Source organism: Ischnura elegans, chromosome 1 (genome assembly GCF_921293095.1).
Source record: "Ischnura elegans chromosome 1, ioIscEleg1.1, whole genome shotgun sequence".
NCBI classification, from domain to species: domain Eukaryota; kingdom Metazoa; phylum Arthropoda; class Insecta; order Odonata; family Coenagrionidae; genus Ischnura; species Ischnura elegans.
This window is the reverse complement of record NC_060246.1, coordinates 55,513,897-55,802,254: the sequence shown is the minus strand read 5'-3', so window position 1 is coordinate 55,802,254 and position 288,358 is coordinate 55,513,897. Positions and strand designations below refer to the sequence as shown.

Sequence of the window (288,358 nt, the reverse complement as noted above, 5' to 3'; positions counted from 1 at the left end):
ACCTTGTCGTCGTCCCCTCGAAAATCTTTAGCCTACTTACGCTCACTTTTCTTCTTCTCGGAAATTAAATTGGCGTGAAGAAGAAGAAGAAAATATTTTTTCATGCAACCATGCATACCTGCCTCCTCCAATTCCCAGGGTTTACCGACCTTTTCCCTGCGAGACTGTGAACGACCTTGCCGCGTCTACGCCTTAGCGGATCTGGATTGGTTTGAACCCTTTTCGGCCCCAAGATTTTTCAATTCCCTCGACGTAGGGAAGAAGTTTTCCCTCTCTCCAACCTCTAATTGTTCCAATTATCCCATTCGACCACCATTGCGAATGCCGGCAGTTGTTATCCGTCCCAGGGATCTTCAGCACATACGCACAAACAAGTACGTAACAGCCGCAGACTCTACGGAGCTAGCCCCTCCCCGGCCGTCCCGCCCGCAACGCGATGCGCAGGGAATGAAAAAAAAGAAAGAGAACACACGCTGGTTTGCTGTTCTTCCCAACTTTTTTATCATCTCCATCTCTCTTTCTCTCTCTCCGTTTCCTTCCTTTCCCCTGACTCTCCGGAGTGAATGGAGTAAAAACAAATCAGCCCCACTTAACGTTCCAGTCGGAGCTTTTATTTTAATTCGCATTTAAACTCGAGGGAAGCAGTTAATTTTTTTGTTATCTTTTAACCTCGATAAAAGCTCGAAATGGTGCGACGAAGTGAGAATGTTTTTTTTTTGTGCTCGAGTGGACTCGTTTCAAGACCGCGATCTGGCTCGCTTATTGGACCACCCCGCTAAAAATATGATGTCTCGGATCGCATTTCCATTTTTTGCACGTTTTAAAAGAGTTTTAATAAATGCGGGCACGTCCCATTAAAGATATATCAGAGTGTATCGCCGCCTCGGGGCATTTTCCATACAATTGGCGACTTTTTTAATTCCTCGTAGAGACGGACAACAATGGAGCTTTCACACGCTAGCCGCCAGGGGGTTCAAGGTCGTCATTCCTGAGACAATCGCGATCATCAACGGCGCATGAATAATTATCCAGAGAGAGCCTCATCGTAATTCTTCGCGAATACTGTGGCAGCCGTATGATAGTAATTCCATTTAAAAATAAAAGCCAAAAGATGAGGTATTAACATATTTTCCATTGAATACCATTGCCTCGAGGATCTATGTAAAACTGCTAATGCAACGCACCTCACCTGCGCGTCGTGCTACGAATGCAGTTATGACAATTTTTTATCTCAGCCATTATCATAGGCAATGGAGAATGTCTTATAAGGGACGTGTTCGAACCTTTCATTGACGGAAAGGGTATTTTTTCACTTGTATTCCAGTAAGTGCGCCGCGTATTGCTCGACCATTATGCAGTTATCATTCCAAGCATTATTGGCATTCGTTACTTTCCAGAGAAATTGTCCATTGTGCTTTTCCTCTGATGAGTCAATCAAAGATTTCTTCGAAGTAACCATAGCTGAAACTACAGAAAAAAAATTTCTCGGAGAGATTGCATAAGGAGTTGGATTGAAGGGTTACTAGAAAGAAATCCAATTCATTCTCCCGAAGGAACTTCAAGAACATAGTAAGGAGAAGAGTCCTTAATGCCTGAATTCGGCAACATCTGCCAAAAACTCTAAGATTGATATGAGGTAGATCTTCGCTCGATTCGCCCATCAGCTAATTATTTTATTTGTAAATATTCCTCTCTATTATTACTTCAAAGCTTGTTCAGTTCATTCAAGTAGTATGAGGGCTTCCCTCTTCTCTTCCACATTTCCTTTGGCGATAACCTTCATCAGACTATCACGTCTACATATTACCGATTAGGTTGTTCCATCATCTTCTGAGGGATTCCGCAAGACTTTATTCCCACCCGTCTTTGAATTGTCTGTTTGAGGACAAGACTGGGAGAGTATTTCAGGAGTCGTGTAAGTCCGAGAGATACTATCCTACATTCAAAACAATAACAATCATCTCTGAAGACAATACACGGCTATTCGAGTCTTAGTTACAGAGATATAGAGGTGTATAATATTTTTTGTAGTAGTTAAATCGATTGATAGTGAGACAGATTGAAGTATTGAAGGGTAAACATAGTGCTAGATGGTGATTCCAATATTCAACAATCGAAACAAAATATTTTATTCAGATCCTGGATTCCAACTATATCTGTGTTACATATTTCTCACGATATTAATGATGGTACATATTAAGTGTTTGTTGATGTGGCAGATGTTTCCATTCCTGAGGTTAATACCATTTGTAAAGTTTCACTTCATAATCTCATGTTGTGTGATGGATTTTTAAAGCAACTACTTGATATTAAACTCTCAGATCTGATTGATTTCAATTATCTTTATTTTAACTCTTGAACACAGTTTTTGGTCGCAATCCTCACTGAATTGAGCAAAATTGAATACCGCATTGAATTGACCTACCCATGGTTTTACGAAATTAGGCTTATTTTACCTTCTTCCGCTCATAAATTGATTCAGAGATTAATATGGATAAATGCATATTAATATTAAATAACTTTATTCCCCACTGTTAAAAGCGGAGACAATAATCCACGCATGAGTTAACTGTATTAAAAAAAACTTGAGAAAACGGGTTGAATTTGACAAACATCACCTAGGATGGTCATTTTAATCTGAATATCCATAGCACATACATGTGGAAGTTGTCATATTTGAAACTAATGGAAAATTTTCTCGGGGTCTTTCCTAAGGAATTATAGTAATCCTAGACTCCCTCGCCAATTTGATTGTAATTTGATGTGGACTTATGCTTCTTTCCATAATATTTTTAAACTTGATCGGGAAAAGTAGACTATTCCTTCTAAAGCGATTGACGCTTTTACTGAATGTTCAAGTCCTCTGGTAGTAAAGTAAATTGATGCACTGATACTCAGTGTTTTAACATAAGGAAGATCAGATATATTGCGAATAAGTAATTGAAAATTACTTTAGGCCATTAACAGTGGTATCTTTTTATCTTACATAATGTGATATTTTGGTTTTTATAATCTGATGCTATGCTTATGAATCATACAATTTTTTTAATACTTTTAAGAAGAAAATATCTCTTTTATTACCATGCACCTAATCGAATTTCATGGAAATAGGGAGATGAATATAACTACATAAGTCTATGTGCTTTTAATTCTTTTAATGTATCTTCATGAGCTCTCGAACTTATTTTTTTTATCAATCAAGGTATATTGAGTTGCTTAGGGTTCATGTCCCATGTACCTTCCCGAAAAAGTGTTAAAGTTGTATCTTTCAAATGTATATCAATAAGACTGCTGCACTCTTAAACATTTTCTCCTGTATTATCTAAATAGTTTTCGATTATCTTCAGCAAAATATTTTTAGCATCTTGTGCCGATAAAAATTTAGGTGCTCCGCGAATTGTCGGCACAAAACATAGCTTTTGCTGACAAACGTCAAAGAAAGTGATTGTTAGTAGTTTTCCACGCGAAGTAATAGCAAGGCATAATTTAAATTATGAATATGCTTCTTGGCGCACCACACAAAGCTGTTAAAAACTTTATTCGGGTTCCACATTCAGTAATAGTTTCGAATGTGTCACTTCCGGTAAAACCTTTGTAAGACAGAGTCTTTATGTCGTTCACAAGGCGTAAAATTTCACACCTCAAAGAGATTTTGAGAGTTAAGGAAAAAAAGGGAATTACTTTGTAGCGTTTTCAGTAAAGAAAGGCGCAAATATACAGACATTTTATGGGTATGTTTTTGTTTTATATAAAATATTTTCTCGCCATAGAATGCGTTTGAGAATAAAAATATTAAAGTTCTAATTTCTATAATATTCGGAAATATTTTGATAGACTAAAATAAATTTAAACGGGTAAGCTTATAAATTTCAATTCATAGTGAAAACTAGCAATGTAGATTTAAGGCAAATAATAAGTAATAATGAATCATTGAAGCATAGAGGGGGTCATGACCTACAATAACTTTTATCAGATGATATTTCAGTCGCATTTAATACGATAGTGCATGGAGAACTTTGGCATAATTTAATTTAAAACAAATGAACGCAAGGTATAAACAATGACATCAATAATGCGTCATTTTTAGGATAAAAACTTATATAATAACGTGATCCTTCAGGATAACATTAATTCACAACATCCTATTCTACTTAAAAACTTGGAGGAAAAGCAAGTTAATAAAATGGAAGTGACGTTGACTTCGACTTAATTACATTTCAAGGATAGAGTTTAGCCACATTTTTGGGAAACATCTGCCTATTTTAAAAGTTTTAATTTTCCATAGTGAAGCCAGCAGTCAGCCTGATATCTTCGTTGTATGGAAACTGGAATACCTGTATAAGAGGTGCGTTATGGCGGTTGCCTTACTGTATCCGGGTGGCACCAATTTATGATAGGCGATGCGACCGATGACAGTTACAAAGCCAATCCTTCGCCCTCAATCGACTCTGAATCAACCCTATCGGAAGTTTCACATTCTACTCCTCGGTGACTAGAACTAACTTTTTAAGAGCCGCTTAGGAAAACGTATCACTCCACGGATCTCTTTGTCGCATTTTTGCGCCTTCTAATTAATCCTATCACCTTGAAGTATTTAGGGTTTACATATTAGGCTTTTGCCAATATTTGGATGCACCGCAAGCATGAAAATTTTACCGCCACATTTTTTAAATAAATAAGTCATTTTTATATTAGATACAGTTAAATATTTGAAAATATTTAATCAATTTACCGGGGAAAAAATTAGATGATATTGTGGGTTTTAACTGAGTAGCACGTAACAAAAAAATGACAAAGTCCTACCGGTCGAGCGATTGTGATGCGTCACGGTAAGCAATAAATTCTTAAAATACTCTTGTTGGAAAATTAAAATATTCACCAAGCGTTCAAAGCGGAATGAAGGCACAATTGAAAAAAAGCTATATACGCATTCAAAATATGTAGTACTCTCATTTTCTGATCGTTGCTCAAATCGATACAGGCACATCGCATTAGGTAATCCTCAACGTTTTAGAAAGCATGAATGACATTTTAAGATTTGTAACTTGAGACATCGTCTGCTGAAAAACATTTGGAAATACAAAAAAAACTCTCAAATTAGAGTAACTCTTGGGTTCCAGAGAAATCGCTTTGAGGAAAAGCTGAATTTTGAGATCAGTAAAAACTGGAACTATCAAGCTGTATATACGGGAAAATGCTGCGCCTATCCACCTAGATTTGTTCGGAATATGGTGTGGATGGGAAAGCTGAATTTCCTTCCCTTTTGAAATGAAAACTAGTCCAACAAAAATGAAAAGGTTTGAAAATAGTTTAATTTGACTTTTGGGGACTGTTCTAAATTTTATTCAGAGATAAAATCTTATTTCGGGTGCATTGCGTCCCAATGAATTCATGTACTCACTTGCATCCCAACCATTTACCAAACGGGTGTTACAACGTTTGTGATTAGGAACATGCCTTCCCACCATAAGGTAATTACATTTTACACGTGTTATTAAATATCGCTTCCCTTCCCACAACCAGACTTTTTCAATTTAAAAACAATTTTTCCCCTCCTTCCATATCGTTTTTCGAGTGAAACAGCACAATTTGTTAAAACTATCCGTGATGAGTTTTGGTAATTCCATCTTCCACCTCAACAATGAGAATTCATCATCATCACTGAACAACAATCCTAAGATTGGTTTGACGCAGCTCTCCACTCAATTCTCCATCTGCTAATCTTTTCACACCTACGTATTTCTTCTTTTTCACATCCTTCTTTACCTGTTCCATATATTTTGTTCGAGGTCTTCCTTTTTTTTTCTTGTTCTTGCCTTCCACTTGTCCCTCGGCGATTGTCTTCATCAGACCATCATATCTCAATATGTGGCCTATAAGGTTGTTCCGTCTTCCTATTACTTAAGGCTTTCATGAGGTTCCTCTTCTCTCCTACTTTTCTTAGAACTTCCTCATTACTACCTCGGTCGATACATTTGATCCCAATGTGAATTATGACGCGAAAATTGAGGGATGGTCATTTTGTTTTTTAATACGATTAAGTCAAATAACTCATGTTATTGAATCAAAAATCAATTGAATTAGACTCTAGGGAGCAGTTGGAAATTTTAAAAATTATTGAAAGTAAGGACAACACTCTGACACACGGATATCTTTACCCATCCTTTTCCCCTATTCTGGCATCCGTTTTAAAATTCAACTCCTCCTCCGTTAGGTAACTAGGTAACAATAATAATGTACACAGATCATAATTTAAGCCTGAAGATGATGATAATTCATCGAACCCCGGGTCGCGTTATGTAAAAAAGCAGTGGTATAAGTATTAGTGTTTATAATATAAGTAAAACCAAGAAAACTTGAATCAAAAATCCTTGTAAATTTCACATCAATTATTTTAATAACGACCAGTTTACTTACTGTGCGACATCGTCAGGTGCAAATATAGGATACACCTCCAGCCTGACTAAAAGAGGCCAAACTGAAGTGAAGGAATAGTAACTCACCTCCGTACTAGGTTTATATGTTAGTGGGCCCCTATTTGTCGTTGGATATCAGCGGTAGCAAATAAAAGGTATGCAAGAACTCAGCACAATTTTATCCTTTTTTCTCTCTCTCGTCGTCAGCTTCAATAAACCTGGTGTGGTTCCTTTAAACTCAGATACTTCGCCATACATTAATATTGATATTGTGTTGTAAGACGTCAATATTTCATGTGTGTGAAATGTAACGTGATTGACGCATACATTACCTTTTAAACCGGCTTAATAAAATTTATCACAGTAGTGGACCTGACGGCGCATGCATTATTTTAATTGTAACTCCCGTGGGAATCGGTAGGAATAAAAATATTTTGAACTAGCCACATCAGCGTATTTATGAAATCAAATTCAAGTGTACTAATTCTTATGTCATGGGAAAGAAACTGAGAACAATGGCGCTTAAATGCAATTTGCGTACATTAAATCGTCCAATTAATATTATCCAAAGCTATTAAAGACCGCATTTTAGACGAATACCGGAACGACAAGGATAACAAGAGATTGCGGGAGTTCTTTTTTTTACAGGTAGAAGAAAACAAATGTGCTCATAACCTGTTTTTATGCCTGTTTCGTGATTTGCCGACCTTGAGTCAAGGCAAGATCACTCTCGAGATAATCTTAACAAGTTCGTTTCCTGATTCTAGGGATTTATGAGAAGCTTACCAGTACTGAAGAACCAATGAGAATGTCGTCCCCTAAGATGAATGTGGAACCGTAGAGAGCCCGTAAAGTTAGAAGATGGAATAGAGTAGACCATTACTTCCTAAAGTTTCAGGTATAAATAAAGTAATATCCAATACGGAAGTTGAAACTAATTTCAAAGTATCTCACGGTTTTATTACTAATTTAAGTCTCTTATTAATGATACCGAAATATTTTATGGAACCCTTAATGTTTTGTTTCATTATATGTCTCTTTTATTACCCTGAAACGGTAATTTTAATTGGAATGCTTATACATTTCTGTTAGCATTCTTGATTCCATTAGCAATGTACTGATTATTAATTTAATATACTGTTGTGCATCAATGAGAGCCTAGGAATTAGCACAAATGTAAATAAGAGTATTTTTGGTTTACAGTTTTATTCAGAGAAATCCCAATTAATTTACGAATAATCATTGGCCGTTTCAATACTTTATAAACTAACTCAATCAACTATAAACTAACATTCCCAGGAAATATCCGTAGACTCTCTCTATCAAACGCATGTATGTCATTTTCATTAGAATTTGCACAAGGTTTGAATGTATCTTAAGGATTTTTATAGCTGGTTTGAGAGTAAAGAGGAAAAGACGTGATTAGCAAAAGCTCTTCCAATCTTCGAACTCATAATCGAATCAAGATGTTTATTAAGGTTACAAAACGAAAGTTGAAAAACCGTCTATACCTCTGTAGACACCATCAGTGTCCATTTTCTATTCTGTACCGTGATTGCTTCATTTCAAGCGCTACGGACAAAGAGTCAGGTGGTCGAACGAAGCCTTACGAGATCAATAGCAAATTTTAAATTACCAATCGTTTTTGCTGCCTTGATGAAGGTGGATAAAAAAGCAAGATTCGCAAGATGCTTTAGATTCCCCTATTAAGAGTTCCATAGAGTATTCCTTTTTTATTTCTCGCACATTGGGAATAGGATACACCTTTTCATGGTCATGCTGTTTATGCATTAGTTTGAGCCCTTTCCCATTGACGAGTGAGAGCACGCAGTTGCCTTCTTCTCACCAGTGTTAGAAAGACCAATGAACTCCTTAAGATCGCCTCCCTAATGGTCATCACGAAAGAAACTCCCGCGAGACAAAAAAAGAAAGCTTCGCGCTGAAATCTCAGAACATACGTCATCAAAGGTGCTTCAGTCTGTGAGCTGCTGGAGCTGCAATTGGCATTCCCATTTTTTTTCGTCATCTCTCCCACCGCTGTAGCAATTATAGTGACCTCTTTGGAGTCGACTCTTTATGCCATAAAAATCTATATATCGCTGCAAATCGGTGAGAGTATTTTATTGCAATCAAAAATAGCTTTCTTCTTATTTTAAACAGTTCAAGAATGCAGGAATATGTCTCATGATTAGAGATGCGCGGAAATCGCAAATGCGATATAGATGCGATGCGCGCAAATAAATGCGACATAGATGCGATGACTGGACTTGTATGATATTTTTACGCAAATTTGCTTTTTTGACGGCAAAATTCGTACATTTTGTACCGAGCGCAGTTAAAATGCTCCGCCGACACTCGCCGCTTAAAGCGTGTGAGCGACTGGCCAGCTGCTAGTTGGCTGGGACACTACGCGGCCGCGAACTACAAGTGGGCGCGGGCAAGCTACACCTCCTCCACTATACGTCCTATTCCTTAATTTATTATTGTTCTACAACATAATTATTTAAAATATTCTGTATTTTGACATGTAACTGTGTTTCACTACATTTCATCGTCATCTACCTCATTATGAAAACAAAAAAAATAGACGCTACAAAATTCGATAAACTGTTATTAAAAGTGCGATAAAATAAAAATGAAAGGGCGATTTTCACGTATGTCTGCTCATGATAAACAAATGAAAAGTAATTTCGTCTGGGTCCACAGTTCATTTAAACCTTGATTACAGTATATCATACCATCATCAGGTACAATTCCTTACCATCAACAGGCACAATCGAAAGTCCTTATGTTTTTCCCACGTTTGCTCACATCTTTTTACACTTGGTAAATGGTAAATTTGTTAACTTTTAATGTTGTTTGTTGATTGAAAAGCATCCTTCTATGTGTCTATTGCCATTATTGACTGCATTTAATTTCATGAGCATCTCGACAATGTATTTCAATGCAAAAATTTAATGTTTGACGAGAGGTCCGATGGAAGATGGGACTCTCTAGTCTTAATCTCGCCCAAAAAAGACGAATAGTTATTATTATCAGGTGCAATCTGTTGAGAGGCTTGCCCTTACTTCAAATACTCTCTCCTCTTCACTCTCAACGCTAGCCTGCCCGACCTAACTTTTAACGGAATTACTTCAAAGGCTACCTCTTTTAACCAACTTTTTCCGTTACTTATTTTATTTTTCGAACTCCCACCCTTTGCTCCTCCAATGACTATAGCGTTAAGCCACTCAACACTGAAATCTGATGCGTGCAATACTGAAACCTTGGACTTTGAATTCGAATAAGTGGAGACTTACGTGTGAGTGCTATTAATTTGCTCCTTCAACAAACGGATCGCCTAACATGAGGCACTTTCCACACTGCTATCTTGTATGAATAGATATTTCCCAGAGAAACTCCCTTCTCTACTGGTTTTCAAATCCAGAAGATGCAATAAAGAAAACATTCTTCTTCTTGTCACTTCATGAAACCGATATAATTATCATTACTCCACTGAAAGATGCACTATCTCAGAGTTTCATCTAATACCACTCCCTCCTTAGAAAATTTGTAACGGCTTCCGACAGTTCATTTATGTCTTATACTTGATATTGATAAATTTGCCGTAAGATCCGCTCCTAAAAGGTTGTGTAATGGAAGTCATGCATTAAGTATTAAGTGATAATGTGTAGGAAATATACTAAGTCAAAATCTCATGGCAATAATGGCCTATTAATAATGACCTGCCAGCCAGTTGGTGCTAATATATCCTTATTCTAACATTTTAAAGTTAGGGGATCAAAAATTAATCCAAATGATAATATTTAATTTGTTTTCGAATACTCTTCCGAACCATATCCCTCTCTTTATTGTAACATTTACATCATTTATTTTAGAACTAATTTACTTAATTTATTTTGAAAAAATTAACACTCATTGGATCATTTGCTCTTTTTTTCGAATTCATTTTTGTTTAATTATTTATCTTATGCATGTAAATATAATCAAAGAGTCATAATGATGCTCCATACTTAGCATTACTTAATTTGGAAGAGCCTAAAATAAAAATATATATATTTTTAAAAAATACTACTCTTTTGCAACAAAAATTAAAGGCATAAACCATTAGTATCTTGAGATATAATTTTTTGAGTCTTCGTTTCATTTGTAACCTCTCAAATTCAAGGCCGGATCTAGGATGTGGGTGGCGTGGTGCCCATTTTGGAGGTGTGCCGGAAGACCTACTGTTCCAAGGTGTTGCAATTTTTAACTTAATAACAGGAAATGCAAGTAACACTCGGAAACTTTATTAACAATATATAGAGGACACCGCTTGGCGTGCCACCGATTGCGTTCTGAGATACATCAACCACGACAACGGATAAAGTGTTTTTTTATCAGTGCTGTTAGCAGCGTTATCCATAAGCGGATTTAGTTGGGTTCACGGGGGCACGTGCCGCCCCCACTTAAAAAAATAGACAAGATTTTTAATACGGTTATCATTACGTTCATTTTGCTATGCATAATACAAAGCCTCAATCATTTCATGATATCATAATATTAATAACTTTCATTCGAAATAAAGAGAAAATTGCTCTAGTAATTGTTTTTGTTTTTAGTCTCAAATATGAGAAGACCTGTCTGACCCTTGTGCCCCCACTCAGAACAAAGTCATCGATCCACCCCAGGAATTTCCAATTAATAAACTTCAATGTTGACTACTACTTGTTAACAAAAAAACAAACCAGCTTCACTCCAAATCCTATCATACATGATGATTTTTATCCGATTTTGTGGCATTTACCTCTATATTGGCAGAATATATATTCATCTCATTCCTAATGGGTGGCCCAAGGCCCGGGCCCCTAGGCTCCTCCCCCCCTTTGATCCGGCCCTGCTCATATTCCGACCTAGTAAATCCACTTACCTCAAGAGAATACACTGGCGCAAGGAAAATTCCAACGCAGCGTAACCATTTTTCAAAGCGTTATGTCTTAGAACAGGACTAGTTGCGGCTATAGAGACAGTTGCCATGGACAGTTGGCTTCGGTCATCTCGGCTGAGGTAAACTCCAACTTCGTCCCGGACACGCTCTCCATAAATTTCTCTCAGGACCATCTCACCGCTTCAAGTACAGGTAATCCGGCTCTAAGCCCGATGGTCCGTTGCTTTACGCATGATTCACCCGTAATACGTAGAAAACCACCGAAGAAGGCGACGCGACGCCACGCCTGATTAATGGGATCATATGGCGTCGGGCTGGTCTAATATTCTTCTTCATTCCTTCGACGGCGTTGCTCATAGTGATGGAAAGCAAAGTTCCGTAAATGTCCCGATAACTTCCATTCCTTACATGAAGTTACTCAGCGATCAATAAAAGTATAAAAATAACATGGAAATTATTTGATTATTCTCACAAAGCAATGGTTAAAAATTGACATTAATGCAATTGAGCACATTATCTCTCGCTCGAGGTCAACGATCAGAGTTTTCCTTTTAAAAGGCTGTTACTGACTATCAACTCTTAAAATTCGAGTGAAATTATGAAACTTGTTATTTGTCTCTCCTTGTAAATTTAAAAAAATCAGTGATGGACCTGGAATACTGAGCATTTAGTTCATTAATTTAATATTTAAGCTGATTCGCATAAACCAGAATAAGCAGCTTTCGTAAGAAAGTTTCGTTATTACTTCACGCTGCACATAAAGAAAGAGACAGGCCGAAATATTTCATCAGGAAAAATAATAAACTGCAAATAAGTTCATATTGATTTGCTAATAGATGTCAACCTAAGATTCAATAACGATGGGTTTCCAATTTTATTTCTGTTTTCAGGCTAAATACGAAAACACGTGTACTCAATGAGCATGCGTAGCAAGTAAAGATATATGGTTCGTACTTACATTAATTCAAATCATAGAAAAAGTTTTATTTTACTTAGGATCAATTTTGTTTTAAACTTCATTGTTATTTTCATATTTTTTTCCTTCTTTTTATATTCCTAAGTAAAATCGTCATCATGTAGAGTAAACACCAATATCAATGATGAATAAGACAACAGGATATGACTTTAAGAACATTTGCATTACATATATTTTTACGCTTCAGTTTTTTTGCTTTTCAGCTTTGCAAACCATCCTTAAGTGTTTTTCCTGCCGTAAATATATTAAGAAGAAATTAGAAGCAATTCATGCGTTTAAACACTGTGACTGAAATGAACAAAGCATATTTATTCCCTTAATTTTCCTATGCATCACCTATCATCCTATGTATTTGATAATTTATTATCGTTATAGCATAAAGATATAAGATACCCATGGGAGTATAAATGATATCTTTTACATTTCTACTCCCAATCGACACTGAGGAGCATGCGTCGTTTAGAAAGTATTTTTTATTTATGTGGATCACATTTCCATGAATATGAGGGTTGTGCTTCATTTGAAATCTCTATGATATTCCCGCCACTAATAGGAACCCTTGTGATTCCCACGTTATCCCAGTGTGCTTCATTGAGGCGACGGGAGCTGCGGGAAAAATTAGTGCCACTCTTGAAACAGGACAAAAACTAGATTATTTCTCTGCGGCCGCCGAAGAGGATGAGGGGAGAACTATTATTTCTAGCGGCATAAAAACTATTGATGGACGCTATAAAGCCATAAATTCGATTCCATCCAGGTCTCTCGCGGGAGGAAAAAAGTGAAGTGCTCTTGTCTTCGGAGAAAACGGTAGTGAAGGAAGTTGGTGGAGGAGGAAGATTCAGGAAGAGGAGACGAAGGCGGTATAATTGACGTAGGTGGGCAGTGACGCATTGTGAAGCAGACGGAGTGGAATGAGCTGAAGGTATTTTGATCATAAAGGGGTAAACTTATTACCCCAAGATTCCAGGTTTAATGCCTTATTATTTTATTACCCTAATCAGTGAAGGCTCTGCTGGTTTATCATCGGGTAAATTGCTTAATCAATGATAGACAGAGTTCTCAACATCGCTGCGCAATAGCGAAAGACGAGGGCAAAATTAAAAATGCCTAATTTCTCAACAATGCCAGTATTGGAAATAAGGAAGAGTATGGCATAATTATGGATTGCATTCAAATTTTAATACCTTTACTTCTCTTTTAGTGATTAAATCAATGGAAATTAATGTTTTCTTCACTACTTTATTACTTTTTCGCTACAAATCACACGTTAAAAAAACTTGACGCGCAATCCAAATAATGTTATCGATAGAATCAGCCATGCATCAGTCCACTCGCACAGAAAAGTGGAGGAGAGTGGCGTGGGAGAAGACGCCATGTGAGTTCGAAGTTTTCTTTTCGAGCCTTCTGCGCATGCGCGGAAGCCAAAAGTCATTCTGACGTATTAGGTATATTTCTGCCAACGACTTTTCGATTTCAAGTGGACAACCAAGCCAAAATTCGTCGAGATTGATGATTAACTTGACCATTGAAACTTCGAGAGACTTGGACCAACTAACTCATTCTGTGATTTCTGAGGAAAAACTCGTAATCAAGTGTGATACCACAATAGTATAGAGTTTTCATGCTCAGTTTTAAATCAAATGTAACTCTAGTGGGCATGAAGACAGTAGTCACTGAAGCATTCCATACATAATTCTCACCTTAATTTGCTGGGTGTTTGATGCAGTGTGACTAACGTCAGCTTCAGCCCATCAGTTGAGATAAAACCTTCACCATCAACGGTAACGCTTATTAGACCCAATACAACCGTATCTTAGTGTACCTACCGATAAAATATGATTTTATAAGAATTTTGGCACTTAGTGTACATATAATTCTTAAAACTCATGTGTTCCTTACAAGAGAAGATTTTTATGAAATTAAATTAAAATTGAATTCTATTAAAAGGTTTTTCATTTCAAGATCCAAACATGACGATTCTATTTTTTCCGTGGAAATGTCTACTAAGGTGTTAAATTGATGATTGTGTTTATTTTTCTCTTACCACCCACTCATAACCTTGGAAACGCTTTCATTTTTGCTAACGCCATCGTTAGGGATGTTATTCCGTTGGTCCCTTATAAAATAACTAGGTACTGCAAAGGATTCAGAGGTTGAGTATATTGGTCCTGCGAGGCTGCTTCATCTAACTAAGACACTCGGAATTCTTCATTTATTATCTCATTATTAATGTATTTATTAGGCTCTTCGGCAAACATAGGCAGTATTTCCGTCGTCCATCGGACGGAATGGCAATTCTTTCGGGCTCATTTGATTTGAACCAATGCCAGGTTTCCCTCTACTAAATGAAAGAAAAACTTTTAGGCCTTGTACTTTGTGTGCAATAATTGTAAAATATTACTAACCATTTAATTTTTACGCTTTTTACACGAATATGAATGCCAAGCCAATCCATCCGAATATATTTTCTATTAAGTGTATTACTAAATTATGTTCATTTACAAACGTTCCAACCGATGCATCGAGTGGTAATGCAACGACATGTTATCGAAGCAGAAGGAAGTACACTTAGAGTATTAGTGGGTGTTATGTGTATTATCCAATTTAAAATGGATTCTCAATGAAAATACTGAGTTGAGTTCGAGGAAAAAATCGTATTTCCTAAGAATTTAAATTAATGATAATTTCTGTGGAGTAATCTTCTTCGAGAAGAAAAATATGAATTCAAATTCATGGAGAAGTTAAGAAGTAGCATCCTGAGGATTATTTTGTCTCCTCCAACCCGTCGCTGATTCTAGCAATCCTTCCATCCGCGTCCGACCAGACGACTGAAGATGACCTCTGCAGCCGGGCGCCTCATCCGAATAACAAACCGACCAGTGGTCTCGATTCCAACGTCGAGTGTCTCTCACTGCTCTCATTACTTACGAACCATCCCTTACCACTCTAAGCCAACCAGTCTCCCCGGGGAAAATGGACTCAAGTCACTAGTCGCCATCACCCTAATAATCACCCGAGCAACCAATTTAAAGAGAGAGAGGGATGTGATGGAACGGGGGTGGCGATCACGAGGGAGGGTCAAGGAACTTGGGGAGGAAGAGGCAGAGCTCTCGCCCGCCCACCGTCACACATGTCCCTCACCTCCAATTCTTCCTTCTTCATCACAAAACGCCGGCTGGTGATTCAGCAGGCGGGTTTGAGCACACACTTTCGTCTCTGACTGAGAAGTTCATTTCTTACCGAATCATCTAATTGAAAAAATTATCTTGCTCGCCATTACCCTGCAAAGATGCATAGTTAAACTCTGCTAAGATGAAAATCACCGTAAATAAAAATTATGAGACTTGATCTGGAGTCAAAATAAGACGTAAGTCTGTTCATACCGGAAGCATACCTGGCCGACGATTTGGATATTCAGGTTTGAATTCCGGTTGATTCATATGATATTTTCACGGTAAATTTCATTTTCGGTTTAAGCCTTTTTCATTCTTTGGCACATGATTTTCCATCTTAAAAGGCATTTAAATTGAAACCTTATAACGATGGTTCTCACCAATGAAGTTGAGACTTCATATAAGAGTTGTGAGAAAGGTAAAACCTATTACACGAATATAAATTTATAGCCATTCAGGCCTGATGAATTTTCTCTCTCAAGCCAAGTTTCGTTGACGAGATTAGTGATGCCAATTTCCGACAACAATAACTCTATTTTCGAGACATTTTCTCAAGCAAGGATATGAGTGATTGCCAATAGTTGCCACCGTCCAACACTCGCTTTCCGTTGCCCTTCTATCATGCTCATCTCCCGCCCTCTCCTCCCCTCTTCACACATCACACAATGGCGAGTGCCAATTCAAGGGGCGAAGTGAAGGCGACCCGTGACCGAGCACGTGCATTTCTCGCATTCTCACTCACATGCGAAACCGCCCTCGCACCCTCGGACGTCCTACATGCAAGATCTCCTCCCATCGCCGCCATCAGCCTTTGTCCCTCAACTTCAAATTATCCTCTGCATCTCTACATTTTCATCAATCCTCTGGGATCTGTAGTGATCTCAAAACTAGCACTTGACATATTTTTCTACTAACTAGAGCTCTATGATTATCCCAAAATCTCGGCTACATCCCGACTTTCTGAGGCATTACTTCCGTTTCCATGACAATCCACTTACATTATCCCTGCCTCTTACACATTCCATAATCTCATCATCCTTCTATCTGTTTCCTCCACGTACTTTTGAAGTGAAAACTTCTTTAGCGGCGTTAAGCACTTTTGCGGGATGGGGAAAAAGCATAGAATTCGCGTGAGCGTCACCGACCCGACACCGCGATCGCTACAGCGAGATATACATTTCCGTCATGAAATTCGTCTCTTAGTATCAAATCCATGGTAGGTGGTCAGTATCCCCGCCTGTCACGCGAGAGACCGGGGTTCGATTCCCCGCCGGGGAGGATTTTTTTCACAATCTCATACATTTTAAAAATTTTGACAATGGATATTTTAACTACGCAGGCTGTCTAGGTATACGTATATAATAAACTTTGTTAATATATATACTGTTAAAGTCTTTGAGTTTTAAAAATATTAAACTTGAAAATAAAAATCTATAGTGTATATTTTATAAGTTCATTAAATATAAAGAGCTCGTGCATGAACGTGCAGAAGAGTCTACACGCTATAAAAATACCGGTCAGTACAATTTAAGGCAGTTTCTTTTATGTGCATAGTGAACAATTTTAGGTTTAAAGCATATTAAATAAAATAAATAAAAGCATATTATATTTTAATATATAAATGATGTTACTTTCTATTCATACACATCGTATTTTTAATATATATTTAATAATAAATAGTTTGCTGAAAAAAATAATTTCAATTTTTGTTGAAAAATGAGTATTACTGGAAAAATTAGTTCTTTAATAATATTAAATCTATATAAAAGATAAATGGATAATAATTATATCAGTTTTCACTTCTGTCGGCCAGTCCCACGACAGCCCCGTTTTTTTCACATGTTTCTCATCGTCTTTTTAAAAATTCCCGATGCACTAACAAATCAAAAATGTTCAACCTTCCTTATAGATTTTTCTAATGAATTTCATCTTCCAAAATCCTCTGCACAAAATTTATTACATGTTCGCATGAAAGCTATTAATTTTTTTAAATAAATCACGTAGGTTCCGCAACATCATCTTTACAGCCTCCTTTTTAACAGATTTTCATCTCACAGTCCTGGGTGTATTCATTATGTGCGGAAAGGAAAATATTACTTTTCACCCTTTCCTTTACTTTCCCATCCTTGGTTCCGATAATGAATTGCCGATGTTGCTTATTTTTATTCCTACTTCCTATACTAATCACCTATGTGGCTTATCAAATCACCACCCAGCCAACTACATTATTCTAGTGCCACTATTAAGAGACACTGCTAATAAGGTCTTTTTGTCTGTCCATTTCACACAGTGATTTTGATTCAGTTTTACGGTATTTTAATGCGCCGTACACCAACCTATTTCTTTATGCTTAACATTTATACATTAACACTTGTTTTAAAATGAGTAAATAACATTTCATCTCATCCCGTAGCTTCCGTACTTCTATAGGTTTGGTGACTTTTTTAATCCTCTCTTCTCATACTAAAAATCATGCACAACTCATCATGGTTGAACCCAACATATTGACATCCACCAGACACCTCTCGCATCCAGCATCCTTCACACCTCCCTCATACCGTCTCAACCTCCCACCCATCTCCTCGCCCGCCCACGCCCTCTTGTCATGGGAAATGGCCTAAAGGACGCGGAGCAGTCCGCAAGGGGCCTCCATTGTTCGTGTCACTCTCCTTCCCTTTGTTGTCCACCGACCACCCCTCTCCTCTCCTCACGTCTCGCGGCGTGTTTGTGCCGGCCAATCCCACCCTCCCCATTCACCCCACCGCCGTTGAAATCACCAGATCACAATCCGTTCTACTCCCCCCCGTTTTTTTTCTCTCTACCTCCTCTCATCTCCTCCCTCTACTTCCATGCCCACATATGCACCCACAGGTAAACGCCTTTCCTAACCATTGCCCCTTACCCATACCCCTTTCGTTCCGTCTTTCGTTAACACTAGAATGTTCGCGCCCGCCCTTACACATTTATGACTCCATTTTGTGCAAAAGGGTTGCAGAAATGATTAAAAGAAGCCAATTAAGTATTTTTCGTGTCATCATCATCATGAGTCAACATTCGTGAGATTGGTTTGTCACAATTCTCAATTCCGATCTCCTATCTGCTAGCCTTTTCATAGTGACGTATTTCTTCTCTTAATAACCTCTTTATACCTTCTTAATAATCTCTCCTATGCAACTAATTCGGGAACGTCCCTTACCCTTCTTCCCGTCCACTTGTCCTTTGTCGATAATTATGATAAGTAAAAAATATTTTCTATGTTGCCTATTTCTTCGTCTTTTTCCCAAAATATTTTTCAAAAAATGATATGAAATTTAGGTGACTTCAGTGCCATGGAATGCATTATTATTTTTCTCTTTAAGCACTGCTATAATATTTAAGTACTTTATTCAAGATGTATGGACCCAAAAATGCAAAAGTGAAAGTGATGTTATGGTCATTCTATGACTTCAGTACTTATCGCCGCGATTATGTGTAGAGATATGTAGGATTCTTTTTGCTATTTTGGGTTAACTGCTCATTTTTCCTTAAAAATAGCTATACTGCACCATGAATTTCTAGATAGCAGTACTAGAAATTTAAGTCAACTAAAAGGTAAAAAAATAATTATTGCTGGGGTTGAATAACACAAGTACAACGGGATCCCATAAAAACACAGAAAGGATCAAATATATATTTTTTTGAGATTCCGTAACACAGAAGAACTCTGTTTTCAAATTTCTGCTCTGGCGCAGTGCATAATCGTATTTATCGCATAGACAATCGCTGGTGTTCCGTGTATCAGGGCTCGATGCTGTGTAATGGTGTTTCTGTAATGATTTTGCTCTATTGAGTGAAGTACTTCAATTTCACTTCAAGCGGCATTTATTTGCCTGTTGCCACATCTGTTAACATCAAAGTATGCGATCAACAAGCTTTCGAAAAGTAGTCACTGGAGGGAAAATGTTTCTTGCATATTATGATCTTTATTATTGACAGTAGCATCTTACGAATTCGGAATTTTTTCTTTCGCTACATGAAGTTGTTTTATTTGATTTTTAGCTGCAAGTTTTGTACTAAAGTAACCAATCGATTGACTCGAATTATGGGATTATATTTATCATAATTCGTCATATCGTTTAGGAAGTCATTCCTGGATGTGGGAGCAAAGCACAAACGTACATTAAACGGTTGTGTTCCACGGCATGTAAATTTACCCGCGTGTAGTGAATCAGAAACATGGATTTCAGAGAGGATGGCGAGTTAGCAACCAAAGTTTTGGCCGAGAACAGCAATATTATCGATGGCCTTGATTCCTCTGCAAATATTAACATCAGTCGTATTGAGGGCACAACTTTTGTTTGCAGCAGGTCTTCCTTGTATTCCGGATTTCAAAACTTGATGACGAATGCGAATTCTTCCGACGTAATCTCAAAGTTCTTGCTCTGAACGTCGCAACACAAACTAATGTGAATGGTTTGTTGAAAATAGTGATGCAAAATCCGTGTCATTCCAACTTGCCTTCTAATGCTCGGACTCTGTTGGACTTACCACGCTGAAACGATCGCTGGTCATGGCAGTGATGAAGTGACCTCAAGATGAACCAGCGCATGTGCAGGAGATTCAAAATGTGGAACTCGATTTTCCAGTGAGAAGTGTGGATGAATACAGACCTAATAAAAACAATCCCAAGGATGTGGCATTCAGGGCGGTAGCCTTCACCTACTGTGTGCTGCAGATGTCCCCGTGAAGTGACTCAGGCCAGGCTGAAGTCACTTCAGGGGGACGCCTACAGCACAACAGCACAGTAGATGAAACGTCGCCGTTAAAATGACAAAGCGGACGAAACCCGTAAATCTGCCCTACTGCGAACCGGAACGCCGCGAAAACCTACATCAGAAATTTTGTCTCCATGCCTTGTGATCACGAGTTATACAAAGGAGGATTCTCCAGGGGTCCTTTGTTTTGAAATGTTTTTACCCACTACATATTAAAATAGGCTTACAAAAGTCACCTCTCGTGTCGCCGACAGACAGAGCGACCAGATTGTCTATTCTATTAAATATACCAGATACTATTCCACTAAATAATTTTCTAATAAAACTATACTACAACTAAATAAAGTTGAAAATAATATATTGCAAATATTTTGAATAAATCTTCGCGCTAATTGCTTTTTGCGCTCTTAACTCATCGTCACGCTGTGTGCATTTTCGAAAAACGATTAAAATGTGACCAAAGTGGCACAAAACATCAATCTAATGCTGGTGCCTCTTACATGCACTCCCCTTGCATGTGACTTTCGCCCACCTTTCGATTCCCTGCCTATCGCCCCTCTCTCCCATTACACTCACCCCAGCAATCTCGACGGATAGGATGCGTGCATCGGCTTCCGCGCCGGAGAATGTGAAATCCTATATTCCCCGCACCCGGCGAGGAAGAGCTGACAGCTCGGGTGGGTGTCGCTCTCATAGCTGCGGCGGCGGCGGCACCGACATAAGGCTCGCTTAACGGCGCAACAAATGCCGCCTCTATCGACCCATTACGGATGCAGGCATCTACGGATGGGGGAAGGAAGGGTCTGTGGACGCGGTACCCTTACCGAAGGGATCCATAAATAAGGGTCTTGATTTATAGATACTTTTTTACCTTTTCAAACCCTCCCCGACTTGAATGTCCCGTCTCCGCCACACCTTTAGGCATTGTTCCTCACGCATTAGTTTTCTAATGATTTTTTGAGCGCTTCTTCATTGCTCGACCCCGTCGAGATTTACATCTACGCCGCAACTTGATGGCCCAAGTAATTTACTAATCTAAATTACGGCCCTCCGCCCTGGCTCAAGCATGAAGGGGTGGTTTAAATGGCCGGTCATTTTTCATTCCTCAAAACGAGTGGTGTTTAAGGGGGAGGAAGGAAGGGGGCTTCGTCTCGGATACAATTTGTGCCCGGTAATGCATTTGCTGCTCCTACTGCTGTTGCTGTATTGTTTTCCTCTTAACGAGGAGGGGAAGTTTCTTTTAACGCGGTTAAATACATCCCGGAGGTTAGGCTCGGCTTGTAATTGCAGTGTTTCCCGGATAAAAAAAAAATTTGCTAATTCACCTTTCATTCTCTGACGTCTCTATTGGTTGATTCACTTTGATTAATCATGAAGCAACGTGATTATCCAATTCATGAGTATTTCCATTTTTTTTCAATTCTTAGTTATCTTGTTGAGTATCAAGAAAATTTTGAGTGCAAATTATTCATCAAGCAAATATTTTTCTCATTAGGAAATTCACTTTAAGCTATTAAAGAGTTGATAAAATCAGTAGCTGAGTAAATGTGTGTAGTAATAAATACCATGTCATTAAAATAATATATAAATCGCTCTAAGCTTTGTTTACCGCATTTGGTGATCATAAACTACTTAAAATCTCTCAAATAATAACGTAAAATTTCGCTATTGATCAAATAAATATGCATTGTAAAAAAAATTCAGCAAATTTCTTCACAGCTGAAAAAAATTGTAAGTTTTTTTACAGTCAAAATGGATGTAACACAGCGATTTCTCTATGGTTTCAAGAAAACTCTTCAAATGTGTTTTAGACTCTTTGTATTGCATAATTGTTCCTATTACTTTTACGGCGAGGAAAATATTATTCGCCCATCAGGTACGCAAACGTTACACTGAATATTTAGCTAACGCAGCGCGCTTCATTGTCTGGGCAATGAAATTTCACAGTTATTTTTTTTAGAATGATTGTAACCCGAGGCTTCAATGGCTACTGATTTGTTGTACGCACGCAAATTATGACTCTTTATTATACTTTTCGAGCATTTAAACGCCACTACCGTCCATCGACACGATTGCTACCACAACTCTCATCGAGTCTCAAACAGTACAGCCTTCCTTGAAATGTGAAAACTAGATGCAATTAGTAGTGCACGTACTTCCGAATTCACCGCTCGCAAGCCTGCAAACAAATTCGCCCGAGCATACAAATTACCTCCCACGCCAGCTGCACCCCCAAAGGGCATACGGAACCGAGGCGGGGGAATTGAAGAAAGAAACGACTCCGCGACGACGTGGCCTTATTCCCGCCAAGAGAGAGAGACTGACAACTCATCCCCTCGTGAGCCACGCTAAACTCGCGCCATTACCCTCCGACTCGAGCACATCACCGAAGCAGTCGCATACCGAACAAACGGATCGGGGGAAAGAGCAGGTGCCCGTCACGCGCGCCGTAGTCCGAACGGAGGAATAAATGAGGAAGGGGGAGGCGTGGGAGGAGGTATCGGGGATGCCATTTAGGAATGGGATCCTGCGTCAGTCCGTCTATCGGGGACGAAGGGAGTCATGGCGGTTCCGTACTGCTAATGGATGTTCCCATTCAGACCTCACCGGTGGCTGGGGTCGCCTTATCTACTCCTCGGGGATGACTCCTCGCCGGGCGGCATTTGATGCGAGCATTGGAGGAGCTGCATAGGAAGTGAATGCGGGGTTGGTGGTCGCCTGGGAATGAGCTCGCTACGGGAGCTGGGGAAATGCGGATTCCAGAGAGGGGTGGTCATCTCTTTGAGGTGGAATGCACAATCCAAGCAAAATATACAGAGTCCAGATAGCTAGTTGTGTTTTTTATTTTTGAAGGTTTCTCGGTTCATGAATTGAGATATATTTCGAATCGATGATGGTAACGAATGAAATGATCGGTATTGATACTGAAAAAATATAGTTCGAAATGTTTTGCACGTAAGGGATGAGTTGTCTGTGTGTCCCGCAGTGTATTAGGTCATGTCGTATATCGATGGCTAAGTTCTAACTACACGTATCTCAAAAATAGCAACTTTTCAGGAGAGCGAAAAACGATTAATTTATTTTACTTATTCACTGAAAATAAAACCAAAAGTTCATAAAAACTGAAATATTAGCATTTATTTGTTTACAAATAGTTGTTATTGCTTGTATTTTATTTGTTTGATGTTATTAAACTTTGTTTAGGATACCTGTCTCATACCGGCCGAATCTGAGATACGTTTTGCAAGAACTTAGCCATCGATATGTCGTTTCTCCCTACCATCCCCTGATCCAGCTCTCGAAATAACTGAAACAACCATACGTAGAATAATTACTACGTATTTATGTTTATATTTTAATCGATATTGGTCGTATTAAAATAATCGGCAATTAAAATTTATTAAATGATAAAAATACAGATTGCTACATTAGAGATATAAGTTGTCTGTCTCTCCAGGAGGGAAAAATTCCACATTGTACAGTCGTTTCTCCCAAACCTCCCCTGACTCAGCTTTAAAAATAATTGAAACAACCATACGTTGAAGAATTACGTTTTTTATTTTTTTTGTTTTACATATATTATGACAATGAAAATAAATACCAGCAATGGTAACAAAATATTCAGATATTCATATTCATAGTTTTCAATAAAAATAAATACAATATGAAGTTTTAGGCTCATTTTAGGATAATATATAAGCAAGAAACTGATTCTTTCCGCCGAGAAATCTGGTAAAATAAAATCCAATACCATATAGACCACTAGGTTATAACTGTGAGTGGAAATAACGTCAAAGATGAGGTTGTGCATTAATAAGGATCGTCAACTGATGTGATACTATCCTCAAGCAACGATTAGAAAATGGATAAAATTGGAGTCGTTTCATTCTCTCGATTTGACGGTTATATTGATATTTAGCGTTAGATATAAATTATTAAGCTTCAACGGTACCTACGCACGGATAAAGGTACAAATATGATCATTTTGATATTGAATGTTTACCCTTTTTATACGTGTAGTCACATGGCAGCTGATTCTAGGAAACAAACATCATTTAAAATATGAGTACTACAAGAATAAAATGGAAGATGCTGAATAAACGACTTATTTTGACGTTTATCAAATTGAATTCTTCATGCTCCAGTGATATGAACCAATTATTGAGCAAACCGTTTTGCAAAATGAATGCAGACTGAATATGACAAAGAAGAATTCTCAGGGAGTCATCTGCTAACCGAATTTTCGTACGGTCTATGCCCTCAGATTTCACCCTTGGCTGCATCTCCTACTCGAGAAGAATACTCGAGTCTAGAGAGATTTGTTTCATCTGTTCCTTTGTGCCACAGGTGCTCCTTTATATCCTCTTCTACGAGTGGAACTCGTGGAAAGGGGTGGAAGCATTTTACGCTTCCAAGGATGTAAGGAGAAGAAGGTGATTGGACAGTTTAAATTTTCTAGTGGGCGCTTCAAGGTTCAGGCGGGATAAAGTCGTGGCTATAAATTGAGGAGATTGTTTTGCGATTCAAAACAAATACTTTTTGTGTACATACATTGACAAATTTTAAAAAATCTTAATCTGAATATGAATACTACATACTACCCCTCAAGTCGCCTAAACAGGCGCGTGGCGGAGTGTGTTCGACACCAGCCGTTAATAAAAAAAGGAGAAAAAAGGAAAGGGGTTGCGTGCACTAAGTCCCTCAGAGAACTTATCAAAGTATTTTATTTTATTTTATGTTAGAAAAACTAGTTCCCACATCAATATGCTTGGCTAAATGCTTCTTTTAATTTATTGATTCTGTCAGAATTCCTTATCAGAGGAATACCGAGATTGCAAAGGAAAGTAAGAGTACATAATATGTGTGTACATCAATCCTTAAATCTAAATGCTTACCCTTTTATCAACTGTGCACTTACTGCAGACGATACTAGCGCCATTTTCATGAGCCTTACATCATTAATCATGAATAACAGACTTTATTTCCTAATAATTCAAAAAGCTGTCCAGTGACAATCCAAAGTTTTATATATTATTCTTAAGTTTTAACGAGCATATTAGTGTGTCAGTTTTGTGTCAAGACGACCTGTGTTTTGAATTAATCAACATTTTTCACACACTTGTACAAGTTATCGAGAGCCTGTAATACGATAAGGATTTTTTAACGCAATTTCTAGATAATATAGCACGGAAAACTTAGCTAACGGTCGTCATTTGATAAGGCATAAAAAGTGGAGCACGCATTTGAATTGTCATGCAAATGAAATGCTCTTTGTACCTCGTGACTGCCTGTTTCAGAGAAGGCTCCTGCTCGACTGGTCATTTTTGATGACGGATTACTTTCTGAAAACTCACACTCACCATCATCACAAGCCAAAAATCTTAAGACTGATTTGGCGCAACTCTCCGTTCCGCACTCCTACCTTCTAGCCTTTTCAAAGTGACGTATTTCTTGTCTTTTGGATTCGTCATAACTTGTCATATAAAACTCGTTCGGGGACGTCACTAACCCTTCTTTCCTTCCGCCTGTCCGTCAATTTTTCATCAGGCCATCATGCCTCTTGATGTTGCCAGCTAAGTTATCCCGCATTCTTCTTATGGTTTTTGGAAGAGTTCTCTTTTCACCCTTACTTCTAAGCACTTCCTCATTACTTACTCGGTCGATCCATTTTATCTTCGTCATGCTTCGGTAGCACCACACTTTGAATGCTTCAACTCATCCAACTTCTCCGCTACTATCAACGTCCAAGCCTCGCTCGCTCCCATAAAGAAACATGCTCCATATGAAGCATCCGATGTATTGTTTTCTTACTCCTATGCTTGTATTCTAAGCTGTAAGAAGATTATTATTTTTGCAGAAAGCCCTCTCTGCGTGCCCAATATTTCTGACTATTTTTTCTTGCTTCGTACGTCGTTGGTTATTCGGCTTCCTAGGTAATAATACTCTTTCTCCTTTTTGAAAAAAACTTATGCTACCGTCTTGAAATTTTCAGGGCACATGATTTTCAGGGCAATTTAGACATGTCAACATTTACATGCATCCCTAATTCGATAATTTTTCCTGATATAATTATTTTCTCAGTGGTTTTATTTTTTGTATTTGAGGTTCAGGAATAAGCCTAACGGGGTCTTCTCTGCTTACCTTGAGAATTTCAACGTGATAGAATAAGTTTTACGCAAGTGGTCCTTAACAAAAAAAAGACCAGTCAAATGGGAAGTGTGTGTGTTCTTTTGCCAGATTATCCACCGGTTATATCCCCGAGGTATAGTGGAAGAAATGTTCTTATCGTAGGTATTTTCTCCTTGTGAATACACAGTTAATTCATTCCCAATCACAAGCAGGCAAACTTGGAGATAAGGTGGTTCATTCACTCTCGTTACAATAGGAACTCCAGCTTTCGAAGAGATAGGAAGAGGTTACGCGTGAGCTGGCACAAGGTTGTTAAGGAGCGTAAAATGATTTTGCCCTCCGCATTGAAAGTTTGTGCGAATATCACACCATTTTATAGGAAATAAAGTCTGTTTTTCCGATAGTCTTTTGTTTCATCATTGCCAAAATAACATTCACGAGGTGCGTCTGCGTCCTGAATATAATTTTCAGGATGCAATGGATAAAAATATCTCATCAAGTGATTTATAATGTGTCAAGATTTTCCCATAATCAATTAGCTGACCATGAAATTCGACTTTCCTCTTGCAAAGCAAAAATCAGTGGCAACTCAAATATTTTGGGATTAGATTTATTGTAAAGTGAATGAAAATGCTCATGGTATGCTCATTCATAGATGGCAATGTAGTACTTTTCACGCAATTCACATGGTTTTTAACCCCTCAATTTTTTTAAATAACATCTGTGTCACGCCTTCCCTCGGCCTATGATCCGATGGGACCGCCTACCATAAGCTAATACCCGGCAGCTCTCGGCAGGCTCCGATCTCTTGAGTCGTGGGCTAACCTCATAGGAATTTCAATTTTATGGGCGCCAGGCAACCAAAGTTGCCTTCCTATGGACAGCACTGAAGGGAGGCTTCACACAATTTGTCACACTTAACATGGCAATTAATTTATTGCACAATTTAACAAACATAAAAATTTCCTTTTAAACAAATACCAATAAATTACAGTGCAACATACATACAAGATACCATGAGAATATTGTCTTTTCTTCTGGTACCAAACTTGAAGATTCGAGACAGGAGAATGCTGGATCTCGGCTCATATCTGCCAAAAGGCAGCCGGATCTCTGAGACAGGAGAATGCTGGATCTCGGCTCATATCTGCCCAAAGGCAGCCGAATCTCAGCTGCGTATATCCAGGAAATCCCCTGAGTTGTGTCCACAGCCCCAGAGTACTTGCCCTGGAGAGAACAAGAGATAGGATCGACCCATGTCTCAGCAACCGGCCAGAAACCAGTTAATTGCACCCAATGCTGTGCACTTGCAAAAATGAGGCTGATCCACTTACCGAAGAGCGTCGGGAGATACGGCTTAAATCCTTCGGGCGCTTTCTCTACACATAGGCTGGACACTCTCTGAGTCGACCACTGTCGACCGGTCTCCTGTCTACTCTCTCTCTCTGTCTCCCGTCTCCCTGTCCTCACACACGCATATTCGCTCGCCTCTCTCACCTAGACTCGCTTCCTGGCTGACGCATAGTTATTTGGGCTCTCCCGGCCAGCCCACCGACCTATCCAGGAGGGGAGGGGGGGTTTTGGTGGGAGGTGGGTGTGTAGGTAGGGGAAGGATTATTTGGGAAGGGGAGGGGTGGTTGCCTGAACCATGACTCCGCACACCCAGCGAAGGGAATACGGGGAAATGGGTGAGTGAGTCACCGTGGAACCGGCCGGTTAAGGCAAGCCCAGTAGAGTTTTCAGGGTGAACGTTACACTTCCCCCCTTCCTAAATAAAAATTTTTCCCTGGAAAAATTTTTGTATTACACCAGCTTTAAATCTTTTATATGCCAGGGACCATCTGTTAGTCCCTGTTCATCCTGGAGAAGGTAAGCCTTATTTCCTACTTTAGAGTGGACTAGATAAGGACCTAAATATTTTGGTGCTAATTTGGAAGAAAAGTAATTAGCAGCATTGGATTGTACAAAGTTTCTCCTTAAAACTTTCTGTCCGGGCTCTATATTCACATCTCTCCTCCGCAGGTTATAGTAATGGGAATTCTTTTTATAAGCTTGCTGTAATCGCTCGACAACTTCCTTCCTTATTTCCTTGACCCTCTCTAGGTGTTCTAAATGTTTTCTACGATTTTGAAAATCTGGAATCTCTCTTCCATTAATTTGTATTTTCCTTAACGTCCCATTTAAGAAAATTTCTTCCCCAAATACTAGTTTATGAGGACTACATCCGGTCACCTCATGATCGGCAGAATTTATGGCATAGTTAATTTTAGATAAATTTTTATCCCAATGGCGATGATTGTTGCCAACATATGCAGCTATCATGGTTTTTATTACCCTATTAACTCGCTCTGTGGGATTGCTCTGGGGATGGTAATAAAAATTATACATAATTTTTACACCATACTTCTCACATAAATCTTTAACCTTATTACTCTTATATTGCACACCATTGTCGCAAAGTAATATATGAGGAGCCCCTAATTTCAAGAACACATCATCCTCTAAATGGTTTCTAACATTGTCGGCGGTTGCCTTTCTCATCGGTTTCATTATTACATATTTTGAAAACATACAAAAGGTCACTACTAAATACATGAATCCATTAATTGACTTAGGCAAAGGCCCGATAATGTCAGATGATACTATCTGAAAAGGTTTTGTAACAAGTCTTTGATCTCCCATGAATCCCAATGGTGCATTCTGAGTAGCCTTGTATTGATTACAAATATCACAACTTTTAATATATTTGACAACATCTGCCTTCATCTTAGGCCAATAATATAATTTTCTTAGTCTACTAACTGTTTTCAGACACCCATAATGCCCTGCTGCCGGATCATCATGGCATTCTATCATTACTTCTTTCCGCAAATCCTTAGGGATGATTCTAACCCACTGATGAGATTGGTTCCAACCTGGATCAATATATTTATAGATCTGATAATCTTGGACCTTAAATTTTGGATATGACTCAGGTTTATCTATTATTCCTTTTCTCAGACTCTCATACCAAATATCTTGGCTCTCTCCCATGACTGTAATTAAGTTTTAACTTATCCCATCATTCGGTAGTGGGTTTCTAGATAAAGCGTCTGGAACAGTATGTTCCTTCCCTTTTCTATTGTAACGTTTCAATTAATTTCACTTCGTTTTCACGTTACTTTCAAACATTTTATTTCACTTTAAATAATACATACTCGGGAGCGAGGGAACACCCGTCCGCCATAACTATCACAATCCGAGTCCCCCTTTTCATCTCCTTCCCGCGCCGTCAACAATCCCAACAATTACCTCACTCCACCTCTGCTGCTTATTATTGCTTGTATTACGTCACACCAAATACCAAAACAAACCACTCAAAATTAGGTGTTACACTATGCACAATCTTAAATCTGTATTGCTGCATTCTGACAGCCCAACGACCCAATCTCCCTCTGGGGTCTTTTAAATTATTTAACCAAACTAAACTAGCATGGTCTGTTACCACAGTGAACTCATAGCCTTCAAGATATCCTCTCAGCTTTTCAATAGCCCACAATACAGCTAAACATTCAAGTTCAGTAGTACAATATTTCTTTTCTGCTTTAGAGGTGCCCCTACTAATAAAAGTTATCACCTTATCTTCTTGGTACAAGACTGCTCCTAGACCTTGATTGCTAGCATCACAATGTAATTCAAATTCTTTTGAAAAATCAGGACATGTTAAAATAGGAGCGGATATTAATTTCTCCTTAATAACTTTAAAAGAATGCTCACATTCCTCTGTCCAATCATACTTATTCTTTTTGGAAGTTAAAGCATTCAAAGGCTGCATGATGCTAGAGAAATTCTGAATAAATTTTCGATACCAAGAAGCGAGCCCTATAAACCTCTTAAGCTCAGTGACATTGGTTGGACGAAGAAATCCAGCTATTGCCTTAACTTTATCTGGATCTACTTGAAGTCCCTTTTCGTTTACCAAGTAACCTAAATATTTTAACTCATTTCTACAGAAACAACACTTATTTAAATTCAGTGTCAAGTTAGCTTTATCTAAACGATCGAGTATCTTATAGAGAAGTTCTAAATGGTGTTCAAATGAATTGGACACTACTATTATATCATCTAAGTAACAAAACACAAAGGGTTTTAAATCTTCCCCTATCACCTTGTCTATGAGACGCTGCCAAGTAGCAGGACTTGTATTCAAACCTTGAGGCATTCTCTTAAATTGAAACAGGCCTTTCCCTGGAATTACAAATGCAGTCTTTTCTCGACTTTTCTTTTCTAAGGGAATTTGAAAAAATGCGGACTTTATATCCAATGAACTCAAGTACCTAGTGTTTCGCAACTGAACAAGAATATCCTCAACCTTTGGCAGAGGGTAAGCATCTGGTTTAGATACTTTGTTCACCTCTCTTAGGTCTACAACCCATCTATAGGAGTCATCTGGTTTCTTAATCAATAGCACAGGAGATGCCCATGCACTATTTGATACTTCTACTATGTCTTGGTCTAATAGTTCTTCTATGCCCTTATGCAATATTTCCAATAATTTGGGAGAATATGAGTAATAACGCCGTTTAATTGGAGGCGAATCACCTGTATCAATTACATGTTCCACTAAATTGGTACAACCTATCCCCCTTCTACCTATAGTTTCTCGATAATCTCTCATCAATTTCTCTTATTGACTCTTTTGATTTTCATTTAGCTTGCGCTTAGAGATTACTGACTCCACAGAATTAACACTGATTGGTGTTTCCAGTTTACAAGTACCCTTTAATAAATTTGGTTGTAATCCCATAATCCACCAAAAATCAACACCAAGAATGAAATCATAAGTGATATCTGGTACCACTAAAAACTCGCATATTCTGGTAATATCCTCTACTTCTACAGGTAAGCTCACTATTCCTATTACATGACATTTATTCCCATTTGCAACTTGAATACTAGAGTATGTGGGTTTTTCAAGAGACAGCTTAAGTTTGGACAAAGATTTCCAACCTGATTTACCAATAACTGAATGAGTGGCTCCTGAGTCTAACAATCCATAAAATTTCAGACCATAAACTGAAATTGGCAGATAAATCCTACTATCTCTTTCCATTTCCAACTTCACCAAGTCTAGATTCACATAGGGGGGAACTAAATAATTTAGAGAGTACGAGTGCCCCTTGTCGGACTCTCTCCTTAGTTTTCCTGTCTCTGTGGCTTATAAGTTCTATCAATTCTATTACCCCTTCTACAATTTGGACAATTTCTGGTTATTTCATTTTTGTACCCACAGCGATGACAAAATATTTTAGAGGATAATTTGCATTCTGAGAATCTATGCCCATTTTGGTCACAATTCCAACATTTAATACTCTCTCTTTTTATCCCTATAGACTGCACCAATGGTTTTTGAGATGTCCTAAATTGGAAAGTTTTATTAAAGGCCAAGTCGGGTTCTAAAGATCTAACCTTGTTCATTTTTGATGCCTCATATTGTTCAATACGGAATTTATTCAAATCTAGCTCCTTGCCAATCGATTTCAATTGCTTAATGGACAACACTGGTTGCAAAGCTAACTTTTCCAGATAATAGGGAGCTAAATTTCTTTTAATCTGACTTAACCTTTCTTCCTCTCCGACTTCTTTACTTAGTCTATCATATAGTCCTAACATACAGGCTATGAATGTCCCCACTGACTCAGTCATCCCTTGCTTCCTGTTTCTAATTTCTTGGAGTAAATTCTCCTCAAAGTCCAAAGGAAGAAACTCTGAGCGAAGCATAACCTTGAGTTCCTCCCAACTAGAGATATCATTCCTCACCGACCGAAACCAAAGTAGAGCTTGCCCCTCAAATAATTCCACTGCCCCAAGAAGCAATCCAGCTTCTGACACTCCACGGGCTATTGAAAGTTCCTCTATCCTGACAATAAATGCATTTACACTTTCTGAGGGACTACCACTAAATGTAATGTTCCACTTATGTAATTGTGGTCTACCCTCATAATTCTGGTCTGTTCTCATATTCCCACGAGTGTCTCTATGAAATGTATTAACATCCTGACAATTTTCATACTGATCTATTCCAACATTACCTTCAGGTCTCCTTTGACCCTGCAAGCTTTGTCTTTCAACTTCTGGTCCTGAAGAAGAGGACATGGAACATATATCTGGACTTTGGTACTCTACTCCTTCTCCCGAGTTACTAAACAATGTACTCAATTGTTTTAAATTGCGATAAATCTCTTTACACTTTTTTCTGTCTCCCCCTTGACACCTGGGAAAGATATAACTAATCCTGTTATTTAAGTGATACAACAGAGTTTTAATTCTCCTGGGCGAGGTTTCCTTCCCACCCTTCTTAATATCCTGTATGGCCAATTGTACTAAAGTGAGTTTTGATTCAATTACTAAAAGTTCTGACTCTATTTCAACGCTTTCTTCCTCCTTAAAGCCACCCATTGGTTGGTCACTACGCAATAATTCTCTGAGAGCCCCTCTTAAAACCTCTATTCCTTCATCTGTACCAGCCGAGCCCCCGCGCACTCCGACTTCGTAGATCAGCTCATCCTTGGTTAAACGGTTAACCTCCATTCTGGCCAATCACAGAAAACATAGGGTCTCACCAATCTCGAGTGCTCTCCTCCGGCTGGAAAAATTTCCTTTCTTTCCCCGGAAGTCCAAATCGTTCAAGGCGAAGATCGAGCACTCTCCAGTCTGGTCCATCCTCTGAATACCTTTGCCTTTCTGGCTTAATTTTTATACCCTGTTACTTGAAAGAAAATTTAAACAAATTTTAGAATCAATTCCACAAGATATTTCTTAACCTATACATTGACATACACTACATAATAATCAATAAATGATTGTATCAACTCAGAAAAATTGAAATTAAATCTTAAGTGTCTACAACTTGAAATCACAACATTACTCAAGCCTCTAAGCACAAATCAAGAGCAGGCACTTCACAATTTTCACTTAAACAGTTCAACACAAATTATAAGACACGTAATAATGCGTCAATTAAACAATCCTTGATCTTGTAAGGCACTAATAAATGCTTTAAACAAAGTTTGCCTCTCCAGTAAAATGAATCAAAGTTCAAACTGCCGTCAAGCAAGTCGCCCCACGTTGGGCGCCATTTTGTCAAGCCTTCCCTCGGCCTATGATCCGATGGGACCGCCTACCATAAGCTAATACCCGGCAGCTCTCGGCAGGCTCCGATCTCTTGAGTCGTGGGCTAACCTCATAGGAATTTCAATTTTATGGGCGCCAGGCAACCAAAGTTGCCTTCCTATGGACAGCACTGAAGGGAGGCTTCACACAATTTGTCACACTTAACATGGCAATTAATTTATTGCACAATTTAACAAACATAAAAATTTCCTTTTAAACAAATACCAATAAATTACAGTGCAACATACATACAAGATACCATGAGAATATTGTCTTTTCTTCTGGTACCAAACTTGAAGATTCGAGACAGGAGAATGCTGGATCTCGGCTCATATCTGCCAAAAGGCAGCCGGATCTCTGAGACAGGAGAATGCTGGATCTCGGCTCATATCTGCCCAAAGGCAGCCGAATCTCAGCTGCGTATATCCAGGAAATCCCCTGAGTTGTGTCCACAGCCCCAGAGTACTTGCCCTGGAGAGAACAAGAGATAGGATCGACCCATGTCTCAGCAACCGGCCAGAAACCAGTTAATTGCACCCAATGCTGTGCACTTGCAAAAATGAGGCTGATCCACTTACCGAAGAGCGTCGGGAGATACGGCTTAAATCCTTCGGGCGCTTTCTCTACACATAGGCTGGACACTCTCTGAGTCGACCACTGTCGACCGGTCTCCTGTCTACTCTCTCTCTCTCTGTCTCCCGTCTCCCTGTCCTCACACACGCATATTCGCTCGCCTCTCTCACCTAGACTCGCTTCCTGGCTGACGCATAGTTATTTGGGCTCTCCCGGCCAGCCCACCGACCTATCCAGGAGGGGAGGGGGGGTTTTGGTGGGAGGTGGGTGTGTAGGTAGGGGAAGGATTATTTGGGAAGGGGAGGGGTGGTTGCCTGAACCATGACTCCGCACACCCAGCGAAGGGAATACGGGGAAATGGGTGAGTGAGTCACCGTGGAACCGGCCGGTTAAGGCAAGCCCAGTAGAGTTTTCAGGGTGAACGTTACATCTGTGCACCCGTAATAATTGGATAGCTGGGTACCTTAAGGGTCCTGAGTTTGTATTGTGAATTGCGAACTTGATGTCGAGAATGTGAGCATGTTAAACAAAACATACTTTTCAGCTCCGTGTGTCACGTAGGTATGCTTGCTTTGTGTAATTAATAGACAAGCGGTATAAAGCCATCGTGGTATTGAAATACAATTAAATATATCCTTAACAAGTAACTTAACATGTACTTTTAATCTCGCAACTTTCAAGATAATATACGACTTTTTTAATCATTGTCCAATAAATAGACTGTAATGTAGTTTCTGTCTTCCTAGATGAAGCTATCGCTGGAGAATACAAAAATTCAAATTGCAAGTGGTAAAACATACTTTAACTTACTTGAACTGTCATTCTCATTTTAAAATTCAGCTCTTCACATTAGTTTCTTAACTTATAAATTCAATATTCATTGCTTTGGCTATGATAAATAATTCATTGAAATGGCTATCTAAGAATAATATTTTTTATTTAGCTTAGCTCACGTACAATATCTTATTTCAATGAAGCAGTTTATTTTTTTAATGAAAATAGATTCCCCTTTATACCACATGATTACAATCATTAGTTATGGCCCAAAAATAAAATCCAATATTTGTGTATTTCAAAACTAAAAAGCACGAGTTAAGAATTTGATTGCTATGTTTAATACGTTAACTCATTAGTTACTCAATCACTAAAATATCAAATTTAGCAAGTTTATTAAAAATTGGAAACGCATAAAAATATCAAATCAACGTCATTAATTGTTATTTGCTGATTAAACGCTATTTTATTTATCTATTGCACTTTTTCTTTTCGTTTGGGTATCATGGTATCATTAATATACTCTTTAGAGCCGCAGTGGACCTTGTAATAGACTTGATAAAAATAAAATCACACAACCAGATTTGATCATACCATCATTCAATCAAAGATTTAAAATAAATAAAGGACCCTATGAACCATAGATAAAAATTTTCAGCGATATCGATCGCTCCGTTGTAAACTACCGATGTACGAAACTAACGATTGGGAACTCAGAATAACACTGAATGTGAATGCTTCAATGGCAATGAACAAGCGACGTTAAAGGATAATGAATCATCCTCAGTGCACTGGAAAGCGGTAGATACGCTAAGAGTGCAAGAACAAAACTAGCTCGAGGGTCGGAAAGAATTCGAGAAGGAATTAAAGCGTGTTACCACCGAGAGATGTCACTGGGGAGGAGTCTGCAGCCAATCAGCGACCTCCGCTAACAGAGAGGTTCCAGTACGCCGCGGCCCGGAAACAAATGCGTAGCAGCCGCCAGACTGCGACTCCAGGGTGGGTAGATGCAAATGCGGAATGCGTGTAAGAGATAAGAAGTGAAGAGAGAAAGGTAAACAGAGGAAATGGATTGATGGGTAAGAGTTTTACCCTTGTGCAAGATATTTTTAGAGAGGCTAATTATTATGGCAGAAACGATCACTAGGATAAGATTTGGAAATAGACTGCAGAACCGATAGGTTTTATATGTCTTTTTTCCGCGTACAATAAGGGACCATAATACCTGCTATAATTCAGCTCTAGGTGCTTGAGCTTAGGTGTCTAGAGCTCGACTCGGACTAGGTAATACATGCTCTGCACTTATAGTTTATAACTTACTATCGCATAATTGTCAATTATAGCTATATGCATGTATTTCTTGGTATATTATTACTTATGCACGAATCACTTAATACGCTAGCATTTCGTTTTCTATCACTAACTAATCGTTTTATTGGTATGGTAGCATGTTAGTGTCCTTTGCATTCTCCTAGTTTCTGGTTTGACCACGTGCCGTTGTCCTGCGTGCTTGGCCTGTGTGCGTCAAGCGAGCGCGTGTCTGATTAAGGCTAGGATGAGAGTTGTATACCGGTGTGGATTGATCCCGTGCCACACACCCGGCTGGTGGCTTGCACGGTACCTCGTACGTGTACTTTTAGATCCGATCATATTAAGTTACTGGTCCATCCGTTCATTCAAAGTCCATTAGAGCTATATTGCTTATTGTTCTTTGTTCTATTTTGGTGCGGTGTCTTTCTCAATCAATTACATTGGAACACAATAATAAATGTTAAAGACAAATTAATTTTAATTGATATCAAATTAATGCTAATCATTGTTAAATTAGTGTTAATTATTGTAGATCACTGTGTCCATATTTTAATTGTGGAATTGATTCGTAATGGAAATATATATAATCATGATTACTTTTTTCTTCCGCATAAAAAACATGTTGAGCAGCAAAGTATTTATGCTCATGAGTCCAACTACAAATTACTTCTTCCAAAAAATTTAAACGATCATATATCGATTACTTGTTTATCTTTTATGAAAATTTGGATCCCCGAATAAATTAATTCTTCCCTCATTGCAGAAAACAGCTTCATTTCAGATTCGTTTTAATTAAGCAAGTAATATCGCTACCACAAATTTTCAGTTCATTTACAAGGCTCGATTAAACTTTTTGCCTTGTTTACACACACACTTTCAAATTTTCTTTTTTTCTATTAATCACTGATGCAGAGGATGGAATGCTCAAGAGAAAAGGAATGAGAATGCGAAAGGGAGGTAGAGGGAGCGACAGAAAGTTCCCGTTGAAGTAGCGACCGTAGTCCGAATGAACGTTTCCCCACTGCGAAGTCCCTGAATGAATTTCCCTCGTGACATTCTACCGATAGGCGGGAAGCCAAGCTGGACGCTCTTTTCCTGGGCTCGATAGAAGCAGAATACACGAATGGAACTGGATACAAGGAGTAAGTCGTGTGTTCGGAATCACTGTGAAAGAAATCGAACGGGAGAGATTAGTTTCATCGACGCAAATAGGCTTTCAAATATCGAACAGCTCGCGATTACACCCTTTGAATCCCGGCTACGCATTTAAGATAAACTCGGCCAATTCTGAGGAAAAGGTGAGGAGAGCGATAACTAACGAATGCGCCGGATTGGTTACTCGACATTATTTACATAGTAATCGAATTATGACACTTTTTATATTAACGTAGTACTTCATTGAAATATTTTTATGGAAAAAGGTCGTGTTGGGTATTGATTATGAGCTGAATTGAAATTTGTAAAGAAAGTAAGAAATATTTGATAAAAATAAATGTACGAAATATTAATTATTGGCAAATATTGACTAAATTCTACCTAATTACATGATCATTGGCACTGTGAAAGCTGTGGTTATCTTTTCAAATAAATGTCATGGTGAATTTCACGGAAACTACTATGATGAAGTTTGTTGAAATGTCCTGAACACCTTTTAATTTGCGAGTAAACGAATGCACGACTAATCTTAGTGAATATGACTGCTCAACTTGCAATGCTATTCTAAACCGGCGAAACAAAGTTCATCAGGAAATAGCTTATAAAAAACTAGAAGTTTATGGAAATTTTAATGGCAGGAAAACTTTAGTGCAGTTAGAAATATTGACGTATGAATTTTTTCGATATATCCTTTTAGAAACGATTTAATTCCTATTAGGCATGAAGGATGTAAGAGCAAAGCCGGGACAAATACGCTGACTATAATATATAGATAGCGCTCATTTGGAAAAATACGGAAATAAGACTTCGATTAAAGTAATCCGCACCAATACCTTCATTCAAAAGCCAACCCTCTGGGTGGGAATCTCGCATAATCCCGCCTTCCGCTGATAAATCCTATGTTCTTTCGCCATCCGTGATGCTGCAGGAAGGTAGCAATACATCAGAGAAGGTGATACGTAATGGTTGAAGTGTACTTGGAAATGGAAGTTGAAAAGCTTTGAGCGTGCGTTTGAAACGTGTCATTATCGCAGGTACACAGTGCCTTCCTGACGCCCCGCCCCCACCCATGACCGACTTATAATCTCGCGACGCACGAAAGAAGAGATATCAGGTGAGTCAGAGAGATGCGAATCCTTGATTTGAGGTCGATTCTCCACAATCGGTCGCTTGCGCTGATTTTTTTTGCGCCATTTCTGCCGTATCATTTTGTTTGTTTATCCCCGCTCATCTCCTCTAGACTCCCTTCCATCAAACTAAACGCGGGCGTCCCTCTTTTCCGATATCCTGTTACTTGAGCTCCGTCAAAAAAGGTGGATTTCGGTCGTGCGAATAGGTCGTTTGGCGCAAGTTTGCTAAAAGGGAAATCGCCGGAGATTGTGGGTGCCGACTTGTTGGGGGGAAAAAAAATTCGCAGCCCCTCGGGGGATAAAACGAGATTGAGGTGATTTGTGGTCCTTACTCGCCGTTTCATGGGAACTTGAAACCCGAGCGGTAAATAAAGAAGTGTAAACAGCGATATCCGCCATAAATAATGGGGATTTTATCCTTTTAACCCTTGGTTCGACCACATATAATTTCGTATTTCTTAAGTTCATTAAATACGTCAATATAATTATCTCAGCTACACCTCCAATTTACCTTGAAAAATTTGCCTGGCATATTGTTTATTTGATGCGATCGATAAACTGAACTAGTGAACATCTAACAGTGCCATATTTTGGCTTAATTTAGTCCATAGTTTCGCGCCTGAGCCCCCATACCAGTGACCAATCCATTGCTATCGCAACCTCTGCGTCCTCTACGTTTCTGTAGAACATATTTCAATTTATCCTCGAAACCTACGCTATAAATTTATGTCTTACATGCATTAACTTTAAATTGAAATGGAATCTGACCAATACGTGCTTATTTCAACTCACAACTCGCTGGTAGACTTGAGTGTTGTAGCAATATTTTTCTCGTAAAGAGGCTGTCTCAAGCCACATCAACTATCTAAACCAATCAAGAACCGACAAAAATTATTATGTTTTTTATAAATTTTATTTATCCTCATATGCACTGCTGAAGCTTGGCTGTCTTTTTTTACACAAACTGTGAGCACATCAGATTTAAGTAAATATTTTCACTGTATTATTCTTTCAGCATACATTTCCTTATTTACATTTTATCCAGCTTTAGAAAAAAAATGTTTAAAGTGCTTGAAATCATATTATCAACTTGGGTGGAGTATACATTTAGAATGACTCTGATTTCATAAAAAACTACGATATCATCTCACCAAATAGGTATTATTCTTTTTTATCTGTATTGCAGTCTTTCTTGATAATGCAAAGTCCTTTGAACTGAATTTTTCTCCTGGGAAAAATTCTCTGGTACTTTGTATTTATAAATGAAATTGAACAATATTTCTCTCCTATCATGTTACTTGATTGTACGTAGTTCATGAGTTTAGCCATTTGAAGCAGTTGTACAATATTCCACGCGGATTCAGGGTATGGTTCGGCCCTGTTTTTAACTCAAATTGCTTATGACTTTATTAATATTGACGTGTAAGAACCGATTTAAAAATCCATATACTAGTTAGTGGCCCTCATTCAGTGTACAAATATTGACGCTGAAAAATTAAAATCATGCAAATAAGCCACAATTTAAGATAAAATGACTTACACAACTAAATTTTCGATGGCACCATCCACCTTCCTCGGAGTAAGGAAATTGATAAAATTGGACATTGCAATTTTTCCACTGACTTTTGTTTTGACACTACGCGTTTTGTTGTCACAAACAACATTATCAAATGTTAGGGAAGTTATATTCCAGTTAGTAAACATAAAAATAGAAAGTAAACATAAAAGTAAGTAAAGTTTACTAGCGAGTCACTATCACAAAAAACAGATACACATATTAGGAAAAAAAAACACTCACGCGGGAAAAAAAATTTTACTGGAGCTTTCGAAGAATCTGCTTCATCCTCAACGTCCAAGAAGAAACTTGAGTTTCAGTTTCAATTCCAAAAATTTCAATGGGTATCAAGTCTTCACCTCATACACGTTTCATATCAGTGTGAAAAGTGTTAAACACATTATCAAGACATTAGTGAAGTATGTCTTTTACCATTGTCCTTCGATTCATGAGTATGTTTTCGTTCCAGCTTTCCAATTTATAATGGCCAGATCAGTGGAATTACCAATGCGTCTACCAACAGTCCGATGCACAGCATTACAGTCGGTAACTGCAATGATATTCGGGGGTCTTAAAAAAATAATTATTATGTCACTATTTCCTTCGACAAAAAGTCTCATGAATCAATTTAAATGTAACAAAAATTAGTGGACTGGAACAAATTCAATAATCGTGTAGAGTTAGAGCACAAATTTCTTGACAATTCAGCTCCGTAAATTCCACACCGGAGCACTTTTTTATACGCTGGTGTTTTTCTCAATGGGAAAAACAACGGTGCGTCATTCATCTCAGCACGGTGGAGATCAACCGTAGCTGTTTTTTTTTATTCCTCGTGCCTGCCGCCAACTCGTCCACTGACCACTACCGTATTCTGGGTGTCTTAACCACATTTTGGGCTTGATACGTGAGTTAACCATGGCGTGACCTAACTTCCTAGTCACAAATTCCAAGAGCGATGGAATTCTCCTCGGCAGCAAAATGCCTATTTTTTCTATATTTTGGTCGTCCTTGACATAATTCATTCAATTTACACACATATTTTCATTATTGAATATTCCAACTCGAAAAAAAATTATTTCTTCCTTTTACTTCCTCAATCATCATCATTAGTCAACAATCCTAAGATTGAAGTAAAATCTGATGCTTTCCCGGCGAATATGTTCAAAAAAGGCTATTCGGGCTAAGATTGGTTTGACGCAGCTCTCCATTTCTCTCTCCTATCCGCGAACCTTTTTATAGCGACATATTTCTTCTCTTTTACACCCTTTATAACCTGTCCTATGTAACTCATTCGGGGCCGTCCCTTGACCTTTTTCCCTTCCACTTGTCCTTCAACGATTGTATTCATCAAGTAGGCTACGTTTTTATTGGCTCAATCAAAATGTAGCCGACTAAGTTGTCCCGTCTTCTGCTTGAGGTTTTTATGAGGCTTCTCTTTTCTCCCACTCTTCTTCCTCGCTACTTGCACGGTCAATCCATTTTATCATCATCATTCTTCGGTAGCACTTCCTCAATGGGACCGTATATTAGGGCGTCCATTTAAAAGTCAACTTTGAAATTTTTACAATAGCTTTTTTTATGCTAGCGTTCCAACGTCAAAAACATATCTGTGAATTTTTAGAATTTCATTTGAGGTCACAAGCCTCTACACAATAAAATCATGGACTCTGGTTCAAGTTGGGTTTGTTGAATAAAAATTCGAAATATCCTCTGATAAATCAAGAATATTTGCTGAAACTTCAAGTTTCAGGAATTTCGTAAATAAATCTGGCCTTGATATTCAGATACGGATCCTGATTGTTGCCAGAGAGCCACCATTTATGTTTAATTGTTTCCTGAGGATAAAATATGCTTTTGCCGGTTTGCAAGTGCTTGCCAATTTTTAAATGTGCAGTCTGACGAATGCGAAGTAGCACTTCCCTTTCACTTCCTTCCGTGAGCCCAATTTTTGGAATGGCTCGAAGGTATCATAATATTTTTTATTATTTGTTCTTTATTCCGCTATTTATTCAAACTTTGCGTTAATTTTGCTGTAAATTGGGAGTTCAATTTGACCGTATTCGTAGTTATAGTACACCATCAATTAGTGTTATCCTACAATGCTGTTTCCGTGAGAGTACATCTCTTTTATGTCGACTTTTTCTTAAATAGTTTACGGATTGTAATAGATTATGCATGGTGTTTATGATTACAATATTTTTTATTGTTTGATAAAAAATTAAAGGTTTAATGGTCAATTTATTAAAACATGTTGACAATTCGTACATGCCGTAAGAATAAACAAGCTTTGAAAGCATAACTATCAAACCAATTTTTCCCACCATATTTTACAAAAGTCGAGCATTTGATTCCCAGAATATGTCCGGAGTATGTTAGAATAGCTTATAGGAAGTATTAAAAAAAGACTATCAAGACAATTTTCCTTGATGCGCGAATTGACAGCCTCGTCGAAAAGAAAGCATCTGATCCATAGTAATTACTATTTTTGCAAATTAAGGACCCTAAATGGAAACCATGCTGACAGCTTAAAATTTAGACCACGAAATATTGGGCATTAATTTGTAATTATTTATTGTATGTGAAGCTCCAAAAAAAACTCTCTCCGATTGGATGGTTAGGGCACTGAGCTTACATCCTTCCTGGATTCACCGCTGTGGCCGGAAACCCTTAATCACTCGGCATTACGAAGCGATTTAACATGTTTTCCAGGAGCCATGAGGTCTATAGTCCGCGAGATTTAATATTAATCTAAGGGATCAATCTAAGTAGAGAGGACTCATGTTACCTATCCTCTCTTAGTAACGAAGGCATTGACCAACCACCTGAGATCTGTATACTGAGAAACCTTCGCTATTTCCGGCCACCTGAAGAATCCATTGCAAATATTATAGTCATGCACTAGAGCGATGAATACACTTCTATTGGCACTAGATTCATGCAAATAAAAAATTTTATCATGCTTATTAATCCTCGCATCTCCGCTTGGATAATATTTTAATTAGTATCCCTTAACAAAGGTTCAAATTGTTTTTCGTAATATTCGTACCCATCTTTGTTATGAAAGTTTTTGATCAATGGTATAGAAATTTAAAAATTCTTTTCTCGTAGAATATATTTTTGAACGAAGAGATACCTTAAGATCTTGCTAGTAATCTTTTATGCAACATTCAAAGTAATGGCATCTGCCCGTAAAATATCACGCAAAACTTTAATTACAATCCTATCCGTTGAACTTCCGTATGTATCCTACGCCTTTTAACGAGTTTCCTTTATAAGGCCTCGCCTAATTATCTTTCACTCTGCATCCATTTTAAAGTGGTAATGATGAGGAAGTGAGCTTTTCCAAACTCCTCCTTGTGGACTCTTTCAGCGCATGAGCTTAAGGGTACATGGGGTAGCCACTAATTAGTGACTGACTCAGCAACACCTGACCGGATTCGATTAAAATGAATCAGATAGAGCATAAAAGGACATAACATTAGAATACCAGAAAACCAGGGTTTTATTAGCCGCGAAGCGCTAGTGACTTTCTCTTCTTTTCACACGGGTTTCGATGTTACTGCAGACTTAGATGTAAAACTTAACCACTGTTAAATAATTCTTTGAAAGGAGAATATGAAGCGTATTTTTTTTATTTTCCACGTCATGGAGATTTCTTATGAATTACCCTCAAATCACTGTTATAACGAAAGCCTAGTCTTATTTCAATGTGCTTTTTCTTGAAATTCAACCAAAAATACGTGAAATACATCAGGTAGGATATCATGACCTCTAAAGGAAGGGTACAGTGCTCAGTGGTTACCTACGCTGCCTGTCTGAATTGTGATAATTGGGATAAGAGTCGCACAACTTAAGAAATAGACTCATTCATTCACGAGAAACTTCTTCCTGACGCCGCAATTAAGAGAGTGCTTGAATGTAGTTTACAGCAAGTAATTTCAACAAAGATAATTTATTCTCTTCTTAGATAACTTTATCCGGTGGCCTATTATTTACCAAGTATCAAAGTTCCTAATTCCTATAGGTGACTCGAGAAGTTATGTTTTTGTTGTAATATATCGTAGAAATGGTGGAGAGAATGTAGGGAGAAACGGGGTTGCAATCTCGCAGTAAATCGGCTGAATGCGGTACCTTTTTGTCTTCGCTTTCTTTAATTCTTTCTTCTATTTCTCTAGTGACATGAATAAAATAATGGTTGACTCCTAATAATTTTATCATGATAATTTGTGACTTCCTCTAAGTCACACGTGTCTCTACTAATATGTACCTCAGAAACTTGGATGCTGGTACAGCATCAACTTATATGTTTACCTCATAAAATCATAAATCGTGTGACCGGGGCACGTTAGGACTGAAGCCATTGACGAGACAAAGAAAGGTGGGCGTTGAAGATTTGACTACTGCGTCCCTCTTAGCATTTATTGAACGCCTTTATCGTTCGGAGGAAAAACAAATTCCTGAACCGATCCGTTCGGAAAAATATCTCTCTCATTCAATCATTTCTATCGTCGGCCGAAGTGCTGGCTTCCCACCACGTCGATCCGGATTCAAATCCCTGCGGTGGCGGAGATTTTTCAGAGATGGTACTCGATCCCTCCTTGAGTGCTCTGTGGAAGGCATTTCAAGTACAGCACTCCGTCCTTCGGATGGGACGTTTAATTGCGGTCCCCAGGCGCCTTTCGTTACGAGCAGTTTAAATACAACGCAAGATTTATCTCCTCCTTTCCTTGCCAACCTTTCCTTAACCTCACCTGTCTGTCTCTTCCTCCAAATATCGTACCATATCATCACTTATCTCATAGCATTCAAAAGTTTTGAGCACTGTCGAAGGATTTCATTTTTAACAATTAATTCGCGATAATGTTAGGGAGGTTAACAGGCATTTGGACAGTGATGCAGCGATAACTCACTAGTGTTCTGTTATAACTTGTACATTCTACACGTCGGGCAAAAAAAAGATGACGAATGCGATAGAATGTAAATGGTATGAGCGCAAGTGACGAATGAGTCCATCATATCAATTAATTGGAGACCTTAGTAGCTACCCAAACAATTACCAACTCCACGGATATCATTTCAAACACTTCCCTGTTTCTTCACGGTGAAAAAAAAATCTAATGGATCCGACCCACAGCTTCGTGCGGCTTCACCGGTGAGAGGAAGTGATTTTTTTAAACAAGTTACGGAAGGGGACTTAAAGAGTCGTCCTTCATAGCTGGAGGCCTAATTAATCTTCACCACTGCGTACCGACCATGGCTCCGAACTGCTTTCACCCTCCTCCCTCGGATTAGAATACGAGGCGGAAAGGCGAGAGGAGACTCTTCAAGGGGTTGGAGTGGTGAGTTTAGTGATGGTGGTGCAAGATAGCGGTGGGGTGGAATGGGATCGGGTGGGGGCGAAGAATGGGACTTGGAGGATGAGCCGCGCGCTCGAGGAATGCGGAATGAATCGGACACCCTTGAAAGTGTTCTGCACGACTCTTCTTCCCGAGAGGCGTCTGGTTTTCGGCGGGAGGACGAGAGGTCAAACCACCCACCACTCCCGAAACCTCAGATCTCTCTTACCTTGCTCCTCCCCCTGTCATCTCGATCACAGAACACTTCTTTCCTTTCTACCCCCTCACACCCACCCAAAACTTAAAGCCTCTCCTCAATACCCAACCCTTCTCTGTGCTTTCCACCCAACCCCCTCCAATACCAGACATTTCCACTGTAGTTTCCACCTTTCTCGAGCTAGACTGCACGTCGAACGTCGTTGATTATAAGGCTCTCACCTACGCTTCTTGGGATCGAATAGATGAGATGCAGTGGCGCCGACTCCATGGGACCTGAGGGGGCCCGAGCCCCCTCAAAAATTTGTTATGGGTGAGAGGAAAATATGTGTCAGGCTTTTCGATTTTCCCCGGAGTGTCCAGATATCGATATTATTGTGTAGGACATATCGATATTAGAGTTGTCAGGGCTCTAATGTTTATCATATGACTCTTCTAAAATGATTAAAAAACTTAAAACTCACTACTTATAAAATTTCCCGGGGCAAGATCCCCGGTTTGGGCCCCCCCAATATTTTTTGTAAGTCGGCACCCCTGGTGAGATGACCAGAGTATTGCCTTCCTCCAAATATAATAATGATAACAATGATCTATTTACTCCTACATTTTGATTTTAAAGCTCATAATTATAAAGAGAATGAGATTTAGGTGGTCTCCAAGGTCATACAACCAGAATTGAGTCACCATCAAATAACAAAAATGTATGCCATAAAAATAATGCTGTAAATATTACATTAATGTTTTTGAAGAAATAACATCAAAATAATTGTTCAATCATTTCTTGAGAGAAAAGGCAGTCTTTGGCAAGTCTTAAAATTTTATTTAATAAATTAATCTTTTTAATTTCAGCGGGCAGTAAATTAAATGTCTATGGCCCCATATCGAGAAAGCAACGTTCATATAATGTTAACCTTGGTCCGTTTTTACAGTGAATGAATCACTCTAATACTATATCATCACGTTGATGATGATAAGGTATGATATTTGAAGCAGGATTTGAATTCGTGGGCTCGGGTTCAAATCCCGGCGGTGGTGGAAATTTTTCAGAGAATATCGAGTGGAGAATTCTTCAAGCGCAACACCACCAATCGCATAGACGTTATGCCTTGATCTCCTTGGCGTAAAGAGTAGGCCGTTAAGAGAAGGCCAATGCCCACGCTAGGCTTCTCTCCACCCTTTCTTCCCTACACTTCCCTCATGGCACAAATGACCTCAGCTGTTGGTGGTCTCCTCCAAATGCCATACGGAATACCAACGCTTCTGACGCATACTCTAAAAATTATTTCTTTATTGGAAATTTGGCCTCCTCTTTCTCCATTTCTGGCTAAACTTGATCAATCTAACAAAGGTTTATTTGTGATTCCCCTTTATATGAGTACTTCTCTGGGATAATACTAACCTCGTCCGCTAACCTTAGCCCTTTTTTACATAATTTTCAATAAATAATTAATTTTTAGTTCTAATCTTTTAGACCTTTGTGATTAGACCTCCCGAGTCTACTTGGTGATTCTAATGGGACATTGTGATCCATCATCCATCCCTCGATGCTTTTCCTGCCTCTTGAGTGGCATGTGGGGTAAGAGATCATTGTAGAATTGTCAAATAGCAAGCGATGCATTAACATTCAATTATTTGACTAAAGTTATCTGAGAAATTTTATGATTTTTTCCGTCCTAAGGGTGTTATTTAAATACATAGAGCGTATGACAATGTTTTTTTTTTCTAGGTCATACCTTGACATTAAAAATTTTTAGAGAAGTCTTTTTAGCTTCAGCGGCTATTACTTTAATTTTTTCTTTGTGCCACAAGGAGTCTATAGGTAAACAATGAATAAATATAGCATATTCTCCAGTTCCTAAATATTAATTCTGGATTCTTCCAGTGACTTAAGAGAAAAGTATTTTTTTAATTACATTGCATGTATTCATGCTTAGATTTTTACCGTGAGGAGAGCACAAAGCTGTGTTCTTGCTTTAGCATCTGTATCATATTGACATCTTATTGTCATCTATTGGTAGGCCACTGTGAATATATCTCTTTTTCTGTAAATATCGAATTTCCTCTAAGGCCGAAGCAGTTGATTAGCGGGGGTAGTTCCGACTTCAGCGGGGTGGGGGATCTGGGATGGTGGGGGGAGGGCGAACATGTTTCCAAGCCGTTGTTCGGGTAAATTTCCCGTTGTCTCGCCGTAACCTCCCGGGACGATCGGCCCCACATCCTCCTCCAATATATCTCTTTCTCATTGTAATACAAGCAAAAGATAATAATAAATGTGTACACAATACCACTACGTAAACTATGAGCACTCGTGTTCTTCTGTCTTCGTCGAGTCATTGCCCTCTTCATTGTATATTTTCCCCATCTGTAATGTACCTCGCAGAAGTATGAAAAAATATATTTATGATCCCACTTGCAAGGCATTTTTTTTATCTACATGTAAGAATTTTTTTCAGTCAGCTCACTTTTCAACACAAACTCCATTTTTTAAGAAGCAACACATTAGGCTTTACTGTCGCAAAGCAAAATAAACTTCTTATCGACAAAACTCGCGATTTATTGGTTTTTAAAAATGTTTAAGGTATCACTTACTTTGGATCCCCTGTAATCTTAGGATTTCCTGAGGGGTTAGAAATTGTACTAAACCTAAAGAAATGTGCAACTGTATGTGGGTACATTTTTATTAGCTAATCCTCATGGAATAATAGTAACACATACTATTACCAGTAATTTATTACTGGCTACTTTTATTGTAAATCTTAAATAAATGGTACTTATCTGCTGCGGGAGGGTGCATTTATTAAGCTGCAGTGAACTATTTGTTGGAGCTAAAAGGCTACTAATCTTCTGTCATCGTTTAAAAAAATCAAAAAGAAGCAAAACTATGCATCATTTCTTGAAAGTGGTATATGAAAACACGTTAACTGCACATAATGTACCTTACATTATGAACCTTGATTAAATGCATTACTTAATCGACTTTTGAGTGTTTTCCTTTCTATGAGACCACCTCTGAAGGTAAGAAAAGATCCCAAAATCCGAGTTAAACTACGCCACCCCTATCGTGAGTCTTTTCGCACACAACAATATTTCCCAGTTTTAAGGACATAACAGAAATAAAAATTTAAATCAATTCAATAATTGTAATTTTTAATTGAACGCAACCAGCATTTTAGAGATACCAGCTAATTTTAAGGTCGTGGTTCAATGATTGGAGTACTTCCCCCGCATCATGTTAACCGGAGGTCCTAAGGTTTTGCATAGAAACGTTATTCACTTAAAATAGTATAAGTAGTGAGAAACGAAATGTATTTGAGTAAATTCCGTCTTCTTTCAGCTTCGTGTTCAATTTTTTGATCGACATGGCGTTTGAAGGAGCGCAGTCATCGGCAGCATGGCAAATGAGTAGACATGGGAAAATGAGAGATTCTGGGAAAGAAGGGAAAACGAATGAGTTTATCGGGGAAAGCGCAGAGAGCTAGGCATTTCCGCAGTTACACACGGCGGCGCCGAAGGGAAAAAAATCGGACGCGAAGGAATCGTAATCACTGTGTTTCAGGAAAGCAGAGATGTTTGGACCAACTGCGATTTATTCGCGTGGCGCGTCGGAGAGATGTGATTCGCGCGCGGCAATTAATTTTTTTCGCCTTCTTTTCGGACGATTCCTCAGAAATGGCACTTCACAAATTGGTTTCGTCTCAATATGCTCCGAGCATGCTGAGTGTTATATACCATAGGGTAGGAAAATATAAGGCAGATGGGCATCTCTACAGGGTACAAAACGCAATAAAAAAGTCGGCTGAGGTCAAAGAAAGAGAAGAAGTCTGTAAAAAGTACTTTAATTCGTTAAAATTGGATGCGTTTCACGACAGGAGTTGGTCAGAGAATAAGAAAAACTAATAATTTTGGCTTTGGACAATATGAGAATACTGAGTCTAATTTTTATGAGTGTCATGTCTTTGCACCTGTAAAAAATAAATAAAACCATATTTTAGTATCTGAAATAGGTCTAGAGGATATTAAATTGATGCAGGCGTATTAAGTTTATTTTTCCGAGGATTTTACCGTATTTTTTTCAAGTGTTTTTAACTCATACCGGTTTTTCTTTAAATAACTGAGGTAACCTAGATCATTTCAACTTTTTAGTTTTTTTTTATATTTTATCGCCTTTGGAATAGGTATCTATCATTCTTGGAGAAAAATTTGGAACGGTTGGCATTTTTAAAACGTACTTAGAGACTTCTTTTATAAATTTCGGAAATACAATGGATTCATCGAGCTATGGAATGCATTTTAACAATTATATTTTATACCTACAGACTTTTATAGACTTTTAACTCTAAATATATGGTATGATTCAACTAAAAGGGTAAACTTTTTATTGTATTCAAAGTTGTTGAGCAACAATTCGTTGAAATAATAGCAGGGGGAAGCCATTCACGTAATAAACTTGAATAAAATTTTGATTATTTCACTGCAGGTTACCTATGTACATTCTCGATGGGAATGATCGCTGCGGGAATAAATAAACGTTTTTGCATTTAGGGTTTGAATTCGATACCTCGATTGCGTGTACTAACATTTATAATTCAATGTCAAATTTAAAAAAATAAACTCAAAATTCGCTAGCCAAAAATCTTAACTCTTTCTTAATATGTATATTTTTAAGTAAACCTGGGCTTCATTGAAATAATGTCTAAGAGTAGGCCTTCGACATCGATTTAGATCCATCGCAAGTAACTGAAATTTGAGGAGTCGTGTAAACTATAGGCCCTTAATTCCTTTGAGAGAGCAACTTCCATCGTTCACGTTTCGTTTCTGAGCCCATCACGCCCAATTTAAGCGTCGTGACTTCCCCATTGAGGTACCATGATGGAAGGTTAAATGGGACCGTTTTCGCGAGACTGCATCTTCGCATGGAATGGACTAAACGGTTCCAACTCCACTCCTTCCGTTCCAAAATCAGTCTTTCCTTCTTGCCCCCCCCCCCCCCCCCCCCAACTAACCCACTAACCCCTCCCTGCGACTACCTTCTCCTGTTTCACGAGTTGTCTGTCTTATCCCTTCCTTTTTTACTTACATCGGTAAATTATTAAGAGGACTCATCACTTTCTTTGCATTTTTTTTTCCTTTTCCGGGCCAAATTACTTGTTTAAAACGTGTGTTGTTGACTTGAAATTTTCAGGGTACGTAATAACATAAATTTATATAAGAAAATAAATTCATATAAGATTAGACGTTGAAAATGAATACTCATCAAGCTTTGAAGTAAAGACTGGTATGAGACAAGGAGATAGCATATCACCTTTAATAACTAATTTGGTATTGTATATGGCACAAAAAGAAATCAGGTGAACAGACTTAGGAATAGGGATAGGGAAAAAGACATCAGTGCCCGGCTTTGAAGATAACTTAGTATTCCAATCGGAAAATAAGGAAGACTTAAGGAGTATGACATAAATTCTGATAAAAGAAAGTGAAGAAGTTGGACTGAAAATGAATTACTATAAGACCAAATTTATGCCCTTCGGTCAAAACCCTGATAACTCCAGAAACATTACAGTAGAGAATGAACATTTTGAAAGAGTGATTGATTTTAAATTCCTTTGCACCATAATTACTTCAATTAATAGTGAATCACATGAAATCCAAAACGAAATAAATTAAGCCAAGAGAAGTATGTATGCCCTAAATAATCTGATAACATCAAAAATGTTATTCATCAGAATCTATCTTAAATTTATAAAACCATAACAAGATCTATCCTTCTCTACTTAGCTGAAAAATGGGTTATCAACAAAAGTACGGCAAAGAATTTAATTACTTTCGAAAATAAAGTGTTAAGGAAAGTTTTTGGACCCACTTGGAGAATAAGACATAAAGGGAAATCTGGGGCCTTTTCGATTCACTATACGTTGTAGCTGAAGCCGAGAGCCGGAGATTGTGATGGGCAGAACAAGAGAACTAGTGACCTGAGAGTCAGCGAGTACGATGCAGTACATCGGAAGAATTGGAGGCCAGCAGGTTGACATGGGAAATAGGAATTATGTATTATACGGGGTTTTTAAAACCAAGTTTCAATTTATACAACTATTTATAGCAAAATTGTCACCAACTCGTTGAGAAATTAGGTTGTAAAATGGGAGAAAAAAATCTGGAAACCGTTGATGAAGGGCATAAATGGTCATGGGAGTGAGTGAAAGAGTAAGATATAAGAATAGAATTTTTTTAGATTTGTCAGCAACTCAAATTTTAAGAATGCACCTGATCTGATAAAAGGCTAAGGAAAAATATTCAAACGTCATCGAGGATGTGATCTATATTCTCTGGCAATGTCAAGGTATTAGCATAGGTAACATTAATATGGAAATCATACGATTCAAGAAATACAATACAAATAGACCGTTTGAGCGCAATAGCTTGCGTCACCTCAACTCCCATTCTCGTGTCTCCGTTTGTTTCCTGAGCTTCCCCCAATTTTCCACCTCCGAAAGGTCAGCGAGCTACATTTTCAAACGAAACATTAAATCGATTCTTCCCGGATTTCTCGTTTCCGCTCGAAGCTTAAGCGATCAGGAGAGTCGACTTTTCTACGGTTTTTGTCAAAGGAGAAGCTACGGTCTGTGCCTCATGCTAGAGCACAGGAATTTTGCTAACAAGACCACTTGGGTTCAATTCGTCCCCCCCGTCGACCTGTTGCATTTCTTGTATTTTTTTCCCTTGCATTCCACCGCAAGCTGAGTTCTGTGTTGCGGTTTGTTGTTGACATTGAAATGACCTGAAATTCATGGGCGTCCTGTTAAATCGCGTGGAATCCGGCTCAATTGATTTTGCAAGATTTGCGATTTCATTGTCCCTAACGGTTTCATTGTCGTCGAAAGTTCCTAGATGCCTTTTCTCCTCCATCACAGCTATTTCCTGAGGTACGGTAAACGAACTTTACATGATACCTCTGTGCCAAAATATGCCACACCTATTTCTTTTTGTTTTCTTTCTGTCCAAACGATTCGTCTCAGCGTAACATAATTATAATTATTTTTTTCCTTAAAACCACATTTTCATATGCCTATTTCTAATTTATAGTGTCCCAATTTTAAGTTCATATTTACTTATTTACAGTCTAGATTATCATAGGGTTGAGTCTCCGTCCGAATCGGAATATAAAGCCTGCCTATCGCTTCTTGTTCTCCTTTCAGTTTTTATTGAACCAAACACGCACATAAGAAGACAGACGCCTCGAAGGATTTGAAATGAAATGGGAAATGGATCGTTAAATTGGTAAATTACAACATTTTTGGATAACTATGTAACATAATGTAAAGAAGCCACCATGTTGTTTGTAAATAATTTAGAACTAACAATGGTAGTGAGGGACGGGGAGATTGTTGTGAACGGAAAAAGAGGTGTCGTGTATGGAGAGAAGGAAGAGATAGACGTGATAGAAAGGATCGGGAGAAAAATTAAAGAGTGGTATATTGTGCGACCGGAGGAAGGAATACGGCAGAACCCAGGATCGGCAGGAGGAATTAAAGGACGCGGAGAAGGAGGCGTCTACGAGAGAGAGAGAGAGAGACCGAAGGAAAGGGATACGAAGAGCTCAAGACCCCCACACTGGTGCAGTTCATGGCAGTGGTTCAGTGAGTGGTAGTACGGATAATATAAATGGGATTGTGATAGTCATGGTGGATTTTTGATGTTGTTTTTTGCTCCCAAGTTTCAAAATATAGAGCTTGTTTTTGAATTGTACTGAAATTATTTGTTAAGTTAGTAGTGGATATTTAAAAACGTTACAACTACGACCGATGGATTATATAAAATGATGTTTGCCACTTGATGCAATCAGGATGATCGTAGCTGTCGACACGATTCCACGAATATTTTTTCGGCATCCCCAACCATGATCCTAAATAGAAGGAATATTATTCCTCGAGTTTATTATTGCATTACATTGATTAAAGTAATTAACTTCCTGGTGCGAGTTTGATGCCTAATTGGTGTAGCGAATCCATTTTCCTTTTGAATGTCATTGTCCTTCTTAGGTTTAATTTAGGAAGTTTTTCAATTATTTATGGCAGAGATAACCACTGAGAATATCTGAAAGAATTTATCTTCTTGGCCCAATTAGTTTCGTTTCCTCCAGCAATAAAAGTATTTCTTCAAAATTCTGCGAGATATTCTGCAATACTATTTCTGTAGTCATAAGTCAAGATAGCTTTTCTTTCTTACAAAAATCTCACGACTCTTACAATGATATAGACTCCGAAGATATAATGAATATCCATTACAGGTTAAAGTATGTATCTTAAACTGACAAATTTAAGTATCATTTGATTTTTATTGTGAACAGATTAATCATGTAAGCGATTTTTTACTTTATCCTCTGGCGGCATGCATCACCAAGTGACCTCCAAAATATAAATAACGTCGCGTCGGAGAAAAAAATCCTTTATATTCTCACTGTTAAATGCTTACTGGCAACTACTCAGGTTGCAATTTTGCCAACTGCTTAAATTTATATTGCAATAAAGGTCGTAGTGTGGAAGTAAGACAAATGGGTTACTGGATCTGACTGAACTTTTTTTTCAAAATTTGCGAAAAGGCGAACATGATTTACGTTACTTTCAAAATGAGGCATTCTTGTGGACAAGACCCGCATTGCGAAAACCTTGTAAATGAAGAAGTAGCCGGCACACTGTGAAAATCTCGAGAACTGCCAACAGTGAATCAAAAAATCAATCGAATTCTGAGCCACCAAAAAAAATCGCACAGAAACTATTACAACGGCAAAATACGAACTATTCTCCTAGAGATATGGACAAATCTATAGGTGATAGTGGGTCACTAATAACCGCAACCATTTTTTCGACCTTAAATATTCTTCTGAACGACTGTTTCTCATTCCATAGCATACATCGAGCAAACGAAATTCGCCAGCTCACAGCCATTCTGTCCAACATGGCGCGGAGCGCAAGATGAAGGAAGAAAGGGATCAGGTGTACCCGAGTGTCCTAAATTACGGAGAGAACAACCCACCCTCCTTTGCCACGCATCTTGAGAGACTTCTCTTGTCCGATTTCTGAAATAAGACGGAGCCAATGTGTTTCGCGAGAGAATATAAGAAACATCGATGGAGGGGGGAAAAAAAGGATGGGCGGGAAAAAAATGACGCGTCCACCCGCGTGGCATGACGGGCAGTCAAACCCGTGAGCAGGGCCGATGGAGCGTAGTCACCATGGCACACTTAGCGGGGCAAACGAAGATGGAGGTGTGTGCGAGGATGACCTAGAGGGAGGTGTGAATGCAAAAAATGAGTGGATTTCAGCTGCTTGATTTTCGTCTATTTTTCGAAGAATTGCATCACAACTTTCTTCGAGATATTTCTCAGAGCTTCGGTGGATCCAATGCCAGGATCTTGGAGGGGATGGGGTCTAATTTCCTCTATCATCACATATATTATTAAAGAAAGGTCTTTTTCTGTAATTATGTATAACCTCAGTTTATTCTACACCTACAGTGATAATTTATTTTAAACTTTTTTTTCAGACTCACCGGCTTTTGACGAAAAATATATTCTCAATTTCAATTTTCACTATGTACCTAATAATTTGACTTAAAAGTTTCGATAAAAAATACATTTAAAGTTCCTTTTAATTCCGGCAGACCTTTTTTATTTTGCATATTTAAATTAGTGATAATGTTCACGTATAGCTAAAGCATATACCATTAGAAAGAAAAATACATACACATTCTTATGCTTGCATTCGAATCTCGTTTTCCACGTGATTTATGGTGAATTTTGAGAAAATAACATTCGTAAGAATGCTGAACTTATTGCGTTTTTGGCCTACTGTCCACATGACGACCATTAGAATTGTTTACGTTGAATTGTTTACGTCTCTTTCTAAATGACCGGCTTCTGACGAAAAATGCATTCTTAATCTCAAATTTTACTATTTACCGATTAATTTGACTCTAAAGTTTCGATTTCGACTTCTTGAGTTTTCGATGTCGATTACCCGCTCGAGGTATAATGACACATTTTTTTACTCTAAACTTCAGAAAAATAGTTTTTAAAACCATTTTATCCACAACTAAACCAAAGAAACGAAACATTAGCAGGCAAAAGTATTAAAAATTTAATCTACGAACTATATGGCTTTAAATTTTTTTTGGTTTTTTTTTCTCTATCGAGATGAAGGGGACCGTATATCTTTTGAAAAAAAAATTCATATTTGCATACCTACAACACCAGGTCAAATGAACTCATCCATCTAAATGGCCGTTGAGCAGCTGAAATATTGCAAATTGTAACACATCAAGGATTCAACCTCTATAACAAACTGCAATCTGCAATGAAATGCCTACAATCAGAGGCGGATCCAGGATAGGGACAAGGGGGGCTAACAGCGAGTTGTAAGTGAGAGTTAAAATTCCAGCAGTAGTGGGGGTCGGAAAAAGTCACCATTCTATCCAGTGTAAATTGGTAAATTAGATTCACTATAAATCTGCATAACCCATTTAAGATTATTTAAATAGTCCTCACTTAGTAAAAACCTGATTAGTGCAAATATTTTTACGCATTGTCCTCCAATTCGTAAATTATACTATTTCTATTATTGGAATAGCTTTCAAAAGTATGAATGCACATTTCTTCCAGAATCATGGGATAGAAAAATTATTCATTTTGTAAATATGCTGGAAAAATGACTCTCGTAGATGCAACTCATGAAACAAACAAGGAAAATACGAATTGTAATAATACATTTTTGATTCACAGCAATTCTCATCTGTTTATTTTAAAATACATAGAGTCTTTGTAAGCAATATTTTAGCCTCTTCAGTCCCACTATAACATATATGTAATACATCTAGTTTTTTATCACATCCTGATCTACTAGTGTCTCCAAGTGCTGACTGCCGCTTGTATCGTATACTACACATTCTGCGCTTGAATATACTCAGCTGTTTGTGAGTTAATATTTTTCAGTTCTATTTCTGCATGGAAATGAAGAGAAAGAAAATCTTCTAAATTCACTTTCAGGTTTGAAGAGGTTAGACATTAAGAATACCACTGTTTCGTATTTGACCACAATTGACTTTATTAGTTTGGATAGAGCTCATCGTCTCAACAGGGAATTTAAGAAGTTATATTTGGCAATTCCACCGTATATAAAAAAATCTGCCCGAAATTTTTCGTTCAATGTTACATTCGAGTTAGACTTTGCGGAAATTTGAAATGCATGCTTCAATATAAAATTTAATAGCAACAAAATTGAAATATATACTTTAAAATTTAAACTAATATTAAAACGACAAAAATAAAAGATGGGCTTCACAGTTGGTTGAACCGAAAGCTCTATTAATTCTTCGCAGCCTCCTTTTTCCTCAAACCTAAAATTGGAGAATCGTATTCCTTTCACCGAGTATTAATCACGAATCTGAATGGTTTAGAAACTCTTCATCATTATTTTCATTGATCACAAATGGAAACTTTCCCCTCCCGTTCTTAACATTAAAATAGTCGAGAGACCATTTATCACAGGTTCTAATCAATTAAATCAATATTTTATATTAATGAGATATCCTCATATTTATTTAAGATTCAGAAAAAATGCGTGCTTCTTGCAAAATAAGTGCTGAATAAATATTTATATGATTGGCATTAGGTTATGTTTTTTCCGTAGCGTAATCCTCTAATAGCTGCTGAAATGAGTTAGGATTGCTCTCTGAGCCATTAATATATTAAAATGAACAGAGGATGAGGGATTCCATTTTGGTGCTGAGAATTTGGCTCATTAAAATTCTTACGATAAGAATTTAAAGGTGCATTTCAAAACCTCATTTAACTGACTTACCGGTCGTATTTCTCATTTTCAGATCAAGCAAGGAGTATTATCCGTCGTAGACTATTATTCTCCCCAGAAAACGTTAAATAGGTACACTAATTTCATTATAAATCAGCATTTAGAAGAAAGCACAGCACATTTTATTTGTTCAACTGACTTCTCATCTAACCTTACCCAGAAGCCAGTTTTCAACAGGACGTTACCACTTTACCCATCGCTGAATAAGCCCACGTTTCACTGCATCTGCGAGAAGCTTTCCCAAACAACCATCACGTACGCCCCAGTTCTCGAAATTTATTTTTCTCTATTAAGAGAGTAGCCAGAGAGTCTCAACGATTATTTTCAGGCAGAGATACAATCAATGGCAGATCTGGGGTAAACGAGGCAGCGGAGTCGCCAATTTGTTTTACCGCACACTCCGACCAGAGTAAAGTCATTTATTTAAAAAAAAAGTACATGTCTTGATGTATAACTCAATCTAATCAGTGATGTGTTATGCATCAGATGAAGACTAATATGAATGATTCATTGAAAAAATAAATACGAACCAGCTAATACATAGATTCACTCGCGAGCCGTTAAAATTTTCAATTTGCAATTACCAATGCAGTCACCTTTATTCAATTATTTCATTCTGAAACAGCCGAGTAATAAATTCTTTGTACCCTGGATCATGTGATTAAGCTCTTACGCGTACAACTTTAGCGTTGCAATGTCCGTTAGAAAGATAGATTTTTTTCATGCAAATCCTATTCATTCAAAATCAAATAAACAATTATTTCCATCCATGAATAAAAAATTTAGATTTTTCTGTGATTTTCATATAACGTAAGGATTGATAGGTAATCTGGCCTCATGCTTCATTTAAAATGATTCCGCTACTATAGGAATTCACTGAAGGAGTAAAATGGTCGCCAATTACAATAACTTTCAATGAAACGCACTGGAAATGGTGTAAACTCAAGAGTATGGTAGTTTAAGGTAGGAAACTGTTAAATAATATTTAAATCCCAATCTGCTAAATTCGGATTAATATATCGGCACCCATGAACGTGACTAATAACTAAGTTTTCTGTTTATGCCGTGACTTCAAATACGGCATCGCTTTAACGTTTGTGCATTATTTTAAAGTTATAAAAATGATTGATATATGGACCATTGCGTTGAGACTGGATTACTATTTTTTGGCCTTATTCTGTGACTATTACCATCAAATTCCCTACGTACCATTCCAAAGGTATTTTACCTCACCAGCACACCATACGTCACGAATTACTCAGTACCCTACTTGCGGAAAAATCGGCGACTAGTTGGATTACTTAATCCGATAATTAAATTTTTCAAACTTCCGTCTAAAGTGTTGTAAAATACATGGCTTGCATTACTCCTAGCAGTAATTTAGCAAGCAATTAGTCTGCATTGCAATTATCCTGAAACTGTTCAGACTTCGTGCATCATAACGAAGCGGAAATCTAGAGACATAAGTTTTTGATAAGTTTAGAAGTAATCGATATGCGCTAGCTATGAAAATTTCCTTGAGTTTTATTGTTATCATGAGTGTTTGCTATTGCTACGAACGTGTAGAAGGAATTAATTCACATCCACTGCTGTACCTAACCTTAAGCAAAGGATCTACGTTTCGATTGCAGTTTAATAATAGTTTTAAATGGCCAAGGCAGATGAGTAGTAGCTTTGCATATGCCGACTATCGATATCATGGACCATCTTTAAATAGACTACATAGGTCTCAATTTTAGATAATTCTCAAGTGTTTTTTTTTTATAGTCTAAATATTTGGGTTGCCATCTGATGCAGCTCCATATAGCTTATACGTTTTATTATCACTATGCCATTCTTCAGCACATCTTTCCTGGAAGAACATCATGACAGTTAATTCTTTAGTTAAATTCTTTTCCTGTTTCAATACGTTTTCACGCGAATATCATCAGAGAGGTACCTACCGTTGTGGATGCGAAAGCTCAGCGTCACAGACCAGCTATGAATAATGACTCGGTTACTTTCAACGCCTCATCTCTGCGGCGGAACAGTCTACCCGATATCATCGCCCATTATCGAATACATGGTCACGCATTCTCTACCTCAATTTTTCTGCCTGCGTTCACTTTCCCATACAAAGATATATATGACGCCCTCCCTGACGTTCAAGCTGTCCCAATTTACTTTATCGAGTCCCAATAGCCCTGTTTGAACGGAACACGCGTCAGTATTATTCGATACGGTTTCATTGTCATCGGAACATACTTTTGATTTTTTATTTTCACCGGTATTTCAATTTCGGAACAAGCTGACGCCGTCGTCGCCTTTGCTTTTTTTCTTTCTCTAACACCTGAGATCCGCTTACTGCGACCCAGAAGCGAGCGAATAGATTAAAAATAAAAAATTATGCGGTCGATGGCTTTGAAAGCATCTGACAAACCGAGTGTCACTTAAAATTTTCTTATGTGATGAAGCGACAGAAAGGAAATTTGTGATATCTATAGCGCATGCGTTGTCGTCATCACCTAAGTATTATACCACTATTTGGCCTACTCCCTACACAATTTCAGTATTTCCACCGCAATTCTTCTCATTATAAGTGCACACATTCCCGGCAGCATATTTAGATTCAGGAAACACCTAAATGTCACATTTCAAAACGGGAAACGCTGACTTTTAAAGAAATTTTCAAGAAGGGAGTGACTGGCAAATTTTTTGGCTGCTGATTGGTAACTACAGAGTCCTCAAACGAATTAAAAAATCGGGAGACGGTATCAACAGTTGGTTTTTAGATAGTCATTGACCGTTGTACTTTTGGCGCCAAGAAGTAAAATAATTAATTGAGCAAAGGTTCTCCTTTTCAAATAGAACTACTGACAGTTTAAGTATCTACTCAAAAAGCACTCTGAAATTTTTTCAAATAAAAAAGATTATGTCCGTAAAGGCCATTTACTATTTTTCATCTTCCAGCTACAATGGCTCTTCAAATTTCGAACTATGCTAGCAACTCTAACGTGGGTTAACTATAATATATGTATATATAATATAAAGGTGTTCTAGCTACTCTAATATGGGTTTACTAATTGTAAGTAGAAAGCTTCATGTGTGAAGCCCACATTTCCCCATTACAATTTCCTTTCCTTCTTTCCATTTAAGACGTGTCTATGTTCTTTTGTTCGATAAACTTTCCATTCTTTTCCACACTCTTTCATCTCCCTCATAGCTACATGTATTTCCTTGGGTTATATTCTTTGGGTTTTATTTTTTTCCAATTTACTCTTTCCTGCACTTAAAATCCTCATTCTCCAACACCATCATCTTTCTAATGTTACTATCGCAGTCTTTTCCTAAACTTCCCTGCTCCAACATTTTACTGTTTCCACCGTCTTTAGTGTGAGATCCCCATGGCTTTGTATTTGCCTTATCTCCTCGTGTCATGAACGCTTCGAAATACTCTGAATTAAGAGTCCTTATGATTGATATCGAAGTCTTAATTGCCGTGAGAGAATAGAGATATGCATTAGATGTTACGATAATAAATTATGATGACCACGGTAAATGACTCGAATTAATCTTGCAAAGAAAGTAAACGGAAATTGGATAATGGAACGGATGTTTTGTAATAGCTGTACACGACGTTTTGACAGGAATTAATAGATTATGACCGGAAATGGTAATTGCATCGGAAGAGGTGCCTGAGCTTGAATGGCTTGAATACTTACAGAAAAAGCGTACGTCACAGGAATAGTTAATACATCTAAAATGGAAAATGTGTCGAAATGAAAGCCAATTGTAGATATTATTGTAATATAATTATATCTGCAAATATTTCCTCATGGAAAGTCACTTCCTCGACCCGTAACCTACAGTTTATATATTAATATTAATGTTACTTGATACTTAGGGTATTCAGGGTGATCAATACGAATGCTATTGATTTTCGCTATCTTACTGTGTTCCCAATAAACGCATGTAGGCAATATCCGCCGACGGTTTTAGGGGCTAAAATTTTTGTATTAGTTGCTCTTGTCTGACTCCTCCATTTGAAAACCAGCTTATTGTACATTGTTTGGAGAGATTCCCAGCCGATAAAGGCATTCTCATTCTTGCTAGGAAAGTAAACATTCTTTCGGTTTCTTTCCTACGCCTTATAACTCGCCCAGCGCCTTATTGCAATACAAATCAAATCAAAGATTCTCCCCTGAGGTAGAAATAACCTATAATTATCCTCAAACACAAATGAACTCCAATTCATCAGTTGAAAATGACTCTTCGAAGCAGAAAAAGTTACTTTTTTATTTTTTAATCGTGAGCTTACTTCAAGCAGAACGAGGCTTCGCACGTTTCCCCCATGCACTTCCGTAGCGCTAGATAATTCCTAGTCGCCCGAATGGCTTTTCACTCACATCAACGCCAAATATAATAGAAACCGATCCGCCGTGGCGTTTTTAAGGATTTTTTTCCACCGCTCAGACACTAATTAATGCTTCAAGAGGTCCTGTCGACCATAGTGACCCCATTCATCCTCTGCCTGTCAGCTCGCATCTTTTCTAGAAAGTCTCACGCCCCTTATTTGAACACTTTCCAGACCTAGCTGTGTTTTCTGCTGTTTTCCTTCTCTTCTTTTTCATTGAAAAGGGATTTCACTCCCGGAATTGTGCAGGATTCGGAGAAGCTAAGAAGTTTTGAACCCAGAAATGACAAGATAAAAAAAAACTTCTTTCTTGATCTTTTGATTTTGGACGCACTCCGATCCTTTGGGAATCTGATCTGATAAATAGGATGAGTGCCCACTTTTAACCTAGAGTAGGATGTCACTCCCATATTTTCTTATTATATTATTCATTGGTTGTTTTTATTTTTTTACCCAGCTCATGCGAGAGTACACAACCGCGTCGAAGTAACCACCGCTGAGATCTTTTTAGGTTTACAGGCTAATCATTTATTTTATAAAACGTATCTGTTCAAAATGTATTCCCTATGAGTTTAAAATAGGTATCCAGCTCGGAATGAGCAAAACAGTGAAGAAGCAATGAAAGTAGTGCCGCGGTGACGTATCCCGAATTTATGTATCCTAAATATATAAATAATGTTATAAAATATAATTAATACAATATTTAAATACAATATAGATTTATTCACATAAAAATAAGATATTACTATAAAAATAAATTATAAATATGAAATATAAATATAAAAATAAAATATAAATATCCGACATAACGGTACTACATATTTGCATACAAAAATTAAATGCTAATAAAATTGTGCTATTCTTGTTCCTAGAATTTGATATATGTATCCACATCTTACTATATACACGTAGATCTCACTTGGTTTTCGAAATACTAGAAAGTAAAGAATATATTCATTTCATCTAAACGGAGCTTTTAATGAGTAATAGACGTACTTCAATAAAATTTATCCTAATCGTATAAATTTATCAGAGGAAGCATTTTTCCTTGGGTTTATGATTCTTTTTAGCTAACATATCATTAATTTTTGGAAAAAATGTGTTTTGTGGACATACCTGTGTTTAAAAAATCCTCCACCCAGAAAGACTAATAAGAAGAAATACTGTCTACCACAGCGATTTCTATCAAACATCGGATATATTTCTGATGGAAAGATTTTTGATTAATACAGGACATATTTCTAATGGATGAGCACCCGCCCACGACGGAGGCGCGTGTTTGAGTGACGGGTGGCGTCGCGGTGTGGTGGTCCTTCCCAAATGCACACACAGACCCTCGGCGCGGAACCAGAGCCACGGGGGCGGAGCGCAGCGGCCGCAGTTGGACCAGAACGTGACGACGAGCTTCTCACGACGCAGCGGGCTTCTTCGCACTAACGCAAGGACTCGCTGCTGCGCGATAACAAAACAAATACTTTCCGCGTGTTATTGATATTTTAAAAAGTTTTGGCATCAGAGATGACAACCATTGAGGTTATAAAGCAAATTTAGTGTACAATCAATATGGATTCTTATCCTCAAATTAATTCTAAGGAGATTTGGCTCAATTTTCTTATTTAAAAAAGCTTTGGCATCTTTAATGACATTCTTAGATGTTATGAAGTAAAATAAGTGTACATATATTATGGTTAATTCAATCCTTATATTTATAATCTAATATTTTTCCAGCTACTGGAGCCTACCATAGAATTAATTTCATGTGATTTACACTCCTTGACTCCATCGTTCATTTGATAATAGGTCCTCAGGTAGACCATTAACGAGCCTGAGTGTTCATTTGACTATGATTCGCATTATGCTAATTACATGTTATCACAATTTTTATGAAAATAAAAAGTGTACATTAGCATGAATCGATAATTTACTTGTACTTATTTCGACTTTCGACGTGCACCGTCGTGGAGCCTGACTAAAAATTTATATGTAACTGCCAAAAAATATAGCATAGATATCCAATTTTAGGCCTTCGATCGATTAGTTACAATTAAATAGAGCGCATTTTTTAATTTTTATGAAAAATTCGCGTACTTAGTTTCTCGCGCGATTTGAACACAGAAACATTGGCTCTATGGAGAACTTTTCCGAGTGAGACAAGTTTTGTATCCACAGATGAACCACTGAAATAAACTTAAATGATGTAATTTTTCTCACAATCTATTTTAATTCCTATCCATATTGGTTTCCATAAACTTGAGCTGTTATCGAGTGTCAAGAGGCTATTCTATGATGCAATGAGCATTCTATGATACCGGTAGACTTCAGTGTTTATAAGAAACGCGAGTACAAATACATAGTTTAAGTTCCTTTTAGTTCTTCGACTGTACATAATTAGGTATCACCTGACTTCATTGAACCAAATATGAACATTAAATAAGGAACTGAGCCTCACTTTACGAATCTTTCAATAGATTCGTATGAATTGAGAGATTGCAGCGATGCCTAAAGCTTTTTAATCACAAGATTCTTTCACATATCATTTATTTATGGGTGTTTCGATATTAGGTTAAGGGAAAATGTTTTCCTCCTTTCAAATTTATGCTTAAAAAGTTGAATGATTATATGGGTTCCAGTCCATAGCGGTGCCGCCAAAAACTCAGCGCGGGACATTGATTGACTTGGAGGTTATGGGGCAAGTGACAGGCCGTCAACCGAGATAAACATTTTGCGAGATCAGTGATGAAGGCGATGATGATATGCGGTGCATAAAAATATATTGATATATAAGAATTTGATACATTTAAATTTATCAATTTCGTGAAAGAAAATATGCCGTGTATCTGTTTAGCGGCGCTAAGTATATACAACTACAATTTTGTTCATTTTCTTTTTGGGATTTAGTATACATTTTTCCCACTTCTAACTGTCGTTCGTTGATCTAATTCAGTTTACAAAATTCCAGAAAGTAAAAAGAATCATTTTAACTGATATAATGTCGACAAAAACAAGCTTTTAATAGGCAATACATGTATTTCATTAAAATTTATCTTCATCATTAACATTTTCCGGGGAAGCATTTTTCAGTAATTTTTAGATCATTTTTAATTATCATACCATTAATATGCGGAATAATTTTCCGTAGGTTATACATTAAAAATTGTTCTATCAGAAATTTAGCGCTCATGGCTAAGTTCCATGCACTTTATAAAAGGCTGAACACGTTACAAATTACCCACACGCTATCAACCGCGAAAGAGTTCAAACCTATATCAAGGGAATTCAAAATACTAGGATTTTATTGCATGTTTTTCAAAATTTTAAAGAAAAAATAAATAAAAAATTTAAGTTACCCTCCCTCTCTAATTTTAAATACGGGAATATCGCTGAAGAGAATGTGACTTCAAGTTCAAATTAGAAGTCATCTATACTGCTATACTTAACTTATCTTGGATTCATTAAAGTTTTAGTGCATAAAAATTGTAAAAATCAAGAGATAACTTTAAATCACCGCAAAATATTAAGGCCCTCACGCTGAAGAAGGCTGCTTTTTTTGCCCAGAAACGGAGAGCCTATAATTAAATTGTAAGTTGGCCTCCATTCGAAGCATAGAAAATCTATCTCCCTTTGTTAAATATCTAGCACCCAGCAAAACCTTGAATTTACATCAGCCTTTTGGGTCAAGACTTTCTGTCTATCGGATATTCCAGATAATTGGGGCGTAAAAAAGGTCAAAACTAGGCTTTCTTCGTGGAGACCGGAAGAAAGGCTTACACAGCTGACAGAAAGAGCTACGGAACTACCCGTTAAACGAAGCAGAAAGGCAGATTTAGAGTTTCTAATTGGATTGATCGTTTATGACTCACGGACAATATGCTATTGCCAACACCGTCTTGATGCTGAGCAAGATTAATAAGTATGAGTTACTGGCTGATCTGGCCCAAAACTTTCATACATTCGAAGTAAGTAATATACCTTTTCTCCGAGTTTATGACTCGATAAGAATAAGTGCGTAAAATGTGAAATCATTGCTTAGTTAACGATGTTCCGGCACCTCTCAGAGAAAATGGGTTACTATTAATAACATTAATGAATGCGAGTACCACATATAAATAAAAATGTTGAAAAATGTCTTCGTATTATCGTACTTTATATTTGTTCAAAGGTGATTGTTACTTTAATGACAAGTTTAAAAAAAACGAATTTTTATGGCGTTTTTTTTTCATTTCATATTTAAAAATCATGTGTGGATTAAAAACGTTCCGGTACCTAAAATTGTATAAATTAAGCACTGGGTGAAAGATTACAAGGAAGACAACAATAAGGTCAGGGTCGGCTCCAGGATTTCTTTCTGGGGGGGAGGGCTCAAGCAAGGCTGCATACAGGATTTTGTTCTGGGGGGGAACAAAGATACCCCGTAATACAAAACGAACGCACTAATAACAGGACCGCATTAAAAATCTTGCATATCTTTTAAGGGTCTGGGGGGGGGCACGTGCCCCCCCAGGTAGGTATAAATAAAAATAAGGTGGTAGAAAACAAAGTTAGGCACGCAATAGTAGCCGGCCCAAAATATCGAGATAGCACGCGGAAAAAATTGTCTTTTAGTTTAGGAGCTCTGAGCAAGCCGAGAAAAAACTGAGCGAGAAAAGGATTTGGATAAGAGAATATACTTAGAAATCCTATTGACGGAAGAGCGTGACTAACCACGTTTCAAAGAGGGTCATCATTATATTCCGTTAATTCGTCATCATCATTCGTCAATTCTCTCATGAAGAAGCCTTTTCGCTCTTACATAATTCTTCACTCCCACATCCTTCACTACCTATCCCATCTATTTTACTCGAGGCCTTCCTAAACCTTTCCTGTCATCTATTTTTCACTTGATTATCCTCACCAGGCCATCATATTCTATAATTTGGGCTATAAAGTTATTCTGACTTCTTCTAAATGTTTTCATAAGACCTCTCTTTTCCTTTTACTCTTCGTATAAATCCGTCGTTACTTTATCCATAAGGCAGAACGTGTTACAAATTACCCACTCGGTATCAGCCCTGAGTGAGAGAAAACCGTTATGAAGGAATTCGAAGGAATATGCAAGGAGCTTGTGGTCTTTTTTTCAATGTAAAAACATTTAAAAAAAGAAGTTGAATTCCGTCTCTCCTTTTAAAAACAGGAATATCAGAGAAAACTGAGTGAGAATACTCTTCGATCCATTCGATTTTCATCGTTTTTTTTGTACCGTACTTCGCATTCTCACGTCCTTGTTTTCTCTCCAGCTGTCAACGTCCGTATCTCACAGCCATTTTGTATCGTAATCAAGGCGTTATTAAGAATCTACAAATCTACAAGCGTGATCAATAAATCTAAGGTTTGATATGTTGCTTTCTTACTTCTGTTTTTAATTCCCAGCTGTGAATAGATCGTTCTTTACTTGGCCCTCTTCGACTTGGCTGATCTGACCTCTGAATCTGGCTAACTCAATCAAGCCCCCCCCCCTCCCCTTCAACGCGCTCCCTACTGATCCGCTCCGATTTTCATGAGGATTCTCTCCTCTCATACTCTTCTGAAGACTTCCTCATTACTTACATAGTTGATCCATTAGATTTTCATCATTCTTCTGCAGCATCACATTTCAAAAGTCTCTACCCTTGATTTATTCGCTGTTTTCATTGTCCATGCCTCACTTCCGTAAGGAAGTATACTCTAAATTTAAGTTAGTATAAATTGCTTCCTTAGTCCTGTGTTTAAATTTCCCACTGTAATCTTTATTTACCTGAAAATCTCTCTTTTCCTGGGCTATTCTGCCGTTATATTTATTTCTTGCTTCTCCGATCGATAGTTAGCCTGCTTCCCAAATAACTGAATCCATCCACCTCGACCAGTTTTTTTTTTCTTTTTTAATGCTAGTCTTGACATCTTCTCCTCTGCTACATACTGATGGCAGGCTTAGGATCGCCTCCCAAAATTACAAGAAGACGCGAATGTGTTACGATGGAATGTCTGCAGGAATATAGGGGTCTGTCGTCACTCTTCCTTGTCTATTGTGAAGACGCCTTTATAGAAATGTGGCCCGTCATAATAACCAATGAATCGCATCATTAATGCCGCATCATCATAAAAAGTGTGGTAGCGCCGAAAAAAAATCACACCCCCGAAACCACGGAGCGTTTCAATTTCCTCCTTCACGGCTGTTGAACTCTTTTGTCGAACGGTCACTGGCAATTTCCATTTTCCCCAGTCAATTGAGCGGACGCTGTCTCCCATCGATCTACCCACTGGCCCTATCTCGGTCGCGTCCCACAGACCTCCATTCCGAAGTTTACCTTTTCGTGGCTTCGCGACACTATACTCTGTGTTCTACAAGTTGAGATGAGATGATATATCGTGCCCCGTTGAATCCGGAATGCGCAAATTTTATTGCGGCCATAAAGGATGCCGTTAAAAGATACTTAGCAATCCCTGTGTCCGTCCGCGCAACTATCCCTTATTATTAAGGTATGGCTCAGAAATCATACATGGTGCCTCATTCTTAACTGAAGTTAACGTGGCACTTAGGAATGGCAAGTGGATATTTATTTTTTTCTCTATTAGCCTGCTTCATTTACCTTATACTTACAAAGTCTCAAGATAGTGTAAAAAATGGTATTCGAATAATTTCGTTTTTAAATTGAATATAGTACGTTTCATTCTATCGCGTAAAATGCATGTTTTTGTCCTTCGAAAACAAGCACCGATGGTGGCGCCGTGCAACGGAGTTTTCGTCTTGTTTTCCTACATGCCACCTTGGTCTTAAATATCAAACTCGGCTGTTGGACTCCAGTTATATCTATACTTTTTGGGATGGTTAGTCCAAGCTCTGTGCCGATCTTAAAATTCGATTACGGCAGCTTTCAGGGATAACGTTTGAGGGAAACAGCAGTTCAACCACGCTTCGATCGCTGCGGAGGTAATAATAATGTTTCATTTATTTTCGTGTGCTCCTGACACATGAAGACACTACATCACTATTAACAATTCTCTAATGGGATGATTAGCTCAGACAAAAATCGCATTTCGATAAAAAAGAATTCGGCAGATGGAAGGGAGAGATTAGTAATTATGAAAAAATTCTCTTCATTCAGTCATTGTCTCACAAGCACCATACAAAATAACAAGGAAGTTGCCACCCACTTTTCATGATTAGGTGACGGCATTAAAGATGGTTCATTAACTCGTTCAGCGAGAACGTTTCATTGTTAGAAAGAATTGTTCCAAAGAGTGTAAACAGCAGCGATCCACCCGAGTCCAATGCAAGGAGAGGAGGAATAAATGAGAAGTGGTAAATCTCTCGTAATTATTTCCTGGCGCCATCAACTTATCTACAAAAGGTTTAAGACATCGAATTCTTGCGGGACTCGAGATGGTCGGGTAGAGAAATGGAATATTACCAGTCGCCAGCTCTTTAAATTATATCCCTATCGAAATTTTCAAAAATTGGTGAACGAGGTCATTTGTCACTGACAACTGAAAATTGAGCTCAAAGCCTTAATGAGGATCATAAAAAGCAAGAATAGGTATAGGAGAGAGAAGAGTAATTGCATTTTCCTCATCTATATTGCATCTGTTTTGCAACTTTGCAACTGTTTTTCGTCGAGAAAGCTTCAATGAAATTAATGACAAGGCTTAAGGTGTCAACATTCATGGAGAAAGAATTAGTATGCTGCGGTTGGCTGACGACACGGCAGTCATTTGCGATACAAAGAATGATTTTAAAAAGACATTGAAAAATATGGAAATGAAAAAGGCCGGATATCAGCTGAAAATCAAAAGAAAAAAATTAAGAAATTATTTTTCAGAAGCAATGAGAAGACTGGGACTGGAATTGAACTAGGAAAACAAAATCTTTAAGTGGTGAAAGAGTTTTATTTTATTCAAAGTGCATTTCATTGATCCGAGGTCAAAATATTTTAAATAAGTTGGTTACTCCGTTAGGATTGCGGCAATTTGTGCAGTTCAGACGTTCGAAGGGCAGATAGTTTGTGAGAAAATTGTGAAGCTAGGACGTGAGTGTCTTAATCTGGCAAGTAAAATTTGCACAGTTCGAATGAGCCCCTTTAATTTTTTATTTCTGATCCTTTTTATCTCTTATACCTTCGAAAGGGGTGCGTTGACCCTTGCAAAAGCAATGCAATGTTTATGTCGCTAGTAATTAATGCTTTTTAACTAAACCTTGATTTTATGATAAATATTGCAAATTGAGAATATTGAGAGTTAATGAATAGGATTGAAGGCTGTAATTAGTTCCAAATTACTCTCGAATGGGGTGATGAAATTTTCATTTTCTGCTGTCATTATTTTTATAAGAAAAGGTCAATTGAAAACTAATATCTCTTATTGCCGGGGCGGCCGCGTCTCGACCAAAGCTCTGGGTGATAAGGAAGTCGGATTTACTAGAGAAGAAGGGTCGTTCACCGTTGGTATCGGACACACAGGCCAACATATGGTGTTAAGTGTAAAAAGGAACGATTACCTATTTAAGAGCATGCCACCCATCCAATTGTACCTGATTATAACACTAGATGTTGAAACCCGGGTCGTGCTTTTAAAATGAAGTGTGGAATAAAACAAAGTTATTTTATTTTATTTTATTTTATTCAATTGTAAAAAGGAACTTCATTTAGCCGCCTTTTTCTTTTTTTCCTGTGCTGCGCTTAAGAAAATAGCAATGGACGGTCCTCCCCCATAATAAATTTCGTGTTCATGCAATTTTTCGAAAACTTTTGCTATTCACCTCACCGTTTACATCACAAACGATGCTAGAGGTTACTCGTAGGGGATTGGAGGGGTTATTGAATATTTATTTTGAGATTTTTTTGAAAAATATGTTTGTAAGGCATAATTTTCGGGAAAATTGTCAATTTTCCCGAAAAAATTTTTGCTTTTGACAAAGCGTATTGCATAACAACTATACTCAGGCAAAAAAATCTGTGCTGTGACTGCACTAACTCTGCACTGTAACTGGACTAAACTTTGCGTTTAGCACAGTCACAGTACACTCTTCTGTACTAGACTGTACTATGGCAGCTAGAATTTGAGAAAAACTGTACTGTAACAGTGCTGGATCACTGTGCTTGAACTGTGCTAGAGCTCAGACTGCACTGTGACTGGGCTGGGTAACATGTCTGGAACTGTACTATAGCTCAAACTGGACTGTGACAGGGCTAGAAAAAATGACTGGAAGTGTACTGTGGCAATAAGTGGACTGTGACTGGGCTGGGTAACTGGACTGGAACTGTACTAGTATGAGTATACTCAATATTCTCCAAGGTCAAAAATAGTATGTTACAATATAAATCCGTGAAAGGTGTTTTAAATCGGTCGTATCGAATGTTGTAATTAATGAGCTCGAATAAAAAATGTTTTTAGAATATAGGTTTGTTTTAAAAGTTTTTATTTATCTACAACACTTGTCTTGCTAAACATTATATTTTCCGTGCAACCGTTATGTCTTCGTTCTTCCTTTTCTTGTCAAACATATCTTTCTCCATGATATTCTTATTCGGCAACAAATTTTGGATTAGGCATTTATGAAGAGATTTCTTTATTATCTACCATAAATAATTTTCATTGAAGATATTCGACTGCAATTTTACAGCAATGCGAATAAAACAATCAAATGCTGTTTTTGGCAGTTAAGTCGTTTTAACAGCTACATAAATGATTTATAAATATTTTATTCATCGCAAAAATGACGCATATTATCTAATTTCAATAATCATGCCATTTCGCAGGTTTTCTAATTTTATATTAGGAAGCCACTGATGTTGTGGCATATAATGAAATTGGTAAACCTGGGAGGGTCTATCGATTTAATGTAACGGCCTCAGAAATGAATTTCCTCAAGGTTACTATATATTATCTGGTTGGCAAAGTAATGCCTGCCAAAGCATTGTTTTATAGCAAAAACAACCAGCTTTTAACTTTCTCGCCGATGGGTGAGAATATTTTTAAAATTATTTTCTCAGAGACCAGGGGAGATTTTAAAATAAATATTTCTCACATTTCTTTATACCTTCATTTCATCTAAAAATGTTGTTTATATTTCATCATATTTTCTTTATAATTGAAGAAAACACGCGCAACTCTATCTGCATTCGAAGATATTCCCATTGTCCAATGTTAAGACACTGTCGCGCCGCGCCTTAACACCTGCAGTGTTATTCCCATTACAATACCGGAATTACCAGTCTATTGATTTTAGTGTAGGAAATAATAAGTTCTTGTTGCATTTATTTATGCTAAGTGAACAGTAACTGATTGATAAACATTTCGTTATCCCCTACTTTGCACTAACTCCTCAAGCGATATTATCAACAATCATTAACATCAAGAATATTATTTACAATTCGTATGAAACCCCGCGAAATTTTTGATCGTCTCTGTTTTTCGATCTTCATTTTTTCGAGTCACGTGATCAAAACAGAGCAGCATGGAAGTCGGGAAAATTGACGATGAATGTCTCACGAAGATTTCGTGATACTACGGCCTTTATTATCGACGTGAAGTCCTTTGAATCATATTTGCGGATTTTGTAAGTTCGTATTTCCTTTTCCTTCATATTTTTTTACCAAAATGCTTGCTTTCGTTTGACTGGGGGCCTATAACTGAGATATACTTCTGTGCTATCGTATACGTGTTCGTTTTTCGTGTTGTAAACTTTGAAATAATAGTTATGTACTGCATCAATATAATTGCCATTCCCGATTGTGTCAGTGTTGTGAATAATGTTAGTTGAACATATTATTTAAGCCCTTTTAAACGGTGGCTATATAGTTCAATTGCTAGTCTTACTTGAATTTCGCCCTCTTGCAGCCCTTTTATGTATTTTCACTTGCTGCTTTAATACCTTCAGCTACTCTTAGAATTTATAATAAAATTAATTCACTTATTACCATTCAGCTCTCCTGTAACTTCATGAATAATATGCATTGCACGTCTTTGATTTCCATGTCCACTACTTAAATGCGAAGATGAGATGCTGTAGATGTTGAATTTTCTGCAATCGTATAAAAAGTAAAGTTACTTTCACAAAACTTATCTTTAACAACAAATCTATCTTTGCCGTTTGTTTGAATTATCTGTATTATTTTCATCTTTAGGTGAGAGTCTCGATATGAAACCAGGATACACGGAGAAACATTCGGAGGGAAAGGTGATGTGCTGTTGTGGTAACATTTTAGGAGGTAGGCCCTAAAGATTAGTCAATAATTAATGTCTTTAATTTCAGAAATTTGGTTCGGCTAAGCGCAAAAAAGGAAAGAATGGGAAACGCAAAAAATCAAAGAACCTTGACACGCTTAGTAAGAAACAATTGCTGGAAGATATAAAAAAAGAAGATGCTATAATTTCTAGGCTTGAAAAGAATTTAAAATTAAAGAAAGCAACAAGTATAACCAAGTCTTTCATTGACGATGGATTGGATTGTATCCTTTTTGAGTGACTGATATGTTACCTGGGTAAATATGTCACGATGGGTTTCCATACCAAACCTCTATATGGTTTTCCGTGCATGTCACTTAATCTTTCTGATTGTTACGAAAGTGAACTGCATGTCATGAATAACTTTTCAGACTCTCTTAATTTATGAATTTAAATTGTCGGCTAGAATTTTTCATTGGAAAAGACTTACATTTGAAATTGCTTAATGAAATCTAATTGGAATCTAAAGTATTATATTGACTTTTTTCCTTTCAAAAATCATTTTTCTCTCAATTGTTTTCTCTGAACTCTTTAACCTTATGTCAGGCACAATATTGGAATTGCTGAGTTCAGGTGAAATGTGCCTGACAGGCACTGATGTGAAAAAACACCATCAACTCTTATCATGGCTCAGTGTCCAACCTTTAAAGTTTAAAGCACCATTATTTGTATAGTCGAACACTTAAATGATGTCTTTTATGCTATGCATAGGCCCCTTTACATGCCATCCCACAGCCCGGAACCGATCCAGCATGGTGTGATTTGATGTACTCTTTAGACTGTTAAATATTATCATATGCAATGTATTTTAGCATGCGATTTATATAAGATCAGTGTTTTTTTTCTTTTGCTATCTTATTTATCCAATAATGCTTTCATTTTACTTTATTGTGCCATTATTTTTCTTATTTGAATAATCTGCCACTGATCTGTCAGCATTAATGGGAAAAATGAAAAGCTGCATAGAGTGTGTCAAAAAAAAAGCTACAGAAAAGAAACTCTCGCTGTGCCTGTCAGATCCACTGTGCCCGATGGAAGGTTAAGAAGCCATTGCTGATAAATCATGAAATAAGTAGTGGTTTCCTGTAAAAATTTTTGAGTGGGAACAAGGCAGAAACTCATCCTGCTAGACATTTTTTCTATAAATCCGTATTTTTCCGAATATAGTCTCCCTCCGAATATAGTCCCCCCCCCCTAATTTTGAGGCTTCTAATTCAGGAAAAGTTTTAAAAAAATGCATTTGAATATAGTCCCCCCTTTACTTTTACCACAGGCATTTTTGGAAAAAAAGGGGGGTCTATATTCAGACATACACGGTAACTTTTTCTTGTTTGCATATATTAGTAGCAATTTTTTTTTTTCATATCCCGTATTTTGTTCTGCCACCATTGTGACCTAATTCTGACTGCATGTCACTGTAGCATACTTTTCCTCAACTAAGAATGTAGATCTGCTTGAAAGCTGTGACCAGGTCTCGCACAATCTCAAGAAACCCTCAAAAGATAAAGTGAAGTCTCCTTCAAAAGAGAGAAAAGAGAAGGAGCCTTCAAAGTCAGCCTCCAAAGATCACGAGATGGGTTTTGCCAGCCATCAAAGAATTAATCAATGGAAAGTTGAGGACTTAAGTGACTCTATGGACATTCCAAATGTTGATGACCATAGTATTATTCAAAATGTAAAGGAAGAGGTAAGCATGATTTTTGCCCTTGAATAAAAGTTTTCAATTTCTTTGGTGTACAGGTCTCAGATGTGTCTAGGGGCCCCATACTTAGTGAAACTTAGCATCTTCTTTTCGTTTTGAAGTTTTGTGTGGTGCAGTATTTAGTTAATGGCTGTGGGAGTTACACAGGAAGTACATGAAGACTAAGAGTAATATTAGTCCTGCAGGATATTCTGCTAAACGGGGCCTTACTTATGGTTATAAGTTTTGTATGGCCTGACCCAAAATTATGGCCTATACCAATTCCACTCTCAAAGGGCCATATCACGTGGCCCAGCCTGAAGTCCTATCAGCCTTTCTGTTGGCGAGTATGAAAATTATAATTGGTACCATAAGTTTGGTTCACTTTTTTTAAACTCTGGTCAATTTTTGAGATGGTAGTTTGTCCCAACATGGAGAACAAATTAATTCTATGGCCCTTAACTGAAATGGACTCCTATTAAAGGATAAATTTGGATTTCCTCTAAACACTGGTCTGCGGGCAGACGCCGGAGAGCTTAAAAGAAAAGTGAAGAGCAAAAATCATCAACAAGAGGAAGCAGAAGAAATTTGTACCGTACAGTAATTATAGTATTCATTAATTGTACATGTAATGAATAGAGTGAGAACATGAGATCCCCTTGTAGTTTTGTAGTTCTAACCCTCTGTCTCTCCTTCCGTTGGTGTAACTATTGTCTAATGGGTGCACTCAATTGCCCCCTAAAAGCCATAGAAATCCAGCCAATGCACAAAATTTAAAGATGAAAATGAAACTTTAAGATTCATTTATCAATTTAATTATCATAGGCTTAAGTTAAGGTAGCTGTGTAAAATTATAGCATCAATATGAAAATATCATTTTTTCCTTGATTTGTGGACGGCATTTGTCCTTTAAGCATCAACTTACTGAAGGTTGCTTTGCTGCCAAAAAAATGTCTAGCCCTATTCACATTTCTTTGATATCCTCCCTCGTGAGCCATAATGCAACAAGAACCTAAAAATATAGTTCAGAGCGTATATTTCCAGTTACCTACAGGTTGTAAAAATAAATAAGTAAGAAGTCTGTTGTTAGAAAATGAAGCACACAAAGCAAATAAAAGCCCGCTCCTCCCTTCACTTAAACAGAGCATCCCTTTAAAGAGTATTTATAACTTTTGAGTCTAAGCAAACGATAAGTCTATCCACTATCTCTGATTAAAAGGTAATTAACAACTTCTTTTGGAATGTGGAAATACTTAATGAAAATATCATCATCATATTCGAACGGATTACACGTTTCTCATATCCTCCTCCTTTCTAGATGAAATCGACGTCTTTCTTTTATGTATTTAGCCAATACTCGTTGAATCCGCATGTGCTCCCTTGCAATATTCATGTATTTCTTGAAACAATTGCTGTATAATCGATGAAACTTCATAAATTTCTTTTATAACTCTTTAGTGTTACATACAGTGCAACCTCGATATAACGACACCCTACGGTGCACTAATAAACACTCGCTATAGCGAATTGTCGCTATACCGGAGATGGAGCAAATAATAGCCAATATACCTGTTGCGAACAGATATACAGGAACAGGAGTGGTGCGGCGACAGATAAACATCCATCCGATAAACGTAAGCATAAATCCAGGCGAAAGGCGATGTTTTTTGCATCACTAAATTTCCTTACTCAAATAACGACTAACTATTCAAACAATTTATAAGCGCCGCACTGAATAAAAATCATGCAAAGCATTGTTTCGTCAATCATTATATTTATCGAACGACAGTTTACCACATAAATTTGAGACTGAGCACTCCATTAACTTCATTTCTAACAGATCGCTAGCAATTACAGAGGTTAAGGAGTCTTGATGAAAGTCTTCCGGCGGTGAAACCCTCGCTATGGCGAGAGCCAACACCGAAAGGGTCACGTAAAAACGAATTTTTTAACACGCTTATTATAGGGTCAATTGACGGTGCATCGGCTATCTCTCGTAATAGCGGGGGTGTCGCTATAGCCCGTACTCGCTTTAACGAGGTTCCACTGTATTATGTTATTTTGTGTGGCCCATAATATTATGGCCTTTAGGCCTTAGCTACTACCCAACTTATAACTTATGGCCTTTCGCTCAAAGGAGAATTGCTCGAAGCCATACGTATGTCTCGAGGCCAGTTATGGACAATTTCGACTTATACGGCCATACGATTTACCTGTACCACTACTCTGCTGGAAGTGATATTTTTTTCTGATACAGTCATACCATTGCATTATTCACCTGCATAATGCTTGTGATTTGGCTGATTGGTAAAGAAGAGTATTAATTTCTTGCTTAGTGGGTATGTTTTTCTCCATTTCCCTCCTATAATTGAGAAAAATACAGCTTACTTGAAGAAATGTGGTAGTTGGAATGTAGGTGAATAAAGTAGCCAGAATGTGGTTCTTAAAATTAGAAACATATCACCTGTTTTAGTCAATCATTAGAAGATTTTAAATCTCTGAATTTATTGTCATTTTTAACATTTGATAATCGACTCTGTCTTAATAATATTTAATGATACATTTTTTTAGGATATAGCCCTGAAGAAAAAGCAAGAGAGTCAAGAACATCTTGGAGACTCTAGCGACAAGCTTCTGATATCCCTCAAAAGACAAATAAAGGGTGTAATGAATAGGCTTGCTGAGGCTAACATGCATAAAATTGCGATTCAGGTAAAATTGCATGTAATTTTGTCGTTAAATTTTCAGTTACTTCAATAAGTCTATCTGTATATTTGGAAGTCATTTTAAAATGGATAGAAGTGATATATCCGTAGCATTCACAATTTTGCACAGAAAATGTTTAAATCTCTTAAATCATTTTAAGTCATATTGTATCCATCCTTTATACATAATTTCTTAAATATTGATTTCATTTATGCAGCTTGAAGACTTATATATGAACAACAGCAGAAATAACATAAACCGAATATTGGTGGAAGTTGCTATGGCCTCCTTAGTGTCATCTGTGAGAACTCCTGAAAGACTGGTGATGGAAAATGCTTTATTGATTGCAATTCTTCATACAAACGTTGACATTTCAGTGGGTAAGTTAGTATCTTCTCCATATTTTCAAACATTGCATGATTTTGTATGCACTGGGATGGCCTTAATTTTTTTTTAGAGTGAATATCAGAAAAAGGGAAGTCTGCATGTTTGAAGGATTCATTCCATAAGGTTGGGGGGCAACGATTATTTATTGTAATGCAACCAATGTTAGATTAAGATTTTCAGCTGATGCCTTTATCCATCTGGCGATTTTCTTCACCTCATCAGCCATCACAAAATAGATTAATTTGTTGACAGGCAGCCATTGATGTAGACTGTAGTCACAGCAGGTAGAGGTACTGGAGGCCCATAGCAGCCAAAATGGGGTACAACTTGCTAAGTTATCAGCTGGTTCTCAAGATGGGAGACTGTTTATAATGCCCTTGAAATTATTTTAATTTTGATTGATAGCAATAGAGCAAAAAATGTGCTCCACCTACATGTTTATATCTGTAAATCCCAACCCAAAATTATTTGTATTAGCATTGGCGTCGTCAGCATCAACACTGAGGGGGAAAAATGGGGGGTCCTCCCCCGGAAAATTTTAAATATTGGGGGGCATCCCCTATGGCGGCAATGCCCATGTGTATTAGACATGATGCATCAATTCCATAAATCACTTTTGACAAGCTTGAATTATGTGCGAAAAATCCACAGAGGAAAAATCATTCGCCTTGACCGGGATTCGAACCCGGATCCCTCGATTTCCGGTCGAGTGCTATAGCCAGTTAAGCTACCGAGACGTCATTCTCCTCTGTGGAAATTTGTGGACTATACCGGACAAGGTAGTATGGACTGCCGGGCATATTATGCGACTAGCAGTCCAAGTCGTGTGCATGGCGCCACAGCCAGGAAGCAAAGCCCGGAAATCGAGGGATCCGGGTTCGAATCCCGGTCAAGGCGAATGATTTTTCTCTGTGGATTTTTTGCACAATCTGTGCATTGCGGGTGACTCCGTATAAGTTATCACCGCGGCTAGTCCCGGTATACTTAAATAAGCTTGAATAACCCCATTTTTTACTGCTGTCATTTGTATTGTTGGAAAAATCTTGTTATTGACTGATTTAATATATTTTATTTTATTTATTACATATTACTGCTAGTAGGCTATTGCCTAGTAGCAGCATTGGTGGTATATAACTTCCTCAAATACATGTTATCAGTCTTGATTGGATTTTATCACTAATTTAATTTAGAATGAGCCTGCTGATTGTTAAAATTTGATTTCAGTCTTGCTCTATAGTTTTACTGGCATTATGACAGAATTTTTCATTACACTAACTATCATTAGAAGTGTAATAATAATCGCTTTCATTTCAACTGACTGGTTGATATTCCATTTCTAGTTCAAAGGTTTTTATTTCATTGTAAGGAAATTGACCACACCACTCCTCTCTCATAGGCTCGAGTGTGACCTATGCTGCTGCTAAAGAGTTTAGTAAACTGCTTAGTGAGGAAACTGAAGATGAATGCAAGAAGATAGATAATGTGGTAGTATTGATATCATATCTGTATAATTTCAAGGTAAGTGGCTGTAAAACATTGACTATCAATTAATGTCTTTATACCCATGAACCGTGTAATAGTTTAACACTAGGAAATGGACTTAATCCAAATGTAACTGTATTTGAAAAAAATATTTATTAACTTATGCTCCTAATTAAGGTTTCTGTATTACTTTTCCTGTGTCTTTCTAAACATGCAGTATGTTATTCCATGCAATGAAGTGGGGTAAAGATGGGTTTCCTTTATCTTTAAAGTATAGAATTCGATTGAAATTTTAATGCTATTGATGTATAGTGGTCTTCTAGATAAAATATCAATGTCTTGTTTCTCATACATTGCTTTGTATACTTTGTCAAGTTTTGTCATTAATTATTTTAAAAGTGGTTCTGTTGGAAGGAGTCCAAATCACTTGTGTTATTTGCGAAGTACATACTTGATAGGTAGATCAGTTCTTATTTTTTCCTTTCCTGGCAGATTTATGCTCCTCTATTCATGCAGAATTTAAGCAAATTCAAGAACCGATATAAATGAATTTTTAAAAAAATAGCAAAGGAAAATGTGCATTTTATATTTTCATCTCCATGTATTATTATGTTCCATTGTTTCAAAACTATTGTAATTTTTAATTCATATGTATGTTGCATTACATAAAAAGTTTTGTGATTCAAAATTATGTCAACTTAGTGCATCATTATGAAACTTTGTATGGACAAAATATTCAGTTGTAAAAAAACCTTGCGTTTTATTTCGTCTACAACATATTTTTTTTTTAATTTATAATAGAATCTCTAAGGAGAATTTATTGATTCGTAGATGTGTTATCTTTTGATCCAACTATGTACTCATTTCTTTAATATACCAATTGCAGGTGGTTGGAGAGATTTTGATGTATGACATCCTTAAAATGTTAGCTGAGAACTTCTCAGAAAAGAAAGCCGAACTCATTGTCTTGCTGTTGAGAATTGCTGGGATTAGTCTTCGAAAGAACAACTCCATTCAGTTAACAGAATTAGTGCAGTCAATTCAAGAAAAAGCCACTGCTTCGAGAGTGGCAGAAAGTGGGTTAGTACTGAGTTTGAAAATTCCACATGCCTTCTTAAGGTCATAATTTTACTCCTCAGTCACGTTTGTGGTTTTATTTTTGCCCACTATGTCATCCTTGAGGTGCACATTTGGCAAAATAATTTCCCAAGAACTGGTCACTGCATTGTGCACTGTTTGTTCTCACCAATATGGGCTCATTCACCAATCTTTTATAATTGTAGAGTGTGTTACAGTGGATCAGAAAAGTAGTCACCAATATCTGTAACAATAGAGATCGCATCACAGGTATGGGACTCATTATGGTGTTGGTTTGCTGGAACGGGAAGAATCGTGGTAGTGATCAACCCAAGCATCTCAACTAGAATCTCACTCGCACTCACACCCATACATAAAACATCACTTCTTGGGCTCAATTCTGGAAGAAAATGCTCAGGCTCAAGCAATGGTACGGGTAACATGGATGGGTTACCAACTAACTCATACCATGGCTTCAACCTGAGCATTTTCTCCCTGAGTTGAGCCCAAGAAATGAGTGTTGTATGTAACTGTGTGTGTGGTACCTCGAAAAAGGCAACCTTAGCAAGGCCCCTTCAACTCTCGCTAAGTTTCCTTCGAGTTGAGTGATTGCTTGTGAAGTTTCCAGTTGAGAGGCTAGGGTTGCTCGGTGCTGCAAATCTTCCCGTTCCAGCAAACCAGTACATTAATTTGTCTCATACCTGTGACTTGATCTCAAACGTTATGACCACTGGTAACTTCTTTTCTGTTTCACTATTGAGGCCATAGACCTCACCTCGCCTGTTCTATTTTAATATAGAGTATAGAAATTAAAGAGACTCATATTTTTCTGTTATTTGATATATCACGTATTTCTCAAGCTATTCATGGCAAATAATCCCCAGTCTTAAGCTTTTGATGAAACGTATAAAATCGTTTCAGGCTTGATTTTGTGGAATATTGCTATATCCATGATAAAAACACAAATGGTAATTTCCACACTATTTAATTTAGCACTCAATGACCGACCATGGTTTCAACACTTTGTGTCATTTTCAAGATAATACAACCAACACTCTCTCGGTATTTATACCCAGGCCAAGGTAGGAGGTAGGGGAATATGGAATTGGAGTGGGAGGCGGAAGAGTTTATGGTAAATTTGAGAGAGTTACTCGTTTTACTTAAAATTCTACCAAGATTGCTGTCTTTGAAGTGTTCTCCATGTAGCAATCGCTTAGGGATCTGGCAGTCTCTGAAAAATTACTGGGTCCACCAGGATTTGAACCTGAACCCATCCGAACACTCACATGGAGCCAACATGCAACCACACCAACCGTACAATATTTTTTCTGATGTTATGGTAGTAAAAGATTGAGAGAATGTATGGCATAAAAACCAAGTTAAAAGTTACACAATAGAAATGATCAGGAAAAGGTTATAGTATGTCTTCTTTAATAGTGCATTTGTGCTGTCCCTGCCAGTAAGGCAGATAATTGAAGCTCTGCTGACCTATTGCATGTTTTTTATGAACCAGGGTGTAGAAATTATCACAAAACAGCAATCTTTTTTCCAGTTCTCGTGCAAAGTTCATGATGGATATACTTATGGCAATAAAAAATAACAATGTGCAAAAATTGCCAAACTTTGATTCGGACCATTTGGAGCACTTAAAGAAACTTATGAAGGGCTTTCTTCATCCAGGCAGCACTACCACTCCAATCAACTTGCCTCTTGATGCAGTTCTGAAAGGTAATTTTTTATTATAGCATGTGAATAAAACCACAGAAGTGTAACCTCAACGTATTTAGCACTGCTCTATTTTACACTTTTTATGTGGTCCCTTTAAAGGTATAACATAGAAGTTTTACTGTAATAAAAGCAGGATTGGAAATCACATTGTTTGTTTGTATGCAGGGCTAGTTTAATCTATCATCCTGCTTTGGAAAGAGGAAATCAGTGCCCCATTAATTCATCGGTCACAGTATTTTGTATTTTATGTAAAAACTTTGTAAATATCACATTCATAATATTTAGCAATCATTTTCATCATGGTGCAACATCATCTGCTATAGATACAGGAAGGTTGAGTAAAGGGAAAAGTACATCATTAGGGAAAACCCTTCATAATGACAATATAACAAATTTGTGACAATGTAGGAAAGTCGGGTTGAGTTTAAGTTGTGTGGCCATGGGAGGCAATTAACAAAGAAAAAATCTAGGGTGATGTTTTTCACGTATCTGTGAATTAGACTGTGTTGCCAGGTTTGTGGAAGAGGGTGAGGGATTTGGGGTGGGATCTAAAGCAAGGAAATGAGATAGGGAGACAATACCATTAAGTAAAATTCCTTTGTCATGGTTTACAATTTTTAGAATTTCCATGGATGCTAGTTCATCCAGCTTAGGTCTAGCTTATTCTCCACATGCTGTCATCTGTGGTTATAAAGCAAATCAAAGAAATTATATGATTGGAAATTGTGTCTGTGAAATTTACCAAGTTTTTTTTATTTAAATGAAGCAATTTCACCAAGTGATGCCTCAAAGTGTTGATTGTACATATTATTTTTTATTCTGAGCTGGCTTCCTTCAGTATCAGATATGTATTTGTATTATTTGTCACTGCTGGTGAATTTATCCCAAACTACATACCGTATTTCTCCTAATATAGTCCCCCCCCCCTAATTTTGAGGCTTCAGTTTCGGGAAAAGGTAAAAAAAATGTGTTTGAATATTGTCCGCCCCTTTGCTTTTACCTTGGGCATTTTTGGAAAAAAGGGGGGACTATATTCAGGCATAAACAGTGTACAGTGGAACCTCGTTAAAGCGAGTACGGGCTATAGCGACACACCCGCTAATACGAGAGATAGCCGATGCACCGTCAATTGACCCTATAATAAGCGTGTTAAAGAATTCGTTTTTACGAGATCCTTTCGGTGTTGGCTCTCGCCACAGCGAGGGTTTTACCACCGGAAGACTTTCCTGAAGACTCCTTAACCTCTGTAATTGCTAGCGATCTGTTAGAAATGAAGTTAATGGAGTGCTCAGTCTCAAATTTATGTGGTAAACTGTCGTTCGATAAATATAATGATTGACGAAACAATGCTTTGCATAATTTTTATTCCGTGCGGCGCTTATAAATTGTTTGAATAGTTAGTCGTTATTTGAGTAAGGAAATTTAGTGATGCAAAAAAACATCGCCTTTCGTCTGAATTTATGCTTACGTTTATCGGATAGATATTTATCTGTCGCCGCACCACTCCTGTTCCTGTATATCTGTTCGCAACAGGTATATTGGCTATTATTTGCTCCACCTCCGGTAAAGCGACAATTCGCTATAGCGAGTGTTTATTAGTGCACCGTGGGGTGTCGTTATATCGAGGTTTCACTGTATATACTGTTTGAGGAAAAGATAAAAACCTGTTGCCAAATGAATCTTTATGTGGAACTGCATTTTGGAATTCTATTATGCAACTCTATTATGGAATTTGGCATTATGAAATCCATTTCCTTCTTGTTTGTGATTTTATTCTGATACGTTTAGGTGGAGAACAGGGTATTCTGCGGTGCATGACCAGTGGGACACTTCAAGAAGAAACATCAAAACCACCTCCACAAGCATGTGATAACAATTGGTCCTCAGAGCCCATCGCAAAATTGTCAAAAAAGCATCGTATGAATACAGATGTTCGAAAGTCTATATTCACAATATTGGTCACTGCTGAGGTTTGTTCTGACTTTTAATCATCTTGCTCAGTTGTTAAACTCCATTTTCTTCTTGAGAGAAAAATTAAACTTTCATGCCTGAGTGCAATGGTACCTCTAACTTTCCATGTGCATATCTTCTATCTATGAAGTGCTATTGAAACTCTGAGTCACAATTGCCTCACCTTGTATTAACAACTATCATTTGACTATCATATTTAAAATCCAATCCAAGCTTGGCATCATCATTTTTGAAACACAACATTGCTTAAGTTTTAATTTATTTCAACTATAGTTCTAAAAATAAAATGTGTGTTGGTGTTAGAGCTAAGAAAGTGTTATAGTTTTTGTGTGGAAATCTCTCAATATTTTAGTTTGGTCTTTATAGGTTGGGAGTCATCATAATTCATTGTTATTGCCATGTCCCTTGCTTCATGAAATTTAATCATGGCTATGAGGATTATAAATAATCTTGCAGTCATACAGTATGTGAATTAAGTAAAAATGTGCCTCAGTGTCTTTTGTAATTTTTATCAAATTAATACTGTAAAGGAATAATTTTTATCCAAAACGGATATTTTCATGCAACATTGCAATTTAGAACAGTTGTTTAATCTCTTACAGGACTGTGATGATGCATTTGAGAAATTACTTAATTTTCATTCGAGAAACCAGCAAGACTCGGAAGTGATGAACCTCATTGTTCATTGTTCCATTCAAGAAAAAGTGTACAACCCATACTACCAGTTCTTGGCATGCAAGCTCTGCAGATATAACCGAAAGTTTCTGGTTAGTGTCTCTGGATAATGTCTTGCTGTTTTGATTCATTTTTTTCTTTTGTTAACTCATTATGGGATAAGTATGCCTCACTGTGTAAGATGTTTTATACATGCTAATGTATTTTCTACAATATTTTTATTTTCAGGTGGGTCTTCAGTATTCTATTTGGGACAAGCTAGATGATCTAGAGAAGTTAAAAAAATTGCAAGTTTCCAATTTGGCTAAGTTTGTTTCTGGTTGCATTATTGGGAAGGATCTCCCCCTTTCATCACTCAAGGTTAGTATGTTATAGTGCTTTTCCCGCCCATCTAAGGTTGTAATGCATTGGGTTCTGTGTTGGGTCTTTCAAAGTGTTTTTTGTGAATAAATTTCATTCTATAGCTGTCTAACATGCCTCATAAATGATTTTAGGTGGGTTTCTTGCTCCCTTAGTAAAACTGAATATGTTTAAATCTGACACCCTGTTTTGTATTCTTTGTATACTTACATTAGCAATGTTTCTCGTGTAAAATTATGATTATGCGAGAGCATAAAATTCCACTCAAGGTTCTTTGGCATGAATAATTAGTAGCTTGTTTACAAATGTTTTCATATTCTAAGAAATACTAATGCATCACAAACAACCTGCATGAATTTAAATTTGTTTTTACAAATGCATATGTGATGTTATTGTATAAATGATGCCAAAGTCTTTGCACACCAATAAGTTTATGGTTTCAAGAATGCTTTTTCAAAATTTTAATCAATAGTGCTATTTGATCCCAAGTCACTGGTTTAGCCATGTAATGAAAGAAGTAAGTCAATTAAATCATTGCCAAGAGCAAAATTCTTAACTTTGAAAGTTGACTCGTGGATTTTGCGAAGTACTTAAAGACTTGTGATTATCTGTTCCTTTTAAGGTAATTAGCATAGAGTTTCTCAAGTTTTTGTTTCTTCCTCTTTGCTGGACTTCTAGAGTACACCACATACCTGATGCTGTTGCATGAGTCAAAATTTTAGTTGGATGTCAACATCTTCTGCATCTTATTCCCTTTCCAGGTGCTGGATTTTAGTATGATGAGCCAAAAAATGGCAATATTTCTCAAAGGAGCTCTTCTCAACATCATTTTGAATTCAACTGAAGAAAACTTCCAGATAATTTGCCAGAAGGTCACGACTCCTAAACTTAATGTATTCAAGGAGAGCCTATGGTTGTATGTCCGGCACATTTTGTCAACGTCAGAAGACATTAATGACAATGGCCAAATGAATTTACTGACTCAGAGAGTTGAAATGATGGGAACTGTATTTGGCATTTCTTGATTAGTAAAATGTTTTTACTATACATTAATTGTTTTACTTCTATAGAACACATGGTTAATGTGTAATTATATACTTGCTAAAAATATTCCTGTCTAGTAGAATTCCTCAGTTATAAAACTACAAATATGTTATTGAAATAATAGATTAGTTTATGAGTGAAAGTTAAGTCACATTAATGAGTAAGAATGTGCAGGAACTGGATCTCAGCTTTTATTCTAACTTTGCAAACATAGAGTTTGCTAAATTGGGATCATAAATCACATTGGATGTGTGATTAATTGTTTGAACATAAAAGGCTTTCAAACCCTAAAAATTCAAATAAAATTACTTTCAATGTCTTATACATAGCATAATGTGGTGGCCTAGTAATGATGTAGGATTGGGGTTGGTGAAGGTGGTTATCCTTTGCACCCCAAGGGCTCAGGTTTTAATCCAAGCGGTGACCGAATTTTCAGAGGTTGCCCGATCTGTACCTTAATGCTTTGTGGAGAGCTCCGTAAGTTCAGCAGTCAGTCCATCAAATGGAATGTTAAGATGTAGTCTCCTTGCCACCTTTTGTTGAGAGGAGATTAATGCCAATGCTTGTGGTCCCACCCTTCTGTAAAGCGTATATGACCCAAGCTATTGGTCTCCTTCCAAAACTTAGGATTAGGAATGTGCCCTTCAGAGATCCTATTGGAGATAATTATGCTTTCAACCTTATTTAGGTGGTTTATTTGTCGTGGATTCCTACAATGTGGCCCTGATATTTTTATGCTGTTCATTAAAACAATTTCATTTAGGATATGTATTTTCTTTTATTTTTAATTAAGCATCAGCCCCTTTCCATCTGAAGGATTTGTTTTATCACTTGGTTTCTTAATGTCTATTTGATAATAGTTCCCGGTACATATTGTCATTGCAATTAATGTGAAATTTATTGCTGTACATCGCATATATTACCAAATGCAGCTTCAGTTCTTTTATGAGGTTCTCATTTGGTTGAGACTTCCTTGAAGTCCATTTTCCCTAGTGTTGCCATTATAGTTGTGTGGGGTGGAAATAAGCTACGCTTACCTAGCACTCGTCCAGGCTGCAAGACTCATCTAAGTAATCATATGCCAAGAGGAATCCTAAGAATCCTCATGCAACAGTCCATAGTTTACAAGGGCATACCCAGGATCAAAACTGGGGGAAAGGGCAAGCTGTGGTTCTTCAAGTTTCAACATTGAAGCATAGAAAAGGTGAATGAAACCAATATTTTACGAAAACTATAATAGTGCTTTAATAGTTTTTAAAATTATTTGCTTGAAAAAAATATTTTGTTCACATGCCTGCGGTGGCGGTGGGGATAAATCATATCGAAGGTCACGGGTTCGAGTCCCGTCTGGATAGGTTTCCCCTTCCAGGACATGGGTGTGTGTAATCGTCTGTTGTTGATTGTTTTAACTCCCAATGTAAAGGCCAAATTGTGTTGTTTTCAGGGGTAATTGATATAAATAAATGCCTCATACTAATATCATTTTTCATGCGTTTAAATAAAATTTGTTGAGAACTTTCATCTTCAATAACTCAAAGACTTTTGCGATTTTTGCTTTGGGGAGGGGGGGGGGAGAGCTACTTCCTCCTGCCCCTCACTGCGTACGCCCATGATAAGTTACATAGCTATAAATGCTCATGATGTGTTGAAGCAAGGTGTCACATCCATTGAAGTATTTCAGCGAGTATAAACAGTGTTTCTTCTGAAGTAACTGAATAATTATAGTCATAGTAATCAATTTAGATCCCCTTATAGCAGTCTCCTAAATGCAGAGGGTAAAGCTACCCATTACGAAACGTCAATTCGATATTCTCATTGACATTTCTTGTTAATGAAATGACCATTTCTCTCTTTCTTCTTCGTCTCATAAATAGCGCCCCCAAAAATTATAAAAACAAATGCGAAATACCTTGCGTCATTTCTAAGTTGCGTTCCCAGAGGAAAGCTAAATAAATTTTTATTATGAGAAAAAATATAGAGTAATTTTATAGAAAAATCATTTCAGTTTGAATTTTTCCTCTTATGTATTTTATTTCTCGCGACGGAATCAAAATTCAATCTTCTTATGAATTTAGGGGTGCGTTCCGAATCACGCATCATGTGCATCGATGCGCATCAGGCCGTTCCGAATCAAGCATTGATGCGCATTGATGCGGCCCTGCAACGAGCATATTTCGAGGTTTCGGAAGCATCAACTCGCATCGGCTCGCATCAGAAATTCTTGATGCAGTTGATGCGAAGGCGAAAATGGGCGCAACCTTTAAAATTTTGACTGGTGTTTTGTGTTTGCATAGGGTGTTTACACGACTATATTGTGCTTCTATTATCGTAGGAAAGAGTTTAAGGAGTTATAGATATTAGTTTTTGAAATAATTAATCCATATAAAATTGAAAATGGGAAAATGTATATCCGTTGCGTTGAAGTGTGCGTGTATGTAACTTGTTTACAACCGTTATTAATTTAATTGGTGGTAAAAAATGCAAAATACGATCTATAATTTCACACATTAATATGCAGGCGTGGTAGTTTTAACCGTAATTTTGCTTCTGTACACTAACTTGTGGAAATTTTCGACACTTTAACGTTATATTGTGAAAAGATAAGTTGAAAAGCTACATCAGGGAGTGTTTATAGCACAGAGACTGTGGTTTATAGTATAATAGTATCTTCAAAATAACAATATAAGACTTTGTTCGTCGGAATATTAGAATTGCTTACGCTTTGCATAATCTCACTGGTCTATCATTTGAAGGCATATATGTTGCAAATTATTGCCATTTTGCCAAACGTTTATTAGCTATTTAATGTGCGAAACTATACATTCATTGCAAGTGAATTTGCTCGGTAGGTACTAAAATTATTTTCCCCTGCTAAAGAGATCAGTTCACGTTATGGTAACACAAGTAAAGGGACATTCAGGGTAGTGATGCCGTGATAAATAACATCATCAATTAATTTATTTATGCAAGGATCATGGATGTGTGCTTGATTTACATGTACACTGCAGTGATGTGTGCTTGAAGAACCCCATCGAGTTGATTGAGTATTCAGTGCAATTGTTTTGTTCATAGCGTGTGATTTGGTAAGCCCGGATAAATACGTATTGCAGTACTGCAGTTAGTTTATAAATTGGCTCCAAATACTCTTTAATCGACGCATTGATGACGTGGCCAACTTATTTTCAGTGTCCTCCTTAATGCTATCCAACTAAAGGCACACTTCTATCAATGTTTTCAAAAGTAATGGGTTTCCAAAATGGTTCTCAGTTGAACTTGGGTATTTGTCTTAAGAAGCTGCATCATATGATATCAAACATTGAAAAGTAAACAAAAACATTGAAAATCGGAAATCGCCATAACTATTGTGATTACCGGTTTTCAATGTTTACGTTCAATTTTCAGTCATAATTACACTGTATAAAATTTTGTAAAATCAGGAGGAAATGCTAAATTCTATTTGATGAATGCCACTCTTAGTAAATGGACAATGCCCAACTATCCAATCCCCAAAATGTACTTAATTTCATTGTGATTTAGGCTTTTTTATGCACTCGGAACAGTAAAATATGTACCTATGTTGAAAAATGAGACATTGACCTACACTCCAAGAACTATTTTAACATGTTGTAGCTATTTATTTCTTAACTTTGCAACTAGGTTACAAGCACAAAAACCTCCCTTCATCTTCCTATCCATCAGCTTCCATCAGCTAAAAAATTCTATTAATTAATGCAGTTCAAATGCTTACCATCGTTAAGCCCAAGAACCCTACATAGTTAAGCCCATTTGGAAGCACATTTGCTACCATATTTTGTAAACATGTAATTGCATACATAAGGAAACCAATCAAAATTAGAAATGGAGCATCAGGAAAAGTTTTTGGGTCACTGCAGGAGCTACATTCAAACCTGCTTCTATGAGACAAAGGTTGATTGCAGGTCAAGTTAGTAGATGACAAGGAGATTATGTGATCTGGTAATTTTCGAGCCATTCCATTTTTTAAAGAAAACGTCTCTTCTGCTTCCTCGCTTCCAAACACTGACTCATTTTCTTGATTACTCTCAAAACTACTGTCTACATTAGTTGGAACCCTCACAACTTGATTCAGGGATGGAGTCTTCATTACTTGATATTCTGATATTCCCCTCACTACTTGGGTACCTTTGTGAGTTCAGCTCTGCCATTCTCTCCACTGCCAGCTGGCAGGTTGAGGCAACCTAGGTTGAGGCTAGTACCTAATTATCCCTTATCCCCTAAGAGCCTAGGTAGAATGAAAGAGTTACCAAGAGATATTTGGACTGGTTTTAGCTCCCTAAACATATTTACAAAGAATACTACATCACATGCTTCGATGAATCTTCCCGCAATATCAGGGTCAGTCAAAAAATACCATTTTTGACTCCTCACAATTGCCAATACTTTTTGCATTTGGCATCCAGCATCTTTCATTGCTCTGTAGCCACATAAGCATAGAAAATACATCCAAATACTTTTAGATGTCTTCGATTAAATTTTCGTTCAGACCATCTCTCCTCAGGTAATGCATTCCCTCCTGCTTTGGATGTTACTGTTTTGAGATATACAGCTTCTCAACAAGCTTCAACCCAATAATATTTTAGTAAATTGATGCCAGAGAGTTTGTACCTAGCTTTCTATTTGCTCAGCGAATCATTTCTGCTTGAAGATTATAAGATTTTGTAGTTTAATCTTTTATCACACATGCCCTTAACCTCCCCTGTTATGCCTGTCCCATATATTCACCCCCATAATCTGTATGCAGGCATTTCATATTGTCCCCTGTCTCATTCTCCATGCTTGCCTTAAAAATTGTATAGCATTGTAGGACTAAATGAGACTCCTTACTTTTAATAAAGAAAACAAAAACCTTTCTTGTGCAGTCATCAGTTAAGGTGAGCATACATTGTCCTCGTCCTTTTTCTATTCCATGTTCCTATCCCTTTCTTTCCTTACCCCTGAATTTATATGTATATTTTGCATAAATAATATAAATATATTTTCACCTATAATACCATCAGACCACACAATTCTGAGAGGATCAGACTTAATTTATTACATACGGCTTCCATTCTAGCACTTATCTTGAATCATTTCTTTGCTAACATGCCATCAACATATGCTATACAAGGCTGAAATTTATTATTAGGGGGACAATCCACACTACTGACAACCACATTATAACCTGCATGTTACTCTGTCACAAGTCTGTTACTCTTGTGCCACAGACTTAGTAAACAGTCCTCTACTGCTTTGACAGTCAATCCTACGTAACAAGTTGCATTACTTTTACTTTATGAATTATATTGTTTCAAATCTTGACAACATATGCCATTTTCTTCAAAACTAGTGGCTAGATCACTCCTTTTACTTCCAAAGATCTGGCATCAAATAAGCTGTACCCAGATTCATTAAACAAGACAGCTGTGTCTTTATAACTAGCTTGCTTACAGACAGTACATTGGTTGATAAATTTGTAACATTTTGATCTGGAGTATAGCACTTTACAGTGTGGGAACATGGGCACTTAGGGAGGAGAATGGGAGAGGCTGGAGGTGTTCGAGATGTGTGTTAAGGAGAAAGTGAAGTGGACTGAGAGAAGAAAGAAGGTCAAAGTGCGAGACATGTTGAGTGAGGAGAGACAGCTACTGGATAGAATTCAAAGGAGACAGGAGGTATGGATTAGGCAAGTACTGAGCTGGGAGTGGATGTTGAAAACACTATTAGGGGATAGAATGTTGGGTAAACAAAGGAGATAATAGGATTTTTAGATAGCATGAAAAGGGTGAAGTTGTGAATTCAGGTGGGAAGTCAATGAGGGCAAGGGGGACTTTTAGAATACTCAATGCAAACCTACCTTAATACCAAGCGGTAGAATACTTAAATAAAAATGTCTTGGAGTTAATTTTTAAGCATTATATATGCAGTATGACAAAGTGTTTGTGAAAATTTTATCGAGGTATTAAGTATTCCTTCCCGATTTTTATGAAAAAAATTTGTTTTCAAGTCGTATATCTTGTCGGGAAGCCATAAATTGATGTCTAGCAGCTAAATCTACGTATTATTGATCGTAAAAATCGTCTCTTCAAAACAATTTGACCCGTAAAACTCAGTGATAGCTGAGATATACTATACACTACGCTTCCTTATTGACCGTTTTTCGAGTTAACTGCAAAAATTCCCGTCAATTCGCTCAGTCTATCACTATTTTAAGTAAATATGAGTTGCAAGTTACGGCTTGGAACTTTAGAACGACCGTAATGAATATAATTAAGTTATACGCATCAATAAACGTTTTTCGTCATCATAAGTACTATGCACATTAAATTTCGGCATATCAATCATTGTGTTATCGCTTAACCCGAACTATCTTCCAGCACGGGTGCCTGCGGGTATTTTGAACGGGGGAATACTTCCCGCTCATATCGCATCAAGCCGTTCCGAATCACGCATCAGCATAAGCGCATCAATGCCTTGATGCAATTTCGGAACGGCTGCATCAAGGTCATGCGTTGATGCGCATGATGCGTGATTCGGAACGCACCCTAGTAGTTCATGTGAATACCACATGTAAGTGCTGGCGCGAGTTTCATCCACGGAAATACTCATCAATTTACGGAATATCCGTATTATTTTCACATGCTCAAGAGATAATTAAGTGACGTTTAATTATGGTATGTATCGTTAGAGTTTACAATTTGATTGAAACATAGTTCATCAGTTTGTCGGAGGTTTGTTTCATCGTTCTGCAGTTATTTAATGGCTATCAATTCTTATCACTTGTCCACGTAATATAACCTTGTATAAACTCTTTGTCTTCCAAGCAAAAGTTATTGAATTTATTTTTCGATTTAGAGGTTTTGAAAACTAGCAATGTATCTACTCTATCTATCAATGTATCTATCCGAAGAAGTGTTGAGACAGTTAAGCTGTGCAATTACTATTCTTGAGTGACTGCTGTTCATAATGTGACTGATATTAATTTTGTTTTGAACTAGGATTTCCCTCCACTTTTGAATGATAATTTATTACGGGCAGCAAGAGGAGAAGATGTCGAAAGGATACCTGTTTGGGTCATGCGCCAAGCCGGCCGGTATTTGCCAGGTGATTGTTAACCTTAACTTTATAGACTGTAAACCGTGTTTGTTTATCAGAGAGGCAAGGCGAGTATTGAATGTTATGTTCACGTTTCATTTGTATAATTTTTCGTTGGTCTTCATCGAAAGCCTCTGGCTTCTTATATTGCGACTCATTGAAATTGATATTATAAAATTTCTATTAAATAGCTCATTATTCATGCGTCTAGTCCTCCCTAATATAATGTAATCGTTTCTATTTTCCCATTTATTAGCTCATTTAATACCTCTTATTTCAGAATTCAGGGCTTTGAGAGCAGAAAACAATTTTTTCAAAGTATGCCAAACTCCTGAATTAGCATGTGAGGTCACTCTTCAGCCGATCAAAAGATATGACTTAGATGCTGCCATTATATTCTCTGATATTCTTGTTGTACCTCAGGCTCTAGGAATTGTGGTAGAAATGAAGCCTGGTGTTGTGAGTATCGATCTTTCATTAGCATATGAGTGAAAATTTTCAAATGTTGATTTGGAGTCATCATTTTTCTTGATTGCAGGGGCCAGTCCTTCCTGAACCTCTCTTGTCGCCAAGTGACCTTGAAAGATTAAAGTTCCCTGTCGATGTGAAAGAAAAATTAGGCTATGTATTCGAGGCTATAACTCTCACTAGGCACAAATTGGAAGGAAAAGTTCCTCTAATTGGATTCTCTGGGGCTCCAGTAAGATATTTTCTCTGAACTAGTATTATTTTTGTTTTTGTTCATGGTTGTTATACTTTTAAGGATATTAATTTTTACTTACCTGCTGGTGGTCATTTTCATTTATGTTCACTATCATTATGAATAAAAATGTGATTTTCTGAAATTGAATCACTTTTTGCATAGTTTTTCATTATGACGATGTGAGTTTTCAAGTGCCCATAATGTAATTTGAGTAATGAAGTATTTAATTTCAGATTTTTGAGTGATTATGTCATCCATATCATTTTTCTCACATTTTGTCTTTGCTTCTGTATTCCTTTAGTGGACTCTTATGTGTTACATGATTGAAGGAGGTGGTTCTAAAACTATGTCTAAAGCAAAGTCATGGATATATCAGCATCCTGAATCCAGTCATGAACTCTTGAAAATCTTAACCGATGTTACTGTAGACTACTTGGTTGAGCAGGCTGTGGCTGGGGCACAGGTAATTTATTTTAATCAAAAGTTTTGAAAATTTTTATGAGGTGCATATTTTTATTTCCAAGGGCCCTTTCAGAGGCTCATCATAGTCTTGGGAAAATATCCTTGCAAAAATGTTTATTTCATAGTTGATCTTATATGTATTTAAACATATTTTAAGTGCATGCTATCTAAAACATTGACAATTGAGCCTTTCTGTATTCATGGATTTGACCTTCCCCAAGGGATGGCGCTATATGAATCAGCAAGTTTGGTCACTTTATTTGTAAATGGTGTGATATAACCAGCAAAATGTTTGAAAATTAAAGCTAAATGTTGAATTTCCACTTTGCTGACCATGTCATCATAAAAACTCCTACTAAAATTGCCGGTGGCCAAAGAAATATTGGTCATTTTTTTCTAAGTGGTTTTCCTGGGACTATTTAAAGCAATGTAGCAATAACTTTTTGCCATTACACCCAAATGTAGTCTTTTTTCCCTTTAAGAACTGCATAGCATGGTGATAAGCAACATATCATGAGAAGATCAATGTGATCTTCTAATTGGACTTACTAGTCTAAAAGATGAATTGCTTGAAAGTTGAGTGAAATTTATAATTTGGTTATATAATACTGGTACCAAACACTTAAATGTGACTTCAAATAAATAAAAATATCCAGCAGTTCTTCTTATCTAAAATATGCATTAATGGTAATCGAATAAATACCGTATTTCTCCAAATGTAGTCCCCCTCTGAATATAGTTTCCCCCCCCCTAATTTTGAGGCTTCAGTTTTGGGAAAAGTTAAAAAAATGATTTGAATATAGTCCCCCTCCCCCTTTACTTTTACCATGGGCATTATTGGGAGAAAAGGGGGGACTATATTCAGACATATACGGTAATACTGCAACTACAGCTTCCAGAGCCGCAGAGTATTGTCCCAAGTGGCTAACAAACTTGTTGAATTTTAAATAATTCGGTTTCATGACCTTCATTTTGCTGGAACTTACATGATTTTAAATTCTTTTATAGCTTCTCCAAGTGTTTGAATCCAATGCTGAATACTTGGGCCGTGAGCAGTTTGAAGAATTTGCAATTCCATGCCTTAAGAGAATTTGTGAGGAAGTGAAAGGACGGCTAGAAAAACGTGGGATTAAGTCTGTTCCAATGGCAAGTATATCTAATTGCAAATGTTTAGTTTTTCCTTGTCTGGATCAGTATGTCTCCTCCCTTAAGTTTTCTTAAAATGTATTTTTGTAATAATTTGATATAGTATACGAAATTACTACTCGCAGTGAGGTAGTCAGGAATTTTGTAGAGGGAGGGCGTCCAAAACCAGGAGGGAAAATTTTTTTAAAGCAGTGTGCTAAGTTTTTTTAAGTAAGAGTTTTAAACTAATTTTAACACTTTTCATAATCAAAAAAACCTCATTTTTCAAAGAAGTCTTTTATAAATTCACGATTTTTCAATATATTTTTTCTTTTATGAAGCAAAGTAATTGTGTTTTTTATATATCAGAAGGGTCCAGGCCCCTCCTAAGTGTAAAACGCCTTGGCTACGCCACTGACTCCTCATTAATGCATGAGGTGTATCCAGAGTTACCAGTATTTAATTGAAGCTTTCTGAAAATAATTAGGTTTTTTTTGGTGGTTATGAATGCACTTTTTTCCATCCTACTGCCAGGGAGGCCTTTTTTCTCTCAGTCTCAAAAAGTTGTGCTTGCATTTTAGTTATTTTGGTCAATCTAATAATGTCATTATAAGAAATAGGGTTGTGATAGTCTTGACTTTTTGAGTTTCGAGCAAGAAAAAAATCTTTTTCCTCTACCTTCCCTGCTTTTGAAGTGGATTTTGACATCCCCATATGTTAGCCAGCAGCCTCATTTAGTTGCATTACGCATATTGGAATAAAGCAGATCCGACAGTTTTCAATTGCATTTTCAACCTATTCGTAGCTCAACCTTTCCTGAAAAATATACAAATAGGTACATCTCATGTACGCAATTAAATGATTAGGTAATTGTGGTTGGGTGCTATGCTGCCTTTTACTACCAAAGCTTCATTCCAGTTGTCTAAATTTGCCGATTTTTTAGTGGTGAATTGTGATTGTGTCATATATGTATTTGATCAAATCTCAAATTTGAATCAAAAAATAGATTCAAAGGACTATTCAACCTGAGGGTAATTGCTGTAATATTGTCAAGAGTCACTTGGAGCAATTAGGGATGGTGTAGCATTTGGGGGTATTGAACAGTAATTTACATTCAGGCCATTTTTCCTTACAAAATGCCTGGTATCATCAATATTATGACAATATGTTCAGTCAAGTCGTACCTTGCTTTTCTAATCTTTTGTAGTCTTTGTATTCTGTAAATACTCAGGTATCTTCTATTAATTTTTATTTACTATAATCTATATTTATTAATCCTTGTGACATTGTATGGCTTGTAGTCCTGATGGCAGTTGTTACTCTCAGATGTGTTTCATATCCTTCAATTATTTAACATCTAATTCTATTCAGTGAAACTGATTATGTCCAGATGATACCACTAATTAATGAGAGAAAAAAGCATACCAGCAAATTTTGTGCTGTTGCAAACTATTGGTTGTGAAAAGCTCTGTTTCACTTCTAATGGTACACTTTTCTCTGGCTGAATTGGGACAAGAATCCCTCACACATTATCTTCTCATTTCACTGTGGATGCCGGGGTGGATTCCAAGTGAGCCATCTGGGCTTGTCCAAGTGCATAAGAAACTGTTAGGTATGGAAAAATAAGAAGGAAAGAGGGGTAAGGAAAGATATTGCCCATTTTTAATATGGGAAATTTTTGTCCAGATTGTTCAATTAAACCTTTGAAATGCATGGAACACAGATTATCCAAGGCACCACCATTCAGGTAACCAGGTAACCTGTATGAATTGTGCTTTGGGTAGGTAAATCATTGGCATTTTTTCCTGGATATAGACAGTTACTTATACCACTTATCTGTAACTGTCTATATCCAGGAAATAATGGAATACCACATAGTTAACCAAGAGTTAGTGAATTTCATTGGCATTTTGTCTTTCTTATGGTGAAAAGGTTCTATGTACTTAATTTCCTTCTTCAGAATTAAGACAAAGAATTGGATGACATTAGGAGAAAAATTATTTTGTAGCATTCTGATAGTCGCAGTACAAACTTTGTCAGGTTACTTATTTAGTCGACACTACATATATGCATAAACAGAGTTTGGCAATTCGGGCTGTATGGCCTCTGGACTCTCCCAAAATATAATCCACAAAGTATGAGGGGGGCCAGGGAAAGATATTGGCCTGGGATGGATTGAGTGATGCATTGAGTGGGGTGAGCTCTACCATCACCTATCTAGACCAACCTTTGGGTTGAATCAGTGAGTGAGAGCAAGATGTGCTCTTGGGAAAAGTCAAAAGTTTCCAATTCACATTTCATCAAAAACTATCAGATAATTCACATATTTTCCTTCACCTTTCTTTCCTCGCCTAAACTTTGCACTACTTTGCATTTTGCAGACTATTTTTGCTAAAGGTGGACATCATTCCTTGAAACAGCTTGGAAGTATCGGATATGATATCGTTGGTCTTGACTGGACTATGATTCCTGGAGAGGCCAGAAGCCTTGTTGGTCCAAATGTGACTTTGCAAGGAAACTTAGATCCCTGTGCTCTCTATGGAACGAAGGTAAATATTCTTACCAAAGAAAGCAAATGAATTACATAAAACTTTTTGTAGAGTCCACTTTTTTATTAAGAAAATTCACAAAACATTTCAATGCAGTGTCATTACCAGTTCGATTACATGCTACATATAGTAGTATATATACAGTAAACTCTTGATTTTACGAAGTCCGTGGGACCGGAAAATTGGCACTTCGTAAAATCGAGTTTCGTTAATTCAAACCTTTTTCATAAGTCACGAAAAAAATGTTTGCTTTTGTTTCTTCCGCCGTTTTTTGTCTTTAGTGGTCTTATTTAAATGTTTTCAGTGGTTATTCTCGGTATAATTCATAGAAAAGGCTTTTTGCTATCGATTTATGATGTGAAAAATCGTTAAATAATTTTACCACCATAAAATTCCCATTTCTTGTTCATACTTCAACATCAACGATCGCTAAAGAAATTCCCGACCAGTTTAGAAAACGTAATCAAATAATGAATTGCAATGTTTATTATAAGAATTAACAGTAATAAATTTGTGGTTAGGAGCCAATAGCTACTATTAAGTATGCAAAAGATAGATATTTGTTTCTGACACCCACGGAATTTTAGCGGCAGCCGGCCTAACCGCCATTTATGTCGCCCTCTATCGCTCAGTGACGAGAAAAAAAGAAAAACAAGGGTCTTAGCCCGTTTCCAAAATAACCTTCGTAAGTTAATATTTCGAGTTACTTCGTATTTTCAGCAGAATGTGCTCTATTTTCACTGAGATTCAATTACGATCATAAATAACGTAGGATGTGATTATCTTCTGGCGAATATTTGAAGTAAATTCTGTTTGAGTTCTCCGTCCGACTACTGTGTTCCATCATCTTCGCAGACGTTGCCATAAAAGACTTAATTCTTCATCAGGACTGTATTCTTCATACCGGGTGTGAGGTGACCTGTTCATATAGTATGTTTCTCTCCTTTTATGCCGACAGGAGCAAGGTTCCAACCGGAAAACGACAGGAGAAACATCTTACAGTATCGGAGAAATACAGTGCAACCTCGATATAACGACACCCCACGGTGCACTAATAAACACTCGCTATAGCGAATTGTCGCTTTACCGGAGGTGGAGCAAATAATAGCCAATATACCTGTTGCGAACAGATATACAGGAACAGGAGTGGTGCGGCGACAGATAAACATCTATCCGATAAACGTAAGCATAAATCCAGACGAAAGGCAATGTTTTTTTGCATCACTAAATTTTCTTACTCAAATAACGACTAACTATTCAAACAATTTATAAGCGCCGCACTGAATAAAAATCATGCAAAGCATTGTTTCGTCAATCATTATATTTATCGAACGACAGTTTACCACATAAATTTGAGACTGAGCACTCCATTAACTTCATTTCTAACAGATCGCTAGCAGTTACAGAGGTTAAGGAGTCTTGATGAAAGTCTTCCGGCGGTGAAACCCTCGCTATGGCGAGAGCCAACGCCGAAAGGGTCTCGTAAAAACGAATTTTTTAACACTCTTATTATAGGGTCAATTGACGGTGCATCGGCTATCTCTCGTAATAGCGGGGGTGTCGCTATAGCCCGTACTCGCTTTAACGAGGTTCCACTGTATAGATATAAACGTTATTATCCACATTGATTGTTTTCCTACAAGAGACGTTTTATCATTTCTCAACGTGGTTAAGTATTGGTTCGCAAGCGTGAATTCCAAAAAAATGACACGCAAAAACCCGTACCGTCACCTCATTTAGTTTTCGTGTTCCTTTCTCCGCTGTATTGAAAGTTAGGCAAAGGATCATTGACATAGAGAAAAGATTTTCTTAGTTTTAGCACTAAAAAATAGTCGCGCCATAATCGTAAATAAATATAGTGTGGAAAGAGCAAAGAAATTAATTTCAATTGAAAAGTCAGCTGAGAAGAAGAGAGACAATTATAAGCGCGGCACCATTTTCCCGATAGTGGAAGATACTTCTTCCGCCTCTCTCCGGTTAATAACTTCCCCCCGTTGCAGGTAAAGATGAACCATGCCCTTCTCCACAATCGGAGAACGTTCCCAGTGGGTGGGGTGAATAGGAGTGGGATGGGGATTGCCTGAGGGAAGAAGTGTGGTCAGTACAAGCACTGGTGAAGGGGGCAGGTCAAAGAAGGGTGGGGAAATGGCCTTCAGCTCTGCCTCAGTCTACTTTTGGGGGCCGTATTTTTTTGCGACGCACACAAGCTCAGTCTCCTTAGGGAGGGAGTGAATGGGAAATGCTGGGGAAAGAGGGGTTTGGGATGCGTAAGGTGGGTGTCAGCAAGATCAGCCAAAGGCGGCAGGAGGGAAGGGACGGCTTTGGAAAGACGGAACCCCAGCATGGGAGAACGGGGAAGCGCGTGAGAAGAAAGTTCATGGTTAGACTTGGAAGTGCGTCTTCATTACGAGAAGCCTGAAATATAAATTGGCGGTAAATAGAGCCCAGTACTTAAGATATTTAAGTTGTTCATTCACAAAGGCCAATATATACACGAAAAGATATTATGGCGCGGATTGCATGTATCAATGTCCATTTCGGGATGTTATTAATTTCTGTTCCCATTTATAAAATTAGCAAATAGATTTGAAAGAATGATAATCATGAATAAAAATATCTAAATCGATATCCAAACGCACATGAGCAAAATAGATGAATGTATACATACCGATCCATCGCAAGTAATACCGCTCAAGCTTCTTCCGGTATAGGACTTAAAAATCCTGGATAATGCCTTGGTCCAAGGGCTGGGACTTGCTAGTCGAGTTCGGGGGTAAAAAGAGGACTCGAACATTAGCCAATTTTCGATCTTCCACGTATTTATGAACGGTGGCATTATCCATTATTAAAACAATTTTGCTGTTCTCTCCAGCAATTTTTCTCTGTAGACGTATAACCGTTTGCTGGAAAATTTCTCGGGTCATCCAGCTGTTTTTATTTGCATGGTAAAAAATGGGGAGGGCTTCCAATTTTACATGTTTTAAGCACCGTGGCCTTTCAAATTTCCCAATGACAACGGGCTTATTTTGTCCGTGCCCGTTTGGTTGACGCACAGCCCCACAGTAACACGCACTTTACTCTTTTTCCCCCCATGGCACCTTTGCCCTTTGAAACCCAGGGTTGTGTCAGGTAATGCATTAAAAAATAGCCCAGTTTCAGGGGCCAGCGAGGGTGAGCTCGTCAAGGAAAGGGTCCCGGATTAGGGACCCTTCGAAGTGCTTCGGCGAAAAGTAGTCAAGTAGTCTTCGAAGTACGTTCACAGCAGTGCAAAGGGTTAATTAGGGGTGTACGAAATACTCCTCGCGACCTTCCTGACATGTTAAACTACGAATTATTGTCGATGCTATGTTTACGAACAGGCACGTAAATAGGGGCATAATGTCAGCCGCGATATTTTAACTGAACTCCTACTCCCCCTAAATTCCCACAGTGAGGTTTTTGGCGACCCATTTCTCTCCAAAGTTGCATTATCATTTACGATTTCGCACTTTTGATGGACCACAGTTGGAAGCGCTGATTTTTTAGCTACTTACGCCGGCGTAACTAGTTTTGTTGACAAATTTTTCGCCGTAGTTCGTATAAACGAATGCCATTTGCTCCTAGGGACCGAGCCGAGGTTCGTAAATTCAAAAAATTTCGTATAATCGAAACTTCGTATAATCGAATAGCGCCATGTATTTAGCATAGGCTTTTCACCGGGACCGCAATATCACTTCGTATAATCGAAAACTTCGTAAAATCAAGAGTTTACTGTAAATACATAGCAGTTTCACAACCTGGTGATGAAGTTATGATTGATGAAGAAATGATTAAAATGCATTGAGAATTTTCACAGTAAAAAAGTGGTTCGGTATGAAAAGTTTTATTAAATTGACACATCATGTTGTTCCACCTCATCTTGCCTGATACAGTTGAGCTTGCAAGAAAAAAAAAGTATCATATATTTCATGATATTTTGCCCATGATAAATTATTCCTTTCACATCTGAATATATTTTATGTTGATGTGTTTTTGGCTTGTGCTTCTCAGTTTTGCTATCTAAAAATTCCCTTTCGAGTGAGGAAAAAGAATCAAGGTACACAAGTAATTTCATATTTTTTTATCGTTTTGTTTTTAGGCCCTAAGTAATTATTAAAATCACTTGTGTAGTTTAGTCTGCTTTTCGTAGGAATTGATTTCAAGATTTATGCCAATTTATTTATGATTTCCACCTCTGTTTCTAGGAGCATATACAGAAACTCACCAGGAAGATGATATCTACATTTGGGAAATCCCGATACATAGCTAATTTGGGTCATGGAATCTATCCAGATATTGATCCTGAACGTTTGAAAGTTTTCATAGATACTGTTCATGAAATCCATTGAGGATGTTTTATAGTGTGTGCCTTTTGCTATGTTTTTTAATATACAGAAACAGCATTTGTGCATTAAGTGCGATGCACTTTCATGTACATATTTTTATGGACATTTTTATAGAGATTATATTGTCTATCATTTTTATATTCCAAGTTTACTGGTTTACAATTTATGTTGTCATTATTGATTATCTCAGATGCTGGTATTTGTCTTTCATAAGATGGACGAATATTTTTCTTTGAAAATAAAATAAGATGGCATTCTGTTCATTACCAAGTATATTTAGATCTGAATCAATTAAACTTCTGTAAATAATGATATCACATTTATTTAACTTTTTATATTTAAAATCAGTCGAAAATTTTATGAGCAGCTAGTTTTTGTTGGAGTCGGTTTAGTAGGATCATCTGAGCAAAAGTTTATGTTAAGTTTTCTGCATGTATATGTTCTTATGCTTTGTTTACTGTTTGGCTACTTTTTTACTATTCTGAGATTCACTAAGAATATATCTATTGTGTGAATTAAGGTCTACGCATTTTACTTGTGAAGGCAAAAATGTTAGTGTACACCACATTTTGTTAGAATAAATAATGAAAACATATGTGTCTTTTAATCTGTTACAAGTAAATGTATTTGTATTCCTCATTGTTTAATGAGAGAGGTTGTGATTGAGCTAATGGGTGGGCTTGATAGTTAAAAAACATTTGTTGATAATATTTCCTCAAGAATTGCTAATTCCATATTTTGTTATCGTTTGGTTTATAGGCCCTAAGTAATCTCAAAGAAGCTTAAGTATTGTAATTCCTTATTGACAGAGATATTCATTCTTATAGGAGAATACATATGTAGACATTTTAAAATTATGTGTACCTACGATTTATAGGGCATTTTTGATGGAGAAATCTCAATACATATAGCTAATTTGGAAAAAGTGAATATATGTGTGGTTTAAAACCATAAGTGAGTGGGAAAAAGTTACTAACGTGCAAGGTTTCTCACCTGCAGCAGTAGAATTTGTTGGGGGATAGAATTTGGAGGTATACCATTTTAGCAATTGATTGTACCCTATTGGAAATACATAATTGCATATGTGATGGCTGGATGTCAAAATTAAATCAACAGAGTGGACTTCTTTCCTTTGATTTTCCTCCCCATATGGATGATGATAGTGGTGTAAAATAGCTTGGTGTTATGATTGTGCCAATAAATAAATAAATTATTATTGATTCGCTCATGGTCATAGGTCTTCTCATGTTTTTAATCAACAAATTCACTTCAATATGCCAGGAAATTCAATTTTTAAGATTTTCACATTTTCATGTATAAGGTGTAATTTATGAACAAGGCTCTTTGGGGAAGATATGTCTGGATCCTTTAATACTGCATCACTCAACCTTATTTATTTCTGTGCTTGATTGCTAGCAATTGATTTCATGCAAAATTTGTTTGGTTTTTCATCATAAGACTTTGAGATTGGAGGTGGCAGTAAGTTATTACTTGAGCTCACCTCAAATTGATAAGAAATAAATTTCAAAGCTTTAGTTCCCTCGCAGGTTATTCTCCTAAAGGAAATTATAGGTGCCTCACTTGTTTTAGGGTACACATTTGAGAGTGGAGGCCATACCTTACTGAGCAAATGTACCCTATTTGGTTGAAAAATCATCATCAATAATTGGGAAAGAAGCTTATCATATATGTACTGAGTGAAAAGGTGCAAAAGCCATGTGAGAAAGACTGAAGCAAACCATCATAGAGTGAATGATTTGGACAGGTTTTCAAATGTGTGCAATTATGGTTCATAAGAGTTTGTAATTTAAATGTGTCTGCTTGAGGATAGCAGATTACTATTAGGACCCTTTTGCATTACCTACTCTGATCAGCATGTCTGGAGCAGCTGGTGCCTTCCACTTGCTCTTGGCTACCTCCATGAATAGATGTCAGTAACTCATCAGTAGTGATGGCATTTGGTATGTATAGCCCTAGCTAAGAATCGAGTTAAGGGTAGATTGGAGAGGCATACAGCCAGCTCGGAGAGTCTGCAACACTCCACCTGAGCAGAAAGATAGGGAGGCTAACCAGATAGCATCTGTTGTGAGTATGACAAATATATCCGAAGTATCTTGTGTTTGGAAAATTAGTACATACTTCTTTTTTTTCATGTATCCAGGAGTTAAATTAAGTAAATGGACATAGATTACATTAGTTAGAAATTTTATTATAAATTTGTAAAAATACTTTATTTTCTACAGAGTGTGAAATGTAAGATATTACAAAAAGGAGAGCTTTTTCACTGATGCAATCTTCACTGCAAAAAATTGAAGCATTATATTGTGTAAAATCATGAGTAATACATTTTCTAGATTTCACAAATAGTGCAAGATTCAGAGTAAATATTTCAAATGTCATATTTTTCCTCCCAGCACTTAGAAAAATAAGAATTTTAAAGCACAAAAAAATATTTAAAAAACCCAATACATATTTGCTTATTTTTGGATTTCTTCCATGTGCTCATGTTATTTTGTGGGATATCAGTTTCTTTCACTTTCCAGTTATTGTCAACAGATTGAAAGTCACTTCTTTGTTGATTTCTGGGCAGCCAATATTTCATAGATCACTCAGGCATCATCAGTAAGCACTGGAAAGTTATTTTGACCCAACACACATTTTAAACAGGAGGAGTATATCAGGGTTCAGTCTCAGTTGATGAAGTTTGATTACGTAATTTGATGTTGAGCCATATTCCTTGGTCAGTGCCAAGTATCATTGCCCTCTTCTTAAACGTGAGTGGAAGCTTTGTTTTTTCGCGACAGAGCTGGAACTCAAACCTTAACAACAAAGTGGCTAATCCCAGGCGAGCCTGAGTTTGTGCAAACCTTTGACCTGGGGAAAAGATTTGCACAAATCAATTAAGAAAATCATCTTCATTGAACACTTCCTTATCAGATACTATTTGAGAGTTCAGCTTTTTAAGGGTATTTATTGAAGTACATATGTACTGGAAAATTCTTGAAATTATTTTTGGTCAAATTTAAATTTCATTTTACTGAGAGGCATACATAAAGCTTATTTTTGTGGAATAATGTATGCTGATGTGCACATGGTAGAATTGTTTCTCTTTATTTGATCAATCAATATCTTTTATAAAGGCAGTTTCTATTGTAAATAGAATAATTAAATTATGCCATCTGATTAAACATTATACGTATTTAAGTTGCTTTGCAGGATTAAGAGGGGGAAATGTCTCTCCAAATGTCAATATTTCACCAGTAGCTGAACTATCTGGGCACATAAATGACTTACCAATGCATGAACGGGGTCCTGCCCCAAATGGAAGAAATGCAATTTGGTCAATCTTCTGCTTGTTTTCTGGCAAAAACCTGTCTGGGTCAAAACGATTGGGATTCGGGAAAATACTCTCATCACGGTGCATTGCCGGCAGTGCAACAGTCACCTGCGCTCCTTTTTCAATTGTCAGGTTGGTGCCAGGCAGGTGGTACACTTGAAGGGCCAAGCGGTTTAGGAGTCCCACTGGTGGATACAACCTGAGGGTCTCTGCCAAGAGAGGTGGGAAAGAAGTGAATATTTGAAATTATGCTTTTCCAGTCCATAGGAAAACCATGAAATTTTGTGAACATGAGTATGCACTACTAAAAATAACAACATTAAAGGCACCTGTAGAGTGGAAAAACTTGGGCTATAAATGATAATAACTGGTGAGCAATTACAGCTTGACAGTGAGACCCCCCGAAACATAAAAGGGCACTTACTTTGCATCACAAAAGGAAACAAAATATGTATTGAAAAATAAAGAATTTGCAAAAGATTTCTTTGAAAAATGAAGTTTTTTCGATTATGTAAAGTGTTAAAATCAGTTTAAAACCCTTACCTACCTTAGTACCTACCGTGTTTTTCAAAAAATTTCCCCCTGGTTTTGGACCCCCCATGAACAAAATTTCTGGCTACACCTCTGCTTCACCCCTCTACCCCTCCCCATTAAAAAAAAGCAAGGACCTTAATTATCCCCTACATTTATACCACTAAAGCTAGTGCGTGGCTAACACGTTTTTGTTTTGGTTGCTTCAGCTGTGTGGTCGTACCCAGGGGGGCAGCTAGGAATTACGGCTGGGGGAGGTTTAGATGCAACTACATAATACCGGGGTGTGTGGGGGTATGGAATACCCACCAGGATAAGCGGTAGGTGCGAGATTAATAAATTGCGGAATTTTAAGATAAATGGTACAAAATGGTGAGTTTTACGGCTTTCTGAGGGATATTTAATTAACCCTTACACTATTCTATTAGCGATATCAATTCAATTAAGTAAAATGGACTAATGTTAAAAATTTCTCTGAGCTCAGGTTTTTCTCTGAGGAAAAAGTTTTTCTTTTTTTCAGTTTTCAGGAAAAATTTCTCTGAGCTTTGGGGGTTTATCCCCCAAAACCAGTGGCGCCGACACCATGGAGCCTGAAGGGGCCCGAGCTCCTTTAAAACTTCCTTATGGGTGTGAGGAAAAAAGGTGTCAGGCTTGTTGATTTTTCCCAGGGTGTCCAGGTATCGAGATTCGTGTTATCAGGGTTATAATGTTGACTCGCACGCTCCGCGCGCTCGTTAAGGGGCTCCGCCCCTTAAAAACCCCGGTTCCGGCTTCGCCGTCTACATTTGTGGTCGCTCGAAGACTTTTAAAGTTCGAATAATCTCACCTCAGCTAGGGGCCGGCTTCGCCGGCAAGGGGGTAGGGATGCGCCCCACTCATTCCTCGAAGCGGCTTCGCCGTTCCTCGCTGAAGGGCGGCTTCGCCGCCCAGGGGTTGAGTGTGAGTTGAGACGGGGGGAGTGTACAGCGGCTGCTTCGCTTGAACGTCGTGGCGGCTTCGCCGCCCGAGGGTTACTGAAGCTCCTCCTCGCCTACGCAAGTTACTCCTCGGAACGGCTTCGCCGTTCCTCGTTGTGGGGCGGCTTCGCCGCCTTGGGGTTGAGGAGCCCCCCCGCGGCTGCTCCGCTTAGTCCTCATTAATGCTCTTCTCCACCGAGAGGGGTGCCCAGGGGGATTCGGGGGTTTTAATGTGTTATGCATGCGGTCACCAATCGTCCACAGTGATCATGTAGCGATGATTGTATTAATAGTGGCGACAAGTACCCATAAAAGAAGACTTAATGGCAAGTTTTTCATTTTTTTCGGGGGGTTACTACGGAATACCCGGGGTTTTATATTTGTGTTAAACCAGTGGTCAGAAATCGTTCTAATAAATTCCTTGCCGATAAGTCCTAGTGGTCCGCAACAGTGGTCTGACGATTCTTTTACCTGGAGAGGCGATTTATTAGAAATTTTATGGGAGGTTTCACGGGGATATCGGGGGTTTTAATAAGTGGTAGGGGCACCGGTTAAATTGTGACGGAAACTATTGGGAAAGGCGACTTTAAAATTTTTTTAAAATTTTTTTTTCGGCGATGTTCCAAGAGGCGATCGGGGGTTTTCTGGTATATTTTCCCGTATGGTTTACGGTGGCTCGCCCTTACCAAATATTCCGGGTCTAGAGCACAGAGGGGACGGGTAGTGCGGCGTAATGTTTGCGAGAAGTTCCCAAATAGGAGACTAAATGACACATTTTACGTTTGGGGGGATTTCAGGGGGATACCGGGGGTTTAAATGTGTGTACTCCTGGCGGTCACCATCCATTTACATAAATTCCGTGGAGATGAGTTGTTGGGGGCGGTTGAATAGTCACGAAAAGTACCCAAAAAGTAGACTTTTATGCAAAATTTTATTTTTTGGGGGGGGTGTTTGAGGGTTTACCGGGGGTTTAGGTTTTTACTGCCAGCGGTCATCAATCGTCCACATCAATTCCGTAGCGATGAGTGGTAAGGATTGGAAAAGCGGCGGAATTGTGACGAAAAGTAACCGAAAAGGCTACTTATATGCAAATTTTAATTTTTAAGGGCTTTCGGGGGGTTTAAAGATGACGATACTATATGTTCACATTCATTTACTGTCATATCTAAAAGAAGTGTGCCTTATGACATCCATATTTCGAGAGTAATACAATAAAAACAAAACCAGTCCCTGAAAAAAGTGGGTAGTGCCCGCCATTTTTATTTTTTCGCTGTTAAATCCATTACATCATTTATAAAATGTTTATGTTTTCTAAAAGACAATGCATAGCTGTATGTAACTACAAAGTTTCAAAGAAATCGGTCGGGACAAAATTGACAAAACTTTGTGTTAATCCTTTGGAAATCGTAATTTTCGGTGATTTTCGGAATACTTTAATTTTTTTCTGAGTAACCAAGCACGATGAAAGGAAATCGTTACCTACATTTCGTAGACGATGTTATGAGAATATATGATATTCATTTTCGTTATCCTACTACTTAAATTAAGTCGAAGGGAGCGGAAGTTATGAAATTTTATTCGAAAAACGAATTTTTGGACGCCATTTTGGCTGCAATTTTCTTAAAAACAAATTATCAACATTACGTAATTACGTGCCTACGTTCATCAGCTTTTAAAAAAAGCATTAACGATCCGTGTGGCACGCACAGTTCGCGCGTAGTAAAATTAAAACCGAAAGAGAGTCCCCGGAAAAAGCGCCATTTCGGCCATTTTGTCGTCCTAGCGACGACACGTGGCGGAAACTTCCGGTTTTCGGATTTTTCCTCCGGATCATTTCGGGTTCCCCGCACGCGTGCCAAATTTCAGCTCTCCAGCAGTTCTAGAAGTGGTCGGGAATTTGTATCCATCAGTGAGTCAGTTACCTCAAGGGCTGTATATAGTCAGGGTTATAATGTTGATTATAAAATGCTTAAAAAACTAAAAACTCACTACTCATAAAATTTCCCGGGGCAAGATCCCCGATTTGGGCTCCCCCAATATTTTTTGTAAGTCGACATCTCTGCCCAAAACCCCCCTCTCGCTTCGCCACTGGTCGTACTAAACTGTTCTCTCTGCTTCCTCCTTCCCCTTCCCGCCCCCTCCTTATCCTCTCCCCATCCAAGACAAAAAATGGTCTTCTGAATCGTAGAGTGCGAAGGGCATCTCAGAATTCGCGGTGACGCAACTGTCACAACACGTGGTGATCAGGGGGGGAGAGGCATGGGATTAAACTCCCCCCCCCCTCCTGAAAGTTTGGGGAGATAATCCAATGTATAGGCTCCCAAAATGAACCCCATTCGAAATGCATTCCTCCTCTACGTAAACCCCGAGAAATTTCACTGGCGTGTTATTAAAGTGGTATTGAATGCAGTGGCGCAGCGAGGGGGGGGTTTGGGGGTTAAACCCCCCCCCCCCCCCCAGAGCCCAGAGAAATTTTTAAGTTTAATCCGCTTTACTTAATTGGATTGATATTACTACTAGAATAGTGTAATGATTAATAAAATATCCCCCAGAAAGCCGTAAAACTCACCATTTTGACCCATTTCTATTAAATTTCCGCAATTTATTAATCTCACACCTACCGCTTATCCTGGAGGGTACTCCATACCCCCACTCACCCCGGTGTTAGTTGCAAATGAACCCCCCTTAGCCTTGATTCCTAGCTGCGCCCCTGATTGAATATACTTATTGTTTATCATGATCAACATAGCTTAAATGAATGTGAATACATGGATTGCTTTATGCAGAGTTGAGTGTGATGGAAAGACCAACTAACCGCACAGCACTCTCTCCAAGAGATGCATTTTCTTCAGTCCTTCGTACGTAATTTTCCCGCCTTCCTCTTTTACCACTCTCTCTACTTCCTCTGCGACCCGCCTCTGTATGCCAACGCCTTCGCCCGAGGATAGTTCGAATAAAGCGAAACTGAGCAGCGTGGCAGTTGTCTCGAATCCTGCAGAAAAGAACTGCATGGCCTGCGCTGTGAGATCGTCCAGGCTTACATTCGTCCACGACGGCTCCTCAGCAGCTGAAAGTGAAATTTTAATTGCACAAATTGATCATCTAAAGCGAAAGAGTATGGTACTTTAAAAGGAGATGAATATGGAATGAATATGGAAGAACTTATATGTAAGTTTTCATTGAATCAGGAAGAAATATTTAATGTCATAGCAGTCTAACGGCTCATAAATGTGAAATTCCAGGCTTCGCAACAACTTAGGCTGTGAAAATTCCCATGAATATCACTTACTATAAAAAACTTATTCACGCGAATTTTCACAAATTTAATAGGAGTCGTAAACACGTGCAAGTAACTTTCCCTATTAGGAAGGAAATTCTACGCATTGTTTTTTTTCCGAGTTGCTATCGTTGAATCTAATTACGTTAATTATATCATTCCCGAGGAGAAAATTCGCGCTTTTTAACCATGTTACTTGACGTGATCAAATCTTTTAGATTTTAAGTCTTTTTTTCCAGTTTGGTCGCATAATTACTGTTAAATGGTTGACAGAAAAAATACCCATTTGGTGCAAAAAGCCTTAAATGAGCAGCTTTTTGGAGAGACCTGATTTCTAAACTAATTAGTCTAATTGATCCAAGCTCCCTCGATGTACCTATGCTAAACTGGGCAATTTGTAAAAGTTCGTTTTCTAAATTCATGCAGCAAACTTTGTTCACGCATATACTATGAATTAGGTATCGTGTTTTCTTAACTTACGTTCACCCTTTTGCGATCGCAATGTAATACATACAATACATAACAAGTACGAGAATTTTTTCAGCGATAATAATTATGTTGAAAATGTTAAAGTTGCCCCATTTGATTACTCGATTACTCCTGCAATTGTCGCTGTAGTTATCAAGGATCTTTTAAAGGAGTTATCTCACATAATTTCAACGTTTCAAACTGAAATTTTCAACCCGATCACTCGGATTTCTTCCAAATTTAATTAAAAAGTGAATTATATTAAAAATGAATCGTATTTAGAGATGTAAATTTTAGAATCGTGCGAATTATTGTGAAATAGATGAAGAGAAAAAGATTCAATGGACCTCAAGGGCTAATAATTTTTGAGAAATATAAGATGGGAGAACTAAAAGGATCTTCTTACAATGCTCTCCGCTTTTCGAAGAGCCAAGGGCTTCAAGTTCGTCGTCATCTTCTTCATCTTTTCGAACGCCATGTTTGAGGCCTCGTTTCTTCAACGACACCAGGTTGTAGATGAAATCTCTATATTGCGATGCATTCTCTCCTCCTTCGTTCTCCTCTTGCTCGATTGCCCTCTCACGCTGCTCGACCATTCTTCGGACGAATTCCCGGAAGAAATTCGAAGATTCGTCATCGCTGAATTTCAGTCCCAGCCATTTCAAAAGCCTTGGAGAGAACAAAAGTAGCTGCGAGGAAAATGAAATCTTCATGGTAGCATTTTAATTTGCTCTGTTTTGTTTCTCTGATTACGCTGTGAATGGTTTCTCAATATGAAAAATTCAGAATGCTGTTGGACGTTTTTGCATTGCTGCGCTCTTATAATGATATATCCACGTTTTCGAGCAATTCTGCGTCGTTGTGTGTTGCTTATAGCGTTTTGTGTAGGTCGTCATGATCAACGGATGATGAATAGCAAATGCCAACTATTTGAAGAGTGCTTGTATTTATTTGCCTGCATTGTCAAAAGCCAACTTCCCCTGGCTAAGATTCGGATCTCCATCTAAAGATGCAGCCGGCAATGTCATGAATGACATTAAACTATGCAGCTTTGGCCGAGAAACGTGGATATTTCTTGAAATACTTAGTACTCAGGTAAGAACTTCACCCAATAGCAATTCAGGAATTATAAAATCAAGCCGCTGCTAATTACTAAAGAAAACTTTTACAATTCCAGACACACAATATCACTTTTCAGCAAAATCCTTTTTTCACATTTCCGAGGAATAATCAATACTTAATCAATAAAATGTTTCATTTAGCGCGTGAAGTGTAACAGTTCTAAAATATTGGAGGCTGAGCTTTGTAACTGAGAAACTTCGACGAAAAAATCTAGGGGAAATGAACCATTGAAGTTCCTTAAATTAGTTTCATGTCTAAATTCATTTTTAATCTCCAATATTGCAAAAATTTAAGAAATCGATATTGAAAAAATATCTTAAAGTTTAACAACATATGTTATAGTTGCAGTTTCGAATTTAACAATGCGGTACTAGCAATATTAAATTCGCACTTTAGAATACTTATTTTCCATGCTGGGGTCCTTTATGAGTATAATTATTATAATTATACGATATTTACAAGTATCAAAAATTTATGAAAAGCTATAGCATTAAAACATATATGAAAGCAAGAAAACGCAATTATACATTAATATTAGTAGAATTGGCTTAAGAATACTTGTTATTGTAGTCCAGTCTTGGGTTACCTACCGCTATAACGATGGTCCTTTTGAGAGTGAGTTGAAAGGTGAGCTTTCCCATTTGCCTAAACTTGGAGGTCTCTGGGTTGTTAAGAGCATCGCATTGCACACCAAAAGCGCATGTTGCTATAACGTCCGTCGAAAAGCACATGAACACCTCCTGGAAAAGAGAGTGAGAATTTTATTTCTCGCATTCAAACGAAAATCATTGCGCTAGTGTGGAAGATTTCCATGCAGTGGTGAAGCTAAAGTGTAACCTAGTAATTGGAGAATGCCCCGATAAATCAGCGGTACTCTACGGGGACGACGGAGGGCGTCGATACGCAATTGAACTTTTTGGAGCCTCACAAAGCTTTATTTGGGCGTTACAAAAATAAATGTATGGTATCAAATTGAACAAAAATATCCGAAAACATGGGCGGTAAGCGAAAAGCGCTTCAAAAAGTATCCGAAAGTACTAAAAGTTACTGCCTAAATTTTTGCAGAATGGGTGTGAATCTATTGTTTTGTGTGCGAGGGTTGGTCGTGAGGTTTGGGATGGGTTGAGTCATGGGGCTCATTTGCTTAAATGACTTGAGACTCAGTGGCGTAACTATGAATAAAATTTACTTAAAAAAAAGAGCACGGAATCTTGAGGTAATGCTCGTTCAAAGCTGATGAGGGGATAGATCCCCCCCCTAAAGCCTCAGAAAACGAAAAAAATATTGAAACTATTGTCTAGTTTTGACAGATAACAACTGCATCTGCTTAAAGTTAAATTTTTAGTACCAAAATGATGTAACACATATTTCCAGGCTAGTCATTTTTCAAAAGTTTTCCCGGTCCCACCGTTGACTGGGGGGGGGGGGGGGAGGGTCGCCACCCCTAGTCATCCCATCCCCCCAAAAATATTCCTAGTTACGCCACTGACTTGAGTAAAGCATTTTCTCTTACTTATTTGATGAATCGTCCATTTTGTGTTGCCACGAAAGCAAGAGACAATGAAATGTAGCCTAAATGAATATGCGGCATATTTCGTTGATGTTTTTTGAAGGCTTTGGGAGTCAGGCAGGTGGTATACTCCATGCGGCCGAATGGCTAATGTACTACGTGAGATTATCTAGTGCCGTGGATTTCTGTCCGGATGTACGGTTCAACGTGAATATTCAGCCGCGAGGGAGACGACCGCGCTCTTCATCCTTATCATTGGCTACGGCGAATGACCCACAAAAGACAAGGCGGAGCGAGGAAGAAGTAAAGGGAGGCGTATTTAAAACCGAAGAAAAAGTAACGCTGATGGTAAACTCACAAAAAAGTGACCAAATTATCACTGGAATCTCACGTTTATTATTTCATTGGCCTCCTCATCAAATGTGGAGTTTTATATTACTCGACTGATTTCTTCGACCGGAACGATGACGTCCTGTAAGAAGAGAATTAAGAGGACGCATCAGTCTCGCTTTAGCGGCGGTATTTTTTCTTGATTTCTTGAAGTAATACTCGTTCAAAAACCACGCTATGGTCTTGATATACCCAGGATATATACACTAAACAATGAGGTGGTTTCCTATTATTTTTTTGCCTAAATCAAAATATTATTACTCCTGGAGTACGAATTTCACACTTTTAGATTTTTAAATGACGATATATATTTTTTGCGATTAAATGAAAAGTGAAAAATTTCAAGCGCGCGAAAACGCGACGGCAAAGTATGAATGCTGGGAAAATCCCTTGTGACGTCATTATGGTTCCCGCTGTCTCAAAGTGAGGTGACATTGGGGCGAGGATGTGGGCGCTGCGAGGATGTGTGGGCCGCGCGCCGCTGAGATGCAGGCTGCTAGCAGGTAGCGGAGTAGCCTGCTAGCAGGTAGCGCTTGGCTTAAATAAGGATTATTAATACCTTATCAAACGAAGGAAACTTTCCGACAATAGGCAGTTTTAATAGGTGAGATGTTTCCCTGAGATCTGTGCCTCATGCATGCATTGGTAATCTCAGACGATGTAAAACCCCTATCTACTCGTATAGAAACTAGGTCCCTGTGACGTCACGTGGAGTGGCATCGCATGGGTGCCAAACTGGCCTTTTTCAAATGAGACTAAAATTGACCATTGCCATTCGTCTAAACTGGGATTTACAAAACCAAATAGTTTGTATATTATGAATACACTAATGGTGGGTAAGGAATCGCAATCAATGCATTTCGTTTTCTTTGATGAAGGAAACTACCTACCTACCTACTATTATGAAGAATCTTTTATTATGGAAGTATGAATTTTTTTCTGTTATTACGTTGAGGTATAATTTTTATACTTGAAATCCAGATAGGTAATGGTTGAATACTATCCGAAAGTTTAGAAAAAAGTTAGATGGATGGAGTAAGTTTTAATTCAGTTATAAATCAGGAAATCAAGATACAATGCGACCGGTCGAGTAGAAGCAATGCGTCCCCTATGGGAGGTTCTATCGAGGAACGAAGGAAATTGCATTTCATGCAAGTCACAAAATATGAATTAATAGCACGTGAACGACTGATGATATATTGGGCATATTTTCTGGAAATCATATTTAAATCTTTTTTTCCTACCCTCTGAAACCGATGCTGGCGCGATCATAGGAAAAATGTTGACTAAAAGTGTATAAATTTCTTTTAGACAAAAAAACGATAGCAAGATTCCCTAATGATCATGATTAAAATGAAAAATTAGACCCGTGTGAACTTATTTCTATTGAGTATCTATCAAAGGAATGCTGTAATTAAAGTCGTATCACGTTAATGAGGAGGAAAAGCTCCCAGATTGGCTTTTAAAGTTTGAAAAATCGTCGATTAAAAAGCATGACCAATTGAATTATCCACATCTTGACTGGAAGTAATTTTAATTGTTTTACAATATTGGCCATTTTGATGAAATAGGCGATATTTTTTTCTTTTGTGTCATTCAGTTACGATGCAGCCTCCATTAGCAATCGATTGTCTGTATCACAGAGTAAAATATAACCGAGAGCGCTCAATATGGCTGCGCATAAAAGCCAAGAAAAATATCGAAACCTCAAACTTCAACATTAATATGGGAAATCAAAAATTAAGGAAATGTAATGCCTAAATTCAATAAAATCTATTATAGTCATGATATATATCCGTCTTCACGACTATTAATCATCAACCAAATCGAAAAATGAAATGTCATAGAAAGGTGGAAATAAAATGTACTGACAAAATTAACCAATTAGAGTCATAAGAGACAGGCACGTAGTCATAATTTTGCTTCGGTGTGAGCTTTGATAGCATTCGGGTAGCTTAAAATTACATTTATAGTTTTTATTATTCATTATTTAAACTGACACTGTATCCCACACGCATCAGAAAACCATGCATTTCATTGAATCAGCTATATGTTGCGTGTGTATAATACTGAAAGTAAATTCATCGATCATACGCTACAGGCCGCTGTACACGGTGAAATATCATTCGAAAGATCTTTCGAAAGATCATTCGAATGATCATTCGCAAGAAATTCATTCGCCGGTACCGCTATACACGGTGAAAGATTTCGGTGAATGAATTCGGTGAAAGTTCTGCGCAGAAACGATGCGCACTGGTGCGACTATCGGCAGTGTATTTCGATTCTAACGATATTTCCGACCGTTTCTCACCACATGATTTCTTTGGAGCTCGCAGACGATGGAACGCTTTGTTTACATGTGCGCTTCAATATACTTCGGTATTGCTTTGACTTTCGGTGGGGTATGACGCACTAAGTAATGAGAGGAATTAGAACGATACGTATTGACGGCGGAAAACCACTTTAATAAATCGTGCGTTTTGTTATCCCGTAACGAAGTACATAATTGGTTGTTTTCGCTGCAGAGCAAAGATGATTATGCTTCAAGATAGTGTGCTCTGTAACATGATCATAAGGGAACTTACTCTTCAAATGGCTGCCCGAGGTCTTTTCCCTCCCGATTCATTAAATTATAAAGTTAGTGAAATATAATTTGGGGAAAAACTGCACATTGTTACTCGTTCAGAAAAATCCTATCTCAGTCCCGTATTGACGCCGCAGCGTCCAGCTCCCATAAAAAAAGAACATAATAAGCATAAAGCAAAAGCTCCTCAAGGTTGAAGGCCGGTCGACCATGAGTTTTTATGTTTGGGGTTCCTTCATGTACACAGCCTTTACAATGTAGTCGAGCAAAGGTCATTCCTGTGCGAGAAAAGAAAGGTAACGTGAAGAGAAAAAAGGAAGCGACCTGTTCTATTTTCGAAAGAGTGCGCTTCAGCATCCTCATACTTTCCACAATGAGGTTGGCTCAGTGTCACCTCATTGCTTGCTATCGAAGCAGGGGAAGAAAGTGGACTGTGATATTCATGGGCTAACTTATAGGGTTTGCCCCTTGAATTATAGGCAACCCCGTGAGATTGGGTGCTTTCCATTCATTGACACACGTCGACACAAGTCGACTTGCGTCGCGGTTTTCGTGTTCCATTCAGTGTGTGTCGCCGACTGTTGTGACACAAGTCAACAAACGGTAACGCACAGGAATAGGAGAGTTATAAACAAATGCCGCGAGCTGACACAAGTCGACTCATGAGTCGCATGAATGGAAAGCACCCATTGTGACTTCCTAGGTGGGCCAATGTGATGTCACGGCTCGTTTTGGCTGGAATGTGTTCACCGAATAAACAGATATTTTGTCATTAATTGGGAGTCTCACCCCAAACTTTAGCGTTCAAATCATTGAATACAGTTTGATAATTGTAAATCAAACAAAATATAGACGCAATCGAGGAGAAAAGCGACGATTTTGAACTTTAAAAATCCGGAATGTTTTTTCCAAATTACTCAATTTTGAGGAATGATGTTTGTGAATTTACTTTCTTTCAAAGTAAATATTAATGATTTAAGCTATCGCATGAGTTAATATGCTTCCAAAGTTTATATATATGATCTTAAAATTCCGAGGTGGTGCTAATGGCAAGATGGACGCCAGGCGCTCATATCATTCACGGAATCATTCAAGCAAATTAGGACATGCTCGAAATTTCTTTCGGGTGAGTTCCTTGAATGATTAGAGATAGGCAATATTGTGATCCCATAGGTGAGCCAAGATAACGTAGCGGCTCGTGTTGGCTGGAATGCGGTCACCGAATAAACAGATATTGTGTGATTAATTGGGACTCTGACCCGAAACTTTAGCGCTCAAATCATGAACTATAGTTTAATAATTGTAAATTAAACAACATATAGACGCAATCGAGGAGAAAAACGACGTTTTTATTCATTAACTATCCGAAATGTTATTTCCAAATTACTGACTTTAGACAGTTGATGTTTGTGAATTTATTTTCTCTCAAAGTACATATTAATTATTTGAGCTATTTCGTGGGTTACTATGCTTCCAAAGTTTTTATATAAAATATTAAAATTCCGAGGTGGATGCCAATGGCAAGATGGACGCCGTGCGCTCATATCATTCACGGAAATCATTCAAGCAAATTAGAACAGGCCTGAAAGTTCATTCGAATGATCATTCACGCTGGAAATTTCCAGGAAATTTCCGTTGTACACGGTGAATGATGGATCATTCGAATGATCTTTCGAAAGATCTTTCGAATGATCTTTCACCGTGTAAAGCGGCCTTACGAAATGCAACCACATCGAAAAATGTAATGTCATAGAAAACGTACCCCTGGGCTAGTGGTCTCCCGAACAGATAAATCGCTGGTAGTCGCAACTAGGGAAAAATATTCCGGGGGAGATTGAAGACCTTTTATTCCCCCCCTCTAGAACTAGTTGATAAGAGATCATAAGATCTGGGATTTTGCTGATTCAATCTTGGTCGCACGTGCAGAAACCGAAAAACGTTCTTATTTATCAAGGACTTACAAAAAATATTGGGGATCTTGCACCGGGAAATTTTATAAGTAGTGAGTTTTAAGTTTTTTTAAGCATTTTAGAAGAGTCACATGATCAACATTATAACCCTGATAACTCGAATCTCGATATCTGGGCACTCCGGGGAAAATCGACAAACCTAACACATTTTTCCCTCACTCCCATAACGAATTTTGAGGGGGCTCGGGCACCCTCAGGCCCCGTGGAGTCGGCGCCACTGTTATTTATATTTACTGTGGGGCAGTGGCGGATCCAGAATAGGGACAAGTGGGGGACTATGTAAAGGTTAACGACAGCAGTAGTGGGGTTCCGAAAAAAATAACAATTCTATCTAGTGTTTCCTTAAAATGATGATGAAATGATGTATTAAAGATGTAAATTGGGTATCCAATAGCTCCCTAGCCCTCCCCCCCTTAGATCCGCCACTGCTCTGGGGTGTAGAATACATGCTTAGATTGCTTTCGCTTCTTTCCTATGATTGACCTTGGAAAATTTTGATTTGACAACCTTCACCTTTATTTCGACTGTCGCTTCCCCACCATCCTCTTCAACCTGTTTGCTGAAGCACTGGACGAGATCGTCAGCGCACGCTTGCATGAGTGGCAGCATGGCCCTCATGCGGCCCGATGTAAACGTCGGACTCAGCCGGGCCCTCATCTCCTTCCATCGCTGGCCCTTCAAGTTGGAGAGGCCTTTGGCGTTCAGCGGGTCCACATCCTCGTCTATCTCGAAAGCTCTGTCCATGAACGTGTTCGACTCCTTGATGAATATTTGCCTGCACGGAAATGAACGTTGGGTCTTTTTCGGGTCAACTTTGTATTAATGTTACATTACTTAAAATGCTAAAAATCCGTCATGCAACCATGCAATTAGAGCTACTAAAATTAAAGAATTTAAGTCGCAGGACAAATTGATTTTGGAGTGGTACCTTTTGGATATTTCTAGGCGAGTTTGACGGGCTATTTAAATGCAATCTTAGTTTAAACAATTGCATTTTTTTAGATTAAGTTATACTCCTCATCAATTATGTGCTAATAAAATCTAATCGAGTCCAATAACTAATTAGGCTTCCACTTTTGAAAAGGCATTAAAAGCCTATATTTATTTCTGTTGCTGTCACCTCTTGATGTCACTTAACACTGTTACGGTGTGAGTTAGAGAGTTGAGTTTTCAGAGTGAGATGAAACGCAGACCTTTATAAGTCATAGCTTAAGAGAGCAGGCCGATAGAATTGGAGCTTTTGTTTTGGCATTGAATTTTCACCTTTGTTGTTTCAGCAAGTGTCGATTTTTGTTTTTTTTTAAATCAGGCTTGTATTTGATTTTCTGTTTTGGTGTACACAGTGTAAATGTTTTAACTCAATAATTAAGTCTTCTTGGCGGGTGTTAGTGGATCCACAGTAACGGTCATAATTCATTTTTTTCTTCGGCACAATTCTTACTTTGCCGTCGCTCATGAAATTCAAAGAAAAAATTTGAATTTTTATTTGGAGTATATCAATAAGAAGTATATTAATTTTACTCCTAATAATGTACCTTATTTGGTCGAATTAAAACAATTATGTCCTAAAATAGGATACTTTTTTGGTTCCGTGTGAATGACTTTATTTCCAACGCTTTCAGTAATTACGTGGCGCCATTTTTTCATTATTCGATCTATAAACCTTTCGTAACTACCATACCCGCCAATATTTTAGGAGTTAATACTATCATGCTAATCACCTCATAATATCCAAGTCTTTCACCAGAAGGCATGGCTGATTCCCAACGTATATTCCAACGTATTTCTTCTCGCCTGCAGCTCGATGCAATTCACTGAAGGCGTCGGCGAAATACTGTTGCCCAATCATCATCTTCAAAGTGTGTCCAAATATTGGGACCGGCCGTATAGCTAGCTCTGGGAACCCGCGCTTTTTCCAGTAGTCGAAAGGAGACATGAGATAGTGGTAGAGGGCAAAGGCAGCTACCACCAGCAATGTGCATGTCATCCTCCAGTCTCCGAAGAAAAATTCGCGTTGGCCTTCCATACTGGTTCCAGATCCTGACCCAATGCTGTGGATAAAATGAATCAACATTATTTCACAATTACATATGTTTTTTGGCGGTCAAAGATCACATTATGAATTCAATCGTCAATCGAAACTGTCCACTGAAAAGCACTACGGAAAGGTTCAAGGACGACACTGATTGGCGTCGTAGTTAGTCGAGATTTTACTTTATTTTTCAGAAGCCGAACTAACTCTTTGTCATCGAGGGTTTTACATAAGCAGGTATGAATATTAGTTAGAGACAATTTACATGACTACAGCTTTACGTTTGAAATAATATTTCATTCCTACATTAACAAATGAAATTCACACATATTTTTCACGCAGAGAAAATAAATCGTGATATCTATCCTATTGTATTGAAAAAAATATTAAGTTCTGACAGGATAAATTCAGTCCTTCGGCAGTTTCACATTTTAGCATTTCCAGCCCCTTTCATTATATATTAGCCTCATTATTGATGTGATGATCTGGATTTCATTTTCACCCTGGAATATGTTGTGCTGCATTAGAACATGGGCAAAACCCACTTGAAGCACGCGCAACAGCGAAGAACACGGCACCACGTGACCTCCCCTCACACCACACATCTTCCCCTCATCTCCTCTCACACCTTCCCCACTCCGGCCCGCTGCCTTCCCCTTACACCACGCGCTTCCCCCACTCCCGCATCTACTGGCGCACCTGCTCTCACACCACGCGATTCCCCCACTCCCGCGTCTGAACGCACACCTGCCCTCACACCACCTCCTCATCGAACGCGTCACCACGTGTCCCAGCGGAGCACCCTCATTGGACGGAGGGCGGCCAGGCAGGGGTATATAAGGAGGAGCCCGAGGCCAGGGAAAGCTGTACGGAGACGGGAGCCTTAGGAAACGGAAGCCGATTTGACACCCTCGTCGGCCTTCCTTCCTTGTGAACGGAACCCTAGGGCAAGAGCCGATTTGACACCCTCGTCGGTCCTCTTCCCTTCTTAACGGAACCGTATGGAAGTAGCCGATTTGACACCCTCGTCGGCCTACCTTCCTTGTGAACGAAACCCTAGGGCAAGAGCCGATTTGACACCCTCGTCGGTCCTCTTCCCTTCTTAACGGAACCGTACGGAAGTAGCCGATTTGACACCCTCGTCGGCCTACCTTCCTTGTGAACGAAACCTTAGGGCAAGAGCCGATTTGACACCCTCGTCGGTCCTCTTCCCTTCTTAACGGAACCGTACGGAAGTAGCCGATTTGACACCCTCGTCGGCCTACCTTCCTTGTGAACGAAACCCTAGGGCAAGAGCCGATTTGACACCCTCGTCGGTCCTCTTCCCTTCTTAACGGAACCGTACGGAAGTAGCCGATTTGACACCCTCGTCGGCCTACCTTCCTTGTGAACGAAACCCTAGGGCAAGAGCCGATTTGACACTCTCGTCGGTCCTCTTCCCTTTTTAACGGAACCGTACGGAAGCAGCCGATTTGACACCCTCGTCGGCCTTCCTTCCTGCCGGAAGCCGCCCGTGGAGTCAGAGGATCGGAGCTGAGACGGAGCACTTGGCCGGTGACCATTGACGCCGCCATCCCGCCTGCGGCTCGTGGACCCGCCGCCAACGCCGGAACCCCCCCGCCAGAGCTGTCGTGGATCCCCGGCGATCCCCAGAGAGGCCGTTCCGGACCGATCCAGCCCAAGCCCCGCGGAAGCAGTAGCCGCGCCGCGGACCTCGCCACCCACCTTTGCACTCAATCTTGTAAGGGGAAGTAATCAATAAACACACCCTCGGGGTGTTTTAAACTACTCTGAACGTAGTTTCCTTCCAAGATGCTTACCCGATCCCATGGTACCGGGGTGGGTCTCCCTACCACCTCCGGAGGTCACTGAACCCGCGACAAATATTTGGTAAAATTTTGGAAAGAAGAAAGATTATGAAATTTGAAGCTTGTCATGACCCATTATCCCTCAGAAAAAACGCCTTCTTTTCCTGCTCTGCGGTTTCAAGAGGTCCGCATCTGATTGCGGTTAGGCCTGTGGTCCCCGTGCGTAAGATAGGATATCAGCAGAAAGGCCGTAAAGAAGTCCTGGTGTCAATCGATGCCGACTCGCCTTCGTGGCGGAAAGTGGAACATTTATAATTGCTCTTTAAATTGGGATTTGCTCCAAGAGAGGCACCGAGGAATACAATGTGCAGGGATGGCAACAGAAACTAAACGAAAGTCAAAACCAGTAAAATTTCAATAGTTTCGCTCCCGGGAGCGAAATGTGGAAACGAAACGAAATGGATTTTAACCCGGGGAGCTAAACTCAGGGTCGAAACGAAATCGGAGTTACTACTATGACTACTTCGGGTCTAAACTAAACTAAACCTCTAGGACGAAACGAAACACATTTTGTTTCGTACCGGAGGGACCACGTGCTTTACCTTCAAACAGTTTAGTTTCGACACATACACCGAGTACGAAGTATGGTTGAATGAAGTAGAGGTTCGGCCTACCGCCATTAGATGAATAGGTCCCTCCTATTTTGACCACAGAGAGGAGAACGGTGATGCAAACTGGCCATTTGATTTTTAAACTGAACGTTTTCACCTCTCTACATTCTGTAATGAAATGGATCGTAACTATTTCCACTTTTCCCCCCTCCACTCAACTTCTGGGATCGAAATTAAACTAGGAGCAGCTAGGTTTCGATTAATTTAGTTTCGTTCCTGGGAGTAAAGTTTCGTCCCGGGTCGAAACTAAACTAAACCTCTAGGACGAAACGAAACAGATTATGTTTCGCACCGGAAGGACCACGTGCTTCACCTTCAAACAGTTTAGTTTCGACACATAGACCGAGTACGAAGTATGGTTGAATTAAGTTGAGGCTCGGCCTACCGCCATTAGATGAATAGGACACTCCTATTTTGACCACAAACAAGAGAACGGTGAACAAACTGGCCATTTGATTTTTAAACTGAACGTTTTCACCTCTCTACATTCTGTCATGAAATGGATCGTAACTATTTCCTCTTTTCCCCCCCTCCACTCAACTTCTGGGATCGAAATTAAACTAGGAGCAGCTAGGTTTCGATTAATTTAGTTTCGTTCCTGGGAGTAAAGTTTCGTCCCGGGTCGAAACTAAACTAAACCTCTAGGACGAAACGAAACAGATTATGTTTCGCACCGGAAGGACCACGTGCTTCACCTTCAAACAGTTTAGTTTCGACACATACACCGAGTACGAAGTATGGTTGAATGAAGTAGAGGCTCGGCCTACTGCCATTAGATGAATAGGACACTCCTATTTTGACCACAAACAGGAGAACGGTGAAGCAAACTAGCCATTTGATTTTTAAACTGAACGTTTTTACCTCTCAACATTCTGTCATGAAATGGATCGTAACTATTTCCTCTTCCCCCCCCCCCTCCACTCAACTTCTGGAATCGAAATTAAACTAGGAGCAGCTAGGTTTCGATTAATTTAGTTTCGTTCCTGGGAGTAAAGTTTCGTCCCGGCTCGAAACTAAACTCGTTGGTGTTTTTAATTTCGTGCGGGAACGAAACTAAACCCAGGCCTCGTATTTTCGTTTCCCTCCGGGTCGAAACAAAACATTTTCGTTTCGTTTCAATTTCCATCCCTGATAATGGGCATTCGGAAATCTGAATGTGAAATGAATTGTTAATGTATTATTGCCAATGATGGATTTAAGGGTTACAGTCAAGATGGTGATGGAAAAGATAAAAAAGGTTAAATTTTTAAAGGAGAACGAAAATTTTAAAAAAATTGAGCATTTTCGGGAAGACGAAGTCGATAGAATGAAAAATAAAATCAGCATTTGTAATGGTATGGGTGGTGGAAATGATGACCTTCACGAAGAAGAAAAGGAATAAGTGTATTATGAGGGAAGTTTAACATGAGTTTAGTACAGTCATACACACAATAGCAAAAAATTATTTTTTGGGAGTCTTTATTAGATAATTAATATCATGGTTAATATGGAATCAGAGGAATATATTTAATCTTTTGAAATCTCTTTCTTATATTATGTTAAAAGCTTTCCCTGCAAACCATGTTCACCCCAATCAGCCAGTTAACAATACAACAATTATTATGCACATTTTTCTATGTTGTGTGAGTAGTCTGTTGTTGTTTTTGTTACCAGAAACTAAATAAATAACATAATAAATAAATAAGCAAAAAAATACATTGGTAATCTCAGACGATGTAAAACTCCTATCCTCTCGTGTAGAAACTAGGTCCCTGTGACGTCACGTGGAGTGGAATCGCATGGGCGCCAATCTGGCCTTTTTCAAATGAGGTTAAAATTGACCATTGCCATCCGTCTAAACTGGAATTTCTAAAACCAAATAATTTGTATATTATGAAAACCCTAATGGTTGGTAACGAATAGCAATCAAAGCATTTCGTTTTCTTTGATGAAGGAAACTACCCTATTCCATACCTCATGACTTCATATCTCTTAATCACTGTAGATCGAGAAACAAATTTCCATGATTCCTTCCGACCAAAGGCCGAGCTAAAATAACAAAGCACGCATTGAATCCGAAGAGAAACTAAACTATTTGAAACACTATCTAGGACAATCTAGAATACTATCGCCCTTTCATTCATCTCGCAAGACTTTTACAGTTCGCAAAAGCTATTCATAAAGAAGAAATTGTTACCTAAGTTGGAAAATTGCATCTTTGGCGTATTTTGCCGTAGTGCGCCAAAAATAATATATATTGTGATTTTAAAGTTATACCTTTTTTATCTTTTCCATCACCTTCATCTCAACTTCAACCCTCATTATACACATTATTGGCAATAATACATTTAAAAATTAATTTCACATTTAGTTTTCCGACATAGTAAAAGTAATACGAAAAAAAATAAACTTATAACTTTAATTAAAATCTAAAAAATAAAAATTTAAAATATAAATAAAAAATACTATATAACTGCAATCTATGCGGAAAATAACTAATAGCCTACGACAAGGAAGCGCTGTGGGCAAGCTTACAGAAATGTGATGCGTCGAAGTATCAATATTGATTGCCAATGGATGGTGAGAAAGTAGCGTGTACTTTTATGAGTAAAAAACTATCCCTCATAATAAATAGACGAAAACTTCCACTTCTATCCTGTATCAAATGAATGGTGCAGATAATCCGCGTGATCATTTATTTAAATGGCTTTTTTCCATGAACAATCGTAGCAGTATTTAAGCTCTCCAGACGTGCCGAAGGCGCGTTAAAAGCTTTCCCTGCAAACCATGTTCACCCCAATCAGCCAGTTAACAATACAACAATTATTATGCACATTTTTCTATGTTGTGTGAGTAGTCTGTTGTTGTTTTTGTTACCAGAAACTAAATAAATAACAATAAGAACATGAATCAGCACAATTTATCTGACAATCTAAAAAGGTAGTAATCATAAATTAAATATTTGCTTTTTACTTTTTGCAGTGATTATAAATATTTTTCCATCATATTCATTAATTCATTTTTTCTTTCGCAAGAAGGATTTTAAATAATTTTGTATATTTTTTCATGTCATTATGGTTTCCACTCAATACTTCAAATATTTTCATTAATTAGCTATTTAAAAACTAAAAGAAGGAGAGACTGATAGAGGAGTAACTTGATGAGGCAGTGTAAACCTGTGTGGTCTGATTTGATGAATCATGATTCCAAATATTTTAAAATAAAAAGTTATTGGTTGCCCTGAACAGAACTTAAAACTGTCGACTAATTTCGGAATGAACTAGTAGACTGTGGGGAACTCATGGACGGAAAGGATATCGGAAAAATGGGTTAATTTGGAATGGATCGGGAGAAAATGGAGAGATTGTTGGAATATTTCATCCTTTTTTCTGATAAATCTATTGTGGGCAAAACTTTTCGCAGCCGAAGAAGAGAGTTACCATAAGGAGTGTGTATCGCTGGATATTTTGCGTGGTATCAACATCTGAGCGTGAAGCAAATCATTATTTACTCTTCGCAAAAATTACGTATTACGGAGTAGATATTCCGTCTGCAATGAGTTGTGTCCGTATCTGTCTCCAACAACTGTCACACTGAATGAACGAAGATAAGCGAATAATGTGGTTATTTTCTCTCCGCGCGGAAGTTATCACCAAAGTCGACGACAGTTATCTGGGAAACGCTTTCTCTCGGGCAATATTGATGTATCGCTCAATTTGTCTAGTTAATAGATCGGGCGCTGATGGCACCTAATTATTCTCTCTGTAAGCGTTGGCAAGAATCAACATCCCAAGCATGCGTCCGAGGTGGCTCTGATTATAGTTGTAGTACTCTTTTTTTGTGACGAAACTTTCGCAATCTTTTCAGATAAGCACGTGCTTTTTGAACGAAGACCTTGAGTGAGGTTGCCTTGAGTCACGGTCCCATCCAGCTTTTTTATACTGTTAATTTTCCCTGGCGAAAAATATTCATCCCAAGGTTAACTTATTTGTGCATTTATACCTTTTAGAGTTTACGTAGACGGGTACACGTAAGCCAGTGGCGTAGCGAGGTGGGAGGTCTGGGCAGTGGCGGATACAGAAAAAACTCAAGGGAGGGGCGCAACATATCTTGAGTTGTCTTCACTTTTATCGTAATAAAAGATGATGAAGTCACAGGCAAAGTATATGAAAGTTTTATTTAAAGTGATTATAAACATGTAAAAGACAATGCCATCTTATGATATAAAAAAGTTACAATTGTGGCTTTGCAATGTTCGGCAATATAAGCGGACCCGCAAGGGGGGGCGCGCGCCCACTGCGCCCCCCATCTGTATCCGCCACTGGGTCTGGGGGTCCGGACCCCTCGACCCCCAAAATATAAAAACAATTATTTTCCTTCATAAAAGGAAACAAAATATTGAAAAGTCATGAATTTACAAAAGATTTTATTGACAAATGAAGTTTTTTCGGTTATGAAAAGTGCTAAAATTAATTTCAAATCCTCTACTAATAATAAGGACCCCAATTTCAAAAAATTTCTCCCCTGGTTTTTGACCCCCCTTTGACCCGAAATTCCTTGCTACCAAACTGACTTGGGCCTTTACATAGTTTATACATTTATGCCTTAGGGAGCTACACGTGTCGAGGCCTTTGTGTGATACTCTTTCTGTCACATCCCACACAGAAAATAAACATCTATTAGATATCTAATTAATATCTACATATAGATAAATAGTTATCTAATAGACATCTACCGTAAATATCTATTAGATATAATTGTTAAAACAGCAGCATGTCTAATAGATGTGGGATATATTAAAAAATACAATCTTCTCGTATTCTATCTTCTCATTCTTCTTCATAACGACAAAAAAAAACTTTTACGCGTACTTAACCAGCCGTCATGCCTTTATTTGCCTTGGATGTGACGGTTAAAATTTGAAAAAAAAAAAAAAAAAAATTGGTCCAGAAATCTGGTTTCCTGAGTTTTGAAACACTATTCAAGCCCCTTAGCTTACGATAAGCTGCTTATCAATTTTTTCCGCAAGATAACCATAAGAAACGGTTAACTCTCTTATTTTGTGCTATCTGGGTCGCCACGCATGAATACGATTATAAATAGGCATGGCTTAAAGATTGTGGAACAGATGTGTTTTGTCTTGAGGTATTCAGTTTCTTACTTGTGTATGAAGTTCGCGGTCAACTATTGCGTCGACAAATTTAGGAGATTCTGAGAGTATCTAATTATTAGTAAACCGGGAGTGTGAGTTGTACAATATTCTCTGTATTCAACAAATTTATAGCACACTTATATATTATTATATAAAAAAGGCAGTCTGCAATCATTCATGTAACGATACGTTCATCTGTACAGTAAAAAATCAATAATTTCTTGCATCAATTGCTAATGCCGCCAGCCGGTTGAATAAATTTTCACATTCTGGTTTCTTTCTTAGCTACAGAAAAAATAGGTAAGAAGATATCCATGTCATATTTTTACGGTAACATAAAGGGAGTAATAGATGAAGTCGCCGGCACAGAATCGTGAGCTATTAACGAACGAAATCTACGAGAAATGACTATGGTAGGGTACCAGTTAACTTTCATTCCTTTCCGTTTTTCACCTCTACCTAAAAACAGACCACAAATATAACATCCTGAGTCATGTGTTCACGTAATTCAGCGGAGAAAAATGCTCGGCTCTCAACTGACTCAGTGCTCAATTCACCTCGCTGCCTATCAATGAAAAGAGGCCAAATTATGGGTGGGGAAGACACCGTCGCGATATGTTACGCGACGGAAAATCGAGACCTAGTCCGTTTTTTATGCCTCATTTCGTCATGCAGATACGTGGAAGTCTGAAAAAAAACTTCCCTAGGCCGCCGACAGATGGTGTTGAGATACGCATTGGCCGAAGTTAAGTGGGCGTGATTGGCGCCGAAAAATATTTGTCAAGCTTCGCCACAAGGACTTGGACAGAAAAACATTTAGGTGGACTGGGAGTGTTTACTTTGATAAAGGGTACATTTCAGGGAGGTTCTTAGAAGGTTGTACACTTATGACCGAATGTACACAACTTTCCGAGAGGGGGTGCTGGCCTCGCTTCCCAGTGATTTGGTGAAGAGCTTGGCTCGTGGGAGTTTACGTCTGATTGATCGAAATGAGTCACGACCGAGAGTGATGGGATGGGGGAGGGGTCGCGATACGTTTTCGGGGCAACGCACTTACCTGACTCCGAAGCCTCTTGAGCCGTTGCAGGTGCCGCTCCCGAGGTCCGACACATGGGATGCCGACAACAGTCCTCTTGTGTGCTCGAGCGAGGAGAGGATAAGCGTGAGTGGTTTCTCGTGTGCAAGGTGGATTTGAGTGGAGGGAGGAAGTGGAAAGCTCGCACCCGAGACACGCGTGCATTGGCGAGCGGGGAAGTTGAAAAAGCGGCAACTAACCTTGCGCCCCTCCTCGCCATATCTTCCTACTTTCCCGCACAAATTTTCTCGTGAATTCGCATTACGTGACAATGGCATAACTATAAAATTAGTTTCGAGGAAGAAAAAGTGACGAACATATCAACTACTAAAAAGTAATTCCGCAAAATTCGCTTTCCTATTCTTCTCTTCTCCTTTCTCTCTCCTTGTATTCCACTGTGCAAGGCGTCGTATAATTCAAGGATAAATTGGTATCAATAAAGAAGCAATTTTTAGTAAAAAACCTCGATGCAAGTACAACTCTCTCTCTCTCTGACCTCAGATATGCATTTATGTTTTGTATCTTGTATTCTGCCCATGAATGGGTAATTATCTGTTTCGCGAGCAGACCAGTAGATTGTGCTTGAAGGAAGTTCTCTAGAAATAATTTTTGGCGCTCGTATTACCTAATTCGAAGTCCTGCTGTGGTATGTACATTTATAAGAGCCCGTTCCTTCATCGTATCGACTCTCACATCAATTAATGGAGAAGTTCGTGAAAAAATTGCGTTTAAAGTGGAGCTACCGTTTTCCGAGCGTCAAAACTGTACCTTTTTAATACAAAGCCAGATAAAAAATTATCAATGCAAGGATGAGTTTCAAATGATATTGAGGTAACGTATAAATAGATTCTCTTCACTTCTAGTTTATTTCATTACAACCGCTTGGGTAGTTACTGAGATACAACACTATAAACCCTGGGATCTCGACTCTTTGCGACTACAGTATAAGGGTCTGCATCGCTCGCTGATGCCGTAATATCTTTCTTATAGTAATACCCAGGGCCAGAAAGGTAAACCGTTTCATTCTAACTTCATCGAAGCGCAATCTTTTAGGAAAAAGTCACGTGAAATAGCTCTAAGACACAAGACAAATTAGGTTATCCCTTACCTGCATAAAATTAATTAGCTGTGGAAAATCTTGCAATAGGGTAGTCTCCTTCATCAAAGAAAACAAAATGCATTGATTGCTTTCGTTACCCACCACTAGGGTTTTCATAATATACAAATTATTTGGTTTTAGAAATCCCAGTTTAAACGAATGGCAATGGTCAATTTTAGCCTCATTTGAAAAAGGCCAGATTGGCGCCCATGCGATTCCACTCCACGTGACGTCACAGGGGCCTAGTTTCTACACGAGAGGATAGGAGTTTTACATCGTCTGAGAGTACCAATGAATACATACCTGCTAGCAGCATGCGTAGTATCAGTGCTCAAGCCTCGCCTCAAGGTCACCTAACAGGGTGGGAGCGGGAACCAGAATGACGTTACACGGGGTTTTCCCGGCATTCATACTTACCCGTCGCGTTTTCGCGCGCTTAAAAATTTTCACTTTTCATTTAATCGCGAAAAATAGATATCGTCATTTAAAAATTTAAAAGCGTGAAATACGTAGGTACTCCAGGAGTAATCATATTTCGATTTATGCAATAAAAAAATAATAGGAAGCCACCCTATTAATATCCGTGTTACCCGCTGCAAAAAGCCCCAATGATTTGACCTCAGAAATGCATTTATGTCGTGTATCTTGTATTCTTATCTTATATCCTTGAATACGTAATTATCTGTTTCGCGAACAGACTAGAATGACTAAGGAATTTCCAGGCACTGTGCTACGTGCACGCAAGGAAAACAAGCATGGCAATTTTAATACTCATTCTATTTCGCAAATTATTATTTTGATAGTGCATAGTCAAAATGTTTTCTGATTAATTCTGCATACTTCTTTTTTTTAAACTGTACTCTACTGATCATAGGCGGATTTAGGGGGGGGGGGACTGGGACGCGTGCACCCCTCCCCCTCCCGACGCTTGAAATATAGACAAGATTTTTAATACGGTGCATGTAATTTTCCATCCCAAATACGAGACGACCGTTTGCCTGTCAGGCCCTTGTGCCCCCCGTTCCCTCAGAAAAAATCCTGGATTCGCCCTTGCTACCGATAAATGCCCATGGCGTACAAGCTACAGTAACTTCTGCATCACGAAACGATCGTGTTGATATTTAGAATACAATTGGAAAAGAGTTCAGTTGTAAAGAAGGTACCTAAACTTACCATGTAGCAATTCTTGCAATAAAACGGGGCAATAGGACGACATGAACAAAGAACTTCGAGCTTGAACATTTTGCGTACACGCTGATGGCTGTGTGGACACGTAACATCGCCGGAGATCTGTCCGCATACAAATCGTCGTCAGTGGTGTAGCCAGGGGGAGGGGTCCGGGGGGTCCGGACCCCCCCGAAATATAAGAGCACAATTATTTTCCTCAATAAAAGAAAACAAATTATTGAAATATCATGAATTTACAAAGTATTTTTTTAAAAAATGAAGTTTTTTCGAATTTGAAAAGTGTTAAAATTAGTTTAAAACCCATTTATTACTACCCTATTTTTAAAAAAATTTCCCCCCTGGTTTTGGACCCCCCCCGAACGAAATTCCTGGCTACGCCACTGATCGTCGGATACAGCAGCGCTTTTGCCCACGGCAGTTTTGCTGGTATCCAGCAATCATCTACCGGTGCGAACCTAATATAGAAGAACTAGGGAGAGGAGTTACTTCTTTACGGAACATATTTGAAACTTTAATTTAATCAATTGGTAGAAAGTTCCACATATCATGCAGCATAATTTCTTTTTTTCTTTTCAAATCTGGGCGTTATACATTTACTTGATTTTACGCGCAAAAAACGGGTACTTTTTTGAGAAAAAATTAAGTACGGGAAGTACTATTTAGCCGAAGAATTTTTAAAGCACATGATATGACGTAGAATTAAATTCTCTTTCGTATGCTTTTTATTGCATTGAAATCGATTGCTTCGTTTAGACGCTAGAGCTCCACAAACTCGAATATCTTGCTTTTTTTACAGACAGCAGTACATTATTGTTCAGAAATATGTCCAGTAATGAGGGCCCACGTTATTTTCACTCTCATAGTCAGTGAATCAGCTTCTCAACATGGCAACCTTCCAGTTAATTTTACTGTTTTTGACTGTAGTGGAGGAACTTTTACTGGTATTTTATGCTTCAATGAAGAAAGATCTCCTTTGCTACGGGAATTTACAGTATTTTTAGAATATAAAGTCATATTTACGCATCTGTATCATCAGTATCATAAGGTAAAAGTAGCCATCAAAGAGAGCGATCAGTGTTCGAAACTGGTCACTTTGGTTAGTATGCATGTGTACGCAATTTCAATGTTTATTTCTCTGAGTTATCATGTGTATTGTTGTTTGTTGATTTTTATATCAGTTTCAGTTTGTGAATCTTACAACAGAAAATACATGTATTTTTTAAGATTCAAGTTACCAATTAATTTCCATCAAGCTTGAAAACCAACCCGAGACAACCATGGGCGTACCCAGCGAGGGGCAGGAGGGGGCAGCTGCCCCCACCTTGAAGCAAAAATCTTTAAGGAAAATAATATTTTTTCAAGCAAATAATTTTAAAAACTAATAAAGAGTTGTTACAATTTCCTTAAAATGTTTATTTCATTCACCTTTTCCATGCTTAAATCTTACCTACAACTTGAACAACCATGGCTTGTTGCAGTTTAGTTTTGATCCTGGGTACGCCCTTGGAGGCAACACACTTTTCACACTGCGGCTCTTAATTACTCAAGGATGGCTTTAAAACATGTTACACTTGTTAAAAATTTTGGGGAACCCACGTTACATGTCCGGTTTTTTAAAATTTTTTTACTTCTCGGCCTGCGTTACCTAGTATCTAGCTCCGTGGACTCGTCATCATCATGGTCTTTGCTCAACTCGCTTGGATTTATTACTAGGCACACCACGCTCATTAATCCCGGTCATTTTTGTCTCATGCGTGTTCAATAGCTCCGGCCTCTAGTCTGGTGGCCTTCTAAGATCCTGGAGGGCGTCAGCCTATTATTGAGTGTCCCCGTGTCCAGCCACTAAGGCTTCCTTTGATTTCCCCCCTTTTTCATTCAACCTGCGTTATGTTGGGCTTCTATCACGTGCGACAACCTAATCGAGGAGTTTACTTTTCGGCCCATCCCTAAATGGAGTATTAGATAAAATTTAATTAAATTTTTTTAAAAATTACAATAAAAAATTATTGGAAATGGAATGACGTCAATTCCATTTATGATAAAGGTGTTATGTAAAATCCTTGCTCCAAAGTGGACTAATTGCCATGCGCTTACTAGGGTGGAAAGATTTGAGAAATTTTATCACCCAAGGCACTTTTTTGACGAAAATGTGAACAAACTAAAACGCGCATGGAGCGCTTAGAAGCAAATATTTCGCAGAGCGGTGTCAGGGTGTTTAGCTTGAGATAAATATATTCCCACCCAGAAATCTGGGACCCTTGGGTTTAATCGTTTATTGAATCGACCCAATAGCTTTAGTTGAGGTTCTTGTTTACTTGAGGAGTTTATTTCTGGGCCTATGTGTATTCGAACGATGAGGGGAATATGCAAAGAAAAGGCGAAGGCGAAGGCGAAGGAAAGGTTATATATTGGAATATATGTGAGCATATTTCTCTGTGGGTAAAATTTTGGCCGTTGGATTCGCATATATTTACAAAGCACTACCAGACCAAATTTAGTATCGGGTGAATATTTTGAGTGGAAATAGTATATTTTGATCTATTGTGTGATCTTTCATGGAAGACGCGGGAAACTGCATGAGGAGATAATTTGATGGGGTGGAGTATAAACCACGTATTCCGTGCACGTGATGGAGGGGAACCTAGCTAGGAACAATGATGAATCACAGTGAAAGAATAGGTACAGAATAATGAGAATTGGAAGAGTTGAATAGGTTCAGATACCCAGGGGCGAAGCTAATAATTACGCCTTGGGGATTATCGGCGCAACTAATGCTAGGAGCTGGGGGTATGGAATACCCACCAAGGTAAGCGTGAGGTGCGGGGGCCCTCCCCTAGAAAAGTTTTACGATCAATGGTTCAAAATGGTGAGTTTTACGGCTTTCTGATAGATATTTTATCAATACTTACACCATCCCATAAGTAATATTAATCCAATTAAGTAAAATTGATTAACCTTAAAATTTTCTCTGAGCTATGTGGGGGGGGGGGTTTAACCCTCAAAACTCCCCTCCCTAACCCCCGACACCAGCTGTAGTTTTTTTTTATTAAGGGAGTGTTCGCTGAGTTTCAGTATTAGTTGCATTTCAGTATTTTTCTTCGCGACCTCTTGTTATTAATAACACAACCGATTTATCGAGTTTAGGTCATACTTATGTCCGCCAATGTTAAAGAGACTTAATATTCTCGTTAACGGGCTGGGACGTTATTTCAGTATGAACTTATCGATCATTATCAATCTGATACATTCCTTTGATGTTATTAATTTTATTCAAGAGGGAGATGGATTAATAGGTATAATTTATTTCAGTCTTATTAGCTTTTCCTGTAAGATTAATTGATTGAGAAAGATTGAAAATTCTTCTTGTACCCGTTTTGTTGGGATTATTATGAACTGACTGAACCGATTCGATAACTACATTTTGATTTGCTATTATTCAATGCAAATGTTTTTAGTCACAGCGTCATACACTCTCTAGGGAAAAAGCGTGTCTCTGGATGCACATATACTATACGAGCACCAATTTTCTGTTAAATAATTAAATTTAGTTTGACTTAATGTCTTAACTTCAAAGCAATTTTACTAAGCATGATAGACAGTTGTGAAATACATATTTCATTTGAATTATCTCGTTTGATTTAGGCGTATTTTGTTTCTCTCAAACAACCCTCGGTATCACTCGCTTGAAAAATATTGAGTCTACAATTATGACCGTAAATAATGTACATTTATGATTCATTGTACGGTTTATTTGCTATTCGAAAAAATTAGAATTTCTTATCGCTAGTGACGGATGAAACTAAAACAGTGAAAAAACTGTTGTTAATCACAAGTTCCTAAGTAAGCATGGTGGTTCGCGGTGAAGTCTAAGACTGAAGTAACATACGTTATCTTAAATTGTCGAAAATCTTTATCAGATAAGTTTACCATGATAAGTGATTAAAATACGCTCACCTTGGCAGCTAAACCTCTTCTTATCATTAGCAATATAGAAATGTTTACCAAGGTCAAAAATGTGCTTTTTTGCATCTCGTGCTCTCTTTCATATTTTCGGCACGTGCGGCGGAAGAGATTTTTAAATGGCTGTCAAAATCATTCAATTATAAATGTTCCACTTTCCACTCATTGTATGTGTACTTTGTCATAAAAATTCATTTGCGTTCTATCATTGCGCATTTTTTACATATGCATTTGGTGTTTCACGAGTTACCTCTCTTGTCTTTCATTTCTGGAGATATTACATATTAAAGTCGCATCATTGCGTTCCTCCTGTGATCCAAAATAATTTTTAACATTCAAATAATCTCGTTGCTCTCGTGACCATAAGAAGTGAGATCTTGATGTACGCAAACACGAAAGGAGAAATGAATTAGCAACTAGGAGGATAAAAATGAATGAACGGTAATTTCATCACTAATCTCGTGGTTCTCCTAAACTTCCATGTCCATACAGGTGCAAAATGAGGTGCGTGGTAGAGTCGGCAACTGCAGCGATGTGTTATTTTTAGTTTCCCCAGTATATCTAGTTCATCCAAGTTAAACCGTCATAAAAATAACTTTTTTTTTCATCAAACATTAATTTAAAAATATGCTTCTCGGACGATGCTATTAGAAGCACCTAATTGATTGCGCTGCGCATCCACTTGTCTTGAACGATCATTTTTGTACCTTTCGGCTATATTACACGCAAGTTCATAAGCGTTTTATGATAGTGACTATCATTTATTCATGTTTTTTATCATAGGAAACGAACCTTTAGAGTAATTTTTATTGATATTTTGTATTGATATATCTTTCAAAATTCTATTTTTTCTTTAAGATTGATACTTCAACGGAAAGCTGATCATATTGCTTATGGTTTTTTTGAAGGGGTGGGTTGGTAGATGAATCTATCACCAATGGAAGGTTGGCACTTTTATTCTTAACTAGCTGACCCGGCGAACTTCGTACCGCCTAACAATCAATGAACTTACAGTTTACTTACACCATTTATAAATCAGGAGCGGCTGTATCGTTTTTAATCATGTTTAATTTATTATAATAAAATAAGGGTAAAAATTCAATAAAACTACGTAAATGAGTACCAAAATTGCTTGTCAGAAAGACATTTTATTTATTGAATCTACATAGGGTGAATCGGAGCACGTTTACGCGGATTTTTTCAACAAATTTTCTTACGTTTTAGCTTAAGAAATTTTGGGTATTGTGGTTTAATAAAGCAGTTCATGAAATAAAAATTATACGCATTCAGTTGTTGGCTATTTGCGTTATTAGCTGTAAAAAAATGTTTTTAGGTCCAAGTCTGTTGCATACACTTGGCCCATTCAGGGGGCAGGTTGACACGACCCCAGACCGACGCTTGACTGATGCTCAAAATCGTGCAAGAAAAGCCCCTATGAAGCAGCATTCGCATTAAATGACTTAAGGCGCGCCAGTTTTAGTATCTCTGTTTGGAAAAAATGCACTGCGTAAACGTACTGCATGCGTAAACGCACCACGGTGAGCCCTACACATTCGGGTTTAATGTCTTGCGTCAAGCACCTTCTGAGAAACAACAGTTTTTGTTTTGTTATCAGGCGCAAGATGAAGCTAAATAAATATAGCGAAGCAAAGCAGTGACGCAGCGAGGGGAGGTTTTGGGGGATAACCCCCCCCCCCCAAGAGCTTAGAGAATTTTTTTATGAAAGATTTTGTTATTAATATTAGGGGGACGGATGACTAACATATTTAAACATATTTAACAAAACATATTTAACTATTCACACAGCCGCAAAACCCACTATTTTGAACCATTTATCTCAAAAAATGTCTGAGGGAAGTGCCCCCACACTTCCCGCTTACCTTAGCGAGTTTTCTATACCCTACAGACCCGTGGTATTAGCTGCGCCCAAAATCCCCTATCCTAGCTACGCACTTGAAGCGAAGGATGAAATACAGAGGATGGTTTATCGACTCGTGAACATAGCACGCTAAATTGACCATGAGAAAATCATGGGTTTTCATTAGCACATGAGCACAAACAACACAAAAACTGAAAGAATGACCATGCGATTTTTTAATCGTTATCACGAATGCAACACGAATTGTAAATTGAATACGTTTTAGCTCAAAAGGGCATATGAGTTGAGATCATGGAATCTACGGAATGAGGACTTCCTAACCTTTGAATTTTCCTTTGAGTAAAGTTGCGTGAATCACATTCATCACCAATTTTTTAAATGATCAAACACGTTCCGTTGGATAGTTATGGTTGGTTTAGGCTTCGAAAGATCATGAGCACAGAAACTACATTTTTCTGTAAATCGTGCCTTGGTAAGCCAGGTACGTCCAAGGACTTAAAATATTCAGATAGATAGTTGGTGATTTCGTCTTCGTTTGTTACACATTTAAAAGATTCGAATCCATGCAGAGTACGAACTATTTGAATTTACCTCGTTTTAGTCATCCACATCTTCGTTCTTGCTCGCTAAATCAACCATCTTTGATTCTTTTGGCGATCAATCATATTCTGGAACTCTTTGTTGATGAGCAAACTACTCGATTCCTCGACAGGAACACGGACATTACCGTTTGTCAACAATTGCTTGGAGATTTGTTTACAAACACGGTAGTGAAGTGTCAACTCGAGCTGGGCCACGGCTGGGCTTACAATCAGCTCGAATTAAATTTTAAAAATGTAATTTCAATTTAATTAATATTTTGAATATATTTAGTAATTAAAATGTTATATTGTTACTAAATTCAGTTATTAAAGTGGTAAAAACAAAACTAATTATTTAATTTGTAGTTTTGACCGACTTATCAATTGTTGTGTTACTATAACTCCTAAATGCATGTCCATAGGAAAGAGATGAATTTTTTGTGTGAAATTATCCTTTTTTTAATGGCCTATATGTTAACCCCGCCTGTGACGAATCCAAAGAACCAAATCTCATTGAAATCGGTGCAGCCGTTCTCGAGTTATAAGTGTTCTAACTAACACGATTTTCGACTTTCTTTTATATATATAGATTAGCGCTTTTTCGTTTGCCTCCTTGCGGCGTCAGCAGGATTCGAAAGATCGAAGGTCACGCATCCGCAGATAAGAAGCTCTAATGAGGAAATCACGCCCTGTTAATGGAAGCTTCAATGGAGCTTTCATGAGCTATAAAAAATAGGTACACGGTATTCCTCCTTTTTATTTTTCTTTATTCTATACATAACATATTAAAAATACGATAAAAATAAAATAATAAATATTTTCACTAAAAATAGGCGTATTTTTCGCGACTAATTTTGGGAATATTTCTTCCTTTTAAGGGCTATTTCGTCTCCAAAGTAGTCGTCATGTCAATTTTATATGGTGTAATTTTTCGAGGTTTAATTAGCCTTAAAGAGTCAATATATAGCTATATATTGACTCTTTCCTTAGCCGTATAGCTAAGGAAAATCATGTTTCCCGGGAGCGCACGTTCCCTTCGTGCCGATTTAAGTCATACTCGAACCATTTTGCTGGCATTTCTTCCTTTTGTTTCTTTCAGTAGTGCTGGATCGAATTCCGTTGAAACTAACTTCTTACAATGACAGCTGGTAACAAAAAGACATTATAGTAACACCGCGTTGGCCTTTATGGCTGCAATGAGATGTATATTCGGGCCCCTTCTTTTAAAGTGGATTCATTTTATGCAAATTGAAAAATATTTGTGGCTGAAAGGCTTCATTTGAACAAAGTGACAAGTTATTTTCTTTTTTATCATAAAGATACAGGTACATGAAACGAATACAAAAAGTTTATGGCCCAAATCCATCGTATTTGGACACCAACACTCTCTTTCCATAACGTAGTTAGCATTTTAAAATCCAAGGTTCAACATGAAATGAAATTTTGGAGGCACTTAGCTTTCATCTTGGGAAAATTCATCCATTGATCAGGGCTCATTTGTGTTTTTTTTTTAAATTCTCGAAGCTCAGTGAATAGAAAACAGCTAAAAATTTGCATACATTATAGACGTAACCATCTGCATTGGTTTCTTTTTTTGGGATTATCCTGGAATATTCATCCTCATGTTTTTGCTTTTACTCCTTCGCTGCGGTCTAGTGGTGCTTAACTTTCAGCCATATCCCTTGCTCCGAAGTCAGCACGAAAGCTTGTTTCTTGAACCTAAGCGGAACATCAGTCTTCTCTCGGCATAATTCGAACTGGAATTTTGATATCATTGATGCCAATCCCAGCTTGGCTTGCATCAGAGCAAACCTTTCTCCTATATGCGGAAAGAAGAAAAAATATTTTAAATAGATATAACTTACATCTTTTATTTGACTGAAGTACACGATGATTTTTCAGTAATATTATCCATGAGAGTCTTTGAGAAGAACATGGACAGCGGAAATAGACACAGTGAATGACTAAAAGCTGCAATAATTTGACATCTCGTTCAGCTATTATAATATATTACTCTATATATAAACCCCATTAAGACACCATTGGGGAAAATCGATTTCACATTGTTCAAGTATACAATAGCAGAAGTGTAATTTCGGAATGAGTTTTTCAATCCATTGCTCTTATCAATGGACTAGTGCTGCAAGCTTGAGTAATTTTGTAATTTTAGTAATCAATGCTTGTTTAGTTCGAATCAAACAGAGGATTAGTGAATAAAACTGATAAAATTTAAGTCAATTGATAACTGATCGATGGATGGGTGGTAAAAGTGCAAAATTCAGCAGAAAAATGCCGTGATTGTTTCAAAAAATAACGTCCGAGAGAGACATTTTTTTATCATCTTTAACATCACTTATATGTTTAGCACATATTTAGTCCTTTGAACTCTTTAACTTCGGGAGTCATATAAAGCTTATGAAAACATGAAATCCGAATTACAAACATTAGGAGACGTTTGCACTAAAGTATCGATCAATAAGAACGAAAAAGGATTAGAATTGAAATAGAAGCAGAGATGTTGATGGTTTCTGGCGATACTTTATGGAATTTACTCATTTTCGACGCCAGCCCCAAAATTGGTCCTTTGTGCACAGAGATAGTTAGATGTGTTTTAATCGAGATTAATGAAAAAAAACTGTGCACACAGGCAGTGGCGCAGCGAGGGGGGGTTTTGGGGGATAAAACCCCCCCCCCAGAGCTCAGAGAATTTTTTAAGTTTAATCCATTTTACTTATTTGGATCAGTATTATTTATAAAATAGTGCTAGGATTTATCAATAATATCCCTCAGAAAGCCGTAAAACTCGCCATTTTGAACCATTATTCTTAATTTTTTTTCTGGAGGAGGGCCCCCTCAACTCCTGCCTACCCTGGTGGGTATGCAATACCCCCACACCCGTGAGCATAAGCATAGAGTAAGTATATACTTACTCTATGGTATTAGTTGCGCCTAAACCCCCCCCCCCCCCTAGCCTTAATTCCTAGCTGCTCCCCTGCACACATGGTTATGTTCTTTGATCGGGGTACGCGTTCTCGTTCGCGGCAGCCAATACGGAAATATACGCTTTAAATCAACGTTAGTTGGTTTTAAAAAGCGAATTATCCCATAAATGTAACCATGAACACACGGTCGCATTTAACTAAAGGAAAACTCTCATTCCTCTGTAAACGATTTACTGCACTCACCGATGCATAGACGAGGTCCATCTCCAAATGGCAGGTACGAAAATTGCTGTATGTTTTCCTTGTTCTCGGGAAGAAATCTGTTAGGGTCGAATACAGTGGGGTTCGGGAAGAACCTCTCGTCCATCTGCATGGCGTACGTAGGAACAAACAACTGCGTGCCCTCTTCGATGACAAGGGTAGTTCCAGGTATTATGTACGGCTGTTCGGATTTTCGACTTAGAATGCCAGCCGGTGGATACAACCTCAACGTCTCTGTTTTGTGGAGAAAACACAGATTTAAACATACTTCCGATTTAATTAAAAATATTATACAATTATATATCATGAATACTTGCCGCAGGTATTATTAAATTTGGTATTTTTTGATACAGAGCATAAAAAATTCGTTTCATGTTGCAACATTGGCGAATCCTTCGAAATATTTTTTTCTTATCTATAGAGCGCAAACCAACGGTATCGAAAGGGTAAGATGCTATTTTTTTATTTTTCATGTTACAGCGTTGGTAATTTGAAATCTTATTTTAGTGAGAGGATAAACCAGGAGCGCCGAAAGGGCTCTGCGTTTATTTTTATTACATAAAATCTGAAAAGATATCTTACCTTTAATACTTGATTTATTAATTTAGTATTATCGTAAATGTTCTCATGCTGTTGAACGCAAAATCACAACTTACATATCCCAATTATCAATGGATTAGTATTCCGTCCCGCGTATTTTTCATTGACATTTTCCTTTTGGGCATGGATTACTTGTGGAGGAAACGAAATACTATAGCTCTCAGTGTGCTATAACTTAAATACCTGTACTTTTCAGGGTATTGGAATAATAATATACATAATTATAAAATATGGAGTTGATTATACTTTATCTCAAAGGTGGTAATTTCCTTGGATCTCTACTTTCCATGGTGACGTGATAAAAACGGCAAATCAAGGAATAACTTAGTATAATATATAACTTAATATAGAGATAACTTAGTACATGGAAAAAGAGATAAAAGGTGACTGAAAATTGTAAAGATATTCAACTATAAGCAGTATAAGGAAATATGCAACTAAAATTAAGGTGAATTTCAAACTTTATACCGGTGCATCTAAGTATTATGTGTCAGAATTCACGATTTTTGATAAAAGAGAGAATATTTTCTTCGCACCAGTAAAATTTACTGTTGCATTCCAGGAGTGGATTAAGTCAGATGAAAGCTTAAAATATTGAACGGACTAGCTAAGTTTTAGCTCTACAGAATATATGATATATTTGTAATAAAAAAATGATAGCTCTGTAAAATAAACTCAAGCTTTTTTTAGTAAAATTATTGTTGTCGATGCCCCCATTTCTTTCCTATTTAGGCATTGTCTGTTCATAAATTCCCCTCCGTAAACGATTAATATTTTTACTTGGTAGAGAATAACCCTAATTTATAGAGAACAGAAGTAATGACATTTCTTTTGCCTACTTTCAACCAATCCACGGTATAGCCAGGACGGCATGGATAAGCCAGAACGAAAATTCGTCCGTCCTGCGAATTCAACGCTGCGATTTAGATGAAGTGCAGTTAGAATCTTGAGTGGAGTTCAAAATTCAGTTAGAATCTATAGCAGGAGCCATGCTCCCGTAGGTGCATTTCTCAGTCTATTTTATCTACATCTATTAGAGCCGTCTATTAGATCTGCAGGACCATGAACTAACCTTTGACGACGCGATCGAGGAGATGCATCCTCTGTATCGCTGCGTATGAGAACTCTTTCCCCTCCTCTTCTGAGAGCACCCGGTCGATCTCCTCCCTCAGCTTCCGCTGTATGCTCCGTCCATGCTCGGTCGCCGAGAGCGCGAACAGCGCGAAACTCATGAGGGACGACGTCGTCTCGAAGCCGGCCGAGAAAAAGAGCATCACCTGAGCGGTGAGGTCTTCATTATCGATGCTCGCCCAGGAAGGCTCCTCTGGAAACAATGAAATGCACTGCGCATAAACGCGTGTTCAAGGAAAGTTCTCTGGGGCATTGTTCCGTAACAACACAGGAAAGGACATATCAATCTCAAGTGGTCATCAACCTCTTATTAATTTAATATTTTAGCCCGACATGACGAGAAAAATTTTGTTGCATATAATGAAATTTGTTTGAAGAAAAATATGATACTTTTTATTTTTAAATTTGATAAATAGCATTTAGGTTATAAAATATAATGCAACGGCTTTAATGTTCAATTATAAGCATTAGATGATTAATTTGTACATGATAAAGGTTGTATATACGGATAAAACATTTAAATAAGGACTAAAGCTACATATATTTGTCTATAAATAGTTGGACCACTACAATTTCTCCCCTAACATTTTAGTAATTAATCAGTGGTGTTTTATTAGGTAAGTGCTGTAATAAGTTTATCATCATAATGTAACTTAACTTTTCTGTAAAACATCTTCAAATTCCAAAAGCAACCAGAAAATTTCTCAATTTTGATTATATATTGGGTGAAATATTTAGAAAGAATTTTATTTATCATAATTTATCTCGAAAATGAATATCATCCCTTACTATTCAACAAGATCTTTTGAAATTCCATAGTCACTTCTCGACTTACCTTTTAATTTATTGTGTTCCAAAGTCGCGCTCTCGCGTTGCTCGTCTTCGTCGTCGAGCTCATCCTTGAAGTAGAGGCCTCGCTTCTTCAGCATGACCAAGTGGTGGATGAAGTCGCCGAAGGCTTTCGCACTACCTCCTTCCCTCTCGCTCTGTTCGATGGCTTTCTCCCTCTGCGAGACCATGTCTTTGACGAAATTACTGAAGAACGATGACGTCTCGTCGTCCGTGAATTTCATTCCGGTCCACTTCAGCAACCTCGGCGATGTGAGAAAAATCTGTTTCGGAGAAAATTTTGGGCATTGTGCGCATGAGAAATCTTTACTCGACTCCAATGTCCTTGGCTTCAGTCTGGAGCAGGGACTTGGATAAGATTCTGGAGCAATCTATGTAAAAGTGCACTTCTTGATTCAAATGAACTTTTTTTGTTGAGTACCTCGATATTTACACGGAATTCTAGACATGCAAGATATAATGCCAATATATATCCTTGTTTTTTTAGTCAATTTTGTCAATGTCCTTGGCTTAATCTGGAGCAGGGACTTAGATAAGTCTGGAGCAACCTATGTAAAAGTGCTCTTACTGATTCAAATGAACTTTTTTTGGTAAGAACTTCGATATTTACAAGGATGCAGGTGATAACGCCAATATATATCCTTGTTTTTTTGTCAATCATGAGTCTCAAAAAGCTTCACTCAATCACTATTCAACCCAAACTGAAGCGCGCAATTCTTAAAAATTTCCTGATGTAGAGTATTTGGTTTTTATAGAGTGATTCTGCTTTTCGAAAAGAAGTTGGGTCCGACATACATAGTGAGTTTTCAGGATATGGTTTTTCTCATAATATTCTTTTCAGATTAAATAAAAGAACACACTCAATTCGATTCTATTTAATTTTTTAGATCAGCAACTCGTGTTTTCACTACATGGTAGTCTTTACAGATATTTGAATGAGTTGTGAGGACTATCCAGCAGCTAAAATATCGGTGGGTGTTCTAAAAATATTGATAGTGTCGTATTAAGTCTTCATTTCACTCAGAGGCAATTAACGGTATTCCTGAGAGTATAGTGAAAGCAAAAGTTGATCTCGGAGTGAATTTATTCCTCAACAAATCGTCTTTGGAGAAGTAAAGAACTTAGAGGTAGTTATGATTATGCTAAAAAACTTTCTTTTAAGGCTTTGGTCACGTTCATAATCTTTTTCAGACATCACAGCTATTAAAAAATCTCACCGATGACTCAACGACATTGGTGAATTGATAGTGAAATGTTCAAATCGAGAATTCTCTTAAATCTGTGGGTTACCCCGTCCATGTGATAATGATCACCGGATAAGATAATCATATCATGCAACTTCGAAACATATTTAAAAAATGCGTAAAACACTTAGCAGAGGCACTTAAAAATAATCGTTACGTCGATGAAGTAATCCATAATCTGCAAACCCATCTGCATAGTTTCTGTCGTAACAAAAATTACAATTGGTGTCACGGTGCTCTACTTACCCCGAGCAAAATTCTCCTCCTCAGAGTCGGCTCGAAGACAAGCTTTCCCATACGTCGAAACTCAGATGTCTCCGGGTTTTGAAGGGCATCGCAGTGTATCCCAAATGCGCATGTTGCTATTACGTCAGTTGAGTAGCAAGCCATGTACTCCTATATTGAGAAATAATTAGTATTAATATTAGATTCGATGTGAGATTCCGTTTCCAAATTATCCTACTTTTTTCTCAAATTGTAAGAAATACTTTTACATTCATGAACAATGCACAAATTCTGTGTTCGACAAGATGTGTGCGAAATTATCTTCCAGAGAAAGGATGGAGGCTATTGATTTTGATTCCTTTTAATTGTTTGAAAATGTAATTTTTATGTTAACTTTCATATTTATTCCATTTTTATATGTATCCGATATATAATTGATATTTTGGAAGTCGTAATGTCCGGAAGTTTGCGATGATTGTGAGATATTTGTATTTTAAGATGAGACAGGCAAAGGAAAGAATTTTCTCCGGAAATAAGAGATGGAACATACTTTCAAAATACATTTAAAACCAAAATAACGTTAAATGACGAGAAAGTGAAACATTGTAGAAACTTATATACCTTCTAGACCTGCAACAGTAATTGAAATGGTTAATGCTAATGGAGAACTTATTGAAACATTTTTCCTTTGAAACCGTCAGTCAGCTACCTTATTGCAATTCCCAAGGTGTCACTTTTTCGAAAGACTAAATATTTTCGCATTGAATATAATATAGAAGATGACAAATATCAAAACTTGGGTCGTCTGTCATTCAAGGAGATGTGGATTGTATCCTTTATTAGTTTGCTATGATTTTTGTTTTAGACCGGAGGATTCCTATTGGACGTTTGTGAGAGCTTCAGTGACATTATTTGACCTAATATAAGGTGGCCAATTAATGAAATTTGATTCTTAAGCAATTCCTTTTTTGCTTTTAAAACTGTTTCGCTTAATCATGTTGGGGAATTACAAATCAAGTCTATGCATTAATTTCTATGATAATGTTATAACTCTCAATTGGTTTATCGGGGTGGTCCTCGCATTATTTAATTTCAGTCTCACCGAGGGTGGTCCAAAGAATTACGCGAATTGGTAAGTATTGACCGGAATAGATTTGCCGTGACACAGAACAGACCATTAACTTTTGTAATAACTTAAATAATGATAATGAAAAGATAATAAAATTCTATAAAGACGTTGAAAATTAGATGAGAGATGTTTTTGGCCGCAAGTATGTTATGTCGTCCTGAAGGACTCTATCTTTGCGCTTTTTGTCAAGGTAGTGATCCACTTTATGTGTCTCAGGGCATGGGCGTACCCAGTGAGGGACAGAAGGGGGCAGCTGCTCCCCCCTAGAAGCAAAAAACGCAAATTTCTTTGAGGAAAATAATATTTTTTCAAGCAAATAATTTAAAAAACTAATAAAGAGCTGTAACAGTTTCCTTAAAACGTTGATTTCATTCACCTTTTCCAAGCTTAAATCTTACCTACAACTTGAACAACCATGGCTTGTCCCCCCTAGTTTTGATCCTGGGTACGCCCTTGTCTCAGGGCCTCATAGTTCCCTAGTAATGAAGCATGAGATTCGTCTCGTCCGAGGCGGCTTCGACGCGCACATGGCGAAAATGCTGTTCAACACTCCTATTTCAACTCATTTCATGGGGGCGGAGTGATCTTCGCTTACCTTCGCTTCGACCGTCGCTTCTCCACCTCCGCTCTTGGCGATGTTCCTCGCCAAGCTCTCGCTGAGCTCCTCGGCGCACTTGAACATGAGGGGGAACATTGACTTCATGCGGCCCGACGTGAACGTGGGGCTGAGCCGGGCTCTCATTTCCTTCCACCGCTGTCCCCTGAGGTTGAAGAGTCCCTTGGCGTTCAGCGGGTCCACCTCTTCGTCCAACCCGAAAGCCCTGTTCACGAACACGTGGAAGTCCTTCACGAGAACATGCCTGAAAGGAAAATGCTGAAGTTGAAGCTAAGTTGTGCCAAACACATTGAAACCCGTAATCAAGGGCGAACCCAGGATCAAAACTAGGGGGGGGGGCAAGTCATGGTTCTTCAAGTTATAGATAAGATTTAAGCATGGAAAAGGTGAATGAAACCAATATTTTAAGGAAACTGTAACAGCCCTTTATTAGTTTTTAAAGTTATTTGCTTGAGATAATAGTATTTTACTTAAAGACATTTGCGATTTTTGCTTCTTGGGGGGGAGCGGGGGGCAGCTACCCCTCCTTTCCCTCGCTGGGTACGCCCACGCCTGTAATGCCTGTTTTCTTCCCAGCGAGCAGCAGCAGTAAAGATTTCGCCAGTCTCACCCCGGTTTAGTTCATCCATATCTCCATCCGACGTTTTGACATGGAACTCGCCCAACGTCCCCACTAAATTATGTCACTGCACGGCAATAATATTTGACATCCGCAGTAAATCCAATTGTCATTCGCGTGATAGGAATGTTGCTTTATTTGACATTTCTTTTTGAAATTAATTGAGAGGCTAAAAGACCATACATTTTGTCTGCCAAAATTCAATTTTTTAGCGACCCTACCAACACTAACACAAAAAGTTTTGGAGATCTGCCCAAAATTAAAAATGATACCAATACTGCAACAAAACTTTGGAAAATGTTGCCCAAAATAAAAAGTAGCGCTAATGTTTTCACAGATCTGTCCTTCTCTAAGAATATACGGGGAATTGAGAGTACCACAGCGCTAATATTAAGCCACGCCAAGGGGTATTTTGGTGGTCATCAAAGGGAGGCCATTTGAGACTAAGAACCCCTAATATACATTCATATTTCCAAAAAATTCTGTGAAAGACCAGATGACATAAGGTAAGTTAGCGTATAATCATTATTATGAAAACTTGTGTTGCTTTTCAATGTATATTTATAGAAGTTTACGCGGATACGCGAATGAAATGGTTTTTGCGCCAATAGAATTAGTTAACTTTTGATATTAAAAAGGAACATTCGACTTTAATTAGTCTTCTTCCTAACTCCTAAAATAAATTTTGTTTAGATGGCTGTCAGCGGCGCTTTCCCCAGAATTAGAGAGCTGTTTTAAGGCTTCAAATTTTCGTAAAAAATTATATACCCAATATTCATGCGTCATTAGTATTAAAATACATCTTACTTGATAATCTCGGGATCTTTCAGCATTATCGAAGGTGTGCTTCCATGGAAGTATCCCACAAATGGTTTGTCTCCAATGTGGTCGTACAAGTGTTGAAACATGTCGGTGAAACTGCTGTTCCCGAGAAGCAAACTTGTCGTGTGGCCGAAGAAAGGCATGGGCCACAGGGGGAGCTCTGGAAAACCTCGTCGCTTCCAGTAATCAAAGTAAATCTTGTAGTAGATGGCAGCCACAGTCACCGCTGCTACGGCTAATGAGATGACCACCGGCCATTCAATTGAGAGGAGGGATTTCAGTTCCATATTTTATGCTGATACACCTAGAAAAAAGCATATATTTTAGTAAATACATTTTCATAAATGTAAACGGATTATTGATAACAAATAAAATGGCGATAGTAACCGCGGTAAATTCTTTTACTCTATTTTTAAATCAGTTTCCTGCTGCTGTAATACGTCAAAACGCGTTATTTCCCTATTATTCCTCTCATTCGCCGCTAGGGGACCGACCCTATGGTAAATGTTACGAAAGGTATGGACATAAGTTTGTGAATTGCATTACATTAGGCTGTTTACGATCACGTCCATCCCCAGGGAAGGTTGTTCCATTGCTTCTACTTCAAGTTGAAAAAAGTTCCCAAGTTGCTCGTGTTTGCATACTTGCAGGTATGCATTGACTGATTCCCATGCGCGATCCACTTTTATAACGAAGTTTTCGCAGGGCTTCGACTAAGAGATACGATTATCTAGCATAGCTAATTTCATAAAATTTATCTAGATCCATTGGAAATTCCACAGAGATATTCCTGCTCTCAAGCTCTTATGTGTTTTCCTCAGTTTGGGATTGACCGAAAGTGAGAGTTTCACTCCGTAGATCCGCTGTTTTTGAAACAAGAAAGTCACGACTCGCGCGAGTATTTGGAGAACGTAACTCCACTGCCACGCCTTCTGTTTCGTCGTTGCTTACGATTAGTGTGTTATGGAGCGTTGACTGTTTTCATGAGTTCAGATGAGAGGCGGTTTGATTCTTGGCGAAAAGTAAACAACGGTATGCGGCGACCTGAGGTTAGAACAGGGTATTAGTTAGAGTTAAAGGAATAATACAATGCAGTTTCGTTTTGAGGAATCTACTCAGTTTGTGCTAATAATTCGCTCTTTGCATTGCTTTTAGCTCGTATAGAAAAAAACTCGGTCTCGTAAATGATACACGATGCATTTAATAAAGTTATCATTAGAATAGCTCATGCAAGAGGCACGGGATAAGCCACGACCACCGAAAGGATTAGCGTCAATACCTTTTCTTTGGTACTGATTTGAAGAGCAAAGGGAAGACAAATTTTTCATTTGATTCGATTTTCTAAGTTCTATCATCTTGAGATGCAAATATATAGCTAAAACCGCGAACCGCCTTTATCTCCCCTGAGTGAATGTCTGCAATCAGTCTGAGAGGCGGCGGCAGTGAAATGCTTGGCGCATTGCCAGGAATGAGTACGTGCTACTCAGACCACTTGAAAGCCGATTCGAAGATGCCATCAGCACTTGCCGGCAGTGAAATTCTTGTCGGCCTATTGAGTGGCGGAAATTTTGACTCGGGAAACCGCAAATAACAGAAGGATCGTACCTCGCCGATGATAAGATTCCTCCCGGAAGAGCCGGCGATTCCAGTTTGTCACGGACGGCCTTGGCGGGGCCACAGACACACGAGGTGAAGTGTGGCCGGCGTCTCCCTCAGCAAGCCGACGCCGCTGGATGTCTTGGCTGGTTGTGTTGCACCACCACCGCGCTCGGGAGCGCCACTGATACTGCTGGCGGCTTGGTCTGCTGGGGAGTGGAATATAATTGCGATTGGCGAAAGGGGGCGAGGCGGGGAGGGGAAGGAGTGAGAGGCGGTAAGGGTGTCTACGTGCGATTTCTGCCTCAATAATACGCAAATATTGTCATTTATAGGGATCGCGATCGTGTTGTAGTGATTGATAACGCTCCCATGGTGACATATTGCGTGAGATTATCGCGCACCGACTCAGTTGATAGCAATGGGCCATTTTAGGTGGATTCACCTGAATGAGGTCGTTAACTTTTGTACGGAAAGGCCGAGAAAAACTTGCCAAATACCTAAATATGGACATATCAAGAAGTTTCCTCAATGTTTGGTTATCATCGGTAGCTGATGCTATTCATTTGTGTAGCGAGAATATATTCACATGAAAAAAGGAGGGTCTCATTATGCATCCTCGCCATTCACTACAATTGCTCTATAAGTGATTACCAAAAATGGTTGAAATCGGTTGATTTTGGAGGCATTTTATATTTCTTACCCATGGTATTCATGGTTTTACAGAGGTGAGTTGGTGGAAAAATCATTTATTTATTTGGTATTGTATTAAAATTACGCCGAGTTCCTCGCTGAACATTAAGTTGTCAAAAGTAGACACGTTAGCAATACCTTCTAACATGTTTTTTGTGTTGCCATTCATGAAAATCTTTGAAGTAATTTTCTGATTTCTTGAGGAGATCGGATAACTACGTTCCGAAGGTTTGAGCCAGAGAGAATACATGTTAACTACTTGAGTGTGGTGAAATCTCCGCCAATATTGCACGACGCTTCACGCATGGCTCCTGAAAAAGTTTTACGTCGTATCTAAATGCATCCAATAAATGAATCTAAATGCATCCTGGATGCATTTAGATTCATTTAGATACGACTCATTTTATCAGTATTTGAATGCATGGGGATAGCAGCAAGGGCGTACCCAGGATCATAACTAGGCGGGGAGGGGGGCAAGCCATGGGATTTATGAGATTATCTCCTTGAAAAAATACTTTTATTTTAGTTACATACTTTAAACTTATATATATCATTTTTCGTGGGTTTAAATAAAATTTGTCGAATACTTTCGTTTCAATACAGTACGGATTTTGCTTAAAGACTTGCGATTTTTGCTTCTGGGGGGGGGGGGGAAGCTGCCCCCCCCCTTCCCTCGCTGGGTACGCCCATGGATAGTAGATATTGAGGATGCAATATTGAAATCAAAATCGTACATTTTCAGCCTATTTTGTAGTGTCAATTGCTTATAATTTGAAAATTTTTGAAGCGCATAATTTTTTTCCTCGTGCGGAGAGCGCAGTGACAAATTTAGGAAAGGAAAGCGGTTGGAATAGATGAAATTTTGGAATTGAAGATTTCAAACCTGCCGCTGGAGAAAGTGGTGTTTTTGGAAGAAGATTAAATTAGATCAAGCGCTGCGAAGAATATGAACCGATTACCTACCGTAAAACGCGCGTAAGCTGTTATTATGATGGAAAAACACCACATCTTCGCTTCTTAAAGTGAGGTTTTTTTGAATGAGTCCACTAGTTGGTGATGGCAGTATCATAATCCAAGCGGGCATTGGTACGTATGAATGAACTAGTGAGCATTTGGTATTTTTGTAGCGCTTAGAATCGTATTTCATTAATCGTGAATAATTTACAAAAGTGAATAAAGTTGCTCACTACCCCATTAGATCATGGAATACGGTCAGGTCTTCCATAATTTTTTTCAGAAGGTGTTTAAGGAAGAAATGAGTTATTTTATGGAATGAACAGAAATAGGGTAGTTTCCTTCATCAAAGATAACGAAATATTTTGATTGCGATTAGTTACCCACCATTAGTGTATTCATAATATACATATTCTTTGGTTTTAGAAATCCTAGTTTAAACGAATGGCAACGTTCAATTTTAACCACATTTGAAAAAGGCCAGATTGGCGCCCATGCGATTCCACTCCACGTGACGTCACAGGGACCTAGTTTCTACACGAGAGGATAGGAGTTTTACATCATCTGAGATTACCAATGCATGCATGAGTCACAGAGCTCAGGGAAACATCTCTTAATAATCACTTATTAAAATTGACTGAGGTCGGAAAGTTTCCTTCGTTTGATCAGGTAGTAATAATCCATATTTAAGCCAAGCGCTACCTGCTAGCAGGGTACTCTGCTACCTGCTAGCAGCCTGCGTCGTATCAGCGCTTAAGCCTCGCCTCAAGGTCACCTCACAGGGCGGCAGCGGGAATCAGAAACACGTCACACGGACATCTCCCATCATTCCTACTTAGCCGTCGCGTTTTCGCTCGCTTGAAAATTTTCACTTTTCGTTTAATCGCGAAAAATAGATATCGTCATTCGAAAATCTAAAAGCGTGAAATGCGTACTCCAGGAGTAATAATCTTTCGATTTAGGCAATAAAAAAATAATAGGAAACCACCTTATTATTGGTGGCTATTTACCTTTATTATGTAGAATCGAAGTGTATCCAATATATGCAAATGAAAAAAACATAAACGAATAAATAAGTTAACGGCGTGTTGACGACAGATTCGAACTTCTGATACGGACAAAGGGGTGTGATTGATAAAATACAAAATTAAAATAAATTTTTATAGAAACAACGTTTTTATCGTGAACTTTTATAAAGAATGGAAAGCATTTTCAGCGTGGAACTATTCATATGTGTACCCCACTCGAAGAATTTGACTTCAAAAAAATTACATTGTACATTTCCTACCTAATCTGTCTCCTCTTATTGTTTCAGCTTCTTCTTCATCTTCTGCTGGTAATTTTTTTCGATCAATTTTTCGATGAACTTTGATGTAAAAAAATTGTTTTTACGAGTATCATTCCCGTTCCTTTAAATGATCGCAGCGCCGCCATTGGATTTCGGTGGCCATTTTTTGAGCTTATCTCCATACTTAATTTTAAATTCTCAATAAAAATCAAGATATAGTTAAAATCATAATAAAAGAATGTTACAATCTTATATTGTCATCTGGTTTTGAGTTATCCTGAAAATTTCAGCTTGATAGCTAATCGGGAAGTGGGTTGAAATTCAGTAGCAAGATTTGACTCGGACAAGATGACAAAAAAACAAAGCGGGTTTATAAAAACGTTATAGGAAGTGGTGACGAGGTAGAGGGTGTTGAAGTATAACTGGAGAGAAAGAATTTAAGATTGAGAGTAGGTATGAAAAATAATAGACTTTGGGGATGAGATGAGCGGAATAAACTAGAAATATATCGACGTTATACGAAGGAAGGAATGTCTTCAATAATGAGTGCACTGACGGAATTTTTTCTCCTGAGCATTTGGAGTGCATATTTTTCAGTAGTTCTTTTGGTGAACATTCTTGGAATTGTGAGTTCAAGCTGTGTGTGGAGTAACCCTCACGTCTGTTGCAACTTATCACCAGATTCGTCATTCCTTCAATGGGTTTTTTTCTGTTGTTTTTTTATGGAGCTTCATATCGAGATGAATTTGAGTGAAACGTACGCAATGGGTCTATCAATGGGAAATAAAGTTCCTGGTAATACTTCTGATTCACGCATTGTTTTGTTTTCAACTTGAGATAATATTCTGCAATCTCATTGTTTTTGGAGCTAAAGAATCTCTTGTCTTATCGCGAAGCAAATTGTTTTTTTGCCAATAAATCTTGAAATTGAGTCAGATACCCGACTCTTGTCTTATTATTCTTCACATTTAAGTATAAGAGCTAAGGAAAATCATATGTGCTGAATAACGCTGTGGCCAAATCTCGATATCTTTTGTCGATTTCAAATTTTCCCTTCAATCACAATTTTACCGACTGCGGAAGTAAGAAAATGGCTAAAGAATCTCTTTTTTATCTCGTAGCGGTTTGTTTTTTGCAGTAAATGTCGAGATTGAGTCCGATAGCCGAGTATTTTCTCATTGCTCTTCATATTTAAGTAAAAATAAACTGAGGAAATTAACACATTCTGAATAATTCTGTAGCCAAATCCTGATATCTTTTGTCGATTTCAAATTTTCCCATCAATCATAATTTTTCTGACTGCGGAAGTAAGAAAATGGCTACCACACAATGAGTAATACCACTTAGTCACTCACATGGTCATTTATATCTTAAATGGTATTTAGTCTCACCAAATGTATCCCTCCAACTTTTTCTAACTTCTGCATCCGCCTCGCTGACTCCCATTTTCCCCATACCTATCAGCACCTCATCCTTCCATCTTTTTCTCGGTCTTCCCGGAGATCGTCTTCCATCAGGGTTTTCTGCCCAGACTTGTTTTAATAGGGCCGCACTATATGCCCTGCCCATCGCAATCTGCGGCTCTTAGCTTCAGCTATTACGTCTGGCGAGTCGAAAAGGTCCCTGATTTCCCGTTGTGCTTTCCTCTCCAGGTTCCATTCTCTCTTGATGGTCGAAAAACTTTCCTTAACTCTTTATTTTCAAAGACATTTAATATATTTTCCGTTCTTTTGTCGATAACCCATGATTCTGCTCCATATAGAAGGATAGGTCTCAATATGGTTTTATAAATTTTAAGTTTGGTTCTGATGGATAAAATTTTTGATGTTGGCAGTTTGTTCAGGGCATACATATTTCTATTGGCTGAATTTATTCTATTTTGTTTCTAATATCAATAATTTATCAGTATCACTATTGTTTGAGCAGATTATGGAACCAAGGTATTTAAATTCATTTACTCTTTCAAAATTGTGATCCTCTATTGTAATTTTGTGGAGTTATAAGGGTTTCGATCGAAGGACATAAATTTGGTCTTTTCGTCATTGATTTTCAGTCCAACTTCTTGGGTTAATTTTATCAGAATTTCTGTCATGCTTCTTAAGCCTTCCTTATTTTCCGCTAGCAAAGCTGAGTCATTTGCAAAGGCAAGCACTGATATTTTTTCCCTAATCTTATTCCCTAGTCCGTTTTCCTGATTTATTTTAGTGCCTTCTCCAATGCCAAATTGAAGAGCATAGGTGATAGGCAATCTCTTTGTCTCACTCCAGTATTTACTTCAAAGCTTGTGGAGTATTCATTTTCAATTTTTACCTTACATTTGCTATTTTTGGCACTGAGCCTTGCTAACTCAATTAATTTCCTAGGAATTCTAAAGATTTCCATTTTTTCCCACACTTTTCCCCGGTTTTAACTATCATAAGCTTGGCTAGAATCGAAAAATAAGCCAAAGAATTGCTTATTACATTCCCAGTATTTGGAAACGGCCTGTTTAAGCATAAATATCTGGTCAGTAGTGGATCTGCCTTTTATGAATCCTGCTTAATGTTCTTCCACAATCTCATTTGTATACACTTCTAATATATTTAGCATAAATTTAGAAAAGAATGGGCTAAACAGATAAGAAGTTATGAGTAATATCGTACGAAATATCCCCAAAAAATACAAAGGCAGCATAGAATGAAACAAGCGACTTTGTACACAGTCACGCGCATGGGTGCAAGTTAAATACACCAAAGGAAATATTCGCCATGAAAAAAAATACTTGACTTAGCCAGGATTCGAATCGGGGGATCCGCAAGTTATCGGAAGATTCGGGATCGAATCCCAGCTAAATCAAAAACTTTTCCATGGTGAACTTCTTTCTGTAGTGCATGTAAAACAAAGGGGTTTGGAACTTTTCCCTAGTCAATCATGAGATCTGTGCTTTCATAAAAATAAAACGGAAGAGGGGAGGAAGTAAAAATGGCCCTCTCGGGAGCCATTCAATGAACCTAATATCCTTATCGTAATTTATGTGCACACAATATTTGTATACACAATTTGAAGACCAAATTTGGATATTTGGGGTCAATAATTCGATTTAATATCAATTCTAGCTAATTTGGCTAACATTTATTGTTAACTGTCTTTCTAACATCAATTATTTGGGCAGTAAATGAATAGATGAATTAAATGAAGATTTTTCGGATGCTTTGCAGTAAATTTATCGAGTTTCCGTCCCGGTCTATGGAGTTACCAAACCAAGTTTAAAAAAACGTAATCTTAGCTAACTAAACTTTTTGGCCCGAATGGAAACCAGATAAATTCATTTACCACAATATTGATGCGAAAATTGATAAATAATTTGTCTTGGCGGATATTTAAAAGCATATTTATTCTCCGCTTGAAAAGGTCTTCAATGAAGCTAGAAAAAATTATTTCAAACTAGCTACGGAAAAAACTTAAAAAGGAACCTTTTCATTTGATAATTTTCTGAGTCAATGAGCTTGAGTTTCTCCGAAGCGGATCCTGCAAAAAATAATTCAAGGTATATTCTGCTCTTTTTTTTATTTGGCACCAGTTAAAGTGATTGTAATTGATACTCTTTAAGGGAATTAATCATTAATAAAATTGACGCATTTTATAAATATTGACGGTAGAAGCATGCTTAAATTTGCTCATTGCGCTTTGTACGGAGGTATGAAATATTTGCGTTATGATATACCCCTGAAATTTGCTATTTCTATTGTTATATATTGTTATTCAGCGATTGCAGGCATATTGACTCGCATGTCAACGTTCAATTCATAGCTTAAATCTCAAATAGAATTTATTTGATGTGTAGCATTCATATTCAGGCCTATTTTAACCCTCTCTAATCGTTATTTTTTCTTACAATCACCCTCATTTCTCTCCTTTGCCGTATTTGCGAGTTAGTTTACAAATATCGATGTGTCAGTCATCATAACCACACCATTCAAACATTCATACATCTTTTTTTCCGCTTTTCAGGTGGTAGTTTTATGCAAGATAATTATCATACAGGAGATTTTTATGACTTAAGGCCCAATGTTGTAATTTGACATATTATTTCCTTTTTCATCCTTTTTCGATCCTATTTCATTTATATTATATACGTTGAGTATACCTAATTTAAACGTAAACTCATATAAAATCCATGTTATAGTAAAACAGTCGCCCCCAAGTACTCGGAAATTCTGTGTGCTATTGTGCCTGTACTTGTTGTTATTTTCAAAATAATGACATGAGAGATATTCTAAGATCTGTTCTCTTGATTATATTATTTTTTCGAAATTAGCATATAATAGGAGAAAAAAGACCGCATTAGTTTTTTTCAGGAGCATTGAAGTGTACACTATACAGGTCAGGTTCTCTAAAGATAATACAGGAATGCTTGCTGGAAATCTTCTGCATTGCCAAAAATCACGGCAGATGGTTATTTGTCTACCTGTTATTGCCGCACGCAGATTGTGCTTACGGTTCAGAACACAATTTTTTTTAGCTCTGATCAGTATTTTTCGGATGCATCTTATTCATGCCGTTCTAGTGAATGAAATTGAATTTAATGCAACAAGTAAATAAATATTACCCTGTGCGTTTTATCTCGTAAGGATTGAAAAGTTCTATATCAATAAATTTTGTAGATTTTTATCTTTATTGAGGGCATATTTTTCCCATTAAAGATTTGTACATTATTAAAATACATAAAATGTCAAAAATGCTCAATACTTTAGCTTCAGAAATAAAGTCTCTCCATGACTTGCAGAATTCATTACCCTACAGCCTTATTTATTGCTGTTATTTCTTTCCTTTACGATGTGTCACTTTTAGCCATATTCCTTTCTCTGAAGTTGGCACGAAAGCATCTTTCTTGAACTTGAGTGGAACTTCCGTCTTATCACGACATAATTCAAGTTCAAATTTGGATATCAATGAAGCCAAACCAAGTCTCAGTTGCATCAGGGCAAATCTTTCTCCTAATAGGAAAATGAAAACAAAAACAATTAGAACACATATTTGGGATGACAAATATCAATAATTTATCAGTAAACACTTTCAAATTTTAAATTAATACTGAGTCAAAAATGTCAATCCACTTTTAAAATACCCTGGAAGTGTGGTATCCACGACTAATATTATGGAAAGGCAATTAGATCGTGAACTAAAACCCCAAGAAGCAATTCATTAAAGTAAAAGGATAGTTAGAAGGTAATAGTGAAAAAAATGTTATCATTTAGCTATTCTCTCGTAAGGTTATAATAAAAAACACGACAAAATTTCCGCCCTCTTTTCATGAGTCGATGACGTAATTAGGCTTCTGGTTCGTTTACATGTTTAGTGTGAACTTTTCATTTAGAGAAGGAATCGTTCGCAAGAATGAAAACAGCGAACCGAGAACGGATTTAAAATTTCCAGATCCTTATACCCCGATCTAGATCATAGCTAGTGCACTCACTATGAACGCCTTAATTTTACGCTTCATAATGAAGGGCTTAAAATAATTCTACGTCGATTTATCTAAGATTTATTCCACTCATAGGTGTCAGTCAGAGGAAGTAGATAGTCATCGTGAAATCAATCAACGGGGCAGAAAGCGCTTTTGGTAGATTGTATGTTCAAAACGCTTAAAGTTTATACCATCAGTGGGGACAGGTATCAATTTAAAAATCGCAGAAAATATTTAGTGCTTAGTTTCTAGACTGGCCAAACGTAATTTGCAGAAACATTATCTTTACAGGCCGCACATTATTTCCAGAGACACCATTGAAGATTTAAGGAAAAAGGTGATTTTTATATGCCCTTCAAACTGGATTGAAGTGCATGCCATAAACAGTTGCTTCCTTATGTAATTGAGTGGCTTAGCTTTGTGCTCCCCTTGCCATTAATTATTACGTCGGTACACAAGTTTCCCAAATTTGAGATGAATCGAAAGCCATTTTGCAAAGCTAACTATAATTTTTAAGAAAAATAATTCAGTGTTTGAATTTTGATGCAAGAGACGTGGTTTTCTGTTCAAAAATAGTGTAACTAGAACTCTCATCTAAAAAAAACTGCACAAAATAGGAATATTCTGAGCATTTTTTATTGCTGCAGAATATTTCATGCCCGCAGACAAATTGTCGATCAGAGCTGTGTATACAGTTTATGTAAACATCATAGTGTAGTTACTCTAGTTATGCCATATAAAAACTGAGGGCCTTAAAGAGAGACCTCACGAAATGTTTCTGGCAAATCAGAGATAGAGTGCGCGGCTCACCGCTAGTTTACATGGAATGGCTTGCGTGATAAGAGCATGCTTGTTAAGGTATTATAGATACTTGCGGCATGCTTGTTTCGGGCAATCGAGAGATATTTAAACCAGCCTGATTTTAAGCAGTGCATTTCATTTATTCCAGAATTCACTGCATACGAGTTATGTTATAATTGAATTTTCAATTCAGCTGCATCTTTTAATTTCCCGTTGAAAGCTACTCCACCATCCTCATTACTCACTGTAGCGCCGGTTCGCTGGAGAAGGATATTCAAAATAACGTTCGCTCACTTCGAGGTTCAAACCACAACTCCTTTATTCTCTCTCTTTTACAACGGGCCCCAAAAGCCCTTCTCCCGTCGAGGGCTTCACGCCCCCACCTCCTGGGTTTTCCCCAAGAGTCCATGTCCTGAGTAGCGGACAGCGCTCCGCTACACTGCCCCCTCCTTTCAAAGGCGTCGCGCCCTCGCGACGGTCAGCATAGCTGGAACCTTCGCTGTCCTCGGATCTCGGAAAGTTGGCGCCTTTATCTCCTTACCTCTGAAACGAAAAGAAAAGAGACCACCCCCCCGGAATTACTCCTTCCTCAGAGCCCGGCTTGAAACCTTTCTGGCTCCCTTGTCACCCGTCTGGGATATCGCATGGTCGGCTCAATAACCGCTTCAGCTGGTGGCTCCTCTCTCGCTGCCGGAGTCGCTTGGCCCTCCTGTGTTGGTGGAATGGAGAAAAACTTCCATCCACCCCCTCCGCGGACGACCGGTTTTTCCCTCGCTGTCTCGGCCTCTCTTGGCCCATCTTTTGTCTCTTCAACTCCGTCCGTATTCTCACATTCCTTTTCCGTGTCTCCTCCCGGTCTTTCCTCCCACCTTTTGAGTCGGTTGAAGTGTACCACTAGGCGGCGGCGAGGATTATCCACCTTCTTCACGGTACGTGACCTCGGACAATTTCCGTATGATTTGGAAAGGACCCGTCCAGGGGCGATGGAATTTGCGACACTTCCCTCTTGCCGTAGCGGGATCGTGGAGCCATACCCTTTCCCCTTCCTCAAAGGGTGCACCGTGACAACGGCGGTCGTATTGTTCTTTTTGCCGGAGGTGGGCCGACCCAAGCCTCTGCCGTGCGAGATCATGGGCTTTCTCGAGGCTCTCTCGCAAGCGTCTCACAAAGTCGCCTTCTTTCGCCACCCCCCTCTGCACGTCAGGGATCCCCCACTCTAACTCAATGGGAAGGCGCACTTCTCTGCCAAACATAAGAAAATAAGGTGTAAATCCTGTGCTGCTGTGTTTGGCCGACCGATAGGCTAGCATGACGGAATCCAAATGCTCATCCCATTCGGATTCCATATCCGTCCACTGGCTCAACATAGCTAATAATGTTCTATTGAACCGCTCGACTTGGCCGTCCGACTGTGGGTGGTAGGGTGATGTTCTTGTTTTTACCGCCCCAATCACTTTACACATCTCTTGGAAGAGGCGGGATTCGAATTGGCGTCCTTGATCAGTATGGATTTCCCGTGGCACTCCCCACCTGCACACGAAGCCCTTAACATGATGCGCCACTGTTTCCGCCTCTTGGTTATGCATGGCATACGCTTCGGTCCACTTGGTGAACTCATCAGCGACCACCAATATATATTTATTTCCCAACTTTGTTTGAGGAAGTGGTCCTAAAATGTCCATGGAAATCCTTTCCATCGGTCCTCCCGTCGGGCAATGACCCAGTGGTGCTCGTTGCTGGTGAGGCGGGGATTTCCGACGCGAACAATCTTCACACGTGCGGCACCAAATTTCCACGTCTTTTGTGTATCCGGGCCAATAGTAGCGCTCTCTCACTTTACCTAGAGTTTTCTCATACCCTAAATGGCCTCCGACGGGCGAATCGTGCAAAGCCCGAAGAATTTCGTCCCTAGCCTCAGCAGGCACAATTATCTGGAGACGGAAGGCGTCCCTTCCTTCTTCTTCCCACCTTCGAAAGAGAGCCCCATCCTTAAACACTAGTCTATCCCATTGTGTCCACAAAGCCTTCGCCCTCGGGCAGTCACCCCTCCTCTCTCCCTCGGACGGCCGAATTCCTGCTTCGAGTGCTTCCATTACCCTTCTCAGCACGGGGTCTTTGCTTTGTCTGTCTCTCACGCTTTCACTGGGGGCCTCTAAGACGGCGTCGATTTCCGCTGAAATCAGCTCCCCCTCTCCCCGAGCGCACTGTTTACAAACAGACCGGGATAAACCGTCGGCATTTCCATGTTTGTTTCCCGGCCGATGCACCACTAAAAAGTCATACTCCGACAATTGCTCAAGCCAGCGAGCAACTTGTCCTTCCGGTTCTCGAAACGATCTCAACCACTGTAGGGAATTATGATCGGTGCGCACCACAAACCGTTTGCCTAATAAATATTGGCGAAAATGGCGGGTAGAATTTACTACCGCCAAAAGTTCACGCCTCGTCACACAATATTGTTTTTCGGCACGTGAGAGCGTCCGACTATAATAGGCCACAACCCTTTCCTCGCCTTCCTGTCTCTGGCTGAGTACGGCCCCGATACCCATCCCGCTAGCGTCACAGTCGAGCGTAAATTCGCAGTCCATCCGCGGGAAGGCCAAAATCGGTGAACACGTTAGCTTTCGCTTAAGAGTCTGAAAGGCGTCTTCACATTCTGCACTCCATTTAAATAAGGCATGCTTTTCGGTCAACCTGTGAAGGGGGCAGGCTATCTGTGAAAAGTCTCTAATAAACCGCCTGTAGTAAGACACAGTTCCTAGGAACGCCCTAAGCTCCTCAAGGGATGCTGGAGATCGCCATTGTGTGATCGCGGCAATTTTATTAGGATCCGTCGCGACACCATTTTTGGAGACTATATGGCCTAAAAATTTCACAGATGGTTTCATGATTTGGCACTTCTCAGGCTTAATTTTCAGTCCCGCCTTCCTTAGGCGTATCAACACATCTGTTAGCCTTTCTACGTGCTCCCTAAAATCCCTTCCAAAAATTATGACGTCATCCAAGTACACCAAACAAGACCTCCACTGTGCACCCGCGAGCACTAGGTCCATTAGTCTTTGGAATGTACTGGGTCCGTTGCACAATCCGAAAGGCAGCACTTTAAACTGATATAGACCGTCACCAGTGGTAAAGGCTGTCTTTTCTCGATCAGCTTCCGCGACCTCGCACTGCCAGTATCCTGACGCCATATCTATCGTGGAGAAAGCTGTTGCGCCGGCGAGCGAATCGAGAATGTCGTCCATGCGGGGGAGGGGATAAGCATCTTTGTGAGTCACGGAATTCAGACGCCTATAATCAACACAAAATCGCGTCGATCCGTCTTTCTTTGTCACAAGAACGATCGGTGAACTCCAAGGAGATGATGATTCTTCGATTATATCGTCCCTCATCATTTCCTCTACGATTCGTCGCACTTCTCCGCGTCTGTGGATTGGCAATCTCCTGGGAGGTTGCCGAATCGGGGGCACATCCCTAGTCTCTATTGTGTGCTTAAGAATGTTTGTACGCCCTAAGTCGTAGGGTCCTCGAGAGCACACATCTGAAAACTCATTCAACACTGTTTTGAGTTCCTCTATTTCCGCTTCACTAATATCGGCACAGTTTAAGTCAAAGAGGGAAGATGCTGGGGGGAGATGCGCGTTCTCCAGACTAAAAACGGGCTTTTGACATGTTTCCACTTGTTCTCCACAACACTCGTGCAATACGCCCACTTTCGTGTCTTTGTATAGAGTCACTGTCTCTCCCAAGGGATTCAGGAAAAGCATATTCACCGTATCCTTCACGTTATGCAAAATCCGCGCACCGAAAACGCCATAACGCTCTAAAAGTTTTGGGTTTGGCTCGATTATCCCCACTTTTTCTTTGAACCCCGGGTCCGAGCTCACCAAACACTCCACTACCACTTCGTGGTGAGGAGGAAGAACAACGTTCTCCTTCAACGTCACTGCGCAGCCCCACTCGCACTTTCCCTCACTTGAGAGAAAAGGCACCGCTTTTCCGCGGAGAAGAATGCAATTCCGGGAAAAAGCCACGTCACACTGATGTGCTCGCAGAAAATCGGCACCCAGGAGGCATCCCTTCGATAGGCGCGGGGCGATGAGCACATCATGAGAGAACTCTTCCCCTCCGATCTGAAGTATCACTTCACCCTTCCCAAGCACCCGTAATGGCTCCCCATTCGCCGTTATTAGTGTCACATTGTCTGTTATGATTTTCCCCGAATTTTCGGTGCGGCTCCATATTTCTTCCGATATCAGTGACACTGCCGCTCCCGTGTCTATTAGTATCTCGACGGGGATCCCCGAAACGGATCCGCGCACCAGGGGCACTGACTCGGACAAAATTGTCCAAATTTCCTTTACTCCGCGTCCTCCGACGCCCTCGAGCGGTGAAGTAGTGTCTCGGTTTCCTTTTCCGTCTGCGGCCGAGAAGGTTACCGTCTCCTCGGCCTCCCATCGTTTCCCGAGAAGGAAAGCCGTGGGCATTCGGCCCTCAGATGGCCCTCCTCGCCGCACATCCAACAGCGCGGCCGATCTCTGCGCCTCACACTGGAATTAGGGCGCCGCCTCTCCGGAGCGGGAGCGGGGTCGTGGTCCTCACCACTCGACATAACCATCCCTCGTAGAAATTGCAACACCTCTCTCATTGTCTCTGAGTTCTGAGTCAACGCGGCCTCCACTCTGTCCTCGCGACCACACCCTCGACTCCCCACACCGATATCCTGTGACCTGACGAGCGTCGCCGGCGCCAACGCATTCACTCCCCTGGTGGATGACTCGGCGAAATGGATTGCCTCCATCTCGATTGCAACGCCGATTGCTTCCTCGAGGCTAGCAGGTCTCGCCTGCTTCACCCACACCCGAATGTTCCCGTCGAGCCCATCGAGGAAGCGGTCGCGCACTACGGCCTTTCTCGCATCCTCGGGCCAGGAAGGGTATGCGCGCCGAGCAAGGCGCCCGAGGTCCGTGGCAAAGGCGGCGATGTCTTCTCCGGGGTTGCGCGCCCTTTGGACGAATCGCGCCTTCTCCTTCTCGCTCGCTTCCCTTGGGTTGAAGCGCCGCCCCAACGCCTCCCGCGCCTTTTCATAGCTCCCTCTGTTTTCCTCCGGCAGATCACGAAACGCCGAGAGAGCGTTTCCTGTGAGGCAGAGTCTCAGGTAGAGCGTCTTCTGCTCCTCAGGCCATTTATTTATTTCCGCCACTGTCTCAAATTGGAAGACCCAGTCTTCCCACTCCTCCGCACCACTAAACTTCTCCGGCATCACCATACCCGCCATGGCTGCCGCCGCCGAACCGCACGCAAAATCTCAGGAACGAGAACACAATCCTACCGACTGCGCCAATGTAGCGCCGGTTCGCTGGAGAAGGATATTCAAAATAACGTTCGCTCACTTCGAGGTTCAAACCACAACTCCTTTATTCTCTCTCTTTTACAACGGGCCCCAAAAGCCCTTCTCCCGTCGAGGGCTTCACGCCCCCACCTCCTGGGTTTTCCCCAAGAGTCCATGTCCTGAGTAGCGGACAGCGCTCCGCTACACTCACCAATGCAAAGTCGAGGACCATCTCCAAATGGCAGATATGTGAAATGTTGTATGTTTTCCTTGTTTTCCGGTAGGAATCTGTCTGGGTCAAACAACTCAGGATTGGGGAAGAACTTCTTGTCCTGCTGCATGGCAGTTACAGGAATAAATAGCTGTGTGCCTTCATCAATGACGAGGTCGGTTCCAGGGAATTTGTAGGCTTGGCCTGCCTTCCTACCCAAAACGCCTGCTGGTGGGTACATTCTCAGAGCCTCTGTTTGAAATATTAGAAGGAAATTAATCTCTCGTTTAAGTAAAACCGTAAAGCAACTAAAAAAAATAATTCTGGGTACTGCAACGACAATTTAATTTATAGCGATCATTAAACAGAAAGAAGAAGCAAAAGTAGAGAAAGCTGAATGTGCGGGAAAATTTAAAGTTCAAACTTAAATTCATGGCTATTATTTAAATTATCTTTTAATTAAAAAGTTTCAACGGCGGTCGTGCTTAATACTCTTGTATTCCAATTAAACAATAGATAACTAATTATATGCATGGAAAAAAATTAACTTTGCCTGCAACAGAGTTATTTTTTCGGAGTGACTAACGACAAAAGTTGGCATTTTGCTCAAAATCATGGTTAAAAGGATACTTTTTAGTCACTAAAATTATAGCGTCTAAAAAATTTAATTGAGGATAAATATTTTTTGTATCCTTTTCCTCGTGTAGTCATTCCCATCCAAACTTGAGTACGCATAGTTTAGAAACCGACCTTTGATAACCCTATCCAGAAGATGCATTCTCTGGAGCCCACTGTAGGTCAGCTCCCCACCATCCTCTTCCATGACCCTGTCTATCTCCTCCCTAAGTCTCTCCTGGATTTTTCTGCCCCTTTCGTAGGCAGATAGTTCAAAAAGAGCAAAGCTTATGGAGGAAGAAGTTGTTTCAAAGCCAGCGGAGAAGAAAAGCATCACCTGCGCTGTTAGGTCTACATTGTCGATAGTTGCCCATGGAGGCTCCTCTGAAAATAGAGAACATTGATTTAAATTAAACATAAGTGCATAATGAAAGCATAAGGAGAAGTGGAGAACTTACTACATTGTGAAAGGCAGACATCTCTCGATTAGCATGATAATTCAAGTTAAAATACACTAAACGCTAAAAATCATGCACTGATTGAAAAAAATCGCTTTCACTTACATTTATTTATTTTATCCAGGGAATTAAACGCATTAGATTCATTTATTTGTTTAAAATTAATATATCTTGACCTGATTTTCATTTTTTTGAACAATATTATCGCTCACAATCCTTTTAAATGGATTTTTTTAGGATTAACACGCGGCATTTTGCTTAAATATACTTTTATGGTTTTTACATGAGGCTGAAGAAACAAAACCAAATATGTGAAATCTCTAAGAAACATGAACACTTTGAAACATATGAGGAATGAAGTTTTTAGGAAAATTGAAATATATTATCGAAAATTCATAGTTTATAATTTGGATTTTGAGTACTGGGTCGAAATTTGATTTCAAGTTGAGCTTATTTCGGGTTAAGCTATGTATTTTTTGATAATCTAATCGTAGACAGTGGATGTAGCGGAGGGAGGGGGGTTTCCAGGGATATGAGGGGCCCGAAATAAAAAAAAACACAATTACTTTCCTTCATCATTAAAGGAAATAGAATATTGAAAGTTATGAATTTACAAAAACATTCTTTGAAATATGAAATTTTACAGTTATGGAAAGTTTTAGCATAAGTTTAAAACCCTCTTTTATGTACTTAGTAACCTGTTTTTCAAAAAATTTTCCCCGGTCCCCCATAGTTTTGGACCGATCCCGAACGAAATTCCTAGCTACACCACTGATCGTAGAGAACCATCAAAACATGGCCTTGGAAAATCTTTTCACGTGGCTTACCCTTGGTCTTCGTAACTTCAAGGTGATCGTCTCCATCTTGCTCTTCTTCATCTTTTTCATCCTTTGTGTAGAGACCTCGCCTCTTCATCATGGCCAAATGGTGAATAAAGTCTCCATAAGTTTTCGTCGTCCCCCCATTTTTCTCGCTCTCCTCTATGGCCTTTTCCCGCTGTGCAATCATGTCCCTGACAAAGTTGCTGAAGAACGAGGACGTTTCCTCATCTGTAAACTTCATTCCAGTCCATTTCAAAATCCTTGGTGAAATTAGGAAAAGCTATGAGGAGAGAATAATTCAGAGATCAGTATCTTTTTAACGATCGCAATATTCTCCCAAAAATTGTAATAACCTTGCAATTCTTTAGGTGTAATTTTAAAATATGTATATGCAAATTACAGTAATTAATTTTTTACTAACCATCAACCCAATTCTTCTTTTTAACGTGGGTTCAAACACTAGCTTTCCCATTCGTCGAAATTTGGAGGTCTCAGGGTTCTCCAAGGCATCGCATTCTATTCCAAAGGCGCATGTGGCTATGACATCAATTGAGAAGCAGGCCATGTACTCCTTCATTGAGAACAAATAGAAAAGCACTTAGTTTACTTGCTGTCCTGTTGATATTAATATTACATATTACCTTTATGCTACCATGTGTTACATTATGCCAAAGTTTAGTCGACAATGATAAGTTACTCAGTATGCCTGTGAGAGAGTTACGGCTTCTAATTTCCGAAATAATGACATTTTATTCTACAAAATGCAATCTGGGACACTTCTTAGATTCTTTTATAGCAAGTTTTTGGTGAGGAATCTCTCTCTCCCTCAGCAATTCAACCCTCGGCTTGAATCGGTGAGGGCAGAGTTAATCCCGTCCAGATATTGAATAGGGAAAGTTCCTTTGACTGGGCCACCTCGCATTTTGATGGGAATGTCTTCACAGGGATGGGAAAGGCTTCACTCGAAATTTGAACCCGGAATTTGTAGCCGAAATGCTCTACCCACTGGGCTAAACGATCACCCTGGTGAGGAACATAGTTATGCATGCTGTCCAATTATATATCATTGCGAAACTTAACAAAGAGAGTCCATCAATGTCGACCGAAATCCCGAAAGATGGCAAGTGTTTCTCGTTTTGCTTCTTTTATTTCGGGGGAATCGCATAACAAAACGCTGAAACAACCAAAGAAAGCCGATGGCTGGCAACCAGGGGCGGTCTGGTTTGGACGGATGGTCGGCAATCACCGAGACCCCCGTGCTTCACAATCCTAGCGTCTATCGAGAAGCATAGGTGAAAACTGGAAGGTGCGATAAAAAAGACTCGAATTACTTGAACCAAAGATTTTTGCAATTATAAAATTGTACGTTTTGATTGGTTGTTTTACAATTTTTGCATACTTATAATAACAAAATTTAAGTAAAACATTTTTAAATGTATAATATAAAATTTAGGTGTAAAAAGATTATATCAAAATAAATAAAATAAAAGGGCAAGAAGATAAAAGAGGACCTTATCATTATTATTATACTAAGGGTTATTCGAAAGGCTATTATAGAGTTTTTTTTTTAATTTATGCATAGTTTAAAGGGACAAATTCACCTAACTATAGATAATAGAACCATAATACATTATTAAACTTTATGGCCTGTGTAAGCTTTCACTTTTCATAGTTTTTTTTTCTTGCGAAATTGCTATTTTTTAAATTAACCTTAGTCTGGATTATAAAGGCCAGCATAGGGTCAAAATATATTTCCGGGCATGCAATTTCCTAAAATTCCGGTCCAGCGAAGGACCCCCCGAAAACCCCGGTAAGGTGGGCCAGGTGGCGTAGCCACGGGGGGGGGAGTTTCCGGGTTACAACCCCCTCCCCGTTTGAGCCTTAAAGCCTTTTACTTGATCCAATTCATATACTTTATTTTAATAAATTCTCGTACAAAATTATACCTTCTGAATCCTAAAAATCACCTTTTCAACATCAAAAAACCCAAAATTTTCGGGGTTTGGACCCCCGGACACCCTTGGAGTGCTTTGCATACATTCCGGACACCGAAATCGCCGGAAAACTCCACCCCCATTTCAAAACCCTGGCTACGCCACTAGGTGGGCCCTATCATAAGCCCTAGCCGAGAGCCCCCAATCACCCCAGACCGCCCCTGCCGGCAACTCAAACGCGTGGAGCAAGCCTGCATTTTCGCTTTTCGCATGCGTTTACTGCGCCTGGGATCAACCGCGCGCCCACTAAAGCACTACCCTTACCCCTCAATCAGTTTCCCCTCCCTTACCCAATTTTCTTCGCCCCTCACCTCCACCAAGTCACTCGTACAACCATTCGCCCCCCCCCCCCCCACAGCATCATTCATTAAGTACCTCTTTCTCGGGAGAAATTTGGGCGGGCAAAATTAGACACAATATTCCCTCGTAAGTTTTTCATTATTTTATTTTTACCCTATAATTAAGTGTTTCATGCATCCCCATTCTGAGGCAAGAATAAAATTTTTTAAATTATTTTTAATATTATTTTTGTATCCAAGCGTCAGTTAGGATTCAGAATACCCTTACCTTACCTTGGCCTCTGCTATTGCTTCACCGCCGCTCTTTTCAATATTTTGCGCCAAACTGCGCGTGAGCTGCTGTGCGCATGCGTGCATGATTGGGAACATGGCCTTCATTCTCCCTGAAGTGAACGTTGGGCTGAGCCTCGCTCTCATTTCCTTCCACCGCTGTCCCTTCAGGTTGAAGAGTCCTTTGGCATTCAGGGGGTCAATCTCCTCATCCAAACCGAAACCTCTGTCCACGAAGGAGGGGAAATCTTTGACGAAAACATGCCTGCAGAGTAAATAGTGATTTAAATGAATTAGATTACTCATTGAGAAATTGAAGTCAAGAGATCAGATAATGAGGTTGGAATATTATGGCCCACCTATAATTTAGGGATGATTAAATATCTAAATAACCTTTCCTTTATAACATTAAGCCGGCCTCGGTGGCGGCGGGGTAAAGTCCTCACCTACCAATCAGGACGTCGCGGGCTCTAGTCCCGATTGGGTAAGTTATCCCTATCCAGGGCATGGTTGTTTGTGTACGTCATTGTTAATATGTCATTAACCCCGATGTAAAAGGCCGTAAAGAGCTGTTTTCGGTGGTACGTAAATAAATATATTTATATCCTGCTCATTGATTTCAAATCTCACGAGCATTAAACGCTAACTGGGGGCTAAATTGGGAACATGAGAATATCCTTGCAGTGAAACATTTATAATAATTGTTTTTAAGAACGCTGAGGAGTATGAGATTAATCCCAAAAAATTAATAAAATTCTGTCGCGACTCATTGTTGGGTTTCCGAGTTCCACATCACCTACTACTAGGTTGATGGAAGTGTCATTATGACCCTTGACGTTTTCTTCCTACGAGTGGCTAGCTTTTTCTCCCTTCTCCTATTGCCTTGCAAGTTTAATACTACAGAAGCCTGAACGAAAAGTACGCTTTTCTTACCAGCTTCTTCTATTAAAACTGAACTAAAATTTTAACTGTGGGAAACAAGTTTTTCAGTATTTCTTGTTTCACTTGAATTACCGAGTTTTTTTTTATTCATTGCGATTCTCTTGCGATGGCATTTGAGATGATTAAAGAGTAATTAACTTATAACTGCAATCAATACTATACACACTTCATCAGGCATAAGGTTTGTTTTTTTGTCAAATGATTTTATCCAGCATGAACGTTGAAGATTTAGGAAATCTTAAGAAGTGGGTCAAAGCAGCCTATATCGATTGCCTCTGCTTATCGTACATTTTTTGTGGAGAATTCATAAACCAATGCCGACCCGAGCTTGTATTTGCTGTGCACTTCTCGTTGCCTACGTCTCCGTTAGGTCCTATCTCTCAAATTTTGTAATAATATCTGGATCCGCCCATACTTTCTTTATCGCGAATTCATGGTAGCCGTCATATTCAGCGTGTCCACATAACGCAGGTCAGATATTTGCGCCACGATTACTACTTTTATCGGTTATTCGGGGAATTCAATACTCGCACATTATCCAATCCAACTTATCATTGTTTTTACGGCTATCTGATCCTTTTGAAGTTCAGTCACCTCACACTCGAGGCCAATGCCCTTCAAATGAATTGACAGTGAATACATACAATTTATTTGAAAACTGTTGGAACGCTAAGGCAACAATAATTTGAGCAAATTTTTGTTCGTTTTTATTTGTGCCTTTCAATATAATTCAAAAATTTTTCGGACAGTATGGGAAAATATAAGGTTTTATGGTAAAACTCAAATAATTATCATAATATTAGGCAATGTTGGCAGTAAACAGCATATTTAATTTGATTTTTATAGTTACATTTTTAGAAACCAAAAGTTGAGGAAATATTGAAATTTGTCCGTTTTAAATTTTAGAATCTAGAGAAGAGTCCCTTTGGTTATGGCTTACAGAATAATAATAAACTGCCCAATCAAAAGGAAAATTTCTCTCGGGATGTGCATGCTTGAAGTTTTTCAAGTAAGTTCAATACATATTTAAAAAAATGATGTAAATTTTGTCTAACACTTTAAGTTACGACTCATGATAATTCGCACTTTTATTCAGAATTTTATACCACTTAATTGTGGTAACCCTGGCTAAGTGGGTCTTGTTTGAGAAAATGCGCCTTCCTGCACCCTCTTACCTTAGTATTTCAGGATCTTTCACTATTACCGCAGGCAAAGTCCCGTGATAGTATCCCACTAAAGGTTGATCACCGGCGAGCTTGTAAAGATCGTTGAAAACGTCGGTGAAGCTGCGCTTTCCTAGGAGCAGACTTGACACGTGACCAAAATAAGGCAGCGGCCGAGACGGAAGCTCTGGGAAACCACGGCGCTTCCAATAGCTGTAGTGAATTTTGTAGTGGATGAAGAAGGCAGCTACAGCGACAGCAGCCAGTGCCACGAACAATGGCCAGTCCCACCTCAGAAAATCCATCAGCTCCATTCTACTGTGAGGAGGGCCTGTATTCAATGAAAAAAACTAAATGAGTGCACTGCTTCGTAGCTAGTCAGTGTGGTATGATTTACATTTGAAGGAACAGGCATATTTATCGCAAAGAATAATCGGATCCGAATAAATCTATAGCTTATCCCTAACTATTACTTCAATGATTACGGGTAACTTACCTCTTAATGAAATCATACGAAGGAGAAATTGAAACAAATTAATTATCTAGTAAGAGTGTAAACATTTTTTTCTCGAAATTGAAATTTTCGAAATGCCTTTGACGATAAAGTGAAATAAAATTCATGGATTTGGTTTATGAATGCTAAAATATAATTTCGGAGAAAAATTCGATATTAATAATCTCACTTTTGCATGGTCAATAATGATCGATATGAGTTAGCACCGACTTTGTAAACTTCCTGAGGTTATTTGAGATACGGCTCAGTATACGATTAGATCGATCCAAATAAGGAGAACTTATTGCTGTGTGGTACCCGTATAGTGATCAGTGTAGAGCGGTAGCGACGTCATTCCTTGCCCCATCCCTATGATGACTCGGAAAATGAATTAAATAGGTAATCGAAAAATCCATGCATATTTTTTCTGATTTCAACTCTACCAGATTCAAGAATCAAAATTTTGTTTACGAGATAGTAATTTCGTAATAAATTTTGCTTCACATTTTTATCGCGCTTTATCTGATCTCAAAGCCACATATCTCTGTCTATACAATAAAATCTTGGTTGATATGATAGTTTTTCAGCCGTTATACTCTTTACTCCTAAACTATAAATGACTGAGCGGTAATGTCGTTGGCGTTTATAGATAATAATTTAAGCAACGGGTTTCAGGGACATCGGAAATGAATTGATATCAGCGCGCATCGTGTTCATAATTCGTTTTTCTCATCGCCCTACTTATCTGCTTCTTCCAAATGCCTTACTTTATTAGCCGTATTATTAAATACTTGAAAATTCCTACAGCGGCAGTCTGATTGACTCAATGATTTTCCCAATATAGGATACAGGGAGTTGCTTTAACTGTGAATATTGCCGTCAATATTGTTTAGGATCCCTCGCAAGATGGCGAAAAATTCAAAATGATTTTTTCTGCGTTTACACGAACGGGGATAAAGTTTACGGCACGTTCCAGATGATGGTCAAACTTTTCTGAATAATTTTATTTTTAAGTTTGTGAGACACGAATATCCCGGGTTTAATTGTAAACTCATCAACGTCATCCACAGCTCGACATCTTACTCTGAGGCTCTACAGCCCAGTGTGCTTCCACAACAATGGAAATATCATAATTCTGTTTCTCTTGCTTTTCTCGATATCTCGTGATTCCCGTTTCTCCTGCATCCTATTGCTATCTCTTTCGCGGCCTACCTCTCTTCCTGGTCCTTTCTATCCTGCTATTGAAAATTTAAACAGGTATTCCATCCATGCCCGTTCCTTCTATATGCCATCAGTAGCAGTAGCGGATACAGTAATAACTCAAGGGGGGCGCAAAAGATATCTTGAGCTACCTTTACTTTTGTTGTAATGACACATAATTAAGTGACATGCAAATTTTAAGAAAATTTTATTTAATTTTAATTTTTTATTTAAATTGATAATACGCATATACAAGACAATGTCATCCTTTGATATAAAAATTTTTTAATCGTAATTGTGGTTTTCAATATTAGGCAATGCGGGCGGCCCCTCAATGGCCCTCGCGCCCCCCATATGTATCTGTCACTGATCAGTAGTGACTTGCAGAATCTCTACCCTTTTCTTCTGCTCGCAAACCCATATTTATACAAGATTGTGCTGATTCACAGTGAATTATCCAAAAATCAGAGAACGACATATCCGTCGGAACGCAGACAAGTTGGCGGAATATTGTTTACTAATAAAAAAACCATGAGTACCATGTCTTTATATTTATACTACGTGTGTTTTAACACGCGGGAAGAATTCAGATGTGTGACTCATGGTGTTGTCGTACGCTGGCCTTGACCTCTCTTCAACCCACCATTCAGAAACTCCGCGGAGAGGGAGAAGGAAAGTAAATAAGTGGCCTGCTCTCGCTTGGAATTAGCATAAAGGAGGACCATTATGGGCGCCGAGTGTTACACGGCGTTTCTACGTCCTGTCATCTTTCGGCATTGTGGGTTGGGCTTTCAGTATGCACGCGGTGATGTACCGCGACCCGCGCCCGATCCTGTATTAGTCCATAGACTTCAGTAGAGAAGAGAGGGACTTGCTGGGCATTATGTTATTAAATATTTCTCGCATACATTTATTTAAATACATACTAGCATAATTGTATTTATAATTTTCTCAGTAGACGATGGATTCGGCAAAATTAGATCTCTTGCAGTTTGTATAGCTCATTTCAAAGTGAAAAATTTATCCAGGATACCTGATATCATTTTTTAGTTTTATTTTACATAATCTTATTTTATATAATATCGGTAAGTGATGATGGATTAGATCTCTCACGGTTAGAATTGTTCTTTTAAAAAAAATTACTTCAAGAGATCTCTCACAAGTATTAGGCGTAAGTAACTTCCAGACCATCTCCATAGATGGACAGAAATAATGGAAGTATTGGGGTGAATTATCATGAACAGTTCAAAGTCAGCAAAGTGTACTTTTTGGGGTCCATCATACCCTACCGTAATATGTAAGCAATTAATGCTGCAAACTGCGCTTAATGCTTCAAAGGTATTGGTATATAACTGACAAAGCCGCAATAACATGAACGCACCTGTGCATGGTTAAATTAATGATTTTGTGTATATTTAAGCGGAAATGCTTTTTCTCGCTGGTCATCATAAATCCCGTGAAGTCTGGAGCGCTACTGCAGTTTATTCTTTGGCTTATCGTTATCCTCGAGGCTTCAAATTGCTGTTGACGTGATATAACACCCTTATTGATAACAATTCCTGCCGTTCATTCGCAACATAAGGAGATTCAACGGTAATTACCTCACTATCTGAACATCAGCGCAGCGCAGTGTTCTTAAATTAAAAAGATATTGCTGGTATCGCATATTCCATTTAAACGTCAGTGATTGAAGCTAATGGTTTCTCTGTCCAGTAATAACCATTGAATCTCCTTATGTTGCGAATGGACGGCAGGAATGGTTAATACTGAAAGAAGTAAGTTTTTTTATTTTGACCGATTTAAATTGAAAATATAGTACGGTATTCAAAATTCATGAATGTATGAGGGGGCTATGAACAGTAAACATAAAAGTAAAGTAGCTAACGATGTTCGCATGTTCATCATGATAAATCTGTTCAATTCAATTGGATAACTTCGTCACCTAGTGCAGAAAAAAGCGTAGCACATATTTTGCGCTACGCTTGCGCTACGATATGCGAGTCATATACGGTGGCTGACATTTTACTTAAACGCAGATATACTTGCTAGATGCACGACCTACCATGAGTGCAGGGGCTCGATGAGAAAAACTTGAAGGGAAGGAAAACTTGAAGTATAATAAATTTATATCACAAGTATCGCTAATCGTCTTATGTTAGTATCTGAGCGTCAGTGTATCTATGTCAACGAAATATTAAAAAATAAATTGGCCTCCTCTGGTTTCAAGTAATTGATTGAGATGCATTGAAAGTTAAAAACAAATCTTTCATAAATTAATGATAAAAATTTGCCGTGGAAGAATATGTAAAAAAAAATAATTATTTGCTTTATCAATAGCTTTTTACAAAAAAACAGATGTTGAAACTCGGATTTTGACATAACATGCGAAATTCATACAATTTTATTTCATTATAATTTAATTTCACTCGATCAATCTTGGACCATAACGATCTGCTAAAAATCATGGTTAGAACGGTTAGATCATAACTATCTACATGCTCTAAGTTAGAACGATCGAACATTTGAATGACGAAAAATGTAACATTAAGAGGCGCAGTGGGCGGGGTCCGATGAACCAAACGTCACGCCTCAAAATTGAAAACTCGCAGTTCAGTTCACATAAAACCACGATTCGAGGAAAAAAGAGAATAACAAAAACAGCTCAGTACGTCACCCTTTATGCAGAAGAGGAAAGAGGCAGCAAAGCGATCGTCGGTGGCCTTGAATATGAGGAAAGACAGTCAACGGCGGGAAAGCATTCGGCAGCGATGGGAGAGCGCGTCTTTCCACTGCGCGGCAGCGCGTCTCACTGACAGTGGCGGGTTGAGGAGATGACATTGAAGCCTTTTCTGGGCCGCGAGAAATGGGATGGGCCGATGAGTGTGCGTGTGAAATTTTGATTGCATCACCCCGAAAGATACGATAACCAGCTGAAATCTCTTTGTCTCCCTCGGATCTTCTTACGCTGAAATTGACGTCTACCGTATTCCTGGGAATGATGATAATGACAGGTCCAGCTTTGTTTTCGGTCTAAGCACGATCTAGCCACGATAAAGATATGAAAGACATCACACTACTGCCTTCGGTATCAATAAAAATATTCTTTGCTAAAAATCTTGGTTAGAATGCTTAGATCGTAAATGTCTACATAGTCTAAATTAGAATGATCGAACATTTGAATGTCGATAAATATAATCCTAACCAATATTCTCAAGCCCCCTCGTTTTGTTAAGAGTATAGAGTGTCTATCATTTACTCCTGCCCAAAACTTTCTGTCATGTTGATCCCATGTATTTAACTTTAATTATACCGATAAATTCTTTACGGTCTTTAGTAAGTAATTCTTTAAAATAATGTTCCCAGTTATCCATAGATTGGATCTGTAGATTAGAGCTGTGCTTTACCTTTCTATTCATTTTTTTTAGTACCGTCCATACTTCTTCTGATTACTGATACTAATACCAACTAATTCATTCTTCACCACAGTACAAATCCTCTCTATCTCTTCCTTTTCAACTGTCCAAATTACTTGTTTCGTCAGTGCCTACCTTCTGATACATACTTTTAAATGTTACTATGATTTCGAGTTTATCCATCGCTGGACATGCTAATCTTTAATTTTTTCACGATTTCCTCCGTCAATTTCATCTAGCTATGTCTCTTTTTTCATACCACGCGAAGAAATTTATTGCGTTTAATAATTGCCTGCTCTCTAAAATGAATTTTTTGGAGGGAGCAAAAATGATTAATCAATCTTATATTGTGCGTGAAATTTTTGTTGGTGAGCCGAATATTTCACGGTTCCCAATGGTAAACCAATATTTCTGTAATTTAGTGGCAACCGAGCGACTTTTAAAAAATTATCAAGCGGTCCAGCTAAAAATGCATTTCAAATCTAATTCATTGGGCGAATTATTTTATTATTTTGCTGATTAAGTAAGCACACCCTAAAGATGCTGAGAATGTTTTTTCTTTAAAAAATAGGAGACACTGCAAAGCATAATTTTTCTAGTAAACTTATGAAATGTGAATAATTCAGTCTTGTATCGAGCGAGAAGTTTTCATTGACGAGCTATACCATACACATATTTGTCTATAGTATATAGTATGTTCCAGTTTCAGGATGCCCCAAGGGGTACAAAGGAATTAATTTCTATAATTTAGTTACTAAACTGAAAATTTAAAATTGTCAAGAGACCTAATGATATGTCCGAATTCATAAACGCAGCTTATGTATTTATAAAGGTGATCTAAAACTCATGGAATGTAGCCTACCTAAGACCTCTACCTAAGACTAAATTTCGGAAAAGCTACTACGTAGCATGACATCGCGGATCATTGCATGGCAACGCGGTCTATTTTTAACATTTTCGGCCCTCACATTTTGATCTTAATTTATGAAGTACATTTTTATCAAGCTGAATAACCTATTAGCATTAGTGATAAAACAGATAGTTTTGAGAAAAGGAAAATTTTGCTTTGCGTAGAAAGGCGATATTAAAAATTTCTTTATTCAATAGTAGTTCCATGATTTTGGTGTTATTTTAAAGCTTGAACATAAAATATCAAACATATATTTTTCAGATAATATTCACTCTTATTGTTTATTTACAATAAATTGCTCGCAAATTTTCTCGAAAAATTCATTTCAGATTAGCGGAAGTTTCAGAAAATTCGGATGTATCCACTCTCCCTCTCTACTGGGCATATACAGACTGTCCCACAGGTCATGTGTCATTTTTGACCTCTAATTTTAGTAACTTCGCATGTAGCAATATTCATTGCCGGCCTCGTTGGAGGCGGGGTAAAACCCGCTTTACTTAATTTACTTACTAACCCGCAATACATTATTTAATATAGAATGCTCCTTTTTAAATTTTGATTGTAAAGGTATGGACAAGCACGTCAACCAAAAATGATAGCTAGGATTTTAAATAAGACATTTATGAAGTCGAAATCATTGAGAAAAACAAACCCCGATAAAAGGCCAAGTAGCGCTGTTTTGGGTGGTAAGGCATTAAAAAGTATACCCCACCATTCCAAAAAAATAGTGTCAATATACATATGATTTTTTAAATAGTTTAAGTAACACATTACCTATATATCGTGCGGCTATATCCGTCGGATAGATAGATCATGATAGGCTGTAGGCTTTTAATTATTCAAGTAGGCTTCCGCGGGGATTATGATGATATCTGGTGATTTTTCCGGGTATTCTTCCGCGTTTATCCATTTTTTGTATGGATAAATGGATATGGATATGGATCGTTTATCCATCTTTTGTATGGATAAATGGATATGGATAAACGCGGAAGAATACCCGGAAAAATCATCAGATATGTAGGCTTTTAATGTCAGCCTATTGATTTACTAACAGCTTAACATCCTATTGAAAAATGAAAATTCCAAGAATTACGTGATTTTTTTGTTACCCGAAATTTTTCTGATCTAGAAGTTAATGGTTGTTTTCATTTTCTTTTTTCAGGCAAATAGACTTCTTGAGAGCAAAACCATAGAGTAAGTATATTACTCTATGGCAAAACCCATGTTTTCACTCAACAAGAGTTTCCTGCAGTGGTTGTCGCCTCACGGCCCGCTTCACCTCTCTCCGGAACTTGAAGAAATAATTGTGCCAGTGTATTTCCACTACGGATCATCAGATAAATAATTCAATTTTCTTTGTGAACAAATACTGAGCAATAGAGATAATTTCAATCATAGCTGTCGTCCCTTTGATAAAAAATAGTATCCTTCGATTTGCGAGACCCGCACTACACAGTCACTTGACTACAAAAAAAGGCCCATTAAATCGAGGAGGATTGACTCATGGCACTCAGTGATTACAGGTGAACTGAAACACTGATGATGGAAGGGATACAATGGGAAATATTTGACAACCTTTCCCCGATTTAAGACGATAGACCGAATCTGATGTCCGAGTTCAGAGAGGAAGATTTTTCACTATTCCGAGGTTACACCAAAAAGCATTCATGCACTGAATTGAATAAAACAGAATCTCCATCAATTTCTTCAATAAATGGCAATGAATTACCCTGTTTACTTGAGAATTTGCGTCAATGAGTGTATTACGTCCGTATCTTCGATGACCACTTAATAAGAATTTACAGTATAGGTACCTACTCCTTTGAAATTAATTCCTATCGATACGTGGATGTGACCATGATCAGGCACCTAAAAATATGACTATGTGAGGAAATCCATCAGTCGTGTCCATTAAACATGCAGGAAGGAGAACATTAATTGAGATATATTATTTTTATGCCTTTTAACGAAGAGGTACTACGAAGTAATTAGCTATTAATTTTCATTTGATTCAGCAAAATAGGTTGCGAGATCGATATCTCCATGAAGAATTCATTACAGCGATATATGTGTATACTGTCCTGCCGCCAGGATTTAATCTTTGAACCTTTCCACGGCCATTAGAATTAATATTCTCACGATGCTGATAGTTATAATCCCTCCGAGAATTTTTCTTTCGCAATTATTTACACGTCGCTGATAACCTCACTTCAACTGAAAATAATGAAGGAGGTAAGTTCGCGACACAAATTAAACAAAAAACTATTCGCAAATGCTATAAAAAGGTTTTGGAATGATGGAATGCATCCACCGAGATAAAAGTGCAAGATTAGGGTACGGGAAAATGCGGAATATTCAATTCTTATCTTTTTAATTAAAGACCTTTTTCCAGCTGTTGGAGACGACCGAATTTCCACATTCATGGAATTAACGTGATTTGACTTCAAATGCAGAATTCTCTTCTAATCACTGAAAAAGTAGCCCTGCAAAAAGGATGAAACTGTATCTTTTTCAGATTATTAAGATAAAGCGAATGGTGAGTCAGTTTTTTCACAATGAAATATACATACATCAAAGCAACGATAAGCATTTTCCGTATGCGCCGTAGTAATGGAGACATTCACACGGAATTAGGTTTTTATTTTTTCTCGATTATCGTTTGAAACAAAAAGTACACAATATCAACCTAAATAAAAAGGTCGGATTATCAATTACGTAATTGATAATCCGACGGAAATGGGTGAAAAACCTCATAGTACTATGAGGTTTTTCACCCATTTCCGTAATCGCAATTCAGTAAAAGAATTCGAATACTGAATTCAGTAAATGAAAGGGAACGAACAGTTTCATAGGCGGATCTAGGGGCACGTTCCCCCCTTCCCCCAGACCCTTAAAAATATGCAAGATATTTAATACGGTACCATTATCATTGCGTTCATGTTTTATTACGAGGTCTTCTTGGGTCCCCCAAGAGCAAAAATCTTGGATACGGCCATACGGCCTTGCTTGTGCCTCCCCCCCTCCCCCCCAGAAAGAAATCCTGGATCTACCCTTGATCAGTTATGACAATAACGGAGTCTTCCACATTCAGCCATAATCGCATGAGTAAAAAAAATGCGACTGTGTTTGCAAAGTTAGGGCGCAGAGAATTTGAAGTATTCAATTCTTATATTTCATGAACTTTTTTCGGGCTATTTGAGCCGACCGTAGCGACACTTTTACGGAACTAACGTGCGTGATTTCATTTTTATTGCACATTATTAGTGCTGTACATTATGTTGTTATCATTATTTTTACGGTATAAAGGGCAGTGATCTGTCAAAATCACAAACATATTGCGTCAGTAATGCAAACTTTTTTATCCTTTGACAAATACATTCCGTTTAAAACTTAGTGGCCCCTGCGCAGACGCCGGTTTTGGGCTTGTTTGAAGAAGTATTGGCATACGGTGCATTAGGCTAGTAGAGGGTTAAATTTGCCATATTTGATTGAAGATTATCCCCATTCGAGGTCTATGCTTGGCTCACAAGGGGAGTGTCCGAAAACCGGGTCTCAGAATTCAATCAAACTTTGAGGAGCAGTAGTCCTTCGGGAGTGTCCGCGAATCACCCTCATATGGGGTTATATAACCAATAGGAGCTTAAACAAAAAACACACTTTAAAGTTACCAGTCAAATGCATTCCAATGTCTTTCGATACGAGTCAGCCTTAGTCTGGCGATTAAAATGCCAACCGGACGTCCTAGGACCAATTCCCATGCTCGGCACTTTTTTTTCATAATGTATTTCTTTTATTTTACAAAAGCCTGCGATTCACCATTATTTTCATATTTCCTCTGAAAATTTTATTTTACTGCGTTGAAGATGTTTTTGCCTATACGCTTCGCCCCCCCCCCCATCCGAAGCTCCCCCACCTCAGTCACTTTCCCCTCCACTCGCTCCAATATCTGGTGTACTATACTCTATTGTACTATACTCTGGTGTATCCATGCACATGTACATAGGTGTTTGATTTTTGTATTTTTTTCTCAAGCATCATTTAAAACAATAAGTACACCAGAGAGCAATATCTTGCATAATTTATGGTCCCTCGATACATAGTTGTTATGGATAATCAGCAGCCCGAACAAAAATTGTAAGCCCAAGGCAACAGAGTTAACTCACACCGTGTGGGGCAAGTTTACTTAGCATCTTGGAGCACCATTTACACATCTTAATTATTTCTGGCAATTTTTTTTATCAATGATGAAAGTGTATTCTAAAATTCCTGGGCAAAAAGTAATCCTACTCTTATATGGACATACAGGTAGCATAAATGTGAAAAAGTGAAATATTTTACTTGAAAGATGCAAGTGAAGGCAATTTCAAGCAAAAAAGATTATTATTTTCAGTAATGACTAAAATTTGGAAATCAGAGCCTATATGTACGACCAAGTTGAATATGATTAATACTACACAAGAAAGGCATCATGTGTGTGAACGTGCCCAAGGGTGGATCCAGGATTTTTTTCTGGGCACAAGGGTCTGATAGGCAAACGGTATTCTCATATTTGAGATTAAAAGCCACATACAACAATTAATGTATGAAATATTGTCTTTATTTTCATATGAATGATAATTCTTCACAAAAAGTTTAGATAGATACAAAATTTGAAAAGGCCGTTTTACACAGGGCACGGGAACGTGCAGGTTAGAACGACAGTAATTTCTAAAATGGTGTGGAATTGCACAAATGCATGAACGAAATAAGAACATGGGCTAATTGGCTATCTCAGGTCCACATATTCTTTCATGTGTTCTTGCAATTCACTGCTTTACATGGCACAATTTTGCCTGCGCTTTCGTACTCACGTCAGATTGTGCAAGTACATGCCTCGTGTTAAACGGCCTAAAGAACAAGTAGGAAAGCTAGACTGAGGGAAATCAAAGAAATGAGATAACTTCAGTACAGGGCGGTATTCATAGAAAAACATCGCAAATAATGTCAACAAAATATATTCTATAAAATTGCATTACAAAAACAGACCAACTTGTTCAATAATTCTCAGAATTGAAACTAAAATGAAATATCAATAAACAAAAGATTCCATACAAATGGCACCAAAAATGGATCCTTAGGAAATATACATGAAATTAAAAACCACATGGATATACCTTTTTAAATGAAGTATAAATATAATGCTTAGCAAATTATATGTTCATAATTCAATGAAATTCGGAGAAAAGATTGCATAACATGAAATAAAGACCAGCTTTAAGAATGAGAATGTGAAACGATGAAAATGAGATCACAGTAAGAGATAATAATGAATGAAATATAATTCTACATAAATATAAAATCAACGTACCAAGACATCAAAAACATGTTTATAAAATTTTTTGTTTTATATCACAGATCCTCCCAAATTTTATGAGCACAATTTTCTCTCCAATATTAGGTATGTATGAGCACAGAAGAAACACAATATGATGAAATTTTCTTCATCCCAGCCTATACAAATGGCAGCACTATAGGTGATTCAGGAAGACCACAAACCAATGGTAGAAAATAACTAGAGACACATTAACCTAACTGGAAGCATAAATATGCACTTCAGTGCTGATAATTATGTCTTTGTAGAGGATTCATCAGAAGGCTTGATGCTGGCCAAAATAGGAACTGTTAAGTTTCCAGTAAAATCACCCAAGATAACAGCAGCCTTAATTGTCCGAGCCAATAATGCATTCCACTCACTATCCTCCATATCTGCAAACCAAAATAATGACAATAAAGTTAAAAATCACCAATGCCCTCCAAAAGAGTGAATTTTATGATGGTCACTAATCAGTATCATGAATCCCGCCAAGATTTCATCGTGATGCATCAGGAAATGTACAGCGAGTTAAAAGTATTTCCCGACAAACGGAGTGGAATACCTATTCGACTTTCATTTGACTTGGCTCAACATATGCTCTTGAATGGAATTAACTTTCTCCATTGTTGTATGCTTTTCTAAAACAACACAAATGAAGATTGAACTTTTGAATTTGAATTCAGGCACCGTAATTACTTACCTGCTGAGGCCTGGTGCGACGCAACTGCATTTTGCATATTGAAACTTAAGAATGAGTCGATTACCATACCACTTGCTCCTTAGTTCTTGGATTAAACACAATATGCTCTCAAGAAATAATTGAGCAAGCTTCACTTCCATGCACCGAACCACCTTACAATGAATGTCATTTTCCCACTCTTGTTAAATTTGTTAAACGGAGGTTTTACAGAATAACGGTACCGTGACTTGATAGTCAATCAACAGTTTTTAGACATGTCAAATATTTACTTCAAGGAGCAAAAATTTTGCACAGCAAGAAAAATGCCAAAAGTGGACTTACCATTGCTAACCAAGTCCCTTGATGCCAAAAATTCTGCAATGAAGGGAAGAATATTTTCCATTATCTTCAGTTGAATGAAGTACTCTTGAAGCTCGAGAATTACATTTTGAAATGATATCCAATCAAGAACATTGTTGTAGTACAGAAATGGAGGTAGTTCCACACCTAGAGAGCATAAGAACAATGTCATACACACAAATAAAATTGCAAGACATTATTGGATTTATCATTCCATTTATCATGGCATGGGTGAATATATCATTCCACGTGAGAATTATAATGGCTTCAGGTAAAGCCTACAGCTTAATAGCTGTTACTATACATTAATTTTTATCGACAAAATGTATAACAAATGGAATAAAAAAAACATAAATGATACTGAACTCTTGAGAAGTGATTTAAACCACATTGTATTATTTTGAAACATAATGAATGAAATTACTACAGTATGAAACTTGAGAAAGTAACTAAGACCCATAACAATATACTATAGAACAGGGTGCTTGCATTTTATGGAACGAATTAGTATCGTTAATTGAGATGTGGATGTATATCATCATGGGTAGGACTGTTCAACTGCACTTGAACTTGGTCATGTAAGTTCAGAAAATGATATTTTCTGATGATTAACAAAAATGAGGGTCTCGAAAAAAATATTTGACAAAATAAGCTATCATTTCTTTGAGAGTGCACATACCTTGAAACACAGATGACAGTGCATATGGATGCCAGAATGGGGACACGTTGGACTTCGAAGTTTCTGAGAGCGAAGAGTAATTTTCACTGTTTTCGTTGATATGATTTTCTGGACAAGTTTTCAAGTTCTTCAAAACATATTCATTACAACCTTTACCCTTCAGTTTATTGAGCTTTTCCTCCAATTCTGACATTGCATCTTTCACATTGCACAATTCGTTAGAAGTAATTATTTCCTTTTTCCCAAATACCCATGCACAATTGGAAATTGAAACATCTAATAGGCCACATAATTCTTTCCCAAAGCTGCTTCCTGAAACCTAAGAGTAAAAAGTTACTTTTTCCACCTACAGTGAAGTTCTATTCAACTTTCAAGCCCTACAATAGAATACTCACCGAGGAGTCACATCTTTTTATGAAATTCTCTTTCATGTTCATTTCTTTTTTGCCAGCCTTTCTACTTGATCCAGTAAGAAAATTGTGACTATCACGTAGCAGCATTAAAATATCATTGTTTCTGAAATGTAATAATATTTTACAACAAAAATTCATATAATAATTAATAAGTAATGGATAGAAAGGATTGAACATGAACAGCAAATAAAAATTTTAATCAAAAAGTTTCTCTGCTTGGGAGGTAAAGTCTCCAAGCTCTCCATGTTCCCGTGAAGGCAACGATAGAAGTAATTAAAAAATCCAGATACATACATACTAAAAGACATTAGTTGCATTAAATTTTTAACAATTAATGGAACACCTAGACTAAGTCTACACACACATTTTCTAACACCTTCTGACATATAAGTAGTCCTAATGAAATGCTAAAAACTAAAGATGCTTGATATATCAAACAGTTTAAAGAAATATACAGTACATGCCATAAAATACCAGAAGCCTTGTTCGCGTATGATTTGAATGGATGATCTTCACAAGCAAAAAAACTATGTACATTTTCGCCATGCATAAAAAAAAGAGGAATGATAATTTTATAATATGTATTTACTTGCTAAATAATATTTTCATGAGTCCTATACTATTCAGGAAATTCTCCAAAATTAAAAGAGCCCATACTTAGGTAGTTGTGTCCTCAAAGCTAACTCTTCACCGAGAAATGACTCATTGACTTTTGAGGATTGAAACAGTCTAGAAGCCAATTTTGAACCTTCTTTGCCAGTCCTGGTATTCCTTAAAGGTTCTTTCTTTGTTTGGCCTAGATTTAGTTTATTTAACTTTATGAAATCCTTATTCCTTCGAGGAGAATCGTTTCTAGTACTAATCCCAACAGTCCTACACTGCATAGAACCCTGTGAATCAAAAGTTCATAATAATATATATTTACATCTCAAGCACCAAGCGTACATTGGCACAATGAAGTTAATCTTTCCTTTACTCACTACATGGATCATTCTTGAAAAATCCAGCAATACTCAAGGAAAACATTTGAAGTTGTGCTCAAAAGTTACTGCAAAAGCAGAACTATTGAATGTATATACATACAATTTAAGGAGTTGTAAATCATGAATACCTTTGTGTCTTCATAACTTTTTCTTTCAGGGGCTTTGCTTTTGCTAATTCCAACACCTTTAGATGGACCTATTAGAGATGGCATACTCTTGGATTTCACCAGGGAATAGTCTTTTTGGTATACTGTTTTTGCATCACTTTTCATTGGTGTTTTCTTATCAGATTTAACACCAGCGGAGTTCAGCCTTTTTCTTGAAGATGGGGCTGTAAAAAAAATTAAAAGGAAAAATGATTACGTGAGGATTACAATATATAGGCCTTTTAGTGAAAATATAAGCAATTCTGTTAGCTGAGAACAGGAGATTATTTCATTCAGAAAAAATTGTAACAGAGAAAGTACAAATGCAAACCAGAAAAATAGCATGTTCTGATTTTACCAGCCGCACTGCACTATGTAAATGATTCCATCATTGAATAGTACATACAGCAGCCTTTTATCAAATGGTCTAAGTGATAACCTTTCATCATCATTCCATGAAATTTTGGCAATTTGTCCCCCTCTATTGACTCTTACGTAAGGCCATTATAAGACCTGTGACATTGTTTTTACCCTATGACAAAACTTGTTTTTAAATCTCATCATGGCTATGCTCTAGATGATTCCTTGGTGTAATGATAATTTTACAATCACTGCACAAATATAGGAGTACTTGTATTTTTTCCAAGATTTGTGAATGCTTCTTGCAGCTAAATTTAAAGTCATTGAGAGGGTACACATATGTAAAAAAAGCCACAGGCGGTGGTTAAATACGTATATAACACATGTGTGACTTCGATCATTTGGATTAAACAGTTCCTTATTATCCTACTCAGAGGAAATCCATCAAATGGTATGAAAAAATCAGGCCTCCAGCAACTGATCCTACTTCTGAACAGCTACTTTTAATGCATGGAAAACGTAAGGAAAATTCTCTTTCACTTTACACTATAGAATTAATCTCTTTTGACAATTTCAAAAACTTCAAGTCCTTTGGAGAGAGAACAGTCATGCATGGGCATCTCATCCAAAACCAAAGGCTTATCTGACATTTCCCCTGGCTATATAACAAATATGAAAAGCAAAAACGACGAAAGCAGAAGCATGCCTTACTCTGTCCATCCTCAGTTTTTGTATTCTGCTACTTTTTTTTTCTTTCTTCACTGAGAGCAAAGACTTGTTAGGTCTTCTTTCATTGGATTTTTTGGTAAAGTAAATTTTATTATTTTTATGGAATACAGCTATCCTTGAGAGGGATGGAAAAAGTGATGGTGTGCTCCAGGTTTAAAAATTGGCCTTTTTCTGAATACCTTACACCAAGAATAAGAAATATGAATACAAATACGTTAATTTAATTGTACAGATACATTACATAGCTTTGTACGATTTTGAAACAGGCCATTTCTTGAAATTTCCCAACTTTAAGCGGATTTCCCACATATTTTCCAGGGTCATTTTAATTTTACTGAATATTTCCGACACATCAAGTTTCGACCAACACCCTCGATATGAATGTACAAGGGTACATCATGATGATTATCATGAATCAAATTAGTAATATAAATTACTCTTGATATCCATACTCAAAGAAGTTGATGATTTTACCTTTCATATTACTGGTCACACAAGCATCAGCAGAAAAAGCTCTTGATTTTCGATGCTGCTTGGCCATGGCTCTATCCCTAACATTTTCAGCTAACTGCAAGCAAAAGATAAGTAAATTCCAACTCACCAACTGTATTTCACTCATCTAAGAAAATTTTGTTGCATTTTTTCCATTGGTATCCTTGACTCATGCAACATTTAGAGGATACCGAACATATTAATAATACCCAAATCCTTGAATTACTTGTTTGAATGCACCAGTTTAAGTCGTTATCCCACATTCAAGGATAAAAATATCAACATACTGTCCGACACTCAGAGGAAAATTTTGAAATACCCCAGTTTATACAGTTGATTTAATTTTTATTAATTAAGTAGGTTAACAGGTTGCGTACGGATGATGAAGATTCTCATCATTTAGGCGCGTCAACCTAAACAATTTTAAAGTGTATCGCAAGCGAATGCATATTGTATGACCTAAATGATGAGAATTCTTGCTATCCGTATTCAACGTGTTAATTTAGTATTTATTCTCAACAAAAACTGGATTGGTGGCAATGAAATTATCTGGAAAAGAAAAGAAATTTATTAGCTAAATAAATAAATTTGTAATTGATCCATATTTCAAAGAATGCATTCAACTGACATCTTATCCTTTCATTATCTTATCCTAGCCTATCTTATTTCCAGTGTCCCTAACGAAAGAGATTTGATGGGCACAACCATGGTTGTTAGGTTACGTACATCTAATAAAATCCAAACCCCAGTGGCAACAATGCGCTACCGGGATTTGGACCAGTAGATTAAGAACAGAATGTTTGAAATGCAAGGGTTATGCGTTGACTGCTTTGCTCCTTTCCATGTGCGGCAATGATTGAGTGAAGTGCTAAAATCATGTTATTCTCGCTCTCTATGTCAATGATACATAAATTCTATTTCACATTCACTAATATTCAATTTTTAATAAAATGTTATTGATATTTTGGTGTGCTTATGGATGAAAATGAATGTATTTTGCAAAAAAAATAATTAATATTTGATGTTTTTAGCATAAAAATATGATTTTCAAAATGTTTCTTTAAATTTAGATTTTTTGACCCCTTAAAAGCCTAGCAGATCCATTTGCACCTAGGCTGTATCTTCATGACTATTAGTGCTAAAACAAAAAAAATTGCATGACTCAGAATTTTACTGATATTAAAATATAAGATTAACACAAAAATTGCAGAAACTTCTTAATTCAGGAACTGCAGGGTTAAGAGGGCTGTCATATTCAACAAAATCTGCCAGTTCCTGAAATACTAAGGTGCGGTTTAATGAAACCCAGAGTGTATTTTTTTGTGTGTTTAATCCATATCCACCCACTTAGAGTGAGAAGATCTTTATCACCCTCCTACCATATCCTTTTTACCTCCAAAATGCCTAAACCACAGTGGTAAAAGCCAGACGGTATGAAAGGTCCTGTCCGAAATCTGTCTCCACCCATGCTTCATTATTTATCATCCAGTTGCCCCGAAAACAACACAAGTTTGGCCGTTTACGACAGGGAGTATTCAACAATTAACAATGATGGATATCAACTTAATCATCCTCTTTAGAAAAGGCCTTTCTATTGTTGAAGGTGATGCAGGCTTGCCCCATGGATCTTGTGTGAGAATGATTTGCGAGGGGTTGCCTGTACATGTTCCCCACCCAAAATTTAATTTAGGTGTGCTGGGAAACTTTATAAAACATCCATATTGTGATAATGATCACAAGCAATCAATAGCCTGAATATGATCAGAATAAAATCCCACTAGTTGCTAGAATTAAAAGTGCTCCCGTAGCTTAGGTTCACATGAATAAATACAGGGTAATTCATTCAAAGAGTAGATAAGAATAGTGCTATTATCTTCATGTACCAAAATATTCTTAAAAAAAAAACTTAATAAGAAGCAATAAAATTCCCACAAAACCAAAAATTAGCAGATCAACTATGGCAGGACATACATGTCAGATTACACGAACATGAATGGAGAATATGGATTACTTGCCATGGATTCTACTTAAAAGTAATAGATTAATGACATACTTGTAATATCTTTGTAATTTCCTCTTCAAGAATGCCTACTTGGATGCAGCTATTCGCCTCCGCATTCCTTGAATCACAGGGGACGTCATCCAATTCTTTTGGCCCATTTTTGTTCACCAACTGACTAGAGGGCACATTCATCACTTCTTTTGCAGCAGCAATTCTTTTCTTACAGACGTCAACATGATACGATGACAACTGAATTAGATTCTCTAACTCAAGAATTAGTCTGTTTGAATAAGAGAGAAAAGCACTAAGTATTAACTGGATGCTGACTGCAGACTACGCAGGCCCCAATGACAAACAATTGTCAAAAAGATCTCACTCATTAACATGTGTGAAATGAAATGTTGAAGTATCCCATATTTTCAGAAAAAAATCTTGAAATCTAAAACCTTATGACAACAAATGAGAGCGGCTACCTACTACAGTTTAAGGTCAATGAGCTCACAGTCCAAAAAGTTATATTGAATTGCAATAGAAAGTTGGAGATACGATTAAATGAAATATATATGGAATAGATCCAAGGGCATTAACAAAATTTTTGTCAAACAACAATCATATCCACAGGAAATGAAATCGCAAACACCAGATTTAAGGGAATCGGCAGGCAGCCCATTTCAACTAGCAGAAAATCATTAACTGAAAGGTGGATTGCAATAATTGGTACCTAATGGGTGGAGATCAACGGATCGAAATATCTACCATTGTTTTAGTCCATGGTTTCAATTTTAATAATGGCCTTGCTACGGTATGAACCAATTTGAAAATACTTTCTCAACTCTCATAGGGTATAGCAGAATTATTTAATCAAAAATTGTATAGATGTTCACTTCGAATGGGAAGGAAATACACCATCGATTGCTGAAATAAATCTCTGAGGGAAATCGCTCTCCTTCGTGAGTACTACTCGAAAAGGTATCACGTGTATGCTGGATCATACGGCAAAAAATGTAATTTTCAATAGCGCCAGGAATTCACTACGTGAACTGAAATTTAAGAATATAAATCTTCCATTTCTCCTCGAAGAATATTCGATCTGCGCAACTTGAGCGCAGACAGCTTACATGAAGAGTTCATGCAGAATTTAAGGTATGTGGCACAAGTTATTTTCACCGAGACACTTGAAATCAAGGGGTTTGTTAAAAAAAGACAAAGTTTAGTGATAGTAACATTTGAGCAATATCTTACCGCAATAACGTCCGGCTTTCGGCCATTGAATTCTTTGCAGTCCCCCCAGCAACTGTAAAGTCAATAATTGTACCACAAGTATAGGATGAATATTATTATAATCTCGTATTCATTCTATCCATCTTTCATGGAAATAACTCAAAGTCAAGCATTCACACTTCTTCACATCTTTGTACAAACACCACGGAATCAGAACCAGCCCGTTCAACCCGCGGATTCAAAATATTTCAAAACATTCGAAACGGAAATCGTACGTCTTTTGTCAAAATTATTTGTCCATATTTTATTTTTAACCGTATTTATTGATAATATTTATCAAAAAAGTTTGAAAATAAATAGAAATGCATTAAGCCGTTTCCGCCCTAATATATTAACAAGAATCCTTCAACGCCTTCACCATACTAGCGAAAAAAAATTCCTCCAACCGCACCACCTCGTGGCAGAGACAGCAACTTCTTATTGAACAAGATACATACGAAAACATGACACGGCTATTTAAATGTGTTTTGTAAACATAGTAAAATGAATTTTATGGTAGAGAACTGCAAATAGCGTTCATTTCTGTATGGAGTTAATTTTGTGTATTTTCCACAGCTGTTGCTACAGGGATAATAGTATTTTTGCGCATGTAGCTCATGAAACGTCATAATTTCAGTTTACTTAAAGAACTATGGCTGGGAAATATACTTCATAATGTTGCCTATAACTTTGATTATCCGAAACTCAATAACTATTTGTTCTCAGACGGGGGTAAAAGCATGAATTCTTGTAGTTTCGTAATTCAATATTGTGTTAACGCGATAGTTGCGAGCAATGATTAGTAGATTAGGGAAAGCTATGTTAGGGAAATATCTGTGGGTGACCAACTCGTTTAGCTGTGGTTTACTACTCGGCGTAGGTGATGGTATCCAGCAATGCATCGAAAGAGAAATATCTGGGGAGAAAGAGAGACTTTATGATTGGAAAAGAACAGGTTGGTACTCAGTAAGTTATATCCTAGATTACCTATACTCATGCTATTTAAACCCTGAATTAAGTAAATGAGGAGTGCGAGGTCATTGTCAATATTGGAATGGGGATTCTCTGCTCCATAAAAAGACTCCAAGACATAAGATACATTAACAAATTTTGATTTTGTAAACAATTGTAATTACTATCATTACAAGTGGTAGCTTGGCAAGCCTCCTATTGACTACTTGAAATTTTACTTTTTCATATGTTTAGCTATTGAGTTATTTTATTAAGAAAAGTAGTGCAATTTGAAGTAATTTGGGATGAAAATTGCGATTCTTAGTGCTTCATGCAAGAGATCAGACAACGGTTGATCCTATGGGTAGGTTTATTGTACTTTGTTTCACTTTTAAGGATTTTTAAATTGTCTGAGTACTTTTAAGTTTAATATCTGCAAACTCCAATGTTGTATCTATTTGAAATGTATGATGGCGAGACGAAAAACTTCCTGTGAGGGCAGATATTTTAGTCATACATTAATCATATCTTTGCTGCTCTCATTCTTGGCCTGTGATGATTTCATAACCCTCGCTTCATATTCCGCTGTAAGGATGCACGTCACTTAATAACTCTATAATTTACTTCTCCTATTCGTTCCTATTCAGTCTCCTCTCATTTTTGTCTCCCAACAAGATGAGTAAAGAATATTTGACAATAAATGTTCCATCTCTTTTGCAGGTCAAATGTTTATTGTTGGATTATCCCAGGGTCCCCCTCATCATATATGGTATACTCAGTTGGATGTTGTATTTCCAAAAAGGAATTTTTCCACAGTTTGTTATAAAATATTGGCTGATCAAATTATTGCTGCCCCATTATTTGCAATGACATTTTTCATTGGAATGGCCCTAGTGCAAGGGAAAGGCTTATCGGCTGGTGTTGAAGAGTTCAAAAAAAAATTTCTTGCTTTATACATGGTGAGTGCATTTGTGGCTGCTTAAATTACCCTGGTGTGAGTTTCCATTATTCTTTCTCACCCCAGTATTAATAAAACTAATTTACCCTTCTTTCGATTTATTCATAATTTGTATAATTTTAGTGTGTTAATTCAATTACATATAAGTAGCGTTCAAACAGGGTATGGAATAGGTGAACTGGACCATTTTAAGAATGCTATTAAAATTACCTTTAATAATTCTGGAGAAAATAAAAGTTAGCTTTTATGTTGGGAAGTGATGACTTTCATTGAGTATGGCTAAAATATATTTCAAGTATAATTATTGCTGTTCATCATGTTGTTTAAATATGTACATTTTTGTTGATTGTCAAATTACTTTACGAGATACATTTTAGGTATTACATACCTAGGTCATGCATACGTAGTACTAGGAATAAGGTGTTGAATGTTAAGTAATGGTTGTACCAGGTCAGATGTTTTGATGTTGGTACTTAGTACATAGTTATTCTGATTTCCAGTTTCATTTGCATCAAGCACATCTGCATTCCTTGACTAGGAATTTTTTCCTGCATGACGCTGACTTAAATCGCAGTTTATATTAATAGTCTCAATTGTGGGGAAGAACTGTGGATAAATAGCCTGCTTAAAAAAATTACCTCCTATCACATTTGAGCAGAGGAACCAATTTAGTAATCGATTTATAATTGTAGAAATATTTGATACATATGTCCCAAATTTTTTAAATTCACTCCAAATTAAATGTGAATGTCTATGATTGTAAGAATTGGTTCTATTAAAGAAGAGGCTATTGACTTCTACTTTTAAATGCTTTTTGCGATATACTTTAGATATTGTTGTTTCCACATTATTAAGAACTTTCACTTGAAATGCTGTTTACGAAGCGGGAATTAGATATTTTAGAACAAATCAATGAGAAGGTCAATTATAACGGAACTTTTGGTTTATACTTAATATATATCTAGCCTATGGAGTTAGTGCAAAAAAAATAGCAGTTGTGGTTTAGTTTTGACAAAATTAGTGTTTTTATGCCATGGGACACATATGTTCTTATGGACAATAAGGGAGTGAGTATTGGTATTATTTCACGTAAATTGATTCGTTATTGAATCACCATCGATATTAGTACCACATAAATGGTAACTGAGGTTGAATGCAATACCTACCCCACATGGAGATGAGTTTTAATTATTGCTTTGTGACCATTCTGGAAATGGAAGGTTTGAAGTAATATGTTGCTTGCAACTTAGAGGTATGGTTTCCAGAATTCCTACAGACGCTTGCATGCAGTAATATGAACTGCCCTCGGCATCATGTTCCCTGGCAGAAGGGAAATTGCCTTATGTTTTGTATGCCGTGTGTTATATCTTGGTGTAGATAGATTTATTAGACACTGCCCCTGGGGAAAATTTACTTATGCTAAACAGACGATGCTGACTCTTAACTATCCTCTGTGGTACAACCCTTCTGCAACACTCCTACCCACGCTCCTACCGTAGAAGCATTTCTTTATTATTTTGAAAACGAAAAGCATTCCTGATGTTTTCAAAACTCTTTTAGGACATTATAATGTCAATTCTTGGCAATATACGGCAGTTGCATGTTAGGATCAGAGGACCAATAGTCCCTAAAACTCAGTCTACATGATAACTCATCACTAGAGATGCGTGAAAATCGCAAATGCAATATAGATGCGATGTGCACAAATAAATGCGACTTAGATGCGATGACTGGACTTTTATGATATTTTTACACAAATTTGCCTTTTTGACGGCAAAATTCGTACATTTTGTGCCGAGCGTAGTTTAAATGCTCTGCTGACACTCACTGCTTACAGCATGTGAGCGACTGGCCAGCTGCTGGTTGGCTGGGACTCTAAGTGGCCGCGAACTAACAGTGGGCACGGGCTAGCTACACCTCCGCCACCAGAATCACTTTTGCATGCTGCTGTTGCTGAACTTCGTAAAAGGCACGAAAAAAAATCCGCTCCTGGGAAGTATGTATTATTTTACCCAATCCCCACCGCCGGGTCAGAAGGGAGTTAATAGCCGCTACCGACAAAAATGTCCTAAGCAACCACGTCTGACTCAAACTCCAGTCTGACTCAACGGGCAGTTTGCACCACGTTAACTGCAACACAGAGTGTATGTTCGGTGCTCACCTCGAATGTGAAGGTCTCGCAGGAGACTTGCATGAATACCACCATTATAAGCATATGGGCAATTTTTGGCCAATCAAACCAAAAAAAAAGAGCTGCAGTTATAGCAAGTTGCAGACCACACAATTTTTGGCCAATCAAACCAAAAAAAGAGCTGCAGTTATAGCAAGTTTGACTTGAGCTTGCCAAAAAGCATCAACCAAGTTAGATCTGCACATGGAGCCAAGTCAAGCTAATAACTTGCACTTGGCTGCTGGTGCACTTTTCAGCCCTGTTATTGCTGGCCAAAAGTTGCAGGTAGGCCTCTACTGTAGATAGAAATACTAAATAAATTTTCCAGTAGAGAGCCTTTAGGGTCTCTACCCCCTCTAAGCCTCTCTCTGTACTACAAGGTTGTGGATGTGGTCTCCATCTAGAAGGCAGGCAATGAATGACATGCTTCTTCCTCACTCTTGATGTGCTGTGATTTTTGAAAGATATGTATGACCAAACAATGTAATAGGTTTGGTATGAGGAGCGAGAAAAAAGGAGGTTAAGATAGGTACAAAGTAAAATGGGGGTCACGGTTCCTCTGAAGAAAAGGCAAAACATATCGCTTTGGCGGCGCCGACCACCCCCTCCCTCCATGGTAAGAACTCTCCTTCCACTTGTGTGGGGTGTTCAGGGTCCTTGACTCTTATTCATTCCCTTGTTGTTTTTTGATTCAGTTCTGTGCAGACCTTCATTTGATGCAGTTGCCTCTGCTGGTTGAGAGATTCTCTTCTTTTTACTGTGGTTTAGTACTAAGAGCAGTAGATGAGTGAATTCCCTTAATTTCAAATGTAGGAAATGAATTAGTGTTGATGCTAACACGATTCTCAACTGCTTCGTTACAGGTCAGCCAACTGAAAGGAATGCCTACAATAGAACCCATTTTTGCGTGTATTTGGGGAAGAATTTTGTAATGAGTTAGTTATCCACTCATTTGGTTTCAAGTTTTAGTCAACTATTGGTCATCTGATCCTGACATGCAAGTTCCGTACATTGCCTATATAATAGCTGGAAGGCATTTTGAAATCATCAGGAACACTTTTAGTTTTGAAAATAATTTTAAAAATGCTTCCCAGAAGTCTAGTCGATTATGATCAAGCTTTGCAAGTTCGCATGTGATATTAGTGAAACACTTTGTCCAGGAGGAAACAAAAAAATGCATAAGAGATCCAAATTCTTTATCTAGAGATTAATGGCTTATAACAAGTTCATGGGTGGGGTCAATCTAATGGACCAAAAATATTATACGTAAAATTGAGAGAAAGGCTAAGATTAATATGTATCTACTTGTGAATATTTTTTGATCTCTTGGGTATTGCTGTAAATAACGCTGTTTATACACGAAGCTACATGAATGCATGAATCCTGAGCATGAGGCCACTTTGCCTCTCCAATACAAGTAAATATTAGCCAGGTTTCTTATTGGAAACTATTCTAATAGGAAGAGAGATGTTTTAGCTGCTCCTGTTTTTAGTAGTAGGAACAGCTAGCACCACAGCCTGAACAGAAGTTACGGAAAATGCCTAGACAAAAGATGTACGCTGATTGTGCAAAACTTGAAATTGAAAACTGAACAACCAATATGTGTGGAATATATCGTTATCAGTTGTATTTATGATTCACCACTGTACGCATTGTTATCACCGTTCGTAGGACCTCAGTCATACGATAAGAATTACATTTTGCATTTTTGACGTAGTTGTTTATTATTAATTTTTTATGGATGAAGTGTGTTTCTTAATAATAGTACATAGTTGAAACTATATAAAGTTTTATAATGAATCAATTACATGAATGGGTATTTGCCACTCTATTGTTATTTACAGTTTGACTGGTGCTTCTGGCCTCCAGTACAGTCCATAAACTTCATGTGGATTCCAGCTCAATACAGGGTCATATATATAAATATAGCTACTGTATTCTGGGATGTATACCTCTCTTATATTAAGTTCTATGTAAGTATTAATGCTTTGAATTACCTATTAAATTAAATAAACTGTTACAGCTTTTGGTAAAGTCTTCTCAGGTTCACAACTGTGTGAATGAGTTACTGGTCACCCTTAGCTAGAAACCCCAAAACTTCATCAACAGCAGCTAACAAAGACTTTGATTTCATGAATGCTTTCTGATTACAATTGGTCTGAGCTGGTGTTTGACTTGGAGGCTCAAATCTAATTCCCAGTAGGTATTGAATGCTGGGCTCTGCTTGACAGAGCTATTTTCAATTCATGGGAAAAATTTTCTGGAGACATCAGACAAGCCTCTTGAGTCCTTAACCTAGCATACCCCTTTTTGCCACCTAACATATATTACTTAACATTCCTAGTCATATGCATTGTTAAATACAGCAACAGATGAAGTTCGCCATGAAAATGAAGTTCTTATGAAAAATATTTGACTTAGCCGGGTTCGAATCCCGGCTAAGTCAAATATTTTTTCATGGCGAACTTCATCTGTTGGTGTATTTAACTTTGCACCCGTGCACATGACTGCATACAAAGTCACTTGTTCCTGCAGTGCTTAGAGCTTTTACTGTTTCTTTTCAAGTGATGATTTTTGGTAGTAGATTTTCAAAATCCAATATTATCATGGCATATTAAGTTATGAGTAAAAAGAAAAGGTCTCTACTGCAAAAGATATACTTAAGTCAAGTCTATAGTCCATTTGAATTATTCATTCAATTGAGCAACCTTATCTGCACATTAAAGAAAAAAATCACCTAAATTTGATGAATATGCGAGTGGTCTAGAAGTAAATTGCAATTGCCAAAAATACTGATGAAATGCCACCAGTAAATTAGTGTTCACTCTTTAACCGGCAGAATCTAACAATAGAAGTCCTTATCACAGGAAGAAATTAATTTTTAAAAATAAAGGATATTGGCTCTATAACCTTCTAACATTTGAATAAATGCCCTTTTAAGCTGAATGGAAAAGGAAAATGCAATTCTGATGTTCATAATTAGGTTAAAACACAGTACTTAGAGAACTAACATGATTTTGAGTTCACACAAAAGTGAACCTGATTTCACTCCAGGATACATGTGAGAAAACAAAGCAAATTGTGAACATGCATTAGTTGTTTTCAATTATCTTAGTTACAGCAGTATGAGCCGTGAATTTTTGGGGTTGGAGGAAAAATACTTGGTACATCATATCACGAATCAATTAAAATACGGAGAAGCTCATTTGGCATGCGTTTTGGCTAATTCATACATGTGCTTGGACATTTTTTCCTTACATCATTCTGAAATGCCTTCCTAATCATTGAAAATATGTTTGAAAAAATAAGGCAAAAAAGTTTTTATTTTTCAATTTGAGCCATTTTAAAGTTTGTATATTACCTTCATTTTTTACCATGACCAATGTATTATTAATTCTTATTCCAGGATCAGCCGAGGCCAAAAAAACCATAAAGTAAGGATAAAATTATGAAATTAAATGAGGAAATAAGTTATCTGTAATTACAAGATGGTATTTATTTTGTATCAAAGTTTGATAAAACATCAACATTTGATTAAAAAGATGGGTAATATTGTTAGTAACAATTTTTACAGTTTGTAAAGCTCTGCTGTATCTACAGTTGTCTCATTCAAATAAATGGATGGACATTTAGCTTGTCCTTACCAAAATGAACCAATCACTTCATCACTAAATAAGATGGGTAGTACTTTATTTCGAATTCTTTCTTGTAAAAAATAGTGTTCCATATTTTGTGACAATTCATTAAATTGTTGGTTTTTTCAAATTAAGCAGTTTCGAGCTCCTAAGGAGATTGAGCTTATTTGACAACTCATATCATGAACATGAGTTATCTAAAAGCAATGTAATATTATAGGAACGTATACTTACATATCTAAAATGTCAGCAGTCACTCAACCTTACACAAAAATATGGCATTATTATTCATTTTCTTTCTTAAGATCCATATTATCATTACTGTAAAAGGAATTTGAAAACACAGCAAAGATGATATAATTTCCACGTGAAAAAAGACAAGCAAATATCCAAGCTGTAAAAATGAGCCAATCAAAATATCTGAAAACTATAATGCCATTTTATTTAAAAAATCACCTTAAACATATTGGTTTGGATCCATAATGACCCTGATTACCTATCTGCATTAAGCCATCATTAAAAAGACTATTCCCTTTAAGTAATTAATAAATTATTATGGAAATGAGCCACATCCAATCAAGGAAATCCACCATATGATTTTTTTAAAATCTCTCTAATCACTGGAAATCTGGCTGGTGTGATAAAGTTGATTGCATGGTATAAATAGTCTTTCAATATGAAAATTTTAATGCTCATAAGTTTAAATTTTAAATGTAAATGAACTAGATATTTTATTGCTCCATGATCAGAATCTACCAGGAAATTTTTAAATAAATAAATTTGTCACCTAAGGCAAAAATTTTGAAGTTGAGGAAGGAAGAGTGAATTTACTCATCTGAGCAGTAAGAATGAAACTGAACTGATACATGAATCATAAATGAATAACATTTTGATGGGAATAGTCGTGGAGTAATACAATGTGACTGTATGGTTTTTTGACTATACATAACAGTGCTTGATTTTCTAAAAATCAAGAGAAAGCATTGAAATAACATGAGCAAATTTCACAAAATACTCAGCCACATTTAAATATTTTAAAGACTTACCAACTACCGCTTAAAGATGGTGAGAAAGATATTTTACAGAAGTAGTGGCTATGAAATAGGCTATATTACAAGGGAGTAAACATACAGCGAAATACCATACAAGCCAACCCAAGGAAAGTATTCATTAAAATTTTCCAAAAAAATATTATATATGTATAAAGGAAAACAATTCATAACTCAATGGACACTAAATAACTGTAATAACGAAATTTTGTCAAATAATGACATAAATAGGCTAATCTGAAGAACTGTACATAGTAAACGACCAAGTCTATTCGGAATAAAAGTTCTCCACCAACACCATTATATACATCTATAGAGATTCAGTGTTACTTGACTCTTATGATTCAAACTTTTCCTATCACCAAATTCATTTCCATCATTACAAAAAATAACAAAAATAATGTACAAAATTTCATTTTCAGTTCAATCCAGGACATTCATTGATAAAAATTACTGGGTCATAATCATTCTGCCACCTGAAGGCCAATCGTACTGCCACCACGCAAGAGGCACATGCTGTGAGTCACTTCTAGAAGACTTTCCATAATTCATTGAATATCAGGCATAAAAATCAAATTCACAGCATTCAATGGTGTGGTTATGTCCTTTCCAAAAAAAAAACTAAATAAAAACCAATACAATAGTTACACTTTGATACAGAAAAAGAAGGGATGGGAAGAGGAAAGCACATTTTCATCACTTAAAGACGTACAAAAACGTAGGATGTAGTAGTAATTTTTTTTTAAGGCGCTGTAGAGAGGGACGGATGGGAAGTGAGCCAGAAGACCACGATACTTGGGAAAGCACTTCAGTCCTCTCCTATAACATCTCCCCTCCCCAACACACTATTGACCAAAAAGTGTTACAAGAGGGCTCCTCAGAAAAAAAAGCTGCCCCACATCCCACCCGTTTCGATCCTCTTCCCCCCTGCTGTCTTGCAGCAATTCTCTACAACAAAGGGGGAGAGTCAACATCATGAAAGGAATGGGTTTGGCCTCTGACTCTCTCCTAGTACACGACTACCACTGGCCGAGGAATTGGGAAGAATAGGCGTTGGCAGCACGGTATTCCCCCAAGGTCTCGCATCGACTGTTGGCATGGGTGAAAATGCATCCTCTCCTGCCATGAATGGACTTTTTCTGGAAATTTGCTGAGGCTGATAAATGACTGATTGCACTGTCGATGAAGGCTGAATGACTGGTGTGGGTGAAAATGGATTAGAAATCGCGGCAGGAACTGAAAAAAAATTTAAATGCTTGATTCAGTAGCCTGTAAGGATTAAGCAACAAAATTTCTATCCACGATGTAATTTTAAAATATTCCATACCACTGGGAGCTGGTAGTTGATGAGGCTTGGATGCTCCAGGAGGTACAGGCACTAGGTTGTCAAGATTGACTAATGATGAGTTCTCCCCTAGGAAGCTAGCAGGGGTCTTCTTTTGGTTAACACTTTTATCTTTCCCTACTGATGGTAAACCATCATCTAAAGATGATAGGTCAAATGGATCAGGCGATGACATACCTGTGATAAGTAGAAATCCATGGATGTGATTCAATTATTTACAATATTTTGTTTTAAAAATACATGATAGTGGTTTTATGCATTATAATTGGCAGTGCTATCAAAATGAGAAATTTAAGGCACAATCCCGGGTGAATTATTGATATAATATTCTTTTATCGAATTTTGCCAAGTGAAATGCTCTCACAAAAAAATTTAGCATAAAACGCAGAACAATACAAGTATCGAACAATAATCCATAATCAATATAATGAGGTTACTGTTTTATCAAAAAGAGACTTAAAAGCATCTGGAATAAGTGAGCAAGTGAAACAATAAATGAAAACTGAACACCAATTAAATGTCTTGAGGCAACTGCTCACGGTAAGTTAACATTTACACAAGACTCGTTGTTACAAAGTTCATGGGACTGAAAAACCGGAGGTATGTAATAACAAAGTTCGTATGAACGTTTCTTTTATGAATCGTTGAAAAAACATAGTTTCTCAAAATGTCTTGTCTCTTCGATCTCCCATAGTGAAGAGTCGCACTGCAAAACAGCTACAGAGTCAAGCGTATAATGAACGCGATTAAATTACATGCAAATATATATAAACAATCACATATGTTAGATTTTCTCAATAGAAAAATCTCAAAAGAAGTATGACACAATCGTGTGTAGATATGTTCCCGAATACAGTAAGTCCTCGATATACGAACAAGATGGGTTCCGAGATCTCACTCATAAGTTGATAAACCTATGCTAGGTATCGAGAAGTACAGTTATCCTGCAGAATGCAAAACTGCATCACAATTTGGCATTAACTTGTGATTGTGACGAACTGATCTAGCTGCGCATGCGACGTAGCGAAGCCAAAAAAAAAAAAATTGATGTATGCAAGATGGAGGAATGGGCAAAATGCAGAACAGTTGCTGACTTTACACCGGACTAAATGATACTTAGTTCAGATTATGCCCAAAATGCAAGTTCCTCTATGCCACACCATGTCGCATCGGCCAACTTGAAAAGCGCCAAATTTGAAATTTTGGGCATGCTCGAATTTATCTAATGCTTGAACCACTGAAAGTTCGTAAATTGAATGTGCCTAGGAAGAGAATGAGTGTTTACCAGCGGTAATGAGTGGGTCACCCTGATTCCACAGGAATGATGCCTATTATATGATGTTACGTGTGCACTGAAGTATCTCCTACTTAAGAAAGAACCATAATAACACTCTTTGGCACAGTACATGAGAACTTAAATGTAGTGCAATTACTATAATGTACCGTAGTGTCTATCCACCGAAATGCCGTTGCTTATTTGTCGAACTTCGTAATAAAGTTCATTTTGTAACAGCTGGAAACGGAACTGAGGTTTGTAATATCGAAAATTTCGTAATAATGTTTTCTTTACCATAGATTGGATAGGCCTTTTCGTCAGGACCAAAGATTTTCTTCACAATAACAAGAACTTTGTAATAAGGTTGTTCTTACTAACACGTTGCGTACAGATGGCGAGAATTCTCGTCATTTTTTTCCCGAACATTCCGGACGGATGACGAAGATTCTCGTCATTTAGGTGCATCAACCGAAACTATTTTAAAGCGTATCGAGAATTCTCGCCATGCATACGCAACGTGTTACCGTGAGTCTACTATATACAGTGGAACCTCGATAAAGCGAGTACGGGCTATAGCGACACCCCCGCTATTACGAGAGATAGCCGATGCACCGTCGATTGACCCTATAATAAGCGTGTTAAAAAATTCGTTTTTACGAGACCCTTTCGGTGTTGGCTCTCGCCATAGCGAGGGTTTCACCGCCGGAAGACTTTCATGAAGACTCCTTAACCTCTGTAATTGCTAGCGATCTGTTAGAAATGAAGTTAATGGAGTGCTCAGTCTCAAATTTATGTGGTAAACTGTCGTTCGATAAATATAATGATGACAAAACAATGCTTTGCATGATTTTTATTCAGTGCGGCGCTTATAAATTGTTTGAATAGTTGGTCGTTATTTGAGTAAGGAAATTTAGTGATGCAAAAAAACATCGCCTTTCGTCTGGATTTATGCTTACGTTTATCGGATAGATGTTTATCTGTCGCCGCACCACTCCTGTTCCTGTATATCTGTTCGCAACAGGTATATTGGCTATTATTCGCTCCACCTCCGATAAAGCGACAATTCGCTATAGCGAGTGTTTATTAGTGCACCGTGGGGTGTCGTTATATCGAGGTTTCACTGTATAACAGTTATGGATAAAGAAAACTGACCTGAAAACCTTTCATTGGCCTGTTAGAGCCACTTTAGTCTAACCCTTCATAAGTTTCAAAGCTGGCAAAGGGAGACAATAACTGTTTTCAAGGCTGAAGAATTATTTTGAAGGAAAGAGGACAGATAGGGACAAGGACATGAATACTGAAGCCACAATAATAAGGTAAGATGAGCTGGTGAAGAGTGCTGATAAAGAGGGTTTCAAAGAAAACTTTTGAAGTTCTATGAGACACACATTCAAAGTTATGGCCCATAGAAAGAATAAACATGCACTTAAACACAAAACATACCTGAAAAAAAAGTATTCTTAAAAGAAAGTTTTCACTTTTTAAAACTATGGTAACCTAACTTTTCCAATACCTTACTTGACATACTACTAGGAAAGTAGGCATATAATCAAAATTACCATTATTGTTGTTGTTATTGTTAACAACTCCGTTTGTATTTAGAGGTTTTTCTCTCTGATAAATAGCATCAAATTCATCTAAAAGCTCATTTCCACCATGGGAAGGAGCACCAGCCCCATTACTTGCAGGGGAGGCCAGGGGAGACGGTGTGGTACCAGAGTAATACTCTGATGTGTCAGCAACTCCACTAGGAGACCAGGGATTCTGATGAGACTTAGGTTGTGATGGTGTGGGGGTACCTCCAAGGGATCTGGGTGCTGGGTCAGCCGGTTTCCATGGATCAACTGATAAAGAGATCAAATGGACAGCACTAAATCAGTGAAGAATCAATTAGCATCAGCATATTTGAACATGTTCACACTGGAAAGGCAACAATTGATTTTAAGTAAAACATACATGATCACGGATATACAGATGTACAAACGTGCTTCAGAAATTAGACACAAACAATAAATTGTTAGAAATGAAGGTCGGTTCACAGAAAAAAAATAGCTCAAAACATAGGCGAATTCGCATAATCAGAATAGGCAATCACTTTTGAACTGGTGTGAAATGCTTTGAGGGTAAAGTCATAATCATTAACTCAAGCACAATTATTCCATTTTGTAAATTCAACAGGGTGCCCAGCCAATCAAAGCAGACAAATTCATGGATAATTCCAGGTTTTCCAGGGAAATTTTACAAAATTCCACATTAACCTGAGGTGATTACTCTGCTGGATAAGAATTTTAAAATACCCAAAATTACTGCAATACTTTGTAAAATAAATAATATTGTACTCATTAGTATTAGTTTACGTTCCTACTATAAAGACTTACACTTAGTAATAGAAATGCTACACTTAATTTATGGATGTCTCATTTGGCACCCCAAGAAATTTCTCATAATTTAAAGAAAATGGGCGTTGAACTGGCAACATTTTATGAGAAATGAATTTGAAATAAAATATTTGGAACTTCCAGGATGAAGCAAAAATTCATGAATAATTCCAGGGACTAGAAATCCATGTATACCATATTTATCTGATATAGTCCCCACTCTTTTCCTAAAATTCCCATGGTAGAAGTTAAGGGAAGACTATATCCAAATTCATTTTAAAATTTATTTCCCCAAATCTGCCTCAAAATTAAACTATATTCAGAAGGGAATTAGTATGGGAAGTATCTTAAATATTCAGATGAATACAATAATTCCACATAATACCGCCTACCAGACACCCTGTTCAAGCCATTAATCATAGAGGAGGATATCACAGTTTGAAAAATAATATGGATATTAATCACGAAATGGAGGAAAAAAACTGGTAAAGGCATCAAGGCAGCTTAAAAAAAACCGAGCTAAATTTTAATGAGTGAGGAGCAGTTTGCAGTCAGTTCCAGAAGAGTGATAGATGGTTTGCAGTACATGTTACTTTTTTTTTACGAATGCCATGGAGCTGTGATTCTTAGTTAAAGTTTAGCTATTGATCAATGTTATGCTCATTAAAATAAACTGGCCTTAATTTTTACACCCATTTGCCAAAGAGCCAAAAATTTGATTGAATAAAAAAGTTAATGACAATTTATGACAATAATTCCAGTACCTGGAGGAGTAGGAGTATCCACTGGTGCCCAAGGATCCACAATTGAAGTCGAGGCTGAACCAGTTGCAGGGCTACTACTCCAAGGATCATTCTGCTAAGTAGAAGCACAAAATTCTCAAGTTAAGATCCGCAAGTCTCATCACACCAAAATATGAAATGGAAAATTTGATACTTTGTTAAAATAAGGGAATGGCATCTGATATTTCACAATGAAGTAACTCTATCCAGTCAATACTAGAGAGACTACTCCCAGGTGATATTCCAGCATTTCACTACTAAACATAAAATGGAACTATGGTCTGACCATAATGATCGATCATTTAAGATATTTAAATAAATAAAAGATCGTTGCACTTTTCCACAAGAATTTTTAATGCGTACAACGTGTTTCCGCTCACTGAGCCATCATCTGGTACAAGACACTTCAAAACATTTGAAAACCCCTTTTATACCCTTGAGGGTATGGGGGGAACCCACGTTGGAAGGAGGACTATAGTAATAACTGTAAAATGGCAACACGTGGGGAAGAACCATTGAAAAATGGGGGGTTGAGAAGAGTGAAATAAGGGGGGGTTAGGGTAAAAAGAGAGGCCGCGTGTCTTTAGAAAGGCAGAGGAGTCCCTTTGGGTTAGTTGAGAAGGAGTGAAAGTTAGTGGGGGTGCAAGGGAGGAAATTGCCAGCAAAAGATAATGGTCAAACACAATATGCAGAGAGGATGGGCGGATGGGAAACACCCCATGGATGTTGAGGTCAGTTAGGCGTGGGTGAAGAAAGAATTTCACCATTCGTTTTCGGGAAGGGTATCTTAAGGAGAGGAGAGTGGGTAAAAAACACTTGTTCATTCATGAGCATATTCATATCACTCTGTACCATTTTGAGTTGCTCTAAATCATCAAGTCTTGTGCCCTTACTTTCGAAATGTAGAATTTAGGGTTGAAAATGACAACAATGCAAAGTCTGTAGTAGGTGTTTGGCGAGAAGTGATGTTTCATCCCCATTTTTCCAGCACATTCTATGTTCTTTCATTCTGGTAATGAAACTTCTGCCTGTTTGACCGATGTAACACATGTTGCATGATTCACAATTAACTTTGTAAATGCTAGATTGATGAATGGAATCTATTTTGTCTTCGTTACGACACAAAACTTTACCGAGAGTGTAGGGGTTAAAGAAAGAAACATCGAATTTATTTTTGGGGAATTTGCGAGCAAGTCTATTTGAACGATCCCCCACAAACAATAGCCGGCACCATCTTTTAGATTTCTCTGTGATGAGGGGAAGGGAGCAAAGCTGTGAAATGGCTCGCATTTTCAACTTTCTCTGAAGCATTTTGGTAATAATGTTTACACTATAGCCATTTGAAACTGCAATTGATTTAATATTGGAAAGTTCACAGTTGAAATTCACAACATTTAACGGTAGATTAACCAATCTATGCAACATGGAATGAAATAAGGAATTTCTGTGGATGGCATGAGTCACTTGGAATGATTGTATCGCTATAGCAGGGTTTTCTATATACATCAAATTCATGTTTGTCACCAACTACGGATATGGAGAGATCAAGAAAGTTTAACTGCTTATTGGATTCTATTTCCACTGTAAAAGTAATATTAGGATGTTGGGTATTTAAAAGATTCAGAAAGTTATCTAACTGTCTAACACTTCCGGTCCAGCAGCAGATGATGTCGTCAACATAACGGTACCAGTAGAAGATGTTGGATGAAAGTGGATGCCCGGAATCAAATAATTGGCCTTCTAAATTGTCCATAAATATTTCAGCTAACACAGGTGAAAGGGGGGAACCCATGGCAAGGCCGTCTGTTTATTGATAAAAATTCTTATTATACAGAAAAAAAAATTCTTGTGGAAAAGTGCTACGATCTTTTATTCATTTAAATGTCTAACTTCCACCAATTGAAGCCTGAATCTGTTGAGATCATTTAGGAATTAAAGCCTACACCCAATGGGGTAGTGCTAATTTTTAAAGCCTATCAGGAGAGACAAAACATTATGTAACCAATGAATTATATAGCCTAGAGTGACAAGGGTAGCATCTAAGCCATTTCCAATACAAACGATAATCTATTGCACTTTAGGTATTTCATTTATTTAAAAAATACCAGTGAATAGAATGTGAAAAGTAACTTTTTTACCCCTTGTGATTTTAGCTTCATGGCCTAAAAAGATCTTGTTTCAGCATCATTTGAAAAAAAATTACAGAATATACCATTTTGGACAAATTCAATGAGATGGAGAATGTTCATTAAAATAGTTTAACTGTCATTTTCTAATAACTTATCTCAACGTGCCATAAAAAATTATATTCCCAGTTAATATAATTTAAATACTGCATATGTCACAAGATATTTCATTGATTAAAAGGTATCCATGACACAGTTTTATTGCCAGTTAGGGTCATCATCAACTGGATTGTAATGCTAAAATATAATAGTATTATTTTAATTCTATTGCCGATTAAAGCTAAATTTGTTGTCCTGATCGGCTGTTATATTGTGACACAATGAAACTGCAAACAAAATTATATCCACCATAATAAATTATTCCCAATGAAACAAAGTCAACACAGAAAAACAAATAGAGTTCCGACACAAAATGTAAAGTTATCTAACATTATGCTACTGAAACTGCTGAATTTCAATGAGTGGTATGTCCTCTTAACAGTATAGCTACTCCTCTCCACTTTAACAAAATTTTCCCAAATTTGCAAATCCAGATAATTTCTCTAGAAATAATAGTAGAAAAACTCCTCTTACAATCCACTTCATGTAATATACTTGATTGAGCATATGATGATGTTAGGTAAGTATGAACATTACTAGTTTAGAGCGTTAAAATTCACTCAATGCTGACAAAAACCATATATAATGTAGAATTAGAAGTTATTGTAGTACAGTGGAAGCCCCTTATAACGACAGCTGTTGGGAACAGAGAAATCTGTCGCTATAGTGAGTTGTCGTTGTTACCGAATGCAATTACATCGTCACAAAAAAATCACTCATCAGGCGTCACCACGGCTGTTTCTGCCGAGAGGCGAAAATTGCAGCATGATAGCCGTTTTAATTCATTATTTTGAATATTTAATTCACTAATGATCATATTCACTTGCAATCTATGATCAAATCATATGTAATTATGCAGGATGCTATATGCCGAGGCATTAAGAAGTCGATTTTAAAAGTCCCAGCATCAGACTCACTCGTACTGAACTGTGCATTATGAGCTGTTATTATCCTTATTTCTTGGATGCTCCAAATATACATGTCATAACTACCAGTTATGGCTATGCATCAGACTAATAAATGCTAAAACTTCGGAATCTGTTCAAAAATTCATACCTTCTATCTTTCCGAGTAGTAATGAAAATGATGGGTGGCTGCTGCAATTGGGTGACGAAAGGAGCGTGATAAAATTTCAGGGTTCCACATGAGCATTACAATTCTATCTTTTTCAGGTTAACGGCGGAATAAAGGTGGAAGTAATCTTCTTATGCTTCAAGTCTGCCGGTATGAGTGGTTTACTATCGTGTTTCAAAACTGCCGACTCAAATGCTATCGGAATCATGAAACCGAATAACACCAGCATTACGGCATCTAAAAGCATATCAGTCATATAAATTATCTTCGGCGGAAAGGGTGAAAAACTGTTTCAAATAAATAGAAGGACAAATGATAAATAAAGTCCACTCTTTGTCTGTCTGTTAGAGCAATGTTTATGTTTCGTAGAGATTCACGCAATCAGACGCGATATCAGCGGACGTAGAGACCTCTAGCGGCAGTAGCGCACACTTTTTGATAGGAATGCTGACTGGAACTGACTTGGATACCTGCGGCAGGATGAACACGATTTTAGTCACTGGCATTCATGCAAAATAACACGTTTATACAATTTATTGGGCGTCTAAATCAATCATCTCGGATTTTGTCATTATATTTTAATCTCGGAAACAATAAAAATAGCATCTGATAGGACATTAAAAACATTTGTCATTTGCATCCACAAAACTTCATGTACTGAAGTACACAGTACAACGTATAAAAGCGATAATAAAATAAATATTCTTCTCCAACTACTTGTTGGAAGACTTAAATAAAACATGAAAATAAAATAAATAAACCGCGGCAGCTTTGAAAAATGACTAGGTTACTTCCGTAGATAAATGGTCAATAAGGTTCCTCTAATGACTCTAAAAACAACTGCCTTGATAAACATAAAAATATTCTAGAACATCATTGCCTTCTAACACAGAAAAATTTTCAATCGCAGATTCATTTGCTGACAAAAAATGAATCAAGTTTTGTCTGCTTCAGACTCCTGGTCGCACTTGCTTTGAGCAGAAATCTTTCTACTTCACTTAGTTTATTAAAATCGTCCGGTGAAGCATCACTAGCCCGGTAAACGTCAGTTATTATTTTAATGGCATGTCGCACCTCATCCACTGAAGGCATAGACACCATTTCATCCTCAGATTCGGAACTACTTTCAGCAATGACATCGTCCTCCGCAGCCGCAATCAACTCCTCCTCCGTTAACATTTGACGAACAGGCGCACATTCATCAACGGCTACGTACTCATCAAAGTCACAAGAGCCAAAATGTTCCTGAATTTCTACCCAACCATCAGGTTCATCATTTTCCCTTTGTGTTTCCTCCATAATCTCTATGGCCTCGTCGTTCTGCTCTCGAATAAATCCAGCATGCCGGAAACATGCTGATATGTGCGCTGGAGGTATTTTTTCCCAGCTTATTGATATTGCCCGCATGGCATCCAAAACATTCCACTTCAATTCTTTTAAATTTCGTCCAGGTACTCGAGCGACCAAGTAATTCACCAGTAAACTTCGGAAATTGTGTTTGAAAAGCTTAATTACTCCCTGGTCTAGTGGTTGAAGAACGCTCGTAGTGTTAGGCGGCAATAACACAATTTTGACGTTTCTTAGTTCTATTGGTGGATGGGCTGGGCAATTGTCAATGAATAATAGTACTTTTTTATTCCTTCCACCAATCCTGGCATCAAACGCTCGTAACCACTGTGTGAAGATAGCAGCCGTCATCCAAGCATTTTTATTTGCTTCGTAAGTGCAAGGGAGAGTTTTAACTCCCTTAAAACATCGGGGATGGGCGGATTTCCCCACCACGAACGGTTTTAGCTTATCTGAACCATCCATATTGGTGCATAAAAGGACAGTTACTCGGTCTTTACTTTTCTTCCCTCCTTTGCAGGGGTCCGTTCGAGTGGCGAGAGTTTTGTCCGAGAGAAGGTTAAAATATACGCCCGTCTCATCCGCGTTGTAAATATCGCAGGGGCTGTAATTATCCAAATAGTCTTTAAGGACCGGAGCCCAGCCTTCCACAGCATTAACGTCGACACTTGATGATTCACCGGATAGTTTGTGAAGGGATATCCCCTTCCTATTCTTAAATCGTGCAAACCATCCATCCGAGCACTTAAAATTGTCTTCACCAAGTCTCTCACACAAATACTCAGCTTTAGCCTTCATCATTGGGCCGGTGATAGGAATCCCCGCAGCTCTTTGCTGGCAAAACCACGAAAAAAGAGCAGTTTCTAGCTGCGGATGCTCTCCGGGCCGCAGGTGTTTTTGGGTGCTTGGACGCCCTTCCTGAAGCACTGCCGCACGAATTTGTTCTTTTTTCTTTAAAATAGTGAACAATGTCGATGTATTAATTCCAAATCGCCTCGCTATTTCACTCTTTGAACACTCTCCACTTTCACAATCTGCAATAATTCTCATTTTGGTTTTTAAATCCAAGGACTTGCGTTTACCAGCCATGGTGCTAGCAGACGGGCGGAATAATTTTTAACCTCACTGCGGAGGCGCGGGAGGGAGATGACAAAAGAGCAATGAAATGTGTACTCGAGAAATTTATTAAGGAAAGAAGAATAGGAGAATACGGAACAAGTCGACGTTGGCGGAAAAAATGCCGTTTCAAAAGCATTGAATTCCAGAGATGTGGCACGTGGTCAAAAAGTCAACCTGTCGTAATTACGAATGGCGCTAGAGAGGAATCGAGTCATTATCGCTAATACGAATTTATTTTACATTTAAATCATAGGGTTTAAAATGGTTCCTTGGGTAGCTGTCGCTAATTCGAGCTTGTCGCTATATCCCGTACTCGTTATAAGGGGCTTCCACTGTACTTATGATGTTATGAACTGGAAATGAATACATGAGCACTACTACAACAACATTAAGAATAAAACACTGGTGCAAGGAAATCGACCCAAACCCACAAAAATAATTATTAATCAAAAAGCAAAGACAGACGTTAGTAAGTTAGTCGCGTTAAAATTACCTATAATCCACAGGAAAATTTTTCAACTATAGCCACTGCCTGGTACATGTTACATAAATGCAGAGTGAAAGCAGTATTAAGGTGGTAGATGTATACAAAGTTCCTTGCTTCCAGAATTAAGTACCCATTGCAATTAAAATTTGAGGGAATTTTCCCATACTATCAATGAATCAATAAAAACTTGACAATGCTGATAAGATCACCGCATGTAAAAATAGCCATCACATTAGTTTGGTGCTGTCCCTCTTGTACCTCATCTTACTTCACTCAAATAGCAAATTGGTTTACTTTTCAGCAGTCAAATGCTCTTTTGTAATGGTCAGAGTAAAACAAAAATTATTGATACACTTGGGAGTATTGAAATACTATGTAATTTATCTAGCTTCTTCTATCAATGGTTTATTTTAACAAGTACAACTACCCAAAGTTAGCATTCGACTTAAACACCAATAGCTACTTCAAGAAACATTTGGCAAGCAAAATGTTTCCAATAAACTTATGCCAAGCTTTGGAAGACAGGTGCTAAGCATGGTCACATTTATGTACGCATCTCTGAAAAATTAGCTATGATTTTATCCTTTCTAAGAATATTTTCAATATATACCAGCATCTGAGGTAGAATTTTTCCATTATGATAGCACCCGAAGTGCTGTTATGTAATTAAAATATGTAGTTCCTAAGTGAGTTTCATAATTTTTAAATAGTTTCATGTCACTACCAAGAAAATAATTTACGGAAAAAGCTGTAAATAGTATGAAAACCATTTTAGCAGTCAATCAGTCAGAGCATAGGTACATTGTACATCACATTTTGAAGCAAAATGCCCACCACTAGAACACAATTAATGAGGTAAATGCACATTTTATTTTCGCGTTGGATGCATATGGCCATTCACTCCAAAAGTGACATGTATTTCTGCAATATGATTAAGAAATCCAAGGCAGAAACTTAATTTAATATGAGCTGATTTTTAAACAATAATAATAACGGGGGGAGGGGGGGGGGGGCAGATTAGATGTACTTTTGACTAGAGATGACAAAATCGCTTCCAATTTAAAATACACTCTACACGCAAAAGAGCCAACATCAAAGGGAGAAAATGTAATGATAACATAAGAGATATAAATAAAATAAGAGGACAGAGAGGCATGAAAATCTAACATTGATAAATAAAAATAAATTTTAAGAAAATAATAATAGACTTCTTAGACTAATTAGACCCTCTTACATTTGACCACATTTCACACCTTCATTTCGTGTTTCAAATGTGTAATTCTAATCACACTTCTCTCATACTAAGCCCTCACCTAAAGAACAAGCCTGCATAAATAGTATGTCCCTAAGATGTCTCTGTCATACTTGTGATTACAACCCTGGCCTTAATTTGCAACCACTGATGGTTAGACAATAAAAACTACAGTAAAACTTCGATTTTACATCAAGTCTCGTTTTTACGCAGTGACACTCAAGTCCGGCCGGAAAGCATAGGGAATTCCAATGGTGAAACTTCGATTTTACATCTTTTCTTGATTTTACGCAGTTTTTCGATTTTGCGCAGCATAACCTCAGCCCCAAAGAGGCCGCTAATTTTGATTTTACGCAGTTGTCTTTCGACTTGTTTTGAAAATGCCGACTGGAGCAATATGAAGTTAGGTTAATTATTCGTCTAAATGAGTTGCAAAAATGAATACAAGAACGGTTGAAATGACGTCGCGCTGTTGAGCGTGAAACTAAAAACATCGCGAATCTAATTATTGCTTCCCCCTACGCCTTCTCAGTAATATTTCAGGCTCCTTTACGAACGCGAATATCGCTCGCGTAGTTAAAATTTGCCGTAGAAGGATATCGAAACCTAAAATATACGGCTATCGCCGTGTATGCGACAGATGATCGCCGTAGATATTAACATTATCACCTTTTGTTTATTATTCGACTTATTGTTCGACGCTGTTTATAACATATTTATTGTAATTACAGTAGACGGTCAATAATTCGGAATTAAGAACTACGGAATATCTATCCCTAACGGAAGGTTTTCTAGAATTTTGCAAACGCTATGTTTTCCTTCGCCCCAGCGAAATATAACGGCGAAATGAGCCGTTAAAAATCCTCCCGTGCCACAATTTTGGCTTCCAAGGTGATCCAAAAAAGATAGTCGTACTTCTAGTATGAACGTAAGTCGATGGTGATTCAACACGATAGTAAAGGCAGTATACGGTGTCTCATTCCGCGGGCTAACCCCATATCTGCGGGACGAATGGAGGCGAGGGAAAGTTGATTGCGCGGCGCGCTTATTAGAGCTGATTCAACTTGTATCTCATTGTCAGTGGGTTTAAATGAAACATGGTTGGAACTTGAATAGCTGTTAGCTTAACTCCGCTAGGTGGCAAGCGTTTATTTTTAACGGAACGTTAATGCCCACGGAGAATAACTCGCGTCGTCAATCGTCATGCAATCATTGAAGTCCAAATTCAAGACGTGAGTGATAAGGCAGTCCCTTTAAACTCAGGAATGGCTTATTACCATTAAATCGAAATACAAAAAGTGTCCGGTGTTGTTATCAGATATGGGGAGGCAAAATATTACGTCAAGATGAGTCACACGGCTTGTGAGTCGAAGGTCCCGGCGCTGAATTCGCGGAAGAATGCCGACAGAGAAGCTATACCCGGTAGATTCTATCTACTAATGCTAAAATTTCACGGGAAAATGCTTTTTTAATGCGTAAAAATTACAAAGAAGGAAGATTGTTCCGGACTATTAACAATTTTTTTATTCATCACTGGCGGCATGACCGTTGTTGCGCGGTTATTTAAATAGCTCATTTAAAAAAAGTGATCTAAACACCGGAAACATCTGAATTTCCGAGTATCCTGGGTCCTATTTGCTCCGTATTATCTATGGATTTGCTATTTGGAAGGAGGTAATTGACAGCTGGGGTCATTAGCGCCATGAAGTAAGGGCTGGGGGGATAGGAACCCTATGTTGGCATTGGCCAGGTTATAATGATAGACCTTAAAGGGACGAGGGCTTAACGTCCCATCTGCTGGACAGAGTGGTGCACTGGAAGTGCCCTCCCCATTACTCTCAAGTAGGTATAGGGCCATCTCTGATAAGTTTCTGCAACTGCCAGGACTTGAACCCAGGCCCACAGGGTGTAAAGCCTTTGGATGTAATAATGTATTTGCGAAATTTTGCTCCCTGTTAATGGGGTTAATTTGGATGACTATCCTCAGATATCTCATTTCTTCAATCTCCAACCTTTGTTTGTCTCCAGGTGGTTAAACGGATTTCCTGAAAACTGCTTTTAATGAGAATATTTTAGAAAATTAGCTTCTCTGCGAGCATTTAGTATCACCATTCCGATATTTCTCCTGGGTAACAGAAGTAATCTTAGTTCCAGAAATGCTAGCAACTCTACCATGTTATTCAACCATTGGAAACATTGTTCAGGAATGCAACGTTGTTTCTCTTCAGGTAACACGTCATCTGTGGTGTTGCTTGTGAGTAAATAAGATTATTAGGCTTCATTTTCTTGCCTCCAAATGAGTAATTGAATCCAGGAAACATATATCTGATGCGATTGAAAATGATTTCATACTTTTTTACCGTAAAGCCTCACATATGAGACTTTTTCTGAATCCGGTTCTGGCTTAAATCAGAACTATACAAAAGTGTATGACTAAGGGTTCTAAAAATAATGAGCAAGAGTTATCCTGAAAACCATACTTCTCCTCAATACTAACTCTTGATTTTACACACTTTGATTTTACACAGTGCCCATATTTCGGTCCCTCCAACTGCGTAAAATCAAAGTTTTACTGTAGTTATAAACAGGTAGTAGTAGTTTTCTGCCAGTTTGCTATGCTCTTGAAGAAGTCATTCCATTAAAATATGACAAATAATGTCACCACTCACAATAAATTCATATTTCTCAGAGAAACTTTCCAAACTTGAACACCAGGTATAATTTAAGTAAATACATAATTCAAATCATTTTCCCATTAAATCAAACACAGAGCTAGCTTTAGGGTTTAATCCTAAAGACACAATTTTAACCATACACATACAAGCTGTATATACACACTAGCAAATAAAATAAAGAACAATACAAAAGCAGGAACTCTGAAAACAATGAAACAATTTCTTACCACAACGTTCCAACTATTGCATGAGATGTCCAGTGTCTTGATAAAGGTTTAAACAAAAGACGAAGGTTGAAACATTAAATTCACAGAAATAATAACCACTGGGATAAAAAAAATAAAACTCTCATTTCCAAATTAAGTTTGACATGTGAACTGAGTTGAGAAAATCAGCCTTTTAGAAAACAATAGAATGGCATGATAAATGGAAGAAAAACTAAACAAACGACTTATATGATTTATTCTGCATGAAAATCATTGGTTTTATTACACCATCTACTGGCAATTCCTGACTTATCTGAGAGGAAGACCTTCCTGAATATAACTTAATAATATTTTAGAATTAATTATACCCTTTGACATAACTTAATTAATTTGTAACCTCATATAATGAAATCAGTAATAAGCAATGAATAAAAAACTAAAAATGGTGTGCAACCTCTCTAATATAATGACCTAGGTACAAAAAACTTTACGACTTCTATTTCAAATCCTCTTGGTGGCAACTTGATAACCACACAATAAGTTCAAAGCTACAACAATTCATAATAATATTTTTTTACACCTGAAATGATGGGAGCCACTACAAATTTTGACTACAAAATGCAAATTACAAAATGCTTATAATAATTCCTAAAAAAACATAACCTAAATGCAAATTGATTGAAAAGAATCTTTGCAATAAATATTACAACCAGTATTTATAATCATGGAATAATCATTGAGCAGAATAGCTAGGAGATCTTAACATGGTCACCCACAGGAGCACACAATGGGCAAAAATACCATTGAAAAAAATTTCATGTCAATACCAGAATCAAGATCCCTCTAATTTGGGCAAGATAATACTACACAAGTCTCCTCCCAGCCAACGGCTAAATTGATATTGGTAGATTCCAATTCCAAGTAGGTAATTGGATTTTGAGTTCAGCCTTTTCAGGAAAATTTAATTTACAGCTAATCTGATGTTCAACCGAAACACTGAAGATGAAAAATGCAGTTCTATTTCCATGTGAAATAGGTCCCTGTATAATTTCTACCACAACCAAAATATAAAGTGAAAAGCTTCAATAAGGAACAGTCGCAGGGAAGTAGAATAATTACCTGAGGTCTAGCCACAGGAGACCCAAGAGGAGATGGATGCTGCAAAACCCTCTGGTGCGTAGGGGGAGGCACTACAGGAGGAGGCGGAACAGCAGCTGTGGGCATTCCCCATGGGTCAACGGTCACGGCAGGTGCAGCAGCTCCACCCAATCCATGCAGACCACCGGCGGCATGATGCTGCGGGACGGTTGGTGGAGCCATACTACCAAGGTTAACATCCAAAAGGTCAAGCATGTGACTTTGCTTCTCAGCCGGCTCCTCCTTTGCATGTCTGTTTTAAGATTGAGGAAAATGAAGCACCAAGATAAAGGATCCTCCCTCCAGACAACCACTGAGTCACTGAAGCTGAAATAATTCTTAAATAATGCATATGACATGTTGAAAAATAATAAAAATCATAATTAAATTGAAGGATTGCCATATAAAACAGTTCGGGTAGGGTTAAAAAAAAAACAAAAAAAAAAAACCATGACTTGTAGAAGGATTGTGTAGAACAGTTGAACAGATCAATCTGGGAAAAGGTGGCAAACTGCCTGATTATAGCAGATTATATATGTAACTAGATCTGGCAGGCAGTAATTATAAATTACCAGGATGACTACAATTTTTTCATTAAAATTAAGTTTGTTCCGAATAGTTATTGCCTGAAAATCTTCAACACATTTAAATAATTTTTTAACCTATTTAAGACTACAATAAGATTAGGAAAATTGAAAATTCTGGTTTTCTCATACAGTTCCATCAATAATGCATCTTTCATTCAACACATAGTTAGCCACAAGTGAATATACTGTGATAAATTTGCTGATGGTAAATACATCCATGGGCCAAACTAATCATTTCTAAAACAACTGTTCCAAAAATCATACTATCAATTTTTTTTTCATTTTAGGTAACTAATTGAAAGACTTGAATGAAGTCAAGTATAAGTCTAAAGGGTTAAATCGAGCAGCAAACAGGTCACATGATCAATGACAGTGACTGGACTGGAAATGTTGTAATTAGTGGTTACATCATAATCAACCAGTGACATTTAGCAGTGACAACCATCATATTTTTCCATTTCGGCTTCGAGATAATACACATAAATAGTTGGCAAAGGCTTACTAAGTAAGATGGTATCATGAGTAGATGAGTTACAACACCCCTCACAAGATAAATTATGTTTTAAAAACAGGCAAAAATCCATAGATTGAATTGTTATTGCTAACGGAAGCAAAGAGTTAACTTCCCCTTACTTGAACTCTTCTTCACTCTGAGAAAGGGCTAGCTGCAAACGGACATCATCACTTCTCCTCCTTTGTTCCTCTTGCTCTGCTTCTTCTCGAGACATTGCAAGGGCCAACTGCAGCTGCAGTTCTTCTTCACCAACAGTCTGAGGGCGTGCACACTCAAGCTCTGCAGCCGCAGCAACTCCACTGGATGGTGACCTACAGCCACCAGGTGATCCTAGAGCCAAGGAAACAAAGTTTTCAATGGTTTTGCCCCAGGCTGTATTTAGCATGATGCATTCACATCTCTGAGATGCATCTACAACATATACTAGAGACATATCTCGATTTTACCAAACAGAAGCCCATAAATGTATTTGAATTTGTAATGCCAGACATTTATGTCAGTTCCAAATCCTCTATTTTCTTTAATCTTTTTTTACATAGTTTCTTTTAGCCAAACAACTTTGAGCAACTTTCCTTCAGTCCAAAATCCTTCAGTTCAAAATCTTCTTTATTTTATTTAATCTTTTTTGCATAGTTTCTTTTTGCCTCACTACTTCAAACAACTTTCCCTTTTTTCTCTCTCTCCTACCATCCACAATCCCCAAAGAACATAAACAGCAATCATTACATTCCAACGTTACAAACTAATTTGAAAATTTATTAAAAAAAATATGACATAACTCACCTCTTGAAGGTGTATCTCCTTCACATGATGTCCACTGGCCATGGTACTAGAACGAACAAATAATTTGAAAAATTTCAGATATGATATTGATACCCTTTTAAAAAATTTCCAACAACTACATTAAGCACAGAATGATTAACTGGTAGGCAATAATCATAATAAAAATACAAACTATACACTTAAAAAAAGGAAAACTGAGAATTTTTGACAATGGCAGCACAACCAATCCCATATAAATTACTTAAATGAGGCAACACATAAGTCACATTTGGAAAAAAATGCATATTTGTAGCATGATTAGGAAAAGCTCTCTGAATTCATTTAAACTGCTTGGGAATTAAGATACCATTAGTTTTGAAGAGAGGTAAAAACACTGGGGTACAAATAAAAATTATCAATCGAGGCTTCATACCTCCTATCCCTCTCTCAATTTCGGATAAACAAAGCACAACAAAAAATGCATGCATGCAAAATATACGCTCCTAGCATACATTGTAGGTGCAAGTGAAAAAGGGATTAAGTAAGGAAGTGCAATGTATGTGTAAGGTCATATTTATAGTTGAATTTTATGCCTAAGCTATCATATAATGCAAGTGGTGCATGCTATCTTCCAGGAGGAAGATAATATAATGCCTACCAAAAGCCATTAACTCTTTGAAGAATAAAGAAAGAGGTTGTTCACTGAGACCCGAAATCACAATCACCTCATTCACCAATTACGATTGTTGCCAGATTAGATAAGAGTTTGAAAAGCAAAGAGACCTGTTTTTTTCTCTTTCTCGACCAAAAGCCTTCTTCCAGAGTTACTCATGGCTAAACATTGATCTTATCCCTTTCAAAGATAATTTGATCACCTGCTCCTGCCAAGTATCTCAATGGTTCTCAGCAACTCCTCAGCCTCCCACATTGGCCTCACAAAGTTCATTGTTTTTTATTCATTCTTGTGATAAATCCCTCAGCTTCAGTTCTCCTTGAATGAGTAAATGAATCAAAATCTAATGAAATCACTAACTCATGAAACTTAAGCTGCAACCATTCATGATTTATTGCTTTGAACATAAAGAGATGGCAGGAGGAGTATTTTTACTGTAACTTATCTTTCACTGTAATCGACTGAATTATTTAAAGAAATAGCAATTTTGATTCTGATCAAATTACACCATTATTTAAAGGAATTCAGTTGATGGAAGGGTAAAAGTAAGATATAATGACAAAAAAATCTTTCTCGTTCTGCCATTCTTGCATTTTTTTTTAATTACAAAAAAATACAAAAGTTGCGATGTACTTTTCACGAGTTGATGATGTTATGACACGTAGGTTAATTTACTTGCTATTGGAGAACTGCTCACTGAAGAAAGGAATCACTCATATGAGTATAAATTGCAACTAACCTTGACCGGCCAATGCACAAGGACAAAGAATTGCTGAGAATTGGTGACATGCTCAACAGGATGCCATCAATTTAAATGAGGAAAGGTTAAAACCATTGATTTTTTCAGCACAAATAGCTTGAGAAATAGGTGACATATTGGAAAATAAGCATCACCTGGTTACTCAAACTCTATCCACAAAAATAAAAATTGGTGATACAGCTCATTCCTGATTATATTTACATTTTAATAAGTTTTTTGGGGTGATGAATAAGACCATAAAATAAAGCTAAAGTGCAATTTATTCCAATAGCTGTGATAAAATATACATACAAATATAAAAGACATAATAACACACTTATAAATTTTGCATGAAATAAATATGTATTCAGAATTAGCTTTAGTTGTACTTACTGAGGGAAAGCTTGGACTGGAAGGTGATGTGGACTCCTGAGCCATGAAACAAGCAAATTGGAAAGATTCTGAATGACACCAGATTAGACAATAAGGGAGGCAAACACTTCACCACATCACAAAGCACAGAAAAAGCAAATAAACAAGAAGAATTTGGAAAAAATAGTACAAAACAAGTTGGTTCAATTTTGGAGAAAGAGTTACGTTACTAGGCTGGCAGAATGAGGTAAACCACAACGTAGCTAATAAGACCGGATTATAAGGATTATAATTTCTCCTGGTTCATGAATGGCTGAACAGCTATTGAAAGTCATATTAATAACTATTTACTTTTTATTACATGTACGAAATGTCAAGAAAATGTTTTCTTTTCATTAAAGGGTTACGGCAGTGAACGGAGTAATTAATGAAATAACCAGTTTTAGTAATTCTATGACAAAATACTTCAATGCCTCAGGAAAAATGAATTAGTAATAAGTAGAGGTCTGGTACTGAAATATTTCAAAAGATATATTTTAAGGCAACACATACTGATACACTTTTGAAAGAGGAGATGATTTCTCTTGTTTTGACTACCACTCACCACTCAAAGTATGTACTGTTGGGATCTTTAAGGAAATGTTGGGAACACACTGATTTTTAAGTTAATGAATTTAATGCTGAAAATTTGATGGAATATCTAAATCCCATAATGAAGCACCCCAATTAAAAAAAGATAATGAAAAAAATTTCATAAAAATCTTCCAAACATTAAGACACAGTGGGTGTTCAAAGGAAAAGATTAAGCTTATCATTTCAACAAGCAAAATAAATTTTTGAAAAAGAGAAAGGTTTTCTTTAATAGGAAAATTATGCTTCGAGCTGTAGTTAAAATAATAGAAAATTAGGTTTTTATTTACCTGAATTTATGAGAAATAAATTCATTCAATCCCAGCAATTCCATTAAAATTAATTGGAAAAAATATTTTCAAGTAACATTTTATACCCTGCGTGACATTGAGGAAAGTTCAATCTCAGGCATGAACAATACTTGCATTTCTTTGGTAGAATTACAACAATGCCATTCTAATAGATTTAGGAAAGAATAAGACATAAGATTTGGTGATGTTCAAAATTGCTATTATTACATACTCATAAAATTATGAGCCCATCATATAAAAAAAAGAAAACATTTCGCAAGAGAAAATAATTTCTCCAAAATTTTTCCAAGGTGCATCTTATAATCTGGTCAATATCCATAGCCATTCCTAAAAAATGATTAAATCTATGAAAAACCACCAGAAGTTTACCACACAAGCACAATAAAGACACATATGCACACCAGACATGCTGAATTGTGCAGTGGTGAGTCACATCTGAATTTACAAGTAACCAGTAATTCCATTGAAAGTATACAGAAAACAGTGAAGGCAACTGACACAGTAAATAATAGTAACAAGAATGTTGCATTACATAAAAGAGCCACACCTCAGTGGGGGTTATCATGAAAAATACTTCAAAATTATATTTAGTTCATTCTGAGAATACATCGATACCTCCACTGCATAAATGCTCAACAATCACCCACCAAATCAAATCCGATCATTTGGTACTATTAGGGTTACTAGATGAGCGGATTTGATTTGGTAGGCGATTATTGAGCTTTTATGCAGTGGAGGTATCAATATAAGCATTCAAGATCAATTTTACAATATTCTTTCTGCTAGAGAGCCAATCAAGTTGGTAATTTCACCTCAAAAATTCAATTTTCCCCGCTAATGAAATATGCCTTTCACCTGTAATCATGCCATTTATTGCAATGCTACTATAGCTCATGAAGGCTGAGGCAATACATGAAATGACATATCCAATTCTACCGATGCAATCCATTTTTACAAGGTCCCTCTTCTATTCAAGTTTAGACTTCAATATCTGTCAAAGTTTTCATAGTTAAAATTAGATTCTTTGGAAAACCAGTATTTATAACATTGATGGCATGATTTCTAAAAATCATGAAAATCCCCAATTATTGCGAAGGATGAGTTGAGTCAAGTTACACAAATCAGTTTTGAGCAAAACAAGTGCAAAATGATGGAGTTAAGACACCACTACAATTAAAAACGGATGATGTTACAACCAAGCACTTTGCATAGTAATCTTAAGTTATCACTTAAAGCATTTATTGACAGCACAGCATTCATCACAGCATCAGTATGAAGCAATGCTGGACATTTGGTCTGAGAGCTACAAGAATTATCTCCATAAATCTTCCACAAATTCAATTTATAGAGAACTTCCAGAAATTATCTCAAAACAAGTGAATGGGAACAAATTTTGATTTATTGAGTGACCGTGACAAAATGCTGTCTTTTGAGTGGAAGGGAGCAGCATTTTTGACATATCTGAATAGCTTTGATTTGAATCAAAATAAATATGAAATATACCCTACTGAGAAGTGATGATATGGTGGAATCTTAATGAAAGGGAATGAGAAAATATTCACCCCAATTGGACATTAAACCATGGATCCTATGGATTTCAAACTTACTGAAAGCCACCACACCATTTGAGCCATAAATTTTATGACAAAATTAAGTATCAATGAACTCGGAAGTTAATTTACCATATGAACTGAGATATCTTGATAGCAGAAGAACAAAAAAATGCACCGCACAACATTCCAGATTAACTGTAACAGGACTTTTGGATTAAAAATTGTTCAGATTGTCCAAGTGAACCGCTATGAGGAGATAAAAAATTTTTCCCTAAATCTTAGAAATTCAATTTGTCGTCAACAAGAATGAAGTTACTAAATGAAAATATAACTGCAGCGGAGTATCATCGTTTCCGTGCATGGGCCTACCCAGAAAAGGGCAGAAGGGGGCTGTCCCTCCCCAGAAGCAAATATTACAAAAGTCTTAAAGGGATATCAGGACTGGATTAGTATTCCATTTAAGTAGATATGACTTATAATAAATATATCAGTTTCACAGTGATTGACACATTAGAAGCAAGCATTTAAAAGTTTTGAAGCAGGAGAATTAGGAAGCAATCAAGTGGATAGAGGGAATTTAAATAAATTAAAAAAGAGCATTAATTAATTTCTAAGACTGACCATTCCATCGCTTCCAAAACCTGAGGCAGCTTGAGCAAAACGCTCCTTAGCTTTGAGAGCACGAGCACGCTCATTTCTCAGTCTCTCCTCATCCTTAAGCAGAAGCACCAACTGCTTAGCCTTTTCTCTAACATTGAGGCCATGATCTTTACTTTCTTCAAAGTACTGGAAATCTTTTAAGGTCTGTATAGCATATATGTTTTCCTTGCATTGCTGGGCAACCTTTAAGTGAAAGAAATAGTTTGAAATTAAGAATAGCCGATAGTAAGAGAAACGCAAGAAGAAAATAGTGAGGGAATGACACACAGATGAAGCCTTCCACCTACAACAATCATGTCTTGATTGGAGTTAACCTATTTTGATGGTTGATAAGTCTGATTGCATTCTACAGACTCAAATCAGGCTAAACAGAAATCAAAATGACACTAAAACCTGATGAGAATCTGTTTCGCCGGAAAAGTAAAAGTGCATAGCTCAGAGAGAGCACAAATGAAGGACCATAATCTTAGACAGAATAAATACAATTTTTTGAAATCTAGTAGCATTGGGTGGTGAAAATATATAGGTAATTTATCTTGCAATTTGAGGAAACTAACTTTATTTACCTCAGAGGTAACCTCTTTCATGGATTGCCTGATAACAACACTACATTGATATTACTAAATACAAATTATGCACATTTTTGTAAAAGAGTTTCACATTAGATTTTGTGCACAGCATATAGTAGAACTAAGAACTGAATTAACCAATCACTAATTATAAAAACCTAAATTTTATTGAAAAAATCATTTATTATTAGAATGGAGAACTTGCAAGGTTTTGCTACAGCCATTTCAACCCACGCATCTTATATTTATTCAATACTGTTCCACAAATATACTTTTCTATTTAACAAGCGACCCTTATTTATTGAAGTGCGGTGAATCAGAGACAGGGCTTAGTTTAAAATGCAGCTTTCCGTGTGGAGATCGACGCGTGAAGCCATATTTGCCATTGGGTTCTAATTTTGCTGTTTGCTATGCGTTCTGGGTGGGAGTTACAGAAGTTCTTTGGGCCGTTCAAAGTTCTTTCTGTGAATTTTCTTTGTGGTTTGTCGCATTTTCATTTAATGAAGTATTCTAGAGGATTTCCAAGTACGATACTGATATTAGCTACTATTATTACCGGCTTATTTATCTGCTTAGATGAAGGATATGTTCTTGTTGAGTCAGATTATCTGCCTGCAGTTGATTATCTTCTGATGTGATAGAATACTTAATAAGCCACAACGAGTACATGTTGGCTGAAATTCGAAATGTCTAACAATCACCCATAGTAATTTCTGTTATTAACCAGATAGTGGAAGTATAAATTGATTTATTTTGATTTACACAATTGCATACCGATCCCGCACTTTTACATGATATGCCCTACACCTTCCTCCTAATGGCCTACTGTCACAGTAAATGCAACTTTCTTTCATTGGATTATAGAAGAAAAACTTGTACTGGTGCAATAAAAGTTGTACTTTGACATCCAGGAATCAAACAGTAATATTTAAGGCTGAATTCTGCCAAAAATGCGGATGTAACAACCACCATTAATATGATCTCAAAGTAAAGAGTCATTTGTTAGCATTTTTTGTGTGTCTACAGAAAATTCAGGAACATAAACTATACATTCAAATGAAATTTGCTTAGATAACCACACTTAATAACCAGAATTGTCTCCATTGACACACGGGTATGTATCCCTAATGCTATATGGAGCCCTTTGAGCTGTGCTGGTTATGAAGATGACAAGTACCATTACAATCAAATTCTTTTTACTAATTCTCAAGTTAAGAATTCTTATTGCTCCAACAATTGTGGTTTGGATAAAAATCATACTTGATAAGAGTAGCAAAAGTTTCTTGCGGGGCCCGGTCCTTTTCAAAATAAAAGCGACTCAAGTTTGAAAGCTTATAATTCATTAACAAATGATGCTGTGAGGAAATACATTAATCAGTAGAGAAATTTTTTCATTTTACTTAAGATTTTCATGGTTCCCACCCAAACTGAAATATAAAATTCACGGTTTTTTCCAGGTTTTCACGGTCTAGATGCCGTCAAATTCACGGTTTTTAGATAAATTATTTTAGGCAGAAATATTGATTGCGTAACGATCATCGGCCGCATGTTAACTAAAAATTTTACAAACGCGACAGACGCCGTGAACGAAAATGCAGCAATGAAAGTGCTATCTCTCCTGACGTCGTTAGCAAAATTCAACTCCGGCTTAAGTTTGTGAGCGGGAAAATGGAGGGAGCAGTGTGCCAGGGAAATTAAAAGGTGTCTGAATTTTCGCCAGGGTTAATGAACACTTTGGTTACCAGTCTTCCGGCTTTGGTACAGCCTTAAGGTCAATGTGCCGTCAGGGCACACGGACCAACAACTGCGCTTAGAATATACGTGTGCATATAAATGCATGGACAGTGTCTGCGCATGACTGACCTTGAAACATGATCGACATTTCAATTTTCCATTTGCTCTTTCAATCGTAGTTCTAAAATCAAGTTTAAGAGATTTTTTTAGGTTTCATGGTGAAATTCACGGCTTTTACCAGGTTTTTTTCACGGTAGAAAAATTCACGGCTTATTCACGGTTTTAAGGTTTTCACGGTTGAGTGGGAACCCTGGATTTTGGAAGGTAATTCTTTATGAAATGTTGGTTAAATTTTTCTGCTTTAAGATTGAAAAAATGAGGCTCAATTTTGCACAGCCGCGGACTTAAGCTGACACTGGAGCAGTGTAACTTTAGTGACATGAAGCTTCATTGCACTCACATATTATAGAACATCCTTTTTAATTAATTGAAGCTTAAAAACTGTTCATAAATTCAAAAAATTTCAAACAGCTTTGAACTAATCAATTAATGACAGTTTGTCAGCATGTTACCTATCCCTCAAGACTTTTTTCGCCTTGCGCAACATTCATTGTCCTCTATCTCCCATATTTTTTCCAAAAAAGTTCTCAATTAAACATTTAGGAACTACATATTTAAAAAAAGGCAAACTTCATCCACATTAATACAAATTATGAAAATATTAAAGAGTAAAATTATATTCCCCAAAAATATTGACTTTTAGAGCCCTTAGAACTGAAATCAGAGAACAGCAAGGTCCAAACTTAAATACTATGCATCTAAAGGTGGGGTGCATCGGCCTAATAGGTTGTTCTCTCTTAAATGGAATTGAAGGTTTAGTGCTCAAATCTGGGAGAAGCTTCACCATCTTGAATTCAGCATTTAGTAATTTGAACTTTATTATTACCTAATTCCAGGAAAACCAGGGAAAAGATGTTGCCTCCTTTACCTGATCTTCTACAGTTAAATGCCAATGGCTTCGATCTGGGTGAGCTCCACCCTTATCGATTAAAACAAATTTTGGGTTGAAACAATGATCAAGTAAGAACTGAAGAATGCGTCACTTCAATCAAATGAACTAATTCTAATAATATTTCTAACAAAATGAAGAATGGCAAAGGATTTCATTGAATAAGACACAATCACACAAAATGAGGCAATTAAAAAGGGAAATCATTCATCCTTTTCCTTAGAAACATGCAGAGCCTTTAAAATGCAGATTCAAAAATTAAGAAAAAGAATGGCAGGATAGATGTCAGGAATTATAGGAAATAACTCACCTTTTCTGTCCCAGTTTTAATAAGGTATTCCAGAAGTACCAAAGCTTTGTAAACGTGCCGCCAATTTCGGCCATGATCATTCAATCTCTTCCATATCATTTGCATAATATCAGTAAATGCCATCACATTATACGTTAAGTCAGCAATTTCTGACATGAGTGTGCTTGAAGGACCCCAAGGATCATTGCTAGTAGCTTCTCGTACTTTGACCTAAAATGAGATTTTGATAAAAATAAATTAGGCACATGCACTGATTGAAGGCCAGAAACATATACACAGTAAAACCTCTTTACATCGTATTGGAGGGGACCAAAATTAGGGCAATTTGATGCATGGAGGTTCACTATCCAGAGGTTTCAGTGATAGGCACCATTTTCTCATATCCTTTGGATGTGAAAGGCACTACTGTCTTTTTAACCATTTTACTTATGCGTTTAAACAAACATGTTTATTTACTGTTAGGTATGCTCTCATATGGAACAAAATGGCCACAACTAATGATTAATGGGAAAATTACAGCATTTTAAAGGTGTAAAAGAAAAAAAAATAAGGGTGAAACATTTATCGCTGAAAATGTCATTCTATATACAGTGAGTCCTCGTTTAACGTCACTTACCGTTCCCGAAAAATGTGACGATGAACAAAATGACGTTAATAGAAACATAATATCCCATAAGAATCAATGTAAAAAGTGAATATCGGCTCCTAGACCTCACAATTCCTACGCGAAAAAATTTTAGCGTATCATATCTGGGGCATTTTTTACGATGGGAATGCCAAGCTATGGCATAAATATGAGTTCCTGTCTTCATCGACGACAATAGCAGCACTGACGTAAATCCTTCTCCATTTTTGTATCTTCCCGCATTTGCTTTTCAGCTTCGCTATGGTGGTTGCCCGGGCGAGTGTCGCCTGGGCATCATCATCGCTGAAACAGGAACCAAAATTATTGTGAACACGGCAAAAAAAGTGACGACAAAAACTCCGAGTTCTACACGGAAAAATTCCTTGAAATCAATTTTAAGGTTCCTGAAAACCATTATGTCAAGTAAAACCTTGCGCACCTACCTAAGAATTCATTTTGCAGAAAATTTGCTAAAACCGTAATTGCAATTAGCAATTAACACACCGTTTCACAGTTCGTTTAGACTGACTGTATTACCGCCCACAAAACGAACAACCTTCAACGTCCGCCGCTTCGCATTTTTTTCTCACGCGAATAACAGTCTCAAAATTTTCGTGACGTTATCGCGAAATGACGTAAAACGGGGTGACGTAGAACGAGGACTCACTGTACATAATCGTGGCTGCATTAGTTTACTACATAGAGGTTTGCCTATAAATTTAAATGTAAATCTGACAGGACGTTAGGGGTAGTATGAAGTATGGAGGATTATGATATAAAGGGGTTCACTTAATAAAGAGGTTTTACTGTATATTTAATTAAAATAAACATGAAAACACTAACTTAGCAGCCTTTATCAACTATTTATTTCAGTTCAATAACAAAAACCCATATGTAATAATAAAGATGGAAATATAAATCAAATAATATGTAATGAAATAATAATCAAACTTGAGAATAATTAGAAAATAATCATCGGAATAAGGTAATGATGTGATAATGGAATGAGGTTTACAGGTTTAACAAGCAGGATGTAAACATTAAGTAGAGCACCAATTATTATTTGCTCAATTAACTAGTCACTGCATTATCAATCTATCACTTCCCTCAGCACTTACCATTATTTCCCAACTCTTTATTTACCTCCCTTCTCTATTCTCTCTGTCTTTAAATTCTTCAAAAGAGATCAAATTATTCAATAGTACAGAGAAAGCATGACCCAGAACCCAGACCTAAAATCCAAAGTAAAAATTTCTAAGAAAATGATCATGAATGAATGATCCTAATCTTTTTATCTTCTGTCTGGGCTTTCCTCTCCATTAAGGATGTACAATCAAAGTTCTACAGAATGTAGTAATGGACATTAACCCAGGAGAGGTCATATGTCACCAACGTAAAGAGAATTATTTCCAGAAGTGACAAAGAAAAATATGCTTGTCCTTCTGGAAAAACTGCTAAGATAGTAACAAATTTTGATAATAGTAGAGACTCATACAAATGCCTTCAAATAAACTATAAATTGAAATAAAGAGTTTACAACTCCACATCATGCATATGCTTGACATATACACCAGAGACTAATATATAACAAAAATGCATATCAGGAATCACAGAAGCCTCATAAAGAAACTAATACTTAGAAGGGGATGCAACTGATCCATAAACAGAAGTTGCAGCAAATAATAAATGCAAATACACATAATGAATATAAGCAGAGCTCAGTTTATCTCTCCTAATCGAAAGGCAAGCCACAACGATACTCTAAGTAGACGGTTGATTTCTGACCATTTCCTAAGCAGCTTTACTTTGGATTCTCTTTCTGGTTCATAAGTACTCATTGCATCGAAAAACTAGCTGTTTTGAGGTCGAGAAATGTAGAAAACTAGGAATATTAGGAAGTTTGGAAAATGAGGGATAGGGAGTGTTTAGGGGATGAGCTAAAAATGTGATATGCAAAGCCATTGATAGAACAGTGAATAATTGAGGCTCAAATGCATTCCAATCTAATTGAAGACTTAAGTGAAATAGGGTGGTTTCCTATTATTTTTTATTGCCTAAATCAAAAGAGTTGCCTACATCAAAAAACTTCTGGAGTACATACTTCACGCTTTTAAATTTTAAATGACGATATTACAATGTACTTTAATTCATTAATTTTTTTGTCTTTAATTTTAAGCAATTTATCCAAAAAGAAAAGCAAACAAAATAATTGGGAGCTCTTTAGACTTAGAACTGTTCATTCTGCATCCTAATTGATAGGTGAAACATACTTTGAATAATAATGTGAAGTACGAAAAAAAGTAATGGAATTGAAATGTTGGGTGGCTAGGATACCTTTATTTGCAATGCATATTTTTTTAGAAAATATCTACTGCTATCACCAGGCACTTCATTGTGTAATAGGGTAGTTTCCTTCATCGAAGAAAACAGAAGGCATTGATTGCGATTCATTATCCACCATTAGTGTATTCATAATATACAAATTATTTGGTTTTAGAAATCTCAGTTTAGACGAATGTTAATGGTCAATTTTAACTTCATTTGAAAAAGGACAGATTGGCGCCCATGTGATGCCACTCCATGTGACGTCATGGGGACCTAGTTTCTATACGAGTAGATAGGAGTTTTACATCGTCTGAGATTACCAATGCATGCATGAGGCACAGCGCTCAGGGAAATATTTCTTAATTTCTTAAATATAGTTATTTTTAAAGCTTAACAATATTAAAACATTCATAGTAAACATGAATAATTAATATTTCATGAAACATGATGCATTGGAAGAATTAAAATGATTTTATTCGAAAAAGCGATAGCTGTGTTCTCCATTTTTAATAATCACATTTCACGGTTCTACGTTGATTACAAAATACCATTTCACTACCTATCATCTAAAAGAGAACCACAGAAAAAATAAATAGAGAATAGGAGCATAATATTCAGAAAATTAATCGAAGTGGAAGGGGTTAATAATCACCTATTAAAATTGCATATGGCCAGAAAATTCTCTTCATTTGATAGGGTATTAATAAATCTTATTTAAGCCAAGCGCTACCCACTAGCATGGTACTCTACGCTACCGCCATGCTTGGCAGCAAGCAGCCTGCATCGTAGTGGAGCTCATAGCCTCGCACCCAGGTAGCCTGACACAGCAGCAGCCAGACGTCACGTGGGCTTTTCCCAGCATTCAGACTTAGCTGTCTCGTTTTTGCGCACTTGAAAATTTTCACTTTTCATTTAATCGCGAAAAATAGATATCATCATTTAAAAATCTGAAAGCGTGAAATACCAACTCCAGGAGTATTAATCTTTTCATTTAAGCAATAAAAAAAAAGGAAACAACCCTATTAATCACAATATTGTGAAGATGCCAAGTTACCAAGCAAAAATGGGCAAGAAATAAACTTCGAAAGTATATAAAACCCACAATACAACATAACTTATTCAAGAAAAGTCTATATTTTACATGAGAGAATGCTGTAGCAATTTTTATCAATTTCAAACAGTAGCTTTATGCTGTTTTTGCTGCTTAATACGTAGCATGGTATGAATGAAGCATGGAAGCAGTCTATATAACTAACGTCATCTCCTGGTGGCTGTCTGATCATGGCATTGATCTGTCAGATGTACTCTGTTGGCTCCGATACATTTCACTTATATAATTCCATGCAACCATACCTAAGTTTAATTTAGCATCTAGAATGGATGAGTATATAAAATCATGAACAGAAATAGCATGCTCAGAAAAATTCTTATTCATTTTTTTCCCGGTTTCCCACAATTTCAGTGTCAATAAGTTTTTGGAAATCCTAATCTTTTACTTTGTGACTGCCACAAATGATGTACTTACGGGCATTTTGAACTACCCAAAACAAAGACTTAAATTGCAAAAATTATCATGTGTATTTATAGGCTACTAGTTACTTGGTAATTCACTTCAGGCAAGAAGATTGAATTTTAGACCTACAATGATTAATGATATCTGGATTTTTAATATCTTGCCTTTTATTTTGCTGTTTACTTTTAAATACTGACACTGACACAAACTTGATTGATGACAACTTTTGCAGATCAGCATGAAAAATAAAAAATTATTATTGGTGCTACATACACATTTCACATGGGAGGAAATGCCTTGGCTGGCAGTGAGATCATTGTATGAGGGTTAATACCAACATCCTCTGATCAATTTCCCTCACTTTCTCACGCTTTCTAGTCAATTTTTTTTCACTTCCCAGACTATAAGCACATCAATGGTAAAGCATTAATAAAGAGGGGTTTAATGGGAAAATTTAACAAAGTACCCTGATAAATAAAATCAAGCAAAAGAAATAAAGTTGAATAATGCAAAATTAGCCCCCATCCTGCCCAGTCAAGACGGCAGCAAAATGTCCACCTTGTCTCTCTAATGCAGCAATGCTCAGCATGATAAACTATGATTTTCATATTTTTTGCTGTGCCTTTGGAGTTTTTCCCTGACCAAAATCTACTTTCCCTGACTTTGTACCAGTTTTTTTCCCACAAAGATATGAATCATGTGTATGTAAGCAGTATTTTCTTAAATACAATCATACTTCCCAATTTCCTGAGAAACGTGATTGGAAATTTCCATTACTTATCTTCACAGAATTAAAAAAAAACTCAATTGTGAGGAACAAATTAAATTTACAGCACACTTACGGTATCAGTGATTGTTATCTGGTTTTAGCCTATTAAATGCAGTTTCTAACATTATAACAGTGAGTAATTGTTAAAATTATGAATGCTTAAAATTTCAAAAAATTTTCTTAAATAAAATATGTAAGTCATTCTATTTTGATTCATAGTTTTTCGGCCAATGCACCCGGAAATTCAATAACCCATTCTCATTAATTTAGTTAAAAAATTCCTCCAGGTTGTAGGAATCATTGGGGCCCAACTATAAAGATAATATACCTGTGTAAGGCCTGTTTACATGGTACATTAACACGTACGGGTTAATGTCTACATGTAAGAACGCGAGAATGAATGCCAAAATGCACCGTGTAACTACCCAACTTGTGCGAATGCATGCACAGAAAATACAACCTATTCTAATTTGGTTCATGCTTTCGTACATGTCCTGTTCTGGTCCACAAAAATCATTCATGCAAACAGACATAAACTTGTACTTGTTAATGTATTGTGTAAGCAGGCCTTTATTGACAGATGCCACCTGGAGATGAGTGACTAGAGATTAGATAGTGAGATAATGGTTTTAATGAATACTATTTACGCATAAAATAAAATACTATTTGAAACTGACATGAAATAGGTTAAATAAATAAATAACTGACATTAACTACCTTCAATTCAAACATAAGGACTCAATGGTCATAAAATTGCTTTTACTTATGCTAAGTATAATGTAATGGAAATAAGTTATCTATTTCATCAATAAGGAAACCAAACCTGTTTTTGCTGTAATTGGGAAACACTTGACCAGTATTGATAATCAGAGACTAAGCTAAAAAAACAAACGCATTTCATGAATAGTATTCCTAAGCAATGTGGTACATAAAATCTACATGTATCTGTTATTGTTTACTAACTTCAAGAAAGAAATATATGTAAATAAATAGCACGAAGGAAAGACTTTCAAAATAATCTGTGAGCGTCATGGACAATTAAATTGACAACTGACTATACAGTAAATAAAGTAATCATCATCATTTTTAACTACCCTCAGATTGGTTTGATGCGGCTTTCCCTAGCCACTATCATCTAATCTTTACACATAAATGCATTTCTTTTCCTCTAGATCCTTAATTACTAGAACTACTTATCTCGTGTAGGCCCATATTTTGCCCTTTAAGAAACCTGTTCATTAGGCTATCATTTCTTGATGTTGAGTAAGTCCTCAAATAGAATGCTAAGTCTCTCAAGAGAAATACTGATGTCATTAAACATTAATAGAAGTTGCTCTATAAGTCGTGAAGATCAAATAGTTACAAAGATCAATGATGTATCAATTATACTTGAATGCATCTAAAATTAGCATCACATACTGTAAAATTATATGTCATTCTATAAAACTTTATAGGTGATGAACACAAAATTTCAGGGTTAAGTAACTGAAATTTTGAAATGAACTATTCTCCCCTTGTGCTTAGAGCCATTAAGATTTTCTGGAGGGAAAGCAACAAACACTACATGGGTGAAGCACAAAACCACCAGTATAAAAAGTGGTAGGACCTACATGACTCAAATTAATACAGGGCACAAACTTACCTGAGCATCAGAGTAATTGTGAGCTAGGTTCTTCAGATTTCTCCTTATCCCAGCCATATTTGCTTGCATAAGTTCCTCCCTCACCGTGGCTCCCCTTCTCATCTAGAATGAGAGAAGAACATAATAAACAATTATATCAATGATTGAATAAAAAAACTAGTCACACGTTATACAGAGCAATAAATAATGTAGAGATATTAAAAACTGAGATATGGAGGTCTAAATTTGGTCTACATCTCATTATTTAAAAGAATTATGATAACAATGGAAATTTTACCAAAATATGGTAGGCCAACCCCTTTCCTCGATCTATGGCAGAGGCCAAAAATGAAAATGCTTGCTGAGCATAATTGACCCCCGAGATATGTCTCCCTTTTGCAACACACCGCGGTAGGTACAGTGAAATGATAACGAGCGATAAAACATCGAAGACGACCGCGGCAACACACGGATAATAAGCTCATAATCACAATTATATCATAATGAAAAAAAAATGAAAAATAATGTTAAAAAAAACTCTTGACACTCGTAATTTCCATGACAGCAGGCTATAATCGTACACCAACAAAATGATAAATTTAGCACCGTAAATGAGATCCGTCAAATCATATCCACTCCTATTCCTTCTATCACTGGGAGGATTTGTTGACACAACTAAAGAATGTCATGAATGTTTGACCTCATTAACTTTGAAGAGATTTGACATTTTGAGAACCTCGTCACTGTCACAGAAGATAAAAAGGTGAACGAGAGGCGGGATAAGAACTTATTGCCTTACCTTGACTTTTTTCACAATGCAACAAATGGAAATAAATCTCAATAATCCACTCCGGCAAGGCTATCCTTTCCTTGTAATTTCAAGGGTAGAGAACAGCAAGCTAATAGGCCCCGTCATGTAACGACAATCATGAATAACATTTACTCAAGATTTGGCAAAGGCCAAAAAATTCCACTCTTAAAAGTAAACACTTCCACCAAAGCCCGCTTCAAATACAACTGCACTCTCACATTAACTATCCACTTCCATCTTTTGTTATTCCATCGATTTCAAGTGACGTCGCTAATTTCATCAGGCAGCACGAAGTCTATCTCCACCGTTATGTTATGGTCAGATTTGGAAATACACTGACATCCTTTCTAGGGAGTTAAGAACTTAAAGGTATGGAATGGACAAGGGAGTTGGAGACAGCATAACAAAGAAGCCCCATATAATCTAATTTCTACGGTTATTTCCCATAGCTTCCTTCAGCGATCGCGATACGGCCTTCTCGCACGATGACGCAATAAGAACAGCAACCTTGCAGGTGCAATGTTAATTAGATAAGGCTACAATTGGCTTTCCACTGCGTCTGGGGAAGAATCACGTGTGTTCCGCAACTTCCAGTTTACATAACTATCATTTGATATATCATGACATTCTGGTGGTCCAACAGCAATTCAAGTATCGAGTTCAACATTTATGAAAAACACTAGCCATGGACAACATTATCACCTAATTGAAATAAGGAATAGCGAAGCCATCACAGTAAGTATTAAGTCCTATCGATCTCCTTGGGATTGACTGGTCGACACAAGAGAATAACTACTTAAAATTCACCCGCACATAATATAGAAGCGTCTGAAAACGTATACTGGGATGTCCCAGCATTGAGTATCAATAACTAACAAAGAAATCATTCAAAATGCAGAAAATACCCAAGTCTTTTTGATCCATTCACTACAGTATAAAATCATATGGAATAGGCACATATCGCGTAAAATAAATGAAATTCCTCGTATTCTTCTATCAATGATTACCTTGATTTCATGCAGCAAGAATTAACCTCGGCTAGATTCCTAATCGACCAAGTCTGTTGTATAGCTTGAAATGACGTTTCACCCTAGCAATAACCTATTAACCAAAGTCACTTCTCAACCTTAACCTACTCTCGATGCCGAATGCTTATCGAATCAAGGCGTCACGAAGAAAATTAATAGACAATAATAAGTACGGCATGAAACACTAATTAACTTAGAATCAAGAAAGAAAATTGATTAATTGTATTTACAACGATAGTAAATAGTCATCCGAATGACTGGCAGAACCAAATCTATATCAGCTGGCGTACATTAGGCCATTATGGTACCAAAATTTAGCGAAAGATCGAAAGAATGTTTACAAGCTGGTTTAAATTCTATCGACTAGGATTAAATAACCTGATTCTCCCATCAGGAAAACCTATGAGCGTCTATGTTGAGAGAGAAGAACTAGCACTTCATTCATTTTTATGGGGAATCATAGGAGGAAACAGAAGTATACGATTAAATTTGTAATTAACTCACCTATTCGAAATTCGCCAATGTGTCAATGATAATGAAATACTACGAAACATATAAGAAATGAGGGAGTGTCATCCACCTCCCCTTTTACCTCTGACGAAAACACAGAAGATTAGCACCGTAGAGTTCAAGATGGCGCTTGTTTCCGGCACCAAAGAAAATAACGGTGATGGCAGGATGTTTCATTTAATGTTGTATTTTGTTTCGTATTTGTGCATGTCCTTCTTCTGAGAAATTACGGAATACTGTGAAACCTGGTGACGAATTCCTTATCAGTCGAAACTAGATAATCATCGATAAAGGGCTTCTAATCTTTTCCGTGTACTACGCGCTGTCAATGACAGATCATTTTTACAGAAACTCGATGAGGTATATCTTGGCATTTTGCGTTATCCATTTTTTCGGAAATGTCAGGAAGTTAGAGGGTATTAAACAAGGAGTAAAAAATAAAACGTTTGAAAATGTATTTATTAAAATGATGAGGTAAATTGTTACACACCAAGATGAAAATTTACAAGACCTAATCATTGCTGCTCATTTCATGAACGATGGCTCGAGCCATGTTTCTGGCGAGAGCAATTCGAATCATAGCTTCTTTACGCTTAAATGCTCGGTCATAGCCTCCTTTACAGTGGTAATTTGCCAAGTCGTCTCGATCATCTTCCATATCCATAAGAAGGTCGTCTTCACAATCTTCTGATAAAGGCATTGAATCCTGAGGATCGCTCTTTAAACTCCTGGCCACATCCGATTGCCGATCTGAAATCAAATCCTCCAAGCAGTGCATCAGAGCATATGTGTCATCCGAAGTTAAAGCCACATCATTTGATTCAAGTAGAGGAACAGCATCCATAAGCAATGTCATCCAGAAACTGCGAAATGAAAAGGAAAGATTTTAAGATGGAGAACTATACTTTGAATTGTACTGATTATAATTGACTTGCAGGCTAGCTTCATAAAGCCTACATAATATAAAATGCTTTTGAAGCAGGTACAAAAAATATTCAAGAGAGATAATTTCATTTCTAGTGTTGTATGTAAGCGACTGCTTCCACTAATTGTAAGAATCTGTTTTAAAAGGAATCTTTGGTGGGTCAATGATACAAATGTACAGGGCTTCATAAGCATCAATCATTGATTGGGGGTGGCATAACTCCTACAGGCAATCTTTCATATATATGTATAACTGCAGCACTAACACATTAAAATCTTTTATGCCTTTACCAATAATATAATTGACCCACTGGAAAATATATGCCAGAAAAGATGATGCTTAGAGGGTATCCTGCCTAAATCATAAATCCAGGCTACGCCCATTTAATACATGCTATGAGTGGAAAATTACCTTCATCTTTCATTTGCTTCCTCCAACCCTGTACTATTTTCAACATTGGAGACAAGGAAAATGTTTGCAAATGGATCTTTAACAATATTATCTTTTTAAGGATAACATCAATTATTCTTCAGGTCAAGGTAAAAATTGTAGTAAAAATAAATACAAAAAGCAGCTTCCAACATAATTTGGCAATTATTCTTCGGAAGAGCCTGACTCTCAAGAAAATAATGCTCCTCTCAAGAAGCAAAATTGTAAGAAAATTCTACTTCCTCAGATACATAGGACCCGAATCAGTGTTAAGAATGGTATATTATGCTCTTGCTGATTCAAGATTGCAATACGGTATAGCCTGCTGGGGTGGAGCATATTTTATCAACATTAAACCATTGATAGTGGCGCAAAAAAGGGTTATCAGGGTTATAACGCGATCATACATATAATCTAAATTAACCCCTTAACTGGGGAGAGCGACTATAGTCGCAAGCAGACTCCGCTCCCCATGTGGGGAGCGCGACTATAGTCGCGCGTGCCGTCGCGTCGCAATGTTATGCGGAGAAGGCGTGAATATTCATTCTTAATGCATCATTGCATGTTTTTTGCTTTGTCAGAGGTTCTATACCAATATATTTTAAGTATATTGCCATTTTTGTGCAATAGCTTTACTATAAATTTTTTTTTTCGAAAACGGCATCTCCGAAAATCGGTGGATTTGCTCCCCCCACCAGGTGAAAGATAAGGAAATTTCTGCCCCCAACCAAGGGGTTAATAGACAATGTGCATAGTAATATTAGATAGTTTGATTTACGTAAAATAGTTATGAAAAATACTAGAAGTGAAGTTTGGATTATCCATGTTTTCTGATTATTCGTGCCGCCTCTCCCCATCAATAGCCCGGATAATCGGGAGTGTACTGTATTATGAGTGCAAATAACTGATTTTAAAAAGTAATCAGTAAAATTAGTTACAATAACTTCTTTTTAATTTTCCCTACTCTAAAGACCACCTGGTATCTGGAGAATATTGCAATAAAAATGTGGAATAATTGAGTCATAGAAATTTCTAAAGTTTCAATTTCATTTGCTATGCATACAATTATAACTACCGTAACAACACCAAGGGTGTCATATTTTGTACCAATCATAAGTAGGCTACAACATAAGGGTGGATGAACCTAAACAAGCAAATTTTGGTACTCAGAGATTTGAAGTTATCTGTTGGCATAAGTAAATCAGTGAAATCAGTAAACTACAGAAATCAGACGTTGGAAACTTCACTGACAGGTACCATGCCAAGTAGCCTCCCACCAGGTGCCTGGGATGCAACTGCTGAGGGACGCGGATCCGTAATCATTGAGCCCGATCCTGCACCGCAGTGCTTGAAAAAGAGGAGCACGGAACTCCTGTCAAGGCAATGGGCGCACAATTATGCCGTCGCACAGTGGCAGTTATGGGACACCAGGACTTAAAGCAAATTGCCTACGCAGGCGAGTGTCTGGCTATGACTCATGCTATCTCAACTTCCACTTCCCCTGCTGCTTTCACTTCCACTATTCCATTCCTCTCCAGTTTGGCCTTGACTGCTGTTTGCTATGAGAGGTAAGAATACTAATCATTGATTGAAAACAAATGTGACTTCAGTGTGGACCTTTTCTGCCTGTGGTTTACACTCAATTTGGCAAGGCTCTTGGGATGAAAATACCCAGAATACAGCAGGAATACATATTATAAATAATGAGTTTATGTGCCAAATTTATGAAGTTAACTTTTCACATGCCTTTGACTATCTGCAATGCCAAAATCATTCACCCTTATAATTTATTAAAAATATCATGGCGACTGAGAGGCAGGCCAATTTATTTGGGGCTGAGGGTGAAGGGCACATGACTTCCTGAAAACCAACCAAAATACCAACCAACTAGGCAGAGCCTAGCCTCCGGGAAATTAAGTCACTTTCAGACCTCAGAAGTGTACTCTTAGTAAGTTAGCTGTGTTGCCAAACATCCATTGCCTATGTTTGCTTGTTGTGCCGTGGTGATCTTTCCTTATTTCCTCATCCAACTTCTACCGATATACTTTATTCCTTTCTACATCACCTCACCATCATTCCTGCAGATTCCTTATTCCTTTATTAACACTTCCATCATTTCTTCTTCCTTGTTTTGAGGATAATTCATTGAGGAATTCTAGACTTTCCATGGAATAATACCTCACACCCACCCCATTAAGCTTCACCTATACATTTGACTCTCTCAGACCTTCGAGGCAAGATTTTAACAGACAGCTGAGGGTAGAGCTCATCCCAGACTAAACCTCAATATGAGAGAGTAGAGACCAGTTCATTTACCAGGGCCTCCTTTGTATTTCAAAGATTTTTTTGAGGGGAGTCTCTATGCTTAACCCAGGATTTGAACAAGGGACTCACTATTATGTAGTAGCCAAGTGCTCTTCCCACTCATCATGATCCCCTGTTTATAATCTGGTTCACCAATATTTCTTCCCATTACAAACCAAGGGTACACTTGTGTTACAAGTAATACATATCTGCTTAATTAAAAATTTTCTCATTGCTTCCCTTTCCCTTGAAATCTCAGACCTATCTAAAGAGACTGAAGGATTCGACTATTGCCTGCAGAGGCAAAACAAAATCTAAGTCTGAAAATTGCACTAAGAAAAATCAAAGTCATGAAATGGGTACTCACTATTTTGGGGCCAGATGGGATGAAAGTAATGACACAAGTAATGCTGCTGCTTCCCTGAAGTCTCCAGCATTATAGAGCCTGTGGAATTCACAATATTTCCCTGAAAATATGAAAAAAATATGAAAACCCAATCTTCAGAAGGGATCAACTCAACTTGATACTAAAAATATTAGAGTATTAATATCTAGTAGATAGAAAATGAACTAGGACACATAAAGCAAACATTAAATAGACCAAATTAGCACAAAGTCCTTATTGAAACTTAAACAGATTTTTTTTCATGCTACTACGATATTCTGGGAAAATACAAATATTGAAAAGAAAATTTTATTACAGAGGAGTGTGACTTGGCTGACAATATTTCCTCATATTACGACAATATGCCCTTTCCGACTCTGATGCCTGAGGATATGAAGCATATCCTTCATTAACGAAGAGGTATGTATATTATTAAGAATCTTTATACATAAAAGGAAAACAGACTTTGGATGATAGCCATCTAATAATCATCAGAAATGATAGTGCCGACTTTCCTCATGTATTAATTTTCAATGAACTACTCTTACAATCGGGCAGCCTGTGGATTAGGCACCAGTCAGCAGTTTCTGACACATAAAAGGGAAAGTGTTGAATGGAAAACTGAAGCAATTTGGAGAGACTCACATTTGGACATTGCAATCCCTTGGGCAATAAAAGCTGAAGGTTAATATCTCCAACATAATATGAAAGCTCTTTACTTGAAAATTTCTCCTTCTGAGGATCAGAATTTGACTAAAAAATTAAAATACACACCAACAAGTGAAAGCAAGATTTCTTTAAATTGCATTGTCCTCATTTTATTCTTTGAATCCCCGATGATCTTGAAACTGGAGGAAATCGATAAAAAGATTTCCATAAAAGATCATTTGGCAAAGAAATGGAGTGAAACAACTGCCTAATCCAACAAGAAACAACTGAAATATTTCAATATTTACATCACTTCAACTTGATATAGAGCCTATTTTACACAGGTCTAGGTATTGCAAGAGATAAAGCAGCTTCAATTTTAGCAATGGAGGGCAACTGATCACACGGAGAGTGGAAGACAAAGTAGCTGGACATGTTACAAAATTTGCTCATGAAATCAAATTTTCTAGCTATCACTCAGTGATACAACCCAGAGGTTGGTATGGTTAGGTGACTGTAGAGCTCACTCCAGACTAAACCACAAGCACACTCAATATAGGAGGGCCTTACTCTGAGGTGAACTCTATTCTCACCTAACTATACCAGCCTCAGGGTTGACTCACTAAGTGATGGCAAGAAAACTGGATTTTATGAGCAAATTTTGTAGTATGCTAAGCTACTTTCTCTCCCCTCTTTGTGTGATATGTTGCCTTCCATTGCTTAGAGCAAAACAAGAAATTAAAAGTACAACTATTGATTAAACCTTGGGATAAATACAGAGACTGAAAAAATGAGTACATATTTTAATTTCAGGCATGGTGATGAAAAAAATGAGTTTATATCATTAGCATCCTCCTCAATGCATCAGCATAAACTCTCTAAGCTCTGTCCCTCGTCCTTCCCCCTGATGCCTACATAAAAATGAATGTTTGTTCTGAGGTTTCCGCGGCGTTTCTTCATAAGAATCTTGGCTTCCGGGCATTCCTCTGCATTGAGTTGCCCATAAGTGGAAGATTTTCTCCAGCCATCCTGCTAATGTCTTCAGGTCAGAAGGAGAAACTGTCGTCACCTATGGACAACTCAATGAGGAGGAATGTGCGAAAGCCAAGACTCTTTTAAAAATGAATGCATACATTCCATTTTTACCTTTTCAAGGTGAGAGGGATTTAGAACTAATGATTAAAAAATGCAAATGGAATACAATACCTAAGAATGTAAGACGACCACTAATGAGCATACATGATCCCAAATTATCGAGGAGATCCAAATAAGAATGCGATTCTGAAGCAAACTCTCCAGATACACTGTAGCCCTCGAGAAAACGATCTGCCAAATGGGTTGCAAAGCCAGCATCTTCAGAACGTAGTGCCCAAGCAAGTGCCAAACCACATTGGCCGCGAGCGAGTGCTCTCTTTCCCATAACTTTGCAGGTAGTCAACACTGGAATAAATAATCCATCTATGTATTAATAAAAGTTATCAGTAATGCAACCCTGAAAACAATCTTGCATCATGAAGTGAGCTTGTGATAGAAATCTTTGAGATCTGCTGCTTCTGCATTCAGTTATCAAATGGCCTCAAAAGTAAAATATGTAATTCAGGGTGGCCAAAATAAAATAAATATGTATCAAGCAGGGAATTCCCGAGTTGTTCAGACTTTAAAGACTATTTTACCACCTTACGGAATATTCATTTCCTAAGGAGCTAAAACATAATTAGAGAGATGTGATTAAGTGTAAAAAAAATAACTTTAAACCAAATTATGTGACCTGGTGATATGAAAATGAACTTTTACAGCTACGAAGCACCAAAGACATCCTCAGAATATGATGTACAGATACGAAAAATTTACCCATGTGTTAGTGGATGTGGAAAAATTACCATTTTATTATTAAAGCAAATATAAATTTGCCAGTCCCTTTGATAATTTTCCCTGACATTCCATGACTTTCCAGGTTTTCTGGAAAAGTGAGCACCCTATTAAATCATACTCATGAATTTTTCCTGGTTTTTCCAAGGACTGAGGGCATAAAATTTATCAAAGACAAGCTGAATATCTTAATCTAGAGGCAATCCAGTTATAATTAAATGCAAATTCTGAGCATGGAAAGCAACAGGTCTAACTTTCAAACATAAATTACCATATTATACCGCAAAAAGAAATATTTCTGATGAAACAATCAACATAGAACAAAAAAGTTAAATTAAGCACCACAAACACCTACCTATGTGCCTTAAATCTCTTTGCTTGGCTATTTGAATGACTTTTAAGGCCCTCTTTTCTGAGGTTAAAGGTACACGTGGCAGAAGCAAACTCAGGCAAGATTGTCCAGAATTGGGGCAGTGATCAAGATAGCTGACGCCAACCTGCAAGTTAAGCACAGAACTATAAACCTGAATAGAACAGAGATATCAACACAAAATTTAGCCGTGTAGGAAGTAGCTAAAATGTTTAATCAAAATAGATGGATAAGAACAAATGACCATTTTCTTGATGGCATTTTAACTCTTTTCCAGTGCCACACTCCCCCTGCATCTTTTGGGTACATTCCCTTGAAATACATACACGTCGTTCTTAGAAATGGCAGGAAAGAAAAGTTAGGAAAAGGAAAGAAGGGAATGATAGGAAAACAAAAAAGGGTGGGGCCTGGCAAAGGAAAATTCAACCAAACACTGGATAGCTGATACCCCACTTAGCATACTAAATCTATGCACAGCAAATGTCACACAGTAATTAGTAAATGCATTCAAATGGTATCTAAAATGATGCAATGCCAAGAGGCAATCATTAGCACTAGTATATGAGAATTGCTAAATGTTCCACCATTATAACAAAACAGCATTTACCACAAACATGAAAACACAGCAGCACAACCTTTGCATCAATGGTAATGATTGGGTATAGAAGGAACAATGAGGGACAATTAACTTAAGTTAGAGGATTAGCAAAATGCTATTGAGACATTTCAAACACTATAACAAACCTTACGAAATCAATTAATGATTGGTAGAGGTCTGTGAAAGTGGTTTCATGAAAAATGGGGGTGCATCTCTTATGCGAACTTCCTATCTTCCCCCCTCCCTTTCACCGGTCGCAAGTCCTAGGGGAACTGAGTGGTCTTGGTTTTCAGCGTGAGTCAGTCATCTGAAATGCTACGTCAAAAACAAGCGGCAGGCAGGGGAGTTTCTCCCTTAGTAACATACTTTTTAAATGCTCCTGTTTGCTTTTCTTACTTGTAAGCATCACGCCATCACATCAGTACCTCAGAGGTAAACATGGAAAAGATTGCACGGGGTTTTTCACTCCTGAGGGCACACTAAAATTACTGCCATGAATGGGCATCCTGTGGAATTTATACTGCAAATAGTAATCGCATATCAAACATAGAGAAATGCATAGTTTTATAGGACAATACCTGGTTAATAGCCAACATCTGCTTTGCCGAGTAATTTCCATTATGCCAAGGACCTGATTTTTCAAAAATCATCTTCAGACACTAGTATGAGGATTATTGCAACTGAAAATTATATTGGTGTCAAAACCTGCGGTTTAAAAAATCCAAACGAGTGTGCTAATTGCTGGACTAAATGGTGGATAGAAGAAATCGGATATTATAAGTGAAGAGTGCTGAAGGAGAGGTCAAGGGGAAGGAGCGCACTCCCTCGGTCTTTCATGCAACGAGGCTATGAGCGAAGGAGTAAGGGAAGAACACGTGCAATCTTGTATGTGACGTTGCTGCCTTCAAAGCAAAGGGGGGAAGGCACAGCAATGTGATACACACAGCATGCGTTGCCAGATGTTTCCAGTCCGCCTCATCTTGTTTGAATGCACTCATGCTACGCTTGTTTCTTCCAAAATGGTCCTGTTTGGACTATGTTGAATATTAGTGGCCTTGTTGTGACTATGTATAAAGCTATGGGACTATAATCAATAAATTAGAGCTTAAAAAACTTAAATGCTATCAGATATGCATCGTGTTAGGTCTCATTCTTTTTTGAACATTGTGTGTGTCACACAATCATACAACTGCTGAAAGCTATCGAGATATCTTCGAGCTCAGTAGGTGACTCACTGGCCTCCAGAAAATGGGAGAATTGAACCTGGTAGACCGAAAAAGGTCAGTTGGTGAGATGGGGTACGGATAAAACACGTTTCCACTGTTCCCGTGTAACTTAATATTTTCCTTTGAGGCAAGGCTTGAGAAGTTTCATGCTATGGGCCTGTCGTGTTTTGCCTTAAAATTTTCCATGGCTGCAATTCTATTGCAATACTCCTATGAGAGCTTTTGAACAAAATTGTTCGTGAGTAGGACAAGCATCGTAGAGCAACGGCATATGCGAAGAGAGGATCTCTTTCTACTCCCTCTTATGGGACGTTGCATTCATGAAAGCATTGATTTAAAATTTCAGATTCAGGTTCAATTTCTTCGACAAATTTGGATCCGGAATATAAGGTGTAGGGCATTATCCATGGATATTTGGATCCGAGGTATCCGATCCGACCATCCCTTGTAAGCATCATAATGTTAAGAAAACAAGTGAATATCTACATAACTCCAAACGCCATACATATTGCGTAAATTTAGCTGAAAAAATGCAGCGTAAATTTTTAGTATTGAAAGAGGAAATTTTGATAACTGTCGAAAGTCCAGGCATACATCTGCAACACCGCGCGATAGGATAGAAAAATATGCCGCAAAATTTTTTAGCTTTAAATTACAAGCTTTGATGCTCAAAGTAGGGGTGCGTCTCTTACACGCGGGCGGCATTTACATGCGTTTATAGAGTATGTACTACCACATTCGGTTTTGATGGTTTGTGGCATCATCAAGTAAAACCTGATTCCATAGAATATCCACATCAACTCAGTCATTATTTTGCATGTGACTGTCATTGCATGAATTTCAGGGAGCTCCAGTATGAGTAAAAGATTCCATACCAGTGCCACTGCATTTTGACCAAAAAATAAGAGAAAGACAACAAAGCAGAGGAGGGTAGAGCTTTAACGGAAACCATAGTTAGGCATATTACCACAATACTTCTGCCCATTCCTCTCTACTTTACAGCAAATTTTTTGCCAAGATATAACTAGGATTCTCATCTAACATTCTCACATCCACCAAGCTCTTAGACTTATGAAAAAACAAAAGTTGCCACAGAATCTTCATGAGATGGTGACATCATTAAAGTGTAAGCTTATTACATAATTTGTTTGTAAAAAGGAGTTACTCACAGAAATGGAGTGTGAGCATCAACAAACCAAGGGAGGCCACAACATGGGGCCAAGAAGTGGCTGTGACATGGAGGCCTGACCAGCAGACATCATCAACTTATCTCCATAAGGGTTAAGGCATTTTTTGCCATGAAAAGTTTAAGAAAAGGGTGGATCGATAGGCAGAAAATTATAGGTATCTTTAGTTTTCAATCAAAATTTACAATAAAAAATGGCGAAAGAGCCCATTAGATGCAAAAACTTAAACAATACTCTACCTTAAACAGTCCAGACACTATTTGGGCATTGATACAGAAACACAGAATGCCAATGATATATGTATGTGCATTTTTATGAGGGTAAAGATGCGTGCATAGATGAGAAAAAGAGAGGCTTGCACACACAGCATGAGTGGAAAGAGAGGAGATAGTAGAAGACATTTTCATATAAACAAATGAGAAAATTAGCTTCAGCTGCAACTACTTCAGTTAATATGGGAAGGAAGGAATATATATGTTGAAATTCTACCCAGGATTTAAATAAAGTTGATAGAATCCAAAACATGAGTAATCTAGTCTAGTATGTTGATTAGCAAAAATGCCAAAAAACAGCAAAAACATATCAGAGTGAAAATTATTTTGGTTTTAAGAAGTAGCAACAAAAAATTGACTGTGGGTCAGAGGAAAATGCAACACAACTTTTTTTTGAACAAACAAAAGAAAAATGTAAATACTAAAATGACAGAAACTGAGAAAATGAATCCCTTACCTGCCATAGGGATTGATGCCCAAGCAACATAGTACCATAGTCAAGTAGAAGGAACTCTCGGAGCTTGTGAGCAACACTGCAAACATTGAACAAGAAAGTTAGCAACTGCTTTGAATTAAATTTGACAGAATAAACATTGTAACGTTTCAATTAATTTCACTTCGTTTTCACGTTACTTTCAAACATTTTATTTCACTTTAAATAATACATACTCGGGAGCAAGGGAACACCCGTCCGCCATAACTATCACAATCCGACTCCCCTCTTTACTTCCTCTTGCGCCGTCAACAATCCCAACAATTACCTCACTCCACCTCTGCTGCTTATTATTGCTTTTATTTCGTCACACCAACAACCAAAACAAACCACTCAAAATTAGGTGTTACATTTGCCCCATTGGAAAAGAAAATGGAATGACATGCAATTTTCTTTTTCAAAGCCTTCAAAAACAAAGTATTATGGGTTACGGGCGTGGCCCCAACGCCTTCAGTCTTGAACCTCCCCCTTTCCATCACACAAACACAGTTCACTCCACCTCACACACCGGCATTTCACTATTCTATCTGTCACACCTCCTTTACTTATCACTCCCCCTCTTTGCTCACTTCACTCATTCACTCATCACTGTCATCATTCATTCCAAGCATACAAATATCAACCCTGCACTTAATAAATAATCAACAAACACTTTTGCAATCATCCATATGAAACCATTTCACATGTATTTACCCTCATTTTCCTTCATATCACATCACCCTTCCACCGTCTCTCCAGGGTGTAACCACTCTCGCCACCTATCTAATTGCCCCATTTTAAATTTTACTCTCCTCCTTTTCTCCTTCCTCCTTCTTCTCTTCACCCGACCTTCGTCCCTTCTTACGTTACCTTCACGTATCCTAAATATTCTCGCGATCCTCTCAGAGTCACCTTCTCCCGCCGATCCAAGCTCGGTTATGTGACTGCTTCCTTCCGCCATCATGGAATTGACAAGGTGCTGTCGCTCCGGTTGGCGCGCCTCCGCTACATTGTTTAGTGCAGGCCGCTGATCAGCTGATCTCTCGCCCGGCCGGTGAACGTATCCATCGCCGCGAAAGTTTTTGTCTCGTCGTCCCTCTCTCTGCTGGCTCGACGCCTGCCACTCCCGCTGCTGCGACTTCCATCCGTGCTGCTTGCTGTGCTGGAACGCGCCTCCCGACGTCCTCCACGCACTCTCCTCACGGGGTCCTGATGTATGCCTCCCATCGAACGTCGGTACCTTCAACTGTACCGCGGATGTCATTGTGACGCCGGGTCTCGCGTCTTTCTCACGCACGATGCGTTGGACTGCTTCCTCATCTAGCCCAGCTGCCTTTGTGGTGGATTCTTGTCCTATCTCGTCCGCCATCTTCCCGGGCACTTCCTCCGCTTGTTTTTCCTTTCTCCCCTCACATTCTCGCCGAAACGCCGCTAGCCCTTCGTTGATGCTTTTCATTGTCTCCTCCAACTTTTTGTCTCTTTCTTCTTGTTTACTATCTCGCCTCTCCCGTTCTGCTTCCCATTTTCTATCTCGACTCTCCCTTTCTTCTTCCCATTTTCTATTTCGACTCTTCTGTTCTTCTAGCATCTGTCTTAGTAGCACCCGTAGGTCACTGTATCCTTGGTCCTGCGTCTCCATCTCAAACTCATGTGTCTCTATATCTACCCCTTCTTTTATCAAAAGCGGTTTTAAACGCTCTTGCAACTCAAATTTCGCCCCTTGGGTCGTCGATCCCCGATCCCTCAACAAACTTTGTAAATCCACCTTTTTCAGTTCGTAAAATTTTTTCACTCCCGCCATCTTGAATTCCCGCTCTCTACGACGCGACTCGTTCCTCAGGCGTTCCGTGGTCTCGATCCTCTCGAGAAGTCGTGCCCTACACGTTGCGGCGCCAAAATGTAACTTTTCAATTAATTTCACTTCGTTTTCACGTTACTTTCAAACATTTTATTTCACTTTAAATAATACATACTCGGGAGCAAGGGAACACCCGTCCGCCATAACTATCACAATCCGACTCCCCTCTTTACTTCCTCTTGCGCCGTCAACAATCCCAACAATTACCTCACTCCACCTCTGCTGCTTATTATTGCTTTTATTTCGTCACACCAACAACCAAAACAAACCACTCAAAATTAGGTGTTACAACATTTAGGTCTGATATCACAAATTGCTATAAGCAAAAATAGGCAGACGTAATAGATTCTAATGGATATGACAAATACCAAAATCAATTCCATTACCAATGAAAATGAGATGCGATCACGTGACAAGATTCTTGAAGAGAGACTGCAGTTGCAAGATTAAATAAAGTAGCAAAGCATTACCCTCTGATTTTGACGGATTCTTGGTTGCGATAAAAGAGTGCAATAAGCAGTGTGAGATAGTCATCAAAATTCTAAATATTATAACCTTATATTAGAAGACCTAGAATATAGAAAGGAATTACTATTACTTGTTTTGCTGCCCATCCAGAATGTTCAGTCTTCCACAATGAAACAATAAATCTGTTAGATGCGTGGCGAACCATCCAGATTCAGCAGTCTGCTGTAGCTGTTTTATAACCTGAGAAAAAAAGAAAATATGGTATCACATAAATGTACATACATAAATTACTATTACATAACTATGTTAGATAAGGAAGGCAACTGGGTATGTATGCTCAAGATGTATGTCTGTATTATAAGAATTAATGTTGAATTAAATGTTAATGCATTAATCAATGGGAGAAAAACAAAGTCAAGTGATAATGGACGGTAATTGTTGTTGACGGTGCGGAAGAGAGAAAGGGAAGTATGGTTGTGAAAAAGTGTGGCGTGCATGTGGGCATGTCATCGCTCCCAAATTTTTTCACCGGAACAACTGATGAAAAGTGTTTTTAAAGTGTATTAATCATATTTGTGAAACAAAACTGGGATTACCACTATTTATTTTATGTTCATGGAGTAGTGAAATAGTCCCACCAGGCCAGACTAGGTATTAACCTGCACTTTCATTTCAAAGTTTTAAGAAATTTGAGAGGGAAGTGCAAAGGAAACATTCGGAACAATGGTGATCAGGTGACTGGTTCCTTCACCATGGCAACGCCCCAGCAGAAATGGCCTTGCAATAAAGTAAACTGCTAATTGGCCTCTCAGGGGAGGTCTGTCATTTCCCACCCTCTTTATTCTCCAGGCTTAGCCCTGTCCGACTCATTCCTGTCCTCAAGTATGAAGAAAAATCAACTAGGGAGGCATTTTGATGATGTGGAGGGAGCATGGTGATCCACTGGGAAGCATTGTGCTACTAACTGAAAGTTTCCAGGCTCAATCCTGGGGGAAGACTTTGAATACTCAGTGCAAAAATCCTCATCCCCCATTTTTTGGAGAAAGGGAGATGATATAGTGCATACTTATGTGTGGGAATGGAATGTGTGTCAGGGGTAACAAGGGATTGGGGAGGGAGAGGACAGGCTTTAAATTTGAATATAAGAGAACACAGACTGGCAAATTGAAATTCGATGCAGGAATTGGAACATACATACTGATTGGTAACATGTTTCATACAAGATTTGTGGCAGCATGTGGTGAAAATTCTTAGCATTGATTAAATTAGGCATACATGTGCAATTTTTTACAAAAGGTTTTTAAATTAAGAGGGCATAGTGCAATATCTAATTTAATCAAAATGGTTCATATTTGACTTTACCAATATGGTTTTAATATGAATTGGCCTATTTTAAATCACCCAAATTATTCTCAACATATTTAATCAGTGATTAAATGGGTTTAAAAATTCTACAAAAGGAATTCAACAATTTTTTCATAAACAGGAAATAATACAATACACATTTGCAGCCATTAACTTTTTGGTCACAGGGATTTTACCCAAGTGCAGAGGAGCAGAAAACTTTACAGCAACAAATGATGGAAAAACTAAGCTACCCTTAAAAATGACGATATCCAAGAGTAATCAGTTGATCTGTCCTGGCTACTATGTTTAGTCCATTTCAAATGTCTTTGCTGAAAGGCAGGCCCAAATTTTTGGGGTGGTGGGCAAAGGGCACATAAGTTCCTGAAAACCAACCAAAATGCGATAGGAGGAGTCTACACTCCATGAAATTCAGTCACGTTCAGACCTCTGTGGTGTTCACTTTGTGAGTTAGCTAGCTGTATTGCCAAGTGGGAAGAGGGTTTTAGAGGCAGTCATTATTTTCATTCAATGATGAAGTTGTTTGAGAAAACATGACATGCCCACCTCTCTCTCTCTCCTCATTCCTAGAGCCGTAGGTCGCACCTTCTGCTGCAACATTACTTAAAACGTAGTGAGCTTGCACGACTGGGCCAGTTGCAAAGATATTTGAAAAGGATCATACCCCTGAACTAATACATAAAATATTATGATATGATTGAAGGTCAACTATAACATTAATTCTCAATATGGTTTATAGGCATTCATTCAGAAAAAGTGGACAGACAGCGATGATGCATAACAATTGTGACTCTAACAAAATTAACCTAGCTTCAAACTAAATCTAAACAAGGAAATCCATGATAACTAAAATTAATGGTAAACTGAAAAAGTTCCCATCATTACCTGGTGTAAATTAGATTCCATGAGAGAAAGAATAAGGGAATCAACATGCTTTGTAATTGCTGATCTTCCACCATAGCCTCTGAATTGTGACATGCACTGCTGAGCATGAGAACCTAAATGAAATGATTTCACTGTAGGGTCTGTATACAACAGCCAGGCAGCAAGCAGTTGTTCCCAAGACTCGCATTCTCTCACAGCTTCTTTTAGGGCACTATCTTGACCAATCAGTATCTGAAAATAGAATAATAAAGACAAACTGTAAAGAAGATGAAATGACCTGACTAAATGAAAAAAAAGGTGATGACCTGCCAGGCATGATTCTGTATACCATGGGATACCTAGATAGTAGAGCATAACACTAATAAATTTAGGGCTAAAGACTAATTACCTACTTTTGACCAAATGAAGCCAGATATACACAATTACAAGGCAGAGATTTACAACCCATTGGTACTTGAGTATGCTGACATTGATTGGAGATTTTACAGAGGAATATATTGGCATGGAGTCTATGAATTATCGAAAAATGTACAGCGTGATAAAACTCAAGCAACCAATGATTACAAAGTAAAAATAAAATTTTTATGAAAAATATCCAGTTTAATGGACTACAATAGGTGTTGACTAAAATAAAGAACATGCTTACAGGGCCATGGTCTTGAATAAAACTAATAATATTGATGTATTCAACGGTGTTCGGCGAGATGTTGTGGAACATAATGATACAATGGTAAATGAAGAGCAAACTTAGTGCATGTCCACAGTAATTTTATTTGGTACGACGCGTTTCAGCGACCTTACTTCGCTATCATCAGGTACAAAATGCCAAATTTTCGTCAAGAAGTCATATATATATACAATCATGCAAATGGGAGGGGTATATTTATGAGTCGGCGGAAGTGGGAGAGGGTTTGGGGGGTAAAGGATGGGGGAAGGGGGTGGGGAGGTGGTTGGGATACGTAAGGATTTGGGGTTCGGTTGAAGGTTTGAGAGGGGGGAGGGCTAACAACGGGGAATGACTCAGGCGGGGATGACGGGGAATGGCATTTTGTACCTGATGATAGCGAAGTAAGGTCGCTGAAACGCGTCGTACCAAATAAAATTACTGTGGACATGCACTAAGTTTGCTCTTCATTTACCATTGTAATAATATTGATACAGAGTCAAGTAGGAAGCTGATGGAATGAAGGATGAAGGAATCTCAGCTGATGGCCACACTAACATGTCTTTGGATTACTTACTTTGGAGAATATAAACGATTTTTAAGGACAATGACTTATTATTAAACAAATTGCATATAAGCTGGCATCCATCTATATTAAACACACCCAACTTTAAATGTAATTTGAATTCAGGGCCAATAAAATAGCATTTGTAATACTTGAACCAGGAAAAAAAACTCTTGACAAGATGAAATGCACAAATGAACCCCCATTTTCCTGATTATTGATATTAGGTTTGAAGAGATGGAGAAAAATAGTACTATGAAGCAGATGGGTTGGATATATAACAAAATTCATATTACACCACCTCACTTCAGGCACTTTTACGAGGAAAAAGCAGATGTTTATGTATTGTGTTAAACAAGAAAGAGCAACACGAAGTGTTTTGATATTTGTTCCTTTTTTCCTTCATGAGAGGCTCCTTAGGAGTCCTTACATATAATCAGTTGAATGGTGAAGTACACTGAAGTGCATATTCAAAAAGCTGAACCTTAAAAAATATCCATTAATATTGAGCAAAAATTCAAATAACTCACTCAAGACTCTTCAATGTCAACCAAGATTTAAATCAATAACAATTTCAATGATCAACTTCGATTTAAGGGTGTTGCACTAACCTTAGCAATAAATTCCAACTGAGGCCAAGAGGCAAACACACCAGCTTCTATTTTGTTGGTGCAAGTAACTTGCCAGCATTTCCACCTCATTTCAAACTCGTTGACTGAAAGCCCTCCATAAACCTTTAAGAAAGACAATGAACATAGAGGTATATTCAACTGCTTTGACTTATCAGCAGCTGGGGTCAAACTAAGGCTCACTGACCATAACTTACACATAGGCAGCATTAAATTCAAATTTTCTATCAAAATATCTTTTATACTTTCACTAAAACCAGTGACAATTAATGAAAATAATTTTCTATCAGGAACTCCTAACAAGAGAAAGTTATGAGTGACAATTGATATTGGAGAACCAATTACTATGTTAAAAGAGAAAAATCTATAATCAAAAGTATATTTACAGCAACATTTTATGGAAATTTTATAAAACCTTTAAAATTAATGGGCATGAAGCTATTTCAATGAGATTTTTACTCTAAAATTTTGACGAATAGTGCTTACATACGTACATAATATTGCAAGCCTAAGACTTCAGACCTCCATTCCTCCCTATTCCAAGCTATTTCTACCACTCTGATGCACTTATCCCTGTATCCTTCTTAATCTATCCCAGGTACTTGTCACTTGTTCTTTTTCTGAGGACTTCTCCATCTATTTTTCCATCCATTATGTTTACCCCATACTATCTACTTTCCTCTAACTCATTAAGAGTCTTTCTTCATTCTCATTCCTTATATATTTATGCTTCCTCCTTTCAGCTATGATGTGATTAGTAATTCATGGTTTCTTGATTTTGACCAGCCTCAAGTTGTACCTCTGCTATCTCTCTGATGGTATCCTAAAGGCTACTCCATCTCTTATCCTCACTTGCCCCCTAGCTATTTCCAGCTTATCATTAATCGAAGCTGCTAACCTTCTACTATTCTCCTCTTCCAATGGCTTCAAATTCCATTCATGTTACCGTTGTTCTTCTCACTTTCTTGTATCTCAACTGACTTTTCATTACCACAAGGTTATGGTCACTGTTTATGCTGCTTTTGGGGTAAGTCAGTATTTACCTTACCATAGCATAGTCAATCTGATGTCTGCTTCTGTCTCTTGGCATCTTCCATGCATATCGCAAAGAGGCTGATTGACACATTGCTTCTAATAACAGAACTCCACTCACATTTCTCCTCTCTTGTTCAGTTTCCTCAGTCTGAACTCTTCCAATGAGCCCCCATTTTTCCCATCTCAGACCTCTGCATTCCCATATCCTACTACTATCAGGTTATCTTTCCCTTTGACTTTTCCCAGGACCCCTTCCACTTGCTCATAAATTTCTTCGATTTCTTTTTCCAATTGGTTTGATGCTGGCATGTACACCTGCACTATCTCTCAGTCTATCAATTCTCTTCCATCTCGACCAGTATAATCCTTTTCTTGTAAAGCCTACATGCCTTGATTCTTCTTTCCTATTCCTTCTTTAGGATACTCATAACGCCTACAATCCTCTGGTTATTGCTTTAGTACATAACCTGCCAATACCCGCAGAAGTTGTCTGCTACTGTCCACTTGATCTACCTTATTCCTAAGACGTTCAAATATATGAAGCTAATCTCCATCTTCAAGTTCTCCTGTTTCCTGCACACCCCCAATGATCTCACGTTCCATATGTCAAGCCTTTATCTGACTAGAGTATCCTTCCCAGCAGTCCCCACCCAGAGATCCGATTTGGGGACAAATTCACATTCAGAATATTTTACCAGGATGGATGCCATCACGTCAGGTTGAATGCAAGGCTGCATCTTTTAGGTAGGGTAAGGTGGTGTTTTCCTGTTGCCTTCCACATCACCGCACTCTGACCAATTCCCTTAAACTCCACTATTGCCGAAAGTTATTATAGTTGATAGTGGACTTATCCTCTGCATCTTCACCGTGAAACTGTTGCCTTTCACCAGTCGAGACAAGCAGATAGGGGCAGCTTGTTACCATAGTTCTAAGATCTATCACCATTTTGGAAGGAATGATACATTCTTTTCACCTGCTAAATTAGGGAGCATGAAAATTTTCCACTGCTTAAGAAGGATATAGATTCTCACCATTACTTACATCACCATCAGAGTACTGCACTAATCACATGGATTTGGATATTTATTACAAAAAGTTGAGTTCAATTCTTTCCTAAGTCAGAAAAACTTACACTTTATCATTTCAAGGTTAAATAAAAAATTAACATTTCTGAGGAATGAGTAGTTCAGGAGAGATAAGATCTACAGCATTAAAATAAGCAAATAATCCATACATACTGCATAAACAGGCATTGTCCTGAGAGCTTCATCCAGAGCACGGAATGGGTCTTGACGTGATGAAGAATGGAGACGAAGAAGACGACGGGCTTCACCAACCCGACCTTGAAGGACAAGTCCATTCAAGGCTTGCCAATATTCTGGATGGCTCTCAGCCCCGCTGCTAACCCCCAAATTACTTGTAGAAGCTGTCTCATTTGATGTGACGACTCTGTTCATCTGCTGATCACACTTAGGGAAATGAAATCGTATCCACTCCAATAATTGAGGCAATATGGCATCACCTATAAATAAAAAGTACTAGAGCAATGAAACAGTTTTCAACTTTATAGATGTTTCAATACCATCACAAGCATCCCATATTTCCTCAATCCACATTATTAGTAATTTCCTTCACTACAGGGAAAATTATTAAATCATTTCTGCAATCATATGAGAAATACCTTGCTAGTAAACCTCTCTGTTTCACAGATAACTGAATGCTACGATTGCACTGGCAGCTTAGAACTCTGGAACTCTTTTCAGGGTGCTACTTTTTTAATTTAAACGTGATTCCTTGTGCAGTTTGCAATCATAGTCACAAGGTAACAACATCATAATGATTCACATTAGTCTTGCCAGCTTTTTTTAATCATTACGCCTTCTAGTAGGCATTTGATTAAAAATGAAGACTTATATTGACAAATACATACTACTAGCTGAATTAAGCGACTTACAACTCTAAATTAGACTTTCCTTGGAAATTTGGAGGTGTGTCTAGTATTATAGCAAGAAGAATAGCTAAGTCTGGAAGATGTGACAGAAAACACTAACATACGATACAAAACACATGCTAATGAGTGATTACAGAAACATAGTATTCATCCCCATGTTCTGTAAACATCATCACTGTAAGAATAATTTTTGATGTTAGAAAAAGGAAGATTGAATACGAATGAATATATACATGCACAAAGTGACAATCAGTTCACAGCATGTTTGACTTGAGCTCTGACTTTGACTTACTTTCCATCTATGGAGTAACAGAGGAGTGCAATCTTACGAGTTTAGAACATGTATATCATATATGTATGCTTTCAACTTAATGACTAAGTACTCACCTGGTGTAATATTAATAAAGAGAATTTCACACAAATGCCAGATGTACTCAATGTTATAAAAGATGGCAACATATTTCTGATATTGATCTCTCTTGGAAGGAGTCGTATAAGCTATTTCCTGAAGGTTCTCCAAACAAGCCCTTACTATAGACCTAATGAATGGAAGAGAGTTAGAAAAATATTGAGATAAAAATATTTTAAGTTACCATGTAGTAATAAAATTGAAGAATATTCTACAATGTGACAATAAGCTGTACCTGTATTGTCTACTGAGCTTCAAATATTCTGCCTGAGCATCCGTTGGTGCACTTTTAATTTTTTTCACATTCTGAACAGCAATGAAAGTACTATTCGATTCGTTCAAGAGTTTTCTCATAACAGGCTCAAAGAGCACAACATCCAACTTAAGAAGGTGAACATAGGCATTGTTGTTTACAAATGCACTGGGTTTATCTGCAGGAAAGTAAAATTCGTATTGTGAAGACATCATTGAAGAATAAGAGGTCAGACCTTATCATTACAGTCAAGATTCATGCTGTGATTTCCAGTCAGCTACATGAAATTAACACACTACAACATTTGGAAGTTTCGGCAAAAAAATAAATAAAACAAACACATCTTTACCTTGGGAATTGGCGGTGGCATGACTAAAAGCATGTATACTAAGTTTATCACCCGCAATCCATTCACCAACTATACCGGCTTCTGCACAAACACGATCCGGAATGCCCTAAAATTACAGATTTATTTACATTACCAGAGGATACCATAAAAATATTTAATCGAATAAATGGCAAAACATACGATAATTTTCGGGTCGAAGGGAGTTGCAGCTTCAGTCATCTTTAATGCATGGACATAAGATATTTATTTTGATGCACTAATTCAATACACCCCGCGTACTCTTCTTTGCAGAACAAAGGTAATGCGAAATGCGATGATCGAAAGCGCTACTCAACGGTAAAATTACGAACTATTTTGCGCGCGGTTTCACCGCGTTTAAAGGCTACGACGACTACGACAACGACAAGCAAATCCGACATGATGTTTGCGTTTATAATAAACTACATATTGTGTAGCAATTGGCAGGCTAAAGAAAATTGATGAGATATAAGGAAGCATGTATTTTTTGGCATCTCATGGGAAGCCTTCGACCAAACTATAAGGATAAACTTAAACTTATTTCTCTTACGCTCATGTAAAATTAACGGATTTCTCAGGAGAATCAGTTAAGGTAAACTTAAGAAGGAAATGGCCACTACATAACAATATATAAAGTATGTTTTAAAGTCAGTGATAAGCTTAATATTTTGCTTATTTGTTTAATTAACATCATCAGCATGCACACGAAATAGAAATTCCATGTGTTACTTGTGATATATACATAAAGTATTGGTCTAAAATTATTTTGATTCATCAATAGAGCACATTTTATTTGAGTATCCCAATTAATTGTTTTATAAATCTTCATAATTGCACTTCAAAACTCATAAACTTTGAGTTGATGAGAAGAGAAATGATGTCAATAACTATAGCAGGTATAACATATTTTCAAATTAAAACTCCACTGTAACAGCAGTTTTTTTTAGCAAGTTTGTTTTAACAAGTTTTCTTTTCTTCGACACTTCACGCTTGAGAATCATCATTATACCTCCTCCATCTACCGAATTCCACAGGGGATGCTTTTTTGCATTGATTTTTTTTGAGATGGTATTATTTATTATCAGGGGCGGTCAGGCCAGGTCGGCTAGTCGGCAATCGCCGAGGGTCCCGAGCTAAGGGGCCTCCACAACGCTTGCGTCTATTGTGAAGTGCATATGAGGGGTTTAATAAAAAAGACTCAGGTTACTTGAAGCAAAGTATTTTTTGCAATTATAAAGTTTTACGTTTTCATTATAAGTAGTTGTTTTATATGCAACATACTCAGCGTAAAAATATTATATAAAAATTAGTTAAGGTGTTAGAAGATAAATGAGAACCTGATACTTTATTGAAAGTCGTATTCGAAAAATTTATTCTAGAGATCTTTCAGATTTTAGTGCAGTATCAAGGACCACTTCTCTGAATAGATAATAGAACCATACCATATTATTAATTTTTAGAATTATTTTTTAAAATTACTCTTTTTATTGACTTTTATATTTCTTTTAAGAGCCAGAATAGCGTCAAAATCAATTTCCGAGCATGCATATCCCAAAAATTTCGGGGAGGGCCCCGAATCGCCAGTAAGGAGGGTCCCGTCATCCCAGTCGAGGGCCCCTAATCATTCCAGACCAGATATTGTGATTAGAAGGAAGAAAGTGGTCATTTATACACCCGGATGGCCATATTTGGAGACAAAATATAATTACGGAAACATTGGTATATATTCCTTTGTGCTTCCCAAACGGTTATTGCCGACTTAAAACAGGTACCTAATTCGTCTTTTCTGAATGTTGGTATAAACTATGTATAAAAATTGGCGGAAGTTTTACAGGCATAGAGATTTCCCCTGGAATTTATGCAATCTCCACGATCTGAATACAAAACGACGATAAAAATAAGTGCTACGTGTGTAGGTATCTGCTAAATAGAAGACGAGGTAACCGATGAGTTTAAGATACGAAGTAAGTTACTTGAAATACCTTAATATACACAAGCAATCAATCATTATCACAAGTGTTAATTGAGTCAGACGTCAAAAAACAAACGTCAAAATAAATTAATCCGCTCTTCTGATAGATGCTTAATGCATGCATACCGGAAAAATACAAATTTATTAAAAATCAAGACGTTATAGCAGGGCTCAAATTTGACCCCCCCTACTGTCCTATTTTGTTGTAAAACATGCTCCGTTGTTCAGTTGTTGAGAAGGAAAATTCGGAACTATGCATTTATATGCAGCCATAAAGTTGTACAAACCTCCAAATAGATGCAATCCAGTTAATTGAAATGTATTGTATAAAATTTGCACGAATAATACATTATAAATGGCAATACGAAACTCGGAATGCATCTAATTTTCGTTTTGAGAGGCACCAACATCCTATAATCATGTTTCTTTCACCCACCAAAAGTAGGTAGAAATACTGCGGCCATTTTATTTGTAATATTATAAACGTATATAGTCGAAAAAAGCTGGAAGTCACTCATTTATAGCAAAGGGAATATTTTTTTCTCACTCAAATTGAAATTTTTATGTCAAACAGGCTGAATCCACTAGATTGACTTTGGTTAAGAATTATGACTCCAATCCAAGGATCAAAGAATCAAAAAATTTGGTTAAGAACCGAAGACATCAAGAATAATGAGGGATTTGTGTTCTATAATTTAAGCTACCAATTAAATTTTAAAATATACGTATATTATAGCCCCACTACGCGTGGCATAACTCAAAACTTCTTTTTCTTCTTGAAGCAATTGCTCTCTATCCTTGCTTCAATTAAAATAATTAATATAATTTGTAATTTATTAACGAAAATTTTACACTACGCTGCCCTCTCCTGCTCCCTGCTGGGGACTCCCATGAGCTTGACTGCTCCTTTCCTGCGATAAATGCTAAATTTGTAAAAAGCTAAAAATTTCATCCCGCAGTCTATAATAAAAATACGCAATTTAATAAAGCATGACAAATAAAAATAAATGTGACAATATATGTCTATAAAATATATATAAAGAAATATTTAAACAAAAAAATCAAAAAAGATTGAAGCTTTTTGGCCAAAACTGATCTATTTTTTATTAAAATTATTTTAAGAATTTTCGAATCTCCCCGACAATTTTGCATGACTAAAACTCCTGGTTGTTACTGTAAGAGCCGGCTGTCGTATTCCTAGCCTCATTTCCGTTCCCATCCAGACTCAGCACTTCTTCCTTTTCGTTCCCATGTTCCCAACCACCCAACCCCTTGCAACGTAAGGCAAGACAGTGAACGGGATCTTGCCATGCACCCGAACCAATAACGGAAACGCTGACGAGAGGAAGGCGACGCGACGGCTCCTTGGGGCAGTCGGCGTGGGTACGCGAATGAAGTAAGTTGAATAGAAGTGTGATTGTTCCGACATTTGAGTTCTTCCTTTTTCTGCGCGAATTTCCCTATACTATTTCGGACGACAAGGACGAGAAAGCCATGGCGACTTACAATGCTTAAAAATTCAGCTATAAGGGCTGTAAAATACGAAAATATTGAAACGCGCAGAGCACAATACTCGTGGTTTTAAAACTCATATAATTGCTAAACCTCACTTTATCCCGACTTATTTTATTGTACTTTCCGCAACTCCTTGGCGATAGTCTCATGGGGTAAATAACGCTCTCCAACTACGATTAAATCGAAGATAATTTCTCTTGCGAGCAAAGTTTTAGAATGAGCACAGAGTGCAGCGGGAGGTAATCAAAGAGCTGCTGCGAATCTAACGCAGTCGAAGCAAGCGGGCCTTCTCCCGTGTTCGCGGACGGAACAAGAAACATAAAACCAACCCAAGCGTCCTTTGTTTCAGAATAATCTGGGGAACGAAGAGCTCCACGTAGGGCGTAAGGGGGTCAACGAGAAGGGATTGTGTAACAGTCGTACCTTAGGTCCCGCAATAAGAAGCTCGTAGAACGTGTACCTTCCGGGACTCTTCGCAAGCCCGATTTTTTCAATTCCAACTACGCTCTATGAAGCCGCAATATAAATGTCAGTTATTTACGATTATTAAGTGACACATTCGTCTCAACTGCGGTTGGAATTCAATGCCTGAGTACATGAGTGTCAATTGCTTCGGCAATGTGGGCCACACAGCATGGACATAGGCGGATCTAGGGGGAGGGGACGGGGGCACGTGCCCCCCCAGAGCCTTAAAAAATATGGAAGATTTTAATAAAGTTCCATTATCATTGCGTTCGTTTTGTATTACGAGGTATCCTTGTGCCCCCCCCCCTCCCAGAACAAAATCCTGGACACGGCCTTGCTTGTGCCCCCCCCCCAGAAAGAAATCCTGGATCCGCCCCTGAGCATGGAGTACACATTCCAAGGATCTTAGTTTGTATATCTTTCCATGGTAATGGTTTTTTACACGTAAAGATTTTGCACTTTCGCGTCTCCTGACCATATAAGGCTCGTCCAAGCGAAATGCTTTGGGGTTCGAGTAATGAGATTTTGGAACTATGAAGGTCTTTCCATTTATCCATGATAAAATATAAAACACGAATAGTCATTTCCACATTTTTATATACAACTCCACTACCGACCATGGTTTAGACACTCTTATGCCATTCTCAAAGTCTTTTTATCATGGATATATCGTACCTCCAACAAGTAGAGCCTGAAACGATATCATACATCTTTCCATTTTATTCGTGGAGCAAAAGAATGGTTTTCAGATAATATATACGATTTAAAAATGCTACAGCGAACTGCAACGAAATCAACTGACAGCAGCCACAACAAAGATTGCATTCAAGGTTTTTAAATTCTCCTACATCCTAACCGTGAATATTGGTGCATAGTGTCCTGAAAAGTGGAAAAATACATTTGATTATTATAAAGCATTTTAGCATTGAATGCTCAGTGGCAACAATTATTGAATTGAGAAATATTGTTATGATAGTATCCATAACATAGAGAATTACTCCTTATCTCCGGATCGAAAATACTTCACAGCGCTTTCTCAGGGTAATAAAGTAATATAAAATAAGTAAAGTATAAAAGTAAAATAAAGATGTATGACCTCTGATGTTAACTGTGGGCGAACAAACATGATTGAAATCCCGAGAGAAATTCACTCAGTTTCATTAAATACGTATATTTAGTCCAATAAAACAAATGATTCTGAATAATCTTATTGGAGGAAAGACGCGATCATCAATATTATTATGACGGATTTTGTGCCTGCCACAAAAAGTGATAATATATGGAGGAACTTCAAGTGATCCCGATGGATTTTTACCTGTTGCACATGACTCACGTCATAAATCTTGATGAGTCTTCAATCTTATCCTTTCAACGACAGGCACCTGTGCTCCGGTTGGCTCCGATATCTCTTTCCCTCAGGCTGGGCGCATCCAGCGGTTAAATCCTTCTCTTCCCTCCTACCCTATCCTCCAACCTCCCGGGATTTCAATCGGGTGTATTCGTCCACGGTTACCATCAGGGGTCACGAGTAAAAAATATTCATTTAATGCCCTGAAAAAGCGCTGTAGAATATTTTTGGTCCAGAGATAAAGAATAATTTTGCATGTCACAGGTGCTATCACATAGACATTTCTCATTTTCAACTACCTAGTAGGATGATCAACTCTTCCGTATTTCCCATGCCTCATGTATTTGCCCCTAAAAAGTAATGGCAAACAATTGTCTGAAGGAAAATCTGAAGAAAAATATGTCATCATCGCAAAATTAATTTTTTTCTTTTTTGCTTAATTTTGTCGTATATCTTAATCTCCCTATTTCATGGTCAAGAATTTAGAAATCTCCCTTAATTTTTTAGTAGTTGGTCACACTCTTGCAGTGCCTTTTAAGACCTTGAGGGCATCCGTTAGGTGTCGTTCAAGACCCTTCGCCATTTCTCACCGCTCCCTTCCGTCACCCCTACTCACACATTCGGCACTTACACACAGGAGTCGTTTCCCTCCTTCGCTCTATCTCACTTGACCCAAATCCCTTACTTCATCGCTAATGTGGGGCCGTGGAAAGGGGGAATTGGGGCGAGGATTCTCCAGAGGTCGCCCGTGTGTCGCTGGGCCGGAAGGAGTTTGGGCGGGACTTCCTCATCCAGGTGACGGAAGTCGGCGAGGAACCACCTCGATACATCGAAACACAAATATTTATCCGGGTTTTTAGGCCGTTTTACACGGGGCACGTACTTGCACAATCTGACGTGTTTACGAAGGCGCAGTCAAAATTCCGCCGTGTAAAGTGGTGAATTGCTAGAACACATGCGAGAATGCGTGGACGTGAGATGGTCAAATACCTCCTGTTCTGATTTCATTCATGAATTCGCGGAATTCCACGCAATTTAAGAAATTAATGCTGTTCTAGCCTGCGCAATTCCGTGCCCGGTGTAAAACGGCCTTTTGGGATTGAAGTTGACTACGACAGCAGTCGACTACTCATACGTATGGACAACGACTGCGAAGAACAGCGAAGAGAGCACGAATCGATCGAGACCTAGATTCGATTTATTAGTGAGTTTAAGTTTAAGCGTTTCAACTCAGGACGCAGTAGAAGTCGATAACTATGGATATATCACGAGCGGAAATGTTCCATTTAATTGCACATGCAAAAAATATAATTTCAGATTGCTTTTTTCAATTTATTACTCATTGAAAATCAAGGGCAAATAATTGATTAAATTGTCTCACGAAGAAGAGATGAAATTATTTCTCCTTCGAAACTGCTAATCTTTCTTTTTCTCTCGTTCAAAACAATGGAACGATCATCGCCGTGCACCGCGTGCGGGGTCAGTTGAAACCAGGCTGAAGATAGTCCCGGACTTACCAGTACGGTACCAGTATACTACGAATTTTAAATGGGGAAATGCGCCTAATTGGATTGTGAGAGTATTGGATTTTGAAATGTTTAAATTGTCTTTTCGTTTTCAATTAATTTATCTTACAAGTTGCAATGTCAACCGAATTATACAAGCTGAGGAACATGTGTCCAAGATGCACGATTTTCCATGAGTTTAAATGAGGTGCACTGCTCGAGGTCTTTCCATAGATGGACAAATGCTCAATTATTTGGCTTGACTTGAGGAGCGGATATCAGCATTGATGTTGTGTTCAGTGTGTGCCATGGATGCTATGCTCGGTGAAAATACGGTTCGTAATTTCTACCGATTTTTGGGTTGATTTCTTAGCTTTATTCTACGATACAGATTCGTTATTAGGAAATAATTTTCGTAAAAACGTGAAATAAAATGGAGTGCTAAATATGGCAGTTATTAGTTATTTATTATTGTTAAATCAAGTCTAAAAAAAGCGGCTATTGCGTGATTTTATTCGATTTCAAAGCACACGCTCAGGTCCAATCGATTCCTACTCACAGGGAGTTTCTGTGTGGGGAGAAGACGAGAAAGGATAAGATACACGGACACTAGAAGTTGGGAGAGACGATATAGTTAAGGACGGGTTACGGACAGACTGTTGGGACTTCTGCAAAGGGAAAAAGGGGACGACAAAGGTTGAAGCAGATAATGCCGAAGTGGGGCGGAAGAGGCGGTAAGGAGCGTGAGAGACTCGTTATCTGCGGCCAAGGCGGGCCATTCCGCTTCTTTTCTCCCTCTCCGCGTTTCAAACGTCATTTTTTTTCCTTTCTCCTCCTTTTCGGACGATGATAGGGTGGCGCCCCCCGAGAAGACAGCGATTCGGAACAAGTCGCACCTCACCCTCTTTCTCTTCGTGACGTAGTGGCGTGGAGACTTAAAGGGACAATGAGGAACTGTTCGTTCTTCGAGTAAGACAAAAAAATTAAGGATTTTAAGTTTATTGTCACCTTTTTGCCTTACTTCTTTCTAAATTTCCATTAGGGATAGTGGTGGCATTCCGTAGAATTTTTTTCTCCGTTCTTCTTTTATAATTACGACTTCTGAAGTTAGTCCTCATTTTCAAAATTGCTTTTCTCTTCCCTGCACGATCTGAAATTTTATATCATAGGAGACATTGCTCAAGTACGCGGTGTTTGAAGTAAACGTTGATATGTTACAGTCCTCGTAACAAAGCTGGTTTACGGTGAAGTTCAGGGGTACTTATGAGTTGTTGGAGGGTTTTTTCAGCTGGGAAAAATGCCCCGGCAACTGCATCTCCATGTGAGAAGAAATTCTTCCTTCGCCAATCGTAAGCGCATTTATTCGACGAGAGCATTTGATAGAATATCTTTTTGCCTGTTATCTACTCCTTACAAACTCATGGACACCCTTTAATATAAAATTAAATGTATTTCATTGCTAAATAAGCTTTTTCATTAAATTTATCCAGTCATAGTGGAAAATATGATAGATTTCTGTTATTTCAGCTTGATGCTTGGCGTGAATTAAGGGATTCAAAATATTCAGCAGTGCATTTTTTCCCATTACTTTCCGAGATTTGAATTTTATTAATTTATTGACCATGTGACCGTTGTCACACACAGCTGCCTCATTTACTCCTTAAATGTATTTTTACTGCTAAGGGAAAAATTTAGAGGGAGATTACTATAATTTAATGAAAAAAATATGTCTTATGACATTTTGATTTGAAAAAAATCAAAGTACCTATCTGCTTTGATGTTAATTGAAAATGAAAATAGGTACTTACTTTGCGGATTAAGAGGTAAAATTTTGTAGAAATTGGTTATAAAATGTACATACCTACTACTAGAAATAATGAAAAAAATAATATGAAGAATTGATGAAGTAGTAGCGGACCAAGATTTAAATATCATCAGTGGATGAAAAACCAAAATTTAGAATTTCTGAAAAAATTGAGAATTTCTGAATTAAAACTAAAAGCTTTATCTTTTTTCATTGTTACCAATTATTCATCTAGGAGAAAACTTTTACTACACCGAAATCAGTGAGTACTTATTTCGAGTTTTTAATTAAATTTTGACTGATATTATCCTAGCCACGTCGAGGAAAATAAAAAGAAGTGAATGCAAAAACGGCTAAATAGGACTAAATTTCTGCGCAGTTCCCCATGATTAAAAAAATCTATTTGCTCAACTGATGTCCTTTTCATTAAAGAGAGACCGCTGCTTGAATTCAAAATTAGCCCGAGGCAAGGGAACGTAATTATTTCCCGTGACAAGCGAATTAAATAGCACTACATGCGATTCACCTGCCTCTTCCAATAGGAACATACTTTTTGCACGTGAACTGCGGAACTCATACAATGCAATCCCGACGACTTTATCAAAAGACAGCGTGAAGTTAATTTAACCGCCATCCCTACATTTATTCGTGAAATATTCCTTTGGAAAAAATTCTTGGAAATCCAAAAACAATATCATTACTTACGCGAAAAAAACTCATATACGAGCACGGAGGACGGAAAAAGCTAGTTCAGGAAATGAAAAAAACATGCACGGAACAGAAGTGAATTTCAGTCGATAATTCCGCTGTGAGAGAATAAATGTTTCTCGTTTCTGTACCCGGAATCGGTGGTACAGGATATTTGAACAGATCTCAATATTGCGAGCGGGCTTCCTTTTCCCGACGAATTTCGCTGTCCCATTTGGGAGGCTCTTGATCTTTGCACGCCACTGAACATCCGCTGCTCTCTCTCGATTGCGTCGTTTGAAGAGCTCTCGTTTCAATTTAACTACGCTCCGCAAGACCATCGTATATTTCCCGTTGTATTCCCTCTCATTGCTCGATTGTGCAGCACGAAAAATTCACCACGAGTTTGGTGGAGATATTTCAGCGACTCAAAAATGTTTTACGGCGAGCAAGCTTTTCTCGGGCCAGCGAGTATATGTGCATAGCACGTAGGAATAAATTTTGCGAAAGGGAATAAAAGGCATGAATTTTCTAATTTATTTCCTTATATTTGAGTAACGTGTTACATCCGCAAATATTTTTCTATCCTTTGATGGCTGGGAGGAAAAAAAAAACGAAAAAATATTCCGCCATTATCCGATGCCTGTGTTAGTTGACTGCTACATCAGTAAATTTGCCAATTTCAACAAGTGCTTTGAATATTATTTTAAGAGAATAGAGCGTTTCAGGAAAATGTTTCAAATGAATGATGTACGGTGCCATCTTCACGTTAAAATGGACAAATTTAAGGAGATACGTTAATGGTATTAACTCAGTATCCTCATGCAGTGAAATTAAGATTGTGCTCTGGAATGCATTTGAATTGAAGGTCGAGGGTCTTACCAAGTCTTAAAATATACATCAGCTTCGGTGGTTGTGAATTTTTTAGAAATGTTATGGTAGTTTAAAATTTTTCATTTCCTCAGCCTATTCCATGTGTCTGGAATGTTTCCAAATATTAGTGTGGGTTTAAAATGAGTAATAGGTCACGCAACAAGACAAAATGCGAGCGGGTTTGAGTAGTTACACACCTAACAACCATGAGAATCTCTCAGAAAAAATTAGGATCCATTTCCTTTTGAAGTTAATAAATGGCCAATTCAAAGTACTTTTTGATATGTTGGTAAAAAAATAATAATACCCCATAAATAAATAAAACATCATATTTCAGGAATTTATTGTACCAAGTAAATGTGTAAAAACTAATTTGTGTGTACCCTATCTCATGCATTTCACCTGACTCACAACGCAGGGATAGAAGAATTTTTAGCGAAAAAGCTCGAAAAACCATAGTTTCCTCACATTAACAAAATTTTCCTTGCACACATATCCGTCATCCTCAATTATTAACCATTAAGCAATTACAGAAAAATCGTGGAGACCATTTTTTTAGATTACGAGGTAACGAACGCAGCTAGTGATTATGTAAATTTTGTAACGCATAAAAATACTCTAAATCCTAATACCCTCCCTCGGATTTCCTCGCAAAAAATCTTTGGTTCACTCCCTCCGACTGTTCATAGAAGACCATGCATAGGTGAAAGATACTGTCGAAGGAGGTTGGACGGAAGGTCTCAGAAGGAATAAAGGAAGGTACGCAGAGATTGAACAGCGAAGGATGTTAGTTACTGGATTTGACTGATTGAAGAGACTTATGGATTTAGATATATCATATCTACGAGAATATCTCGTAGTACCAGAAAAATGAATGACCGTGACGGGTTGCGAACTGCGATGAGCTGTTAGCAAGACCGAAAATCTGTTTGAGTGGCAGCGTAAATAACTGATTTTAAGTTAAAAATAATGATATCTAAAAAAATGACAATTTTTATTTAATTATCTATTTAAAACAATTATTGAGTTTTACATAAGTGCTTGGCGATGGATAAAAACTGCGACCTATAACCACGACCACTTCGCAACAATTTGGAAGTAGTTGGCGACAATGGAAGACATTTTGAAATACTGTATATATAAATTTTATATCTTGTTTCTCTACTCATCAGCCAATGAATTCTTCCACACTTATTTTCGAAACCGTACCTAAGGCCGACGATTGCCTAATAGTCTATATGGGTGATGCGGGCGTTTATGTTACTACCTATTGATTTTGATTCTTTCTTCAAGGATAGGTAGATGCTCGGTTTATCCTAGATATTTCTCAATTTACCAAACTATCCTTTTCTCGCATTTGAATGAACTATTTCTGATATATTTCCTATAAAGCTATTCTCTGCTTTATGTCTAAATTCTACTTACTTGTAGGACTACTTCTAAGTCTCGCCAAAGGTTTTATTTTGCCATTTCTCAGTCTTTTACATCATTGTTATACCACAAGATGTTATTATTTTTTTAAATTTTGCATTTCTCCGAGTAGAATTTTTAATAACTACCCAAAATATCAGACTTATTAAAGGTTCTTCTGTGAAATTTAAACCAATCTATGGCTTTGTAGCAATTATGCAGTCAAAATTTTATTATAATGAAGTTCTTGATTCTTTAGCTTTGGATACGAGTATAATTTTACGCATTAGCGTACATAAAATTATCCACTCCTTAGACTTCAAGGAAGAAGATCACGTATAAACCAAAATAAAAACGGCCATTTTTTACCCTCCATTTTTCGATTTCGCGGGAGATTTATGCGTTCTTCGAATCTCAAAGAAATTTAGAGTGATGCTCTTTTTGAAATATGAGGATATACCTCCGAATTAAGAAGTCAAAGTATGAAGAATCGAGTGTTAAAACAATTGCACATTATTTGCTGGAATCCTCTATCTCTCCCAGGAGTTACTAGACTATTTTAATTTTACTCTTATTGCATTTCCCGTTTCGATATTTACATTAATCCACCGTCTGAAAATAATATGAGTCCTTACAAAAACTCCTATACGGGATATAGCTCCATGCGTCTCCCATGTTAATCCGTAATCCAGCTTTTACAATTTCATTTCCATCTGTCGCATTTTTTTCGAGTCTTCAGGGGCTTTCGGACGTTTCACTTATCTATAGTTCTATTTTTGTGGTAGTCATCAATTGAAGGGATTCGTATTTGGGTAAATGTAGAGTCATAAGCGGGCAAAGGGCACAAAAATAACTTCTCATACAATATATTGTACTTGCTTACTTTCAATTGTACTTATGGTTTGTTTTCTTTTTTTCTTCCTGGTGTTGCTTTAAAAATCATGCAAATGTGACAATTGGTTGTCTAATGGTTGTATTTAAATCTGCAAAATAATGAAATAATGTCGCTAAAATGTAAGTGCTCAGACTTTAGACTCATAATTATTTTCTATGTGAATAATGTTATCGAGTCTTGAGAAAAAAATATCCCTTGTCATGACAGCAAGTGATACACCTTTTTCCTTCCCCACCATAGATAAAAAAAACCACCGTAGCAACGTAGCTTCTAATAGACTTCTTCACCACTCCAGTTCCGGCCAAAATAATTGCCCGAGAATACGAGTCTGGATACTGCAGCGAAGGAGGAGGAAAAAGGTAACCGACGACGACGACGCCGCCATGCAGTCATGTGGACTCTATCCCCGATAGGAACGTGCTCATGCACGTATTTATGCGCGGGTATCGTTCGGTATTTTTTTTAATTTCTAATTTCAAGCGTGTACATAATGTGTGTGTGTGGTGGGAATTAAGCCCTCGGCGAGTAAATCACGCCCCTTGCATGAGTGCGTCTCGACCTCGGTCGCGTGCAGCGTAGATAAGGCCGTGTTTTGTGGACTCCTTGAAATTATGTCATTTCCCGGATTCATGGCGCGCCACGTGAGACAGTTTCGTTTTACCCTAATGATATATTACGCCCCGGACGGCGCGAAGGTAGGCCAGGCGGGGAGTAGGGGAAGAATCCAGAAAAGGAGTGGGGATAGGGTCGGGTTGTTGGGCACGAGGTGGGTGCAGGGGTCCCAAAGGGAGGAGAGAGGGTGGTTGGGGATTTGGAGGGTTTCGTAGTTGGTAAGAAGATTGGGAGGATAGGGAGAAATAGGAGGAAATGGAAGAGGAGAGGAGTGAGAGAAGGAAGAAGGAGACGACGAAGAGAAGGTAGAGAAGAGAAAGGAAGGAGGAGGTTACCTTGAATGGGGAAGGGGATGAAAAATGGCTTTTTACTCACAAGATCGTAATATTGGTTTCTATTTAGTTTGCCATCCTCGTATTGCTTTTACAATCACATAAATATTACTGATTGTTTATTGGCTATATTTCAAGTTACATAATTTTTGTCTACTAAGTTTGTCATCCTAGCATTGCTTTCACAATCATTAAATTTTACTGATTGTCTATTGACTGTATTTCAAGCTATTTAATTAATTTCTTTTCAGTTTTTCATCCTGGTATTGCTTTTACAAGCCAAGCTAGACAAGTTGTCACTAAAATAAAAGCGCTTAGATTTTAGTCATATCCTTTGTGAACATTGTGTTTATATAGACATTTTGGGGAGTCATTGGACACAGTAAGAAAAAAAGGCTGAAAGGGAATGAGAGAGTAATATAGAGAAGGTAAGCAAAGAAACAGCATATTAAATGATATTAGACACTTATATAGAATTAAATGTGTTTTGAGAGTACCGAAAATAGGCTGAAAAATATACAAAAACATTTAACCAAGAATTCCTTTCATTCCTTCGACTAATTTTCCCGGTCGATTTCGTAAAATTTATTAATTTATTAAATTTTGTCGGTCTATCAATACTCGTGCCTTTTTGACTAGCTTTTCAGCGATCTTTTATAATAGAGTTGGGTTTCCAATTCTTGGTAAATACGAGATATTCGAGGGTTGTTTTCTTGCTATTTTATTACTCTTCCTTTTGTAGCGCCGAATGTTTCCCAATTTTTTTTTATCGCTAATCGTTTAAATGGCATAAAATGTAAAGACTAGGAAAAAATTAGGGAAGATGGAGGGAAAAGGTGAATGAGGGTAAGAAATAGCAATCAAGATAGTGTAAAGAGGATTTTTAAATAAGAAAAAAATGGGAATTTAGTAAATAAAAATAAATAAAAAAAGTACCAAAAATAAATTGCTTTAGGTATAGATAGGTAGGAAGCTGTGCCTATATGTATATGCGAAAAAAGTCTTATTGAAAGCAAAAATGACGATGAATAATGACAAAAGAGACCACAGGTATTGATTGATTGATATATAATCACGGAATCGGATTGAAATGTCAGTAAGTAGGTCAGCCAGATAATAACTAGGATGGAAAGAAAGGATTTAAAGTATTTCTTCTATTTTGATCATTACACTCAAGGAAGCTATTTAATTCAGGCTATAATGTGTAATGTATATGACTACATAACACAATTAACAATAATGCTAAGTAACTAGCGTCAAAATTATCTTTGATCATGGTTTTCAATTGTCATTTCCGTAATCAAATCTTAGTTTAATACGACCTTAATCGAAAACTCATTTGCTCGAAGGGTTTAGTATCTTAAACTCTCTTAAGTATGGACTGAGGAAATAACGGAGATTGGCGAAAAGAAAACAAAGCGTAAGAACAAATGAAAAAGAAGAGAAATACCTGCAGTCGAATCACATGCAAGTTTTGACTACAGTTGCTTGTGTGGGGTAGCGAAAGCGTATAGTTGGATAAAAAAGACAGTTGGACGAAGCACTTTGTGCCTACGTAGTTAAGGTGCCAAGCATGAGATAATTGTGATACTATTTTCTTTGATTGGACAAAACTTTGAGCTATATTAGAGCAGGTTACAGTAGTTCGACAATCTACGAATGATAATAAGAAGCCACTGAGTAAAAGAAGATATGAGAAAAAAAATGGATGGGGAGAATTATTACTAATTGAGAGAAAAAATTGAGTGGTAGAGAGAGAAAGGGAAGACAAGAGATAATGGTGCAGTAGATTGCTAAGAAAGAAAGCTAAAACTGCTGTGGAAAAATAGAAGGCCAAAGGAAATAAGATGAAATAGGAAGAAGAGGCGTAGTGGCTGAGGAGGAAGGCACGGCGAGAGGACGGAGAAGGGGTGTTTTTCCCACTGACAGCGCTTCTTGCCTCGCGCGATAAAGGATACGTGGTCGGGTGACGGTAACCGCGGAGGGGGGGTAGGTACGTTGTGTGGAAGGGGAAGGCCGTGAGGGTGATGGAGTGGCGAAGAGGTTGGTCCTGGGAAGGGAGTGAGGGACCACCTATAAGAGCCCTACAAGGTGAGTTCGAAGGAAGGGATGAGGAGCAGGCACGTAGCCAGGGGCAGGAGGATTTAGGGGCTTCAGCCCACCCACCTAAATGTTTTCCCTGTGGCGACCACCCGCGATACATTTCCTGAGGAGACCACCAGCAGTCCAGGCTCCTCTGACACTCCATTTTTCGGAGTAGTTAAGTTTCTTAATGTTCGCAAATAACCAGTGAGGAATTTGGCTTATAACGTAATGCAAACGCAATAAATAGCTGATATATTAATTGCGTGGTTTTCCAATTTCCAATTGAAAACAAAATACCAGTATAGGCAACCCGCACGCTACCCAAGCTCCCACGAAGCCAACTTCTGATTTCGTGCCTGGTGAGGAGGGTCATCAAGAAAGGGTTCTGGAAGTCATAGATGGCACGAAAAAGTTACTGGGTTTAGTTACTATTGAAAATGTAATTAAGTACGAGAAACTGACTATTTTGAGAAGTAGCTGATTATAGTTAAAAGTAAACATTTACTGTCACAGTTAGTTTCCATGAAACTCTTTTTTTAAATGCCCTAAGAGGGAATTGAAACAGATTTAGCAAATTGTTTTAGTTTTCACTTAGTTTTAACCAAATATCATCGAAGTTGACCGATTATTCCCATATGACGTAAAGATATCGCTATTTGAGATAACTCTCGGTTACATCACGACTTAGATTAACGTAGACTTTTTGGCTGAGGAGTAGATAGGAAGCATATGTTACTTGTGGAAGGTAATGCAAATACTTTGAGTTGTGATTATCTGCTCAGAAACAGTCTTTAGGTAATGAAAAATAAAAATTGTTTGGAAAACAGCGGGTATTGGTAAAATCTTTGACAGTTACTAGCAAGGAAATAACGAAAATAAATTCGCTGTCTGTAGTTCAGTTACTTTAGCCCCGATACTGCCAATCTCCCAGGGAAGGCAACCGCGTCTCTCACTATTTCTTGGACCTCAAACTGCTCCATTTTGTTCACTCTCCCTCCTTCCTCTCGCACGCTACGTTTTTATTTTTTGCTCTTTATTGACAGGTTGGGAAGCCTGGACGTCATTTTTCACTCCACTGGCCCCGGCCGAGGGTCTCGCGGCGGTGTTTTTGAAAAGCAATAAGCAGCGGAGGGCCTCCTTCTTTTGTTTATTTTTCCTCCCCACCCTTTCTCCCTCACTCTTCCGCCCAGCGGGACGCCGAGGAACAATACAACGCACACATGCGCGATGCACAATCCTCCGCGTTCGTTCACTTCCAATCAATTTTTTTGCGGTGAAGTGTTTTTTGTGCTCGCGTTGCGGTCTACTCGAGTCAATTGATATTAGTCGCAATGTATCGTTTCTGCGTGGTCTCAATAAAGCCATGATTCCGTTATCCTCAATCTCAGGTGGTTTTGAAGTGAGTAACGACGTATTGCGAGGATAGGAAATCTATTTTACGAGTGCCCGAGACAAAGTTGGCCACGAAACGGCTTCCAGACTCTCAAAATCTGCCTTTATTTGAAAGGTAAGAAAATGATGACTGTTGAAAAAATTAAGGCGAAATTTCTCCGTCAGAATATAACAAGTTATGCTCTTTCCTCAATATAAGGGTATATTTTCCGGAAGTAGCACGTGGAACGCATGCGAAAAAAAATTCAACTTTATACTGGTGCTGAGACAATTTATTCCATTTTAAAAACTGGGCTTCAATGCATACATTTACAAAATGTAGATTACGAGCAATGGATATCTTTTTGAAAACAGCCAGTAAATAATCAGTAAAAGTAAAATAACAGCAGTTAACCATACAAATATACCTTTAGTATAGCCGTCGCCGCTAAAGCAAATTACTTTCACTCTAATACTGACCATCTCTGTATTAACATATATGGATAAATATAAGAACCAGATGACTAGCATATAAATCACCTACGTTAGAATGGTATCTTTCCGAGAAAAGTGAAAGAGGAACGTGTATTAAAACGGGATGGAGTGACATTTCCTAACTCGTTCATCATGTGAAATTACAGTTTTTCCCTTCCTACTAGGCACGAAATAAATGGAAATATCTTCCTCTTCTTCCCTTGCGTTTTCATTGGTGTACATGAGTGAGGATTGACAAAAATATATAAATACCAAAGGTCGAAGTTCCCGGTGAAAAAAATTTTTCACTTGACTGGGATGCGAACTGGAGTCTCTTTATTTCTGCTCAGTCATAATTATAGTATCCAGGTTCGAATTGTAACAGAGTAAAATGATTTTTCTGGAACAAATTTCCCCCAAATTTTCACTCCCGTTAGCGGGACTACATTCATGTTAATTTTTATGCAATTAAATTAAACTTATACTCACTATTAAAAAAATACCTTTTTAATTAGGTGTATATACGTGCTAATGCAAGTGTGGAATTAAAATACTAAATGGCATAAAAATATTGAGACATTGATCCCTGAGACCGGTAATAGTTTCTCAAGCAAGCAAAATTGCAAGCTAAAAACCTCTCCTACTAAAAAATCAGCATTTGAATGTGATATTAATGGAAAAAATCACAAAAGATCGAAGAAAAATGCGTGAAAATTACGAAAGGTTGATAATAATGACATCTGAATGCATGCAGATTATTTAGGTTCATAGCTGTTTTTGTATTTGGGAACTTAACTTTCGTCATGTATTACCTATTTCTTTCTAAAGCTTTAAAGCTCCTTTTTTCATTACAAAATGGGCCTAATGCCATCATAATTACTCTTCTTCCAGAAGTGATGGTGCTTGAGCGATTGCGAAATGAAAAATCTGGAGCGGTTTGGTGGAAAGAGCTCAAAATCATCATTCCAAGCGGCAAGGTACGAATTTAACTCATTTGGATTCGATTATATCAATGGTCAACTAATAGAACTCTAAATCAAGGAGTGTTTATAATTTGATTATTTTCCTAAGTTTGACATTTGCTTAATTTTCCAAGTGAATAGTATGTAACTTAAAATCTATAAACTTTTCATTTATAACTATTTTGGTGAAAAAATCAGTGGTGAATAGAGGTAATGATTTAAATGTCTTTTCAATATCGATACCTCCACTGCACAAATGCTCAAAAATCGCACACCGAATCAAATCCGCCAATGCCTTCTTTGAATCCGCTCATCTAGTAGCCCTAGTAGTACTAGATGAGCGGATTTGATTCGGTGGGTGATTGTTGAACGTTTGTTAAGTGGAGGTATCGTCGCAATGTTCTCGCGCGTAGACGTACGAATGGGTCAAGAATAAAATTGATTGATTATTGATTGTTAGGTGTAATAATTACTAAAATGGATTATTAGGGGTATAAATTGGTGGCTGACAGAACAAATGGTTATCATGAACTTTCAGTTTGTTCTCGCTCGCAGCATCGAAACCGGATGGAAAAAAAACTCGAGAATTAGGTAACCTCTCTCAGCTCTGCATTATATTTTTTTGGCAGCATACGACCAAAAACGGGGAAATAAGGTGGTGGAAGTGTGAATCCTGGCGGCAGTGCTTGCTTTCAAAACCACAGTAGTCTAGTTACAAGTACAACACCAAAAATAGCCTTCCCGCGTAAAATCACCCCTGGTGGGAGCCGCGACGGTGAGATATACTCGTACACCGTTGGTTAGTTTTTGACGATATAACGATCAGACAGACGATGAATATTTAAAAATGTTGGACTCCGATTTATGGATATATTTCATGCGATGAACATCCTTTGAATGGAACGAATCGTTAACAAAAAATTGAGTGTACAAATAAGTAGCAAGAAAACTGAAGTGATGGCTCGTAGCGCACGCCAAGTCCAAAAACTGAGAACAAATATCCTGATGAGATCGACTGGCAGATTTAAAAAAATCAATAATTTCGGAAAAAAATATCACAGGAGATATTATACGTGAGAGGGATTTGAGAAGTAGGATTCAAAAAGGAAAGATCCCCCTTAACTCAAAGAAAAACATCTCCACCAATAGAAAAATTGATCTACTTACAGCCAAAAGATTATTTAAAGCATACGAGTGAGTGTAGCTTTACATGAATGAGAGACGTGCACTGTTGGTACATATGAGGGAAAAAATAGGAAGAATATGAATCTTGAGGCTACCGTAGGATGATGAAAGTTGGATAGACAGAATAAGAAACGAAGAAATTCTTTACAGAGAAATGAAAAAAGGACCTTCTGGAGGGGCTTAAAAAATACGAGGTATCATCTAAGTCAATGATTACACTAAAGGTTGAGCGTCTTTTTCAGAAGGAGCTGGTTGCTGGAGTTCATTTTCTCTGTTACGTAGAGAGCACTGTTGATTCTGATTCTCGAGGAAAAATCTGGCGCGGTGCACCTTGGCAAATTATCTTCAACTCCACTAAGTTACGCTAATATTGTTTGACGGCGAACTATATGAAGTTAATGACGGGTTTGCAATCGTCCATATCGTATGTGTATTACTTTATTTTAAAACAGCAATACAAGGAATAGTGGAAGGAAGAATTCGTCGTGGAAAAACAAGGCTGTCAATTGTACAATGTAAAGTGTCAAATCATGAGTAATAAGGGCCACACAGTCCTATAAAGAGATGAAAATCAAAGCACGAAGAACATCGGGTTGGCATGAAGCTGAATAAACCTAGGAAAGAGAGTGAGGGTGAATACTACAGGGTATCATCCATCATCTGTCCACCATCTTGGTGCCGTGCTTTCGGAAACAAATGGGTGTGTTGTTAGCTCGAAGGAATTCACCGAAAAATAACTTGGGTAAGTTGGATATCCCTCGAAAACTCTTTCATTGATTCCAGCCATCTCGGCCCCTCGGGATCTTTTTCCTTCTTTCCATCTTTTGAGCGCTAATGACCTTGAAAGTCCAGGCCCGTCTTCATCCTATCCATCCCTTCAGGCGCACCAACTTCCCTCGCCTCCAAGTTGGGCGGGATCCTCTCATTTGCCCGCAGTTCTCTCCTCTTTCCTCCTTTCACCATCCATTCAATTCGTACGTGAACCATTTTTCCAGCATCTACTCACGTCCTCAGCTCATCGAGAACTGAGAACAATCTTTTTAACTGAAAGTGATGAAAATATCTAATTTGTGGTAATATCAAAAATATTTACTTTGAAGCGAGAAATATTATCTTCAAGGCCCTTATGTTTTTCTGAGGTCTCCTCTTCAAAAAGAGCGTTCTCCCCTAATCAAGGCTATCTATTAATTGTATAATTAGAGATAACTTCCTTACATTTGAGCAGCCAGCATATTATAGATTCAGCGTTGACTACTAAATATAGATATACTGAAAAATATTAACGTTTCCACTTAATCCTTACTTTGAAAAAAGTTGCAACGACCAGCGCAGAAATTTTTAAGGACTACGGTTAAATAATGCCAAATAAAAATGAAACTGGTTGTAGTGTTTGTTTTATCTGATAAGTTGAGTGCTATTGGTTATAATTCCTGTGGAAAAGTCTGATGTGATGAGCTGTGATAAATTATCTATAACTATAAAAAGTTAAGCTGATATAGTTTAACTGAAGTCTCAAGCGAAAATATAATGACTGATGACACATTGGCAATACCCGGACATAGTTGGCTAAAAATTATTCCCATTTAGTGAAAGTGAAAAGATTAGCAGTAAAGCACAATACATTCTGAGATTTAAATGCAAGACACTTCAAAAAGGGGGAAAATTGTCCTGTGGTAGATGCCGGCTTCCTTTGGTCTGTGAAATACACTATTTAGTTTAAGTGGCAGCTCGTCTGGCTCCAGGTACTAATTAAAAAAAGTTTAACAATACAGCCTTTAACAAGAAACTGTCTTTCTCGAAATCCTGTTTCAAATACAGATAGCATCAACTCGTGTTTTACCTTGTTGTAATAATAATTTATTTTGTTTTCGTGCACTTCCTCTTAATTACCTCTCGAAAACAATCACACGCACATTTCATGTTTTTGATAGCCTCAAGCAAAGGAATAAGTGACGCACTTTAACCTCCGGGGATTTAACTGGGATACAATTGCAACAATTCCAATCTGAAGTCATTTAGTTCTATTGTAAAATCAACCCAAGGGAAAAACGAAGGTGGAACGCAGAGGAATGTTGTCCTTTACAGATTCATTTTCATTGAGAGAAACACCCACGAAGCAAAATAAATATGCCCTGATTGGGATAAAAATGACTCGAAAACAAGCCAAATTTATCACTCGCGAGGAAACGGCTGCGCATGCTCACCCTTCAGGAAAAAAATACGAGGCGCATGAAACTCAGCCCATTGTGATCTGTGGCTCGAAAATTCCACTGTAATCATATCGAAAATTTCACTGCTGACTATATGCAACCTTTGCCGCCCGACTTCATTTCAACAGATGATTTGTTTGAATTTAGCAAAGATAAAAAATTATGCAGCAATTATTCTTGGTAGGAGACGTTCCCAAACCCTCATCACGGGTCAGGTTTAATGAATTTTTCACGCTCTCTCCACTTTGCAGCTCCTGCCGCACAGTTACGATTTCAGTGTCGCTGCAATTCAACTCATTTGCACTTGACTCTCTTGATATATTCATGCGCTTCCTCCGTCATGCTCTGTACCTGAATTTCTCTTCAATATTCGCTGCTTCCACTCTTATCAATCTCTTTCTCTTTGGCGAATGTGTCATTCACTCATTATGGAGGATAAATTCAATTAGGCACGCAGGATTTTGCGACGATTGGCGGTGGGTTAGTATAAACATTTTTCAAGCTATGAATTCCAAAAGTACTAAAATGCTGACTTTTCAATATAAAAAAATTTTTTTGGATCATTAGGAGGAAGCTTACCACGCCATTTGAAACATGTATGACTGAATGCTTACAGTATGTAGGTCTTTCAATTTTGATTTTTCAAGCGATATCTTGGGAGGTGGAAAATTGCATTACAGAATTATTCAAGAGTAATCAAATTAGACAAGGATTCATTAAATTGATTTAATAAATCTAAATCTAAATACGGAGTTAGCATATGATTTGACGTGGTGCTGTAATGATTGAAGAATCAATAGTAATATGTTTTATATCAATTTTTGGAAATAAAAAAAAAACTCAGTGACAGTTAATGAATTGTTCGATGATAACACTCAACATGATCATGATATTTTCAATAAATGTAAAATGTTCAAAAACGAATAAAGTTGATCGGGTCTGAAGAAGATAAAGAGGGAAAAACTGTCGACGGTCGCGTCGTAGGCTTGTTACTCCAATGATTAGTCCCCGGCGTACCTAAAAGACTGAGTTAGTTACAATTAAGGTAAGTCCGGGTGAGATGCCCCACCGGGAGAGATGCCCCGATCGTGGTAGTTTCCAAATAAACCATCACATTGCTCTGCTGGTGGTGTCCGTCAATTAGTTGGGCAACTAATATCAAGCTGCAAAAGTTTCGCGGTGATTCGTTTATTTTAAGCTTGTTTAGAATATCATTTCAAGTGAGCACTCTGAATTTTCCGCTCTGTTATAAGGTAGGGCATAATGGTTCTGGTCGGCATCAATTAAATTGTTTGAATACTTTGAATTAACGGGTGAAAACTTGTAGCAGCATGTTTATCAAATGTCCAAAAGCAGCGACAAGTCATCTTAGACCATGTGTTGGCCCGCTGGCTGTAAGGGCAACTCTCCCGTACTGAAAGGAGAGACGCCCCACCTATCCTCGGGATAGATGCCCCACTGCTATCTTACGGTATAGATGCCCTACCTGTATTGTTTTCAATTAATTATAACCAATACGATAGAAGCAGAGGCTGATCTATCGGGGGGATACATGGGGGGATAAATTAAATACGCAAGGGGGGCTAAAGGGGCGCCCCCCCCTTGGGTATCCAATTTACAATAGATAGAATGGTCATTTTTTCCGACCCCCACTACTGCTGGAATTTTTAACCCCACTAAGTTCCCCCTTGTCCTTATCCTGGATCCGCCACTGGATAGAAGTAATATTAGTAAGTACGTCAGTAGAAGAGTGCTAAAGTGAAAAGTGCCTCCTGATTGCTTTGATACAGTCTGATTTGTGGAGATGGGTATAGAGACGATCTCCACGATTATCGAATCAGTTTATTAGAGCTTTTTATGCCATGTCCCTTACAATCTTAGTCCATGACTTATTGCCTTAAGCATAAACAAATCAGCAAGGCCTCCTTGGCAGTAAAATAAATAATGATAGAACCATTCGGAACAGATTCATCATCATCTTCTAAAGGTAATCACTTGTTGCAGATGGCACGTCTCTCTTCTCAGCACTGCCTCCTTCTGACCAGCGTAATGTTTAAATCCCATCTCCATTAGTGATTGACTAAGTCGTTCGCTTAGGTGATGTCGATCATCGCTCACTATTCACTTGAGTGATTCAATCGAATATTTATCTTTTTCATTTCGATAATGCCGAAGAGCAATTTAAAGAACCTCTCACGAGGCTGAAAGCAGGTGATAGCGGAATAAGTGAGGCTGCGAGGTACTTCTAGCCCCCTCTCGGACTCTTCGCCGATGCAGGAAGAGGGTAATGCAAGCAAAAATTTCTTTTGGTCCATTTGGCATGGAGCTGGAAAAGCGACTTATCAGTCATAATCAACGCTTGGAAAAATCTGGGATTGCACCTGATTGAGAGACTAGTATATCATAGCCTATCAGTTTGCTGAAAAGTTTGTCTTTCAATGCAAAACTGAAGATGTCGGGTTATGACTGGCTTAATTAATTTTTAAGGAAAAATTAGTGCTAGGCAGTCTTAAGGATTGTCAGCTGGTAGAAGTTAAGGTATGAATTGAGAAAGCGTTAGTCACTTTTCTAAAATACTCTCAGAATTATTACAGGAGAATGATTTCTTTACCAGGCCGGCCAACGTCTACAACATGGACGAGTGTGGTTGTTGGCTAAATAACGTCCTAGAGAAGATTTTATCCACAAAAGGTACTGAAGAGGTTCAGATTCTGACATCTACGGAGAGAGGAAAAAACAACACCGTTAATGCGTGCTGCAACGTCGAAGACCAAGTTCTTCCTCCGGCATTAATTTTCAGAGGCATTTGACTGGAAAAGGAATTTTCAGACTCTGAATGGACTCCCATCAAGTTCTGGTTTCAGGGAGATAGACATATTTCCTATGGACCCATCAACAATGCCTTAGCACTTCTTCAACATAAGTTATGGAATAATAGCGATTGAAACCCAAAGCTGACCGGAGTACCCTAGTTCAATGCCTGGCACATCTAGAGAAGCCTTTAAGAAACTTTCAAGTCGTCAAAATATCATCGGAATTCAAAAATGGCACCTACAAAACCGTTGAATCTAATATCACCATTCCCCACCTTCAAAATAAATTCGAGAAAATTGAAACATCCAGCGAAAGTACTGACGTTCGGCGAATACGTAAAATAAGGAAAGATAAGTGCAAAGAGTAAAAAATAAAACGTTTCAAAAATAGTAAAATTGGAAAAGAATGAGGAAAAACTGATCATTGATGATGACCAGAACAGATTTTTGGCATGTGAAGATAACTATTTTACCACAAAATTAACAGTAGACTTGATCAAATGTTCAATTACGATCATTGGCTGCACGAATCATGCAAAATTTACGGAAATTTCTGCGAATAAACGTGGAACCAAACTGATCGAGGAAAAAGAAGATCATTTTTTAAAGAATTTTTTGTTAAATTAGGTAAGAAGCTCCAGTAAAATATTATTATTTCTATTGTTGTCATTGAGTAGTACATAAACGAGTTTCAGTGCAGTATTTAAAGAATATTTGTAACTGGAATCATGCAATTCTGAACAATAATTTTACAAATGTTGATTCAAAATGTGTTAAATGTTATATTAATACCATAAGTTTAAGTTAATTTGAATGTGTTATTATAAAACAGGTTTAATTCAGATTGCATTCAGCTTGAGCTGCGAGGGGCATCTCTCCCGAGGAGGTGGGGCGTCTCACCCGGACAGTTGGGAGAGATGGCCAAATGCATATTTATGGAAAAGTTTAAATATTTTGGGGTGAATATTTTTTAAATCAAAATTTGTAGGTATATTTTTAATAATCAATAAATGTTGTATTATATCGTGAAGTCCTACATTCTTACTATTAACTCAGTCATAGATATGAAGACATTTCCTTAGGTGGGGCATCTCTACCGGACTTACCTTAGTAGACTCTTTTGAAGTTGACCATTTTGGAACGCATAAAAAGTTCTACATAGTTTGTGAATAGAGGCTGCAAGATCAAAAAATAATTGGGAACGGGAATAAAATGCGTGGGACAGCACAGAATATTTTTCGCATTCAGCATTTCAATCGTCCAGTCGACGCGATGCGTAGTGGTGAAAACCGTGGAGCATTGTTTCGATCAATCGAAGCGTCTCACAAGCGCACTTCGCTCCGTCGATCCACCCCTCATCACTCTTCCAATTGCATCTCCAAACCTTTCACTCCCACGCACGCCTCCTCTCCTTCGTCGACTGCAATATCTTTCTCTTTGTCTTCCTCGAAATAGGTACAAGCCTATTCATTCACCACTCCTCTTGCTTCACATTTGCTACTTCTTCTCCATCTATGTCACCGACGCGAGCTAATATTTGGCTGTTTAAATCGTTGAGGCTAATGTTTTGTTCAAATAATGGAAAAAAATCTTCTGTTTTGTTGCAGTTCTCTGAGTCAATAAGGTCCAAAAGTTGTACAGCAGACGTATATACAAAATTAAAATTGAAACGAATATAGGTAACAGACGATCAATTAAAAGAAAATTAACTTTTTCACGAAAATATTAATTCATAATGCGGAGAGCGATCCCTTCCAAAAGTTTTGAAATTGGATTTAATAACCTTACATACTTATTCATATGAATTAAAAGCCGTGGCCTAAAATTGCTATAAATATAAAGACAAAGAGACAATACTGAAGTATTAGAAAATGGAAAAATAAATGAAAATCTTAACACCCCCTATTCAAATTTAAAGTTGTTGATGTACTCACGAGACGGTGTCAGTTGATGCAGCAAATTATTTTAAGCGAACAATTTTAATTAGCAAAAAAAGCTTTGAATTTTTTTAAAAATTACGTGTTAAGCTCAGAAAGACGTTAGGATCGAAAAAATAACATACACAGCAGAGCACAAACTATTTTCTTCATTCAACATGGATAGCGTCCGTCCGTTGCGACTCGCGTAGGTCAAAACCGTTGATGATTGTTTCGATCAATCAAGCCGTTTCACAAGCCTACTTTGCCGATCCATCCCTCGTCACTCTTCCAACATTATCCTTTAACTGCCACGCCCGCCCTTCCCCCTCTCCTCTCTCACCCCTTCCAGTCCTCTCATTCAATTCATTCACCTCTCCTCCCCTCCTGCTTCTCATTTGCTCCTTCCTTCCGTTTCGAGTCAATTAGTCGTCGACCCACACCCAAGCGAGCGACGGGATACGTTAAAAGAGAGAGCACCGTCTTTTTTTTCACGCTCGCTTTCCGACACTCACCGAGCCTCCAACCCAAACCCTCCCCAACCTTGTAACGCATTTCTCCCTCTCACTCCGACTTCATTATCTCTTTTAATTTTCCGTCAGGCAATGTTGTTGCCCACCCTCTCTCTCTCTTTGTGTATATCCACCGTCTGCTCCCTTGGCCCTCACTGCCTCAGCCTCCCATTGCGCATCCTGTCCCTCCACTTTTTCACCCACCAGCAGCAGCTAGCTCCTTTCTCTTCAATCAACGGACAGACCTCCCTCCTCTTCCTTTTTCGGCGCCGAGATCCGACTCATATACACGGGCTCGCAGCAAAAAGGAACGTTTTTCCAACATTAGCACTTCCACGATAATCTGTCGGTGTGTGGAGCTAGAGACTAATTACTGAATAGAGACTAATTACTGTAAAAGTGAAAACTCTTCATCGGTATTTTTTCTTTGACATCGTCAAGCATGCTAATTAAAATTCCTAGAGCTTGTTTCATTTCACTATTTTACCGTAAATTTGCGATCCAACTACATGGTAAATCGCATATTTTCGAAAGTATCTTGATTTTTCCCCCTTTCTCCTACCCAATGCTTTCCCTACTAAAAATACTAATCATGTTTAAAAAAGTAGTCTCCTACTATCTACTTCCTTTCCCGTGTCTTTTATCGAAAACCGCAGTTATAAAATACCAATGAGAACATTTTTGTACTACAGAAAAGGGACTGAAAAACTAACTTTTCTCACACAGGTAGAATTTTATAATGATAATTGTAATGGTACCTAACTTCAAAATTTAATTTATGAAATTATACCGACCCAATTTTCATTTTTCTCGTAACCTCACCCTCTCGTTTTCAGATACTGAGGTTACCGTGGAATATCTTTAACCTATTTTCACATGCACTTGCAAAGAACTTTGCTCTGCATGCATGTGAAGGAGTTCAGTAGAGTTATCGTATATCTTGTAAACCGCTTTGTGGAAAAACAATGGTTTTGGAATCACATATACTAACTAAACTCGTGCATGCATTGAGCCACGGTAAAATGTACGATCTGAGCACATATTTATCCTGAATTATGTCCATTTGGTTTGACATACTAATATAAATATTTATGTAAGCCGTGATAAAAATTTTAGGCAATAATTATGGTCGTGATAATGGTGTACTTTAAATTGGATAGATTCATTTCCTGAAATCCTATGAGAGTAACTACGCTTGGACTCGTACCAGGATCTCCGACATCAGAGGATCCAAATTCAAAAACAATGAGTGAATGACTTACATATAAATATGAAGTGTGGAAACGCCAAAAGTATATTACCAAAAATTACAAATAACTCTCATTATTAGAATTGCACTTCGAAATTTCCTTGGAAATTGCTGAATTTAAATCATAGCGCTAAAAAAGGGAAATGCCTTTTAGAGGAAATAATACATATTTTCTGCCCAAAGAACTGGCGTCAAAAGTTTTACCAACGGTCAATACGCGATTCTCCTCAACAAGTTTTATTTTCAGTGGCACAGGTAGCTATTATTTTGCTCTTTCACTAAACAGATATGATTTACCTAATCTGTTGGTATAAACAGGTGCTACTTGCGTCCTCTTAAGTAAGAGGCATAAGTATAGTTTCTTCAAGTTTTAGAAGATTTTGCTTCTACTAGTTAGACTCTCAACATTGTGTGCCTCAAGCACTTTACTTAAAATCAGAAGGGTTAGAGATATAGAGAAGGAAGTTCCGTAAGGAAAGTTAAACATGAAAGAGTTGGAAAGAGAGAAGCTGAAAGGCGGAATATTAATGACTCTACCGATTTCCCTCCCGAAAGAACTCATTGTTTCCATCGGAATGATGAATGATGAAATGCCAAGGAATAAAGACTTTTCTAACGATTTTTGGTGAGTTTTACTAAGGATAGTCGAGTAAGAATGTTTACTCATTTGGAGAAAGGATTAATAATGTCCAATTAAAATTTTCCTGGTAATGAAGTCCGAAGTTCTTGAATTCTTCCACTAACTGACCGTCATTTTGGACCACAATACTGCATTATTACAGTCAGCAATTCTGAAGTTAAGATTACGGCTCTATCTCTTTTCGGTTAAAGCTTTACGGAAATAATGCCCGCGTGAGTTTGAGAATTTTGGTTTTGGCTGATTAGTTTGTTACAATGGGATCATTGACCCAGACTGAAAATTTCAATTCATTAGAAGAACACAGAAGATAAAAGGGAAAAATAATTGAAAGCGATTCGACTATTCTCACATAGTAATAAAATGAAAAAACAAAGAAAAAAAACTTTTGCTCACTTTTCATGAGTAGCTGACGTCATTAGAGTTTCGACTCATTAACTCGCTCAGATAGAACCACTCATTGAGGAAATACATTTCTTAGATAAGTATAAACAACAGCGAATAACGTGAGACCGATGCCCGAGGTCGAGGAGTAGCAGAGACAAGGTGAAACAACCGAAAGGAGTGAGTGACGTCATTAGCTCATCTTTGAAAGAGTTCAAACCGCTGATTTTTCGCCGGGAGTAGATCGATGGGTGGGGTACGAAAAGAGAAACGGAAAAAAATATGTCTCTTAATTTTTCAAACTCTATCATAATTTCAAATTCTATAAAAAAAATTAAAAAATAGTCTACGAGCTCATTTGTTAAGGAGACAATTCGTCTCACCCCTAATTTAAAAAAAATCTCTCCTTCGCTCCCAATATTTTACCCTCTCGTTACCCACTCTGCGCCTCCATTACCCCTTCCTTCCTCTCTTCTCTTACTCTCCTTCAACATCCTCTCCTTTTTCCACTCGTTCCTCTTCCGCGACGACAGACAGGCTTATTCACGTCGCGGGTGCAATCGCCGCAAAAGGTTAACGAGCACGCTTGTTGCGAGGGTTGCGGCGGACTTAGGGGCGTGTGTGTTTGTGTGCAATCCCTCCCTCGTCTCGTCCAAAGCGCACGCTCTCCGCAAACTACAACGGACTACAACGCGAGAGTTTAGAGACGGCCAACCCCCATTGCACAAAATATTAAATGGTCCACTTCGGTGAACTACGAGCACACGATTCAGCCAACATGAGTAATACACAAACGAAGGAAGTTCGCAAGAATAGCAGGAATAATATGAGAGTCCATAGCGAAGAAAGAGTTAAATAGCTACGTTGTCGTGAGAAAATGAATTGATCTATCAAAGATAATTAGCTTTCAAAATAAATATACTTCAATTGGAATACATTTCTACTGCTGGATTTGATTTGACTCATATTTTTTCACAAAAGATGAGATAGTAAAATGGAGATCTTTAAAACTTAAGGGATAGGTTAGTTCTTAATTATATGTAATTCGTTGTTTCAAAAAATATTTTAATCAGTTAAAAAGAATTGATAGAAGGGAAAGACAAAATAGATTATTTTCGGTCAAATATAAATATCATGGTGTACTATGTTGAGTTCCTTATATAGCCAAGGTAAACCCTTAATTGACGTAAAAATGACTATTTACGTTCCAGTTCAAAAATTAGACTTTAGGTAATTGCTGAGAGTAAAAGTCACGTAAACTTTGTACCAGATAAGGATTATTTTTTATCTTCATAATTAACTCTTTAAACGCAATTGATTAACAAAATTGAGAAAAAATGGACGTATGGAGGAAATTCATGAATGATAAAAAAATGCAAAATACAGGTGAAATTACTAGAAATTG

The 288,358-nt window shown here is 37.8% G+C and overlaps 9 protein-coding genes and 2 long non-coding RNA genes across 27 annotated transcripts; 5 read left to right on the top strand and 6 right to left on the bottom strand.

The window, feature by feature from the left end:
- Nucleotides 1–53,171: 53,171 nt before the first annotated feature.
- Nucleotides 53,172–63,751, top strand: LOC124174194. The gene is made up of 2 exons (XR_006868902.1): nt 53,172–53,211; nt 63,064–63,751. It is a non-coding gene; the product is annotated as an uncharacterized LOC124174194 (long non-coding RNA).
- Nucleotides 63,752–72,260: 8,509 nt separating this feature from the next.
- Nucleotides 72,261–86,180, top strand: LOC124160921 (nucleolar MIF4G domain-containing protein 1). Of its 4 annotated transcripts, none has more exons than XM_046537047.1 (14): nt 72,261–72,398; nt 72,838–72,880; nt 72,967–73,019; nt 73,095–73,290; nt 74,515–74,753; nt 77,319–77,459; nt 77,671–77,833; nt 79,237–79,358; nt 80,209–80,402; nt 81,952–82,127; nt 83,916–84,097; nt 84,701–84,865; nt 85,002–85,133; nt 85,895–86,180. In XM_046537047.1, exons 3-14 carry the CDS (start codon nt 72,981–72,983, stop codon nt 86,156–86,158), a joined length of 2,013 nt encoding a protein of 670 aa, XP_046393003.1. In that variant the 5' UTR covers nt 72,261–72,398; nt 72,838–72,880; nt 72,967–72,980; the 3' UTR covers nt 86,159–86,180. The 4 variants fall into 4 exon arrangements, with proteins under 4 accessions (XP_046393003.1, XP_046393011.1, XP_046393021.1 ...); XM_046537065.1 differs by having other exon boundaries at nt 72,274–72,402; XM_046537055.1 differs by lacking the exon at nt 72,838–72,880 and having other exon boundaries at nt 72,270–72,398.
- A 6,568-nt stretch (nt 86,181–92,748) lies between these two features.
- Nucleotides 92,749–103,085, top strand: LOC124160917 (uroporphyrinogen decarboxylase). Its single transcript, XM_046537038.1, has 8 exons — nt 92,749–92,866; nt 93,191–93,296; nt 93,568–93,746; nt 93,826–93,987; nt 94,292–94,453; nt 95,461–95,598; nt 97,959–98,126; nt 102,350–103,085. Exons 1-8 carry the CDS (start codon nt 92,864–92,866, stop codon nt 102,491–102,493), a joined length of 1,062 nt encoding a protein of 353 aa, XP_046392994.1. The 5' UTR covers nt 92,749–92,863; the 3' UTR covers nt 102,494–103,085.
- A 1,593-nt stretch (nt 103,086–104,678) lies between these two features.
- LOC124153323 (cytochrome P450 6k1-like) lies at nt 104,679–129,630 on the bottom strand. The gene is made up of 8 exons (XM_046526453.1): nt 129,335–129,630; nt 120,357–120,686; nt 119,149–119,410; nt 112,772–112,921; nt 111,466–111,748; nt 110,130–110,381; nt 105,785–106,036; nt 104,679–105,364 (listed from the first exon to the last, which is right to left on the bottom strand). The coding sequence occupies exons 1-8, from the start codon at nt 129,628–129,630 to the stop codon at nt 105,168–105,170; spliced, it is 2,022 nt and encodes a 673-aa protein (XP_046382409.1). The 3' UTR covers nt 104,679–105,167.
- A 9,942-nt stretch (nt 129,631–139,572) lies between these two features.
- On the bottom strand, nt 139,573–150,373 carry LOC124160906 (cytochrome P450 6a2-like). Its single transcript, XM_046537026.1, has 8 exons — nt 150,103–150,373; nt 148,483–148,801; nt 147,036–147,300; nt 145,333–145,482; nt 143,829–144,105; nt 142,935–143,186; nt 141,245–141,496; nt 139,573–139,878 (listed from the first exon to the last, which is right to left on the bottom strand). The coding sequence occupies exons 2-8, from the start codon at nt 148,782–148,784 to the stop codon at nt 139,712–139,714; spliced, it is 1,665 nt and encodes a 554-aa protein (XP_046392982.1). The 5' UTR covers nt 148,785–148,801; nt 150,103–150,373; the 3' UTR covers nt 139,573–139,711.
- A 7,290-nt stretch (nt 150,374–157,663) lies between these two features.
- LOC124160896 (cytochrome P450 6a2-like) lies at nt 157,664–175,910 on the bottom strand. The gene is made up of 8 exons (XM_046537016.1): nt 175,748–175,910; nt 171,393–171,711; nt 169,279–169,540; nt 167,134–167,283; nt 166,719–166,992; nt 165,569–165,817; nt 164,819–165,070; nt 157,664–158,004 (listed from the first exon to the last, which is right to left on the bottom strand). The coding sequence occupies exons 2-8, from the start codon at nt 171,692–171,694 to the stop codon at nt 157,826–157,828; spliced, it is 1,668 nt and encodes a 555-aa protein (XP_046392972.1). The 5' UTR covers nt 171,695–171,711; nt 175,748–175,910; the 3' UTR covers nt 157,664–157,825.
- Nucleotides 175,911–181,971: 6,061 nt separating this feature from the next.
- Nucleotides 181,972–191,233, bottom strand: LOC124160873. Of its 4 annotated transcripts, none has more exons than XM_046536991.1 (10): nt 190,993–191,233; nt 190,835–190,886; nt 189,644–189,872; nt 187,573–187,666; nt 185,992–186,194; nt 185,538–185,770; nt 184,863–184,983; nt 184,468–184,786; nt 183,771–183,935; nt 181,972–183,141 (listed from the first exon to the last, which is right to left on the bottom strand). In XM_046536991.1, exons 2-10 carry the CDS (start codon nt 190,858–190,860, stop codon nt 183,002–183,004), a joined length of 1,530 nt encoding a protein of 509 aa, XP_046392947.1. In that variant the 5' UTR covers nt 190,861–190,886; nt 190,993–191,233; the 3' UTR covers nt 181,972–183,001. The 4 variants fall into 4 exon arrangements, with proteins under 4 accessions (XP_046392947.1, XP_046392957.1, XP_046392965.1 ...); XM_046537001.1 differs by having other exon boundaries at nt 191,001–191,233; XM_046537009.1 differs by having other exon boundaries at nt 191,015–191,233.
- Nucleotides 191,234–191,298: 65 nt separating this feature from the next.
- On the top strand, nt 191,299–198,584 carry LOC124160859 (mpv17-like protein 2). Its single transcript, XM_046536965.1, has 4 exons — nt 191,299–191,807; nt 192,524–192,762; nt 196,776–196,904; nt 198,338–198,584. Exons 1-4 carry the CDS (start codon nt 191,648–191,650, stop codon nt 198,362–198,364), a joined length of 555 nt encoding a protein of 184 aa, XP_046392921.1. The 5' UTR covers nt 191,299–191,647; the 3' UTR covers nt 198,365–198,584.
- LOC124160807 (epsin-2) lies at nt 198,403–236,826 on the bottom strand. 11 transcript variants are annotated; one of them, XM_046536881.1, is made up of 14 exons: nt 236,598–236,686; nt 235,054–235,153; nt 234,276–234,377; nt 227,402–227,611; nt 223,741–223,962; nt 220,647–220,682; nt 218,863–218,908; nt 218,199–218,409; nt 216,961–217,231; nt 215,863–215,898; nt 205,379–205,472; nt 203,796–204,080; nt 200,943–201,137; nt 198,403–200,851 (listed from the first exon to the last, which is right to left on the bottom strand). In XM_046536881.1, exons 3-14 carry the CDS (start codon nt 234,375–234,377, stop codon nt 200,589–200,591), a joined length of 1,971 nt encoding a protein of 656 aa, XP_046392837.1. In that variant the 5' UTR covers nt 235,054–235,153; nt 236,598–236,686; the 3' UTR covers nt 198,403–200,588. The 11 variants fall into 11 exon arrangements, with proteins under 11 accessions (XP_046392837.1, XP_046392827.1, XP_046392879.1 ...); XM_046536871.1 differs by lacking the exon at nt 236,598–236,686 and adding an exon at nt 235,284–235,481; XM_046536923.1 differs by lacking the exon at nt 236,598–236,686 and adding an exon at nt 235,284–235,481 and having other exon boundaries at nt 205,379–205,469.
- LOC124160867 lies at nt 235,717–239,297 on the top strand. Its single transcript, XR_006865253.1, has 2 exons — nt 235,717–235,800; nt 239,211–239,297. It is a non-coding gene; the product is annotated as an uncharacterized LOC124160867 (long non-coding RNA).
- Nucleotides 237,045–258,016, bottom strand: LOC124160806 (nuclear pore complex protein Nup85). Its single transcript, XM_046536855.1, has 13 exons — nt 257,900–258,016; nt 257,720–257,825; nt 257,353–257,548; nt 257,096–257,247; nt 255,996–256,279; nt 253,705–253,827; nt 251,865–252,095; nt 249,745–249,854; nt 247,274–247,349; nt 243,519–243,660; nt 242,501–242,734; nt 240,629–240,728; nt 237,045–237,466 (listed from the first exon to the last, which is right to left on the bottom strand). The coding sequence occupies exons 1-13, from the start codon at nt 257,936–257,938 to the stop codon at nt 237,115–237,117; spliced, it is 2,145 nt and encodes a 714-aa protein (XP_046392811.1). The 5' UTR covers nt 257,939–258,016; the 3' UTR covers nt 237,045–237,114.
- Nucleotides 258,017–288,358: the final 30,342 nt, after the last annotated feature.

Excerpts from the sequence above, each read along its gene's own strand:
- LOC124160806 (XM_046536855.1), bottom strand. The coding sequence starts at position 257,938 with ATGACTGAAGCTGCAACTCCCTTCGACCCGAAAATTATC. Across the intron at positions 256,280-257,095 it reads CTTTATTAATATTACACCAG|GTGATGCCATATTGCCTCAA; the intron begins GTGAGTACTTAG and ends TTTTATTTATAG. Across the intron at positions 252,096-253,704 it reads AGTTGGAATTTATTGCTAAG|ATACTGATTGGTCAAGATAG; the intron begins GTTAGTGCAACA and ends TTCTATTTTCAG.
- LOC124160921 (XM_046537047.1), top strand. The coding sequence starts at position 72,981 with ATGAAACCAGGATACACGGAGAAACATTCGGAGGGAAAG. Across the intron at positions 77,834-79,236 it reads AAACGTTGACATTTCAGTGG|GCTCGAGTGTGACCTATGCT; the intron begins GTAAGTTAGTAT and ends CCTCTCTCATAG. Across the intron at positions 82,128-83,915 it reads TCTTGATGCAGTTCTGAAAG|GTGGAGAACAGGGTATTCTG; the intron begins GTAATTTTTTAT and ends TGATACGTTTAG.
- LOC124160873 (XM_046536984.1), bottom strand. The coding sequence starts at position 190,860 with ATGGCCGAAAGCCGGACGTTATTGCG. Across the intron at positions 189,873-190,834 it reads GAAAGCCGGACGTTATTGCG|ACTAATTCTTGAGTTAGAGA; the intron begins GTAAGATATTGC and ends TTATTCAAACAG. Across the intron at positions 186,195-187,572 it reads TGTGACCAGTAATATGAAAG|CCCCATCTTCAAGAAAAAGG; the intron begins GTAAAATCATCA and ends TTTTTTTTACAG.
- LOC124160906 (XM_046537026.1), bottom strand. The coding sequence starts at position 148,784 with ATGGAACTGAAATCCCTCCTCTCAATTGAATGGCCGGTGGTCATCTCA. Across the intron at positions 147,301-148,482 it reads AAAGATCCCGAGATTATCAA|GCATGTTCTCGTGAAGGACT; the intron begins GTAAGATGTATT and ends TTTTCCTTTCAG. Across the intron at positions 145,483-147,035 it reads AAGCGACGGTCGAAGCGAAG|GAGTACATGGCTTGCTACTC; the intron begins GTAAGCGAAGAT and ends TTCTCAATATAG.
- LOC124160896 (XM_046537016.1), bottom strand. The coding sequence starts at position 171,694 with ATGGAGCTGATGGATTTTCTGAGGTGGGACTGGCCATTGTTCGTGGCA. Across the intron at positions 165,071-165,568 it reads TCTGGATAGGGTTATCAAAG|AGGCTCTGAGAATGTACCCA; the intron begins GTCGGTTTCTAA and ends TATTTCAAACAG. Across the intron at positions 158,005-164,818 it reads TGGTCCTCGACTTTGCATTG|GAGAAAGATTTGCCCTGATG; the intron begins GTGAGTGTAGCG and ends TTTTCCTATTAG.
- LOC124153323 (XM_046526453.1), bottom strand. The coding sequence starts at position 129,630 with ATGCCATTGTCACGTAATGCGAATTCACGAGAAAATTTGTGCGGGAAA. Across the intron at positions 120,687-129,334 it reads TCAAGAGGCTTCGGAGTCAG|CATTGGGTCAGGATCTGGAA; the intron begins GTAAGTGCGTTG and ends TTTTATCCACAG. Across the intron at positions 111,749-112,771 it reads AAAGGACCATCGTTATAGCG|CTACTTTTGTTCTCTCCAAG; the intron begins GTAGGTAACCCA and ends TTTTCCTCGCAG.
- LOC124160917 (XM_046537038.1), top strand. Across the intron at positions 93,297-93,567 it reads AGCCGGCCGGTATTTGCCAG|AATTCAGGGCTTTGAGAGCA; the intron begins GTGATTGTTAAC and ends CTCTTATTTCAG. Across the intron at positions 95,599-97,958 it reads GGATTAAGTCTGTTCCAATG|ACTATTTTTGCTAAAGGTGG; the intron begins GCAAGTATATCT and ends TGCATTTTGCAG.
- LOC124160859 (XM_046536965.1), top strand. The coding sequence starts at position 191,648 with ATGATTAGTAGATTAGGGAAAGCTATGTTAGGGAAATATCTGTGGGTG. Across the intron at positions 191,808-192,523 it reads TTATGATTGGAAAAGAACAG|GTCAAATGTTTATTGTTGGA; the intron begins GTTGGTACTCAG and ends TCTCTTTTGCAG. Across the intron at positions 196,905-198,337 it reads TCTCTTATATTAAGTTCTAT|GATCAGCCGAGGCCAAAAAA; the intron begins GTAAGTATTAAT and ends TTCTTATTCCAG.
- LOC124160807 (XM_046536916.1), bottom strand. The coding sequence starts at position 234,377 with ATGAGAAGGGGAGCCACGGTGAGGGAGGAACTTATGCAAGCAAATATG. Across the intron at positions 227,612-234,275 it reads ACAATTACTCTGATGCTCAG|GTCAAAGTACGAGAAGCTAC; the intron begins GTAAGTTTGTGC and ends ATCTCATTTTAG. Across the intron at positions 218,410-218,862 it reads AGGAGATACACCTTCAAGAG|GATCACCTGGTGGCTGTAGG; the intron begins GTGAGTTATGTC and ends CCTTGGCTCTAG.